The sequence below is a fragment of the Manis javanica genome, chromosome 2, assembly GCF_040802235.1.
Source record: "Manis javanica isolate MJ-LG chromosome 2, MJ_LKY, whole genome shotgun sequence".
Taxonomy (NCBI): domain Eukaryota; kingdom Metazoa; phylum Chordata; class Mammalia; order Pholidota; family Manidae; genus Manis; species Manis javanica.
Window position 1 is genome coordinate 202468647 of NC_133157.1, and position 233813 is coordinate 202702459.

General features: G+C 41.3%; 1 protein-coding gene and 1 long non-coding RNA gene across 2 annotated transcripts; one reads left to right on the forward strand and one right to left on the reverse strand.

Moving 5' to 3' along the window:
* Nucleotides 1-8784: 8784 nt before the first annotated feature.
* Nucleotides 8785-229623, reverse strand: SNTB1 (syntrophin beta 1). Its single transcript, XM_073230032.1, has 7 exons — nt 228608-229623; nt 135841-136057; nt 91889-92096; nt 40925-41064; nt 22205-22401; nt 14648-14838; nt 8785-11659 (listed from the first exon to the last, which is right to left on the reverse strand). Exons 1-7 carry the CDS (start codon nt 229179-229181, stop codon nt 11567-11569), a joined length of 1620 nt encoding a protein of 539 aa, XP_073086133.1. The 5' UTR covers nt 229182-229623; the 3' UTR covers nt 8785-11566.
* Nucleotides 229624-229784: 161 nt separating this feature from the next.
* LOC140847985 (uncharacterized) lies at nt 229785-233563 on the forward strand. Its single transcript, XR_012128393.1, has 2 exons — nt 229785-230169; nt 230690-233563. It is a non-coding gene; the product is annotated as an uncharacterized lncRNA (long non-coding RNA).
* The last annotated feature ends 250 nt before the right edge of the window (nt 233564-233813 follow it).

Below are 233813 nucleotides of genomic sequence, written 5' to 3' on the forward strand. Positions count from 1 at the left end.
TATTCACAAGGTGTTTCTAGGGTTCCATAGAGCTACTGGTTTGAAATGCCCCTTTTTTTGCCTGCATTTTTCACTATCATAAGATACTTGAAGGAGTGAGCCAATATTTAAAGATTCCATTAGGGTAGCAAACATTGTCTCTTAAAATGATATGCCATCAGTCTTTCTTAGTGTGGAGTCATTTGCAAATTAAAGCCATAATGAGATGCCACTAAACACCCACCAGGATGGATAAAATTTTTAAACTGGCAATATCATGTCTTGGTGACTATGTAGAGCATTGGAAATCTCATGCACTGATGGTGGGAATGGAAAATACTGTAATCACTTTGGAAAATATTTGGCTATTTCTTATAAAATTAAATTTACCCTTACCATGTGACTCAACCATTTCACTATTTATCCAAAGTAAACTAAAGCATATGTCTATACAAAAAAATTGAATGTACGTACAGTGGAGGTTCACTATATACTCACCAGTATAAAGGAACAAACAAATATGCAGCAAACTAGATGACTCTTAAAACATTATGCTGAGAAGGGAATACCAGAAATACAAAATTCTAGAAAAGACAAATGCAGTCACAAGAAACAAAGGCCAGATGTTGGAGAGATTGGAAATTGGCACAGGAAACATTTTGTAATGATGTTCTATATGTTCTATATCCTGTTCATGATGGTGGTTACATTGTATATACATTTATCAAAACTCATCAAACTGTATACTTAAAATTGTTGCATGCTGTATAACCTGGGCACTAGAGTGTTGTTCTCTGAGACATGTAACTCAATACAATCACTCTTCCTTGATTTCCTTTTTAAATTCCATTGTGCTATCAAAGTCCCAACTTTGTTCATATGCCCATATAATTGGTCGGGGAACCCTGGAGCCAATCTACTTGATTTAATTGTTATATTGTCTGTTGTATTAGGTTGAAAGCTATATGAAGCTGATAATCCCCAGCCACTTCTGCGCTCAGAAAAGTCCATTTCAAAGATATCTACCTAAGTTTTCATGTTAGCTCTTAGTCCCTAGTTCCCACCCACCATCATCACCAAATAGTTTCCAAGGGCTTCGAACATTTGCTCCAGCTTTGTTGCCGTGCGAGGCCTGTAAGCCTTAGGTGTGTGAGCTGGTGGTAGAAGTGAAGAGGAGCTGTGTGGAGAGAGGCAAGGGATACCAGATACATGTCCTTGCCAAGGAAACAATCATTGTGACCTGGGAAGCTTGTTCAGTCAATTGAGTTGGTCAAATAAATTGTTTCCTAAATTGTTAGATGCCTTACTGTGACTCCAAAGCTCGTTTCCACTTGTCACCTCAGGGCGTGGATTCCCGTCAGGGTCAGAGGTTTGGACTGGAGCCTCCCTCATTTGGGCTGCAAACTTTCCCTGTCCCTCTACCCCATCCATACTCAATTCTCCTTACCCTTGACTTCCATGCTGTGCTCATACTTAATATCTTTTGTGAACTTTCCACAAAAGTGTATCAAAGTGAAAGTGATTAAATGTATTTAAAAAAATCTGAAAAGAGAGACCCAAAAGGCCCAAGAACTTCAGGTCAGTTTTTGACCTGTGAGAGCATTGAACAAGGAACTTCTGGCGAATAACACTTCGTATGAGCCAGAACTCATGGAGGAGGCAGGCTGGGCTGAAGCACAGCTGCACAGACTCTGGGGCTGTGCTTCAGGAGAGGAGCCTGGCTGACCGGTTTTTGTAGGTTGAGCATGACAGGGACTTTGAAAGGCATACAGGAAAGGGAGTATAGGCTGAGCGTAGACACCAGCTATCTGGGGAGTTATTTATTCCTAATATAGGGGTTTTACACCTATAATAGCTGGGAATACAGCTGGAAGCTCACACTCTTCCAAATGACAAGTTTAGAATGAGGCCCATTTTATTGGGCAAGAGGGAGCCACAGGGCCCAACTCTCAGCTGTGTTATACAGCAATGGTGTATTTGGTGAAAGTGTTCCCTGCATAATTGGAAAAAGGAAGTTGAACCTAATAAACTCATGGATGTGGTTCAGATTATTTCCAGGCAGAATGTGAAAACTGTCAGTGGGCCATTTGTGTGTTTATATAGCTGAATATGATAAGATACAGGAAAAAACAGGAGCTAAAGAAGGAACTGTTCAGTGTTCTAGCAGCATTTCATGAGGAGATCGTGATGGCTTAGGACATTCTGGATTGGAAAATAAAATGGTTTCCCACTTCCAGTATCTCTGATGGCAAAGGATTCCCACAGGAAAAAGATCAGACCAAAAGTGTGGTTATATAATCCTTTATTAAGACCTTAGAAATATTTAAAGTTAATGATTTATAAGTAGACCCACTCAGAGACAGAAGGGCTTTTAAGAATCTTAAAGGTATTGTCCCACAGCACCCCTGACACCTGAAGTAAAGAGAGATCTTGCCTGAAAAGAATAGGGCATGTGGCTTTTCTCTAATGGACGAGACTATAACTTCATAAAATGCCCACAAAATACATCTTTAATTGAGATGTAATTTACATACCAAAAAGAAAATCACCCTTTAAAGTGTATAATTCAGTGGATTTTAGTGTATTCACGAAGTAGTGCAATAATCACCACAATCTACTTCCAGGTATTTCTCATCACTGCAGACAGAAATCCCATTTCTGCTGGAGTCATTTCCTAGTCTCCCTTTCCCCGACCCTTTCCCCCACCACTTACTTTCTGTCTTTATGGATTTGCATATTGTGGATATTTCATATGAATGAACTAATACAATTTACGGCCTTTTGTGTCTGGCTTCTTTTACTTAGCATGAAGTTTTCAAGGTTCATCCATGTATAGCATATATCAGTATCCATCCCTTTATATAGCTGAATAATATTTTACTGTATGAATTTGCCCCCTTTATCCATTCATCAATTGATGGAGATATTTGAACTGACTGCACTTTTTGGCTATTATGAATAATGCTGTGGACATCTGTATACAAGTTTTTGTGTGAACATGTGTTTTCAGTTGTCTTGGATATAAATCTAGGAGTGGAATTTCTGGACTCTATGGTAACTCCATTTTTAACATTTTTGAGAAGATGGCAGACCATTTTCCAAAGCAGCTGTACCATTTGACATTTTCCCCTAGCCATGAATGTATTAGGGTTCCAGTTACTCCACATCCTTGCCAACACTTGTTATTATTTGTCTTTTTGACAAATGATACAAAGTGTGAAGTGGTATCTCATTGTGGTTCTGATTTGAATTTCTCTGATAACTAACAATGTTGAGCATCTTTTCATGTGTCTTTTGGCCATTTTCATATCTTCTTTGGAGAAATGTCCACTCAAATCCCTTGACCATTTTTTAATTGGATTATTTGCCCTTTTAGTGTTAAGTAGTAAGAATTCTTTATGTATTCTGGATTCTAGTCCCTTACCAGATATATGATTGATAAATATTTCTTCCCATTCTGTGGGTTGTCTTTTCACTTTATAGGTTTATCTCTTACATTTAGTTCTGTGATCCACTTTGAGTTAATTTTGTATATCATGTGATGAAGGGATCCACCATTAGTCTTTTGTATATAGGATTCCAATTATCCCAGTACTGTTTGTTAAAAAGATTATTCTTTCTCCACTGAATTTTCTTGGCAACATAAAGTCCATAAAATTTCAAGGAATTTGCATCAAAATGGATTAGTGCCTCTGAGTCACCAAATTTCAGTTGGCAGAAAGCAAGATGAGAAAACCATGCATTCAGCTGCAGACATGGACTATTTCCTATGCTAAAGAAAGACTGCCAGAAAGTCAGAGCCAAGAGCCCACAGCATAAGCCAAGAGTGATGGAGTCGGGAACTACTCCCAGGTAGCAGAAATAAACCCTGCTTCTCATATTTTTCTGACGATGAGAACTGATGACGTGTGCCCGGCTGGATTTAGAATTACTTTGAACTAATGACTAGTCCTGTCATGAAGGGAAGTATCTGTGTAGTTACCATCTCTGCCTCACCATGGCTGTTGGATGTATGGATGGTGGTTAACCTTGGGTATTTTAGGCACTGTATTCTGGGTTTTAAAAAGCCATACCCTAAGAAGTCTCATCCCTATCTGGACCAGATGAAGATCACAGAATACAGGATTTGAACCCATATTGGGAAGAAATGAGCGTATTTTGCATGTTGGAGGAGTGGAAATAACTGGCTAGGAATGGAATGCGGTGGGTTAGATATGGCCCCAGAGGTTTGAGCTCCCCCCGTGAAGAGGTGGATCCTCTCTCCCTGGCCCTTGCGTCTGGGCTGGCAGTGTGCCTTGCTTTGGCCAGTAGGATACGGTGTAGATGACATGGCAGGAGCTAAAACCTAAACCCGGAGGACCTTGCAGCTTCTGGTTTGTTCTTGCAGAACCTTGCCCTGATTGCAAGGGAGACACATAAGGGCACTGGTTTAGCCAAGATGATGAGAGGCCATTTGGAAGAGAGCTGAGGTGTCCCATCTGACAGCCAACACCAGATGCAAGACAGGGAGTGAGGCATCTTGGACCTTCCAGTCCAAGTTGCTCCAACACATACAGCCACATGAGTGAGCCCAGGCAAGAACAGCAAGGAACTGCCCAGCCAACCCACAGAATAGTGAGAAATAACACCTGGCTGTGTTCTAAGCCTCTAGGGTGTGAGGTGGTTTGTTTTGCATAAACAAACATTAGGCTCCATTCACACTGAAGAATTCATTGAGAGGTCAAGTACACAGAGGAAAGTTGCAGAAGCTTCATTAAGGCCTTAGTTTAAAGACCCTACTTGAAGAAAAAAAAAATAGCTCCTTTTGGACTGGATTTGCCTTTCTTGTGAGATTCAGAAAACTTGAAGAACAGTGCCTCACCCCTTGTGCAGGTGAGAAAGTTGCAATTAATGAGGTGTTAGTGACGGTCTTTCCTGGATGTTGACTGAGTTCTTGGGAGAAAATAGGCTTTATGCATCCAAAGAATTGTAGTCAAAAGTTGCTGAAAAATAACCGGCTTTGTTTATTAAGAACAAAGTTTTCTTTCTACATTGCAGGCCCCGGTCCCAGCTGCTAAGGCAGAACCACAGCCATCAGGGTGAGCGTGAGAGCAGGATGGGCCTCGCCTGGGAGACTGGAGCGAGGGTGAGAGGCCTGCTCCGTGGGGTGCCCCTTCCCCCGGGCATGGGCTGATCGTGCATGGTTCCATTCCTGTCTTGTTCCCACTGGGCATCCTTTTTCACCAGGCCACTCCTCTGCCCTGCCCTTCTTGCTGTGGCACTGTCTGAGCAGTGTCTATTGAGTCTTACTCTTCCAAGAAAAGGCCTTATTCATATCCAAGGGGAAAATGAATAGAGAGAGGATACAAGGCTAAAAGAGGAGTTCCTGCTGTTTTTCTTTTATACAAATGTGATTCCATACCCTCCTAGGGCATGGTTTAGTTACGTTAATGAGGTATTAAGATTTGCTTCCTTTAGTGGAATCAAATTTGATTCAATTTGGAAGACCACAGGTGACATGCTAGTTAATTTCTGGTCATATATTCAAAGAGTTCTATTATTCAAGATTTTATGCACAAAAGTTAAAAATACTATTTATCACTATTAGACCATTATTTAGCCATAAAAAGAAAACCTTTTTAAAAAGAGAATTTTAAAATGCACATTTAAGAAGTTCAGGTAATACAGCGTTAAGGTCATACCTGTGATCCCCGATCCCATTTCCCAGCTGTACCTGAAGCAAGAAGCCTTTTTTTTAAGGCGGACATTTTTATGCAAATGAAAGCATATTATACATGTGTCCATTGTTTCTGAAATGAGCAGACTCAACACCCCTTTCATAAGAACTTTAATGTCCCCTTTGCTGTCATGAGGTGAAGTTGAAATTAATAAATATGGTCTTAGGGCAAGTTCTTAGAAAATGAAACCTGAGGCAAGGATTAGGTGTTAATGCTTTACTTGGGACGTCCGATTCCAGGGCACTGAATGAAGAAGAAAAGAGAAAAGGCAGGGGAGCAAAGCGGGGTGACACATGACTGTACTGGCCACTGCTTCGTGGGCCCAGGGGACACACAGCCAGTCAGCCAGCAGGTATCTCCTCAGCCACACGGGGTGTAGCAGGATAGGTGGTGTCTGGAGAAACCGTGTTTCAGAGAAAGATCAGGGAAGAGGAGGAAGAGGATTATTTATCTGCTGGGCCCCTCCCTACGATCTCCTCCTGTTTGGCCCCAAGAAGACTTGAATCCCCTGCAGTGCAGCTTTTCATTCAGGATCTGGAATTGATGACAAAACCCAGAAATTCAAGTGCACATCTCTTTAGCTGGGCTGCCTGGCAGCAACCAGGGAGAGGTGGGGGGCAGCTGCGTTTCCAGATAAGAAGTTGGTTGGCTCTAAGTGACAGAAACACCTGGGACAAGCCGAGCCCAGGCCGAGTGAGCAGCTGAGTCTAGGAGACAGACGGTGGCCTTGAGGGAATCTGAGGACATACACAGGATGCACCCAAGAACAGTAATGTATCCTAACATGCACTCAGGAATTTTTTAAAAAATTGATATCCCCCAACTGCAAGGTAAAGATGTTTTAGAAAAGGCATGTAGTGATAATAAAATAATATGCATTTCAATATGGAGATGTTGGGGTACAGTTACACTGAAGGACAAACTTAAGTCGCCAGATATTTGTCTTTTACCCAGATTTACCACAAATGAGGCACATATAAAAGGATTTAAATGTTCTGTATTGGTGACTCAGGTGCCATGTACATGCTTGCTACCTGTGAGTTTCTATAAAATGTTTTATAAAATGCCCTGAGCAAAACAAAAACACAAACTTTCTCCCTTATGGTTTTTATCCATATGGTAATTCCATACCTAGAGAATTCAGAATATATTGGATCAGTCAAAACAGTGTTTTCATATGAAAAATGTAGTCAGGATCAAGGCTCACATAATTATAAACATTTTTCACCTACAATAACTCAGAGGACATGGTTCCATTGGATGTGGGGACTGTCATCTCACTGCAGCAAGTCTACCAACTCTGGCTCTGGTTCAGTAAATACGAACTGTCCGTCCCACCCATCATTGTGAGAATAAAAGAACACTAACAGTAGCATAGATTTCTAAAATGCCCCACAGTGCCACTCAAGAATTTTGAGCACCATTTTTAAAAAACAAATGGAATCTATATATCTGCATCTTGTAAAACTTGTATTTAGGAATTTTGTCCATGTTAGCACATATACATGGACTGTTCTTTATAATGGTTGCAGAATATTCTAATGCAGTGACATTCCAAATAGATGTATTTAGCTATTGATGGTCACATTGACCTTTTGCTTCTTGTTACAAACCAAGCTGCAAAGGTGATCCTAATCCATTAGTCTTTGTGCACTTGTGCAATTACATCTCCAGGATAAATTCCCGCAGGTCAAAAGGTGTGTATGTTTTTAAATTTTTATAGATATTGCCAAATTGCCTTCTACATTATTGCCAAATATATCCCTACTATTGGGTGTATAAATGCCTGTTTTCCAATCACTTCACACCCTTAGGTATTATGGGAGGTTTTAATTTTTGGCCAACTGGTTCTTTAAAGGTAAAAACAAACTTTTAATGTTGTATTTAAAGATACTTTCAGATCATTTTATTTCATGTAGTAGTCCCCAGCTTTGATTTGTCTCTTTATACAGAACTTCACATGGATAAGAATGGATTTTCAGGGTTACATAGGGTAGAACAGGGACATGACTGAAAGTTAGGTGGATGTACATAGGTTTTGGCTCTAAGAACATAAGAATTTTCCAACAGATGTAGCCATCCAGCAATAGAATGGCTCAGGAGATGAAGAGCTCCCTCCAATAGCCGAAAATTTTCAATCTCAGGTGGATTGAACAACTGCAAGGGATGTTCAGGAAGAGATTCCTGAGTTTTGTGGGATATGACACAGGTCAGTGTTTCCCAAAAATGTAGTACTTTTGGACCATAGTGTATGTGGGATGACTTTAGGTGGTATAATATCTTTAAAAAAATTATAACTGGTGCATATTCATTTTTATATGTATATACTCTGTTGCTATATTACTAACAAATTATATAACCTAAGACATTAAGGTAGTATTGCTCAAATTATAAATAAAATTTGGGCAGTAATGTGCTTGATGACTTCTGAAGTTCTCCAAAGTGATATTCTATAGTTCTAAATGTAATCTCAATACTACTAAATTTTCAAACAGTAGAAAGACTTCTCATCCCCAGCCTATGATATAACAAGCAATTTAAACACAAACCAAGTTCTAGTACTATGAGAATTTGAGGACTTGAAGCCTGGTGCACAGGTCAAATCTCATGAAAACTTAGTCAAAATGAGAGCTGAGATCCCTAAACCCCAGATGAAGACCCATCCTGAAACTATACACAAGATACCCCCCCAAAACCTTCTAGTGGCAATCCCTTTATCCATCAGCATCTTCCAGGGCCTATACTGGAGGAAGAGAAAAGCAGGACATGTCTTCACATTTCCTGTGGTTATCATGAAACCACCAGCCAGTCTACCATATTTAGAGGTGAATATTTATTTAATTCATATATCAATTTTACATGATAGCCTTGGTGCTATAAACATAGGCACATGTTTTTTTAACTCAAGGTACATTTAAAAATTACTCCCTCTAGCCCACTCTAATCCCCTCAAGATAGAATAATATTTGTAAAACAAGGGCCAGGAAGGCCCTGCTCATTAATTTTAGGAGAATCCTTCCGACCATTAAGACCATTCCTCCTGACTTCAAGCAGGTTCAACAAGCTTCTGGACAAAGGGTCATGCATGTTTCTGCACTTTAATTCCATCAATTGATAGAATTAATTAAATGCCTCTGCCTGGCTATTTTTTTAGTAGTAGGTTTATGGTTTTGTTTCTCTTACTTCAAGTCAGAAAAAAAAAATTTACTCTCTAAATTCCTATTGGTCTTCTTTAAACCCTTCTGGGATGATTTAAAGATACTCCACAAAGGGCTCACCTAACCACATCTACTAGCAAATGGGTAGCTTCCCACCAACTACATTAGAACATTCATTTGTATTGGTTTGCCCTTATGGGACAAACACTATGAATTTAATAATTCACTAATTCAGATAAGAAACAGTTGAGCACAGAGCAAACTGGACAAAAATGAATTCCCCCAAAAGACCCAGTTGACATATGAGTTTGTGTCGTTTACAACATTCGTAACACACATCAAGACAAGATTAAAATCTACATACAGTGGAAAGTCGTGGTAACTTGAAATTCAGAATGAGAAAAAAAATGAGTATTTGAAATTGATTTCATCAGAGCCACTCTGATATATGCTTGATTCACTTTATCTTGGAAGGGAAAAAAAAGATTCATTTACACATTTCTTTCAGTAAAATTTTGTTTCTTGCTAATAGCACATTTTAATTCAGAAAATGCATTTTTATTCAAATACATTTTTTTCTAAAATATAAATATTTAAATTAAATTTTTATAAATGTAGAGAATATAGTTTCCGTTGACCCCCACCCAGATATTAATCAGCCCAAGACTTAAATGATGAAGAAATATTTGTAATTATCATTTAAATTCTGTCTATAAATATAGCATCTTTGCAACTGAACGATGAGTAATGAGTAACTCATACTTCATGTAGTACCGAGCACCTTAGATTACATATTGTTGAATTAAACTATTGGCATTAATAAATGTATATTATGTTTTTTACAATGCACAAGTATAATTCTTTTGTATAACAACATTCCAGTGATTTTTAAAATATATAATGAAAGAGTACTGTATCATTTACAAATGCTTCAGAGCTTTCCTACAATACTCAAGCTGCAACTTTAGCATTTTAAAATAGGAAGCCAAAAAAAAAATCAGTGTCCTAAAGCTGTATTTCCCAAAGTGTTTTTTTCTTTTTAATAACACTAGCTTCACGGGCTGCTCCATTAGAAAGGATCAGTAAGTAAGTGTAAGGAATGGCACATAGGATTCCCCTTTGAAGAAGCATTAGGTAGTTCATTAAGGTCTTGGAGGATGCCTGCACTTATGAAATCTGTTTAACACTTCTTAACTCAAGATTTAAGAAACATTTTTCATTAGCAAAGCTCTTGTTCCTCCCACCCCCACCTGTATGAGAACACCACTCAATCAATGCCCCTTGTGATACATACTTTGGGGCAATGCCGAGGTAAAATAAACCTTTGGCACTCAATAAACACATGTCTCAGTGAGCAAACATATTCCTTAAAAACAGTTCACTTCTTAAAGCTCTTTGCATAGGTATTTGCTAAAATACAATTCTGAAAAAGCATGTATTTGTTTATGTATGCTGCAGGGGAAAGAAGGGTACAAATGCTTACAGAAATTCTAGAGTTAATTCAAGGTTTGAGAAAAGTGATTCCAAAATCAAATAGTGTGAAATATTTTCAGTGACTTTGTTTCAAAGGAAAAAAGAAAAAGCATTAAATCAGTAATATGCCTATATGGTGTCTGAAAATATTCTTGTAGAAAAATATCAGGTCCTTATATTTCTCTGGGATTCCAAAAGAGCCATGGGTGCTGACAATAGATTTGATTATAATGCTGGGTCTATATGGAAAACCCAGCATCATCCAGAATTATATGAGGCTGCTCTATTACTGGTTCAAAAATGCATGCATACAAGCACAGGCAGAAACAAAGGTCATTAAATTGCTCAGTACTTTCATTGAAAACCACAAAATGGGGATAATTCGTTGACCCCACATGAGCTGTTATATATATACATCTATCAAATGACAATCTTTTAAAAAACTAGCCATAATTTACTTTCTATAAATAAAGCTATCTTTCTTGGCTCTAAGACAGCAGACCTTGGTGTGAATACAGTCCCAGAATTAATCATTTTTCACTCATACTGCTCCTCAGCAAAGCCTTGCAATTTAAGCAGCTACTTTGGCTCAGAGTCGACCACTTACAGTGTGGATCAGTATCTGATGGTTTATTTAATTCCTGCTCAGCATATGCTAATGAGAACACTTCAGAATCTTTCTACATCATTGAAAGATAATTCATTAAGAAAAAGTAACAGCTGCTTCATATTTAAAAAGAGTTGGGTTTCCATTTGAAGTACTTTTCTTTCCTTACCGGCCAAAGTCAACTCAGTTAGAAGTAGGAAATAAATCACAACAAAACAAGGGATCATTGTTACAGGGAAGAGAGAGGCGAAAATGTCCATTCTTCATCTATTCAGCCCCTGCTCACCTGGGTAAACCAGTTGCCTAGAAACGGGTAGGCTGAAGATCTACACATGCTGTTCTAATGCTCTCGCCCTTGTCTGTCATTACTTAAAAGCTATGCTATGTTATTTTCAAATGCCTTCACCTCTTGACAGTTTTTACTGTTAGTTTGATTCTGATGTTCCTTGTCTATTTTCTTAGGGTACCCCTTGTGGTTGGTGAAATTGACAGAGTACTTTGGGACAATTACACAGGATCTAAAGCTCACTGTGGCAAGCTACATCTGGCACGTTGCTCGCTGCAAATGGTGTCTGATGTTACACTTTCCAGTGGTAATAGCAGCCTCCTTTTCTCAAACGTTGCCCCTCTGTTCAGGCCACCAAGCCCAGTCTTGTAATCTTAGCTGACAGGAAGGAATGAATGATGAAAACAATTGGCTTTGGGCAGGAATGAAGGTCCAGTTGCTGAAATTTAAAAAAGAAGAGAGCACGAGAGATTTTCAATTAATGCTGATACAGAACAGCCATTCACACATCAAATGCATCTGTACACTTCTTGCTTTCAAGTGGTAACTGGAGCAATTATATTTTTAAATCCTTGCCCCCCAAAGAGATAGAAGAAATCACTGTTTGAACTTATTCCTTACATCTCATGTATCTTTTTTTCCTGAACTAGGTTCTGCGAAATTTATATATGCCAATAGCATAAATATTGATGTTGCCTTTCTTGACTGTCTAAACCATTTATTTTTGATATCACAACAGTGATATTATTTATGTTGGATGAGGTACAGCACAAAAGCAGTACTAAATTTTGCATCTTTAAGATTAGGTTTGAGCCTGGTTCTAACACTTTTTAGATATATAATCTTGGACAAGTCACTTAAAATTTTTCTCAGTCCTGACTAACTTATGAGGTAATTAGAATATTAAATGAGATGCATATGTAAAATTTCTCATAAACTACAAAACACAGAGCCCATGTTACCAAACAGTGTGTCCCATGCTCTAGGATTGCTGTCAGCTTGTACAGCGCGTGTCTGTGACGGCCCCTTCTGAAGTCTTACCCTTCTCAGTGTGTTCATACGGTGCCCACACATGGTTGGAGCATGAGAGTCTGACTGAATTTTTATCTCCTGACCTAATTCAGGAAAACTGGGTGATTGTTACCAATTCTCAATTCTGTTCTGATAATGACACTGTCGGGGAGTAACAACTGAGTGTATAATAATATCTAGCAAAGCTAGGGTTTTATTTCTTCACGTACCAGGTACTGTGCCAAATATTTTCTCTATACTACCTTATTTAATTCTCACAAAATCCCTGGGAGGTAGCTATTGTTATTATCTCTATGTTTGATATGGGAAACTAAGATTTAGAGAAGTTATAAAATGTTCTAAGATCATAGATGTTACAGTAAAGAGAAGGCATGGGCTCAAACTCAGGGCTATCTGATGCCCGAGTCAGGGCTTCACCACAGTGTCCCGACTCCCTCACACAGAACACAACTGTTGGAAGTAGTCTTAAGGATTACCTACTGCAGCGTCTGTGTTTTACAGATGGGGAGACTCAGGCTCAAAGAAATAAAGGACTTGCCCAAGACAATCAGTGAGTCAGTTACAACTCAGAAAGAAAGCACGAGTCTTTTGACCATCAATTTATTCCACTTTCTACAACTCATCTCTGCTCCCTTCCCCTCCCGGGAAAGGCCCGGTGCCTGCCTCCTGACACCTGCTTAACTAAACATCCAGGGAGCTGTACCTGAACTTGAGCCTATCAAACTAATGTAGTGGCAGCAAAAACTCAGTCCTTCCTAAATCTTCCATGTCAGGTCATAATTACAAACAGAAAGGCTGAAATTTAGACATAAGCGATTTACCTCACGGGCAAAAATAGCCTTGGATTTTTAAGCCAAGGATAAAGCAGGAGACTGGTTCTTGTTTTTTTTCCACTTTGCTAGGGAATATTCACTTTTAGGAAAAAGTACACAGTTGTGTGATTGATGGAGCAGCAACTGAGCGAGAAGGATCCTTAGTAAAATGGACCTTCAAGTCATTTATTTCCAAACTGGTGCCTCTGCTGAACTAACTGATTGAAACACAAATAACAAAATCCTATTAAATTCTGTGGATCTATTTTAAAGGTCAGAAAAATGACTGGCTGGAAGTTGTTGTCAGGAGTTCAGATCAGCTTCCGCCACAGGGCGCGGACTTCATCATGACTGCCTGGGGCACCCATGGTGAGGAATCTGGGACCCGTGTCAGGGCCAGCTGTGTCCTGTGATCGAGAACAGAGCTGCTGAAACTGAGATTAAGGACCCTTACACTTGCCAAAGTGTGGTCCTGGCCCTTTCCTTCTGTCAGCCCCTGCCAGGTAACCCTGAATGGTTATCAGTGCATTATCGATGAAGTCCCACAGGAGAAATGACTGATATAACCGTGGAGAGATGGAAGCAGAGGGTGGGGACTGCGGAAAGCCAGAGCTGAACTGAAAGCACTGGATCTTTAAAACTGAGATTTACCTCTATATTTTATCTATTTCCCTTCCCTGTTATCCAGTCGAAGTCAGTAAATATTTGTGGACTAAGCCAGTGACTAGGAAGGACTTGAGCAGAGACTAGTTATTACAAAATCAAGGTCCTCTTTGAATTTCTGCATTCGACAGTGTCAATGAGATGCCGTGTCCTCCTGAAAATACCAAGAAGTACACTGGCTGGGAAGTAGAAGAATGTGCAATTCTCACCCTTCTGTGTAACTGAAGAAACATACTTTTTCACTGTGGTAGGCAATAATGGTCACAGGAAATCATGAATTTAAACATATGGGCTATTTGCTTTGATATGAGAAGTATGTTACCTTAGCTGACAGATTTGATAATTTTGTTGCACATTATTTGACATTAGCCCCCAAATTCTGGGGGCCCTTTTCTGGCCCTCTCTCCATGTGGGTGGAGCTGCTGAGTTTCTCTACCTCCCTGCTGCCCCTTGTATTCTGCTCCTGGTCTAGCCCCTCCCACCTCTGTGCTCTCTGCTCTCCGCTGTTCTGAGACGAGGCAGATGACCAGGACTGCATATTTTGCATCCCTGCATCCCCGACAACCTGCACAATGCTGAGGTTAGATTAGATGCTTGATACTTTTCAAAAAATGAATGCTCCAGTTTGAACCGGTGGGACCCTATTTGATAAGAATTTAATGCTAACTTTGTCAAAGATTCTTTATTTTGATTCAAATATTTAGTATTTTAGTGGAAAACGAGACCAGAAGAAAGGAGCTTTGGAATAATTGGATTGAAGCATAGTATTTCAAAGATCAAATAACATGTGAGCCTGCAAATACTTTGTTAATGCTCAGTTGCTAAATAAATATAAGGCAGTGTTATATTTGTGAGCCATTATAGGTGTATTGCACCATGAAATATACAAAATCACACTGTCTAAAGAAAGGTACACTTACAATCTCTCCATCTTTGCCTCCAAAATCCAAATACAGCATCCTGACTCCATCATCTGAAGACATTTTCAGCTTTTCATAAGGAGACTGTATGATTGTCTTGGGAAAGGCACCTTCCTGTGGTTCAGTGGTAACAGCAAATCCATTCTCATAATGTATGGTCAAACGGCACTCCTGGTTTTTATAGGTGCAAGCTGATGGGAGGAGAGAGAGAGGGACAGGAAGTATGAACAATGGGAGTCAGTCCATTTTCCCATGCACTTAACAAGTCCCCTCAGTTGCAGGACCCAGCTACAAACAGCTTTCTAAAGTTAAAAATTAGCAATTGTTCATGAAAATACTCTCCTTGTTGATAAGGTAATTTAACTTGCTGCATCAAACAAAAGGAAATAAAGTGAAAGAAATTCCTTTTGCTGGGATTTACTGAGTTTTATCTGGGCTCTAACCCTTATCAAGCCATCTGATAACATGCAAGTAGACAGGTGTACTTGCCTTCCAATGGCCGTGCCTCGAGCCCGGAAAAAAAAGCAACTTACATTTGATTTAGAGTAAGCTACCACCATCATCATCATCATCATCATCACACACACACACACACACACACACACACACACTCCATGCCTACCACCTGGTGAAAGAAATAAGTATGCTCCCCCATTCCATTACCAAAGTTAGTAAATGTCACACAGTCAAGAAGTCAGGAGTGAGTAGTTTATTTTTTTAATCTAATTTTTAATTCTAAAGTCAAACAAAGTTCACTTTATAAATAGAAAGGAGTGCTTTTTAATTCCCCTAGTCATCTTGGGCCCTGGAAAAGCTTCTGTTGCAGCCAGACGTCAGCTGGGGCCCCTCCCATGAAGCATGCTATTTCCTCCCTCCGCCCAGTGTGGCATCCAGGAGCCTTGCTGGCGTCCACATGGTGCCCTGTGATCCAAGGGAACAAAACTGAAACCCTTGATCAGGTCAGGTGCCAGTTTTCATCTGCAGCCCTCACTGCGTTTAGCAAAAGAGACCAGTGCTTTAAGTTTATGAAATGGCCGGGGGCATGCCCCCAGAATCCTGGTTCTCATTTAGGGAACATTGTGAATGTTTAAAACCCTTGACCAAAGACTTTTGAAAAAGGTTAAGAAACAGATTGGATTTTTTGCCTCCCAAACCACCACATTTAATAGACCCTGACAAATAAATTGGCTCAGGCTTTCCTATACATCTGAAAGCTCTTTAGAGAAACCAGGGCATTTTCTTTGCTGGGGGTGGGTGGGAGCTGGGAGGAGTCTGAGTAAGGGCTTACTGATCACTCCATCCCATCCTATGCTCGGCTCAGCTTTATAAATCAAACTGGATTTTACTATACCACAAACTTCTGAAGCAGGGCCTTAGCTTAATATTACAGGTGAAAAAAAAGCGAAGCTCAGAGAGATGCAATGTGTCATAGCCCAGGTAATTTACATTTCAGTTCCACATTCCTTCTCCTCTGTGCCAGGTGTCTTTCTCATACTCTGTTACTCAGGAGATGGAAGGGTGTGGAGAGGCACCTTGGCCAGGAGTCTCTCAGAGCAGTAACAGTGGGGTGGGTGAGGCCTTCAGAGTTTGGGGGAGCTCCACCTGCTCACAGAATGAGGTGGCTTTTAAAACATACATGCCTTCCTCCGACTTCCCACAGGCATCTTTCAACTTGTGACTTAAGGGCTGATATTTTCCAAAGGTGCCCTCTCTAATAGGTTTATGAGCCTTCCGGGAAGACCCCCTTGGTAAATCTTAAGGTATCCAGTCAGAAAGGCCCTTAGACCTCTGCCACCCTCCAGGCCAAGGATGAGAGGGGCACACTCATAGGTAGGGCTTCCCATCTTGGATCCCCTTTTGAACACTTTTCACTTGTACCTCCTGCAGAATATGCGAGTGGATGGGCTTTACACGCGTTTTCCTTTTTCCTACCTCTGTGTTGGAACTTTAAAGCTATGCCGTCAGATACTCTGAATCACTCTGATTGTGATTACTTTTAATTCCAGTTGACCTTAAATGCTATTCGTGGCCTTTTATATAATAGACTCCGCTATCTGAAGGTGTTCTTAGTCCACACAGGATAAACTGAACACATTATCAAGTTAACTGGAGCTCTGATTAAAACAGAAGCCCGTCTCCAGCTCTGCAGGCATCTTTCAATTTGGAACTGGGTTGCACCTTTGGTTAGTTCCATAATTTCTTCTCTTCCACCACCCAGCTAGGTTAGTCTGCAAAATGCTTTGTTATTTTCCTTTGCTGGTCTATCAACAACCTCAGTTTCCTGTTAAAGAAGAGTTCAGCTTATTGGGAGAGATTTTACAAAATTTGTGGATTGTAAACTAAGCCAAATCCCTGGGGCCATCTTCATTGTTTCCTAGAATACTCCCAAACTCGTTGCAAGGAGTCTGAACTTCTCTGGTATCACACATAAAACTTCATAAACTGAATTTTCAGGTGGCCTGGGCCTTTTCCAACTCACAGATTCAAAACTCCAGTTTTCTTCCTCTTGCCATATAAAATCAAAAATAAAAGCTTCAGTGGCCCTCCCAAAAGGTTTTCAACAAGGATGGAAAATATATGGGGCACCCATTCATTTTCAGAATAATTGCTGATTATGTTGGAGATGCTGCAGCAGAAGTTCTACAGAACATCTGGTTCTTCATGTTTGCCCAAGTAGAGGAAGCAGGGAGAAGCCCTACCTCACCTTGATGTGTTTCCTACCTTTTCAAACGGCATTCCCAGGGCGCTGCAGGAAGTGGCACCCTGGGGCAGTACAGCTCACAGGTGGTCCACGGGCTGGGCCAGCAACATCTGTACCACCTGGTATCTTTTTAGCTACAAATTCTCAGGCCCCATCCCAGCATGGCTGAATCCACATCTCTGGGGGGTGGCAGGCAGCTATCTGAAGCTTTTGAGAGTAAAACTAAAAAACTTTGTTTTCTGTTATTGCTTTCAGAGTAGCTAAAGTCTGGAAACACCGTACCTAAGATGTGTTGTGGGAAATCCTGTTCCTCTAGAGCAGAGCTGTAGAAAAGGACTCTCTGCCCTCAGGGAAATATTCTAGAGTCACACATCCAACATGGTGGCCATCAGGGACCTGTGGTGACTGAGTGTTTGAAATGTGCCTGGTACAACAGAGAATGTATTTAATTGTAATTAATTTACATTTAAAGAGCCACATAATGAGGAGAGGCTAGCATATTGGACAGCATAGATCTGGACAAAGAGTATCAAGAATAACAACTGAAAATGAGACTTGGGGAGCACTTGCTATGTACCAAGCACTGTGCTGGGTGCTTCATGTGGATTATTTATCTTCATTCTTGACAACAACCCTATGATGTAGGTACTATTATCTCTTCCTTTTTACAGATGAAGAAACTAGCAAATATAAGATTAAGTAAGAGATTAAGAAAGAAATAGAACTGGAATTTGAATCCGGCCTTTCTGACTTCAGAGCCCCAATTGTGGCTATACCTCGAACTGCCTCTTCAGAGACCAAGGGAAATGAAAGAATACGCAAGAAAGCACGACAGAAGAAGGCAAACTGACAATACCATGAAAAGCAGCCCTATGAAACTCAGAGTTGGCTTTACTGGAAAACTATTGTGAGAATACTAGCTACTCTGCACATAATGCCTTCTTTGTGGGTGAGCACAGAAGACTTGGAAGAAGCTGGTCTCGGATCTCCAAACCGGAAACAGTGTCTTAGATCTTAGAATCAGAACAAAAGCATTATAGACACTGTTGACTGTACATTGTGCTGGCTGATGAAAGCCATTGGGTTAATAAGGAACCCACCTTAGTCAAGATTTTACAGCATATATTTTGCTAGTTAATGTTACCTTTGATTCATATTATTTTTCTGGTCTCTTATGTGACTTCTGCCCAATTAAAAACTAAATAATCTCTACTTATATATTTATGTGTATGTATTTATAGCTATCATCTATCCATCTACCTATCCATTCTATCCACCTATCCACCTATCCATCCATCTGTCCATCTATCTATCTGATTTGGGGAGTGGCTAGAAAATTAACAGCAGCCTGAACACAACTGTTTGACCACCATTATAACAGTTGAGAAGAGACATGTTTCTGTAGGCACCTCAGTGAGTGAGTGCCTCTAGAGAGACACAATCTAGAGCTAAAGTCAGTTCTGTCATTTATTAGTTGTGTGATCTTGGACAAGTTACTCAACCTTCCTTATGAATTTCCTGTTTTATAAAATAAGATTGAGAAGGTGAAAGGAAAGGAGCGACACACAGCAGCAATTTACCGGAGAATTCCGCTTTATTAGGGAAAGGTGCTGGGTTATATAGGAAGGGGCATGGGGTGATTGTGGTGTTACTTCTACGAGACTGGTTGCTATTGGCTAGGTGCTGGGATTGGGAGGGGGGCGAGAGGTGATTGGGCTTCAGGTGGTGCTGGCGGGAATCGAGGACCACCCCCTCCCCCCCGGAAGAGAAGCCGGAAGTTCGCCATCTTACTGGTGGGGGCCCTTCAGAAGGGACATGTGAGGATTAGATGAGATAAGGCCCAGGACATACCCCCATGGCCCCCTTGACCAAATAGAAAGTTTACAGAACAAAACAAAATTTACACCGATATTTCTATTTGATTTAATTTAGTTTTAGAATGTTGGTCTTGCCTCAATTAATTGATTTCAAGACCCATAACAGAGTGGCTTCTCACAGTGTAAAAAACACTCAGAGACACTATATAAAATGCCTCATTATAAGGAAAAATTCTGAAATTTCCCAAATTAAGTGATATAACACCCAAAGAATGAGGGAGAATCTGCACAGTGGTATAGAGGGCATGTCAAAGTGTGGGCAAAGGGTCTGTTTGTTTCTATGCAGAAGATCAAGGCCTAGCTTGGATACCCAGAAAATGAACTAAGATACGATATGAGGAGGAGCTTCCAGCATCAGCACTCTCTGGAGGACTCGTGCCGGGGGATGATCATCAAAAAGCCTCCACAGGGATCCGGACGATGCTGCGGTTGTGGCTGTGTCCACCACACCGTTTCCTGGACTTGTCATAGGAATGAGGAGGGAGATGTCTAGGCTGGTATGTGCATACAGTGAGACAACAAATTTGACCGGATCTGTACTGTTGGAACTCAACCAGGAGTTGGGAGGGGTGCAAGTTGTAGCACTCCAAAATCTTATGACTATAGACTATCTACGGTTAAAAGAACATATGGGATGTGAACAGATCCCAGAAATGGGCTGCTTTAATTTGTCTGATTTTTCTCAGACTGTTCAAGTACAGTTGGACAATATCCATCATATCATAGACAAATTTTCACAAATGCCTAGGGTGCCTAAATGGTTTTCTTGGCTTCACTGGAGATGGCTGGTAATTATAGATTTGCTATGTTTATGTCACCGTATTCCTATTATGTTAATATGTGTGTGCAAATTAGTTAGTAGTTTAAAACCTATACATGCTTAAGGTACTCTACAAGAAGATATGTCAAAGAAATAATCAATCCTCCCATGTTTTCTTCCATATGCTACCTCTATAGCTTTTCTTCTTCCTTCCTAATTACAACCCTTAAATAGAATTCGTGCCTCATATCGAAGTTACCGAGTATCATAATTCCTCCAGGTGGTAAAGATACCTCGAGACAAGTGCTGGGCATAGAAGCCACAGGGCATAAATCTGCAAAGAAGTAAAAAGCTAACCTTTTCAAACAATATGGCTTCTCTCTCACTTACCAACTTTACATTTCCCTGTATGGCCCCGGAAGATGACTGGTTAGCCAGAGACGGGTAAGATTCCTCAAGGGAGGAACAACCTAAGACAGGCACAGTTGCAGGGGGGCCATCAGGTGAGAAATTGGGGATCAACAGAGGTGAGGCTCAGAACCTCATCCCCCCTGCTTTGAGAGAAATCTTCTGCATCCGTGGATGTTTTGCTGCCCTTGTCTAGCTTGGATTAATACTTAGTCCATAGGCACACACCTGATCATCTACATTTGCCCTCTTACAGCACTAAACTATGTTTTCTACCTTTATCTTGCATCTACCTACCACTTCAGCATTTTATTAAAAATAAAAATAATAATAATAATAATAGAGGGAGAAATGTGGGATCAACATATAAATCAAGTATAAAAATCAAACGAATATTCATATTTGACCTGATTGTTTATAGTTCATAATGCGTGATCAAAACTGAAAGTTTCTGTGATGACTGCCCTTATACTGTTCACCACATAAGACTTTATTCACTATGTAAGAATTCGTTCACCATGTAAGAACTTGTTCGTTATGCTTCAGAAGATTGGAGACTGACGAGAATTAGGCTTGAAATGGATTAATGATTGTACATTGAGCATTGACCCCCCTATACTGAATTTTATTGTTGTTAACAACCATTTGATCAATAAATATGAGAGATGCCCTCTCAAAAAAAAAAAAAAAAAAAGAATGAGGGAGAAAAGAGCAGGTGATCCGTCCGTCAAGAGCTGCGGGACAGAGCTAACCGGAAACTCCTCATTCCCGGATGAAGTCATTTCAACAATTATCTAACAAGCCCCCAGGACCACCGCATCCCCTTACATGTGAACAGTGTCTGACCACCATCAACCAATTCACGAGCCTTCTCTCTGGACTAAACCCCATCCCAGGCCTTTCCCTGTCCCGTGTTAGCCCACCTTCCTTTTCTGTAGCCAAGGTCAATTTACAGAACTTTCTTTCCTTGAGACCCTCGTAAATGTACCGTTTCTTGAGTCTGACAGACATGTTGTTTCTGTGAACTGACCTTACTAGTGAAGCAGAAACTTCCTGTCCCAGGACTTGGTCCTTTATCTGCTGCATCTGCAAAGGGTCTATGAGCCTTTTATTTCAGACATCCTTTGGTCTCTAGAGCTTTTGATTTGTCATGGGCATATTGCAAGTACTCAATCAACAGTATTGTGTAGAAGGCTTCTTCTACATACCCATCCCGTTTCTACCACTAGCTAGTTCTTCTCAGACAGAATGCCACCTGAATGCTTGAACTGAATACTTCTGCCATCTGGCCTCTGCCTCCCCACTCACACCAGGGGCAGGGGTCACTGGGGACTCCTCCCAAAGTCTTTCCCTTTGCTCTGCTTAACCCCACCTAGATTCCTTTGTTTCCCACTCTTTTTCATAGCCTGTTTCCTCTCTGATCTGTGAGCTCCTAATACATTTCCAATAATTTATTCTGGGATAAATTAACCAATTCCTGTTGTTTATAACAAGAACCCTACTAGTTTGTGCCTCAAAGTCCATGCCTCCAGGAAGCCATGTGGGGGGTATAGGTAAGAAAATCACACCTGACTATCCAAGTTACCAACTTTTCTTCAACGAAGATGGGATAAGGCTTCTCACCATCAAAACCTTAGGCTCCATTTTAGTAGGGCATACAGTGCCTTGATTTAGAAGAATTCAACTTTGCTTCTGGAATTTTACATACCCCCAAAGGCCCACAAGGGAAATGACATGGAGGCCGGGTGGAGGAGAGGGTGCAATCTTCCTGTAAGAGCATGGCATCGGCAGCCCCGAGCCCGCGGGCTCACCTGTGCTGATTTCGGTGATGAGTTCAGCCAAGTTGTGGCACGCCTGTACTATGCTCCTCGTCCAATGGGAGAGGTCCCTGCTGATCTCCGCCCTGAAGAGATGCGTTTCAATCCCCTGCCTGGTACCAGTTCGTGTTGCAAAAGATAGATCCATACCAGCCTGGGGTGACCCTTTCCCTGGACCTGAATGGACCAGCCTGTTGAGAAAGAAAGAGAGAAAAAAAATCATCAAAATGGAAACCACTTCATTCACTTGATGTGTCACTTGGTAAAAGCCCCCAAATTGGTGATTTTCTCTTAATTTTTCTGACCTGGAACCAAAGGGTCCAGGTACCCTAGCGTTTGCCATAGCTTCCTGCCATCTCCTCTCCGGGGGGAGACTGAGATTTACAAAGTGCCCAAGAACTGTGTATTTGGTTAAATATGCAGAGCAGTTGAATAATAGGACTTTAACTATAGTTAGACAAATTCAACTATACTCACTCACTCAAAAAGAAAGAGAATTAAGTACAGAAGACAGAACAATTTCAATAGTGTGTAAAATTCCCCCCACCATTCCACTCCTGGGTATATATATGTCCCAGTGTGAGTGTGAGATGGGAAAGGAAATCTATTGTTTGCTGATTTAAACTTAGTTCCTCCTGTGTTTTGTGGTTTGGAGCTTCTGGCTGCAGTGAATGTACTGCCAGGTATGCATTTTTCATGCCCATAGCCTCCAAACGCAAGCGAACAACCATGGGACTCAAATGAAGAAGTAGCAAGCTGTGTGTCTGTGTTATAGCTTGAGGAAGACCTGGCGATACCGGATTTCTTGAGAAATGGATTTATGGAATTTTCAGGAGTGATTTTTACTGCACATGGTTTTCACACTGACTTTAGAACTTATGCTCAGCATAAAACATGACTCCCATAGTAAGTACTTTCTGAAAGGACAGACTTGAGCTGTGAGGAGTTAAGGTCTCCGAGTCCTGCCTTCTGAGCAGGCACCAGATCCCACTTTCCACTTGTCCCTGTTAGCACTCAATCTCTCTTGCTCGCTCCTACTTCTCCATATCTCAGCCTCCTTTTGGGAGACACTCGTATCAGTAACTGGCAGCATAGCGTGAATATAACTTTGCAAATATTACTTCTTTCCAAGGTGTTTGCACTTTCTGCCTTACCTTTTAATACAGAAAGAATTACTTAACCATTTGCCAGAGGAATTCCAGGTGTCTATTCACTTGGTGGACGGGAGAGTCATTTTCTTAGGCAAAGGGCTTGTGAATTCTAGATTAAAACGTGCATAAAGGAAATCCCAAAGCTAATTTTCTCTTTGTATGCTTAAGTATTGCAAACTGAAAATATCAGTGAAATAAACAGTGCAGCCTGTTGGATTTCTGAAGGCCTGAGGAGCTTTTTTTTATTCACAAAGTTGGAATTAGGTAGGAGGGGTGGTTTGCAATGCTGACTTGAAGAAAGGATTTGTTAAAACCTTTTTGGTAGCAAATTCTTTGAAGGTAAAGAAGTTTCCAAAGGTAATAAATGTTGGCAAGAATGTGGAGAAATGGGAACCCTCACACATTGTTGGTGGCATGTAAATTGGTACCACCACTATGGAAAGTAGTATGGAGGTTCCTAAAAAAATTAACATCAGGACTGCCACGTGATCCAGCATTCCCACTTACAGGAATATGTCTGAAGGAAGCAAAATCAGGATCTTGAAGAGATAACTGCACCCCCATGTTCACAGCAGTATTATTCACAATAGCCAAGATACAGAAACAATCTAAGTGTCCATCGATGGATGCATGGATAAAGAAAATGTGGTACATACAAACAATGGAATATTATTCAGCCATAAAAAATGAAGGAAATCCTGCCATTTGCAGCATCATGGATAAACCTGTAGGGCATTATGCTAAGTAAATGGTATCATTTATATGTGGAATATGATTAAAAAAAAAAGCCAAATTCATAGAAACAGAGTAGAATGGTGGTTGCCATGGGGCTGGGAAGTAGGGGAAATGGAAAGATACTGGTCAAAGGGTACAAACTTTTCATTATAAGATGAATAGGTTCAGAGGATCTTATGTACAGCATGGTCACTATAGTTAATAGTACTGTGTTGTATACTTGAAATTGGCTAAGGGAGTAAATCTTAAATGTCCCCACCAAAAACAGGAAAGGTAAGACTATGTGTGATGAAACTGTATTAATTAACTTGACTGCTGCAGTCAATTCACAAATTGTATACTTTATACAATCATCACATTGTATATTTTAAATATATCTAATTTTATTTGTCAATCACACCTCTATTTAAAAAAAGAGAAATTTCATGACTCTCACTGAGAGAAGAGTCTAGGACACTGTGCAGGGAAACATCTACTGATGTGGGTGCCCACAGCTGCAGGCTTAATCCCCAGGTAACCACTGAGGCCAATATGTCAGGAGGGAGGAGGCAGTTTGTAATGAGAAGTGAGCAAGAGGGACTGAGAAGCTGCTGAGGTTTGAAAATCTAGGTGAGGCTAAAGGAAAAAGAAAGTGTTTCTCAAAAGCCTAAGACAGGTTTTAAAGGGTTTGACAGGTAAAAATTCATTAAGAAAAAGTACATATAGAAAGCAAGAATTCATACTGTATTTTCTTAGTTGCCCAGCCGTGTTTTTATACTCAAAGGTGTCTTTAAGTTTTAGTTGCCTTAGGATAGGTACCTAGCTCTTGCTTCTTAAAATCCTTAAGTCTGCATTAGTTGGGCATAGCTGGCAGGCAGCATGGTAAACTGAAATGGTACATAGGTTTGGGAGGCATAAAAACCTGTTAGATCCCTATTCTGTCATTTGTTAAATGTTCTAAGAAGCACCACCTTATAATCTATGCACTGTACCTTGCACAGAACCTAGCATATGGTTTGTACACAACAAATATTATTTCCATCCCTTGCCCTGACCATTTCCTTAATTTAAAAATATAATTCTGCCATGTATGATTATGATTTAATATAACAAAACATATAAATGATGTAATCCAATATTTAGTCCATCATAATAAGCATTCAATAAAAAATTAGTTCCTTTATGCTTTCCCTGGCTTAACATGTTCTCACCTTCTATCCCCTAAATTTCCATCTAACAGACATCAACTCTGTCACAATCCAGGGCCAGCATAAATGTAACAGAGGCACCAGTGAAGCAAGAAAAAGACATCACCCTCATGAGAAATTCTGGTCAATTTCCTACCAATATTTATTTTTCTCCAGAGGGACTGTAAAATTGAAGCCAATAATAAGTCGAAAATGCGATCTGTTAGAAAATTTGCACTCAATTGGTCTGCGTGTAAGGAATGAAATGACTAACAGTATAACAAGCTATGAGAAAGCCTTGCACCTAGCTGACCAACACCGTGCAGGCACAGTCCGTGGTGAGGAAACTCGACGTGTTATAGATGATGAACAAAGAGCCTTAGGGGAGACAGGACTATGGGCATATGTTGTTATTTGTCTCATCACCAAATTCCCACTGACTGAAAAGGGAAGAGGAGAAATTGATTTTTCAACCAACCAAGTGTGAATTATCTAATATTTATACTAAAGAACAAGTTGATTTGCCATCTGAAGAACAGCAGACATGATGAATTACATGTTTTTTTGAATATACCAATATTGGTTCAAGAAATGTCCATCCAGTATTGTATGTAAACTTGAAGTAAAGCAAATCATATTCTCTACTATGTAGTGTGTGTAACTTGTAACAAAAGGATACTTTTTCCAGATTAAAAAGCAAGTGAACTACATCAGATAACCACCCACATGATACATATGGGTATGCATGCTCTGGATGGCGTTACATAGACATTTAAAATTATCTTATAAACACACAGGTAAATGCGGAGAAATGCTCATATAACTATTGAAAACCTCTAGATACCCAACTGAGCCATATAAAAGAAAAACTTGGAAACAAACCCATTAAAATGTCAAGCAATTTTATGGGTGAATTCATTTCTTATTATGTTTTTTTTTTCTTAAAATTTTCTCTAAGCAACATATCCTATAATTTAAAGATTAGCTTTAAAAGGCTATGAGACTGAAATGAACCCAAATCTTTCACTTTAATTTTTAGAGTTGAGACTTCCATTACACTGAAAAATATTCTGACTCAGTCTGGCATATGTGTTTTGTTTGTTGTTTAATGTTAGTGGCAATCCACCGCTGGAATACTAGATGAGTTCATGTGCGTTCTCTTGCATTTGTTTGTGTCTGGGTTATTCTAAACTGTCCATGTCTAGCTCCTGAGGCCAAACACTTGCAGGCCGTGGCTATGGAATAGCCTTTCTCAGAACGAAGCTAACTGAATGGGATGATACCTATACCTGTGGCTTCATTAATACCTTACACCTTTTGGCCTCCAGCAACTGAGACAGGAGAGAATGTTGAGACCTGCCAGTTGAAATTACAGGATCCTTTTGGATTTGGGGTGCTCTGAAGGGCCACAGCAGAGGGTCTTGCTCTGTTTAAGTCTCTTCTCCCCTCCTTCCAACTGACCATGAAGAATCACTAAGTCATGCATGTTAGGCTGGAGGAAGGAAAAACAAGGACATGCAAACAGAACAGAGAGATGCCATAGGAGGAGAACAGACCAGACCCCAAGGTCCGTGCCTTATATGGAAAGGGGACAGCTCTTCCGGAATTCCATCCTTCTCATGTGCCAACTAAGACCTGGATGTCAGCCTCCTCCCTCTTGGAAGGAAAAAAAGTTTCTAGTTGTCTATTATGTCACCTTTAGCCAATCATACCTCTCCACACCCCCTAGGATAGCTTGCCCACTCCTCCCCCTCCTAATCCCTTATAAGCCCCCACCTCCCTGACCGGGTGTGACTTCCCCGGCCTGTAATACCCAGACCGTGGAACATCACCCGGGAGCGGCATTCAAATAAACTACCTGGCCCTTTGTTGCCTCTCTTTGCTTGCTTATTTTGGCTAAAATTTATCTTACAATGCATTCATTCATTCAAAGACTTTGCCATTGATCAGCTGACAGATCTCACAAGCATTTATGAAGCATTGGTATGGACTGAATTGTGTCCCCCTAAAATTCTTTTGTTGAAGCCCTAGCCTCCAGAGGGACTGTATTTGGAAATGTGGCCTATCAGGAGATAATAATGGTTAAGTGAGGTATAAGGGCGGGGCCTTAACCTGTAGGTTTGGTGTCCTTATAAGAAAAGAAAGAGATACCAGAGATCTGTTTCCCTCCATATGCACACAGAAGAAAGGCCACGTGCGGACAGAGCAAGAAGGCAGCTGTCTTTAAGTCAGGAAGAAAGTCCTCACCAGAAACCTGACCTTAGGCTTCTGGCCTTCAGAACTATGAGAAATAAATTTCCGTTGTTTAAGCCACACTGTCTGCAGTGTTTTGTTATAGCAGCCCTAGTAGACTAATCAAAGCACCTACTCTCCCCAGACTCCAGGCCAGGCACAGGGTGAGCCAAACACATGTGGCTCAGGCCTTGAGAAGACGCAGTTCAAGAGGAGAAACACTTTTTCCTTCTGATTCCTACAGACTCCTCAGTCTAGGATCTGTCCCAGTTCTTGGGAGGCTCACACCTAGAATGTGGAAGCGAGTCAGAACCTGACCCTGGCAGAGGACAAGGAGGACGTGAGCCAGGGTTAGGTGGACGGCTGCCTCACTGGGGCAACCTGATTATTATGAAGAGAACTGGATTCTGACACAAGGACAAAAAGGAATCCACATTTATCAATATATTTATTGTTGAGAAAACATTGTTATTTTGTTCCTATCAAGAATGTTGGAAGTAATAGATCTCCTTTGTTCTTTATACCATCCTGACTAATGCCTTTGATTATCAACAGCCTAAGTTGGGGATGACACATAGAAATTCACTGACTGTGAATGACACACATTCACTGCTGTGTCATCTTGAGGAAACTGAACAGTTGGCTGTCTTTTAAATCATGGCATTGCAAAAATGAAACAAGGCCACTGATCCTTTCTCTTATCTCTTTTTGTTAGGTGGGCTGCCACAGTGGTAGGAACGGCAGCTACAAGGAAAAGACAGAGAAAAATAGTTGAATGATTCTATTTACAAATGCTCTGAGATCTTTGTCTTGAGATGAACTGGCATATTTCCAACTTCAAGCCAATAAAATAATATTGATACATGATACTGGATAGTGTACGGTCCAATAGCTTGCTAACTGAGCATCTGCACTCAGAGGGCTCAGAGGCACCTAAGACTAACAGAAGCTAAAGCAATATTACATAAAGTCCTTAAGATCTTTAAGAACCTAATGCCTGGGTTTTCAGTTCAGTAACAATGGGGTCCACAAAGGGCCATGTCTGCTGCAAAGGACAGGAAGTTTTCACTGAGAATCAAAACACTGTTCAAAAGATACATTCATGCCGATGGGAGCCTGGACCCAAATAAGGAAAGGTTTCCTAACAATGCTGAAGACAAGTTGAGTTGCTCTCTTCAGGTGTCAGAGGTACAAGACCATAAGGCAGAGTCAGGCTAATGGTGATACTGACAGAAGCCTGAAAGAAAACGTTACTTATAAATTCTTGCTTTGCTGCTTTATGAAAAGAATGGTTTTGGGATGTGAGTTGAGTCAAGTGCAGTGGCATCTGGAAAAGAAAACCCTGCTGCTTCAAATGAACTCAGAGTGCTTGGCAGGAAAGTTACTCACCAAGGTCCTGGGGAGGACTTAGAAATGCTCTGAGTGACACTCTGGGGGGACCTTTGGGAAACGCGGGTGAGGAAGTGAGAGGTTGGAAGACAGGAAATTTACATCCTGATTTTTTCAAAACATGGAATAGATTATGTGACCCTGTTCCCAGGCAAGATTCATAACCTATTTTTTACTTTGGAAAAGAGTAGAGTAGTTCATGAGGGCCTATGTGTCTTCCTTACATGCAACTGGTCCATTCAGAGACAAGATTACTAGAAAAGGAGTAAATGAAGTGAATATACAGAAAAATCATATTGGCAAAGTGTCCTTCAATATTCATTAGGACTTAAAAGGAGTAAGTGTTGGATACAAAGCTTATCAGTTAGATGAGTACTTTGTTAAGTGATCACAGCCATTATGAATCAATTTAATTAGGGGTGGAGGCGGCACTACAGTCTCAGACCTGTCCTATTTGAACATTTTTATCATGATTATATGAAGTTGTAGAGGACATGCACATCAAATCTGTGGATGACCAAAACTGGTAAGAATGAGGATGGAAGATGATTAAGCACTGCGGTTGGAGCCAAAAACAAACAAGAAAAAACAACAATACAATTAGAACGGGGTGGGGGGACATGGTGTAAAAGCACCAACGGAGACTGAGTTGATGATTGCCTCAACCCAGAGCTACTAACAACACGAATGTGAATTTAAACTACAGTAATGGAATGTAAGCAGACGATGGTCCCATGTTCCCCTGTACTGCTAAGACCACACCTCTTGGCCTAATTGCTACATCTAGGACTTCCAGTACTTGTTCAATAAAAGTGGTGACAGTGGGCATCCTTGTCTTGTTCCTGATCTTAGAGGAAAAGCTCTCAGTTTTTCACCAAAGAGTTAACACAGAATTCAGTCCCATGCACCAAGCTTTAAAAGAGGGTTTCTTAATCTTTTGATGCCATGAGTCCCTTCGGCAGTGTAAGGGAGCCTATGGTCTCTTACTCTGAATAATGTATGTAAATTGACGAAGTACACAGAATTACAAAGGAAACCAGTGATACTGAAATACGGTGCCATACAAATATTATGATGTTAGAAGACAATGATCAAAACAGCCAAGTATCCAAACCTGCTTCATAAAAAGCACAGTTTAGAGAGATTTTGTCTGGAAAAGAAGGCTTCATGTGAAGAATGGGAAGGAAGAAGGGGGCTAGCACAAATGTCTACAAATCTGTGTAAGTGTTTGATCCCAGGCTGGTCAGTGACTTCTCAGGGATGGCGGAGACAGTTCTCATTTGAGAATCCGTAGCTTGATTAAAGCCATCCCTGGACCTTGGCCCATCCAGGGAGAACCCCACTGAGAGCAGGTGACTTCTTCTTGGGATATAAGGTGAGGCAGGAGCATTTCCGGTGAGGCCAAGACTGCCAAAGCTGGCAGCCAGAGGGTATTCTTGGATGCCCACTTTGTAAAGTTTGTTGCTCATGGGTCAAAGTTGACAGCTCCTAGGGAAGAAGGTATTGGGGAACCATCACGTCAGTCTGCCGGAGTTCAAGACCAAGCACAGCATGATCTCTTCGAGGTAGGTGCCCCTCATCGGGACACCCACATATCATGATCAATCTTTTACACCACTGTTTTAAGATTACCACCTCATCTGCCTTACCAGATCTTGATGTTCTTCAGTGCAGGAGCCTTGCCCTACTCCGGTCTTACTGATTCCATGTGTCTAGTATCCTACGTGACACATGGTAGGTGCTCCATACATGTCGGCTGAGCCCCTGCATGAATGCCAAGTTTTTCAAAATATTCAGAAAACGTAAGTTCAATTTTGCAAAGGGAAGCACATGTGCATGCGCGCGCGCGCACACACACACACACACACACACACACACACACACACACACACAGGACCTATTTGAAAATGCTCTAAAATGTGGGGCTAGTGAAAAATGCCTCCTAATGGGCTCCTCATTTGCAGACCCCATGTGAGAACACATCGTCATAGCCAGATTCTGGACACTAAGCATCAAGTAAATGTCAGCTGGACATTATGATTTTAAAAAGCATCATTTAGACATATGAAAAGGAAGGGCTAAGGATAGACTGCCTGCCTGAATTCCCATTCTTCCAGAAACAGCCTTTTTACATTCTTCCCAAAGATCTTTCCTGATCTGCAGTCCCAGGGGAAGCTCTGAAGTAGCTATTATTTATCTTTCAATTATTTTACATTTTAAGCTATTTGTGTATCCTTACAAAATATGACCATCTGTCTCTTATCTGTGGCAGGGACTAAACTACACAACCAAGAAAATGCTCTCTCCCAAGAGACAATAACTTCCTTACCCAGCCAGAGAAAAATACCGGCACCCCAGCATAGGCGTTCAAACCATGCTTCACACCCAATTTCTAAGTTCTGCTTGAAACTTCTTGAGACCCATGGACATGCTTTGTTCCCTGGTCACAGAACTCAGACACATGTTCCCATGGTTAGAAGTAAAGCCACCAACTTCAGCAAGATCTTACATTTTCTATTAGCGAAGAGCATGAATAAGTGAACAAATGAATAAGACCATATAATACTAGAGAACGGAGCAAGAGAACAAAGTAAGTCTTAGATGTGAGGGAACAGAGAAGAGTCAGATACCCCAATGTGGCTATTAGCCAATTGTGTGACTAGTTTCTTAAACAGTCCATGCTCCCAATTCCTCAAATGCAAAGCAGGGGTAACACCACACCTAACTCATGGTGTTGTGAGGATGACATGAGCTGTATGAATACTGCATGGAACAGTGTCTGGTGCAGAATATATAGGAACAGCCAAGAAAGACTGTCAGAATGATCAAGACAGGACTTTTTGCTTGATTATTTCCTGCCGTATGCTTAGCACCTAGAACTATTTCAGGCATATGGCAGGCACTTGGTAAATATTTGTTAAATGGATGATTAAATTAATACTAGAACACAAGGAGGACCATTTCTCAAGATCTTTGTGATTAGTGACGGTAGTTAGATATTATGACTTCTCTCCGTCCTTCAGACCTTCAAACATACAAAGTAGTGGCTAATGCAAAATCTGGGTTTACATCCACTCAATGCTAATTTTCAGATTGAATCAGTCCTGGAAAAAAAGTGGTCTTGAAAGGTAAGTGGGCTGAAAATATTCTAAGAGATAAGCCTATATCCACCTCCTGTTTCTTCTTCTATATCTGTCTTAGCAACTGGTGTTTTTCATAGTGAGAGTTGTTTTTAAGTCAAAGTTAGAATGTGACCATTTGATCAAAAGAGTGAAAGTCATTAAGATTTCACACTCATGGCAGCCTGGATCCAGAGTACATGTAAGGAATTGTACATAATTGGGTCCCTGAACCCAGATAAGAAGAAAGGGTAAAATGTTTTAAAATTGTTTCAAACATACAAAGTTGTGAATTCCATGAGGCTCAGTGTGGCTGTGTGATAAGCTCACTTTCAGATCAAATTCTTTGCCCAAGACTTGGAGAAACCTGGCAGTGGAAATATTCATTCACACAGGAGACCAGTCCAAATGTTTTTCCACCAGTAACTGAGGTATGAGCCTGCATATTGCATCTGGATCCTCAGATAGGTCCTTTTGTCTGACTGGTTTCAAGAAAAACAAAAAAAGTTTGTCTCCCAGGGATGCTTACACGATAATTTAATTCTGGATAGGTGTTAGAGAATGTTGCATAAAATGTTCTGTACAAAAACATTATTATTAATATCCTTAATTAAAACAAAAACAGTTGCAGCACACAGCTTCAGCCAAATTAGTAAAATTACATATTAGGTAACTGGGTTGCTAAGCAATATCACATCCTCATTTTACTGAATTACTATAATTAACATCTCCCAGCATATGCCACAATGCAAACCACAAAAACAGAAGGCGAAAACAACCGGTCAGACTCCTTAGACAGTTCTGATGCTCTCAAATACTCAGATCCACTGGCCACCCCTAAGGGAGCCCAGCAGTCAACAGATGCTCTAGGAAAGAAGTGAAAGGAACGAATCACTAACGAGCACCAACCACCAGATAGGAGGGGCTGCCCAGGCCCCAGCACGCTGCCCCACAGCCAGGAACAGCTGAACAACTGCCTCATTTCTATCTTCCAAACTTCTTTCCCCTCAATGTGGTGATGAAAGAGTTAGGCAAGGTCCCATCTTTCAGAATATAGATAATATTGGGGAATATTGACTATAAGCAAAGATCAATTTAACATAGGTGAATGAGCAGGAAAAACACACTGGAGCCAGTCTTTGACTAGTAGTGTCATCTGGGGGGAGTTCCAGAGACAAATGATTGTTCTCCACGGCCTTGTGACCTTTAACAGCCAGCTGCCAGCAGTAATGTGGTGGGGGAGTAGATGCAGGCTATGTAAAAGGTTGCATTGATACACTAATTTCACTTAGTCTGCACAATGGCCCTTGGAGAGTGATATTATGAGTTCCAGTTTAGAAATAAGCAATCCATGGTTCTGTGTGGTAAAGTAGCTGCCCAGGGTCGCAGTGTGAGTGTCCAGAATTCAAACCTAGGTCTACATGACTACAAAGTCTATACTCTTTGCATCATACCAGGAAAACTAGCCACGCTCCAGCTTGTGCACTGTAGGTAGCAAGGAAATTCAGGGGAGAGAGAACAATGAAGACTTCAGGTCATCCACGGGTTTAATTCATGCATGCAAATTCTTTCTCCAGAGGTAAGCAAGACTTAGAATCTGACAGATAGTCTCTATGTCATGACAATAAAGTGTTTTCAAAAATTTTTCCTTTTCAGTTAATAGTCTTTTTATTATTTAGCAATCTTAGAACTCTAATTGTTTAATCTTTGAGTTTTCTAGTTATCTCTTACATCATATTCCCTTATCCCATCTATGCTTTAATTAATTGAACATATATCACAATGTATATAGAATATGTGTTATAAAAGATTTTCAAGAACTTCTCCATGTAAGATAATGGCAATTAATGTCAGTCCTATTTTATGGGGAAAATGAAACCAAGAGTGAATAACCTGAACAATTAGCTATTATGACACTTGGCCACTTGGCTTTTATCTCTCACATTTAGCTTTTTTTTTTTAATTCCCCTATCATCAGCCCCTAGTACAATGTTGACCCCTACCAGGAGCCTGTTAAAGGTTCTGAAATTGAACTGAACATTCCTGCCCCAAGGAGGAACCCATCAATGGGCAACCTACCTGTGGTGGTGTTACAAGTGACGTTCAGAACTAGCTTTGTGGTGTGGGTCTCCCTATTTCCATCTCACACTTCATTGTTCCTACAAACAAACCTGCAACTCTTTATTAGCCTTTATATCTCAGTAATTTTGATTTTAGACACTATGAGTCCCTGGTACATGCAGTATTACATATAGAATCAAATATGTCCAATTAGGTACCCGTCATTTATACATTCATTTCAACCATTTCCTCTAATCTTGACAATAGCTAACATTTATCAATTACTTATTATGTCTCAGTCATATGCTAAACATTCATATATACTGTATCAGTCAGTCCTACCAATAATTGTGTGAAGCAGAATATACTATTACTCCCTTCGTATTAATGAGAAGACTTGGATTCAGAGAGACTGATACTCTGCCCAAGATCACATTGCAAGTAGAGGTCTCAGGATTCAGCTCCTGCTTTGTCTGATTCCCAGGTCCATGGATCTCACTCTGCTAATCTCCCACCCACCAACTCTGAGGAGCTCCGGATGTTGGGAGGGAGGGCAGGAGGTTGGCAGTTAGTATGAGCAGTAGGTATATGGGAACAGAGGCAGGAATGTGTGTGTAGGCCAACTTCACATTTTTCAGTTTGCCACAGTGTAGATCCCTGACTGTGTAGATCCTTTTACGTTACCCTAGCAAATGCCCATGGAATACGCCTCCATTCCCTTAGAGAGATGAGGCCTCCCAGGCTTGGTTGAAAACCACAGGCGGATTGTAAATTAATGCTTGATACATGTAATTGGCCAAAGTTTCCCGGTGGATTGCATTCCCCAAATTTTTGAGGCTGGCCTGAGGCAACAACTACTTTCCACCCTTTGAAACAGGTTAGTTCTTTTGGCACCAAAGATTACTCAACATATTGTGTGGAAATACTCAGCGTCTTTGGCTCCAAGGGGCATCGAAGGAGAGAAGGGCATGGTTGCCAGCTCCTTTTCGCCACCCCAGTCCCTTCTCTCAGGCCCACAGCTCAGACAACTGGGCTCACAACAAGGTCACCCTTTTTACAAGCTCGGCACTTCCAAACCTTTTGCCAACCACTGGGACTACGTGTGCAGAACTTCTGGGTTAAACGGCCTCTAGAATTCCAGAAATACTGTGACCTTAATCCTTGCTCTCGGTAGGCCTATCTCATTTGCCAATTAATGAAGATAGAGACAAAAACTAACATATTCACTCCATATGGGCAAGAGTACCTGTTTTTTTTAATGTTCAGCAACATCAAATACGCTTTGGCTAAGCAAAAGAGGTTTTCCCAAGGACTCATAAAAAGCTGAGGGATGAGAACAGCTGAAATTACAACATATTTGCAAACTTCCCAAGTGCGCTGCTATAAATTTCATTATTGATGCACCAAGGCGCCGGATGAAGTTCGTCAGCCCATAAACTGTGCTGTGTGGCAGCTGACACCAAGAACATGTGGGCATTTCTGGTGCCATTGCTATGAAACACAATCAAATTTTCATCTGCCATAAAAATATAAATTAGATATGCCTGGGACTAAAAAAAGCCAAGAAACCTAAACAAATACCGATGAACTGTCTAAGGGAGTAACTCAGTTTCAGAAGAAACCAGTTTCCTACTGGTTATCCTCCCAGCCAGTTCTTCTCCCAGGGAAAAAGACTGTCACCGACATTCTGCACAGTGCTTCCCAGCACTATGAAGGTGGAGGGGAGGGGACTGACAGCTGCCGGGTCCTGCTCTGTGCCAGGCATTATGCTAAGTAAGGCTGTGCTTATGCCATTGCTCTGGACTAAATTCTGCCCCACCCTCACCCTGTCAATGCATATATTAAAGTCCTAACTATCCCGTGACTCTTAGTTTAGAGATAAGGCCAGTAAGGAGGTCATTAAGGTTACATGAGGTCATAAGGGCTGGGGTCCTTGATGGGATTAGTGAAGAGACACTAGCAACTGAGTTCCACCCCACCCGACCCCCATGTGCGGGCACAGAGAAGACTTGGCCTGTGAGCACAGAGTAAGATGGTCGCCATTTGCAAACAGAGCTCTCACCAGAGGGCAACCGTGCTGGCACCTTGGTCCTGGAGTGCCAGCCTCCAGTATTGTAAGATTAGTAATTATCTACGGCTTAAGCCTTCCAGTCTCTGGTATTTTGTTTTTGCGGTTGGAGCTGGCTAGTACAGTCATCATGTTTTAATTTTCATAATCACTCTGCAACAGGCTTTATGATCCTAGTTTTCAGATGAGAAAACAGAGAATCAGAAAAGAGAAGGGATTTGCTCAAGGGTCATACAGCCTCTAAACTGGGGCTTGACTGGGCAAAAGTGTAAACCCATCTGTCAAATTGTTATCTTTCCTCTCTCCCAGTAAATAAAGTTTTTTTTTTTTTTTTTTAGTTTTTAAGGAGATGCTTTTTTTTTTTGGCCAACACGATGGGTTTTTAAAGATTTCTTAGAAAATGTTATTACAAAACTTGCCCAAGGTCCCAAAGCTGGTAAGTAACCGTTTTGTAAGTTTCCAGACCCCGGCCCTGAAGCGCATGCAGTAGGAAACTCTATGCACATGGTCATTAAAATGAAGTTAAGATAGAGTGCAAAATACCAATGGAAATGCCTCTAAGATCACGTTAAGTGAAAAAGCAGGGCAGCCCTACAGCACACTTGAGGAGCCACTGATGATTCTGTGAGCACGTGGACCCAGGACAGCCTTTGACCTGATTCACTGGTGGTCATCACAGCTTGAGGCAAAACTGCTTCTCAAGAACCACAGGGAAGCAAGGTCCAAGTCCTTGCTGTGGAGTTCCGTTCCTACCCAAACTCTGGGAGTGTGGGACGCAGCAGAACAGTCCTCTAAACCAGTGGCTCTCAAAACCAGCCTGCATGAGAAACACCTGCAAGGCTTGTTAACTCACAGATGGGCTGGGCCCCACGTGCAGAGTTTTTGACTTAACTGGTCTGGAGCAAGGTGGAGATTCTGCATGTTTAGCAAGTTCCCAGGTGGTGCTCACGCCACTGGGCTGGGGACCACATTTTGAGACTCCTGGACTAAGTCCTGGGCAAAAACCCCTCAGTTTCTGATAGCATCCACAGTTCTGTCTTCACTATGCTGTGTAATCTGGGCAGCCAGCTCTGGCATGATTAAGTTGTCAGGAGAGCTAAGGCAAGATTTATACGACACATTCAGCAGATTCAAAGACCCACTAGAAGCCCAAAGATGCACTTGGGAAGCTGTAGAAAACAGTGGTTACAAAGGTGGGCTCAGAATTAGAATCTCGGGTCTCCCTCTTACTAGCTGTATGACTGCGGGTAAGTTGCTTAAACTCTTAGTTCCTAAGTTTACTTCTCTGTGAAATAGGAATAAAACCTAAACCTCATATAGTTGTGGGGTTAAATGTGGTAACCGTGAGGGCTACATTTGCCTGATTCTTGTTAAAAACACATACTCCTGACTCCTAACCCTGGTCTATCAAGCCAGAATCTCCTAGACATGGTCCTCAGGACTGCAATCTTTAATAAACAGCTAGGTGATTCTTAAATTGGGCAAGTTTTTCAAACTTATGTAGAATTCGCCTCAATCTTTGCTCCCTCCACAAAGGCCAGCCACTGGTTTTTTACCATCTGGGTCTCCTTGCAAATGGTAATACCTTGATGGCCTTTATAATGTCACCCGGGACAATTAATTAGTAGATACCCTATAATAAAATTTTGAAAGACATGGCTCTATATCCATAAATAAAAATTAATTTACCTGTGCATTTAAGATTTGTATACATTACCTTTTATATAGTATTCCTCAATAAAGGGTTTTAAAAACAAATTTAAAAAGAGATGACTCTCCTTATTTAGAAAAATGAACTCAGGGTTAAATACTACTACACAGGCTATGTGCCCAAATGCTCATATATAAGGGACACTGCCACATGTATAGAGGACATGGGAAGTAAATGAAAGTCACTTAATAAACTTAAATATGTGGCATGGGAAGCAGCCAAGGAAATGCTAGGGTAACTTCTGCAATGGAAGGATCCAGAATTTTCCTGTCACTTCTACCACCCTGGCAGAGATTTCTCTGCTAGAAACAAACAGCCTCCCCAACTCAGAGAGCCAGCTTTATCTGCAAGGATGGAATAATTTCCATCTTTGGCTGGGGTGAACTCTGCTCAACAGCCTGGAGCTGCAAAAGGGCTATACTTCAGCATGATGACATAGAGAAGGAAGGAGTCATTTCCCTGGAAGTCCTTCTCCAGGCACACCCCGAGGGGCGCAGAGCTAAGCTGGCCATAACCAGTGCATGCACACCACGGTGGTTGATGCAAAAACCAAAAGGTCAGTTAAGAACCTATATTGCCGCAAAGTACATGTCCCTTTGAACTTTGGAGGCAGCAGCATTCCTCCAGGTGCATTTAACAGAGGAGGCCACCAAAAGAGGGAGGGGAGTGATCAGCCTGGAGTTAAGCACATTCTGGCAGGAGGAAAGCTAAGGTGGCAACCCCGGCTCTCATATTTGCGGGCTGCTGCTGCAGAGCACATTACCTACTGCTGGAGGGGATGAAGTAAGGACGAATAGCCAGGGCCTTTATGTCTTGGACATACTCTACCTCTCAGGCAACCATCAAGGATAAATACTACTAGACAGGCGGGGTGCCCAAATGCCCTTGCCATTGTGAGCCTGCAACAGAACTTTTTGGTGCCCCCTCCCAAACCAGCTCAGATGCCATTTACTGTGTTTGCGAAGCCATCCCGGCTCCTGGGAGCTTTGCTTTTAAGGGTTCCCATCCATGACTTTCTTTTGTTGCTGCCCAGCGCCCTGCATGCGCAGAGAGCCTGAAGAGCCACAAGAAGACATAGTGCTGGGCAGCCGAGTTTCCAAGGGGGTGTGCAAGTCCAGTTAATTGCCTGAATTGGGACACATTCTGAGATAGTCATTTATGCTCTAGGGCAGTGCTGTCCAACTAAACTTTCTGTGATGATGGAAAAGTTCTAGATCTGGGCTGTCTGAAATGGTAGCCACTGGCCATAACAGCCAAGTAACTGAAAATGTCGCTAGGATAATGAAAGAAATGAATTCTTAAAATTCCTAAGGAAGGCCAGCAGCCTCCATTAACCAGAATATTCAGGAGTGGGGAGAGAAAGCTATGTGTAAGCTTTATTTTCAAGCTGCCTGAGAGTTACCTAGACACTTTACCTTATTCGAACTTTTGTTCCTGAAAATCCTTCCCAGAGGTGTGGGTTCCATTTCTCTCCTTCGTAACTGGAATACCGTGACTGTACCCTAATCGTTCTTTAGTTGTGGGTGTGGGACTCTCTCAGCATCTGCCCAACAGGGCCCATAGACGAGGACTGCAGGTATGCACTGCGGACAGTGTTGGGGTTTGCACTCACTCTGAATGGACTCTGAGACTGAATAGCCTGAATCTTTGAAGGAACATTTTAGGATGTCTGGATTCTGATTGCTGAGGTTTTATTGTAAACATCAATAGTACTTTAATAGCTATTCTGCCAAAGATTCGGAAGCTTGGAAGACTCAGGAATTAAATTACTAATTGTATTTATTTATGAGTGATGTAGGCCTGGTTTCCCAGCCCCTGAAGGCTTCCTCTATTCATCTCTGGGGCCAATAATGGCCGTCTTCGGGTCGCCCTGGCTGTTCTCCATGATCAACCATGACTTGGATCATGAGCAGGAAGTGGGGATTTCAAGGAGTTTCAGCTCCTATTCACTATTGCCATCTTAATTTTGTGTCACCTCTTGCTCTGCTACTGGGTCTCATTCTCTTCCTTGCACCTGAGCCTTGACTATAACCTGTTTGGCACCTCAGTCCCTTCAGAACAGTGAACCTGTCCTGTTTCTATTTCTTGCTCAGGACAGATGCCCAAAAACCTCAGTCCTCTATGCTCTGGCTGTTGGATCAAACTGCCAGACTTTGTCCCACTTTGCTCAATAATTTATTCAACAGACATTTAAGGGCTCAGTATTGCCAGGCACTATGCCAGGGAGGCCACAACACTATGTAGCATGCCTAGCATCTAGGAAAAGAGACAGAGGTAAAAGAGTAATGAAAACTGCTCCCATTCTCATAAAGTACATACAGAAAGAGCTGGCAACAGAAGCCAGGTCTGAGAGTTCTCAGCTACTTGAAGGTGAGACTCAGGTTTGATGTGCTTTTGTGCTCAGGATATTGGCCTTCAAAGAAGGAGGTAAGCAAATGATGCATTAAGATAATATATCGCATGAATAACAAGTGTACATTGAAGGTCCTAAGAAATAGACAGACCCTGGCAGCCCCACTTCCACAGGAAGCATCCCACTAGAGGAACACATTATGGGATCTCTTGTGCTTAGTGAACTTTAAAAAGCACAGTGGGACATTCCTATATGACATTCTTAGTGCCACCAAGTGAAGACCCTTCTTGATGATTCTACGGGAACTTCAAGATAGTAAACACATGTGTAGAGTTCCTCTCAAAGGGAACAGGATGGAGACTCTACTGAAGGTGCCTAGGCTGGGCCCATCTCACAGATGTTACTGTTCCCTCCTGATGGATCAGCAGTTTGTTCTTTGTCTCTGTTGCCCCATGTTTGGAGGTTTTATTATAAATGTCAATAATACTTTAATAGCTATCCTGCCAAAGATTCGGAAGCTTGGAAGACTCAGGAATTAAATTACAATATTATTTATTTCTGAGAGATGTAGGCCTGGTTCCCAGCTAAAAACATGTGGCTATCTTCTGGAGGAGCTCTCAGCTCCTGTTGCAACAGGAAGTAGTGACGTAATGTGTTGAAATAATTGCAATTGACTAAAATAGTTTCTACCTGCACAGACCTGGGGCCCAAACACAAGGCCATGGCTACCTGGTGGCAAGAAGGGGGCATGTGTGAACTGGGCTGAGCCAGGCTTCCTTCCTCCGCGGCATGCTGTCGTAGATTAAAAGGTCCTTCTCAGTCAGTACGACCAGGGCTGGCTTCCACTCCTTCTCGCTCTCCCCGGGCACCTGGAACAGAAAGCAGAGGACTGTCAACAGCCTGAGAAAAGAGTGACTGGAAAGGAAATGGCATCCCTCCAATCAGAATACCCAACAACAGGAGTGTCTTTGGTTCAAGTTGGAAAATCAAAATGCGAAGAAACCATTCATGATTGTACGATTCTTGATCACTGAAAATATGTTGTTTCAAGGGCTGTGGTATGTATATTCAGTGTGGCCAAGGAGTAGCCCAGTTGCTGAACATCTGTCGCTGTTTCTCACCTGCCAGTTAGCCCTGGAATTTTTATTTCATAGGAGGACACAGCTGCCTGGGGGAATAAGCCCTCTCAGATGGTTCTTGGTAGAGGGCATGGCTTTTATTATGAAATAGTAGAGGGCATTGCTTTTATTATGAAATGGTAAGGTTTGAAGCTGCTGAATAAATACCCAAAAGCTCTGAAAATGTACTATAGAGGCAAATTTCTGTCTGGATAGGTATAAGACATCACTGCCTCCTTCCTCCGTCTTTCAGTCTTAGACTGTTTCTGTGATGCAGGCACCATCCTGAAATTCTCTTGTTCTATTATTGCATATTTAGTTCCTTCATTGCAGATTAGTCTTTAACTGAAGGGCTGAGATGACTTTGCAGGGATATGAGCGGACTCAAACATCAGTTGCATGTTTGGACCACATGTCCTTTCAAGTCCCTGCCAATGAGGAGAGTTGTGCAGCTCAGATCTTATCAGCCATCCCCCTCTGCCCTGTGCTGATCCTCCCAAACTCCCTAAATGTTCTTCTAGCCATGAAAATGCCCTCCTTCCAGCCTGAATACTGGGATAAATCGTTATGCTAGTTTGGAAAAACTCAATGCCCTAGCCTGGCTACTCAGAGCATGGATTCGTGTTCCGGAGGTATCAGCATCACTGGGGAGCTTGCTAGAAATAGTCTCAGGCCCATCCCAAACCTACTGAATCAGAATGTGCATTTTAACAAGATCTTCAGGCCATTCATAGCTCATTAAAGATTAAAAAGCACAGCTGTAGATAAGGTTAAGATCGTCCTTGACACTGGCAATTAATTCAGTGAAGATTCATAACACAGCACCATCCAAAATCTGTTCAGTATTAAAGTAAACTAGACAGTAAGCTGAATAAATGATAAAGCAAATTTCTTCCCTTGCAATTCTTATTGTTACCTTAAATGCCACAGTGCAATCTGTATTGAGGTGGAAGCAAGTGTGTGTGGCTGTAGAAATGAGTGGTCAAAGGAGACGGTGCAGGATGGTGGAAGGGGTGACTTTTGTAGGTTATGTAGTTTTATAGGCTGTCTGAGTCTGAGCCCCCCTCCATTATTTACTGTCTGTGTGACTTTGGACAAGTTATTCTCTGTGCTTCCGTTTCCTCACTGATAAGGACAGTGTTATGTTCAACAGTGGTTGAGAATGCTGACTCTGGAGTTAGAATGCCTGAACATAAATCATGGCTTCACAATGTACTAGCTGTGCAATTTGGGGCAAGTCAGTCACCCTCTTTGTATCTCAGTTTCTGTATCTATAAAATGGGGAAATAAGAGTACCTTATTGTGGGTTATTGTGAAGGTTGAGTTAAAATATCTAGAATGCTTAGTATAGTGCAGAACAAGCATTGTTCAGAGCCTGTCAAGTAGCATGTACCTCATACAGTGGAGATTAAATGAGACAGGGCATGTAGTGTGCTTAGCATGGTACCTGGTAATTGATAAGGTCCCCAGTGAAACTTAGGGTGAGAAAATCGTGGGAGACTCACCAATTTATAAACTCATCAAAAAAGGTATTCTTTGGAAATGGCAGCAATATGACAAAGTACTGACTTTCTTTGGGAAAAATTATAAGGAAAATCAAGCCTATCTTTGGTGTTGACAATTTCAATGCATTCTCCTCCCATATTTTCCAAGTTCACTCAGGAAGAATTCATTGTACAATGATGACCTTTATTTTTAATGCCCCCTTCCAAAAATTTTAAATAAAAACTCTCTTTCTAGAAGGAAGATAATTTCCCACCAAAGTTATTTATACTAGAATGTGAATGACTGCCTGGCTTATTTCTCCCTGTATGCATTTTCTGCATATAAAAAAAATCCAGTTTTAGTGTATTGCTTTTTCCAACAGAAGAACAACATCTTCAACAGATCAAAATGAACTGTTAGAGAAGGCAATGTACCACACCCTACAGGTGAACAGGCTGTAGTCTCAAGGCATAAAGTGTTTGGGGGTTTGGAATAAATTTTTTTCAGCCTCTCTAATAAACCTAGTAAATTAGTTTTCCAGCTCATTAAACAGGACTGGAGACGCTGCAAATGATCCTCCCAACGTGCCTATTTTACTTACCTAGTCAGATCTGACCCATTAACTTTGACTGGAACCAGTCATTTAAATTTGAACACAACTAAGCATCATTCTTCAAACATGGTATTAAGTTTACAAAATAAACCTCAATAGTAAATACCAACAGCAAAATACAGACCTTTCTAATGGTGGAATCATTAGACTCTCCACACGTCAACTGGCATATTTAGGTATGAATAACTCCAAATCCCTAAAATGAAACATTTGGTGGTTTATTATGGAGCCCTGTATGGATATGTTAACTCTGCTGTGAGAATACTCAGAGTGGGCATTTTCCAGTGTTTCTGTGTGTAGAGATTTCATTTTAATTCTATGTGAATGCTTGAAGGTACAAGTCTGCCCATGAGGACAACTGACTTTTCAAGGAGAAATATTTCATGGTGAAGAATAAGTTTTTAAAACCACACTTCAGCCATATAAGCTGCACATCGCAAAGCCTTTCAAGAACACTTTTCTTCAAGTTCAAGTGTTCGTGCTGGGTTCAGTGACAGCTTCCATTACAAATCCAAATTTCCTGGTGCCCAAAGATTCACCAGGGTTAATGAAACAGTTCCTGGGCTGTGTCCACATTTTACTGAAGTGTGACTCCTGAAATAGATGTGACAGCTTCCACCTCAATACCAGCTTCCTGCCATCAGATGCTGTAAGCAGTCAGCTCTTCAAGAATTGATCATGTTTCTAATGAAGAAGGTGAAGGGAAAGAAGTAGGGAAATAAATATTTAATTTTGAAATTATTCTGAAGCACAACTAGAGTGAGCAGAATCCTGTCCCTATAATCACTTCTGCAGAGCATGAGAAAAAAGGTTTACAAAATTGCAAGATGAATTTAAGAGAGTGGGGAGAAGTCACTGGTTTGAGGGAAGTAGATATAAATGTGTGAAGTCAACATGTTGTACACCTTAAACTTACACAATGTTATGTGTCAATTATGTCTCAATTTTAAAAACAAAGAATTGAGGGAAGTAGAGTCATTGAGTCCTTGATTTGAGACAGGTCTTACAGGTCATCTAGCAGTGGCTTTCAAACTTTTAAAATTCACCAGACCCTCTGATGAGATTAAATCACAAGTCATAGAACAAACTGTAAACCATTTGAAAGAGGGTTTGTACAGGGTTTCAGCTGGACTTTATGTCTTCATCCTACCACCACTCACAGCTCTGAGTGGGCTTCCTAGCTACCACTGGAATATAGCTTAAAAATTGCTGACCTTGTTTCCTCTAAAATACCTAGATTCTGCAGATCACTTCCACTTAGTTTTATCAAAACCTTTCAATGACTTTATTACATGTATTTTAAAAGAAATGCATTGGTGCTGCTGCCTTTTTGGTAGAGTTGTAAGGATGCAATGAATTAATGCATGCAGAGACTTAGAAAACTGTCTCACACACAGAAAGCAAGCAAGCCTTAAAGTATGCTAGCTATTCTTACTAGTAGTGCATTTAGGTAAGAATAAGTAGATATCAAATGAAAGGCCTGAGTGAACTTGGGAAAGAATTACTTGCTTTGTGGGTCTAACATCCTCATCTGCCAAAGGATGGGGGAAGACTAGATAACTGCAATTGGCCTCTCCAACTTCAAATAATCTCTTCCAGATTAAAATTCCCTCCAACATGGCTGGGATTTATTGAGTTACTAGGAAGGTTGCTTTATACCTCTTCTTTGCTTAGTGGGCAAAAGACTATGTATAGGTCTCTTTTTCTCCCCTCATGCCAACTCACTCTTCCTAATATACATATTTTCTACCTTCTACTTGAGTATAGGAAGAGCTATGGCAGGAAGAGCTCATAGTCTTCAGAACCAAACAGTGATGTCTTCAGAGTCTGTTTTGGCCACATCTCAGCTTAAGGGGTCTGACCAGATAATTTATATGCTCTAAACTCTTATTCATGGACGTGTAACATGCTGATAAAGGCCTCCTATGCATATGTTACAAGGATTAAACGAGACAGTATAGTAAACACTTTCCATATGGCAGATGCTGGATATGTTAACTATCCCATCACACAGCTCAAGTCCACTCCCTGCTCCCAGATCTCCTGCTCAGGAAGGATGGTCTAGACGCAGGGGGAGTGAGTAACAGCGAACTGAAAATAGCCCGGAAGCAAGGTCAGTAACAACTTTGGTTTTGGAAATCCTGGCTATTGTTAATTTATGTCTTTTCTCCTCAGATTGCTAGGTTTTAGAACAAAGAACAAGATAGCAGGGTGATAATAATTATCAGTTATCAAAGTCCAAATGCTTAAGCATTAGATAATGAATCCCTGCACCACCTCTCAGAGGCAGATAAAGATCACCACCACTTTACACAAAGGAGAAAAAGAGTTCAAATGTGGCCACAGAGAGTGCGCTAAGCAAGCCCCACTCAACCTTCTAGCAGGCCCTGAACCACCCCAAGACCCGCAATCAGGAGGCAGATGGACATCTTTACCTGGACTCGAAGGGGAGCAGAAAGGAGAGAGTGAAAGAAGGCTAGAAAAAGAAGGTTCAGAAGAGGGTCTGTGGGAGCCTCATCTCTGCCGGAGTAACTTCTCCCCTCTCCACAATTCCCATGTTATCTGGGCACCTGGGTCACACCCTGAGTTCAAGGGTGGCTTTAAGGGGGCGCAGACTGAGTGATTCACCCTGTCTGATGGATGTCAAGACAATGAAGAAAAGTCTTAGGGAAAGCAGAGTGAAAAATAGGGACTGAAAAACATGGTCTGACTGTGGGACACTGAGGGTAACATTGTTATATGCCAGACCAACACACAACAGCGGCAGTCCCCAGTTCCGAGCGTGCTCCCTTCTGCCAAATCCTAAACTGGCCCTGGGCTTTGATAAACCATGCACAATAAAGCCCCAGATTCTGGGTTCGTAATTGGACTCTCACCAGAGTCCCCATCATTGGTGCTCGGGCTGTGGAGAAATCCCCCAGGTGTTGTCAGGACCAGGACGCCTCTGAAGGCTCGAGGCAGGAATCCTGCTTTGCCTCTTCCTGGCTTCTGGGAGCTACCAGTGTTCCATGGCTTGAAGCTGCCTGGGTCAGTCTCTGCCTCCACTGCTACACGCACTTCCTCCTGTGTGTCTTCGTATGGCCCTCTCACAAGGCCACCTGGCATTGGATTTAGAGCCCACCCTGTTCTAATATGAACTCAACTAATTATATCTACAAAGAGCCTATTTCCAAATCATGTCAATTCTGAGGTCCCGAGTAGACAGGAATTGTGTGGGAGACGGGGCAGGAAAGGCAAAACTAATCACACGAAGAGAACCACAACCCACTACATTTTCGGTCAGTCTTCCAGTTTTCTTCTTCCCCTTTTGAATATTTGCAGACACGGAGTTTTTTTTATTTTTTATTCAAAACAAAAAATGTAATTAGCCGTGATTTTGCCACCTGGAGATAAACACTACCAGATTTTTTTTCCCACAGTACATATAAATTCGTTGTTTTTTTCAAGTAGGCTCATGCTGTACAAATTATTTTGTGATTTGTTGTTTTTTTCACTCAACAGTATGTTGCTAACATCTTTTCCATATCAATAAAGATTTATCTACATCATCATTTTAACAGCTGCATGGTTTTCCACTGTATGTTTTGGCATTTTTAAAAATTAAGTTATCACTGATATACAATCTTATGAAGGTTTCACATGAGCAACATTGTGGTTTCAACATTCACCCATATTATCAAGTCCCCGCCAACCCACTGCAGTCATTATCAGCATGGTAAGTTGCTATAGAGTCACTACGTGTCTTCTCCGTGCTGTACTGCCTTCCCCGTGACCTACCTTTTTTATGAGTGCTGATTATAGTGCCTCTTAATCCCCATTGCCCTCCCTCCCCACTCCCTCCCCACCCCCTTTCCATTTGGTAACCTCTAGTCCCTTTTTGGAGTCTGTGAGTCTGCTGCTGTTTTGTTCCTTCAGTTTTGCTTTGTTGTTATACCACAGAGTATATTTTTTGAAAGTTATCTTGTTTACTGAGTATGCAGAAGGTCAGATGCTAATGTACTCTAATGGAGGCCTTTGATGGCTCTATTAGAAGTAATGCCTCTGTTTCCAGGATTTCATAATGAAGCCAACCTTAGGGCAGATCCCACACATCCAAGGAGAGAAGTGCACAGCCAGGGTTTTAAATCTCCTCTCATCCTACAGCATCACAGAAAGAGGAGGCGGAAGGCACGTGAAGGTCTGGTCCCCATCACGGTACAGATCATGTCAACCACATGAACCGAGCCTTCCAGTTGTTTGGCTCATTTGCTTATGGCTGATGACACAGTTCTTCAGATGACAACATTCTAAGATACATCCCAGGAAGCAATTCCAAGGTCTCTTACAGCTTTCAAAAGATTGTTGGATTTTACATGGATAACTCCATTTTACTGTGAGTTCAGGCTAAACACAAGCAAGTTGGGTTAATAAATGGGAAGAACCAATTCTGTCCACCCCACCAGTATCTTCTTAAGTTTGGGATGATTTCCCACCCTCTGCCCACCTCTGCCATTCTGCACCGAAGCAGAATGACAGCCTAGCTGGAGCACGCTACCACAGGGAGGCAAGGGCCACCCTCCTCTGTCTGCCTTTTTGTCCCCCTCAATCTAATTGGCACCCCCTCCAAGGAAAGAGGTGCCATTACTCTAATTGCTCAGATCCAGGAACTGCCATTGGGCCCCTTTCAATAGCAGGCATGGTCGTGTGTGTCAGAGGTGGGTGTCTGTGGTCCTACCCCAATCACTGCAAATCCCTGTACTGCACGGTGAGAGCACATATGCTGGGCTGGTCCTACAGGCGGACTGCCCGTTGTGGTCCACACCACTGACTCATTTCCATTCCCATGCACCCTAGCTCCACGAGAGGCCACAGGAGGCAAGGCACATCACCTTGGCCACGTTCCATGTAATCCAGCGTTTATCAGGGTTTAGCATAGGGCTTACTGGGCACTTGCTTAGCTATTAATAAATGTGCTTTTTTCCCCCTGCTTCCCATTAATACATCATTCCCTCTCACTCTCGGTTGGGGGCCCCAGAGAGAGGAAGGGGTACGAAGTTACATCACCCAAATCCTACTCTGAGCCATCCACTACTCAGCTTTCTGGGAGAAATCCTGGCCATGAACTTGAGCCCCACACCAGATTCTGCCATGTGTCCCCTTGTCACGGCCACCCTTGAATAATTTTGCTTTGTTTTTTTTCCCTGCTTACCTTCCTTTTTACTACTAGACAACCTACTCTCTCCTTCCTGTGGGAGAAGCCCTGTTTCCATTACCATGAACTTTCCACGTCCCTCACCCAGCTCCCTGGATGTAGACCTGCCCACCCCGTCATCCCTTCTCTCATTAGTGAGCCTTGACTCCAAGGAGGCTGTCTCACCGACCACGCCATTCAGAGTCAAGACTGATTTGTGGCCTCTCTCACTGCCTTGGTGCAACCGGGAACATCCTGGGTTTGCCCCCAGGATGTGGCCACTGCGTCTAGACCACTTCAAAACATTATCTGCTTGAAATAGAGACCTGCTTGTTTGTATAAAAATGAATTCCTTCATAATAGTTTGCTTTTTTTCCAACTTGTAAACATCCTGTTTTCCTCTTGTTTATTTGTTGGGTCAGCTCAACTTTTAAAGTCATTTAAATCTGATAGTTTAAAATCATGACAGGAAAAGAATTTTCTTTATCAAGGGAGGATAAGGATAAGGCTGGGACAGTAAACATGTATTGGGAACCTACTCTGTAATGTTATGGGTTATAGTGTGTGTCTCTCTCCCCCAAATGCATATGTTGAAATCCTAACCCCCAATCCCACAGGATATGACCATTTTTTGGAACTATGGTCATTGAAGATGTAATTAGTTAAGACTGGAGTACAGTGGACTGGATCCAGTATGACTGCTGTGCTTACAAAAGGGGAAATCTGGGCACAAACACCCTCACAAGGAGAACACCTGTGAGCATGAAGGCAGAGATCAGGTGATGCATGTGTAAACCACGGAATGCCCGAGATCGCCAGCAGCCCATCAGGAGCCGGGAGAGAGGCATGAACCAGATTCTCCCTCACCGTCTTCAGAGGGAAACAACCTGGCTGACACCTAACTCTTGAGCTTCTAGCATCCAGAACTGTGAGACAATAAGTTTCTGTTGTTTAGTCCACCCAGCCTGTGGTAGTTGACAATGGCAGCCTAGGATATAATGAAAGCACCTTTGTGGTCCTCATCTCCCTCAACCCTTTCAACGCTTTGATGAAGGCATTTATTATTATCCCCATTTCACAGAAGAAGGAACTGTGGTTCAGAGAGGTCAGGTACTTGCCAAGCTCATGTTATTATTTAGCATAACTAAAGTTATAAAGCCACTTACGTGCCTTTCTGACTTCAAAGCTGTGATGTTTGCAGATCACAAAGTTGCTTTCCACAAGAAAGGAAAAGAGAGATGACGTGGGGAAATGAGGGGAAAAGTAGGAGTAGAGAGGGCTGGGAACTCGGCTGCAACGTCTCCTGCTGGCCGGAGCGCCCGTGGTCCAGCTACGTGCAGCTGTGCAGCAGGCTGTGTCTTCCTTTGGGGCCCTTCCCTTTTGCCCTTCTTTCCCACCCCGGGGCACTTAGGGCTTCACTCAGGCCAGACATCAGTTTAATCCAAGTTCCTATATTCCCCTCACATCTGATTAAACTATTTCCCAAACTCACATCTGATTAAAGAAAATCAAGACTAAGGTGTAAATGACTCATAACCCTTAATATGTTGTTCCATTAAGGGATATTGCTATTTATAACCAGTAGCTGGGACAAAATTAGTCTCTGTTTACTCTTCGCTGCACAATTGAAGGGCTAGTAAGTGAAACGTAACAGTCCCTGGTACTACAAATTTAATTTGCATGTTTCTGTTATTCTAGCAAATATTCTTCACTTGGTTGTGCTCATCCCAGGAAAAATGTTTGCAAATTCTAAGATTGTGCAGTTCAATGTAATGTTCTCTGCAGTTTCAAATCAACCATATATCATATGCTTAGCAACAAAGAACAGATGAGTACAGTAGACAATGAAATAGCATTGGATATTTGTAACCACCAAACTTGTCTAGATATTTGAACCACTAGGAGCCTGACCCTTCCAGCCCATAGCTTAACAAACACTAGATTTAAAACACATGTTTTTGGCCATGTTCTAGTGGCTATATTAACCATACAATCTTCTAGACAAGGAGTCACAAGTTCAGAGACTACAGAAGACCAGATATTAAAAAAAAAACAAACCAAAAAGCCCACATTCCACTTGTGAGGCAGCTTCTTTTCAGCATTAGCCTATCATTATGAGGAAAGAATACAGACAAAACATTGCTAAATCTCCAATTTTTCAAAAGAAGGCACAAATCTGTGTTTTTCTATGTGAATTCTTCCTATTTTTAAAAGTTGGTGTATTAATTTCTATTGCTGCTCTAAGAAATTACCACAAACATACTGATACTTATTCTCTGACAGCTGTGGAGTCTGAAAGTCCTGAAATCAAGGTGTTGTCAGGGCAGCTTCTTCTGGCGGCTCCAGGGCAAAAGCCACTACCCTGCCCCTTCCAGCTTCCAAGGCTCCCTGCACGGCGCCATTCACGCTCTCTTTTCTCCTTCTGTGTCTGTCACTGCACCTCCTTCTCTGGACTCTGACCCTCCTGCTTCTTCCCATGTGATTAAATTCCCACCCCCTCTGGTAATCCAGGATCATCTTGCCATCTCAAGATCCTTAACTTAATTACACCCCTAAAGTCCCTTTCCCCAGGTAAGACCACATATCCACAGGTTCTGAGGATTAAGACGTCTTTGGGAGGCCATTATTCTGCCTACCTCAGCTGGCAACTAAGTTAGAAAAATAACTTGTAGAGTGAAGTGATACAAAGCTTGACATTTGTTTTAAAATCTCTAGCACATCGTCTATCCTCACGCCCTGAAATGGAGATTTTCAAAAAAGAAGACAGACAGAATATTGACAGTTAATCAACATGAGCTTACAGGCACCTGGAGGTTCACTTTTTTTTTCTTTTCTTCTATAAAAAATTTTTTAAATTCCTGTAATTAAAAAATTAAAAGGTAAGCAACATGGGGACTGAGGAAAAACACCTGTAAGCCGGACATGGTCCACAGGCTACCAGCTTGCTATTAAAAAAATATGTGCCTATTTGTCATGAAATACACAACACACATATATACAATCAATGCAAATGCATTTGCAGATCTAACATACGGGAAGTTGATGAGTCCCTGTGTTCTTCACAGGGTCCCACAGGCTGCTGACGTGCAAGTGTGACCTGAATTAACTGAAGGCTGAGTTATGACAACGACTATTAGCTGTAGAGAGAGACTGGCTAGGAGCAACCTCCATCCTGAGAACACCTGTGTGTGTGCGCCTGTGCCTCGGTGTGCACGTGTGCTCGGAGTGGCCTAGCCTGTGGCTCTCTTGGAGAAATACCATCTTTGTCTCTACATGGAAAGTGGATACCAAAATAAACAGGCTTTTTGTGCAGGTGATACAAGTGAAGGGACAGGGAAAGATGTAAGCTACTGATCTTTCTTGGAAAACTGAAGTTTATGGGAGAAAAATTTTATATAGTGGTTCCCCAATTTAGGGAGTCTCAAAATTCATGAAATGCAACTTTCACAAATGAAATAGGTCTCCATCATCATCTTCCCCCTGAAAATGCTTTCTATTTCCACCTCCTTACTTAATCCTCCTAACTTCTGAAAAATTAGCCCCTGGAAATCCCCATCTTGTGTGGGGTGCCTGTCCTTCATGCACTCAGGTTCCGTATGCTAGCTAGGTGTCCATGGTACCCACATAATGCCTGGGATACAGTGGCCATTCAGTAGGTTCTGGCTGAATTCTGAATGACTGAAGTCATGTCTAGGTGTGTTAAGCCCCTGATAAACACTGTAAACTGTGCTATCCAGCATCATTTAAAGAGCCAGGCCTGGGATCTGTGTATTCTCTCATGGACATTCTTCACCCACCAGGGCTCCAATTTCCTGTTCCCTTCACTACATGTGAGCAGTCCATACTCAGCTTCTAGAAATGGATGAAAGGCTGCTTCTAATCTGTGAGACTCACAGATAATTAAATTAGATTCTTCTCTGTTTGGTGGGGAGACATACTTTATACTTTCATTAACTCCAAAGGGCCATTTCAATTACAGTCCTGTTTGGTAAACAAGTTGTCTTTGACTTACAGCCTTTACTTCTCTAATGCCCAGGAAATGTGCCCTCTCAAGGGATGCTGATATGCAGGAGAAATTCATGATTTTATAAAAAGTTATCTTTTGAGAGGCAGTTGACATCACTAACTCCAAACAAAAAAGGAGCAAGTTTTAAAAAAAGTCTGCTTCAGTGGGTGTGTCTGTGTGTTTCCTTGTTTTCTTTACCCTTCAAAGGAGTTCCCTGAAGGAAGAGACTGTTGATGCTAATACCACATCAGCATTTTCTAAAGTCATGGACTGGTCTGACAGCTATTCCAGATACCACAACACGATTTACTACATGGAAGAAGCACCAACATATTTACTTTCAGTTGGATTTATCAAAATTTTACAACTAAACAAAGGCAGAAAAAAGGAATTCATTGTAGAGATTTCTCAAAAATTTGTGTGTCCAAGGACCAAGTGACAAATTTCAAAGCCCACTTAACCTACTTTCGTTCAAATGCCTTCATAAAACCTGCCCCCACTGGGAAGATTCATTTTTCTTCTCCGGATTCCTGGAAGCAAAGAGGCAATCTAGTATTAAGAACATAAATCTTGCAGTTAGACAGTTCTAGTCTGCAAGTCAGCTCAGCTATTTACAGTGTGATCTGATTTTCTCCTTGCTTCAGTCACCTCATCTGTAAAGCTGGGGGTAATAAAGGTCCCTCTCCCATGAGACTATTAGGAAGATGGAATCAGGTAATGTGTATGAGTGGCTTATAATACAGTGTCCAGCAAAGAGTAAGTTCTCAGAAAAACCAGTTTCTCAAAATCTGGCCTGCAGATCATCGGCTTCAGAATCAGCTGGACTGCTAATTACAAATTTACGTGCCTGCCCCTTCTAAGACCCAATCATTCAAAAGGGCCAGGGGTACACCAGGAACCTGCATGCATAGCAAGGGTCCTGAGCAAGGCTTGTGCACACACACTGCTGTTACAGAATCTGCAGTAAGTGCTCCTTACCATCACCACAATCACAACGTACCTAGCATTCACTTTCTGCCAGGCATTTCCAAGGCCAGTTCCCCTGGATTCCCTGCCTCAGTATCTCTGGAACACTTGTTAAAAATACAGATTCTTGAATCCTAAATCCACTGAATCCTGATTTCTAGGGATGGAGACTACACACCTTTATATTTGCAACTTCTTTTGGAGACTCTGATGTACAGCTTGCTTCAGGATTCCTTGGTCCACAGAACTCATTCTGACACTGGATCATAACCCTTTATTTTTTAACCATTTAGCCAGTGTTTACAATACCATAATAAATGTTGAAATGAGCTGAGCTGAGTAAAGGTTGTTTTCCCAAGTAAACCTCTAAGCTATAATAGACTGTGCTTGGAGATTTCCCCCTCCTCATTTCTTCATAATGTGATATCCATGAAATTTTATTCCTGCATAGATTTTCTAAATTCTAGGCATTAATGTACCATTTTCATAATTTTTGTTGCATCCACTTGTACTTGTCCTATTGTACTATTATGAGACTAACTGCCTACCCAATATCTATTCTTTCCTTCTTTTTACTAAATAAACTCTAACATTATTGGGAATGACAATATGTCCAGTTAAAAAATTACATTCCCAAGATCCTTTCATCCCCCATCTTCCCCTGACAATCCCAACACAGACATGCCCTCTGCCTTTACCCCATTAGGCTCATTCATATTCATTTGGCTGGATCATGTGTACAGGCACCTCCTAAACAAAAAAGAAGTCTCTTTCATGTTTTCTGGTGTACTTTACAATTGTCAAACAGGAAACAATATAAATGTTATTTCTAAATTGAAAAGTAACTGCAAAAACACAGGATGAGGTGTGTTTTTCTCTTCTCTCTAAGCTAACATTTTCTCCATGAGATGTTCCTTATGCAATAAACAATATATTTGCAGCCAGCATGCTCCTTTCTGGAGTAAAAGAATCATGAGGAAAATTCCAAGGACATTCGAATATTCTACAGAAGCTCACCAGAGTTTAATGAGACACAGGAACACATTGTTTCAAATGTAATGCCATGTCAGAGTTGAAATCTTCCAAATGTGGACATTTTCTGGATGACCTTCCATCTAGGCAAGGGTTTTGAATGGCAGGTCTCATAGTAAATTACCCTCATGCTACACAAATATGAAATCTAACTTCAGATTTTTAAAACTGATAATATAGTACACTAACATAGAACCTAGAAAGAACACTTTTTCTCAGGGGGGGGAGGAAGTCTTTCTTACCATTTTCTTTTCTGTCCTGCTTTCAGAACTCATCCATTCATTCAATAAATATTTATTTAGTTCTAGTCGTGTGCCAGGTACTGTGCCCAGTGTCTCAGGGCCACTTCATGGTGGCAGAAGACAGACACGTCAGGAAAGGGAGAGCAAATTAGTAACAAATACTAAAAAGTAAACTTGGCAAAGATTAAAGAGGGATGAAATAAGTTAATACAATATAAATATGCTACAAAATGTAACAGATGTTTTCATTTGGGAACAGTTCAACTGCTGTTCAGTGACAGTTCTATGTTCTAACTCTGTGGAGAATTTTTTATATCTACATTTTGGCCTCCACAATATTAAACATTCCATTAGTGTCATTTGCAAAAGTACTGTTTCCTTAATGTTTCTAAGATGGTGATAAAAGTTTATAAAAGAATTATGTTTCGTTTGAGTTACTAATTTAACTAAATATATATTACAGAGTTTGGGAGCTACAAAATATTTAAAAACTTGGAGCCCCCAAAACAAAAAAGGTAATTATTTTAATGGATGGATGGTAATCCATTCATTCAATGCCTAAGAAATCCATGTACCAAATCCTTGCCTACTATATAACTAAGCACTGCACCAGGCTTCAGGGATTAGAAAATAAATGACTTCACTCTTACATCTAAGGGTTTCATAATCTCAATAGCACCACCAGGAAGAGACAGCAAGTCCTAGGATAGGGAATGTCCTGTGTATTCCACGGAGGAAGACACTAATGCTGCCTGGTTAATATGAGGGTTATGAGAGGAGATGTCATTTATCCTGGGGTGACAGCTGGGACTCTCCTGGTCATAGAAGAGGAGGAGGACCATCAGGAAAAGTGGCAGCACAGGGCAAAGCTTGGTAAGAAAAATAATGCATCCAGGAAATGGTCTCCAGTTCTATAGAACAGCTGTGTTGGTTGAAGAGAGAAATAAGGGGAATAAGTGGGAACTACTGTGTGCGTGTGTGTATTTCCAATTTAATGAAAGACTAGACTGAAGCAGAAGCCAATGAGTTACTCAAGAGCCTGAAAATTCTTGGCAGGAAGTTCAAATTGGATTGAAGGTGAGAGAATCTAGAATGCTCTGGGAACCCTTGGCCATTATTAAGACTACTAGACAGCAGGGGATGGTTCCCAAAAGGGAGTGATCCAGGAGGGAGGTACCTCTAGACTTTACGGACAGGATTAGGACTCCACCTAACAGGAACCACAACTGGGAGCTGGTCAGTAGAAGAAGGGACTGTCAAGTAGTAGCTGGAACCAGATGAGGCACAGCTACTTCAGGAGGAGGTCCTCAAAGCCCAGAAGGGGGAGAAATACCTTGGCTTCTCCCTGCACCTGTCCTCCAATTTCTACCAGTGCCTCACACTGGCCTGACTACATAGAAACCAGTATGTGTTTCAGAGGATAACTGAGAATCAAATGAGGTAACGTGTGAAGTAGGAAGTATAGTAAGCATCATACAGGGTATTAATCAGAGCGTGTGTGTTGTCAAAGTGTGCCCTGTTATTAACAATGCTTCCTGGAATCTCTACTCTCCCTGCTGGCCTTGCAGGGCTCATAGGATAACAAATGACATCCACTGTCATCTCAGTACATCCTCGACCAAGTCTGACCTCCTCTGCCCCTGTGCTAAGCACTGGTTTCACCCAAGCACAAGGGCAGCTCTTTGGATTCTCTGGAGCGGGCAGTTTGCAGGGTGGGTAACATGCCGGACATTCCCTGGTACCCAGCCGGACACTCATCATCACAGGCTCTCAGATACTTCCGTCCCAAATCTTCCTTGGTCCTCACATCACCAGTAAGCTCTGAAAATTTGCCATTCCCAACTCAAGAACATGAGTCTTGTCTTTTCTTCTTTTGCTTCCAACAATTTACTTCTTCCTATAGCATCGGCTTCCATGCTTTTCATTTACTAAACTCTGTTGAATTTAGTCCAGTGCACCTTTGGCCCTTAGAGAATTGGTGATCTTTTTCATTAGAGTCACTTCTTCTCCTCTATCCATCTTAACATCCGAGGATCAAAGGCATACACGCTATTCTAGGCAGATTTGCCAGAGATGCAGAGCAACTTCGGCACCGCCTCGCTCTCTGCCAGGAAGGAATGTCTAAGAATAACTCTGACTTTATACTCACAATGTGGAGAATGTAAGGTTTTGGATAGAAAACACATTAACCATGACAACAGATAGTTTACAGATGCACTGCAGCTGCTATCAACAACTGCTCTGTTTCATGAGTCTGTAAACACACTCATCTGGCCTCTTCTTTTGCCTAATAAAAACTTCAACTCCAACAAATTTGTGGGTCATCTCCAGCCCTGTCGCCCTGAGCGTCCTATAGTCCTGACTGCACTCTCAGCTTTCACACCTGCAGAAAAACTCAGTTCTCCTTTTGTTTTCATTGTGTGCAAAGTGGTGTGACTTAGGTTAAAGGAAGTGATTTCCTTAATATGCAAGCATTTTGGTCTCAGTGGCTGCAAAGACCCATTCTCATTAAATTAAATTGAAAAAGGGATCATTCCATTGAAGAAGATGATGGTGATGAAACAAGTAAAAAAAAAAAGCATAGACTACTTGAGTTTAATTTTCTTATTTTCTCCTAAATAGAATATTAGGAACAATCTCTTTGTACTGCTTCTATTATAACTGTCACCCATTACTTACAGCTGACCCCATTGAAGAAAAAAGTTAAGCCATTTATGAACACAGATTTTTTTTAAATGTGAAAGAAAACCTGAAAGCTGTGTTAGAAACCTACTCAGACAACAAATATAATTGACAGTCCTATGTCAAACTAAGGAGCTGAGCAATTTTTAAGGGTCCATTCATACCATTAGAACAGGCCATCCTGACTAAATGAGGTAATATATATTGTTTAAGGGACAAATATTTTTTAGCACATGCTCCAGGCACTGTGCCAGGAGATGGACATGTTGTGACGAGCAGAACCAGACAGCACTCTCACATGGCACTTAGAGGCTGGAAGAGGGGACAGATGCTACATAAATCATCAAATTATAAATATCCAACTGTAAACAGTGATAGCTGCTGCCTCTCATCATAAGGCTAATGTAAAAGTTCTATTGAGTCAAATCACCTTCCCCTACTCTGGAAGTTTTGCTATTCTTAATTCCGAAATTCCCTTTACATTAACTACCTTGAAGGCCAGTGTTAACGTGGTCAGTGAATCTGATGTGCACACCTGGAATACAAGGTGCATGGATGTTGCCCCCTTTCTGGAAAGAAGATTCCTTTGCCCATGATCCTTTGCCTACACCCTGTTCCCATGGCTTTTGGGGGGCAAATGTTTATACAACTGTTAAACAGAAAAATGAGGGGGGGAACAACTTTTGGGACTCTTAAAAAAAACACACACACACAACAAAACCCAACCCAAACAAACACTTCTCTTTTCCTTTGATTTTTCCATCTTTTCAGATTTTAAACTTCTCAGTTCCAGAGAGTTTGAATTCACAGGGGAGATAATTAAGAGAAAACTGTGAGGTCAGTAGAGTTTAACCGTGGCAACCAGGAGAGAGACATTCAAAATATTTAACATCCCACACCGCCACCAGTGGCAGCTGGAGCCACGAGGAAGCAAGCCCTAGGAGTGCGTACGAGCTGAAGAGCAGGCCTGGAAGGCAATCCTGTCCCTCACGCTGGCTTTCTGTTGCCTTCCATTACGCTCCAGCACCCTTAGGTCTCATGTCTGATTCCAGCATCTCAAAGTCTGCATATTTATTGAGCACATCCTGTTGTCATTGTCCCCAAGAGTTGGACAGTGAAGAAGGCACAAGCAGTCCTTGTCCTCGTGGAACTTAGAGTCTCTGGTGATGACAGACAAAAAAGGAAACAAACCAATGACAAACAGGTGCTTAAGATAGGGGAGCAGGGAGAGGGAATGTCTTCATTTAAATAAACTCCTCCTTATAAGGATTGTTAGTGCCTAAAGGGTTAGTCTTGTAGGAGGTATTTGCATCTTAAGGGACAAACCACTAAGCCAAAGAAATGAATTGTTAATGATGGGATTTCAGCCATAAAATGGCATAGTGAGAAAATTATTTGGGGAGGTGACACATTGGATAGTGTTTTTTTCCTAATCTCACAAGTCACCTCATCTATGAAGTCATCTGGGGAGTCTATAAACTGACCCAAAATCACAAATACAAAAAAAATACCCATGTCTGGATGCAGGGAAATGCCAAACTGTTCAAGGGGTTCCGTCTTAGGATGGGATCAGAAGGATCTGCACTGTTTATTTTACCAAATTCTCTACTGTTTGAGTTTTTAGGGTCCTTTATTACTTTTGTCACTTTCGAAGTTGGGGGTGGGGGGTTGTCTCTTCTAAACAGTTCACATCTTAGTGCATAAACCTCAGACGATTTAGAAATTTATAAATTATGTCGAACTTTGAAGTTGTGGTAATTTGTTACAGCAGTTATAGGAAAGTATTACCTCTAGGGGTGGGGGGCTTTAATCTCCCTCCTACATATAGTGTGAAGGATTTTTATAAGCATGTGTGATTGGCATATATACCTCCTTCATAGCCAGGATTCTTGCTAAATTGATATTTTTACAGGATGGGAGTTTTCACAAGTACCAGTGAAAAAACGGGGTCTCCTTCACAGCAAGGATCCTAATTAATGAGTTTGCTAATTGATGACCATTGGGATTGGTAAACTCTTAATGAGGGTGTAAACCATCGGTTAATTATACAAAGCAAGAGTTCGGGGGCACCAGCACCCGAGGGGGCAGAGCCAGCTGATGTGCTGGTCTCTGAGGACTGGATACAGTCCACTGTTGTCGAGCTACACCAGCAAACGGCAGGACACAGTCCCCTGCTGGAAATCAGCCTGAGCTTCTAGCCCATCCTGTGGTTTCCAAGGTTTAAGATCTACAGGGGCCTGTTGTCCTGAAAAAGGCTGTGGTTCAACTTATTTACATGAAATTCAAATGAAAGTCAAGACTTAACTTTAAAACAGAATATACACTGCTGAAATTAGAAGAGTTTCTTGGTAGATTTTCCAACTACAAACTTCTGTATTAACTCCTCAAAGCGAAGTCTTCCTCTTTCTGGAAGGGCATTACTTTGCTGGGCCTCACAAGTGCCCACTGGGTAAACCAACCGCACACCAGGCCAAGGCTGGGTTCAAGGTGCCTCTTCTTATTTTGATCAGCTTCTCATGGGTTTCAAACCCTTCCTGAATCTGGCCTCATGTCATCCCTCCTGGAGAGGTTCTTCTCTGATTCTCAATGGGAACTTGGGGCTTATCTAGCCACTAAAAAAATTTTTTTAAATTAAAGCATAGTTGATACACAGTCTTATTTTGGTTTCAAGTATACAACACAGTGGTTTGACAGTTACCCATCTAATTAAATCCTCATCCCCACTAGTATGGTTACTACCTGTCAACACAGGAAGAGGTTACAGAATCATTGGCTGTATTCTCCGTGCTGGAGTACCATCCCCATGACCAGCTTATATTATGATTGAGAATTTTTGTGCCCCTTTATCCCCCTCATCCACCCTACCCACGCCCAACCCTTCCTCTAGGGTAACCACTAGCCACTTCTCAGTGTTTCTGAGTCAACTGCTGTTTTGTTCATTTTGTTCTGCTTTGTTTTTATATTTATCTGGCCATGTTTTCACTGGGTTCCCCAAGCCCCATGTTAATTCTTCATTCTCACCTTAGCATGGGTTGCCCGTAACAGCACTTCCCTCTGTAATGCTCTCCCCCACTTTATGCCATGCCAAGCTTTAATGCCCATGCGCCTCCTCCAGAAAGCCTTTTCCTACCTGTCATCAGACACAGAATCACTTAGCAGACATCTGTACATCAAGCACCCAAGAAGACACAATGGCTACAGCTGTGAGGACAATGTCACTGCTCCCAGGAGACAAGTGTTCAGTGAGGGAGATAAGAACTAAAAAGGGTAAGCCAACAAATAGTAGCACCTACTATACTAGTTTCCTAGGGCTGCTTGTAGCAACAAGTTGCTACAAACTTGGTGCTTAAAACCACAGAAATTCATTCTCTCACACATCTGGAGGCCAAGCATGAAATTAGTGACACTGGGTTAAAGTCAGGGTGTCCACAGATCTGCACTCACTCCAGAGGATCTAGAGAATTCTTTCTTTGCCTTTCTAGCATCTAGAGCTGCAGTTTTTGCATTCTTTTACTCAGAGCCTCCTTCCTCCACCTCAAAGCCAGAGATATAGTATGTCCCCTCCTCTCCTGCTTCCGTCTGCTCCCACTGCGTGACCTCATCTCTTCTGTGTGATGTCTCCCTCTGCCTCCCTCTTATGAGACACTTGTGACCTTATGGAGGGCCCACCAGGATAATCCAGGATTACCTCCTCATTGCATGATCCTTAACTTTATCACATGTTCACAGACCCTTTTTCCGTATAATATTCACAGTTTCTAGGGCTCAGGACCTGGATATATTTGCAGGCCATTACTGAGGCCATCACAGGGACTATGCAGACAGCATGGTGGGAAAAAATGGTGCTGCCTCTAAATAAGGTCCTAGGGCAGGTGAATTGCAGCCATGGACTTTCAGTCCAGACTCAAAGAATGCCCATTGTGAAATATAAATGCACATTAAAAGTTAATAAAGAATCTATGTAAATAATTTGTAATAATAATGAGTTGTATAATTGTGTGAGTTCTGTCTCATGAGAATCTATTAACTCAAAATAGTAAGGTGGACAAAATGATACTATGTGCACATGAGATTTATTTTCTGCGTGTTTCAGAAGCTAATTTCTGGTTGTTACTTTTGCTAAAAACCCTGAAATTTTATATTTATTTATGCCTCATTTCATAATAGCTTTGAAGAATTATGTACTATTTTTGACAATGATTAAAGCTTTGATAAGCATATGGGCCATTGGTCAATTCACTAACTTCAGGCTGACCATTCAACTGTCAGGAAAACACACTTCTATTTATTTGTTGCAAATTGCTGGGTATTAGCCAGTTGAGCCCTGAAATCTATAATTTAAAGAATCATTAAAGGTTTGTGGTTATTTTGCAAATATTAAAGGTGTATTTTACTTGTGAAGAACAGAAAATTGGCAGGAATTGTTTTTATAATAGAGCTTCCCTTTAAATATTAAATGCTTCTTTTGTCTTAGAAAAAATAACAGCTATTGAAGAAGATCTCTGGGGTGCTGATAATGTCTTTCTTGATCGAGATGTTCAGTTTGTTAAAATTCAACAAGCTGTACTAATAACATATGCACATTTATGCATGTATTACTTATTTAAAGTTAAACAACAGCGATTTATTTATTAGAAAAATCAGTAAGTGCAGTGAAGCAATAAGAAGGATATAAAACTCACCATTACCTCCTCAGAATATGAATTGGAATGTCTCAATTCACCTATTCTGTATCCATCTGTTTATCTGTCTCAGCCTGGTAAATATGGCCACACATTCATCAAGAGGTGGAGATTATTTCCCTTTTCTAGGCTAGCCTGTGACCAGTTTTGCCTAATAGGATGCCACAGAAGAGATACTGTGTTACTTCTATGATGGGGTTTCAAAAGAACTGCAATTTCTGCTTTTGTACCTCCTGGGATCCAGCTGCTGTGCTGCAAGAGGTCCAGGCCACGTGGAGAAGGCACACAGAGAACCACTGTGCTTGGGCTAACAATCCCAGCCCACCTCCCAGCTGACAACCAGTGCTGACCACCAGCCATCTGTGCGCATCTTGGTTGGGGAATCCCTGTCAGCTTCCAGAGGACTGCACCTCCAGCTGGTAGCACTTGGAGCAGAAGTATTTTCTAGCTAAATCCCGTCAGCCCACAGGATTTCGAGAAATAATAAAGTGGTGATTGTCTTTAAGCCACTACCCAATTAAGAAACATTTAATTGGTATAGATATTCTTAAGCAATAGATAGCTGAAATTCTCTACTTGACTAATTGTTCTATCAATTTGTCTATCAATTTAGTTTACCTACATACTGTCTTGGTCAGCATGGTGTAGTGTCTCTATAGCCAGATGGCACCGTCTTGTAGTCCAGTTTCAAGCTGGCCGTAAGAGGGGAGCAAACAGCATGGTGGTTAGGAAGTGCGATGGACGATAGATGTGACTGCAGAGTGAGGGAGGCAGAAGTGTAAGCCCCAGAGCAGGGCTATCCTGGGAATCTAACTGGAGAGAGGAGCACAGGATGAGATCCCAACACAGCTGTGCCCACTATGGCCCAGCCTGGGGAAAATGTTCTGGTTAGACTGAATCTGGAAGGAAAAGCAAACAGTTCAGATAGAGGGCAAAACATGCCACCACTTCCCCACACTCAAGTAGGTGAAAGACCCTGGGGCCCGAGAGACCCAGACAAAGGGTTGGGGCGTCACAGTTAGGCTGGTTCCCGTGGGGTCAGATCAAAAGGTACCATCTCTAGTACTGCTGGGCACTCTCACTCTGGGGAACAATCCCAAATCTCAGCAAAAAGTGGGGCCAGTTCCTGCGGTCATCATTAGCCAGGTCTCAAGGGAGGAGGCAGTGACCAGCCTGGTGGGGGGGTACTCAGTACACACTCTGGGATGGTGAATTTAGATGTTAAAATTTCCATTTCACTAGTCTTATGAGGATGAAAATATTGGATATTCTCAGATGATTTACTTGGATGAGACAATCTGAAATTACTTTAAAAAAAACCTTAACTTGTACTTGTGTTAGCAAAAATACCTCTTAGACATCCTGTCCTCATATGGAGCCCGCCCCATTTCTAATCCTGCTGAGAGCCTCACCATATCCCTCGTGCTGAACAACAGAGACCCTTCATTTTAAAGCCCTCTACAATACAGCAAACGCAAGGGAATGTGCATCGTGGACAGCTTTGTCCACTTCCTGAGTCTCACCCCATCTACAATTCACATCGTGAGCCCTGCCTGGGCTGCAGCGGGAATTCAGGACCCTAAGCTGTGCACATAACTGGTTAAGAAATCAGTGTTTACATGTTTTGGAGCTGCCACATCAAAACAGCCTCCTCAATACAAACTGCTTTGGTCACATGTTAATGACACAGGGAAGCTCTACTTGATCATCACGATCTGTCTACAGGGTGTGCCTGCCAGCCTCCCCATGTTTTCCACTTGGTTCAATCATCCCAGACTTGGCATTACAAGCCCTCAGACAGCGACAAGCATATGGCTGTCTGGATTAATAAAGGTGATAGCCAGAGAAGGCTCTCAGAGTCTGGAGACTTTCTTTCTTTCCACTGGATCTTTACATTGGAGGAAAAAAAAAAAATTTCCTTGAATTCCATTTAGCATGCTTTCCCCAAAGTATTGAAGGTTTCTGTTTATCTGTTCATTCTGTTTATTTTATGAAGAAGTTTTCTACAGCAGAGGTTTTTGTACTTTTAATCTACAACTCACACTAATAAAGACATTTTAAATCACAAGCCAGTTTACCCATATGCACACACATGTGTGTTAAATGCAAACAACAGTTTCACAAAATGATATTTTTATTGCACGTGCTAGTAGATTCTATGTCAATCTGGATAGGCTATGGTGCACAGCTGTTTGATCAAACAGTCTAGGTGTTGCCATGAAAGTATTTTTAGATGTGATTAACATTTAAATCAGTTTGAGGAAAACAGACTATCCTCCATGATGATGGTGCCCTCATCCAATCAGCTGAAGACCTTAAGAAAAAAGACTGAGGCCCCCCCAAAGAAGAAAGGATTCAGTCTCAGACTGCTTCTGGACTTGACACTGAAACTACAACTCTTGCCAGCATTGCCAGACTGTCCTGCAGATTTTGGTCTATGTGTATATATACATACACCCTGTTAATTCTGTTTCTCTGGCAAACCCTAACTAATACACTATGTAAAAATACATGCCGATATTTTCTATTTCATTCTAATTAATTAAAAGAAAAATACTGTTTGCAATCCACTCTAATAAGTTATGATTTTTAAAAACAGTTTTATTATCATATGATTTGCATACCACAATGTTCTCCCATTTAAAGTGTACAATTCAATGATTCTTCTACTTAGAGGATTGTGCGGCCATCACCATAATCTAATTTTAGAACACTTTCATCATTCCCCAAAGAAGCCCTGGAATCTTTGGAATGAGAAGTAGTACTCACCAGTTATCCAGTTGTTTTTTGAAAAGCATTCTGCTAAAGCGGTGTTCCTCAGAAAAACAAAGCTGGGGGTATCACACTCCCTGACTTCAAGCTATACTACAAAGCTACAGTAATCAAAACAATATGGTACTGGCATAAGAACAGGCCCATAGATCAGTGAAACAGAATAGAGAGCCCAGAAATAATATATGACAAAGGAGCCATGAATATACAGTGTGGAAAAAAACCAGTCTATTCAATAACTGATGTTGGGAAAATTGGGCAGCTACATGTATGAGAATGAAACTGGATTACTGTCTAACTTCATACACAAAAGTCAACTTGAAATGGATTAAAGACCTAAATATAAGACATAAAATCATTAAACTTTTAGAAGAGAATATAGACAAAAATCTATTGAACATAAGCATGAGTAATTTTTTTCTGGACACGTTTCCCTGGGAAAGGGGAAAAAAAAGCAAAAATGAACAAGTAGGACTACATCAACCTAAAAAGCTTCAGCACAGCAAAGGACACCTTCAACAAAATAAAAAGGCATCCTACAGCATGGGAGAATATATTGGTAAGCAATTTATCTGATAAGGGGTTAACATCCGAAATATTTACAGAACTCATACAACTGAACACTAAAAAATCAAATGATGCAATTAAGAAATGGGTAGAGGACCTGAATAGACATTTCCAAAGAAGACATACAGATGGCCAACAAGCACATGAAAAGATGCTCTACATTACTAATCAACAGAGAAGTGCTAATTAAAATCACAATGAGGTAACACCTCACACCAGTCAGAATGTCCACTATCCAAAAGACAAGAAATAACAAGTGTTGGAGAGGATGTGGAGAAAAGGGGCCCCTCATACACTGTTGGTGGGAATATAAATTGGTGCAGCCACTGTGGTATGAAGGTTCCTCAAAAAACCAAAAATAGAAGTACAATATGACCTAGTAATTCCATTTCTAGGAATTTACCTTTAGAAAACAAAATGTGTGATCTGAAAATATATATGCACCTCCATGTTTATTGCCACCTATTTACAATAGCCAAGATATGGAAGCAACCAAAGTGTCCATCAATAGATGAATAAAGAAGATGTGCATATACACAATGGAATATTATTCAGCCATAAAAAAGAAAGAAATCCTGCCATTTGTAACAACATGGATGGATGTAGAGGGTATTCTGATAAGTGAAATAAGTCAGTCAGAGAAAGACAAATACCATACGATTTCACTGGTTGGCAGAATCTAAAAACAAAACAAAACAAAATGAACAAAATAGCAGTGGACTCTAAGACACTGAGAAGTGACTGGAGATTGCCATGGGAGAGGGGTTATGGTGGGTGGGTGAAACAGATGAAGAGGATAAAGAGGCACAAACTATAAATCATAATATAAATTAGTCACAGGGATGAAAGTGCAGCATAGAGAATATAGTCAATAGTTCTGTAATATCTTTCTATGTTGATTGTAAATACACTAGTTGGGGAGAAGATTTAATAATGTAACTGTTGAATCACTATGTTGTATACTTGAAACCAATATAATATTGCATATCAACTATACTTCAATAAAAAATATATATCCTAAATAAGTAAATAAAGCAGTGTTTCTCAAAGTGTGATTTGGAATCAGTGTCATCAGCATTGTCCATGAACTTGTTAAAAATATAAATTCTTGGACCCAAACCCAGACCTACAGTACCTAAAACTCTTGGGATAGGGCCCAGCCATCTGGATTTCAACAAACATCACTGGTGATTCTGATCCACATAAACATTTGAGCACCACTGTCCTCTAGGTAATTACATGAAGGCAGGTGGACTCTGTGCCGATGTGCTGCTGACTGAACTTTGTGCTCCCAGGATAGAAGGAGCATCTGCCAGGTCCCACGTACCATGTCACCCAGAGAGATTGTGGAATTCAAGTTTCATTCAGAAATCACCTCAGAATGTTCAGACCTAAAATTCAGTTCGGTCATCAATTCACTGTAATCACTCGGAGGAACAGAGCTCTTTCTGACAGAATTAGAAAGTGGTGGGGTGGAGTTCCTAACTCCCTAGTGGTGGATTTTGACCTTGGATGATGATGAGGTGGCTGCAGCCCTTCTCAGTAGGCACTAAGAGAGCTGTCAGACTAAGGCTTTGGAAGAAAGGAATCCTGCTCCCTTGAAGGCTGTTCTGTGTCCAAGTGTCTGCTAGCAGCAGGTTGCTTTAGTCCAGACATATGGTTACCAAGAAGGAAACTTGACTCATATGGGCCCTCATCTAGGGGAGTACAAGGTAAGGCAGACAGAAATCAGGATTCAAAGCCATGCAATTGTTTTAGCAAGTGTCCCCCTTTAGTCAAGCCATTGTTGTTCCAGAGACTAGGAGTACATAGAGAATCGTACGTCATAAATTGTGACTGAAGGAATGAACATGCCGGAAATCTCACAAGGAGTAGCATTGTGAACCACAGTGTAGAGGCCCATACTACAGTGTAGTCTCTTCTTTCCCATTAAGAAGTGTGCCATCATGGATTGGTACAGAACAGTCTTGCACCTACATTCCCTTATATGTGAGAAGCACAGAATGGGTGATGAATAATATCCACCTCTGTATTCATTAGATTCATCAGTGCTGACTCCGCAGCTCACTCTCTGAAGCCTGGAGGAGCAGAAAGAGACAGGCCGAGCCCTCTGCGAGGACCAGTGCACACAGCCTGCATCTGCTTTCAGGAGCCTCTGTGCTCCTCCCACCCTTCATAACTCACTCTGGAAGATTTTACTTAGTCCATCTCCCATGAAGACTGCCACACTCCCAGAAAGTAGCCACAAGGCTAACAGATGGAAATGTGTAGTGTCCAGTGGCCCTGACCATGTCTGCTTGTGCTTCTTCAGAAATTCACTACAGATAAGAGCAACGTACACTTACAAAACAATCTGTGACACATCACCTTGGCTAGTGCTTAAGTGGTCAAGCTAAGTTACGTGTTCAGCTCTTTCTATCTTGTGCTCATAGTGATCCCTGCTGAGTAGATACCCAGTAGATGTTGGCAGGAATGAAAACGGCATGTTTCAAAACTGAGAGTTGTAAAAGGGAACCTTCAGCAAAGCTGATCTCACATTTGTTAAGACAAAGTCCAGATGGACAAAACCAGGAACCACACTAGTGCGAGGTTGCACTGTAACTCCCAAGAACTGTGTATGGAATTCTGCTTTAGGGGTGTGAGTTTGATCTATGGCTTGAGTTAATCAGCCTTCTGAACTCTTTAAGAGAATTAGAAAAACGCGCCCTCTTCTGGGAAGTCACAGCAATGCAGGAGCACCATCTAGCTACAGATTGCCCTTAGGTTGAAGGAAAGGGCCCCTTCCTCTGATGGGGTCAGGCTCCTTTCACCACCCACAACATGAGGCTTGGCAGCTGGAATGTCAGTTGGATTTTGCCTCTCCTAGTCCCCGATGCTGGGTACCTTTGCAGAGTGCACAAACTGTGTATAAGCTCACACAGCAGCCCTCCATGAACACCAACCATGGAAATAAAAATAGACAAGACCAGGGCTTTGCAGGGCTTTATGTAAGCATATTAAAGCAACAGCTATTACCCTGAAAGTTAATATGGAGACAAACATATTTCAGACTAAAACAGTGCACTGATTTTTAATTTTTCTTACTTTTAGTTAAAGAGAAAGACCAGATTTGTATTTTCAGTAAGAAATAGACAATAGGAAGTCTGTGAATAGACATATCTTATCACTACATCTGGTAACCAGAAGTAGATAAAAAGTCCACCTGCAGGTACAATTGAAGGTCACCAGCCACTCAAGTAAAATTTTCAACAAGTTGTCTTTAAAAGAAAACTGAGCAAATTGGGTATTTTCTGTGTCTCATAAAACCAGGTGGTGATGAAAATGCAACATGACAATGGATAAGTGCTTTTAAATTCTGAAGACTTATATAAATGTTAGTCACTTTAATCTGCAAGTTAATCAGTGTCAAACTTTACAAAAAGCCATCAATAGCACTGCTGTTTAAGTCAGGGAAAATATAAAAGCATTATCCTTGCTATTATATAACATCATTAAGAAGATACTACCAATCCAGCAAAATAAATAAAATGGGGGCATAAAATATTAGGAGACAGAAGGGATTGTATGTGCCTGGAAAACCCAAGAGAAGCCACTGGAAAATTGAGATAAATAACAGAAGAATTCAACAACTTGGCTTGGTACAAAATCAACATACAGAAATCATCTATGCAAAGTCAGTAAAAGTTAAAATTGGAAAGATCCTATGTATAATAACTAACAATAAATAAAAATTAAAAACAGGTACAAATCCACAAGAAGAAAATTTTAAAAATCTAATAGAGGGACACACAGAAAATCTAAACAAATACCCAGTTCTTGGAAGAGAATATTCATTCATCATCACAAAGATATCACTCTTTACTAAATCAACTTATAAATTTAAAGCAATCTCAATGAACTCACCATTTAGCTTTTCATTTCAGCAACTGAACAGTAGATATCTTGAAAACCCTGTGCTACCAACACCTAAGGATGCTGGATAAAACCTGACACCCTTTACCAAATACCTGAAAGTCTCAGGCCCAAGGGAAAAAGAAGGAACTGATGGCAAAGCAGTAAGTTGATGCCATGGCCTCACTGGCGTGGAAAGGCTGGGATAGAACAAAGAAGGCGTAATTGGTGTCCTTGACCAAAAACAGGTATTGGCATCACTTGGGAATAGCCGAGTGCTGCACAACTCCATGGGTGGCCATGCCTGCAAGGTGAGAAACTTTAACTGATGTCTGCTTAAATCTGAATCTTTTGAGGGCCTCACAGTTAGTGAAAGAGTAGACAGAAAAAAATTTCTTGATAACACCCTGTGATCTGAATAGGCTAAAAGGCTGTAAAAGATAATTTATAGCTACAGGCTTATGACTCATGAGAGGCTGGGTTCATATTTATACTACTTACATGATCCAGGAAACCCCAAGCTGGGTGACTGTCATAAACATGGTCTGAGCCATTGAAATTTTGGCAGCACCTGGTAGATCCTATAGGATAAAGCTGCTCTGTAGGGACATACCTTCAACGCAGACACACAGTATCTCACAATTAAACACCCAGTGGAGATCAACCGCAGTCCAAAATTTCAAAACACATGTAATAAAAATCTTCCATAAGAATGAGTTGACAGGCATATCACACAGGGTTACTAGAACACTAAGAACTTATGTTATGGGCGGAACTGTGTCTGCCCTCACCACCTAATTCCTATGTTAAAACCCTTATCCCCAGTATGTAAGATTTGGACAGTATCTGGAGACAAGTTCTTTAAAGAGGTAATTAAACCAAAATGAGGTCATAAAGATGGACCTGAATGCCAAAATGACTGTTGTTCATATAAGAAGAGATTAGGAGACAGACACAGGGAGAAGATGGCTGTCTACAAGCCAAGAAGAGAGGCCTCAGAAGAAACTTCTAGCCTCTGGAACTGTGAGAAAACACTTTTCTGTTGTTTAAGCTATTTAGTGTGTGGCACTTTGTTATGGCAGCAGTCACAAACCGATACAACTTACTACATATAATACAATAAAAGGAAAGACAGTGTAACAGAAGTCTGTTTAAAATACCGGAAACACAGAATAGGATACTGAGAGAAAAAGAAAAAGACGTTTGCTGAAAACAGAGAAAGACACACTGAAGAAGTACTTCATGTTTGAAGAAGGAAACAATTCTGAAGGAAGGGGTAGGATAGAGGGCAACGGTTAGCAAAGGAATCAGTCAGCTCGGGTGACAGTCTAGGCAAGTATCTGTTGTTGGAGAAAACAAGGGACACTAATGTGGGGAGTGTAAAATGAGGTGGCAAATTAGACTTTGTGCAAATTCCATGTAAGGCAGGAGGGGAGCAAAAGCTTCCCAAGAGCCTTATATTTGGGGGAATGGGTTAGAGATACTAATTTTGTGTAGATTTTGTTGTCATATATGCATTTTAAAAATTAAAGGGTAACTACTAAGGGAACAGATAAAGTCTATATAATTTCCAAAATAAGCAGAAAGAAAAATAAAATAAAAGAACAAAATAAAAATAATAAAAGCAGCAGCAGGCAAGAAAAATAAGAGAAACAGAAAAAGCAAAGGTCCTAAAGCAGGAAGAGCAAGCTCAGTGTTGAATTATGTTTCCCTCCCTCTCACATAGTTTATGCTCTGTGACTGGAAAACAACATTTATAATGAGCACACATTAATTTTAAAAAAGAAAACTAACTTTTAAAAAATCACTGAGATGAACAAAAAACAAACCATGTCTGTCTTTTCATTTATTCTTCCTTCTATTCTGTTTGGGCGGGAGGGGGGAGAGATGGGTCTCATCATATCTAATATCTCATATCTGTGCACACAGATAATCCAGCAAGGCTGGGCCACTGTTCTGTCTGGTGTTTCCCATCTTTGTAGGAACCCCTTGAAAAATTGGCTTGATAAATCTCTGGAACCAGAGCACAGACCTGCTGCCCCAGCTGAACTATGCAATCCCTAAGGGTGCTAGAGGTGAGAATGCCTAGATTCATCTTCTCCACCCAAATCTTTCCTTTGGGATCCTGCACGAGTCTGGACCAGTGTTCTCAGCCCATCTGGTCTCATACGTATCTAATTAATCCCAAAAGATTTACACAGTTATTTAAGCCCATAGGATTAAGTTTGGCCTTGCACATTTTCTCTGTGGATTTTGATTTTGAAACTTCTCACGTTGTTGCTTCCTTCATTAATCAGCTTGCAAACTACTTAAGGACAGGGACTATGTCTTGCCTTTGCAGCACACTAATGCCTTCAAGCAGGGTTGAACCTTCCGCAGGCAATTAACCTAAATTTGAGGCATTTTCTTGAGAATGCTAAACAGAGCATTTATGAAATTAATGCCAGTTGGTACTAGTCTTATCCACCACTAAGCTTGGAATTAATTAGATCTTTGTTCCTGGTCACTTTAGTTACCTGTTGGCCAGTTTGACCAAAGAGTGGGGAAAAGAGAAAAGCAGTAAAATCAAGTTATTATCAAGCAGCAACTGGGAGCTCCAGAACAAAAAAAGGCAACACAAAACCTGTAACTATCATTTTGAATCATTTTTTAATATTTGCAGAGTTGTTTATTTGTATGTTCTCTATGACAGTGTGAGAGGAAAATTACATTGCAGAAAGAATGACTACATCTGAGACAGGGGATAGGAAGCCAACCGCACGGGAAGGCAGTGCCAGACATGTGGCAAACTTCCTTTGGTTTTGCTGGAAGTACCTTTAGGATTTTTTTTTTCCTGCTTATTAGAAAAATATTTCTGGTTCTTTTCTAGAAGACATCTACTTACTTCAAGGTTAGCTCAAATGTCTTCTTCGTAGCACCTTCCCTGAGTTCCTCCAAACAGAGTGAATCACTGGGTTTCCGTTTGCTTGTACTCATTTCTTCCCCATAGTACTGATCATGGTGACTGTAATTAACTACTCAAATTTAACTCCAGCACTGGACAGTGAGCACTTGAGGAAAGTGATAATGTTTATTTTATGTCTCTCCCTGGTATGGTGTGTCTAATGCTAATGATAATAATAGCAGAACTATTACTATTAATGAGATCATATTATATCAGATGTTGCTACGATCTGAGTTTTGTCCCTCCAAAACGTATATGTTGAAATCCTAAACCCCAAGGTGATGGTATGAGGAGGTAGGGCCTTTGGTAAGCAATTACATCACAAGGGCAGAACTCTCGTGAAGGACATGAGCCTTCTTATAAAGGCGGCCTCACAGAGCTCCCTCTTCCCTCCCTCCACATGGAGATACAAGAAGAAAACTACAACCTAGACGAAGGCCCTCACTGGACTGAGCTGGCATCCTTATCTCTGCCTGCCTGCCTCCAGAACTGTGAAAAATACATTTCTGTTGTTAATAAATACTCATTCTGTGGTAATTTGGTATAGGAACCCAAATGGAGTAAGACAGATGTTGTAATAAGCACTTGGCACACATTATGTCATTTAATCATCAAAAAAACCCTTACAAAGTAGTTATTACACTCCTTTCACAAATAAGAAAAGTGGAGCTCAGAAACACTGAGGTAGCTTGCCTAGGTTGTGCAGCCAGTAACTCATAAAATCAGGTGACTGCCTCCATGGTCCATGTTCTTCTCTACATGAAGGATACAGTGGTGGTTATTTAACTTCTGTGTGTATCAGAATCTCCTAGGAGATTGCTGACAATACATATTTTCAAGCACCATCCCTTGGGGTGATTTCGATTCAGTATATTTGGAGTAGGATCCCTAAATCTGTTTTAACCAGCACCATCCCCTCTCCAGGCAATGGATGGAAGTTCATACAACATTTTTGAGAAACACGACAATGTTGCTTGTTTGAGAAACATGACGATGTTACTTGTTCACCATATGCTCAATCAGTGATAGTCAACGAGTGGATATAATGTTTATCAACACTTATACAAAATAACTGTAATGTTCTTCATGTCTCCTCTACAAGGGTAAAGATGGAAAATACCAATCATGAGAACCACTATTGTAAGCAAATTCAAATGGGTATCTTTGTATCAGGACTTCTCAGAGCCTATAATACAGGTAAAATGTTAAATGCAAAATATAGCATTTTGTTCAAAATTATTTGATCATGGATTTGATTACTTCTCCTTTCTCTTTCCCATAACCCCTTTTAAACTGCAGTAACAGAGGTTGGAAAACAGTATCTTGGAAAATAAATTAATAATAGTGGCTTTTCTTTAAATCAGGCTCTGCAGTTTACAAAGTGCTTTCATATGCATTATTATTACCATTTCCAGGGCTTGATGAAGGAGCTCAGAGAGACCATCAATGGCTCACCCAAGAAGAAAGAGCCCCTTAAGAGCAGAGTAAGTACCAGAACTGGGTCTTTTGGGCTCAGTGTCCAATGTTAATCTATGGCGTCATTTCTTTTCCACTTAACCTTAGTGCTTGCAGGTAGCAGTGCAATACAGTGCAAAAAAATTATTAATTCCTTGCCTCAGTTTCCTCAACTATAAAATGAGGTGTTTGGAACAAATTTAAGAGAGGTACCTTGTCCAAATAAATATATATTTTTATATTATGCCTGAGTTTATAATCAATTTTCCTAACTCCTTTAACCAGCTCAACCAGTCTGCCTTGAACTAGGAGCAAGCAGTGCTAGGCACAATTCCTTCTCTGGCATATTATGTCTCCCAGAATGTGCTGGTAGAAATTTTTCTGTGCAACTGCCTCTTGAAAACTTGCTTCCCAGGCCAAAGTAGCATGTTCTTTTGTACCTTCCTTCTGGCTTCTTACCTTCTGAGGAAAAAAAAAAGGAACAATACAGCACTGCCTTGAAATGTAGCCAATGTCCTTGTGGTCAATGCCACATGGCCATGCCTGAAGATCTTAAATCTACTCTTACTCAACAGCAGGGCTGGAAGTCAGCTTCGCTTTAGTAATAAAGGCTATTACTGACTCTAAACATTTCAACTTTCCTCCCTATTTCACAGTTCGTAAAGTACCTCTCTGATGTGGAGGGATTTTTTTATTTAAGAAGAGATATAAGACAGCACGTTTTTTCCACTTCTTGATTGCTTATTACTTCCCATCAGCTACTAAGCGGTAATTCTGCAAAATAGCTTTTCTAATTGCTCACGTCTGTTAGGATGCCAGTGTGTTGGGCGTCTAGCTGCCCTCCTCCCAGCTCGGTCTCATTGTGCATCTGGCATTAGCACTGCTGGATCCCAGGTCAATATGTATACCATGCAACTCATTAGCTGCACATTAGTATCAGAGCCAAGAATCAACATGACGGATCCAACGATATGCTGGGGCTGGGGTCAGAATCTCAGCCGAGGGCTCACCAAATGCAGAGGTCAGCAGCTTGGCGTCAGCTCCACGGCCATTCTGAGCATAACATGCCCAAAGTAGCCATTGGGGATGATGACAAATATGGGGCCTCATTAAAAACTGAGGGGAGGAAAAATCCATTTGCCAGACTCTCAGGCCTTCATGCTTATCGATTTACCTTTCTGCTCCCATGAAGAATTTATTGGACCAAAACAGGAGAAAGCTGAACATTCATATGGCATTATCATATTTCCAGGAATCAAATACCATTCACAGGGATGCAAGCAAGCAGCCCCAAGGTCTGGGCCGAATGTTTCAGAGAATGTCTCTTTAAATCCAAACGTTATTTTTCTCTTTTGAGTAACATAAGCTGTTCAAATCTAATAGAGGTAAAATGATTATAGCATGTGTTTCTTCTTCCTTATTTCTTTCTTCCCTCCCTCCCTTCCTTCTTCCTTCTTCTTTCTTTCCTACCAATTTCTTCCTTAACTGGACATAGTAATCAATAGCAATTTTAAAAACTAAGTGTTCCTTTCAGAGTGGGGCCACTCAAATCAACCCCATAACGCATTATTTGGCATACAAATACTGCTCACACACCTCTTATTTATTACCTTTTCTTGGAGGACAACAAATGCTAGTGGGAGTGAAAAAACTGTGTTAGGAAAGAAAGGCTTCCTCAGCTCTCTAGGTCTGTCATGTTTCAGAGTAATTATTTAATAGGACATTGTCTTTAAGGAGGGAACAAAGAGGTAGAGACGACCAGCAGCTGGTGATTTTAGAGATGATTACCTGACCCAACAAGGGTGTTCAAAATTAGCTTGATTTTTGTAGGCCTGGCTTGAAAAAGAAAAAAAAAATCCATGTTTAAAATACAGAGCATGCAGTACTCACATTTTCATAAAAACACTTAAAAATGGAAGGTCAAACTAATCATTCCAACACTGAGAATCAGCTTTCTTGTCAGCACAATTCAAAGGGTCGCTTTTATTCTCAATGATCACACCTTTTTTGGAAGAATCTCAATAAGCCCCTTTGCATCAGGACAAGCCTGAGGAATGCACATAGTCTCCAGCGGTGCCTGTGTTCTTCCTGAAACGGAATGTGGCTCCTGCAGAGCGAGGCAGCCCACACCTCCAGATTGGGCACACAGCCTTGCGAGGCATGCGCTCACTTATCAAGAAAGCAGGACTCAACCGTGCCCTGGTAGTTCAGTGGTACAGAAGCAGTGAGTTCTCGAGAATGTGAAGGGAAATGAATGTGAAATCACCCTATAAAACACTAAACAAATATTATTTGTCACTATTGTTAGGTAGAAAGATAGACATGAGTAGCTGGAGAACGGGAGGGGGCTGGAGGAAAAAATCCTGCCCAAACCGTGCCCAGTGAGGGGCCCCAAGGGAGAACAACAAAGGCCTTGCGGGGAGATGGCTTCCTTGCCTATGGGGGACCAGGCCAAACGGGTCTCTGTCGGATCACAACGCAGGGGCAATCCAACAAAGCTAAGAACCGCCCAAACCACACTTCATCCGGGAAAGTACATGACCACTGAGCGGATGGCTATATAAATGGACTTGTCAATCAAATGACCTCACCTTGTCAATCGAGGAGGCTCCTCCTGCCAGAATGTAATAAAAGGGCCTCCTGCCTAATGGCTGGAGGCCTTTGTCTACCTTGACTCTGGCCGGCTCCTCCCTTGGAGGGTATTCAAATAACACTTTCGCTCTGCCTTACTACATGTCTTTGCCTTTCAATCCTTTCTCTCGGTGGGGGGGGGGGGGACAAGGACCAAGGAGAACTAATTCGACCCGCAGCACTGTGGTCTGAATGCTTGTGTTCCCCCCCCCCCACCAAATTCATCTGGGAAGTCTAATGCCCAAGATAATACTTTTAGGAGATGGAGCCTTTGGGAGATGATTAGATCATGAGGGTGGCTACCAAAGGAATGGAATTAGTGTCTTTATAAAGGAGACTCCAGAGAACTTGCCTTTTCCCCTGTGTGAGGACACAGCTGGAAGTCTGCAGTCTTGAAGACAGCTCTCCCCTGACCATTCTTACCAGATTTTGGACTTCCAGCCTCCTGAATTGTGTGAAATACATTTCCGTCATTCACAAGCTACCCACTCTATAGTATTATTATAGCAGCCCAGAAAGATCAAGATGATCATTTATTGGACCTTGTATAGTCCTTGTAGTAGCGATATCAAGGAAAAACATTTTTGGGGGAGAAACACTGGAGTGTTCACTTCTAAAATCTGTTTTGGTACAATACATAAACCCTAGACTGTATTTCATGAAAAGCAATATGCTACAGTTATTTTTTTAAAGAATGATAGTTCTGAGCTTACAGATTTATATATACTGGGTAAAGATGGAATTAATAGGTAAAGTAGAATAGAGCTCTTGGCTCAGTGGTAGGCACTTAAAAACGCTACTGAATTATTTTCCATAAGAATTTATAGCATTCAGCTTCCTCATGCGTTTTAGATGTGGCGCCCCTGGTGATCAGGCTTAGTTGACACACTGGTGTGCCCCACCACATTTCAAGGTGCAAAACTCACTTCCAGGTACCTCCCTCTGAGAGCCTGGGGCTATTGTCTAAAAGGGAGGAGGGTGCTGAGCAGAGTCAAGCAGGGTGAAAGTAACAGAGAGAACATATTTGGACCAGGGTGGATGCCCATGTAATTCTAATGCAGATTTTCATACATTGCTAAGGAATTGTCTTTGAGGGCAAATCCAAAGAATAATTCTAAAAATGCAATGCCAGCAGTCTGGGAGGAAAGGTACAACTAACTGCCTAAGGGTTTTGTTGAGCAAGGCAGTATCATTTAAAGGTATACAGTCAGTGCTCCAGCCGCACAAGTTTAATGGGTATTCTTAAATGAGGGCAGGCGTTTTGTGCTTTAAGCCTTTGCACATGCTATTCCTGCTACCCAGAAAGCCTAGCTCTACCTAATCTCTATGCTTCAGTTTCATACCTTTCTTACCCTGCTAGGCCAAGTTAGCTAATTTCTTCCTATGAGACCATACAGAATTTGATACAGAAATTATAGCATGTACGGTTCCATATTTGAAGTTCTTTCCATGTCTGTTTTCCCCATTTGTTAGTGAGTTCCTGGAGAACATCTTGCTATCCCCAGCCTGTTTTCTTGCCCATTAGAAGCAGTGATCTGAAATCACTTCCCTAGTCACTTACATTCAAGCTCATTCTCCTTATAGCACTTACCACTATGTGAATTGTTTGTTTTCTTGTATATCACCCACTTACCCTGCTGAAATATAAGTTCTGATGCAGCAAAAAAATAGTCTTATTCACTATCATATTCCCAGTACTTAAAGCTGCCTGGCATATTGCATGTACTCAGTCTACATGAGTGAATGAATTACAGGTTATTTCCTGAATTAATGTATTATAGATGCTGAATAATGTTTGTAAAATGGATGAGCAAATAATTGACCATCTATTTGTTTCTAAAATTCACTTGATTATTAAATCAAAAAGATGTTAAACCCCTAAAAGATGAAGAAGTAAAAAGACAGATTCCTGTGACAGTTACAGCTGTTGGATTCTGTATAAAATTACCTTTCAACCCAGGGGTTATTCAAGTCCAAAGCCCAGAAGCCTCAAATGGAGGCACAACCATGTATCAAAGGGTAAAACAGGGGAAACCAAGAGCCAGGGAAATTCCTTGCTATACCGCTAAGGTCCACTTCTCAGAATATAAAGGTGCAGGGTGAGGCGTCCAGAAACCTGAAAAAGTGGCAATTATGTTTAAGATCCTTGTCTGCTGCAAGAAGAGCTTAAATATAAAACAGCACAACAAAATGCCAATCTATGGGCTAGTTTCTCTACAAGTCATCAAGAACTTCCTTCAACTTCTGATCTCCTACAGTAAATAAGAATCATAAACATGTTACTTTATGCCTTTGCTTGAAATTCATTTTTATGCATTTAGTTACAATTGCTTTATTTAAACAAGCATCTGTACTGTACAATACAACAGAACTTGTACGGGGCTGAAACCCAGTCAAGTGAATACAAACTTTAGAAAGGTGTTTTTATAATTTACAGTTGATTAAATATGGAATTACTTCTACAAACTTCATTATAAGGTCTTAATTAGAATGATATATATGCATTTCATATTCTATTTGCAGGAAAATGGAGATGGACTTAAAATCAATCAATTGTACTTTGACTTATGACTTTTTCCAGGTATCACATAATATGCTCCTCTATTGAAGGACTTTGTGAAATTAAGCAATGGGACAAATACGACACATTCCAATCTTTCAAATCTTTCCACTTACAGAAGACCAACTCAAGTCTGACTTTTCTCTTTAAGCTTTCCCTAGAAACTTCAGTTCACACTGTTCTTTCTCCCTCTCTAATTTTAGCAGCACTGTTGTTGGGTATAGATTTTGACTGAGTATGGAGAAAGTGAAAGTTCCATAGCAGGATTCTCACCCGACTCTAGTCGGCTTGCTCACTACACACGTGTGGGCAGTATGTCATTACTGACTCTATGTAAAGAGCAGCCCACCCAGGGCTCTGGGCCGCTGCATTGGCTGCAGGAGAGCAGAAACTGGAGTGGTGGCAGCACTGAGGACAGAGACTCAGATGGCTACTGGGGTAGAGAGGCCCAGAGGCAGAGACCGGCTTGCTCCATGCTCTGAGATGGATGGGATTCTGTGCTTGACCTGCCACCATGGAAATAAAGTTGGCTATAAAACTTTTCACCCCAAGAACATTCCACTGTCATTTCCTCTGTCCCACTGAATCCATAGTGAACTTGTACCGGGCTGAAATCCATTGGCAAGACACTGAGTTCTTACTCTACCACATACAGTAGAGTTTTGGCCTTGTGGATTTGGCACAGTTGTTACTTTGCATGACCCTGAATGCCAATGACTTGCAGTCCCTTGCGACTTTGCTAAGAGCCAGTTCTGAAAGTGTGGGTTGATGAGGTCCTAGCAGATGCTACCTGACTACCCCACAGACACATCAGTATGGCTCTGCTGTACTCTTGCATGAAGTCATTAAACCCACATACCACATATGTCCACTCTGTTCAGTTCTTCTTGGAAAATGAACTAAAAAAGCCAAATGACAGTATTGATTACAAAAGTGAGAATTCTTTGACAGAAAACAGAAGATAAAGAGAATATTGTTTTGGTAGCTCTGAGCCACACAGTAAGTCAGTATTTTGGTAAAAGGACGAAATCATTTTTCCTGCATTTAGCAGAAGAAAGTATACACATACATTCTAGTAGCATTCACAAATCTGGGGATTTCTAAAGGCCTCTATACAAATTCCATTTCAAAAGTATTCCTTAGAAGAGATTGCTACCTTTCCAATAAGATATACAAGCTGGAGAGCTGATTGCCTCATATGCTGTGTTCAATTTATCAGATGCTATGTGCCAGGCCCTGTGCTAGACACTGTACATGAAGTATTTCACTTCAACCACATAAATTGTCTTCTGAGGTAGATATTAATGTCTCTTTTTTACAGACACAAAAACTGAGAATCAAATACTTTTAAAAACTTGCCTCAAGTTACCCAACAGTAAGAAACAAGGTGGGGATTAAAATTCAGGTTAAGTCCCATCCAAAAACCCATGCTCCTCCTTCTATATTCTGTTGTTTCACTGTCTGTCCATCCATTCCTGTCTGTCTGTCCACCCATCCCTTTCTGTCTGCTCATCTCTCTCTGTATCTATCCATCCATCTGTCTATCCACCTATCATCTATCTATTCATCTGTCCATCATCTATCTCCATCACCCTCCCCTGCCACTTGGTTAGTTCTTCTTGGATTTAACTACAACCTTATTTCTAGGTTCCCCAGACTCACCTTAGCCAAAATGATTGGTTCTTGAGTTCAGTCACTAAGATACATATAATTAAATTGTGCAGTGTGTTCACACATACACACACACCAGGGACATTTTTGTTTTGAGCACTGACACCACTGCCTTCAGGCTGTGTTCTTGTGTGCTGAGTGTCTGTGAGGGCAGGTCTTGGTACAGAAAAGTGAATGTTGATCTGAAGTTTTTGTGAAATGCAGACATGCCTAGAGTGTCCATCTTCACTGATGGTATCCCCTGACACATTTTTTTCCCCAATTCCTCTGTAAGAATCTGATTGGGTCGATTTACATTTCTCCCTTTCACACCTATTAATGGAGGTGCTAATGGTCAGAAAGCAGCCCTCCAGGTAGACAGCTAACTAGGGAAAAGAAGGTATAGTGAGAGTCTAGAAAACCTGCAACTAAGAAAACTCAAGACAAATTATAGTTCACACAAGATTTAGTCCGTTTGCATGCATAGCTGAGAATAAGACAACAAGGAGTGAGAAGTAGGGAGGTGGGGAGTAGGAGAGAGAGGCTGGAGAAGCAGATGAACTATGCAGCCAACATGCCTTGGGAGCCAAAATCAAGTCGTTTAACAAGTTCACTGACAACCCTCGCTAGTGCTATTTAAGAAGTCTTTCAGGACAAGAGGAAAGGGTTAATTCCATTTAGGGCAAAAGAGGCCTTGGCCAAGGGATCACTGTGACCAGAAACCAACTCTCATCTCATCTTCCTCCTCCTTATGCTCCCTCAGGTTTCACTCTTTCATTTTCCCAGAGATCTCTGCCACTGACCCTTCCTTTCCAGAAGGCACTGCCCATCTCTATCCCCACCTCTGACCTCACCAAAGTTCCAGACCAGTTGTCCCCCACACTCCAGAACAGCAGTGAAAGGATCGTCTATTTGCCTAATTCTAAATTGTTCTTACAATGCTCTGCATGGATGATGAGGTGCACCAGATCGACTCACTGTAGTGTGGATAGGAAATCAGAGGCGTGTACTGTGCTCTCCTACTTAATGCAAACTCACTGCACGGTTATGGTCAAGTAATATAAAATTGCCAAGTCACACTCTATTGATTTTCTGTCCCTCTGAGCTCTAAAGCTCTATAAAAATCTATGGTTCTGGAGAGGATGCAGAGAAAAGGGAACCCTCTTACACTGCTGGTGGAAATGTAAGTTAGTTCAACCATTGTGGAAAGCAGTATGGAGGTTCCTGGAAAAACTCAAAATAGAAATACCATTTGACCCAGGAATTCCACTCCTAGGAATTTACCCTAGGAAAACAGAATCACAGATTCAAAAAGACATATGCACCCCTATGTTTATTGCAGCACTATTTACAATAGCCAAGAATTGGAAGCAACCTAAGTGTCCATCAGTAGATGAATGGATAAAGAAGATGTGGCACATATACACAATGGAATATTATTCAGCCATAAGAAGAAAACAAATCCTACCATTTGCAACAGCATGGATGGAGCTAGAGGGTATTATGCTCAGTGAAATAAGCCAGGTGGAGAAAGACAAGTATCTAATGATTTCACTCATCTGTGGAGTATAAGAACCAATAAAAAACTGAAGGAACAAAACAGCAGCAGACTCACAGAACCCAAGAATGGACTAACAGTTACCAAAGGGAAAGGGACTGGGGAGGAAGGGTGGGAAGGGAGGGATAAGGGGGAAAAGGGGCATTATGATTAGCGGACATGGTATGGGAGTGGGGCACAGGGAGGGCTCTACAATACAAAGAAGACAAGTAATGATTCTATAGCATTTTACTATGCTGATGGGTAGTGACTGTAATGGGGTATGTGATGCGGACTTGATAATGGGGGGAATCTAGTAACCATAATGTTGCTCATGTAATTGTACATTAATGATACCAAAATAAAAAATAAAAAAAAAAGTATCTATCATTCTTAGAGCCTGTGGAATAAGTAAGGCAGTATCTGAGTTGTGTTATTTACGGGGCAACTGAATAACTAGTAACCTGAATCTAGCCTTTATTTTCTGACTTCTAATCTAGTGTTCTCTTTATTAAAGATAAATTCATAGAAATAAAGAACAGCCACTCAAAGGCTATCACACTTGCATCTCACTCAAAACTGAGAGCTTGGCATTTCTATGTAAAGAAATGCCTAAGTTACACCAAATTCATGGTCTGGGAATTCTCTCCTGAAAGGATGACAGTGTAGTGCACAGAAATGACGCTCAGGGCCTGGGTTTTCCCTCACCTCCAACAAAGCTATTCTGAGTATATATGTGACACTACCTTTTTTTTTTTAATAAGATATCACTGATGTACAATCTTAAGCTCAGGTTTCACATAAGCAACATTGTGGTTACTACATTCCCCTGATTATCAAGTCCCCACCACATACCCCATTACAGTCACTGTCCATCAGCATAGTAAGATGCTATAGAATCATTACTTGTCTTCTCTGTGCTAAACTTCCTTGCCCATGTCCTCCCTATATTATATCTGCTAATAATAATACTCCTTAATCCCCTTTTCACTCCCTTCCCACCCATCCTCCCCAGTCCCTTTCCCTTTGGTAACTGTTAGTCCATTCTTGGGTTCTGTGAGTCTGCTGCTGTTTTGTTCCTTCAGTTTTTTCTTGGTTCTTATACTCCACAAGTGAGGGAAATCATTTGATACTTGTCTTTCTCTGCCTGGCTTATTTCACTGAGCATAATACCCTCTAGCTCCATTCATGTTGTTACAAATGGTAGGATTTGTTTTCTTCTTATTGCTGAATAATATTCCATTGTGTATATGTACCACATCTTCTTTATCCATTCATCTACTGATGGACATTTAGGTTGCTTCCATTTCCTGGTTATTGTAAATAGTGCTGCAATAAACATAGTGGTGCATATGTCTTTTTGAATCTGTGATTCTGTTTTCTTAGGGTAAATTCCTAGGAGTGGAATTCCTGGGTCAAATGGTATTTCTGTTTTGAGTTTCTTGAGGAACCGCCATATTGCTTTCCACAATGGTTGAACTAATTTACATTCCCACCAGCAGTGTAGAAGGGTTCCCCTTTCTCCACATCCTCGCCAGCATTTGTTGTTGTTTGTGTGAGACTATTTTTATTTCCAGAGAAAATGTGTAGCAATGTCTACTGGCAACAGGAAATACATGTTCTGCCTACCACCACCAGTCTACTGACTCATTCATTTGACATAGACTGACCACCTATTATTTCCAAGATACTGTCTAGGCCCAGCAGCAACAGACATAAATGAGAAATTCCATCTTTTCTTGGCAAGGTTATAACCTGCAAGGCAAAAACAGATCAAGGATATTTTAGGGCTTTTCCTTGAATCACTATGAAAAAGAAGGGAGTGGAAGTAATTCTGAGAGTCTTTCTTGGCCTCTGAGGCTCCATAAAGACCCTCACTTTTATCTTGATGCAGACCATATGTTGATATGGATGTTCTTAAGTCAGATTCTAGAATTCTAGATATATCTATCTCTCTATCCCTAATTCTAAATGAAATCAGTATTACAAACTTTAAATTTGCTCACCTTTGATTCAGCTTTCAAAATCTGAAAATACCAGCTGGAAGGAGTTGCAGGATGGAAAATGAAATGTGTTATTTTGCATTGCACTTGCAATATTGCAGCCTAGTCCTATTAGAAGTAATATAAAGCCCAAGCCAAAAATCTAAGAATGCAAAGGGACTCTGAAAATGACATCTGAGAATTTCAAAGCATTAAAAAATAATTATTCCATGGTATGAGGGAGGAAGGAGTGAATAAATGCAAAGAGAGGTTATTAGAATTTGAACATAGTTGTAAGTCAAAGTAACTTGTAAGTGGTGGCTATAAACTTGTGCATGTCACAGAACTGGCTACTCTTCATCTCTCTGCCAGGTCCCATATACATCTCCTGGAATGTTTTTCCCCCATGTGAACACATCAACAGTTATGGTAGATATGGCTGCTTTTCTGCCCAAATTTCCTTTACTAGGTAGTGCATCCAGCCCTTGCCTGGTGTGCATATTGACTGCTCACAGCTTAACCCTTCTCCTTCTCTAGAGAATTGCCCTTGGCTGAAGGAGTGGCCTCTCTATACCTCTAAAGTACCCCCAGAGCCATTTGGGGACTTAGTGTAGGGAAAATGGAAATTCCATGTCCAGGATTCTCACCTGATACTCATCTCACCCACTGTATACGTGTAAGGAGGTAATCCTTAGCCTACTGCACAGGCACATACTTGTATACCCGCTGGCAATAAGTCATTGCTGCCACTATTGATAGAAGAGTTCCACCCGGTGCTAAGAGCGGAGCCACAGAATAAAGCAGGAGAGCAGGAAGCAGAGGCTGAGCTGGGACCAGAGATGGAGACAGATGGGATTCTTGCACTTGACCTACTGCCATGAGAATAGAGCTTTGTATGAGCCCCTCTTAACCCCTAATGGTCCGCTGTTGATACTCTATCTCATCGAATCCACAGTGAACTTGCCTGGAGCTGGGAACCCCCTCCTGCCCAGAACTACACTTGCCCTCTTACTCAGGGGGATAGAAAATCCCAATTCCCTTAGCATAAAGTGGGGAAGCTCTGTGCTGCACTCAGGCTACAAAGCTCCCTGTGGGATCAGGAGGAGGCTAGATTTTAGCGGATACCATACATTTGCTTAGCTTCCTCCCACTTACCTTACTTCACCCATTTCCTTACAGGTCTCTCCTAAGAGTCCTCCCTCAGTAAATCACTATTGAGAATCTCCATCTCAGATCCCATCCTCTAAAGAATTCTAAGACAATGACCAATGTATTATTATCAGGTGTAAAACTTCATGTGCTGCCTTGACATCTTTGAGCCTTACAAGACTCCTGCTTTCATCCGATGTGCCCACCACCCAGTGGGAAAGGTTTGCCACTCAGCTAGTCCCCATGCTGCACCTCATCCTCAGTCTAATGGGTGTTACGTCACTGATGGCCTGCAGAACTGTTCAAAAAAGCCAATCACATCCTCGTATGGGAACCAAGGGGCATCTCATTCTCTTGTTATTGCAAAGCCTGCTTCCTAGTCCCTGCTACTTCAGTCTGCTCCCTGGGACAACCCCCAAGTGGCCCTGTGTGTCTTGAGGTGTCCCCCCCACCCCCGCTCTGAGTATGTGTGACCAATGACTGCTGCCACCCATGAATTTGTGGGAATCAGCCTACAAGAAAAAGACATGATGCCCCCATCTCTCTTACATGGGAAGCACTGACATTTCCACCTTGGAGAGAATGCCTCATGTTACTACATCGTACTGTCAAGTCATGCAGAAAACTGGACATATTTTCATGTTTTCATTATGGCTGCCTCTGCCACCCACCTGTCCATCCCAATTTTAGATCTCTGATTTTTATTTGAGAGAATGAAAGATGGGGGCGATGTGAATTACACTCACCCTGGCACATTTACTTTAAACACTTGTAGTCAGAGACTAACAGGAACATAACCAAGCTGTTGCCAGGTTTTCCTCAGTCTTGCTCCATCTCAGAGGCGATTCACTCAGCAACTTGATGACTGCCTTTTAAAGCAACACAACAGGCCTATTAGCACTTAATTGCATTAACAGTCTGTGTTTCCCAACATAACAAACAGTCTTGATTTAGGGATGATGCAAGGCAGAGGTAGCCTGGAGAGCAGTTCTATTTCTGTTTATCAGATGGGAGTTCCCTCGGTCAGAGACTGTTCTCCTTGGAAGAGGTGGTTGGGAATTCTTGCTTAGGTGATTTTTAAGCAGATGGTGGAGCTGATATATTTAGAAGCTCCAGAAATATCATTCCACTAATTACACTGTCAAGATCTTGATTACCAGCAGCCTGTTTTACTCAGGCCAGGGCTATTTTACATTTACACGTGAGATTCCTCTTATACAGCTGGGCAAGGTAGCTAGAGGATAACATTATTTGGTTGGTGATATTCACCTGGAATTTTGGGAGATGAATAAATTGGTGTTGTTGTAGATGAAAATTAATAATGGTCTAGTGAATTATGTGAGGATATACAAAAAACATGTTGCTAGAGATGGATAGACAGATAGATGGCTGGATGGACAGAGTCAGAGAGACAGACAGGAAGGAAGAAGGAGGGAGCAGAGGAGGGGGCCGATGACCATTCATCTACAGCACCTCATTATAGCACCCCAAACTGATGAAGACACCCCTTATTTTCAAAAAGGCAAATAAAGGATTTGAGTTATTTTGATATCTCTCAGTTCTGAAACTGCTTTTGGTATGTGCTGCTGCTCTGACATTGGGCGCTGGGGAGGGTCTCACTCATATGGACACGTGTTCCCTGCATCTGTTTATTAGCTCAGCTTAGTGGAACATTCTGGACTTTGGGGTTAGAAAGAGGGACCCAAACTCTGGTTCTGCCACTTACTGGAGGAGCAATCCTAGAAAGGTCACTGAGTCTCCAAGCCTGCCTCATAGAATCGGGATAATTTAAAGAACATTGCCTAAGACAGGTTAGGCACAGAATACATAGTAACTACCAACTTCCTGTCCTCCAATAACACCCTGGGGAGGTATAGCTATATAAATGTTCCCATTTTGAAAGAATCTGAAGTGGAAATGGGGACAGCTGAGAACTGAACTTGCATCTCAGAGCTCCCAACTGGGTTTTCGCTTGTTTGTTGTGTTATGTTGTGTTTTTGTGTTTTTAATCTGAAGAAAAGTAGTTTGCAGACTGAGATAACAAGGTAAAGCACAGGTAACACTCAATGTACTGAACACAAAACAGAATTCAACAATTCTGCTGTGTCCCTGCTCATTATTGTTTTTCTGAGTAGCAAGAGAGTCAGAACTTAGTTTATTTTTCTCTTATACAAAATCACACCTTTGAAAACACCTCAATAATAACTGTAAAAAGATTAACTAAAGAACGATTGAAAAAATGTGTTACAGGCATGATGCTTTTTACACTTCAGGGTAGAGATTAGCATTTCTGGGCCTTTTTGAAACAGATTAGAGCTTTCAAGGAGTTAAAGGTTTGGGACTAATATGATCATAGAAAAGACTCTCACCTTGGTGCACCTGGCCTGTCTGCATGTGAGGGCACTCACAGAGAGTTGTACAGGACCTGTCACTGTGGTGCAGTTCACAGGACCAGGAAGTCAAAGAAAACAGCCCAGTTTGAAGGCTACGTCCAGTGCTGACCTTGATACTGTAGAGAAGTCTAGAAAGTGGCTACCACAGTTAAAGGAAAGGATGAAACCAATTGCAGAGGATGAGCTGTAGGAGATTCTTTTAGAACTTAAATAAAGCAATAGTGATATCACAGCATTGTCCTATTCTCTAATTATTCCTTGATTTAGAGTGTCACTTCAGAGAAAACAATTTTTATTCTTGTTCCAGATTTCTCAACCTATAAAAAGAAGAGGTTGGTTTAGATCACTGTCTTAAACTTGTGCTGCCACATACTGGATGCCTTAAACAACAAACATACATATCTCACAATTTTGGAGGCTGGAAGCCCAAGATCTGGATGCCAACACGGGGTTCTCGTGGGGGCCCTCTGCCTGGCTTTGTGAAAGCTAACTTCTTGCTGTACCTTCACACAGTGAAGAGAGTGGGCTCTGGTCTCTCCATCCCCTATCAGAGGACGAACCCCATCATGGGTGTTCCACCCTCATGATTCCATCTAAACCTAATTGCCTCCCAAAGGTCCCACCTCAGATACCACCATGAGGGATTAGGACTCTAACACAGGGATTTGGGGAACACAAACATTCAGTCCATTACAATTACCTCTAAATTCCCTTTTCTCTGATTTTTGTATGTGAAGGTTCCCTACTGCCTGCCAGATCAAACTCAAGTCATAGGTCCAGCTTTCAAGATCTTTCATAACTGGCTGCCATCCAAGGTACCAGATTTGCTTGTCAGCTTCTTCCAGGATGAACTCTCATCTCACTTTAGACCAGTCTCTGGTGTACTCAAGTCTCTACAAGCTGTATTAATCCACTACCTCCACTTTTTTCTCATGTTCATTCTCCTCTCTTGGAGGGCAATGAATTCTCTCCATTGATTCAATGGAGAGTCATTTCATGGGAGCCATTCTTCCAGTCCCCAGATGATCTCATGGGGAAAAATAATATTAATATAAAGTTTTCCTCCTGTGTAGTGTAGAGGAAGTTTGCACTGAAGAGCATTTTAAAAGGGAAGTTGTTGTTTCATATTGTTTTAGTTCATATAAATGCCAGTTCTAAAAATGTGAAACTAAATTTAATATATGCAAATCTAGTTCCAGAGCTACTATTATTAATCCATAAAATCAAAGATTAACAGTATAGGAAAAGACAAAGGACATCAATTTAAGGTAAATTGCAGCTGACTATATATAGGATCACACTTTATAGCTTTACAAATACCAAGTGAATTCTCTAATGTTTGTGATAAGAAAGCCACAGTATTAAGGATTTGCCATTCATTGTAATAGTTTGCTGAAAACCATTCATATATCTCCACACTAAGACTCAGTATTAAATATTTAATCAGAAAGGATTTCAGCTTGGATTTGTTCCTTTGGACTTGATCTATGGTAATCTTTTGAGCAGCTTTGAAGATAAAGGCAATAAAAGACATTCTTGCTTTGATAATTGCCCATGTTCAGTCATTATTGTTCTTATGGATACACTACATAACACAACCTAAAGAAACATCTGTAATGCTTATCTGAAATTACATTATAAGAACAATAATATTCTAAAAACAAAAAACTTTTTATGACCCTGTATTACTGCTCCACTGGAATGCCTAACAACGTGTCTACTGATAATACAGAATAAGTAAAAGGCATAAGCAGACAATTTAAAAGAAAATATTTTGAAAAAGTTCCAATATCATTAATAGTGATACAGTACTAATTTGCAACATTGAAATGGTAATGAAGTTTGTGTTAAAAGAAATGAGAGAAAAGAAGCTTTGGAAGTTGAGACCACCTCAGTTATTGGAAGGTGGAGGAGTATGTGTGCTGGACAGCTCCCTTTGCCCCCTGAGAGCCAGTTTTCACCCTTCTCTATCCTGGTCTGTGCCCTGGGAGGCTGACCTTAATTAGCAGATGGCGTCCATGGGCTTCCTTGCCTCTGGCTTCCACGTCAGCCTCAGCCAGCAGGAGACACCAGCAGGAGATCAGGGGTGATGGGCTGGTAGGGGTTGTGTTTCTCTCCCAAAGAGCACAGCTCTTCACAAGTGGCTCTTTTCTACAACTGCAAGTCTTGGTGATTTCAGGTAACTGCTCCTTTTTCTTGCCATTTCAGGTTAAGGGGCTGTGTGGCCTCTTGCTGTTGTTAGATGCTTCTCCATCTCTTACTGGTTTCCCTTACCTTGGTCACAACCGTATAAATTATTCCTGCATTAAATCCTATCCCATCATAGCTTCTGAGGTTGCCATCTGTCTCCTGTCTGGACCTGGAAATATGTAGTACATCTCCAAGTCCACTCAGGATCCTAATCAAGTGAGGATGTTTTTTATCCCAAGTAACCTCTTCCATTTTCCTTCTGTAGTACAAGTCTGTTGATTTTGCTTCCCTCCCCCTAGAACTCATTTAGTCTTTTTCTTGCCCAGTAGTCTAATTTTCCAGTAGACAGCCCCCTCTCCTCATCTCTCCTTACATACGGTTTGGGTAAAGCTGATCTCAGCCCAATCCATGGCTGACATAGGAACAAAGTGAATCCAATTAGGCTTAATCTCAGGAATGCTGTGGGAACTATGGGGGCAAAGAGGCTATAAGGGAACACACAAGCCTGGAACTTTTGGCCAAGGAAGATGGCTTGCCTGAGTATAAACCAATGAAGTGTGCAGGGCACAAAGAGATGGAAAGGCAGGCCTAATATCATTTTAATCCATGGATCCTACCATACCTGGAGCTAGTCCTTGGATAGTAAGTAGTACATCCCTTTTTGCTTAAAGCCGAGTCAAGTTTTCTGTCATTGCAGCTGAAAGGTGCCTGACTAATAGACCTTTTCCTAATTAAAACACATATAGGTAGAGAGAGTAAAAAGTCAAGTGTTAGAGACTATATAATTCTAAAACGGTGTTGTCCAGATGTGCAGTGTTGTTTTCATCAAGAACCCTAACACACAGAGTGATGGGAGGCTACCTGTATATTTTGTTTATTATGATCTTGGTGCTACCACCACTTGTGTTTGTCCTTTTAGTCCTTTGAAATCTGTGAGAGATGGGATAATACCAAAACAAACAACCCACTTTGGGTTGCACCGTGTGGCTGAGATTATGCATGAACTGGTGCAAACAAAGAACAATGGTGGAGAACAGTTGAATGCTGTGTTCAAGTATTATTTTCAAGCACCATTTGACTGGGCCTTCTCAGATAACACAGTTCACTGGCAGGAGAGCTGTTATTGTGACAGTCATTATTTCCACTTACCACCTATTAGAATGTGAGTCACTGGGAGGTCACACTGTCCCAAAGCTCAGTGTTCATGGGCACTCATGGTCAAGCTTAAGGGACAGCAATCAGGTGTAGGGACAATGGAAAAAGTTCAATCCTTTGAAATGAAGAGAAGTGGTAACTCCCAGGAGATTGCCACAAAGAGAGTTTTACTATCTTCAACAGATCGTGTGATGTGGGAAAAGAAATGACCCAGGTCCTTTGCACAGATGCTGCCCTCCCTGAGAACAGAAATGAGGTCTTTATTCATCTGTATATACACTATATACTCTTTCCACTCCTGCCTAGCACCATCCCTTGCACATAATAGGTGCCCACATATGATGACATTTGGGGCCTGCTGCCTTAAGAATATAAGAGTCAGCACATAGTAGTTGCTAAAGAAATCCTTTCTGTCATTATTGCTATTATTTGTAAATGTATCCACGTAATTAAAAAGCAGGTCCATGAAAACGCACACAAACACTTTTTTAAGCAACACTTTTAACTTCTTTACCTCTCAAGGCAAAGGCTTTGCTGAGAGTTTTAGTTATTTTCCCTGCCCTCCACATGGAGGTGTGAGAATCAGACTTCTCATCCACTCCCTCACTCATTCATCCATCACAGACAATTTATGATCACCTGCAATTGGCCATATATTGGACCAGATGTGGGAGAATCAAAGTCAAGACACAGCCCAGTTTTAACACAAAGGCAAACCTGTGGAGATGGATGAGAATCAGCCTACAGATCAAGTGGTTCAACAAGTGCTGGGGAAACTCTGGGAAAACTGACTATGGCGGGTGGCAGGGGAGTGTCCTTACCTTTTCTGCAAGCCATCCAAGATGCCTGACCTCTCGGCTCCCAGCAATGCCTGTTTTCCCCAGTTGCTCTCTGACCTCGGCAATCACTTGGGTCAGCAGGTCACTAACACTGGAATGGATGGCGCTGAACCAGGCCTGGGCAGTGACTGAGTCCTTGCTCCTTAGGATCACTGTGTGCTTAGCATCTGGAGAGTGGATTTCAAGCTGTCTAGAGAAGCAAAGAGAGAGGAGTTAGAATGCTTCCAGGAAGATCATTCTTTGTTAAGTACTGGGCCAAAGTTGAACTAATTGTCATTCCTCCTTTTAGATTTTGTCAGCTTTGCATGGTTTACCTTGATGGTCCCATTATTCACTCATTCTCTCATTCATTCATCCACAAATATTTACTAAATGCCCAGGCACTGTCTAGATGATGGGGACATAAGTTATCTAACCACCAAATCACCTGAATTAAGGATGTCTGGGTTCCCTGTTATTCAGTTGACTGGCTTATTCGTAGTATGAGGTCAAAACTTCCCAACTGGGAGCTGATATTAATTTGCATTGCCTATCAATCTATAGAAGATTTTAATGAAATACTCACAGTCTTGCTGCTGCTAGAAGGATGCAGATTAAAATATCTAGACACATGCTTAATCCTACTGCTCAGTGTTAATTATGAATATTTTAGAATCAAAGATGACCAACTTTGCATATCTCAGGCATCCTGTTGGTGATAGATTAGTTACCACTTCATCCTTGGGCATGCGCAGTGAGAGGTGAACTGGCCTAGGCAGGGGTAACAGTGGGGAGAGAGATGTACAAGAGTATCGTATTTTAAGTCAGACACCAGTGCTTATGCCAGATCTCCAACTGGATCCTCTGAGATACAGCATGAGAGATCTGTCTACTGTACTTGCGGTAAAAGGAGGAAGCTTTCTACAGATAAGAACTTATAGATTAAAATGGCATTGTAAAAATAGTGTAAGAGGTCTGGTGTTCCCTTTACCCAGTTTTCTCTGACAGTTTTATTTTATGTAACTGTATACAATTTTTTTTATTAAGGTAGCATTGATATACACTCTCTCACGCTGCCATCTTTAATCTCTCCCTACTGTATACAATTTTTAAAACCAAGAAGTGGACATTGGGACAATGTAAGTGTATGGTACTATGCCATTTTGTCATGTGTAGATTCCTGCAACCACCACCACAGTCAAGGTACAGAACTGTTCCATCGCCACAAAGCTCTCCCTCCACTACCCCTGGTCATCACACGTGTTCCCCTCTCCATCACCATCCCAAATCTCTGGCAACCATTAATCTGTCCCCCACACTTACAATGCTTAGACAGATGTGTTTATTGCAGGGAGGAAAAAAACTACATTTATTAATTAATCTATACATGCAAATAAATATTATTTACTTATTCATGTTTGCATTGAAAGATAAAGGGATTGGGAAATTCAAAGCTGACTAAAACAATCCATTTATTTTCATTCATTCCTTAATAATTACACTACCATTCACTGAATATTTACCATTTACATATGTATTTTTCCTTATCCCTATGACTGCTATTATTAATCCCATTTAACAAGAAAAAAACCTTAAGTTTGGAGGGAGAAAGAAATGATTTACTCACGCCACACAATTAGCAATATTAGGATTCAAACCCATGTTGGCTAGGCTCAAAAGCCCAAGAATTTGGATACTTTTACAATGTCCTTTAGACTGGACAACACCCAATAGGGGGGCACTTTGTTCTCCAGCTGTCTGAAGTCCCATCTTCATCAACAAATATGCCCACTGGCATCCTTAGCGCCTGAATTTCAAAATAACAATTTTGCAGATCACCTGAAAGTCAGAAATCCCAACGCAACCTGTCCTCATTTACATTTGAAACAAGCCTTTTAAAGTGAGTAAACTTTTTTACCCATAAACTTAAAAATTGTAGAAAAGGAATGAGTTACAAGGTAGAATGTCTCTAGAGGGGGGTGGTTAGCAACATTAGCATTTTTTTTGGTAAGAAATTTGCAAAGCAAGGATTTTCACTAAGACTCTGAAGGTTTTCTGTGATGAAAGAGGGAATTTGTTAGGACACATTTGTCCTCACCCAGAAGAAAAAAAAACCTCATGCCTCTTAGGCACTTTCCAAAGAAATGGGAGGGAAGTCTCGCTCAAAGTTCTCACTGTTCAGTAAAGTTGAACAGTGAAACACGAACTAGGATTCTCAAGAATCATTCATAAAAGCTCAAGTTGCTTTTCAAAATATCCTAACACTATCTGTTGTTCTAAGAATTTAAAACATGCAAATATTTCATTTACAGTATTTTCTTTTGAAGGCCTGGATTTGTTTTTAAAGAAGTGGTAGCTTGGAAGCAGTCACTTCTCAGGTATCTCTCTCTCTCTCTCTCTCTCTCACACACACACACACACACACACACACACACACACACACACACACATGATGCCAGCAAAAAAGACAGAAAAAAAAGACTTTTTCCTTTGTTGGGTTGCCAGCATACCCCCAGAGGAAAATCTACTTGTACGCAGAGGTACCTGCTAATGAGGCAGAGAGGCCTGTTTCTCGCAGGTTTTGACAGCATTTATTGTTATTGTTAACTTTTAAGGAAACTCTTAGGTATAATGCAGACAGAAATGTGCACAAATTGTGCAGAGCTTGAAAGTATTTTCGCAAAGGGAATACATTTGTGTAACCACCACCAAGATCAAGAAAAAGAACGTTACAAATATCCCTGAAGTGCTCAGCACACTCCCTTTCCAGCTATTTTCCCCCCAAATAGACACTATTAGGATTTCTAGCACCACGGATTGCTTTTATCTCAGGCAAAATGGATGTTTTGTTTTTTCTTTGCATTTTTTGTTGTTGCCTGAAGTACAGGAAGGACTTTGGACTCTTTCTGAGGCAAAATTTAAATACAAGCAGCTGAGTTTTTTGGTGGTGGTTCTCAAAGGGGGCCACAGACCAGCAGCTACACCCCAAATTTTTATGAGAAATGCAAATTCTCGATTCCCACCCTGGACCCAGAGAATCAGGAATTCTGGAGGTGGGGCCCAGCAATCACCAGATAAGCCTGATGCACCTGGCACTGGAGAAGACCTGCTTTGTGGGTGCATAAGAAAAAGCACTGGGTGTGGCTGCAGCCAGGGTCCCCAGGGAGCTGGAACGGACATGCTGAAAGGTGACTGATCTTGGCCTCAAAGAAAGAACACAGAGGACACAGAAGACAGGGAGGGTTGTGGCTTTTTATAGTTAAAAAATAAAAGCAGCAAAAGTTCTCAACCCTTTAGTAACACTTGAATAGGTTGGTTGGTTTATTTGTTTTAAATCATTTAATTAAATACAGATGCTTGGACCCCATCCCAGATCTCCTGAGTAATAATTTCCAAAGGCGGAAGGTATATGGTTTAAATGTTCCACAAATTATACAGACTAAGGACCATGGCAGGCCTCTCTGAGCCCAACCTCAAGTCCTCAAAACAGCTGGACTTACAGGCGGTTGTTACCAGAAGGTAACACCACAGAGGGCTCTTGGAGAGTGTATTAGTTACCCACTGCCAAGTAACAAATTTCCCCCAAAATAAGTAGCTAAAAAGTGCAAACATTTGTTATTTCAGTTCCTGTAGGTCATCAATTTGGGAGTGGCTTAGTTTGGTGATTCTGGCTCACAGGCTCTTGTGAGTTTTTAGTCAGGATGTCAACCGTGGCTACAGGCATCTGAAGGCATGACTGGGGCTGAGGATTCTTGGACGGTCCACTCACATGGCTGTTGGCAGGAGGCCTCAGCAACCCATGACATGGACTTTTCCAGAGTGTGTGAATAACTTCATGATATGGTAGCTGTTTTGCCCCAGAGAGTAAGAAGGAACTACTATTCTTTTTATGAACTGGTCTCCCAAGTCATATAGCATCACTTCTGATTCATTCTTTTTGTTAGAAACTAGTAAGTCAGTCCAATGTACACCTAAGGTAAGGAGAATTAGGTTCTTTCTCTTGAAAGGCAGAGAATCAGAATTTGGGTACATATCTTAACACTATCAACCAAAGAGAGAATTTGGATTAAGTAAGGTTCTGGAAAGAGTCTGTTCCAGTGTAAAAGGAGACTGTTTGCAGCTGTGAACTGGCATTCTATAAAGAGCTTATAGATCTGGGTGAAAATGAAGAAGACCATTCTTTCTGACTAAGCCGCACCACCAGATTATAAAAGGATGCAGACTGTGGACTCAAAATAGGGGTCAATGTCAACAGGAGAAATGAGAAAGAGGCTTTCTTGACAGCATATAGGGATAGCATAAAACTGCCAAAAATGCTGGTGGGTTAGGGATTATTGGCTGGTCTGGCACAGAAAAGATGTCAATTATTTGTGCAGCAAACAAATGAACAAATGAAAGAATTCAGTGATCTACATTCACTTGTTTACCCCAACAAGGGGAAAAACAGAAAAGAGTACAAACTTTCTCTTTTAATACTAATGAGCTCAACTATGTAAAACAAACAAGTACCTGGAAGAACTGCAGTCCCCAGAACCTATCAGTGACAACTCAAGATTCTGGGCAAAGTCAAGGAGTGATTTTACATATATATATATATGTATATATACACTTTAGCACATTACTTGGCACAAATCTCAAATATACACACTTTGTCCTAATTTATGATTTAAGCTATTTTACCAAAATGTGATCCAGTGCAATGCATGTTTTAGAGTATGAAGAAATAGAGAAAGAAATTCCATTCCTCGGCTGGCTGTGAAGTGGTTCTTTCAGGGGCCCATTTTCTCACCAATTAGAAGCACATGTGCCAGGAAGTAGTTGTTAAGCAAATGGATTTTGGGATCAAGTTGACTCCAAAACTTGTTGGCTGTGAGGAACTGGTTACTTAACCTCACCTGAGCCTCAGTTTCCTTACCTTTAAAATGGTTCCACACACTTGCCTCTCAAGATTATTGCAAAGACTAAATGAGCTAACATGTGCATGACATGTCACAATGCCAGGCTGATCCTCATCAATTCTAGTTTACACTCTAGTTGACAATTCATGCATACAACAAAACTGTAGTGGTCCCGTGAGGCAGGGAGAATACTCCAGAGTGGGCTTAGTTCTACTCTATTTCAGAATTCTTGGATTTGGAGAGAAATGCAAGTCCCAGGAAAAATTAAAAAACAAACTTTGGGGAGAGCCGCATGAGTCTTTTGGAAGATTTGGGAAGATTTGAGGCAAACCTGATACTACGTCACCCATTATCCCATCTAACTCTGTGTTCTTCCTAAAATAGCTCATGTTCAGGAGCACAAGTTGAAATGAGTTGTGGCCGCAACTAAAGCTACAAACATTTATTGAAATCCCCTGGTTTTCTCAACTGCCTGAACTAACCAGCAACTATGGGAATGAAAAAGGTGGGAAGCAGTTTTATCTTTCTGAAGTATTTTGCAGAAAACATACCCCAAACAATCATTTTGTAGGATCAAATATTTCACATAACCCACTTTTTAAAAGGCAGTTTCAAGTTCAATAATTACTTCTATGTGTAAACATATGGAAGGAGATGAAGACGAGGAAATGAAGTAGGAACAGGGGATGGAGGAGGAGGGCGAGGAAGAAGAGCCAAAGATGGAAAACCAAGTAAGTGGTGTGTGAAAATGCCACTGTGGTTGGGGGGTTGAAGTCACTCAGGTCAGGGAAGCAAACGCTTGCGACACAATGTTGAAAAAAAGCACATGGCAGAGCAGTGAGTGTAGTGCCCGGTCCCTGATGTAGAAATGATCTACATAAATGCTTGTACATGTGGAGACTATGCTGGGAGGTATAGTGGGTGGGCTCAGTTAGAAGGGAAACTGAATGACAGAAAGACAAGATTGGAAGGGAGACTTTTCACTGTATAACTTTGTATCTTCTGAATCTTGTATTCACTGTATTTGAATGAAGAGAAAGAAGAGAAGGAGGAAGACCAGGAAGACTGGCCTGCCGTTGACCGCTTCGTCTCAGGTCTAGGCCCTGTCATTTATAAGCTATATTCTCTTTGGGCACCTGTGGTTCTGCCTGCCCCGTTTTCATTCCCACCTTTCTGGTAACAGGCTTTACCCCTATTTTTCAGTCTACATGGTTGGAGGGTTGGAGGAGTGCCCCAATTTGGGCCATAGAGATCCAGACCCAGGATTTCTGCAGCAGTGATTGTTAAGGGGATGCTTTTCCTCATATATATACTGAGGAATCAGATATAATGATGGAGCTACCGAGGGCCATCTTGCCATCAACAATGGGAGGGTCCGCCTGCAAATGAAGCCAACACAGAAGAAAGCAGAGCAGAAAGCTGAGAGGTCTGGATCCAGCTGTATCTGACACTCACTTGAAATTCCCTGTGTTCCCCTCTTTGCTTAGGTCAGTTCGAGCTGGCTTAGTGTCAAATACAACTAAAAGTCTTGACTCATACACTCACTGCAAATAGGTCACTTAATTTCTATGAGTTTATTTCTATGTTTCTTCATCCCATAAAAAAATAGGGATGATGATGATGAAAGTGACAATGATCATTATAATGAAGGTGATAATAAAACCTTCATGGGGTTATAGGAGCATCGAATGAGATAACAATTGTGAAAGAGCCTTGTGACTTGTAAATCCTGATGTTAGTAGCTACCATTTTGGCACTTAAGACTCTTCTGTTGGTTCAGTGACTGGGAAAAGGACCTGTAGTAGTGAGTGGGAGGCTTTTGTATGATTTGTACGTATGGACACATGTAAGCAAGCTGGTTCTCTCTCAGCTACACCATTAGTGAAGAGACAAGGTGTGCCTTTTGAAACAGCAGATCCCAGGAAATCTCTTGGGTTACAAAACAAGTTGGAAACATGCACTGATTTCTACACACATGCACACAAAGATAACGCTGCATTTGTCAGAATTCCAGAACACAGACAGGGTTTGGTGTTGGGTGCCGTAGAGTTGAGCAGAATGCATGGTCCCTGTCCCCAAGCAGCTCACCATGTATAGGAGGCCAAACAGTATCCTTACCAAATTTGTGTTTACCCAGAACCTCAGAATATGACTGACTTGGAAATGGGGTCTTTGCAGAAGTAATTGTAGTAAGGATGGCAATGAGGTTCTTCTCTCATTAACCTACCCACTGGATTAGGGTGGGTCTTAGGGCCAATGAGAATGTCATTACAAGAGAGAGAAAAGACACACAGAGACACAGAGAAGAAGGCATTGTGAGGACGGACATAGAGATTGAAGTAATGTCTCCACAGACCAAGTAATGCCAAGGATTTGGCAGCCTCCTGTCTTCTGAGGAGAGGTAGGAGACGGTCTCTCCCTCAAAGCGTCCCGAAGGAAGCCACCCTGTCTACTCCTTGATTTCATACTTTTGACCTGAGAGGATAAATTTCTGTTGTTTCACACTTTCGAGTCTGTGTGCACTTTGTGACAGCAGTCCTAGAAAGCATGTAACTCTCTTCATGTGCGTAGCTGAATAGGGGCTGCACCCATGCTTGAAACACATGGATGCTTAAAGTAACTTTTAAGATACAGATTGCTTAGAACTGTGGCCATCACACTTGCATCTCAAAACACCCTGGAGTTAAAAAGTCTTCTTGGTAAAAAAATTTTACTCCCACCAACACTCAATCCTATAACCCCAAGAGGAAAAGGGAACCCTTCTGAAATGAGGGACATATATAAAGCACCTGGAAGCATGCAGGCCTGTGCTCAGGAAACCAGGGTGCCTCTTCGTGCAAAAAAAAAAACTAGACAACTTCCTTGCTAGCTGATGAGCCCTACACATTTCTAGAACTGGGAAAGAGGGAGGGAGGGAGTAAAAGAGCAATAAACTCAGGAGGGCTGATTGGAGCTATTTTCAGCTGGCCAGTCTTTTATAACTCCTATTTTGTTCCCCAGTTGAACTGACCACTGCTTGATGAATTGTGTTTATCTGTAGTTCAGCGATAAAGTTCTCTTTTAATTCCCCGCTGAATAGAAATATTTAGGGCAATGCCACAGCTGTGTTTATTCTCACACTCCACCATGGTTATGTAAATAGTGCCTATGGAACTATTTCTGATAAAGGCCCACACCAACCCTGAGGAATGAGACGCACATTCGAGATGCCTGCCAAGATGAGCAGTTTCGATCCAGCCTGGCACAACATATGAATGATATCACAGCTTCTCAGAGATCATTTGGCAAACCTTACAATAAAAGAGTAATTTTCTTCCCCTCTCACTCTTTGAAAGGCTCCCACTGAGCCAAATAATAGTTCCCAGAATTCTCAACTTCCCCTGCTTGGCAACATGAGGCTGACCCCTAACACTTGAAGTCTCCTAACACAGAATTAATAAATACAACAAAAACTGCAACCTGGCAACAAAGGTTTCAAGTGACCTTTCCCCTCCAATGTGAGGCCGAAGAAAGACAGTCATGAAGATACTCAGAAGGATGGGACCTGTGGGTTTGCAACAGCCCCCTCTGCACCCCCCAAAAAACATCAAGGGGAACACTAACCACATGCTCACAAGGGTTGCTTCCAGTTCCACAAACCTGTGATTGGTATGGTTGATTAAGAAATACTTCCCAACGGACACACACGGTGTTCCCACAACAGCAGCTATCTCTAGATAGTGGAATTTTGAGGTATTTTTATTTCCACCTTTCTGCTTTTGTATAATTTCTAAATACTTCTTTGCTATCTAATACAAAAATATTAGAAAAAAGTTTAAGAAAATAAATGCACACCTTTTGCAATAATGTCATCAGTGAAACAATTCACTAGCGAAAAAAATACTCTTATGTGAACAACAACAAAGAAAAAAATAGATTCTTTTTAAAATCTCCAAATTGGTTGTACCTAAGAGACTTTAAAAGAAAGAGACACAAAGATCTGCACTAACAATATTCATAATGAGGAGGAATATTTGTCCTGAGGGGATGTAAACCTCATCCCCAAATGTGTTCATGTTTCTCATTTTATCCTCACCAGCATCCTGAGGTGAATGGCATGAACGTGTCTGCTTCACAGATGAGAAGATGGCACCACAGAGGGGTGAGGCTGTCCATTGGACGACCAGGCTTTTTATCTTTATCATTAGGTCCCATTTAGTGGGATGTTTGCCAAGGGTGGTTTCTTGCTTAAAAGAGTAGGGAATGTTTTTTATGTTGGTTCCTGATCTTTCAAATACCCTTACTCTGTATTTGGAAAGGGTTCCAAATTACGAGTTGAGCTTTTGCAAAGTGGAAGCCAGAATTCAAGTTCCCAGCCTTCCTTGCTGCTGTGACCCAGAGCCACTCATTCAAAATGCATTCTGAAGGAGGTGATGTGAGGCAGGCACTGTGTACGGATCCACCATTGGCAAGTATGGCAGCTGAGGCATCCGGCTCTTAATGGCAGTAGTGGCAGAGCATGGCCAGTCACAATGTGTCCTTGGCACAGGCTGAGGCAATGGTGTGGGCTGCAAGATGGTTCCTAACTGGTGTTTTTTCTAGAACAGCCCTCATAATATGGTTGGGTGTGGAGCTTCTTCTTAGCCTGGCTCTTTAAACTCTTTGGAAAATATGTGAGCACTCTGACTTTGTTAGCCAGAGTTAATGCCATTGCCTGAAACTATAATCCCCAGCTAAGTATATAGATTTTGGAATCTGGTTGGATGGCAACTAATGAGATCATCTAAGGAATGTGTCAGGTGTGAGCAGTTAATGGAAAAGAAGCCAGAAAAGGTGTTCTGCTGTTTTCACAAAATTCCATTTCAAAAACAGGTCATGCATGATATAGTATTCTGCTAAGCTCTGAGGGAACCTGACAATATTGCTCATGTTGGCTAGGTTTCAGTAACACATAATTTATAAAATACGTGAGGAATTTCAGCACTTTGACTTTCCTAGGGGAATGTACCGTTATCAAAGTTTTAGAAGAGGAGTCAGCTAATGTCAAACTAGAGAAAACATTTTGTTTTTCCACTACACACTTTATCTGTGCCTCACAAAATATTCTGTGGTTTGACCTTCCTCAAGTTATTTTTTTAAAGCTATCTAAATATACAAGCTATGCAGGTCAAATAAATGTACATTTGTCTCTAGAATCTTAGTACCATACACTGACAAAAATAACCATCCACCCCATAGTCCCACCCAGAGCAGAGCATTTGGAGTAAGAAGACCTATTTCTGCTTGTTTTGAATTAGATTATTTTCGGCTAAGGATGCCAAGTTTAGCAAATAAAAATATAGGATGCCAGTTAAATTTGAATTTCAGATAAACAACAGTTACATTTTTAGTGTAAGTATGCCCCATGAAATATCTAGTGGTGGAAATGGCATAAAGTACATGCATTAGAAAGATGTAGAGAAAATAAAACTGTTAGGGTTTCACGATGGATTACCTATGAAGGCTGGGTAAGGGGAGTGTCAAAGATGTTGCCTAAGTTTCTAAATTAGACAAGTAAATAAATGACAGTGCCAATTACTAAGACAAAAAAATTGAAAATGGTTCATTTTGGGGAGACACATTACAAGCTTGGGTAAATATCTCCATCTTCAGTTAGGTGTGTTGTAATAACATCAAACTTGTTATGTAATAACATCAAATATGTATATGTTATATACATATACCAGCTACTTCTCAAGTCTGCTTACTTTACGGTTATTTTATTGTAATGGAATCAGCATGTTTCCAATAATCCAGGTTGGATGACCCAAGCGTCCTTGAGGCCTCCTGTCCTCTTCTCCCAGTATCCATTCATTCTCCAAGTTTTATCATTCTCATCTTGGTGGTAGTTCTCTTTCAGAAGAGCTAGCCAGACTATAAGTTACCACATTTTCTCAGTGGGGCTGGGGAAATCACTTATCTAGGATGCGGTACAAGTTTTAGTTTGTTTTAGTTGGTAGTGATTGCCTGAAATGATGTCTTTAAAAGGAGTATGAGACCTAATTCTAGGCTCAACTAGGAAAAGTAGCATATCATATACTGACGTCTGCCGTGGGTATGGGAATGGGAACTGGCGGCACTCACACTATTGGATATTTCTAGGAAGCATTTGACATGTAGCTCTGGTTCACGGCCCTCAGTCACCTTGCCTTTGGAGAGGGTCCTGGTTTTGGTCGTCTGACAATTTTCTCTCAATGCTTGACCTTTTATAGTTTATCTTCCCATCTAGATTGTAAATTCCTTGAGGGTATGATATGTGCCAGAATTATCTTAATATTTTCCCCATTGCCGACACATGGAGGGGGGTACTACCTAAGTATTTGCTAGGCCAAGTAAGTGAATGGCTATGTCTACTTAAAAGCTTTTCCTTTAAGGGTGGCTCCTTTTCTAACTTCAGTCAAAATTCTGTAACTGCCTCCCTTTACATTTCTGTTTTTCCCTTACTAGAAGTAAACCCTTTCAGCCTTGAAAAAAGGAATTAAATTTTATGGTACAAATGTGTCAGTTCTAACTCACAAGCTTGGTGTAGTCAACAAAGTTAAAGAAGTTTTAATGTCCCACAAGAAGGCTAGTTTCCAGGAATGATGTGCAACAGGGGTCATCTCAGAAATATTTATTTTATTTAATATTACGTTAATCAGACAATATAAGATTATCTAATATTTGCCATATAAAATTGTCTTGGACTAAAGTAATCAATTTGTGACCCTGTGAGCTTTCCCAGATTGGATGTAAAAGCAGGCAACCTTGCAAATGTGTGAAGCAAAGTACAAAAGATGACACAAAATTAAAGCAACTAGGAGTATTAATTCAAAGTGCTTATAAATTAGAGGTAAGAATAGAAGTAGATGACAACTTATTTAATCAGAGTCTCATGTAAAAGAATAAGATTTACTTTTCTGGTTCATTACAAAATTGTGACATGCCTTTTCATTTAGTAACTTATCAATTGTTTTCCAAGTGTCTTGTACCTACTAGACATGGCATTAAGCACATGAGGAGAAGGGGAACTCAACACAGATACACTTCTTGTAATCACTAAGATTACAGTCTAGGGACAAGCACACACTTTCTTATGTTTTCAAATAAAATCAGAAATTCCCAACATGAGAGAATAAGTTGTATCAGTTTTAGGAGCCAAAACTCTTTTCTTAAATTCTCAACAAATTATTTATAAATTATTTAAGCAATGACTTACCCCAGAAAGTTGAAAGCTGCTTACACATTGTACCAATATTTCACTAGCACCAAAATATCGTCCTCCCGTTTGGTTTTAATTTCTACTAGGTCTTTCTTTTCAAGGAGGGAGGAAAAGAAAAGGACAAAAGATAAGGGCAAAAGTATTGTGTCTCTAGAGCCCCTATATAAATAAAGACATGTTACCTGTGGGAAGCCATTAAGCCATTAATACTCTTTGACAAGGATTATTAGCAGCTGCCATTGAGCAGAGAAGAGGGCCCCAAGACAATGGTGAAGAGGAGACATAAATTGGATGGGACAAGAGGGATTTTCTATCACATGCAAGGACTAAAGTAGCCAGGGAATCTGGGTTCAGAAAGTGAAAAAACCACAGGCAATTTTGGCTTGCACAGGAAAACTAGACACAGAGGAAAAGCAGAAGCCAAAATTATCCTAATTAATTATATGATCAAATGAATGACCACAGACAGAATTAGCAAACTAGAAGGAATTCAGAGGTTGTTTAATCCAACCACTCATTTCAAAGGTGACATCTAACTTCTCAAGAGGAGAAATGATTTCACCAAGGTCACACCTGCAGGGAATAGTATTATTGAACCTAGCATCCATACCTCTTAACACCCATGTTTAATCAAGTTCAGAACGTGGGGACAGCGTAGAGAACTCATGGTATGCTAGAGGCCAACTTAACTTTCTTTACAATTTTCCAGAAGGCTAGCCCTGAATCTGGAGCTAGTATCTCTTTCTGTATTTGAAAAAGTCACTGTAATACTTTGCAGATATTTCACTGTCAAGGTATTTATGGAAATGACAGCTTCATAATTATTTTCTGTGTGAAGCCCTGCTCAAAGATACTTTCACCTCTTTTGTAGATAGCAATAATCATTTTCATTACTTGAAGGATTTAAACAAGCACAAACAAATCAGCTTCCCACAAAATTGCTATTTTAAAAAAATCTATATCTGAACTATCTAGACAAGTTATAAATTGTCATGTAATTCTGTACTGGTTGCAAAAGGGTGAAAATCAGAATAATGCAAATGATCGTTCCAAGTTTCAAAAGGTCACACTACATGAAATTCAATCTTCCTCATTCTTATGGTAAATGCCAAAGTGTCAAACAAGTTGGGAAGACAGTCAGTCTCTCTGTGAAGAAGCAAAGCTGTGGGCTGGATTAGTTGCATTTGGTTTTGACTTCATTAGTTTTTTTTTTTTTTTTAAGAAAACATGTGTTAAAATAATAGAACTGGAAAATTGTTACATATGAAGCAAATTTACTCAAAGTTTTCTACTTCCTGTTGCAGAGGTGCAGAGAAAGGAGAGGGGAAGGGGGAGGGCAGAGGGAGAATGACTTCTGTGGCTGCTGCCAGGGAGACCTGAGCTCCTGGGCTGCTCAGATGACTGCCTCTGCCTCACAGCATTCCAAACATTTGTTCCCTCCAGAAGCGTGAGTCAATTGATTAAACTTTATATTCAGCTTCTTGCTCTTGGGCAATCTGCATGAGGGCTGCTTATCAAGCAGCCTGGACTGCTTTTACCAACATTTCAATATACTTCCTCCAAAAAAAGAAACTGAAAGGAGCCAGACTTTGAGGTAGGGTAAGTAAAGACAACCTTCACCACAACTGAACCATGCATTCAAAAGTATTTATTGAATGACTGCTCTCTACCAGCCTGCTCGGTGCTAACAACATGGCTATGGCCTTTGAGGAGCTTACTGTCCACAGGGCTGCAAGAGTGTGATGGCAAAGAACCCAACGACCACCCTCCAGGAGAGGCCACTAGCACAACAGTTACAATGTCATTAATGGAGTCAACCTGCTTTGGTCCATGTACTTGGCTATGAGCTGAGGATCATTTTGAGTAATGAACTCAACCCCACTGCATCTCAGTTTCCTCACCTGCAAATAGGTGAGGAATAACAAATAACAAATAGCTGAGTTATAACAAATGCACTGCATGGAGCAGTGATGACCCTGAAGCTTACTTTTGGAGGAAGAGGATGAGTTGGCTAAACCAAAAAGAAGCATTAGAAGTCAAGGGGAGAGTATGCCAAGGACAGGGCAGCCTGAGAAAGGGCAGAAGTGGAACATGGCATTGCACTTAATGGAAAGAAAGTGAGAGCATAAACTAGAGAGCACTGGCAGGATTTCATTTAAGCAAGTGACATGATCAAGCTGCATTTTAGTGAGACCAGGCTGGAAAGAAGGGACTCGGGGGGGACAGTGATGGCAGGCAAGACCTGCTATGACATCTCTGCAATTGTGGGGGTGGCAGCAGTTGAAATGCAAAGGAAAGAACGCTTTAGAATTGAAGGTTAAACTACAGCACAATAAGAAGAGCATTCTAGGTGACCATTTGACTTATGATATTTGTATCTTTGGGAAAAAATGTCCTCAAAATATAAAATTCAAAAATACCCATGCATAGATACAGGAGTCTGCTAGACATGGGGGTGGGGGAGTAGGATACAAAGATAAGGGTATAGTCTAACCCATTTACAGCATATTGAGGGGGGTACTGAAAGAATGAGAATACATGGCAGAACAGACATGTCATAAAAGAATCTGAGAGTAACCAAGGGAGGCAGGCTGAAGAGTAAGGATCAGGAGACAGTTCCACAAGATAAAAAGCACTGAGATGAGGCTTACAGCAGAACGGGATTTTGACGGGTGAGAGTGGGGGCAGGGCATTCCAGTCTGCAGGTATGTCCATGAACAGGGACAGAAAGGCATGAATGCTGAGGGTATTCAGGAATAGCAAATAGTCTGGTTTATCTAAAACACGATTTCTATAACTGCATTTATTTTTTAATAGTGTTACTGAGACAACTGACATACAATCAACTGTGTATATTTTAAGTTACAATAAGCTTACACATATATACACCCACTGTGACTCTTCTTCCCTCCACTTCTCTTACTACACCTTACTCTGCATTATCTAGGATGTTAATAAATGGGATCAGATAGTATATATTCCCATTTCTTGGCTTTTTCTATACAGCATAATTATTTTGAGATTCATATAGGCTGTAGCATGTGTCAGTATTTCATTCCCTTTTATGACCAAGTAGTAATCCATTATTTGGATCCACCAGTATTTATCCTGTAGATGGACATGGGGTTTGTTTCTAGTTTTGGGATATTGCAAAAATGCTGCTATGAACATTTGTGTTTTTTTATGGACACATGCTATCATATCTCTTGGGCAAATAGCTAGGAGTGGAATTTGCTGGTTCACATGGTAGGTGTGCTGTGTGTTTAACATTCTTAACAATCAGCAAACTGTGTAGTATCATTTTTCATTCCCAATCAGCAGTGTACAGAAGGAATGTGGAATTCTTCTACATCCTTGTCAACACTTGAAATGATCAGTCTTTTTAATTTTACCCTCCTGTTTTGATCTGTGTGACTTTAAAAAAGTCTTGAATGAGGTGGTATTAGTCCTCCAACTTTATTTTCTTCATAGCTGTTTGGTTATTGTGGATCCTTTGTATTTTCATATAAATTTTTAAATCAGTTTATCAATTTCCATAGAAAACCTGCTGAGATTTTGATGAGTATGCCACTGCATCTACAGATTAGTGAGGGGAGAGTTGCCATCACAGCAATATAGAGCCATTCTCTTTTATATATCCATCTTTCCAGTTGGCATTATTTTCTGTCTGCCTGAAGGGCTTTTCCCAGCATTCTTTGTAGTATAGGCCTGCAGGTGATGAGTTCTTTCAGTTTTTGTATCTTTATTTCACCTTAATTTTTGAAAGGTATTTTCACTGGATATAGAATTCTAACTTGACAGTTTTTTTTCTTTCAGTACTCAGATGATACTGTTTGACTAGCCTTTCATTTGCATTGTTTTCTAATGAGAAATAAACTCTGTCTATTCTGTTCAGGCTGCTAAAACAGAATAACATAGACTGGATGGTTTATAAACATCAGAAATATACTGCTCATGGTTCTGGAGCCTAGGCAGTCCAAAATGAAGGTTCCAGCGAATTCAGTGTCTGGGGAAGAGGGGCTTCCTGGTTTAGAAACAGCCAGGCTTCTCTCTGTGTCCTCCTATGGCAAGAAAAGCAAGGACCTTTCTAGGGACTCTTTTATAAGGGCACTAATCCCATTCATGAGGGATTAGTGACCTAATCACCTCCTAAAGGCCTCACCTCCTAATATCATCACATTGGGGATTAGGTTTCAACATCTGAATATGCAGCAACACAAACATTTAGTCTACAGCAGCTGTCTTCTCTTTGCTTTTCTCTATCTATCTTTTTTTCCTTAGCAGCTTTTAAAATTTTCTTTCTATCCTTGGTGTTGAATAATTTGATGATAATGTGCCTTGGTGTCACTTGCTTCACGTTGCTTATATACAGGGTTTACTGAACTTCTGTGTATCTGTGGGTTTATACTTTTTATCAAATTTGGACAATTTTCAGCCATTATTTCTTTAAATGTTTTTGTTCCTCCTCAAAGTAGACCCAACTACAGGTATATTAGGCTGTTTGAATGTATACCACAGCTCACTGATTCTGTGTTCATTTCTTTAAGGATTATCCTTTCCTTGTTTCATTGTCGATAGTTTTGATTACTAGGTCTTATCTGTTAATAATCCCATCTAGTGTGTTTTTCATTTCACATATTGCAGTTTTCATCTTGAGGAGCTCGATTTGGATCTTTTTTATATCTTCCATGCCTTTACCTAACTTTTGGAACATATGGAATACAGTATGTTATATTAACTGTTTTTAGTGTCCTTTGCTGGTAATTCTAGCATCTGTGCCAGTTCTGGGTGTTTAAATTGACTGGTTTTTTTCTTCATCATGGATTATATTTTCCTACTTCTTTGCATGCCTGGTAACTTTTTAGTAGATGCCAGACATTGTAAATTTTACCTTATTGAGTACTGAATATTTTCATATTCCTAAAAACATTCTTCCATGTTTTTTTCTGGGACACAGTTAAATTACTTGAAAACCATTGGATGTTTTTAGGTGTTGCTTTTAAGGTTTGTTAGACAAGCCTGAGGTGGCATTCCATCTAGGAAAAATCTGTCCCTCTGCTGAGAGTTGGCCCTCTGTGTACACTACACCCAGTGTCCTGTGAATCATGACATTTTCCACCGGCAGAATAGGCATTACTCCTGGCCTTATGTGTGTGCTGAATAAAATTCCCCCAATCCTTTGGGCTAGTTTTTTCCTGGGCCTTTCATATTTCTTCACACATGTGTGCTAATCAATACTCAGATGAACTTGAGGGAATCCTCTTCAGATCTTCAGAATTCTCTCTGCAGCTCTCTTCTTTTTGCCATTTACCTTGTGGAAACCAGCCATTTTGGTCTTTTCAGACTCTTAACTCTGTCTTCCAAACTCAGGGAGTCTTTTGGGCTCCACTGGGGTTCCCTGCTCCCTGTGTCATGGCCTGAAAAGTCCTTTGAGAAAGCTAGGGCAATCTTATGGATTGCCTTGTTTGTTCATTTCTCATCTCTCAGGAATCACTGCCTAATATCCAAGGTCTTGAGCACACATTTCATCTGATTTTTTATTGTTTCAGGTGGAAGGATAAATCTTCCTGTTACTCTGTCTTGGTCAGAATGGAAGGCATGTATCTTGCCTTTTAAGATAAACCTTTAAGATACAGTCTTTTTAGCATGATCTTCTTAATTATGAAGGCAGTATAGCATTTACTATCATTGATGTATTAAGTGACATATTAGATTATATTTGCTTCTGATTAGTTCAAAGGCATTTATTGGGCAGCTACTATGTGCCAGGCACTGTGTTTATCAAGATGAACCAACCCCAAAGGGGCTCTGCCTTCCTGGCATCAGTTTACCGGTACAGCAAACTACTTTGGAAGGAACCAATTATAGGGCTTGGTATTATCCATGCTTTTAATATTCCCTCCTTTTTTCCTGGTGCCTGCCAACACTCTCACTAATTATGCATGGAGGACAGCTGGAGGAAATCAGAAACTCCAGTCATGATTTTACTAATTTTAAGCAGCCCTTACACTTAGACTTGAGGGCAGAAGTTGAAACTCTAAAGAGAAATACTTTATGCTGATGAGCTGGTGACTTCTCCGTTTCTTGCTATTACTCTACTTCCATCAACATAATAGAAGGTTGGCTCTACTTCAGATAGGAGAAAATTAAGCTTCAAGTGGTTGTCTTTAGAACCTGAGGGGAAAGCCAGCTGGGGTAAGGGTACAAGGTTGATGACATCGAGGGGTTGGAGGACATCTAACTATCTCCACCATGCTTCCAATTTTGAGATGAGCATCTCATAAAAGTTGTTTGAAGCAATCCATTGACCTTTCATGAGCTGGAGCAGCTGACATTTTGCCTGGATCTGAGCCAGGGTGGGTGCTATTCTAAATGAGAAATCAGTTATCCCATCTGCACTGAAGGAACTTGCTCTGATTATTTGTTAAAAGCTTTATTTCTAAGGTACTGAGTGAATTTAATTAATTTCACCACCACCATCCCCACCTTAATAAATTCCTCACACATGAGGATCCACTAGGAAATTGAATTTCATGTCTAGAAAACAAAAAAAGGACATTTGACTAAAGGATGAGAGATTAGTTTGGTGAAAGCCTCGTCAAAATGAAAATGCCTCTCAAACTGTAATGAGATAAATCATATTGAAATGCAGATTCTGGTTCCACAGGCCTGCAGTGGGGCCTGAGATTGGCCCTTCTCAGAAGCCCCAAGGTGATGCACTGCTGCTGAAATCCTGCAGCACACTTTGAGTAGCAAGGAGCTAGAAGACATCAATACACTCACTATTCAGGTCTCATTTTGCAATTAAGTCACTGTCTCAACTGGGCTTCAGTTTAGTATAAATTTTAAGACTCCTTCCTTTAAGATAAATACTCTTAAAAATATATCATGTCTTTGAAGGCACAAGTCTAGCTTCCTTGTACTCAACCTTTCACTCTTTCTATTGGCAGACATGCATTGAGCACCTATGACGTGGCAGGCACTGAATAATGAACTGACTCATGAAGTATATACTAGATAAAACCCCTGCACTGAGAAATCAACTCAGAGAGGGAATCAGACAATGGTAACATACCATGCATTCTACAAAGTTGCTGAAGCAACAATGGTTGTTAAGAGTACACAGAGGTCTGAGAATCTGTGTTTTGGGGTAGCAAGTAGGTGGGGGTGTCGTCCTACATTAGTTCTCAGACTTGTGTGCGCATCAAAATCATTTGTAGAGCTTTTAAAAGTACAGATCAGTGGATCCCACCCTCAGGCTTCCAAAAGTTTGCATTTCTAACAAACTTCCAGATGAGGCTTGCAGTACTGGTCTGGGACACCACTTTGAGAACCACTGTTCTATTATAAATCAAGCATTGTGCCAGCATTCAGGACACAAAACTGAACAGAACATGTCATTTTGCCTTCAACTGGATGACTAGAGGGAGTCATAATTCAGTGGAGGAAATAGTCTTTTCCACATAGAATGTTAGGGGAACTTTGGAAGGAAGGGGTATGAAGAGAAAGAATGTATTAATTGATGGTTCCATACCACGTGAGCTTCAGAGTCAGAAAGGGCCAGGCTCAAAACCCAGTTCTGCCACTTACTGCCTTGGTCTTAGTATAGCCAGCAGGAGAAAAGTGAAAGCTGGCCTTTCTCAGAATAATAATAGCAATGATCTTATCTGAAGAGAGGAAGACAGGAAAGACTCCTCAGAGTAGGTGACACCCGTGTGACGACTGAAGGGTAACTCAGAGCTTGTGAAGAAGGCCCATTAAGAGTTAGTAGCTAGAGAGGAGAATGGACGGTTCTAGGTGCACAATGTCACCAAGGTGTCAAATAACACACTGCTTTATTCACAAAGTACTTTCTGGTAAGTGTGCAATATTATAACTTTGGGAATAGAATCAAATTTAACATTTTTTTTTTTTAGGGAACTTAGCCCTTTAAAGGACTCCTCTGCACAATTCCTCTGTGAAGTCAGAAGGACGACAGGTTTCAGTGGTAAGTGTGTAATGGAAATGGACTCGGAAGCTCTGGGTTCAAGTCCCAGATCTGCCTCCTGGCAGTTCTGCAGCTTTTGGAGCTCATGTACACATGTTTTTTCCATTCTAGCGACCTTATGATGTGGCCACCATTATTATTACTACCATTCTACAGACAGAAGACTGAGGCCCAGCGGAATTAGATAAAATGCCCAAGGTTATTAACTAGTAAATATAGGCATAGCCAGTACTTAATCAGAAATCTCTCAAATTTTGTACTTTGGGATTTTTGCATTTGTTTGATTTTTCAAAAGAGGATTTCCTAATCTTACCCAATGATTAGAACATGCTGAGAAAATCTGTAAAAACTACAGACTTCTAGGTGCCTTCTAGGGAGGTTCAAATTCTGTAGATCTGGGATGGGGCCAGGAATCTGCATTTTTAATCATTGACTTCCTCCTTCCCCATATAAGTATTATTGTTGGTCAAATTTGAGAAGCACCATTACCTGCCATAGCGGATTGAATAGTGTCCCCTGAAAATTCATGTCTGCCTAGGACCCCAGGGTAACCTTGGAAATATGATCTTTGCAGACGTAATTAGTTGAAATGAAGTCATTCTAGATTAGGGTGGCCCTAAACCCAATCACTAGTGTTCTTATAAGAAAAGGAGAGGAAACAGAGGTAAGAAGGTCTTTGAAGACAGAGACAGGGATTAGAGTGGTGTAACTAGCTACAAACTAAGGAACACCAAGGACTGCTGGGAGGCACCAGAAACTGAAGAGGCAAGGAAGGATTCTTTCCTAGATCAGTCAGAGGGGACAGAATAAAATCTCTCCAAAACTATGAAAGAATACATTTCTCTTGTTTTAAGTCACTCAGTTTGTGGTAATTTGTTATTACAGCCCTCAGAAACGAACACAATTGCCCTTCTGGAAATTGCCCTTCTGGAAATTGCCCTTCTGGAAACTGACATTTTAACATGGAAAGCTGGTAACAGTGGTTGCTTTGAGGAAGAGAACTAAGTGGCTTGGACATAAGAGTTAAAGGGAGGCATTTTTCTCTACATGTCTTTTTGTGCATGTTAAACCATTATGTTGAAAAAATAATGAACAAATGATTGAATAACTCATTTAACATTTTAAAGTGATGTCCTAGAACAACATGTAGGTAATGTGGGACCAGAACCATCAATCAGAAATATATTAGTTTCTTGCTAAGAAATAAACAAATCATATTGAAGCCATTAAACATGAAGGGCTCATTCATAAGAGTGACTTCCAGGTTCAGTCTTGGGGATCAGTGTGATTGAATCTACTGATCTGAGAGCCTTCTACAATGAGAATAGAAGCTCTGCAGGATGACAAAGAGCTCCTACAACACACTCAAGATCAGAGTCTTCTACTCATTAGGTCAAGAATGGGAACACGTATTATCTCTATATTGTGTCCATGAATATACTCAGAGATTAAATGACTTGCATCATGTAACACACAGAATTAAGTATCAGAGCCAAGTGCCCATCAATCGTTCCATTTAATATACTATCTCCTGGACACTTAGGGAGTGTGAAGTACTAGAGATAAAGAGATGAATCAGGTGCCTTCCTGGGCCTGTCCTGCAACCACCCTCTAATCCATTCCTTGCAATTCCCTGACTTCTCCTCGGTTATCACAGGGAGGAGGATTATTTGAGGTTTCTGCACTTATGAGGTGCTGGAGGAAACTGGAGGACAGGAGGAAGGGATACCCCTATTGTCTCCTCAGCTCTTCTCTCACTATTATAACCAATTCCCTGCAATGAAGTCCCCTTGTTTGAAATGACCAGAGTAGTCTGTTTTCCCGCTTGGACCCTGACTGAAAGGCTTCTGCAGGCTGGGTTTTGATTTCCTGTGGTTGTCGCCATCCTCTCAGGGCTATGTAGGTCAGGGCAGGGACAGCTGGACAACATGGAGTAACAGAAACTCTCTTGGATTCCCACAAGTGCCTGTGGCTGGGGCTCTAGGACTGACCAGCTCCGGGGCCTCCAGGAGGGGTGGGGGATGCAGACAATTCCTTGGCCAACCCCAAGGCTGCCCCTCCCTTCACCAGCCCCTCTGGGCTTGAGTTCACAATTCTTTAGGATGCATGATTCCAAGCTGAAGGGCTGCAGCTGCAATCAGAGCACTGACCACATGCAAGGAGAGAAGCTCCTTGGAGTTCATCCCAGTATAAAAGCCATCCAACTCTTACACATAGGCCCACAGAGGTCACAGTTCTGGTTCCCTTGAAAAAGACAAATACACTACTACAATAAGAGGGTACTTCTTCTCTCATAACTGGTGCTTCTCAGTTTCTGCAACCTAATATGTGGGTAGAGGTAATCATTGTAAAGAAGCATTTTTCCATCTGGGAACCAGGAGTGTCTTGGGGCACTTCCAGGGCACCACAAAGATCATCGCTGAAAAAATTCTAAACATCTGTTTGGCCCTGCCAGTAGTAACAAGCAGACATTAGGAATGCTTAATGGGAAAGCTGAGCAGCTCTTCTCTATCTCCTAGCTCTTTTTTATGTGCTTTCCCTCATCTACTACCAGCCCATTCATCCATACACATGTTCATCCAGTGAGTCACCGACTAGGCTGGGTGCTGGGGTTAAAATAATGAGCAAAAGCATACAAGGCCTTAACCCACCGAGCTGGTGAGAGAGCCACATGTTAGTTCAATGAAGAACAAACAAATATAAAATTACCACATGGGATAGAGATGGGATTAAAGATGGCAGGGTAAGAGGTGAGACAGAGACCTCTAAAACCACATATAATATGAAAATATAATTAATACAACTAATCTTGAAAGAGCAGCAGGATAGATGAAGTGTTCCTAAGGTTAAACAGCTGTCACCAGAGGTAATAAAAAGGGACAGACAAAGAGTACAGAATACGATACCTAATATATATAAGGAATGGAGGAGGAAGAAAAGGAGGGGGAAAAAAAAGAACCTTGAGATTGTGTTTGTAACAACATACTAAGTGAGTTAAGTTAGACTCTTAGAAGGTAAGGAAGTTACCCTTGAATTTTGGTAACCACGAATCTAAAGCCTGCAGTGGCAATAAGTACATACCTATCGATAATCACCCTAAATGTAAATGGTTTGAATGCATCAATCAAAAGACATAAGGTCACTGAATGGATAAAAAAACAAGACCCAACTGTATGCTGCCTACAAGAGACTCACTTCAAACCCAAAGACATACACAGACTGAAAGTGAAGGAATGGAAAAAGATATTTCCTGCAACTAATTATATTTGAGAAAATAAACAAAATAGATAAACCCCTAGCCAGACTTATCAAGAAAAAAAGAGTCTACACACATAAACAGAATAAAAAATGAGATAGGAAAAATCACTACAAACACCACAGAAATATGAAGAATTATGAGAGAATACTATGAAAAATTATATGGCAACAAACTGGATAACCTAAAAGAAATGGACAACTTTCTAGAAAAATACAACCCTCCAAGGCTGACCCAGAAAGAAACAGAAAATCTGAACAGACCAATGACTAGCAACAAAATTGAACAGGTAATCAAAAAACTACCTAAGAAGATTGCATCACCACTGAATTTTATCAAACATTTAGTGAAGACCTAATACCCATTCTCCTTAAAGTTTTCCAAAAAGTAGAAGAGAGGGGAATACTTCCAAACTTTTTCTATGAGGCCAGCATCACCCTAATACCAAAACCATAACCACAAAAAAAGAAAGTTACAGACCAATATCCCTGATGAACATAGATGCCAAAATACTCAACAAAATATTAGCAAACTGAATTCAAAAATACATCAAAAAGATCATGCATCATGATCAAGTAGGAATTATTCCAGGGATACAAGGATGGAACAATATTAGAAAAGCCATCAACATCATTCACCACATCAACAAAAAGGACAAAAACCATATGATCATCTCCATAGATGCTGAAAAAGTATTTGACAAAGTTCAACATCCATTCATGATAAAAACTCTCAACAAAATGGGTATAGAGGGCAAGTACTTCAACATAATAAAGGCCATATATGACAAACCCATACCGAACATCATACTTAACAGTGAGAAACTGAAAGCCTTCATTTTAAAATCAGATACAAGACAAGGATGCCCACTCTCCCCACTTTTATTCAACATATTTCTGGAGGTCCTCGTCACGACAATCAGACAACACAAAGAAATAAAAGGCATCCAGATTGGTAAAGAAGAAATTAAACTGTCACTGTTTGCAGATGACATGATACTGTACATAAAAAACCCTAAAGAATCCACTCCAGGAAAGCAGTATGGAGGTTCATCAAAATGCTCAAAACAGACCTACCATTTGACCCAGGAATCCCACTCCTAGGAATTTACCCTAAGAACGCAGCAATCAAGTTTGAGAAAGACAGATGCACCCCTATGTTTATCACAGCACTATTTACAATAGCCAAGAATTGGAAGCAACCTAAATGTCCATCGGTAGATGAATGGATAAAGAAGATGTGGTACATATACACAATGGAATACTACTCAGCCATAAGAAGTGGAAAAATCCAAACATTTGCAGCAACATGGATGGAGCTGGAGAGTATTATGCTCAGTGAAATAAGCCAAGCGGAGAAAGAGAAATACCAAATGATTTCACTCATCTGAGGAGTATAGGAACAAAGGAAAAACTGAAGGAACAAAACAGCAGCGGAATTACAGAACCCAAAAATGGACTAACAGGTACCAAAGGGAAAGGAACTGGGGAGGATGGGTGGGCAAGGAGGGATAAGGGGGGGGAAGAAGAAGGTGGGTATTAAGATTAGCATGCATGGGGGGGAGGGAGAAAGGGGAGGGTGGGCTGCACAACACAGAGAGGACAAGTAGTGACTCTACAACATTTTGCTAAGCTGATGGACAGTAACCGTAATGTGGTTGTTAGGGGGGACCTGATATAGGGGAGAGCATAGTAAACATAGTATTCTTCATGTAAGTGTAGATTAAAAATTAAAAAAAAAAAAAAAAAGAAAGAAAGAAAGAAAGAAAAGGGGGATTACTCCTTGATAGGATAAAACTATTGCTAAATCAAAGATCAACGCATGCTTTAAATATCCTTAATGTTGATCACGTAAAGGGTGTCAGATGATCAGCTATGGAGGTACTCTTTTCTGATAATATTCCTTTCTCTTAATAAAAAAAAAAAAAAAAAAAGCAGTTCCTGTGTGCTGACCTCCAATGAGTTCTGCACAGTGGTATAGAGGGCATGTCAAAGTGTGGGCAAAGGGTCTGTTTGTTTCTATGCAGAAGATCAAGGTCTAGCTTGGATACCCAGAAAATGAACTAAGATACGATATGAGGAGGAGCTTCCGGCATCAGCACTCTCTGGAGGACTTGTGCCGGGGGATGATCATCAAAAAGCCTCCACAGGGATCCGGACGATGCTGCGGTTGTGGCTGCGTCCACCCCACCGTTTCCTGGACTTGCCATAGGAATGAGGAGGGAGATGTCTAGGCTGGCATGTGCATACAGTGAGACAACGAATTTGACCGGATCTGTACTGTTGGAACTCAACCAGGAGTTGGGAGGGGTGCAAGTTGTAGCACTCCAAAATCTCATGACTATAGACTATCTACGCTTAAAAGAACATATGGGATGTGAACAGATCCCAGAAATGGGCTGCTTTAATTTGTCTGATTGTTCAAGTACAGTTGGACAATATCCATCATATCATAGATAAATCTTCGCAAATGCCTAGGGTGCCTAAATGGTTTTCTTGGCTTCACTGGAGATGGATGGTAATTATAGATTTGCTTTGTTTATGTCACCGTATTCCTATTATGTTAATATGTGTGTGCAAATTAGTTAGTAGTTTAAAACCTATACATACTTAAGGTACTCTACAAGAAGATATGTCAAAGAAATAATCAATCCTCCCATGTTTCCTTCCATATGCTACCTCTATAGCTTTTCTTCTTCCTTCCTAATTACAACACTTAAATAGAATTCGTGCCTCATATCGAATTTACCGAGTATCATAATTCCTCCAGGTGGTAAAGATACCTCGAGACAAGTGCTGGGCATAGAAGCCACAGGGCATAAATCTGCAAAGAAGTAAAAAGCTAACCTTTTCAAACAATATGGCTTCTCTCTCACTTACCAACTTTACATTTCCCTGTATGGCCCCGGAAGATGGCTGGTTAGCCAGAGACGGGTAAGATTCCTCAAGGGAGGAACAACCTAAGACAGGCACAGTCACAGGGGGGCCATCAGGTGAGAAATTGGGGATCAACAGAGGTGAGGCTCAGAACCTCACACCCCCTGCTTTGAGAGAAATCTTCTGCATCCGTGGATGTCTTGCTGCCCTTGTCTAGCCTGGATTAATACTTAGTCCATAGGCACACACCTGATCATCTGATCGTCTACATTTGCCCTCTTACAGCACTAAACTATGTTTTCTACCTTTATCTTGCATCTACCTACCACTTCAGCATTTTATTAAAAATAAAAATAATAATAATAATAGGAGAAATGTGGGATCAACATATAAATCAAGTACAAAAATCAAACGAATATTCATATTTGACCTGATTGTTTATAGGTCATAATGCATGATCAAAACCGAAAGTTTCTGTGATGAATGCCCTTGTACTGTTCACCATGTAAGAATTTATTCACTATGTAAGAATTCGTTCACCATGTAAGAACTTGTTCGTTATGCTTCAGAAGATTGGAGACTGACGAGAATTAGGCTTGAGATGGATTAATGATTGTACATTGAGCGTTGACCCCCCTATACTGAATTTTATTGTTGTTAACAACCATTTGATCAATAAATATGAGAGACGCCCTCTCAAAAAAAAAAAAAATCAAATGAATATTCATATTTGACCTGATTGTTTATGGGTCATAATGCGTGATTAAAACCGAAAGTTTCTGTGATGAATGCCCTTGTACTGTTCACCATGTAAGAATTTATTCACTATGTAAGAATTCGTTCACCATGTAAGAACTTGTTCGTTATGCTTCAGAAGATTGGAGACTGACGAGAATTAGGCTTGAGATGGATTAATGATTGTACATTGAGCATTGACCCCCCTATACTGAATTTTATTGTTGTTAACAACCATTTGATCAATAAATGTGAGAGATGCCCTCTCAAAAAAAAAAAAAAGAATCCACTCCAAAACTACTAGATCTAATATGTGAATTCAGCAAAGTTGCAGAATACAAAATTAATACACAGAAATCTGTTGCATTCGTATACACTAACAATGAACTAGCAGAGAGATCAAGAAAACAATTCCATTCACAATTGCATCAAAAAGAATAAAATACCTAGGAATACCTAACCAAGGAAGTGAAAGACCTATACTCTAAAAACTACAAGACACTCATGAGAGAAATTATAGAACATACCAATAAATGGAAACACATTCTGTGCTTATGGATAGGAAGAATTAATACTGTCAAAATGGCCATCCTACCTAAAGCAATCTACAGATTCAATGCAATCCCTATCAAATACCAACAGCATTCTTCAACGAACTGAGCAAATAGTTCTAAAATTCATATGGAACCACAAAAACCCCGAATAGCCAAAGCAATCCTGAGAAGGAAGAATAAAGCTGGGGGGATTACCATCCCTGACTTCAAACTCTACTACAAAGCCACAGCAATCAAGTCAATTTGGTATTGGCACAAGAACAGACCCATAGACCAATGGAACAGATTAGAGAGCCAGATATAAACCCAAGCATATATAGTCAATTAATATATGATAAAGGAGCCATGGAGATACAATGGGGAAATGACAACCTCTTCAACAACTGGTGTTGGCAAAACTGGACAGCTACATGCAAGAGAAGGAAACTGGATTATTGTCTATCCCCATACACAAAAGTAAACTCGAAATGGATCAAAGACCTGAATGTAAGTCATGAAACCATAAAACTCTTAGAAGAAAACATAGGCAAAAATCTCCTGAATAGAAACATGTGCAACTTTTTTCTGAACGCATCTCCTTGAGCAAGGGAAACAAAAGCAAAAATGAACACATGGGACTACATTAAACTAAAAAGCTATTGCACAGCAAAACAACAGAACAAAAAGGCATCCTACATATGGGATAATATATTTGTAAACATATCTAACAAGGGGTTAACATCCAAAATATATAAAGAACTCACACACCTCAACACCCAAAAAGCAAATAACCTGATTAAAAAATGGGCGGAGGATATGAACAGACTCTTCTCCAAAGAAGAAATTCAGATGGCCAACAGGCACATTAAAAGATGCTCCACATCATTAATTATCATGGAAATGCAAATCAAAACTACAATGAGATATCACCTCACACCAGTTAGGATGGCCAGAATTGAAAAGACTAAGAACAACAAATGCTGGGGAGGATGCAGAGAAAGAGGAACCCTCCTACACTGCTGGTGGGAATGTAAGCTAGTTCAACCATTGTGGAAAGCAATAGGGAGGTTCCTCAAAAAACTAAAAATAGAAATACCATTTGACCCAGGAATTCCACTTCTAGGAATTTACGAGAATATAATTTCTCAGATTCAAAAAGAACGTATGCACCGCTCTGTTTATTACAGCACTATTTACAATCGCCAAGATATAGAAGCAACCTAAGTGTCCATCAGTAGATGCCTGGATAAAGAAGATGTGGTATATATACACAATGGAATACTATTCAGCCATAAGAAAGAAACAAATCCTATCATTTGCCACAATATGGATGGAGCTGGAGGATATTATGCTCAGTGAAATAAGCCAGGCAGAGAAAGAGAAGTACCAAATGATTTCCCTCATTTGTGGAGTATAATAACAAAGCAAAACTGAAGGAACAAAACAGCAACAGACTCCAGACTCCAAGAAGGAACTAGCGTTTACCAAAGATGAAGGGTTGGGGAGGGTGGGTGGGGAGGGAGGGAGAAGGGGATTGAGAGGTATTATGATTGGCACACATGGTGTGGGGAGGGGTCATGGGGAAGACAGCACAGTGAAAGCAAATAGTGTCTTTGTGGCATCCTACTATACTGATGGGCAGTGACTGCAGTGGGGTATGGGGGCTACACAACAACATGGGTGAATGTAGTAACCACATTGTTTTTCATGTGAAACCTTCATAAGTGTGCATATCAATAATATCTTTATAAAAAAAGAAATAAAAAAATTACCATATGGTAATAGCTGCAAAGAGGTGATACGTGGAGACTTAAGTTGGGGGAGTTTGGGCCTGAACAAAGGGGAATGAGGTGTAGACTCCTTCAATAAGGTATGTTTTCTCTTACATTCTTACAGCTTCATAGCTTATGAAATACTTTAATATACATCATCTCTTTCTCCAGATATCAAAAGTTATAAGCATCTGCCTCAAAACAGTGTACAGTACATCCCATCTTCTGCAGAATTTGGAATGAAAAGATAGATGGAACATAGTAGAAAAATCTGCAGAACTAGAAAAAAAATGACTAAAATAAACATTGTATATTGCTGGTCCTTCATGAACAGCACTGCTGTAACTTTGTACACAGACGTAAGAACAATAGAATCATGAAGCCTGGAAACCAGATGCAAGTCAAAGTTAATAGGATCCTGGGATTACTATGCTATCGGCAGAAATATTTTTGCTCGAATTCTTACTCGGGCTCATGCACACTGTTTTATCTATTTTACCCATCATTCTCCCTCTCTATGTATCCGACAGCAGGCTAGAGCATTCTGCCATGAAGATTTATTGGAATATTTCTATAAAACTGTATGTGACCTTGGTAGGATTCGATTCCTCCTTTGGTGATTCAAGTCCCACCCTTGTCTTTTCTGGTGAAATTATCTGAAGATACTATTTGCAAGTTGACCCAGCTCTTCAAACTGCTACTGCAGATGCAGTATCATACAAAAACAGGCAAAATCATGATGTAGTTTTCATCTCCCCAAACAGCTATCTTATGCATTTCAACTCAGTATTTACCCAGGGCTTTCTTAGCATTAATAAAACTATCTAAAAAATTCTTAACACATCTTTATGACACTGGAAGAATCCTTTGGTAATCTTATTAGGGAAGATATTTCTGGAAAAGGAAAAAAAGTAAATGGGAAGCGATTACATTGGTAAGTGTTCTGGGTTCCAGACATTAGGCCCAAATCAACTTACTTAATTCTTAAAAGAGTACATACCTAGGGATACTATTACCCTCATTTTATTTATTGAGAAAAAATTCAAAAAAGTAAATTGACCAAAGTAAGTAATAAGTAGGAAAGCTAGTAATGAAATTGGTCTGGCCTGAAAGTCAATCATCTTCCCAAGACTGCACAGTGCATCCAGTAAAAAATACTGCCAGAGAGCTTGAGAAAATAGCCCCAAGAATTCTACCTTCTGGATCTAGTGTTTCATTTCCAGGTAACACAAGGAAACATTTTCCAATTGCTTGAATATTTAATAGTACAGGAAATGAAAACAAATTGCAGTACGTGGCCTTTACTGTTTGTTTCATAACAGAGACGGAAAAGAGAGTTTTATTTTAGTGGAAAAAAAAGTACCACATTACAAGTAAAAGTGTGTCTACAAAGGGTAAGTCATTTGGCATTTTGGATGAGAGCGAATTCATGTTAAAAGGATTCTGAAGTTTTCCTTCCCACTCACTGCTCAGCGACTACTGCTTAGATGCACCCCTTCCTCTCCTGCCATCTCCATCTACCTATTACCTTCTTAGGAATATTTCACTGTCAAAAGCAGCTCGGTTTGGTGAGAGCAGCAGTCTTATTTGCCCCTTCCCTGGCTTTGTCCTAATGGAAGAGGACCCTCCTGAAGCCCTCTGCTGCTTTCAGAGGAGAGGCCAGCAATTCACTGAGAAGGCCATTTCTTAGCTAAGCTGCCCTGTCCTTCCCCGCTGCACTGCTCTCTGCAGCTTCCAGCTCGGATGAAACAAACTTTTTCTTTGAGCCTCTCAATTGTCACCTCTCTATCCAGCTTGCATCCCCGGGGCTAAAAGAAATCTTGATCAGAACTCTAAGTGGGTCATAATACCTTTTATTAAGCAGGAATCTGTAAATACCGACTTGAGGCTGTCCAAGGTGTTTGTATCCAACAAGGTCAGGAAATGGCCGTGTTTGGATTAACCACATTTTCTTATAACTAGTTCTCACTTGTCATATACATACCAGACTTATTTTCAAAGAGACAATGTCAATACATTTTTGTGATTGCTTTCTCTCTTTCTGTCTCCAGATTCATTCTCTTCCCTTCTCTGCCGTGCTCTGTGCTCCAACATGTCAAAATCTATGTACTAAATGGCATGACTCAGGCGCTCTGGTCGATGGCTCCCGGGTGCATGCAGCCAATCGGAAGCACTGACAGGAGGCCCGAGGGCGGGAGGCTCGGGTACTGACCTGCCTCTGACTGTCTCTGGGCCACTTTTCCTCTTCCAGGGCTCTTGTCCTCACTGGGCTGCAGGAACTTTCTCCCTCTGCCCTTCCGTCCCAGGGGCAGCACTGCCACTAAGCCCTGGCTGCCTCTCCATCCACTGCCAGTTCCTTTAACACACCCTGCTCTGCTGTAAATAGGCCCTTCATTAAACACTCTTCAGGAGCCCTTCCAGGGTGACATCTGAGCCCCACCAGGACCCTGACTGACATCACTGCAGTTGCCCTTCTGTGTTTTGTAAGTGATCTTGATGCGTTGTTCTGAGAAGTGTGGCAAACACGAAAGATAAATGAGACACACTGCTGTCCTTACCCTGCTTGAGAATCTAGTCAGGGACATAAAATCATCAAAAGCACATCATACTCTGTCAATCAAGGCAATATCCAAGACCTAAACTTGTCCTGTGACCCTGCCCTCCACCCAGACATACCGGTCTTCAGTCCCATTCACACAGTGCCAGTGTAATGATCTAGGAAACAGTGGCCAGGCGTGTGGCAGACCATGGCTCTCTGTCCACGGATGACAGCAAAATTGGTCCTGGACTCCTTTGCCTCACGCCTCCAATGCCATCTCACCACAAACTCCTGCAGGTTGTATCTCTTAAAATCCCTCAACTTCACCCAACTTTTCTTTCGTGCTCCTGTCCCACTCTAGCAGAAGGCAGGATGGTTTCTCATCTCAATTTCTGCAACGACTGTCCGCTGCCTCCCTAGCCTCCAGTCTTGCCTCCTTCCGGTCCATGCTTTAAGCCAAACCCAAAGGCTCTTTGTTACGTCATCCCACTGCTTTAGGCCCTTCCTAGGATAGAGTCCAAGCCATGAAATGGCGTAGCTCTGATGGTGACAACCTCTCCAGACTCGCTCCCCCTTCTTTATAGCCTGCCTCCCAGTCTGAGCTTCCTCCAGTTCCTTAACAGAACTCTGTCTTTCCCCAGCGTGGTGCCTAGACTCATACTCTCTCCTCTGCTGTGGACACCTTCACTGTCTTCCTACCCTTCTCTCCTGGCTAACTTCTATTTTATCATTCAAGTGTTGGCAGACACATCACTTCCTCTGACAATCATTCCTGTTGCCACCACCCACCTGCCTCCAAAAACAAAGTTTGCATTCAGTGGTTTTCCTGTGATGAAGCTTCTGCAGCATCCTTTATTTCCCTCAGCACCTTCCTACAGTATTCTTGTAATCACCAGCTTATACAGTCCCTCCCTGACAGTAAGCTATGTCAGGGCAAGAACCTGGTCACTGCTCAGCCTCAGCACTTAGGAAAGAACCTCCATGGTCGAAACTATTTAACCACTGAAATTTGAAAGAAGGAAAGAAATTTCAACCAGGTTTTCTGGGCAACAATGTCAAAATTCTTATTCCGGTATTATCTAGGAGCAAAGGGAGTATCTGTCAACAGACACGGGCCTCTGAATGTCCAAGGAGATGTTCTAAATGTACCTGCAGCTCTCTGTGTCCTAAACCCATCCTTCACTAAGGAAAATAAAATCCGAGGCCTGTGTCAAAGGAAGTGAGGCAGAGACTGCTCTGTGAGCCCCCTGCCCCCTTCTCTCCTTCCCAGGATAGGTGATGCCTGCTTGAATAGAGGAAGCCGATATGATAGCCTTGGAGTTATTTTCAGAGGTTTCATTATCTCAGCTGGAAAATCCTGGACAGGTTTTGCAAACCAAATGGAGTTCAATTAATATATCAAAAGCAAAGGATCAAGACCTAAATACTGAGAATCAATGTTAGCAAAAATCTCTCAGCGTTAGCAAAAATCTCTCAGCAGCCAGATGATCAAGTTCAGCCTCTTGAAATGATCTTAAGAGGGTAAACTGAGATTTTCCTGAAATGGTGCTGAGAGACATGGGAATGGACTAAAATGAAGCCATTTTATTGTACATTGATGAAATCACAGAACCAGGCTTGATGAGCCCTCTCCTCAACTCTTTTTCTCAAGGCAAACCAAAGACAGTTAAATTCCTTTTTTAATTAGATTACCATTGCCAGGGAAACCTTACTAATTCATCTCCCAGTGATTAAAAATGTATGATAATGAGGATGAATACTGAAGTTTATCTATGGGGAAACAAATTTTCTTAAAAATAACAAGGCTATGAAAACATTTTTTAAGCTCATTAAAACAAACCTTCTGTGCACTCTGTTGTATGCAAAGATGCAAACTATATAAGGACTTTTACTGAGAAAAACATAGGCTTAGCCATTCATGTTCATCTCCTCTCCCCTAAAAGATCCCAGTGAACAAGACAAAACAAAACAGTAAAATAGGTATAAACCTACAAGAGAGTAAGGTAAGAAAGAGTTCAATATGTATTTGAAGGACAGATGATGATGGAGCCCAGTAACTGTCTGCAGAATGGAGGGAGAGCATAAAACGTTATAAAGTAAAGGGCTGCAGAAAGGATTCCAGTGAAGGGTGAGCCCCCTGGCTTTGCACAACTTGCAAGGGCTTGTAACACCGAGACAGAGAGAGTTAGAGCTGGTGCAGGGCTGAAAGCAAGGGCACTATGTGAGGTCTCTCAGCTGAGTGGTGGGACTCTCAAAAAGTTGGTGGCCAAAGGGAGGGGCTCAAGATGGTGGCGTGAGTAGGGCGGCAGAAATCTCCTCCCAAAAACATACATATTTTTGAAAATACAACAAATACAACTATGCATAAAAGAGAGAACAGAAGATACAGTACAACAGCCAGGCTACATCTACATCTGCAAGAACTCAGCATCTCACCAAAAGGGTAAGTTACAAAGCCATGACCCGGTGGGACCTGAGCACTCCCCCCATACCCCAGCTCACCAGCAGGAGGAAAGGAGTCAGAGTGAGGAGGGAGAAGAAGTGCAGGACTGCTAAATAACCAGCCCTAGTAATCTGCACTGGGAGCACAGACACACATTGCGTAGTGTACTGGATATTAGAGAAACGGAAAAGTAAAATCTGAGATGGAGACTGCGAGCGGGTCCCCACAGCCGGCTCCCCTGGGACAAAAGGAAAGTGTGTGCCATTTAAAAGTCTTAAAGGGACAAGGGCTCAACAGCTGGACAAAATTATCTTGGCACACTCAGCCCAGAAAGCTGGGAATCCTACAGAACTTCAGGTGCACCAACCCACTGGGGGAGTAACCCAGTTCCAAAGCCCCTCATGGCGATAAGCAGCCTGCCATTCATTGCCCCCCGCCGGCGCTGTAAGCAAACAAGCTGACCCGCCACAGCAGTAGAGCAGCGGGAGAGAGGCCCCGCCCACAGCAACCACACAGTCTTCTTCCAGCACGCAGCTAAGTGCGACAGACCCAGAGGCTGCTGCTGGCGCATAGCTGCCCAGCACACAGAGAGGGAGCCGGAGCAAGGCACGAAGGGGTGCCATTCTCGCAGGAGAACACACCCTATGCATCTGCCACTCCCTGCAGGGCTCTGGGCTATCCTGAGGGCTGCACTCTCTTAATAAGAGAGTGATCTGAGAAGTTGGTTGGTAGAATTTCAATCTTTTTGAATTTACTGAGGCTCTTTTTTGTGGCCTTGTATGTGGTCTATTCTGGAAAATGTTCCATGTGCACTTGAGAAAAATGTTTATCCTGCTGCTTTTGGCTGTAGAGTTCTGTAGATGTCTGTTAGATCCATCTGTTCTAGTGTGTTGTTCAGTGCCTCTGTGTCCTTACTTGTTTTCTGTCTGGTGGATCTGTCCTTTGGAGTGAGTGGTGTGTTGAAGTCTCCTAGAATGAATGCATTGCATTCTATTTCCTTGTTTAATTCTGTTAGTATTTGTTTCACATGTCAGTGCTCCTGTGTTGGGTGCATATATATTTATAATGGTTATATCCTCTTGTTGGACTGAGCCCTTTATCATTATGTAATGTCCTTCTTTGTCTCTTGTTACTTTCTTTGTTTTGAAGTCTATTTTGTCTGATACAAGTACTGCAACACCTGCTTTTTTCTCCCTGTGGTTTGCATGAACAAAGAAAAAAACTGAAGGAATAAAACAGCAGCAGACTCACAGAACCCAAGAATGGACTAACAGTTACCAAAGGGAAAGGGATTGGAGGGGATGTGCAGGAAGGTAGGGATAAGGGGAAAAAAGGGGGCATTACTATTAGCAGATATAATGTAGGGGGGTCACGGGTAGGGCTGTACAACACCGAGAAGACAAGTAATGATTTTATAGCATCTTACTACACTGATGGACAGTGACTGTAACAGGTTATGTGGGGGGTACTTGATGATGGGGGGAATCTAGTAAACATAATGTTGCTCATGTAATTGTAGATTAATGATACCAAAAAAAAAAAGTTGGCAGCCAAGTGTTCTCCCAGTCTCCCCCAACTTCCTACACCCAAGGCAAGGGACTGAATGGTTCATCCCTAATTAACTCAATGGACCCAGAAAAACTTCAATATTTGCAGAAGTTGAAGCAGTTTCTTAGAAGGCTGATTCACCAAGCAATAACTACATGAATTCTCAACAACTGATAAGTCTTTCTTCCCAAACACATAGGTTCCAACAGGTTTCTTAGTTTCTCAGCTTAAAAAAATGAACAGATAGTGAAGGAGTACCAGACATTTGACAAAACCTCCAGCAAAGAAGATGGAAATCCAAACAAACAAGCAGGAAAAAAAGGTAACTGGAGAAACGAAGAGCACAAAGAAAAATTAACGAAACTAACAGACTAATAGTCTCCAAGAACTAAGAGAAAATATAGCATTTATAAAACAAGAACAGAGTTCTATTAAAAAGGAACATTCAGAGAACAAAAAGAACTAAAATAAATGGCTGAAATTTAAACAGAATATATTCATGAGAAGGGTCAAGAAATAAAGTAAAAACATGTGATGGAAGTAACTGAGAGAGAAACAGATTTAGAAGACAAATCTAGGGGGTCTGGTATCCTTCTTAGAGGGAATGCAGAAAGAGAGAACAAAGGAAAAAAAGAGGACATTATAAATAAGAAATGTGGGAAAATGTCCCAGATCTAGGTCATGAGTATCAGAATAGATTTACAAATGGGCTGTGAAATAAATGATCAACACCCATTACTTAAAACAAATAATAAACCTTTAAGATTCATTTGATTTTTAAACTGCTTTTGTTGTTTTGGTAATATTTACAGTTTCATTTAAAATAACTTTAAAAAGGGAGTGTCTTCCATATATTCTTGGGTCTGTTATGAATACTGCACAGCATGCTTCCTTATTTTGTCTTCCTGAGTATACTTAATAATAATACAACTATTTAGGATTTTATTTCATATTTCAGACTTCTGACTAATTCAGCCCAACCTTTCCAAACTTCCCTTTCCAAACCACCTTTAAACAAAATGTTGAAATGTTACTATATGTCTCAATTCCTGTATTTCTCAAATGTACAAAGTGAGAACTGTTCAATCAACCACCAAGGTCATGTCTCTACTTAAGCATTTCCTTTCTATAGTAACAAAATATTTCACAAGGGGTTGTCTAGGTGAGAAGAAAGGAAAGATAGGTAGCTAGGTACAGATAATAGATAGATAAAGATGGATGGATGGATGGATAGATAGATAGATAGATAGATAGATAGATAGATAGATAGATAGATAGATAGAAGGATAGATAGATAGATAGATAGAGGCAGGTGAAAAATATGACCAAAATGGTACTCCTGGTGGTAGAGGAAAGTCCACATTTTCAAATGAAAGTGGTAGATCATCTAAAAGATAATCCTCGTGATTTTTTGTTTTTAGTTTTAAGCATTATGGTAAATGTTTAATTTATTTTTTAATATTAGTTGAAAAAACCAGAACATTTCTTTTGTTTACAATATAGATAGATAGATAGATAGATAGATAGATAGATAGATAGATAGATATAGATAGAGAGAGAGAAAGGCAGATGAAAAACGTGACCAAAATGGTACTCCTGGTGGTAGAGGAAAGTCCATATTTTCAAATGAAAGTGGTAGATCATCTAAAAGATAATCCTCATGATTTTTTGTTTTTAGTTTTAAGCATTATGGTAAATGTTTAACTTATTTTTTAATATTAGTTGAAAAAACCAGAACATTTCTTTTGTTTACAATATAGATAGATAGATAGATAGATAGATAGATAGATAGATAGATAGATATAGATAGAGAGAGAGAAAGGCAGATGAAAAACGTGACCAAAATGGTACTCCTGGTGGTAGAGGAAAGTCCATATTTTCAAATGAAAGTGGTAGATCATCTAAAAGATAATCCTCATGATTTTTTGTTTTTAGTTTTAAGCATTATGGTAAATGTTTAACTTATTTTTTAATATTACAGTTGAAAAAACCAGAACATATATTTTGTTCACAATATACATAGCCAACTACAAGCAGTTCCATGGCCATGTGAAGAGGCATCCAGTTCCAGCAACACTGTAGTCTACAAAAATTCAGAAACTCTTCTGTTATGAACACCTGGATATATTAGGTAAGATATAATAAGAAAAGTTTGCTTGATTATGTTTTAATGTAATTCTGAGATTTAAAGAAAGAAAAGGAAACTCCCAGTTGTCAAAAAAAAAAGGGTGAGAAGGCGTTGGAAAGCAGGGTAGCATTTAAGCTGATCATGAGGCATGCCTGGGAAAGTGGAGTGGGGCTGTGGTCTTGGCAGGTGGTGGGTTGGGTACTGGTGGGTGGGCTGAGGACTTGGAGCTTGTTACATAGATGATAATTAAGGCTTAGAGAGCCCATGAGTTGGGAAACTGAAACCAGGTTCCTGCAGAAAGCCAGCAATTTCAAAAGGCTAAAAATCTTTGTGAAACAAAGTTGTACAACATAATCTCTGATCAACAGCTTGGGGAGATGACCTGGAAACTTCTCCGGGAATCCCACCCCTGCACCACCTGGCACCCAGGAATGAAGCTATTTTGACAGAAAGCAGCATTTCTGTCATGGTTATGCTGCCAGGAACTAAAAGATGCGTACGTTGTCATCTCATCATCACAGCAGTTATACATGGTCAGTATTATTAAGTGTGTTTTATAGATAAGGAAGCTGGCAATCAGAGAGATTAGATGATTTGTCTAAAGTTAAAGGGAGTAAGTGACAGAATTGGGATTCAAACCTCAACTCTGGAGTTATAGTCACTGATATTTACAGGTAGTTAATTTGGACCTCCGTTTTAGATATTTACACTGTGCCCACTTATCATAGCACCATTATAAATTAATTTCACATTTTTCCTTTGTTTCCAAAATGTAATGTCAATCATGATCTGCTGGCAATAATTTCAGTTATAAAGACCACCATGATGTGTCCAACTAAGACCAAACAAAACAGAACCAAGAAAATACATCAGTTGTGAGCTTCTTAACAGGAGAAGCACTTTTCACAAGCAAGGCCTTACCATGGAGAGAAGACAGATAAAAGTACCGCTTGAATTCATTCTGGATGTACTAAAGGAGGGGATTGTTCAATAGTATTCCAGGTTTAAAGACGACAGATGAGACCTCTCCATGAAGTGTTGGAGGGGGGGGGCAATAATGTGCCCCCAAACACTGGGAAAAGGAGGAAATGAGGCTAGTGAAATGATTAGCCTTTTGTTAGTGGTCACCAAAAGACCATCCATTTATAAATGTGTAAATCAAGTATTTGGGACCATTTAAAACTCCAAATAAATGGGAGCAACTCCAAGGAGCCAGGACTGGAAAATGATTAATTTGATAAGCAAAAACAAAAATATACTGTTCTGATATCCACCAGGAACAAGACCGTGTGAACAGAAGGGGACAGGGGAGAACTGCTTTGGGGAGCCCTGGCCCATTTACCTACAGCCCAAAGAAGAAAGGAGTCTCAGTAAAGCAGAAATAACATAGTAGCCCCCAAGGCAAGGCTCTCCTGACTAGGAAAGGGAGAGCTTCCAGCTTCCTTGTCTAAAATATACTTTTAAGGTCTATTAGCATCTCCTGTATTAATAACCTTGGTGACAATTTAATATCTCACACAGCCGACCTACATGGAGAGAATGCACTGCTTAGTCTGCCTAGAAAGTCCACATTGCTTTTGCTACTTGGCGTTCTGGTATTCTGCTTAAAAGCACAGTTGTCTTCCAGTACAGCCTGCCCACAACGGGAGGACATACAAATCCTCCGAAGTGACAACTGCATAGCCCATTACAAGTTGGTTAGTATGAGTTTTCAGAGATGGATCCAGCATCACTAGGCCACCAGTCAGGTTTCTGATTTTCTGTGTCTGAAGCTTGGGCACTGGATTGTGGTGACAACAGAGGGGGCACCTTGCGGGAACATATCCACAGGAATTATAGGACTTAGCAGATCACACCCCTCTGAATCACACTGTGCTGAATGGAGCTTTTCCGTTTGAAACGACAACAGCGTCTTCTGTGAATTTTTCACTTGTGCACATAAACAAATGTGCACTGTTTTTCAAGAAAGGCTGTGGGAATGCTCCAAAATTTAACCATGAAGATCTACAGTGCAATCTGTCACTAGTACACAGAGTCATTATGAAAGCTGCATACACCTTCCCTATCAGTCCATCTGCTTTCAACCCAGTAACAGGCTTGATTAATGGATGTCCTGGTTTCTTTAAGTATGTTGAGCCTGGCAGGATAGAAATGTGCTTTTAGTTATTCTCATATTTCCAAGGCTATATAGTAGAAGATTTTTTTAAGTGTTCAAAGAAATGGATAGTTAAATATGCCATTTATTATTTATTAATATATCATAAATATTTGAATGCCTGCATTGTATCAAGCAACATTCTAGAAAGCAGGCATATTAAAATGAAAACGAAAAAAATGGTCCTTGACCTCACACCTCAAAGACCTTATGGCCTTAAGGACTGGGTAGGCATGTAAGAGAAAACCTCAAGTCCTATAAAGGGTGCTTCATGAACAAACCTACACACGAACGATAACCAGACCAGTATCACACCTGTGCTGAGACTCCAAGGGTGACTAGGGCTGTCAGGAAGGTAACTGCAGGACGTGCACAGGCTGTTTAATGGGGAAGCGTGAAGGATGAGCTGGGGGTAGCTGGACAACTAGGGAAGATCCCAAACATGATGGGTTTTTACCCAACACTGGGGAGTTTCGCTATGAGCGAAAGTGACAAGGAGCTATTTTGACCAAATGGGTAAATTTTGAATGTTTTCCATTCCCTTGGCTCCCTGGGCGTAGGGTGGACATAGGAGATGGGGAAGGAGCAACCTAGGAACAGAGCACCCAGTAGGGAACAGGTTCAAAAGTCTGGAGGATTGAGGATGTGGACCTGGGTGAGGGGAGTGGCTGTGAAGGCGCAGAGCTGAACATGCCAACAAGAGATATTTAAGAGGAAGAATAAAAAGAATGTTGTAATCACTGACAGTCCCTGGCAGTGACATGTTCTTGTGGACTCAATGCCTGCTGGGTGACCTTTTCCACAGAAAGAGCAGCAATCCCTGCCTGCTGTTCTCCAGCTGTTTCCATTTGAGAAATTGAGCACTAGAGTTTTTAATGCAACTGTAAGTAGCTGTGTGTCACCAACCAAAGGGATTAGCCCTGAGATGCTGTGGCATTTGTCATTTCTCAGGGTTTAGCATCCAGGAGACCATTAACCCCAGGCCACAGTGCTTACGGTTCAGGTGAGCTGTTCTGCCAGGCATTGAAGTCGGAGGAATGGGGTCTCATGATTAAGAAACTGGGCTGGGCTTCAGCCATGCCTGGGTTGGAATCCCAGACCCACCATGTGTTTCAACTCTTATTTCTGAACTAAAGTCTCATTGTCTGTCAAATATAGAGATCAGACTACTTATTACCTAGGGTTGTTCTTTGGAGCAAATGAGATACTTACTAAATTCATGCAGAAGTGGAGGAACTAAGAGTCTATCACAGATCAGATCAGCTGACTCCAGAGTTAACATTCTCTCTTTCTCCTTTATATTTAATAGTTGTATTATTTTCATTATACTTTTTACAAATGCTACAATTTCAATTTCTATTTCCCCTTTGACCTGAGAGATAGTTCATAAAGAGCTTTGAAAAATCCATGAAGAAAGGCTTTCTGTGCCTTTCTGTTATTGCTTTTGTAGTTTTTGGTTTTGTTTGTAGTGTTGTTAAGGATCTTTTAGTTTTATTTCACTATCATCAGGGGCTGTTACTTATATTATTTCTACCTATGGAACTTAACCACATTTTTTGGGGGGTGACCTAATCTGTGGTTAATTTTGCAAATGTTCTATGTGGATTTGAAAAGAAAACATTTTCTTCATTTTCAGGGTACAATATTTGTGACGTATCCAGATCCCCTTTTTTATTAATTATGTTTTGTGGGTCTCTGGCATCTCTATTTATCTTTAGTTCACTTTCCCTGAGAGTACTAGTTAAATCACCTAAAATTAGTATGTTCCTATTTCATCTACAGAAATTCTCTCTCTAGTGCATTGATAGCTTCTATAATATCCCAGGTTTTCTAGTCTCTGTGTTTTTCTAGTAACAGTAAACTGATACTGTTGCCTGCTCTATAGGTATGAGTTTGAAGCCCAGCTATACCATCTGTTGGCTGTATGATGTCCACAACTTATATAAGCATGAGCCTCAGCTTTTTATCTGTAGAATGGGGACAATAATTAGAAAATCAGAGGGCTGTTAATGAGAAAAAGCAGAGTTACAAATTCAAGGACTAGGCAGGAAATGTTAAGGGCCAGGCAGGCAATTAATTGAATCCCCAAACTGTGAAGCAAATCAGAAGGTCGAGGTGAGCTCATTCTCTTGTCAAAGGAGATGCCTTCACTGGACTCCTGTACATTGGAGCCCTGTTTACTGCAACATGGGCCTAAAAATATCATCAGCTCTTCCAGCTTTTCTAGAAAAACAGAAATCTGCTTTCTTAATGTGAAATTTCCCAACCTGTCAATGTGGCAACTAATTCAAATTTCTTTAAAACAGTAGATAGACCATTAAAACACACACACACCCAGACACCTGCGGGCTGGGCACACAGGCTGTCACTTTGTATTCTCTGGTCTGAAGTAATCGGCATCATGCCCAGCACCAGACAGGCACTCGATATACTAAGAATTCATCAGATTTGAAAACTTAAGACATCAGTCTCCTGAGAGAAAATACTTGTTTGACTGGGTGTGTAAGAGGGAAGAGGAAGCTCAGAGTAACCAGGACAGCCACTGTAGGCCCAGGAAATTGGCAGAACTCAAGGGGGACAAATCAGAGATGCTGGAGTGGCTCATGGAAGAATCCTGACTCTTGCCAGCCTGCCTATGCTGACTCATCTTTTGCTGATACTCGCTGGCTTTCTTCTACAACTGCCAAGCTCTGACCCCTATACAGATTTAACTGACACAGAAAGTGTAGGGGGAGTGGGGCAGTTCCTGCAGCTGGCGGGAGTCAGAAGTGCTAGCAATTTCCTTAGAGCGTGCTTACTGGGAGAGAACAGAAAACGCTTGGAGCTGTGAGCCAATGAGGCAACTTCCTCCCTGCCCCTATTCCCTTCGGCATTTCCCAGTGGCAACTCTGAAGCCAGCAAAATACTTCCTACTCGGGTAGGTTGCAGCTGCCCCACACATGTTATAAATAAGAGCCAGTGGAGTGGTTCCTATTTTTAGCATTTGAATGTGGATGCTAAGGTCACCAAGATTCACTGGTTCAATTCCTCTCCTCCCTATATCTCTATATCTCTTGTTTTCCTCCAAGATGCATGCTTTCTGGTCAGATGAGTTACAGTAAGGTTTTGAGGGAAGGGGGACCCCCAAATATTTGCTTGTCTTGGCTGGATCCCTTATGATCACTCTGGATTAGGTGATATGACTACCCCGTGGCATGAGAAGTCATGCACAGACTTTGGGAAATAGCATTCCAGGTTGGTTTCAAAGCCACTCCTTTTTCTCTCTGGGGCATAAGGAGAGGTTTAGAGCAGAAAATAGCATTAAGGATCCTCTCATCAAACCGTTTAAGTACACTGCTGAGAGCACCGAATGCCAGAGAGGCTGATTTGCTTATCACTAACTAACACTAAAAATAAATATTTTTGCAGCTTATATTCATGGAAGGTTTTCCTGTGCTAAGCACTGCACATGGATTTCCTCACTTACTCCTCACAACTCAATGAGGCATCCATTTCAATTATTCCCATTTTACAGATAACAAAAGTGAGGATTAACAGTGTTAGAAATCTGCCCAAAGTCACAAAAAGTAGCAATGGTAGACCTAAGAAGGACATTCAAGGTCCCACATCCAGTTCTTCAACTCTTTCCGGAACCAGAGCCCAGTATACGGATTCTCCTTGAGCATAAAAGAAAGGAACAGAGGACGAAGAAGAGAGGAGGGAGGCCTGGCTTGGACACATACGTTCTCTCAGTGGGGCCTTTTCAGCCTGTTCTTTGGAAACCGTTGAGTGTTTTCAGAACACAGGCACAGCCCCAGCAAAGTCCTCTTTTAACCTCAGAGGCTGAAGAGCTGCTGAGACATGTAGGAGATCACTGGCCTCTTTACCTGTTCTCAGGGTCAGCCAAGGTCATATTCCGGGTGATGTAGCACATCTTGAGAGGGATGCTTCTCCGATCTCTATGGAAGGAGATGGACTGTGATGACAGAGGGTCTGAGGAGCTGCCCCCTAACCGAGGGGACTCGGGTGGGGGCGTTTCCCATCCAATCTCGGATACTGGGGAGCCTTTCTTCACATAGGGTGTGGCTTCTCGCATGTACTTCACTGCAAGCAGAAAGACAAAAAGTGCTTTTAAGTACATGAGGGTGGAATTTCTGGAAAGTCGATTGAATTTTTGAAACCTGCATGAGACAAGCTCTTAATACTGAGCCTCTTAAATTCTGAACCAGATTCAGAATTTCCGTTCCTCTCAAAATAGTTATTCTGTTATTTAAATTCTATACCGAAGCATTAAATTCTATACCAATGTGGTCTTTAGAACTTGCTATTATGATATTATGGTGATCTGAACATGAGAATTATTTTCAGTTTTTTCAACTATAGTAACTTTTATCTTTTCTGATTATAAGTTACATGTTGGGAAAGATGTTAAAGAACAAATGGGCAGAGAATAAGAAATCCTATCTCAGGCTAAAAAACATACAATTATTCAGTATATAAGTACAGAATCTGGTAGCCATATTCACTATCCATGTCACCATTTTTCTGTTGAGAAGCAAAGAAAAGCTTTTCAATTTAATAGTGCTAAGAATATATATACAAAGAAAGACAAATACTTACTTCATAATGACAAAAATTTGTAAGAGCAAACATACTATATGTAAGAGCTGAAAACTAAGAACAACCTAGATATCCACTAGAAAAAAAAGACAAAACAAGTAAGTGTATATAGATAAATGTATGTATTTAAGACATGTATATAGTCAATTTTTAAAAATGAGATAGAGATGTGTTGATGTAGGAAGACCTGTAAGATCTATTGTTAGCTTAAAAAAAACAGTAGAGAGAAGTACATACACTTTAATCTTTTTGTGGATAAAATCATAAATGTTTGTAAACCTACAACAATCTCTGGATAGTAACACAAGAAAATGCTAATAGTAGTTAGCTCTGAGGAATGGAAATAAAAGTCAAGTTGATGGAGAAACAAACCTTTACTATTCATTTGTACCATTTTTATGTCTAGCCATATGCACATATTACTTTTACAAATTAAAAAAAATAAAAATGTTTTAAGAGCTGAGTGGAGCAGACTGAAATTCTGCTCTTTGCTGTATTTGCTTGGTCTTAAAAAGTTATTTGCCTACCCTGAATTTAAGCATTTGATCCTTAGAAGGCTTTTGAGTTAACAGGGCAACTATTGGACCAAGCAATATAAACTTCCATATCTTTCTCTCCATCACTCACACAGTCTGGTTCCCTGCTGCTTGGGGAGGATTTGGCTAAGGCCCATCTGTTGTTACAAATGGCAGTGGACTGGAATAGGTGCAAACCAGGGGACGTTTATTTACTCTAGATCTTTGATGATTCAGTTCCACAAATTAGCATCTTCACTGTGCAAGACATAGAGCTGCGTTTATGGAGACTGTACTAATAAACAATACATAGTTTCCATATGCAAAAGAGTTACAAAGTCATGGGTAACTGTCGTCCATGCTACTGGTGCCCCGTCAGATCCTAGCTGCTACAGTTGTGAATAACTCTCAGTTGCCCCCTACCCTAATCTGGAAATCCACTCTTGGCCAAGAGGGCACTAAGCCTGGGAGGCTATAGAGTTTGCTGCCCAGTTCCCCAGGCAGAGGGTCTTCTTCTTGGGATCCCATCTAAGACAGCGACACAAAGTGTATAAACTATGGCACAAAGCAGAATGAGTTAAGTTTTATAACAGTGATGGAGCACCTTGGAAGAACCCATGAGGAAAATGGATCTGGGAACATGGAGTGATGGATTAGGTCCATAACAAATTAATAAGCATACCCAATTGCATGTGATATGGATATATTAGGGAACTCAATCATAGATATAGATATCAAAAACAGCCATATTAACTCAAGACAGAGATGTCATTTAGCACCAACACCTATTTGAAAAGAAGATTTCAGGGCTTTAACAGAATATAAGTGCAGTTAGGAGAAAATGGCTCCAGAGTGGCAGCAAACATGTTAGCACAAGCTACAGTTACAGAAGAAGAAGCGGTATTTGCAGGCAATGTATCTTAAGGAATACTGTTTATTTTATTTGTTGGCAAGATACTTAAAAAATAACACGGACATACCTAAGAACAATTCAGGGGGACAGGTTGAAACTGTCCAAAGCTGGACTAAACAGGCCTTTCTGAAGACACTGAATTTTTTAATTCTAAAAATGTTTTAATAAAAGTGAGAACATTGCTCAGCTTTGTACACTGTAGGATTACAATTACTGATACACAGGAAATTCAAATATAGGCTGAGATGGTTTGAAGATTCTCCTTTAATTGCATTATTATCTTTCTGGCTGGAGTAGGAAATGTGTGTTGTAGAAGTGAGAATCTATGGATGCTTCATGGAGTAGGTGTCATTTGAACTTGGCCTTAAAAGGGTAGATAGGACTTTAAAAAGTAGAGATAAGGGTAACAATATTCCTTTCATATGATGTACTCTGATTTACAATTTTTATTGCAAGTCCATAGGAAACAAAAGTTGGACCTCAACTTAAAGGCAGATAAAGAAGGAACATTATTATACACCTAATAATGTACCATTTATGGAACCAGCTGCTTTACATAGCTTCCCAAAGTTAAGCATCAGAATGACCATTTAAGGTACCACCCTATATAAAGGCAACTGAGGTTCAGAGAAAAGATGGGTAAGGGATCTTTCATTTATTGAGAATCCATGCATCCACAATAAAAGAATAAATCGTTGTCCCTTTCAGACCCTGCAATGTCTTGCAGGATTCCTTTAATTCTGATGGACACTAGGAGCTTTACATACATTATTTGTTGCAAGACTACTATTATTTTACACATCAGCACACCCATACTCAGAAGTTTAGTGTATGTGGCATCAGATGGCTAGTAAAGGGTGGAGCTGGAATTTGATTTCCCAAAGATCATATTCTTTCATGAAATCTGCCTCCCCTGCCTAGACGAAGGATGCAAAATGATAAGCTTATAGGTTTGGACTTCATTCTATTGGCAGAGGTGACAGCCACGGTGATCTATGAGCAGGGACAGCTAAAACACACCTAGATTTTGTAACACATAAATACAAGTGAATGTGCTGAAGCAGTCAGTAAAAGACACAAAAACTAGATTCCGTGAACTTTGCTAAGTGTTTTTTATGTACTAACTCATTAGATCCTCACAACAATCTTACAATACAAGGACTTCAATCATACCATTTTACCCAACTGCAAAAGAGAAGGGTTATATCATATGCCAGGTTACAGCGCTAGAAAAAGCAGAAACATGAGTCAAATCCAGGCAGCCTGGTCCAGAGTCCTTACTTTTACCGTGAAGCAATACTGTTTCTCACAGTTAAAAAATAAAATTACTTGGATGTGTGTGTGTGTGTGTGTGTATTTAAGTCGATGTTTTTATGTGCTAGGAGAAAACACCCAATTAAATGGCTATTGCCTGTAACATAAAGAGAGCTTGATTTTGTAAGCCTGAGCTATTAAACTATGGCATTTCAATAAATGCCTTTTAAGACACTGTAATATGTATTCATAATAGCGGGTTTAACCTGGCAGAACTGAACAGCTAGTGTCTGCATAATTACACCTCCATGTGCTTACAGACAGTAATTTCAGGCAAAGAGCTGTTGAAACTGATCGAGCAGCCCAGCCCAAACTCAGGCTGCCTCCTAATCAGGACTAATTAATAAACCATGCCCTTTCTGAGCATCATGAATTAAGAACTGTGTTTGAGCAATTAAAATTCCAATCTTCATTTGCAGAAAAAGGGGAGGAGAGCAGCAAGAAGTGGTCTTCATACCAATAACCCACCAAGTCACTTTCAATATGTTTCTAGTTTTGCATCTGAAGGCTAGGCTGTTATGAAGATTTCAAAAGAACATTCAGGAAAGCCCAAGTTCGTGGAGCCCCTGAGTTGCCACAATTAAATCTTTGTCGAGGCGGCCAGATGACAGTTGAAAGGAAAAGCGCACTTGGGCTACTAATGAGGAAATGCTTTAGACAAATCCAATCAACTCTCCTACCGGTTTGGTTGCTGAGGAGCCAGCAAGTCAATCTGACATGTACAAGTTTTCTTCTTAAAAATAACAGAAACAACAAAAAAGGGATTGCCAAATTACAGGAAGGAAAATAAATATTTGATTACTCTAGGGGATGTGTACGCAGCACGTGCATTTTCTACTGTGATTAAGGGGGAAGGCAAGAAACCTAGATATTTGGACCTTTGGTGAAACTTTCAAGTTTGGGACAGATTGCTGACAGTGGGATTTGCTGACCAAATGCAAGGTAAGGCTTCCCTTAATGGCATTTTCCTAGGTCACCTCAGAGAGTGAAGATGCAAAGGGAGATCATCAATATTTCAAAAAAGACCAAGAAATGATGAAAGAGGTAATATAAGCTTCTTGGAAACTATAGCTAATTTCTCAGGAGGCTGAGTGGTGAGGTGGAAAGAGAATTGGCCCTGGGAGTCAGGGACCCGGATTACAGCTCCAGGTCTGTTGCTAACTAGCTCTCCGGCCCTCGGAAAGTCACTTCACCTCCCAGACCTCATTTTCCTCACCTGTCAAGGGAGGGAAGTAAGGCCCCTATCTTTCAAACATTCTATGATTCCCTGGGAAGCTGTCTCTTTTAACAACTTAAAAAGAGTATTTTTTACCTCATCTTGCTGTTTGTGTTATTGCCAACAAATAGCTCGGTTAAAATGTGTTCCAATTTCTGAGGCCTTAGGCAGGATGTGTCCTCTGACTTTTAACCAAGCCTCATAGGCACCTGACAAAAATGAAAATAAGCCTACGCTGAGATTATGTACTCAAATTCCTCGTTCTTTGGTTTGTCGGCATTGTCTAGAAGAATTATGTTTTCAATCACTTACCAATATTTATTTCTCTTCTTCCATTCTGCCAAGTGACCTTGAAGGTAGGATTTAAGAGACATTTGAAGGATAACCAAAAAGCTCTCATGAGATCATAAGGACATTCTGGGTAAGGGGCTGAGCTTTACGTGGAGTCTGGCGCAAATTACACTGGGTATGAATTTGTTGAGTAATCTTTGGCCTCCAACTTAAAAACTACCTCATAATTATCCTACTTCAGATAGTACAGTCATTTGATGTGATGTGCCTTGACTCTTCTATGTAGCAAGCTCACTGCCCCCAGAGATGCCTCCAGCGACCCAACCCAGCAGCAAACTGATTGGTTTAGTTATCCATTCATTCAACAATCATGTATGAGATCCTGCTCCAGGCCGGACCCTGAGTGTTGGTTACCCTGGTAAACAAGACAGCATGGGTGCCTGCCCTTGAGGTGCTCTCACATTCCAGGTGCCTTGTATATTGGGGGCCAGGCAGGAGACAGGCAAAAATAAATATAAATCGACAAAAAACAAACAAACAAAAATAAATCGATACACAAATATAGGGCACTGATCTCAAAGAGACACACTCTAGAGGACTTGGGTCTGGGCCCACCTCCTGTCTTCACCTCAGCTAACTACCTCTTAGTCCCCACTCGCCAGTGCAAATGCCAGCCAGAGGAATACTGTTTAATTCTCTGAACATGCCGTGTGCTCTCCTGCTTCTGTTCTGAGCATGTGATCTCTTCTGCATGGAACCCTTTCTGTGAAACTCCTCTCTACATCCTGGATGGAAGTCTCAATTCAGGTAAGACCTCCTTCTTACAGTCCTCCAGGCATGTCCCCCTTAAGCTCCAAACCATGGCTGTGGCAATGGCCACGGATGTCAACAGTGTCAGGACATAAACATGGTGATGATAGCTTATGCCATGCAAGGTGCTGGTCATCTTACAAACATTTAAACACTTACATGTCATATGTGGTTATTTATTTGCACATAGGTCTCTCTGGTGGAATCATAAGGTCCTCAAAGTTGAGTGATTACTTCCAGTAGAGTTTGAAACTCTAGACTCTGAAATCACACTACATAGTTTCAAATCTTGCCTCGGCCACCTGCCAATGGGAGCAGTGAACTGCTAGGTTAAATTTCCTTAACCTTTAATGCCTCCATTTCTCTACCTATAAAATGGGGATGCATAGAAATGTCTACCTCATAAAGTTGCTATGAGGACTGAATGAGCTAACACACACAGAGGGCTTAGAACTGTGCCTAGTACATGCTGAGTGCTCATTAGTATTAGAAAAACAAAAAAAAATTAATACATCTACATCCAAGCAATTAACACAAATGTCTGGCTATAAAATAAGGAATTGTTGAGCAAATGAATGACAGTATAATGGGATCTCCAAGATAAAATTTGTCACCGATTTTTCTCTTGAGCAGGAGAAGTATTACAAATGAAGCAGCAGAGGCCAGAGAGTATCTGTCACTTGTCCAAGGTTTCAAGACAAAGAAGTAACAGATGAAGGTCAGAAATCCATTTCCTCTCTGAGGGTTGGCAAGCTTTTTCGGTATAGGGCCAGACAGAAAAGTTTAGGGGGCTTTGTGGACCTTAGAGTCTCTGCCACAGCTACTATACTCTGCCACTAAACATGAAAGAGCCACAGACGATATGTCAACAAATCAGTATGGCTGCATCCTTTACTTACAAAAGCAAACTCCAACTGGATTTGACCTGTGGGTGTTAGAACAATAACAATAACTAGCAATTATTGACGACTTACAATGCATTGGGCCCTGCTCTAGATGTCTGAAGTATAGTAGTTCATTTAAAAGCAACTCTATCAAGTAAGAATATTATTATGCTTATCTTAAAAGCCAGGGGGCTGTGACATGGAGCACAGAAGTGACTTGCCCAAGGTCACAGAGCAGAAATTGGCAGAGCTGGGGTTTGAACTAAGGCAGTCCAGCTCCAAAGCCTCCAGTTCTAATCCCTTTTCCATGCTCTTTCCTGTGCCCTGGATGTTGTCTCCACCTGCCTCAATCCTGTTTGTTCAACCAGGAAAATATTAAAAATTGTGATTTTAAAAAGACCTTCCTTATCTGAAATGTTTTTCACACGTTTCTTTTCTTACATCAAACCAAATCTTTCCCCTGTAGTTTGTATTCACTGCTTGGGACTCTACAGAGATACACAAAGCATCCTGAGCACTTTATAAACTGATAAAACATAAACGTTGGGCTTTACATAAAGAAACAGACAAGCCAGGTTAAAAGGAGATGAGAACTATGGGTACCTTGCTCACTTGGCAACCAGATGTTATGGGGCTCCTGCTGCACATTCTCTCAGAGTCTGATGGCGATAATGGATGAACCTAATGTGTGGCAGGTATGATAGAATGTTGCTTTTACTACTTCAGGCCCCTAGACAGCTGCTGGGAGAGCCACCAATGGCCTTAGATGGCAAAACTAAGATTTTAAGAGTTTCACACAGGCCCAAACTAAAAAGATGAAATAAAATAAAAATGAGAAGTTCTGCCACTGTGTATTCAAAATAAAAATCACTGTAACATGTAGGATAGGGGGAACTATATGATAAGCAGTTTGTGTGAAGAAAGGCTCTAGGGAGTTCCATGGCTGTGACTGTCATCATAAAGCAGTAGGACATTAGGCTCCATCAGGAGAAGTATAATGTTCAGAAAAGGAGAGGACTCCTTGATCAGCCCATACCTGAAGCCCAAATAAGTGTAACAGTGCTCAAATCAGGGTGAGAGGGTGACCAGGTTGTTGAAAGTTTCAAGGAATAAACAAATTAAATGAGACATTTGAGCATGGTAGCAAAGAGCATAAACTCTGACTGCTGGGGTCCAATTCCTTGCTTTCATATCACGTAGCTCTGTGGCCTTAAGCAAAGCACTTAGTTTCTGCATGTATTAGTTCTTTCATTTGTTTCATAGGATTGTTGTGAGGATGAAATGAGTTAATATAAGTACAGAAATTGATAAGGAACTTGTAGTTAATAACATAAGGGTCAGTTACCATTACTAGGAGTTAACCTAGAAAAGGGAAGATTTATGGGAACTAAATAATGCAGAATTGGGCTAAACTTATCTTGTGTATCTCTGCAGAGCAGAGCCATATCAGTAGATACAAATCACACTGATAATATTTGGATTCAGTATAAAAAACCACTATGAGATAATGAGTTTCCTATTGCTCGTGACATTCAAGCAGAAGCTGGATGAGGTATCACGCAGCCACGCTGCAGAAAGGGTACTTCTACTCTGTGGATGAAAAGATTGAAACCCATTGAAACCCATTCAAACTGTCATGATCCATGTTCCTTCTGGAATATGGTTAAGATACCTAATCCAAAGACTCCAATATAGTGAAAGGAGGTCACGGTTGCATACCATGTCAAATTGTGCCATACATTTCTTTATTATTATATGTTTATACCTACAGATTAGTTATGTGACAATGGGGCAGCTTGATAAGCTGAGTCCTTGACTCCTCATCCACACAGTGAGGAAAACAATGCATTACTTAGAAGCAATACAATGGAGTAGTTTAATAAATGAGCTCTAGAATCAGAGGATCAGGCTCAAATCCTAAATCTCCCACATAGAAGCTGGGCTTCTCTGAGCAAGGTAGGTAACCTCTCTGTATCCCAGTTTCCTCACCTGATAATAACAGGACCTATCTCATAGAATTATTGTAAGGATTAAATAATTTTTTTAACGAAGCTCCTAGAACAATGCCTGGCACTTACTTAGTGCTCAGACTTAACTATTACTATTATGTTACTGCTGTTATTGTTATTATGAGATTTAAAAGGGAAAATGATATGCAAGAATACCAATCTTAGTTTTCTAACTCAAGGAATCATCAAAATCATAAATGCTTGAAAGTATTATCTCATTCATTGCACATAAGTTAAGCCCCTACTTTGTGCATGGTGGAGGACTAGGCACTGCAAGATGCATAATCAGTGGGACGGACAAGTTCCTGCTTGGAGAAAACTAAAAACATGGGAACTGCTATAGAATATAACTCAACGCACACACAAACAACCCAAAGTGTATTCATCAGATAGTAGTAAGCGCTGAGAGGACACAGATGAATGATGTCTACACATTTGCTCCCTCAACACTTTGCCAGCAGGCTCCTCACCATTGCCAATAATCATAATTTCTCTTCCTTGGGAAAATCCAGTAACTATTTTAACAGCTATACCCTAACATCTGAAGACAGGAAGTGAGAAACAAGCAGAAAGGATGTCTGAACAGTCAAGTCCTAATATTGTTTTTACTCTTTCCTAGACAGAATATCGTATGTGAATAGGACTTTACGTCAAAGGGCAGGAAGTTATGTTCTCACTTCCTCTTTACAGGTATCTCTGGAAAATAAACCTTTATTATTCCAGGTGTAGCTTAGCAATAACATCCTGCAAATCAAACCTGGGGCTCAGTGAACTTGGAGTTACTTTTCAATGGCAGAAGCCTAGAGTCATAAAGCTTTTCCAAAGGAAACTACATTAAATAAATCAAATATCATTACCAAGGGCAGACTCAGGTCAGGTTTGAAAATTTTTTTCACCCTGGATGTGCTGCCAACCTAAAGCAATCACAGAAATATATGAATGTAAGAGAGATGTTGGGTGGGGGGCAATGGCGGGGAGGTTTGAAACATCAGGGCCCATCAAAATAGACAATGTTATGATTACCTGCTGTTCTGAAAACTGCTTTACAGTTTAAAACATGTCCATGTACACGATCCCATTTCATGCTTATTGTTACCTCCTCTGAACTCTGCATGAACCAAAAGTCCTGTAAGACTATGACTGAATTGGCTTGAAACTTCCATGCTTAGGAAGGAAGAGCCTCATTTCCCCACCAGATTCTACTCCCTCCCAAACACACACACACACACACACACACACACACACACACACACACAAACACACACATACACACACACACACACAAACAAAATCTTGCTCAACAGAACTAATGCCTATAGGACTCACCTGAGGCATTGGATTTTCTTCTAAAGGCCAAACCCAGCACAGCCTTGCTAACGACAACTCTTGGAAGACTGATTGCCAACAACTACAAGCATTAGATCAGGATGATGGAAAAGAGGTCTGAGCAAGCTTCTTGGGCCTGTCAGAGTCAGAAGATAAAATCTCCTAAGTTTTTCCTCTAAACCTTCAGGAGTTCACTTGACTCTGAACAGCCAAGATAGGGTGCTTATTTTTGTTGTTTGCCTTTTAAGGAGGTAAAGAGGGAATGATGGTGGGCATTACTGAAGACATACAACTTTTTATAATAAACAGACCCACAGGAAAATTTAACAATACAAAAGGTGGACAAATTGAGGCCAAAAGAGTTTGAATATCTTACACAAGTAAGCAGTGGACCTGGAATTTGATCCCTCATGGTCTGAATCTAATCACTAATCTAATAAATCTAATACCAATGTTGCTCATGTGAAACCTTCATTAAGATGGTATATCAATGATACCTTAATTAAACAAATAAATAATTAAAAAAAATAAATTTAATGACCACAGCAGTAACAATACAACTGGTTCATGTGACATGAAACATAGGTTAGATTATTGAGGCTAATGAGTAATCAGTTGCTATTGATGCTGGGAAAGTCTATGGACATTGGCTGAGGGGTTAAATTAATAAACAAACTCTGTAATGGTTACATCAGAATTTGAATTATCAAAAAATTCCACATTTCTCATAAGGGAAAAATTTAAAGGTGGTATAGGAAAGACTGAAAAAACAAGACACCTGAAGAATTTGATGAAATAGAGTAACAGAATCAGAATTTGGAAATAATGGATATAAAAGAGGTAAGAAGGCAATAAAATAACCCTTTTAACATATTACTGATAAGAAATTTGAAGACTTGGATGAAATGCACAAATTTCTAGACAAAAATAAACTTAATAAAACTGACCTAAGTAGAAATAGGATGCATGGCTAGTCGTATAACTCTTAAAAGAATAGAAACACTAGTTAATATTCTCCCCACCCCTGCCACATACACACATACACAAAAACAAAAATACAGAAACACCATTGGAATCAGAGTTTCTTAGTGAACTCTACCATAATTCTAAAGAATAGGTCATTAAAATCTTATCAAAATAGACAAAGAGCCGCCCCAATTATTCTATGTGGCTGATAAAACATTAGTAACAAAACTGGACAAAAAAAAGTTTCAGAAAGGAAAACTGCCAACCCATTTTATTCATAAATATAAGTGCACAAATTCTCAACAGAATATTAGCTAACGTAGTCCAACATTATATACAAAAGACAGTACAGCTTTGGTCTGGGCAGCTGTGGGACCTTGCGTCAGAGGGGGTTAGGGTGGATTTTGCCTTAGGGCATCAAAATTTAAAGTATATGAAGATGTTCTTGAATTCTTTTTTAAATTATGCAATATTTAAAGGTGTTATTTACATTAATACAGTTCAAGTACTCTTTCAGTCTATAGAAAACTGTTCGGTTTCATGCCTTGAGTCAGTAAACCGTATCACCATAGCAGCATTTGTTTGTAAGCTACATCATGAATCCAAAATCACAAAACACTTGAGATATTTTTCAGGCTGCTTGCCACAGGCTTGTTAAAACTCTGGTTTTAGTCTCTGCCAATGAATACCTGGGTTCCAATATTCCACCACAATGGTTTTTCCCTTGCTCAAACCCAAAAGATTTTTGTTTTAGATTCTTCTCTAAGTGCAGGCAGATATATCTTAACATTTTCTAGTGACTGTTTTAAGATTCATGTTAGTATCTAGGCAAAGTTGCCTTTTAGAACATTTCTGAATATGTGCTAAATATTATCCAGTTGAATATTTATAGCAAATGTGAGTTATTTGTTCTTAGCTCCACTTAGGAGTTGCAGATCCTCAGGCTTAAGGAGGGCAGAAGCATTCCAGGGGGCATCTGTGAAGGAACCAGGAGCACAGGCCAGGTTGGTCTGACTGAAGTCTCATCCTTTAGCTAAACTATCCTGGTGCTTGAATAACCCATCAAGCTTCCTGTCTAGTTTGAGCTTTTCCTACACAACACCCACACCCTCCTCCCTCCTCATTCCTGTTCCCAGATGAGATCACAGAACAGGCACAGTATTTGAAAACAGGAGGAAGGGTTTAAGTCATCTGTTCAGTTCAACAGCTACTTCCCTTTGACCTTTACCTCTTGCCCTTTGCTTGGCTCATAGGTGGAGGGAGATATGGATAACTTAGAACATAAGAAAATATCTTGAAGGTTGGAACCCCTAAAATGATTCTAGGGGATTACACACCTGCAACCTCCCTCTTTCCTTGTTCCCTTTGTTTTGGAGAGGTTTGCCTGGGCTGGAAAGGACAAAGGGGGTTACCATTTATGGTACACTTCTTTTCTTTTTTTAAACACCAGACACTATATTTACGTTGTCTGGTTTAATATAACCAACACCTCCAGTATTGCAAAATCAGAAATGCTGGCTGTGAATTACAAACTGAGCACTCTCACTGTCCATCATGCATCATCCTGGGCATCCAGGCTTCCCTCCATGCAAACTTCCCATGGAAACAGTAGCTGCACATGGGGTCAGGTACCCTGAACCAGTGTTCAAAGTATTTCTACATGGAAAAATATAAGTACTTTATATTAAGCTCCGAAGTTTTTGCTCCTCTTTCTTTTTTTGCTTAACAGATAGTAAAATATATTACCATTAGAACAAGCCTACATGTCATGCAGGATCTGTGACCTAAGCAGGCTTAAGAGGGCTCTGAGACATAATAATAAAAAATTTACAGTCTAATATGCTATCTATAATAACAGAAGCAGAACCCAAAAAACAAATTTTTCCATTGAGGCAGTTTATTCTGCTTGTCAAGGAAGGAAGGAAGGGAGGGAGGAAGAGAGGAGGGGATTCTTTCTTCTCTTTAAATCCTTGGATAATGCCCAAACATTTTAAATGGATATTCTGCTTAAGAAAGTCCACCCACATTAAACTATACTATACTAATCACTTCCAAGAATAGTTCCTTCTAGTTCTATGATCATTTACAAACATTAAGATATAGCTCAGTGAATCATACCCAAAATTCATGGAATTGTAGGTTTCTAAGTGAATTACACTTGGAATGAATTTTCTAAAGGAATTTAGAAATATATGACATTTTCACATAGGGAATGAAGTGCATACAGTTCTAAATTGTTCAACAATGCCTGCTGCCAAAATGAGAAGGTCAGTGAAAGAAGTCCTGGAACTACTGATTTTAGCTTCACGTTCTTTTCTCTAATATGATGGTAAATTGTGTAGCCACTTGGAAAGGTGCAGTACAGGCACAGTACATTCCACACTGTAAGACATAATGACACAGTAAAACTGTGTCATTGATGCCTTCTTTAACCAGAACTGTGAATAGTAATAGGAAAGAAGCATTCATTGATAAATCATTGACACTTACAGACTCTCTTTGAACGATCACATTTATGCCTCACAACAACCCATTTTACTTATGAAAAAGCTGAAGCTCAGACAGGTTTACCTGCCCAACATCACATGCACTGTGAGTTGCAGAGTGGAAATGTGAACCTGCTTTAAGATTCCAGCACTAGCCATTAACAATTATCCATGCTGCAGACCTGGGTCTTAGCCCCCTTCTCTTTGCTCTTTCCAGTACCCACTCATGTGCTTTTAGAAACCCATCTATCTCTGTTCCCAGAAAGAAAAGCCTCTGCAAATGTATTGACCCCATAGTGGAGTAATGAAAATGCTATCATTCTTGGAAATTGTCTTAGAATGAAAAAAACCCAGACTTAAAGAGTTAGGGCTCACCTGGGTTGAGGCTCCACTAGCTCCTTCAGCTGCATGATGATGGACAACTCACTTAATCTTCCTAAAGCTTAGCCTCCTCATCTATGCATACCAAAAGAAATCATGATTTTAAAAATTTAGGCATAATTTACATGGTGTAGAGTACTCAGATCTTAAGTGTATTTCTCAGTCTGTTTTAAGAAATGCACATTAAAGCAGAACATTTCCATTGGCCTAGAATTTCCCTCATGCTTCTGTCCAGTCAACCCTCCCACACCCCCATTCCAAAGAAAAGTGGCCTGATTTGCTCACTCAAGAATTTTCTATAATGGAACCATACAGTAGTTTTGTTGTGTGTCTCTGGCTTCTTTCACTCAGCAAAATATTTTTGAGTTTCTCCTCTCCCCATGTTATAACATGTAATAATAGCTCATACCTTATAATAATAATTTCATTTAAACATATTAAAAGACAATGTACACTATTACCTATTAAAGGCTCTACCAAAAAAATAGTTGTTATTGTTACTATTCAAATAAAGGAAGTCCAAGAATGGAAGAGTAGTAGAGCCAAGAGGAGAAATATCTAAATCTATCACAGACAGGAGTATATTTGGAGAAAGGGGTTCATTGTTTGTGTCTCTCAAATCACATTCTTTATATGTGTAAGGACATCAATTCCAGGAATACATAATTTGGCATTTGGGTGGAATTCTGGATTGAGTTTAGCCTACCAGACCAGAAGTTAATATTTTGCTGTGCAGAGACAATTTTGATAGAATCCCTTCCCAGTGTATTTCTGAACATTCCCTTTTACCTACCAGGGAAATGGGAGGCCCATCTACGTCAGATTACACTGGAGAGATCAGCCTGTGCAAAGCCATCCATAACACTAGCCTTCACCAGCAGCCAAAGCTTATGCTCTCAGTTCTGGTCAGCTGTTTAATTCAGTTTTCCTGAAGGAACAGGAGTCTGGGCCTCACCAGTATGACACTAACACTGCATTTCACAGAAGGTCATTGAGCCACAATAAATAAATCCATACTTAAGAAGGAGACAGACTCAGTGAAATGCATATCTTAAATCCCCTTTTTCCAGCAGAGGCATTCTTCCCTACAAGCATGGTCCTGAAATCTAGTAAAAAGTTCAGAAGCCTGGTAATAGAAAAAACAGAGCTTTGGAAATAACCCATTTTTCAGATGGCAACTTGGGCAAGAAGGATGTCCTACAGGGAAACCTTAAGGTATACAAAGTATATGAAAATTATCAAGCACATTTAGAGCAAGATACGGAAGAAAACTCCTTAAAGTTACCACAACTCTGTGGGTGTTAGTTTCTACCCTGCTTCCTGCAGAAACAAAATCTGTTTTTCATTCAGCACAAGCCACCTCTGAAATTTATTACATTTGCTGAAAGCTGAAAGGATCTGAAATGTTAAACCTCTTGATCTGTCAGAAGTCTTGGATTTTACTGAGAAGATGAGCTACATAATAGCACAAATTGGAGAAATATCACGTACCCAGAAGACATAAATCCCCATCATGGTCAAATTCTCTTTCAATACACAAGCATGAAGCTGTAAAAATATATATAACCTTCATCTTACCATCTTCTGTCCATTTTCCTCTACATGCATAGGTCCATTTCCTTTATAATGTACATTCAAGGTCATTCAGTCTCATCTTAACCCATTCACTTCTCCAAAACACGTTTAGATTCAATATATGAGAGTCAAAGCATGTATTTGATCTCAGGAAGCTTGCAATGTCTTTGTAAGAGAAACAGGAATTTGGCTCATTATCCTGTTAATGAAGGATAAATGGCTTATATTTAAGTGGGGCTTACATTTAATTTTTTTTATTAAGGTACTATTGATATACACTCTTATGAAGGTTTCTCATGAAAAAAATGTAGTTACTACATTCATGCATATTATTGAGTCCCCCCACATACCCCATTTCAGTCACTGTCCATCAGTGTAGTAAGATGCCACATAGTCACTACTTGTCTTCTCTGTGCTACACTGTCTTCCCCATGATTGCCCCCACACCATGTGTACTAATCATAATACCCCTCAATCCCCTTCTTCCTCCCTCACCACCCCTTCCTTTGGTAACTGCTAGTCCCTTCTTGGAGTCTGTGAGTCTGCTGCTGTTTTGTTCCTTCAGTTTTGCTTCACTGTTACACTCCACAAATGAGAGAAATCATTTGGTACTTGTCTTTCTCTGCCTGGCTTATTTCACTGAGCATAATACCCTCTAGCTCCATTCATGTTGTTGCAAATAGTAGAATTTGTTTCTTAAGGCTGAATAGTATTCCATTGTGTGTATGTACCACTCTACTTTACCCATTCATCTACTAATGGACACTTAGGTTGCTTCCATATCTTGGCTACTGTAAATAGTGCTGCAATAAACATAGGGGTGCATATGTCTTTTTGAACCTGAGAATTTGCATTCTTTGGGTAAATTCCTAAAAGTGGAATTCCCAGGTCAAATGGTATTTCTATTCTTAGTTTTTTGAGGAACCTTCATATTGCTTTCCACAATGGTTGAACTAGTTTACATTCCCACCAGCAGTGTAGGAGGGTTCCCCTTTCTCCGCATTCTCACCAGCATTTGTCGTTTTTAGCCTTTTCGATGCTGGCCATCCTTACTGGTATGAGCTGATATCTCATTGTGGCTTTGATTTGCATTTCCCTGATGATTAGTGACGTGGAGCATCTTTTCATGTGCCTGATGGCCATCTGAATTTCTTATTTAGAGAATTGTCTGTTCATATCCTCTGCCCATTTTTTAATCAGGTTATTTGCTTTTTGGTTGTTGAGGTGTGTAAGTTCTTTATATATTTTGGATATTAGCCCTTTGTCAGATATGTCATTTACAAATATATTCTCCCATACTGTAGGTTGCCTTTTTATTCTGCTGATGGTGTCCTTTGCTGTACAGAAGCTTTTTAGCTTGATGTAGTCCCATGTGTTCATTTTTTATTTTGTTTCCCTTGCTTGAGGAGATGCATTCAGGAAAAAGTTGCTCATGTTTCTATTCAGGAGATTTTTGCCTATGTTGTCTCCTAAGAGTTCTATGGTTTCATTCAGGTCTTTGATCCATTTTGAGTTTACTTTTGTGTAGGGGGATAGACAATAATCCAGTTTCATTCTCTCGCATGTAGCTGTCCAGTTTTGCCAACACCATCTGTTGAAGAGGCTGTGATTTCCCCATTGTATGTCCATGTCTCCTTTATTGTATATTAATTGACCATATATGCTTGGGTTTATATCTGGGCTGTCTAGTCTGTTCCATTGGTCTATGGTTCTGTTCTTGTGCCAGTACCAAATTGTCTTGATTCCTATGGCTCTGTAGTAGAGCTTGAAGTCAGGAAGCATAATCCCCCCAGCTTTATTCTTTCTGCTCAGGAATGCTTTGGCTCTTTGGGGTCTTTTGCGGTTCCATACATTTAATTTTTATCCAATGCTGAAGTTTCCTGATTCTCATCAAAATGTGAGGTTGGCAGTTACTCAACTGAGCCTAGGAAACACCAGCAAATTAGTGTGGATCACATGAGTTGTGCATCTGGGGAAGAAGATGAGTCAAAAAGAGAAAAAGACAAAGTTGGGTTATGTGATTTAAAGATGTCCCCTTTAAAGGAGTGACAAACAAAACAAGATGCCTAGAAAGTATGATAAACAAAGAGGGTGGATGAACTTTGATGAAATACCTGTGCCCAATTCATATGATGTCTAGATCTGAGATGGAGGGACTTGACACAGACCAGAGGGTCCCATTACTGGAGGCTGAAATGACAGAGAGGTGGTGGCATTCTCCTTTCTTTCTCTTCCTCCTCCTGGTTTCATATTTATTAAGCCCTCCCTGTATTCATGCTGCTGTCCTGGCTGCATTGAGCAGTGAGGCAAATATTTTAAGAAACTAATCAGAGACTGGACTAATCAAAAAGCAAAATCTCTACTCATTAAGAAACCAGGGTTTCTGACAGCAATGAAAGAGCCAGCAACATCAATCTGTGATGGTCCCATTTACTGTGGGAAATTCCTTCTGATTTAATCCAGGTGCGGGTCCTCAGTTCTGGAAGAATCCTGGGAGTCCTCTCCTCAGTGAGCCATAATGAGTGGTTTTAATCGTCATCTCTCCCACTGAACATGGGATCCTTCATAGGGGAAAAAACTTAGGTTTTTCATCTGGTGTTTTAGGGCTGAGCTTATAGTCGGGGTCTAATAAATGTTTGATGAATGCATGAATGAATGAATGAATGAATGAATAAAGGAATAAACTTTCTTATCTCAAGCCTGTCTGCCACAGATTGACTGCCTGAGAACAAAGAATATACTCTGTGCAGAATTCTCATTTGAATTTTCATTTGAAATAGACTTCAAAGTGTATTTCACATATTAGTAACCTTAATATTTTCCTATATCTGTAACCTTTTATTTTTCACATTAGTGAAAAATCAACATATTTTCACATATTGGTAGTAACTTTAAATTTTCACATATTAGTAGCCTTACATTACAGCCCTACTTAAGATATTCACACAAATATTGCTATTCTTTTCACACATTCATACAAAACAAAACTGATTCCACCAAGATTCTAGGCAAACTATTTTATTTTGTGAAGGTCCACGCTTGTAGTTAATCATCTATTCTAGCAGCTGACTTTACAAATACATGTCTGTCCCTTGGGGAGGATGCTAGAGGTTAAGATAGAGATCTCTGGTTGCGGACAGCTGATGTTCAGGATTTTGATAGGTAATAGGAAAATCTTTCAGCAATCGGAAATGCCCACAGCTACAAGCTGAGTCCCCCTCACTGGAGGCTGGAAGTCTGCTGGGCAGCACCATGGAGAGAAACTGACATTCAATTTCAGTTTAGATGCCTTTGACCTCTTCAATCTGAAATTTGAAAATGTGAAGATTTAACATGGAAATAGCAGTTTTGGGGATACTATGAAGTAGTTTTGGGGACTGCTAAATAATCCACTCAAGGGCAAAGGCCAAGAGGACCAGAGCCTGGTCTGAACAGTAATTTCTTTACTGCCCCCTCATAGTGGTTTTCACAGACTTTCATATTCTAGCCAAGGAAGTCAATCCTCAGGGCAGAAACCCTTAGGTTTCCCCAGAAGGGACGCTTTTGCTCATAGTACAAGGCCATTCAACCTGTCACTGAATATTCTCCTGGCTCAACACTTTGGATTTTCCTGTACTCACTTTTTCGCCTATGAAAGGTGGTTCAGCCTTCCTGGCAAACTCATCACAGGCCTGCAGCTGCCCAGGAAAACATTAAGCAGACTGATTAGAATGCTCTGGTTCTGATCCTCAGGCCACTAAGGACCTCACTGATAATGGAAATGCAGTTTAATGTTCCTTTCATTTCTGCCTGGACCACATGAAATACTACCTGCTATCTCAGAGCCCGGGATGCATCCCACTGAGCCCTGCTCAAACAGGCCCGCTCAGCATTTGCACTGTTCTCTATCGGCACAACTTGAGAGGGAAGACACCGATTCCTTACAGAAAGGTGATACAAAATAATGCTTGGGTGACCCCAATGGCCCAGGGAATGGGACTAAAACTTTGGCTCATCAGCTGCATTTTTGTCTCAACTTTGCCAGAACACAACCTCTGATTTCATTTTTGCTGATGGAAATTCTCAGCTAGCAAATGCTCTAAGCTGCCAGAGCACCAAGGTTTGCCTCCTCCGCCATGGGGAGGTTTCCAGCCTTGCTGCACAGGCTGCGCAGGAGTCTGCAATGGTTGGTGTGTGCTGCTGGACGGGTCCTTCCCCAGGTGCAGACAGTAAGTGGCTGACATGTGCAGGGTGCAGGGGAGCCAGAGAGAGCCCAGGTAAACTGTCTTTTATGTTGTTCCAAACACAGAAACAGGGCCAGGCTCCACAGCTGCTTATTCAGTTCCCATACTTTTAGAGAGAGGATCTTCAGGACATTTTAGAGAAAACAAAACTAAAATGGGAAACAGAACCCTCTTTCCTCAAAGGGCTCAGAGAGCACTTCCATGGTGCCTGGAGACTGGATGAAGGTAGGGGAAAAGAGGTGCGAGATGTGTCCATCCCTCAGTCCAGAGCTGTCCTGCTCTTTGAACCAGGCAAGAGAGGCCTTTGCCCCGCTCCACTCTTAGAGGGCTCTGCTCTGGTCCTTCTCTGCCCACACCCCTTCCCTTGGGTGAGGCATTCTCCAGGCCATGGGGACGTACCCAGTTGGTGTCTGTGTTCCCACTCAGGACCCTGGAATTTCCTGTCTAAATGGCTCCAAGCTGGCTCCAGGGCATGTGGGCATCTGTCCTCCCAGTCCATCCTCATGAGGGTCATTGAGCCACAATACGCCAAACTTTAGGCTCAAGAGGGACAAAAGGGCACATATTTGCAGGGACAGGGTGTGAATAGAGCTTGTGTGGGCTGGGGTGTCCACACATGTGCTGCCTGTGGAGCAGCCCGGGGTAGGAAGAGGAGAGATGTGCTTCAGGCTAGAGCCCCTGCTCCCGGGCCTTCCCCCAGATTTCCCTCTCCTACTTCTGGAGTAGAACTCCAAGGCGTCAGGAATTCTAAATATAACCCAGTGCAGGAGGTGGCTGAATGAATATATTTTATTTAATGTTTACAAGTTTGGTTGATTATGTTAAGATATTTAGACTTATAGAATATAGACCTCCATTTGTGCTTCTGTCCAGGGCAGCAAAAATACTTGGAGTGGGCCTGGTTCTGACACACCCCTGCCCACTGACTACTTCTGGGAGAGAAAGGGAAAGAAAGACTAAGAATTATTTGGGAGGTGGGAAGTGAGGGTGTTGGGGGGCTGGGTAGGATGCACTATGGAGCTACTAGAAGGAATTAAGAAGTTAAGGGAAATTAAAATCCCCAGAAAGATCAACATAGAGCACCTTTTCCCCTGTGGTTCTCTGTAAACTCTAAATGTTACTCAGGCAAGAGTGCTAATTTTGTACAGCAAAGGAAAAGAATGTTCTCTTCTGTCTTGACTTCTGTATTCCAGAGCTCCTTTGAAAATATGACAACTGGGTCCCAAGTGACCATTCCTCACCCTCCCTCCCTGCACCCCGACAAGTGCCCTGCTCCCAGCACACTCCTCCTTTGCAGGAGGTATGCACACCCGGCTGGGTCTAGTCTCTCTCTGGTTTGCTCAGGCCGAGATGGCAGATCTGGCTGACGCTCCTGCCCTCTGTCACTGCTCCATGCCCTGGCTGCCCGAAGCTGTGGTACAGCCGGTGGAAGGAGATAGTCTCGTTGTTGAACTCACTGTCTTAGTTTGGCTTCTCCCCAGAAGCAGAGCCTGAGACAAGGACTTGGGTGCAGGCGGCTTATTTTAGACGTGATTCCAAGAAGCACAAATGAGGATGTGGGGAGAGAGAAGCAGGGGAGGGAGAAAAGCCGACACAGTGTGCTTGAGAAAGCCAAACTTACTTTCTCACCCAGCTTTCACCTGCGTTCACATCATTCCTCCTACAGTGGGAAGTGCTGACCTTTCTTCTTTCTCTTGCAGGAATCCAATTACACGAGTAGTGGCCAAGGCTCAGACAGCCAGAAGCTCATCTTCCTGTTTGTAAACCCATTTCAAACTATCCACATGTTTCAATAAAAATTTTATACTCATTACAGGATTGGAACACAGCAGCAAATTCCCTTAGAAGTCTGGGCCACCCCCACTCTTTCTGGCAGTAGTTGTTGCAGTAAATATATGTGTGAAGGCAAAGGAGCAGGCAGCAAGATAAGAAAGGGCTCGCTGGGGAATTTAAGTCACCTCCTGGTGTGCCACGCCACCTATACCAGAAGACTGTGGAGGTGAATCCCCCTTTGCCCTCTGGGGTAAGCATGTTAGATGCTAAGCATTTTAGACCTTGCCTGGCACCCAAACTTGGAAGCTCTCCTCTCCCCCGGCTCCCCACTTGAACCAGGGTCCAGCAGCCTGGTTCTCACACAAGCCCGACATGAGTCAGAAAGGATAGATGTAAGCACTTCAGCACAACACATAGCCAGTCAGTATCAAGTCCCCATGGTTCTCTGACCTTGTGATCCCATCTGACAACTGGATCTTTCCTTTATTCCTCAGATCTGCTACCAGATCCTGTTCCCATCTGTTCCACGTGAATCCAACTTCCCAAACAATCAGCTCAAGTGCACAAAGCAAATTACTGGCTCTTCCTCTCTGCCTGACCCACTTCAATCACCTCTGTCCCAGACTAAGTTATGTCAAGATGTTTTAGAGACACACATAAGGACTACAAAGGGCATTGACCAGCATCCTTTACAAACCCAAATTCTGAAAAAATAGAGTCAAATGTCTTCTATGCAGAGATGACTTTAAAAAGTCATTACTGCTTTATCAGGACATAAGCTAATCAGAAAATGATGCTGCCTATGCACGGGTAATCACAATGCCAGTCAGGGGTGGGTAAGAGAATAAATATATTCATTTGGTGAGAAGGTCCAAAGACTTTATCCCTCCACAGAAGCCTCAATCTATCAGTCATCAAGTATTTTCCAAGAGCCTTCCCTACACTGTGCTAAGCTTAGGCTGCAGCTTCAGAGACTTGAGTCAGGCAAAAGGAAGAATTTTAGGGATTTAACTACTTGGGTTTATTTCTGAGGCAGTCTTGGGTAGCCTGCCTGTTTCCCAGCTCTTATAATTTTTATAAGACTTTCTTTGGATGCTAAATCAGTGGTTTGCTAGCTAAATTCCGGAGAACTGTCATGGGATCCCACATTTCTACAAAGCATGTTTTAAGGGGTTCCACATGTATCTGGTTAAGATTTCACTTTTTGAAAGGAGAGTTTCTTTCCACTATTTAAAAAATGGGGATAAAAAGTGGTGCTTAGATATTCAACTGTGTCTTATGCGAAAGTCTGACATGTTGGAGTACGTCAAGGTTTGGCCTGCCACGGCAAAGCCAGTTCATTTGCGTGCAGACCCTGAAATCAAGCTTCTCTGGCAGCACGCCCTCTGCTAATTGCAGCAGCATCTGCTAAATAATGATGACCACTTACAAACACTTACCTGTGCAGGCCATGATCCTCCCATCACCACACAATCAAAACAAGATGCTGAGGCAAATAAGGAACGGCAGCCACCGGCTCTAACGTCCAATTCCAAAGTGTGTCTAACTGAAACAAGCCTTATTATTCTAATGGCTGGCTTCCTACAAGTGACTCTGTCAAGCTATGCTTACAAAATAAATTCATACAAATATAAGGCTAATGCCATGTTAGTTCTGTGTTTAGGAAAATTTGTTATTTATGCTATTTATTTGGGGAAAAAATACATCATGGTTAAAAATAAGTTTGAGATGTTGATTTAGATAAAGGCGGGTGGTAACTTCAAAAAAATCCCTTCCAATCTGATTATTTTATCACACCACTTGTTCCAACTATATCAGAGAAATGAAATGTTAATGCTGAAGATGTTTATGGTGTTATGTTGTCAAACGAACAAAAGAAGTTCAAAGGAGAATATACAGCAAGATATCTATCTATATACATACACACACACATATATGCATATACACTACACATTACATATGCTTACCAAAGACTTGAAGTGTATAGGTCAATGTTATAAACTATACAAAGAACCATTTTTAATTATTTTTAGAAAGCAAAGCAAAGAAACACGACATTTTCTTGGTGTAGAGAGATGGGTCCAATTGGCATTACTCACAAATGCAGAAAGCAAATAAATGTGTAAAATGAGCCTAGCATTTGCTAAGTCCACTCTGTGTATTTCTTTATTCACCGCTAGTAGGTTGCTTGGCCAAAAAGACACATGTATATAAGCAGTGAGTTCAGACATCTCACTGGTCATGTGCACTGGTAGACGTAAAGGTAATTGGGTCTAGGTTCTAATTCTATCCTTCAAATGCCGTATATCCCTGCATTCTGGACCTACCTTAGCCTCACATTTTCTCATCATGAAATGAAGATAATCATGTCTACCCAGCAGGACTATCTATTGCAAAGAAAATTAAATGTGCTATGGCCTTAGTGCTATGCCTAGCTAATTAATACTGCATGTCCAATAAATGATGGTTTCCGGCTACAGGTGCTTCCAGTCTAGTGAGGATGGCACAGACACATGAACAGATAAATTACGTGACAGCCCCATCATCACTGCCACAGAAGGTGGACAGTCTGTTTGGGGGATGCAAAGGTGGCATGCTTGATGGGGTTAGAGGCAGGAAATCTGAAACGCTTGCCTATGCACCGTGAAGGAAAGTGATTATGTCAGCTCTGCCAAGATCTTTTGGGCCCTTGAAGCTGGAAAGGTAACCCATGGAAAAACAGCATGTAGCAGAAGGCTTTGGAGACAGTCAGCCTTTCTGCTAAAGGCGCATTTCAGGGGACGTTAGACATGTGTGAGTACCATGGCCAGTCAGAGCTCTGCACATCCTGACAAGGTCTGGGCGTAGAGTGACAGCTCCGGGCCCAGGCCTGCCCACGTCAGTTAATTGTAGTCGGCATACATTTCCCTGCTGGTGCCACAGAACGTGGAGTGCCATCATCTGTGTCACCTGTGAAGCAGGGATACGTGTCTCCTGCAGATCTCAGAACAAAGTTCTCTACCCAGCAAGCTGAACTCCTCAACCCACACCACATTCCAGCTTTCAAACTCACAAAGCTATTTTCAGCAGCTGTTCCCTTCTAGGGAACGTGGAACAGGGAAGAGGTTTGAGTAATTTGATGGAAAGGAAGCACTTGATTTTAAAGATATATCTGCAAATTAGCTCACAATATCTTGTATAATCTCTAGCCCAGTATAAAGTGTGAGCTTTGAAAGACACTTTTTTTGTGTGTGTGTGTTTTGTTGCTTTGACTAAAGAGTGAGCAGATAAGAAAGCCAAGGCCCACACACAGGGATGTTATCAGCTAGACAGAGAGAAAAGCAGGGGTGACAGAATTACACAGTCAAATGAAGAATACAGGTGAGAGTAGAGATGGGGGTGCGGAGTGAAGCGAGGAGACTTGGGGGCCACTGAAGCCAATGGGACGAGGGGTCTGAAGCAGAGAGTGAACAGTGCTGAAGCTGGCCGGGAGGTGGAGATGAAAGCAGGTGAGGAAAAGGAGGGAGAATACTGTGCCAGCTGCTAATGGGGTTCCAGGGCACGTCCCTCCAGCCACTTCTGACTTCCACTCCGGCTGTGGTGGACGGTTGCTTCAGAACCAGAGACCTTCTCCCCTTCAGGCTCCTCAGCAGCTCTGACTCAGAACTTCCTCCAAAGCTGCCAGAGCCATTCAGCCCAGTGTTGGGGGAACTGATGTGAGGCAGGGAAGCGAGAGGTGGGGTGAGGGAGCAGGAGGCGGGCGGAGGCGCTGTGAATAATGCTCCAGCCCTCAAATCTTTGCAGGAGGGAGGGAGACAGTTATTCTAGGTGCATTCTGAACTATTCCTCAAAAGGTTGCCAATGAGATTTAGCCCCAGTTGCCCAACATGGCAACCTGCTCAGTATTTCAACATTATGCTCTTTAAGGGCTTTCCATTCTTCACGGTATCAATCTCTCTGCTTTCACTCCAGCTTCTTGAGATTGCCTCCCAAATAAACTACCTGCACCTTGTCTCAAACTCTGCTTTCAGGGGACCCCCAACTAAACGAGGACTGAAGGAAGGAGTTGATGGTGACAGCAGCGGCCGCAACAGAGAATAGATGTTATGCCCGTGTGCTTCCTATGACACACAACACTAATCATAGTAACGTAAGACAGAATCTTAACACACTATCTAGTCCGTCTTCTTGCCTTAAGGCGGCTACTTCATTATCTCAGACAGGAGAGACATTCTTAAAAGCTACTATGTGAAAACCCCTCCAGATCATCACCAAAGTCTATGAAGGTAAGAATTATCATTATCACTAATAATGGATGAGGTCACTGGTACCAAAAGCCTGAGAAAAGTGGTCAATTACTGTTAACCTGTTATAAACCAATCTGATGAATTTGATCGATGATCCTGTGGGATGTCTGCATGTGAGGTCAGTGGTCACTATGCTGAATCTACAGCTCTCTCCTTTACATAGGGCTTCTGTTTATGCATTCAGCAGCAACTCAAGTTCTCCTTGCTCACTGGGGAGGCATAAGCAAAACTATTTCGCACACCCTTTTTTAAGGACTCTGTGTTTATTCACTTTAGAAAATATGTTTCTTAACTACAATCCTTAAAAAATCATTAGCTGTCACTTAAAAACTTGAATACTGTTTACCCTCAGATTATCCGTTCTCTAGTTTTTTAGATTTTCTTAAGAGTCATTGTTGACCAATGAGTGTAAATTTTATTGGATAAGGATTTGATCTGTTGCTCTGTAACAGAAAGGAACCTTGTATTTCCACAGCAAAACTATGTGGTCGATAAAATCACCCTCTATGAATTAAACTCCTCTTTCAACATCTATGTCAAATGTGCAATTCCCAGAATTACTCAAATATCTAAATAAATTTATGAATGAATTTCAGATTACATGTAAGATGAGGGTGGACATTTGAAGCAATTCCTGTGTAATAATGGCAATAAGGAAAATCACTCTTCAACAAAAAGAAAACAGTTCCATCCGTTTCCCCCCCCCCCCCCCCCCCCCCACCATGGTACATAAGGAAAAAAATAGGAGTTCTAAGAGGGAGAATTTGAGCCATTATCTGGACTATTTGTGACGGAGCCACAGAATGAGGAAAGCCATTAAAGATCCGCAGCATAGACAGCGCACGAAGCTGGCTGCGATCGGCACTGAACCTCCTTCCGTTAGTGTTTTGAAGAGGCACGTCCTGGCAATGTGAAATCGTGGTGTAATTAAACAGTCATGAAGATCTGAAACTGGAATGCCGACAAGAAAGCGTCTGGGCATTGAGGGCACTGATAGTCTCATAGTCAATCCGCAGTGCTCCTCCTCAGCTTAAATAACGTTTCCAGAATTCGCAGTCAACGCTCTTCCGCCTTTCTTTTTAAAGCATTACGCTGCAGGAATGGTACGGAGCCTGCTGTGATCAAGAGATGAGAAGGCAGGAAGGGTCTCCTGGATAGGGGGCTGGAAAATGGGAGTGGGAGACATCAGAAAATGCATCTCAGTAGAATTCCTTACGTGCTGATCAACACAGGAAAGATTAATATGGGGTCTCTGACATATGGGGGCAGAGTGTGCCTCGTTATTTGTATTTGCCAGAGATTAAAAAGCTCTATAAAGCTGCAAACATCCTCAGGGATGTGTGCCGAGAACTAGGCTCAGGTAGCAACATGCTCTTTTTTTCTCTTTGTTGCTCAAAGGATGTGTCTACACAGTGTAAAAAAAACCAGTCCAGACAAGGGGCATGAGGGGCATGTATGCTGGGGTCAAGGTCTATAGCTGCCATTTACCTGCAGTGTGACTCTGGGAAAATTATGTTACTTTTCGGCTGAACTTGAGGTTTGAAAAAATAATGGCAATAACCGTAACTACTTCGTAGGGATGCTGTGAGCCTTAAATGTGACCATGTGCACCAAGGTGCTCATACAGCAGCCAGCACAGAGCATTACTCAATAAATACTGGCCACAGCTTTCAGAGATGAGGAAAACTACTGCCAGATTTTTTCTCACAGTATGTAGAATATTGCAACAAGACCCAGGTTGAAGTAGAGCCAAAATACCATACAGGAGATTCATATGACTGAGCAGAAGTTTTTACTATTTCACCATGTGCCCAGCACTGGGATGGGTGGTTTCCTAGAAGAATTCTCAATTTACTGATCACTGGGCAAATAAATGGCTAACAAATTCTGTGTGAGTTTGCTTCCAAGCCTTGTGGTCTTTTAGCTACATCTCATAGCTTCCTACTGGAGCACAGAGAACAAATAGAGATGTGAAGTCAGCTTCCTGGGCAAATCTTTTTAAGCTTTACTGTGGGATGGTACTACCATAGAAATATTCTTTCTCGCACCCCCTCCTTCTTATCTGTTCCCTTGGTGAATTAATTTGTTTAACAAAATATTTATTAACTCACCCATACATTGGAACACTTTAAAATTTGTTTTTTAGAAAACTCTATATCCCAAGCAAGTTACAGAATTGTACAAAATGTGCTGTGCATTGTGAAAAAAAATACATAAATACATAAGTACTTGTATTTGTGTAAAATATTTCTGGAACATTCTAGAAGACATTCATATTTATGGTCATTCCTGGGAGGGGAGCTGGATGAATGAGAGTGAGGGTTGGAGGTGAAATGTTTTGGTACTTGTTGAATTGTTTACTCCAAGCACGCATTAATTATTCAAAATTATTTTTAAAGTACTATTTTCCTATGTATCTATGATCATTGATTATAGTCAATAGATCCATGTTCTGCCTACAGGCTCCATCCTTATTATAATGAAAGCCCTGTCACTTTTGGAGCAGGTTGACAGAGCAAGACAGGGCCATGCCTAACTCATTGTCAACCTCATAAAATAACGGTGCTCCTGAAAAACATACCTCAAGTGAAATCCAGTGTTGTTGGATTAAGTCTTTCCATCTTTGTATTTTTAAGCAGAGGGTATAGGTTAATGTTCTGGGACTCTGCAAACTATGTCTCCTGCCCCCACAGCCACTGAGCCAAGGACTTGTGGCATCAGGTCAGAGTGCAAACATGGAGTCTGTAAAATCAAAGACCTCAACTCAACACTGAATAAATGCACTGCCAATTCCATCACAAATCCCATAGGGATGTCCCATACATAAATTCCAGTTTTATAAATCTAAGTAAATGTTCAACCAAATCGAGAACCTACTATATACCAGGGATTGTTCTAATAAATTCTCTAAATCTGGGCAGTGAGCTTGTCAGAAAGGACTTCAAAATGAGCTTCATTTTGCAACAAACTGTTTGACAAACAATAATATTCTCCCCTTGTTATGTCTCTTCAATATGTTTTATACAGGCATACATACCCAGTACATATAGTATATTATGGTTAGAGCACTGGGCTGGATCAGAATCTCAGGCCATCATAAATTGAATGACTCTAAGTAAGTTACTTAATACCTTTGCACCTCAATTTCTTCTTCTGTAAAGTGGGAATAATGACATTGATCTTTCACACTGATTTAAGGATTTTAAATAGTATATATGTAGAGAAAGTGAGCTTAGCTTACCATGGGACAGCTTAATAAATAATAGCTAATAAGAAAAGTACAAGTGTTTTCAGTTAAATGAGTAAACTGCAATTATAAATCCACGTCAAATTACACCCTATTTTAGTTTGCTCGAGGGAAAAAAAAGAATGCTCAACTCATTTTTTTTTTCTGTTCACCAGTTAGAGTAAATAAACCACACAACTGCAATATTAAGGAACCATACAACAGTCCATAAAACGAGAGCAGCAACTCCTTTTCAGCTCCAGAAAGAAAGATGGTCAGTGGCAGAACATTAGAAATGGATCAATAGGATCAATACCATCTCTCAGGGCCAGTTTATGAAATGCTGGGTGGACTGGGTTTGGAAAAGACAACTTCTCAGACTTCTCAGACTGCTTACAATTTCATTAGAGAAGGTTAGCTCCCTCACCTGGAGCCCCAGAATGTCAGCACAGGAAAGGACCTCGGTGGGCATGCAGACGTCAGATTCATGTCACGGGGGACGAAACTGAAACCCACGAGATTTTCCTCACTCGTTTAGCAAGCAAGAACCAAACCCAGAACCAGAAGCTAACCCTGCATTTGCCAGCAGCAGAGCTTTGCTCTCTATCCGTCAGCACCCCAGCTGTTACTAGACACCATGGGTTCAATTCTGGGTAATGATTATGACTTGTTAAATTTTTAACTTCCCCTAAAATGAACTTCTGCTGAAAACATTCAGCACTCCCCAACGCTATATGATTTCTGCAGAGGCGAATGGTGTAATGATTTTATTTCATGGAAATGAGGGGACTACATAAGCAGTGTTTCAAAACTGGAGTTTCCTTTGACAGCCATAGGAAGCAATTAGGCTCTTTTCAAGATATTTATCTCTCCTTTAGGGTATGAAAATTAAAAAGTTGAAAAGCTCAAAACCTTTGTAAAGAGTTTTACTGCTGACACATTTAGTAGCATACTAAAAGTGTGTCTGTGCTTCAAAGCACTCATATGAGTTGTTGGTATCAAGCTATGTTTTTCACCTCTCCTTTATTCATCAAATAGCTTCCTACTTCTTGTATGTTAACTCTGCTCATTTCTGCAACCTTGAACCACTGAGGGGAAGACAGCTGTACAGTTTATGACTTTTTTTTAAAAAAGTAAGGACAAACCAAAAGCATGCTTGCTGTCTCTAGCAGAACTCATACCTTAAAGTAGATTTTCCAGTTGCTCCTCATGTTTAACCAAAAAAGTAGAAACCTCACCCTGAGGATGTGGGTTCTATCTGGGCTCTTGAGCATGACAAGTTTTTCTTTTGCTTTCAGATCATTATGCCATTTACTTCAGTTCACAGTTGATCCTTTTCATTTGGAACAAAGGAATATCCTATGAATAGGGAGCACATAAAACATTTCTTTGAGATACTTGCAGGCTGCCAACTGAAAGGGCATGGCAGCTTACCAACAGGCATAAATCAACTCTGTCTGCTCATGCTTCCAGGAGGTTCTACTTTGGGGTAAAACACATCCGTTTCAAGGGGCAATTAGAATTGGAGCTATTAGGCAATATCCAGAATGCTAGTCCACATGACAAATATCACAGAGGTGACAAAGAAAACCAAGTTTACCCTATAGGCCCTCACTGGGAGTAAAATTATATATACATGCATTGTAGTAGGTAGACAAATATCATCTCTGAGAAGTACTCACAGAGTGGTAAAAAAAATACAGTAACTGATTTCAGAATCCCTGGGTGGTCCACACCTTTCCTCTTCTTGGAGTGAGTCCTTGAACCTGAGGGATGACTTTGTATAGATAAGAAGGTCTATCCGTGTAAAAAGTCTGGCTGTGGTTTTAAATCAGAGGCTAGGAAAGGTATCTGGAGCTGGCATTTGGTGGTACATACTAGGCAACTCTATCATTTTTCACCCTAAAACACAGGTTCTGTGTGCAGCACACTGCTTGCAGAGTTGCAGGGCCCGGGCTCAGTGACTCTGGATCTCCAAGTCAACAGGTCTGTTGTAAACTTCCACTGAGCCAACCAAGTAACCCTTCTCCTTCTTCAACCCCCTTCGTGAGGATGCTGGCTGGGAATTCTAAGCTATTTGGTCTCTTCTGAAAGAAGGAATGGAGCATGGGTCTGTGTCTCTTGTAATGACAAATAATTAGCTCTAACTTACCAAATACAAACAATCATATGCTTTCCATTCTGTTCCAACTCTAAGCTTTCAGAGCTTTCATTGACAAGACCCCTATGGGACGCAAGAGTTTGGTGATACAATTTCACGATGCACAGCACTTAGTAAGGCAAACTGTACTTAAAAGTATTTGGAGCCTGTGACCAGTAATCTCTATGGAGAAGTAGGTGCTGCCCTGAGGACTAGAACACTGGTAAGATCCCGTTATTGTAATTACTAGTCTAACATCTGGCTTTCCCACTATATTGTAAGCTCTGGCAGGAAGGGCACATCTGTCTTGTTCAAGGCTATATCCCCAGGATTGCAAAGTTCTGTTAGTACTAATACCAACCCCAAGGTTTACTGTGAGGAAATAAGATCAATGCACATAAAGACCTTAGCACAGTGCTTAGAACACAGCACATACTTGATAAATATTTTGTTGAATAAAAATAACAGACACATAAAGAAGAGGAAAGAATATTATAACTTAAGAAATTCAAGACTGTCGCTGTTTTATTTGCATAATAGTCATGAAAGCTAATATTTATTGCATGCTTACCATGTACAAGGCTTTATGCTACTTTATTTAATGCCTGACAACAACATTAGGAATTAAGTGCTCTCATTTTCACCACTTTTTGGATGAAGAAACTGAGACTTTTGGGAAATAAGACTCCTTAGGTTATCGAACAAGCAGATGGCAATTCTAGGGTTCCAGCTAAAGCCAGAGAGATGAAACCCTTGCTACATGCTCTAATACAGGTTGTTGGAATATCCAAAAAAAAAGAGTGACTGGAATATTTGGAGCCTGTGACCAGCCCTAGATTGAACAATGGTGCCCTTTCAACTGCCCACAAAGTGTTGGGGGAGAAAAAAGCCCCACCCTCCACCCCAGCATAAGAGATCCGGAGTTTCCCAATGATTCTAGGATGACTGGCTGTAAACTGACAGGGAAGCTTTGAAGCTAAACACATCCCAATAGAGATCTTGTGATCTCACCCATAGAGAACACGTGAAGTTCTAAGAGACAGAGTATATAAAATAGAAGGAGTGAGTCAGGAAAAGCAGTCATAATACTTAGGAACATTTAAGAAAGAAAATCCAAGTTGCCCATTCTTATGTCTTCTGGCGGAAGGGACCAGAGCCCAACTCAGCAGTGAACATGAGGTCAGCACAACAGGGTTTCCACAAACCCCTGAGTTGCTTGGAACGCAGCAAACTTTGCAGGAGCCAGAGCTTGGAGGGAGTTTGGAGGAAGCTTCAACACCTCCATGAGGTGACCCCTAAGACGAGGTGTGGCTGGAGGAATGGAAACCACAAGATATGAAAGCAGCAGAAAACTGAGGCAGCGATGCATAAAGTTTAAAGACTGACGAGGTATGATGGGCTGGATTGTGTCCCCCTCAAAACTGTACGTTGAAGCCCTGACCCCAAGTACCTCAGAATGTGACTATTTGGATTCAGGGCCATTAAAGAGGTGATGAAGTAAAAACGAGGCTGTTGGGGTGGGCCCAAGCCAACGTGACTGGTGTCCTTACAAGAAAAGAGATTAGGACACACGCAAAAGACCTGGGGCAGGGAGCAGGGCTCTGTGCTTACTGGGGCGGAGGTAGCAAGCAGGTGGCCATCCGAATACCAGCAAGGCACAGAGAGAGGCCTCAGGGAAACCAGACAGGCGCACCGACCTTAGAATTGTAGGATTTAAGCCATCTAGTCTGTGGGGTTTTGTTAATGTAGCCCTAGCACACTTACACACAAGGGAACAAATGAGTCACTCTGAGATTCTCCTCGGAAGGTGGAAGAACATCAAGAAGTTGGATGAGGTTGGTTCAAGCAGTTCCAAAGGCGGCTCACATTCCTCCAAGGATTTTTCTTGCCAACTATGCTCTTTTGAAGTAGCCCTTAGCCTGGTGGATCATGAGAATTAGAGAAAGAATGGCCAAGGCCCCAGATAACCTGAAGAGACTGAGATAAGTATAAGGCTTTGCAGCAGGCAGGTGTCACTCAAAAGTATGGTAGGGGGGCCCTAAGGAAAAGCAGGGGGCCAATGCACATGAATCTGCTCACCTCAGAATTCTATCAAGGGATGGTTTCATTTAAGCTGGAAACTTTTGTGGCTGGAAATAATATTTCCATGATGCACAATGTGAGGTCAAGATGCAAAGAAGATATAAAAAGGCTTCACAAACTTCTTCAACTGAAGCAGCTTGGATTTTATTAGAGGACCGCTCCCTTGCCCTGGCCCCCCAGGGGTTGCCATGTCAACCATCTGTTAACATGCAAGGACTGATGTGGCAGGGCTAAAACATGGGAGCCTTGGAAGCCAGAAGCTGGAGGAAAATTCAATGCACTTCATTCCCATAAGCCCTTTTGATTACATTACCATACCTGAGGCCCAGGCACATGTAATTTTTACAAGATATCCTACATCACACCTGGGTGAAATATTCATACTCTCTCATCTGTCCTAACAAGTCAACCTTTTAAAATCTCCACATCTTAGTCTGTTCAGGCTGCTGTAATGAAGTTCATGGACTGGATAGCTTATGAACAACAGAAATTTGTTTCTCACAGTTCTGGAGGCTGGAAGCCCAAGATCAGGGCACCAGCAAGGTCACATGTGGGCCCTCTGCTGGATCGTAGACTTCTCATTGTGTTCTCACATGGTGGAAGGAACCAGGAAGCTCTGTGTGGTCTTTTATAAAGTGCTAATTCCATTCATGAGCAATCCATCCCCATGACCCAAGCAGTTGCCCAAAAGGCCCACCTCCTGATACCATCACACTGGGCATAAGGATTTCAGCATATAAGTTTGGTGGGGACAGATTTGGTGGGGACATATGAATTCAGATAGTGAATCTGTTCACTATCATTATTTGTTCACAAATATTCAGAACGAGAATAGTGCTCACTCTCTCCTATTTTTCTATATCCCTCTCTTTCTCTCTTTTCTTCTGTCTGTCTCTCTCTCTTTCTCCATAGTTTATAATATGGAATCCTAGCTTAAATGTCAAGTGGTTTACTTGTTCATTGACATGTGAGCCTGGTGGAGTGGCAGCCTGAGTGATGGATCACCTTCAACTCGTCTGGTGACCTTGAACATATCACATGACTTTTCTGAATTTGTTTCTTCATCCATAAAATAGAAGCATTAGAAATAAATGATTTTAGTATTCCAGGGGACTATGCAAAGTCCTTTACAAACATCCCATTTAATCCTCTCAATCTTGTGAGACAGGTATATATTACTACCTTCCTTTTTTTAAAAAATACCTAGGATACCTAAATCACAGAATTAATGCTCTAGACAAATCATGTAACACGTAAAAACTATTTTGTTAACTATGAAGCACCAAAGAAGTGTTTGTTCTCATTTTAAGCTGTTCTCAGTTTAAGCTAATCTCATGACTTGTATAGGATATGCTCCTATTGGAACTAAGAAGGGAAGGGAAGGTAATTTGTGTCCATACCTGACATTATCTCCTATAAACTAAGCAGTATTTCATAGAAGAAATAGAAACCAAAATAAACTCAGAAAGATCTAACACAATATCCAGAGATTTGGGGGACACTAGAGTTCTGAAGTCACTTAGGAGAACAGCCTTTTACTGCTGAGAGTGGATTCAGGGCTAGCTGTTCGAGGACTGTCTTCATCAAGTATGGCTTCAGCATGCTCTCTACCCAGCAACACAATGCATTTCCTCCTTGTTATTCTCTGATTCAGAACTTTTCTCAACCCCTTCTCGTTTACCATAATGTATAATCCCACGTTGCACCCCTACTCAGTCCCCTCAGAAGACAAACACATAAGTGGCTAAACCAATCCAGCGGATGTGTTGATGAGGGCTATGGAGTTACTGTGTTACCCGAAGAGCAGAACTTCCCAGGGCAGTCAGCCAGGAAGCAAAACAACTATGGGTGGAACAGTTTTTGGGTAGAATCACCATCATGTAAGCAGCAATACCAACCAGAACTCCTAAATCACTTTGGGGATGAAGGAGGACTTCCAGGGTGATTCTACCATGGGTGAGCTAAGACCTTATAAGATAAATATTATAAAGACTATAATAATGTTCACTTTTCAAAAAAGGAAAGCAAGTCTTAGAGAGGCTTAAGTGACTGATTTCTTTTCTCCTTCTCTCTCTCCACACATCTTCTCCTTCCTTCTGAAATGTAACAGAAATCTTCCTCCCTACAACTCCCAATCACTCATCCAGCTCGCTGCTCTACAGCAGTCTCTCTGACCATCAACCAAAAGTCTCAAAAATTATGCTTTAAAGCTGAGAGGATCATGAATATAAAAGTCCTGCGTAAATCACAAAACTCACTACAAATATAAGCCAGTCTCAGGTAACTGCACATGTCACCTTTAGTTTAGTTTAGGTATTTTTTTTTGAAACAAAAAGGATTTTAGTGTTCATTTTTTTCATCAAACACATGGCAGCCTTCAGAATTCCTGAATCTGTGCTCCATCAACTTCACTCATCAACCACTTCTGCAATTTAGGAATAAACTAAACTAAGATTGCAAATCATTGTTCATCAGAACTGTCTTGCTGTTTGGCAGCTAACGTGGGTGTGACACAGGCACAGCAATGAACAACGGAGTCACAGCCATTCTCGGAGTGTGGCAAATCTCCCCTGTGAAACTGTGTCTAAAAATATGTTTACTGAAAAGCTCTTACAACTTCAAGAGAAAGAATAGAGTTAACCTGGAGAGAGCTCCGTGCATTACTAGAAGTATTTTTAAAATAATCCCTCTCCCTCCCCAGTTTACCCACATCCTTTGTATCTTCAACCAGCAAGCCTTACCAATAGCAGCAGACATAGGGCCTCATTAGTTACCAGAACTCAGCAGGGCTGTGAAGTTGAAGCGAAATTACTTTAGCCTATCTGTGGAATAGCCTAATGAGAAGAAAGGATTTCCACAGTGGATACTGTTCTGGGACAAAGGCATTTGGTTCAGTTCAAACACACAGGGGCACTTCTGTCTTAAACAGGAAGTTCCCGGGAAGCCTAAGCTCTTCTATGCAGGCACTCAGGAACCCAAGATGGAGAGCAGCACACTGAGGCTCCTAAGGAGCTAAAATTACCTTCTGCAGAGCAATAGAATGAATTGTAATTGGATGTTGGGCAGGAAGTATTTGGGCACAGTGAAGGGAAAAGTAAGAAAAGGTGAAAGGTCAGAGAAGTCCAGGGTCTCCAGTGTTTGGACTGGGGGCATTAAACACATCTAAAGAGCTGTCATGACGAAAAGGTTAATGTTGGGTGTCACACGCTCCTGACATTTACCTTGACTACTGAGTATTAAATATTTACAAAGCACTTGGACTTGTAGAGTGCTTTCTAATTCTTCTTCAAATTTTTTCTCCTGCCCCAATGGGGAAGCGCTGCTATTACTACTGTTTCATTGGAGAGGCAGTGGAGGATCACAGATGCCAAGTGACTTATAGCTAAGTTAATGGTAGAGTTGGAGCTGGCATGAGTGAAAATGATAAAGTCGTGCATAAACCCATATTCCTAGGGTAACCAGTCCAGACTCAGAGGAAATCATTCCATGGTCCTAAAAAAGAATCCAACAGGATAGCAGTTGCCTGCTTCCTTTCATTTAAAAAAATTGTTCTTATTGAAATATAGCTGATATACAATATCATAATGGTTTCAGATATACAACAAAGATTCGACAGTTATATACATTACTAAATGCTCACAACAGTAAATGTAGTTACCATATGTCACCATATAAAGACATACAGAAAATTTCTCTGACCTGTGTTTTTTATAAGCAAGACATTGGATTCTTTTTTTTTTTTCCTTTTTAGATTCTTTAATTTTTGTGACATGAGGAGAGGTAGAAGGGAAGGGAAGTGATGTACCACTTATAAATACAGCTGAAGACAAGAGTAAGTCCATAGTGGCTGCTGCCCTGATGACCCTCTCTACGTTCACAACCATTAAACGGTGACAGTCAGCAACTAGGTCTGTGCTGTATTTTTATTTTACATAGAGTACGTGTTCAAGTTCAGGTTCTCCCGTCACTTCTATATCTTTCTTCCTTAGAATGATCTCTCAAGAAAACATCATCCACGTCCTTTAGTATTGGGTTTTGCAGCCAAACAATGATAATGACAGCAGGAATAACAGCTAATAGTTACAGAGCATTTACCATGTGCCAAACACATTTCAAGCACTTTAAATCTATTTATTCACTCAATCTTCACAGCACCATGGTTAGTACCAGATGTGGAAACTGAAGCCCAGAGAGTTTAAGACTGGTTACACCACAGCTAGTCAGTTATGGAGCAAGGATTTGAAACCACAGATCAAGCTCTTAATCCCTAGGCACAATAACATCCTAACAGCCTTCTGTCCAAACCCTAATGCTGGGTGGTGGGTCTGCACACAGGGAGGCATCTTGGTGTTCAGTGCATCCACCTGCACTTCTTACAGCTCTTAGCCTTTTGGATGAGGCATCATCCTTGCATGACCACATTCCAGAAGGAAGTCCAAGTCTACCAGGCCTTGGTGGCAACTACTCATTGGTCTTATCTTTGTATTAAAAATGTTTAGTTAACATTGATTCATGTTCTACATACTGGTGCTCAGATATATGTGGTTAAAATTTTAACTATGCAATATGGTATTTTAGACCCTCCTAATTTTTAAATATATGAATCTGAGCATCTTCCCTACTTTTACTCTTCTATATCAAGGGTGTACAAGCCACAGCCCATGGGCCAATCTGAATCTTGGATGGTATGGCCTGCATGCTAAGAACAGGTTTCTTTTTCTGTTTATTAAAGTTGTAAAAATAAAATAGAAAAAGGAAGAGGAGGAGGAAGAGGAGAAGAAGAAGGAAAAGAAGAAAAAAGAAAGTAGGTAGAAGAAGAGGAGGAAGGAAGCATGTGATAAGAGTGTATGTGACCTACAAAGCCTACCTTATTTACTATTTGGCCTTTTATAGAAAAAAAATGCTGCTCTCATATTTTATTTAATTTCTAAAGTTTATGAGAAAAATGCATTTCATATTTTTTCTGGGCATTTTGCTGTGTCCATTTCATAATCAGATATCCTTTTCATTTTATTAGTTCATACCTGAGGAAATAAATCAGAAGGAGATGATAGGGTCTGACGGCACCACAATCAGTGGAGTGCGGAGCTGGCTTGCATGGCTGATTAAGTGCACATCCTCCCAAATCAGCACTGATGATCGTACCTTGGTGGCCTGGAGTCAGCCATGGCGGGAGGATTTACACCACGGACACTGGCAAACACTACCACATTCTACCTAACCAGATGGGAGAAAAATACATCATATTAACTTAATCTCCACAAACATCGTAGTGTCAGAAATGAAGAAGGGTGTGTGTATGTGTAGGAGATAGAGGTGACCATATAAATATTATCTTCAACAAAAAAAGTTGAGAAAGTAAGAGTTTAAATCCAGAATCACAAACCCAAATATCCATAGGGGCTGGGCAAGTAGAATATGCATGTGAATGGGCTGAATAAAAAAAATAAACATGAGAAATGACAGAGCCTGTGGAAACAAGAGAACAAAATCAAAGGCATTCAAATTTTAAAAATAATCCTAAAAAAAGGAAGTCCTCTGCCTCGCAATAAAATGCTACCTGCCAATTTATGGCCCCTGACTTAAGGGAAGACATTCTGAGGTAGAAAACTGTGACTTTAAAAAACATTTTTCGGCTTCTCCTGGGCATTGTATTACATTGGTTTAAAAGCAATAGAAAGGATTTTCATGAGATGTAAGGAAAATGTACCAACCAACAATTATTGAGTAAGGGATAAATTATTGAGAGAGGCAACAGGCTCCCATTTTCCTGAGAATGGCTTCAACTGAAACCATCACACTTACCTGAGGCCATTTATTTTACTAAGAGGCAGAGGGATTGATTGACAGGACAGCCCTTTAGCATCCTGCTCCGGCTACAGGACTCCTCGGCATACTTTACTCCTAGAGTAATTCTGCACCTTTTAGACATTTCTTAACTATTTCAAGCCACATGGGTGGCATTTCATTAGGCTGTTTCATTCAGGAGCTTTAAATGATCTCCTCAAAGACCAGAAATTATTATTTACCTCTCAGAGTAAGAAATTTCCTTCCTCTTTCTAGAAATTATCAGATTGATAGGTATTTTTTAGAAGCGGAACCCCACACAAATGTCAGAGGAGGCCCCAAACACAGCATGAATTTCTCAAGACCAAGTGAGGGCTTTCTAGTTGCTCTTGCAAAAGGGAGGGAGGACAGATCAACTCACATCTCATGGGTGGGCAACAGTGAAAACAAATAGTGAGCCCCAGCGATCAGCCCTATGCCAAGCCTCAGATTTATAATAACATATGGGAAGAGGGGATGTGGTGAGATTTTCAAGTGTACAAAAAATAAGACATGGGACAGAATGTAAAGTGAGATGGGGGTGAACTACAGGAAGCTCTCTTGAGGCCCTGCAGGGGGTCGCCAGAGGGGCTGCCTCTTCCCCAAAGCAAAGCAGTTCATTTAGGGAAAAAGGACAACTGCAGAGAAGGGCTAAGGAGCCATCCTCATGGAGAGCCATCCCCAGGGTCCCAGAAAAGCGTGGAAGGAGCAAGGAAGTTGTATCCTAAAGGCACCACCTAAGAAGGGCACAAAGGTGAGCCTAGCAAACAATTTGTTTTGTTTTTGGTCTCCACATCATAGACGTCATACTTATTATAGGCTATAACCATTAAATACTATAACTAAAGTGGTTTAAAAAGAAACGACTAACATGGACGGAGCTAGAGGGTATTATGCTCAGTGAAATAAGCCAGGCGGAGAAAGATAAGTACCAAATGATTTCACTCATCTGTGGACTATAAGAATAAAGAAAAACTGAAGGAACAAAACAGCAGCAGACTCACAGAACCCAAGAATGGACCAACAGTTACCAAAGGGAAAGGGACTGGGAAGAATGGGCGGGAAGGGAGGGATAAGGGGGAAAAGGGGCATTACAATTAGCATACATAACATAGGGGTGGGGGCACAGGGAAGGCAGCATAGCACAGAGAAGACAAGTAGTGATTCTATAGCGTCTTACTACGCTGATGGTTGGTGACTATATTGGGGTATGTGATGGGGACTTGATAATGGGGAGAGTCTAGTAACCATATGTTGCTCATGTAATTGTACAGTAATGATACCAAAATAAAGGAAAAAAAAGGAAACCACTAAAAAGCCTTTTGTTTTTGTTTTTTACAATTGCTATGGACTGAATGTTTGTGTCCCTTTCAAATTCGTACGTTGAATTTCTAACCCCCAAGGCGATGATATTACGAGGTGGGACCTTCGGAAGGTGCTCTGCCCTCATGAATAAGATCAGCGCTCTTACAAAAGAAGACCAAGAAAGCTCCCTTGTCCCCTGTGCTCTGTGAGGACACAGTTAAAACACTGGTGTGAACCAGGATGTGGGCTCTCAGGAGACACAGAATGTACCAGCACTTTGATCTTGGGCTTCTCAGCTTCTAGAACTGGGAGAAATAAATGTTTGTTGTTTATAAGCCACCTAGTTTATGGTTTCTTGTTACGGCAGCCTGAACAGACTAAGAGAACAATCAATAGTTACTTATCAGGGTACTAGAGACCCAAATGTACGCACAGCCATGATACAGAATCACTCTGCTGAACAAGGGTGAAAGCTTACCTTCGGCAGACGGCAGGGGCTGGCATTCTAAAATATTAGGCAAAAATCCCGAAGGGCCGGCACAGTCGCAGGGGGGCCATCAGGTGAGAATTTGGGGATCAACAGAGGTGAGGCTCAGAACCTCACCCCCCCTGCTTTGAGAGAAATCTTCTGCATCCGTGGATGTCTTGCTGCCCTTGTCTAGCCTGGATTAATACTTAGTCCATAGGCACACACCTGATCATCTGATCATCTACATTTGCCTTCTTACAGCACTAAACTATGTTTTCTACCTTTATCTTGCATCTACCTACCACTTCAGCATTTTATTAAAAATAAAAATAATAATAATAATAGGAGAAATGTGGGATCAACATATAAATCAAGTACAAAAATCAAATGAATATTCATATTTGACCTGATGGTTTATAGGTCATATTGCATGATCAAAACCAAAAGTTTCTGTGATGAATGCCCTTGTACTGTTCACCATGTAAGAATTTATTCACTATGTAAGAATTCGTTCACCATGTAAGAACTTGTTCGTTATGCTTCAGAAGATTGGAGACTGACGAGAATTAGGCTTGAGATGGATTAATGATTGTACATTGAGCATTGACCCCCCTATACTGAATTTTATTGTTGTTAACAACCATTTGATCAATAAATATGAGAGATGCCCTCTCAAAAAAAAAAAAAAAAAAAAAAAAAAAATCCCGAAGGGCCAAAATTACGGCTGAAAAATTTCTCAAAGTATATACAAAATTCTTAAGTCATTCTTATGCACATGCAAGTGGTTGGAACAACAACTCCTAAAGAAAAGGCCAAAAACTACAAGCAGATGTCTCGACAATAGAACCATTCTTCCTTTGTGATAACTATCAAAACTCTAGCTATTCTTGGAAGAGAGGTAAGGTCTAAAATGTTCTTACCTGCCTGCTGGGTTTCTGGTCATTCCATTAATACAACCCTAATATAAATTAATAGATTTGCTTTTCTGTTGTATTAAAGAAGGTATGGAGTTGGCAACTTGCTCTGGCACCCTTGGATTCTGAGTTAGTGACTGTACTATGGAAGCAGAAATTCTTTTTGTTTGGGTCTTGCTGTTCAATTGTACTACAAGGAAACCTCTGATTAGTAGGGGCAAAGTATGCAAGGGCGATCTCAAAGATGCTTCATCTTGGAAGGACACGGATCTTACAGTGACCTGAGTGGCTGACTGTGTTTCATTATCACCTGGAGTCTGGAAATTGCACCTAACACAGAGGTAATTACAAAAACATGCTCAACATCCTTTCCTTGATCAACGTTCCTGAGGCCTGGCCAGCATCCCTGCAGCTGCGTATCTGGCAAGGCAAGCAGGAGTGATCAGACTGTATTAACGGGAAGCTGAGTGAAGGGTCAGGCAAAGGTCTGTGTTTTAAAAGGATGTATATTAGCAAAGGAAATGGAGTTTGATTTGCAGCAAAGGTGCAAGTACAATTCCCTATCTCCTGATAAAGGAAGGCCCTCTTGTAATCTATGAATAAAACATTCAATTAACAGCAGGTAGTCTAGGGGCTCAGGCACTTTGGGAGGGGCGGGGCTTGTGTGAGTGTCATCACTATTCTGTTGGCAGGTGGTGCTGAAATAGATTAAATGTTTCTGAAATTATGTGTCTCAGACTAAAGCACAGAGCACACTACTGTCATACCACAGGGCTCAAAAAAAATAGCTTACTTTTTTTTGGCTGGGGAATCCTTCCTACAAAAAGCTAATGTGTTGGGGAAATTCATGTCTTCATCTCCATTTATTTCTGGTTTCATTAGGAACAGAAGCTGATTAAACCAACCCGTGGAGCAAGGCACATCTACATCTCTTACTCTACGAGTACCTCCCACTTCCCTCTAAAAACTGATAGATCCATTTAAGCAAAGATAGATGTTAACGATGCACAATAGGAGGATGTACAGGTGCCCTGAGCTGCACGAGAAGGTGATTCTGAGCTGTCATTTGTCTCAGCTCCTCCACCAGCCCTGGAGGCTGATTCTTCTGAAAATAAAGGATCATTCTCACTCCTTCAGAACACAAAACTAAACTTTTCAGTTAGTCTTAATATGTTTTATGTGGCATAAATTTAAGGTTCCTTTTTAAATAGTAAATATAATATATTGTTGTAATTACACAGGACTCAATGGATATACCTTTTTCCTTTTAATTGAATAGTGTTGGTAGAATTTTTTCTGTACAAAATAAACTGAATACATGCCACACACAGATTAATCTGGGGCATATTTCAGCTTTCTGAAACCAAACTAGAGTAAACAGCAATCGCAAACAGCATGCGTACTTGCTGTGCCAATCTCTATGTCCAAATCACCTGGTATTGTTGCCATGTTAAAAGAAAAAGAATTAAAATTACACAATATTATTTTTCATTAAATAATTTGGCAGATTTTCTTAAACCCAGATATCCCAAGTCTTCCACTTCTCTGATGATGTCCTTTCTCTTATAATCCAAATAAAATGGCTGGTCATTCACCACTACTACTCATTGGCCCAAGTCTATTCTGCCCTCCTTGGTGTCCTGGGAGACTGACCTCTGTGGATTTCACTGCCCAGTCTCTTTGCCCCTAATACCATTTAGTCCAGCCACTGGGCATCCAAGCAGGAGAATAAAGATGGGAAGAAAGAGATCTGAGTGATTATTTTAACAACCCTGACCACCTAGGTGTCCGTTCTGATTCTGGCTGCACACAGCCACAGGTACCAGCAAGGGGAGGTTCCTCTTCCCTGGCTCTGGCTCTCATCAGCCTCTGGTGACGTGGCTCTCTCTCCTACCTCCCCGTGCCTAGGGGCGCTGATGGCTCTGCTGTTGCTGGTCCCGGGGCCCATCCTCATCTTGGATGTCCTGTAACCCTGCCCACGTGCCTGCTCCAGCACTCCGTTGCCTGCAGGACCCTGCATGATACGGCCCCATCCCACATCCTGGGACAAGTAGAGCGTTCCCCAGACTTCAGAAGGCACCAGGAGACAAGCAGAATAACGTTCTCTTGCTACACTTGGTCTTATTCCTTCTCCCAGATTAATTCTCAAGCATTCCATTCACCACGGTGCCCCTGCCCAGGTTCATTCTACCACCTACTCGACCCAGGGAACTGTTCCCACTTCCCTCACTCTTCCACAGCACATAATATGGCAAAATCTCATGGAAGGCTTGAGAAAAATGCAAGGGGACTCCTGTCTCCTGCGGCCAACAGGAAATGTTAAAATTAATCTTAGACATGACTAAATTCCTCAGCCAAGCCTATTCAGACACCCACACCATTGGGCGCTGCTCTCTGGCAGGCTTCTCCAGCCTTCCTAGCTTCCTTCTCCTGCCCCAGAGCCTCTCCTGCCTCCACCAAGCCTTCGCCCCCTCTAACCACGGCCCCTCCTACCAAGAGCTCCCCAAGCATCAGTTACTCCATCTCGCAAGGTACTATTGCTCTGTCATTATCTCAATCTTGTCTTTAAAGACCATACCCAAAGGTCTAGCTCAAGGGTTGGCAAATCACGCCGTGTGGGTCAAATCCACCTGTGTTTATAAAGTTTTGTTGCCACACAGCCACATAGGCTGCTGCGGAGTTGGGTAGTTGGGACAGAGACCTTATGGCCCACAAAGCCTAAAATATTTACTATCTGAACCTTTGCAGAAAAAGTTTGCCAACCTCAAGTCTGGCCTTTCACAGCTAAAAAAAGTCAAGCAGCTATTTTCCTAAATAAAATTTGTAGTCTTCAGATAAATTTTGACATTTTTCAAGATACCAACCAAAATGAATAAGTGGCCATCTTTTAAAGATTATTTTTTTATTACTCATAGATACTCAGTATTAGTGAAGAATATTTTCTATATTCAGACTGTAGCCCTTTCTAAGGGCAGTTTAATCTTGAATATGTACAGAGCTTTTAGCCCATTAATGCCCTTTTTATTAATTTTTCCTAAGGAAATTAGGTAAGTATTGGATTAGGATTTTTACCTACAAGGATGTCAACATGGTTAGTCTGTCATAAGTAAATAGAAAGCAGCATATATAGCCAATAACTGTTGCATATCCATTCAAGGAATACTTTGAAGCAATGAGAAATAATGTAAAAAAAAAAAACGTTTTTTTACCAGATAGACTATCCATAGTGCGTTTTCAAGTAAAAAAATACATGTGAAAATAAAGATATGTAGTATGGCCCTAGTTTTGTTAAAAAATATGTATATAGGTATACCCATGCACATACATGTATATCTATAAACAAATATAATCTAGAACAACCTATCAATTTTTAAACATGTCTGTCTCTGGGTGGAGAAATAAGAAGTAATTATTTTTCCTTTTTGCTCCCTCTATTTCTTCCCCACCAAAAAATACATTTTACACATTGATAGGCATTTTCTGTTTGATGAGATCTTGAATGGACTTGTTTGCCAGAGTTTTAACTGATGCCTTCTGAAGGACAACTGCTGGCTTCTCTAACTAACCCAAATTCTTGCTCTCCTTTCTCCTCTGCAATCAGGCATTCTCTCGAACAAATTACACTCTGACTCGGTTCAAAAAAAGCTCTGCTGTAGCAACAGTTGACATCCTGTCCCTTCTGCTGAGCGTGAAGATGCTGCATTCTCTGTATTAGATTAGGGAGTAGTCTGGGAGTGGGTTTTTGCTCCTCCTTTGTAACTGGCTCTAAAAATACATCTACCCACAGAAATAGAGATGATGGAAGAAAAAAAATTTGGTCCTCATCCTTCCGTGGTCTGGGAATTGTGGTCTGGAAATTCAATACAAACAATCTGTTTTCTGAAGCAGGACTGGTAAAGATGAGAGAGGAAGGGGGTGGTGAGGTGACTTGCTATCTGGGAAAACCAAATTCCTGCATCAGGAGGCCGCAGGACCCCACTCTGGAGAAGCCCAGAGAAGGGGAAACATGTTAGTTCTTGAATTTGCTATGTAATTGCAAGGCGGAAAATGCCAAAGTAAAAATAAATATGACAACTTCTTCCAGGGGCAATGTTGTTAATCGTTCAGTGCCCAGCAAAAGACTAGAATGGCACTAATGATATGTCTTTGTTTCAATGTGTAGGGCAGTGTTCTGGTTCCATGAAGACTGATACAGTGGAAATAGCCCAGGCTTTGGAGGCAGACAAACTCAAGCATTTAAGTCCCCAGCCATGGTAACTTCACAGCTGTGGGACTTTGTGAGTCAAGTCATTTGCTTCTCACTAGGCCTCAATTTCCTTTTGTAAAAATAATAGAAATATTACTACCAACCTTGAAGTGATTTTGTTCTTGCTAGTTATTATATATGCAATGGGTAGTAAAGTAGCTGGCACCCAAAAAGGAAATAATAAAGGCTAACTATTTTACTAGTTACATAAGCATAAGGAAAAAAATATTATCCTTTCTAATATTGGTTGATTATAATATAATCTTCTAGTTTGCTTGATTTTTCAAATTCTGCATCTGAAGAATTTGAAGAAATGCAGAGAACAGCCTTCCAGGAATTAGTTAGGAAGTCTGCATCAGATCTGATTTCTAGCTAGTTTTCTCCAACTTTCTAAATTAACTGGGTCAAACCTTCAATAGTCCACTGGTTGCAGGAAGAATTAAAAGAGAAAGGAAATGCATTCTCTTTCTTCGTTATGTGTTTGCAGAATCTAGTTGCAACTGAGGCCAAGTTTTAAATGATTCCTTTCATTGTATGTTAGCACCTGTCCAGACTGCTGACTGAGAAGCCCACTCTTTTTTTTTAAGACTACTTAAATTTATTGATTGTTTTCCATATCTAAGAGTTGGATCAATATACTCTACATAAACCACTACAGCCCCTGTGTGTATCCACTTAGTGCACTTTGTTCTGTTTCTCTGGTAGGATCTTGTGGTTGTCCTCTTGTGGTTGACTGTTGAGTGTTTTGGTTATTATGAAAGTCTTGTGAAAATGTGTTGATAAAGGTTTAAAAAGAAGAAAACTGAAATAGACTTAGGGGAAGTTAGGAGCCAAATATCTTTTCTGTCTTTATATTTGTGCTGAAAGCCTAGGGTGTGGCTCAGCAGTGGCAATATTTGGGTTGGCTTGAACATTAGTATGGAAAGCTCTGTGCTGGTCTTGGGATTTCTCTGCTAAGTGCCCATTTGTGAACTTACCTTACTCCTCATGAGTCTAGATTCTGTTTCTTCTTTGGGTAAACAGACTGTCTAGGTCTTTGTATCAAACCTCTTGTGTGGTTCTTTCCAAGTTTCAAAGTTTTCACCTAATTAATTACTAGCAATCAAGGGATGTGAATAGAAATTTCCACCTTCAGTTTTTCAATTGAATCGACCATATACTGATTATTTTCATAATGAAGAAGTATAAAGAAAGTTCCTTTGGTCTTGCAAGGTCAGCCCTCTCTACTGGACGCAAATGATTTCATTACTTAGGCTAATAATTCTTCTTTCTTTTCAACTTTCATTCTTTCCTCCTTTCTTTTCCTTCCTTCTTTCCTTCCTTTTATCCTTCCCTCCTTCCTTCCCTTCTGTTCATCCTTTCCTTCCTCTTTCCTTCATGAATCCTCCACGTGTACTCCACAAAGTCAGGGAGAGCCCTACCCCTGGATCCTCAATGACAGCAGGTACCTGATGAGCCTCCAAAATACACTGTTGGAATGAATAAACAAGGTCCCTTTGTTAATACAGCCAGCCCTGTGTCATTACTCCTCAGTATTATTACTAGGCAAAGCACTGGTTTTCTATAGTTATTTTTATAAGTATTACTCCACAGTGATAAAGTGACCAATAGAGTGTGTCAGTCGCAGGGCTAACTGCTTGGTTTGGGGCAGGTGAGATGGGCAAGACAAACACGACCTGCCCTTGTTCTCTTGGAGCTCTATTATAATTGAACAGATAATTATACAGGCAATAAAATTGCTAGAAGTTCTAAGGTAGAGAAGTGTCAGGATGTTTCAAGAACATATGTAAGGAGGCCTTATCTCGTGCAAGAAGAAACAGGGAGTAGGACAAGGTCAGGGCAAGGTACCCTGAGTTAGTGACAACTAGGCTGGGACCTGGAGTGGGCGGGAGCTTGTCACAAGGAAACTGAGATGTAGGTGGGGAGACGCATATAGGAAGCCCTGAGTGGAGAAGAGAAACATCTGGGACCGAGGGAAGGGCATGGAAAAGAGGCCGTGAACAAGAGAGAGAGTGTTATGGGATGAAGGTAGGAAAGAGTGGAAATCGAGGAATATTTAGAAGGCGGAATTGGCAGGACTTTATAATAAATTCATGAAAGAGTAGAGACAGTAGAATCAAGGATGAGCTTAGGATTTTGGCCTTAGTAACTAAATGGCTTTATATCTTTAACTTGTTTTTAGAACTGTAATTGACTGTATTAGTCATTTGGGGTAGAGGGTGTTGCAGAAAGAAAGAGGCTGTAAAGGAGTACAAAGCCCTTAGCTTGCCAAGCAAGGTCCTGCATGAGCTGGCTGTGCCTTCTCTCTCCCATCCCTTCCCCAGCACTAGGCTTCAGGCAAAACCTTACAGTTCCTCTAAGACTTCATGCACTTGCTTGCCTTTCGTTTTCTAATCCCCTCTGCATGGAAGGCCCATCTACCATTTTCTACCTAATTAACATTTCAGCTTTTAACAACACTCAAGAGTCACTTTCTCTCTGACACCTCTCAAAATAGGACTGACACCCTCCTTCTTCATTGCCCGCTGCACCCTAACAGCAGCATTGTCAAGATTAAATGCTTAGAGTGGCAAGGAGGCATACGTGCAAAAGAAGGTCACTTGTGTATAAGTGAACATATCTTTGCTGCGAACGGGTGCAGGTGGGAAGCCACGGCTTATGAGAGGCAGACTGCCCTAGGAAGCTACTCGGCTTCAACTAGTTGCTACAGGGGGAATCCGAGCCTAATGTTAACAGATATGAACTACTCCAAAGAAGCTCAAAATCTGAGGGATGTGTGCATGTGAGCATCTGTGAGGGTATGTGTGTGTATTTGTGATCTACAGTTTTTCAATACTGACACAAAAGAATATTTACTTTTAAAACTCTGAGCACACCATTATAAATATTCCAGTTTGTAACCTCTGCTTGGTAAGTTTCATCCTCATGGTGTATTTGTTCTCTTGTCTCTCCTAATCATCTTTATTATGTTTATTTATCTCATATGCTTCCATGTAAGCATCTTCAAGGCAAAGTACAGCGGTATATTCATTCACTACTGCATCCTTTTGCAACATCCCCAAATTTCTGTGTCCCCACGGCTGAGTCCAGTCTCTGACACACAGCAGGAGCTCCACAATATTTTGAATGAATACATTTACATAATTAATCATTCAGTAGAGATTTACTAAGTGTCCGCACTGTGAAATGAGTTGCTGGACTGCTAACTGCCCCCAACACCAACAGGCTGAAATTCCTCCATTAGTGATTTATTTGTTAATCTCGTCACCACCTCTGCAACTAGCACACGAAGTATTTATCATTCATTGATCAAAATCAAAATTGTCTTTTCATATCCACTCTCTCCTAAATCACTGTCCTCAGATGCTGGTCACTGTGCTCTGACTTGTGACTGCTGCCAATACAGTTTGTAAAGTGCTCCCTGACCCTTGGAAGAAAGATGCGGCAGGAAAGGGAATTGATTATAAAATAATTGAATACACTGGGGTGTATCTGGCCTTCTGTTTAAATGGAATTGACTCAGTAAGGGTCACGAATGCTCATTTGTTCAGAGAGGAAGGATGCTGAGACATAAGAATGAGAAGCGGATGGGACATTTCCATCTGTCATGAGGTGTCAGGCAGAAAATGAAGGGCCAGCTTCCATTTTATAAGCAGAACCAGCTTTATACATACAGAAGGAACCATGACTTAAGAATGTGGGAACGCTCCTAGCAAATTAAACAAATCTCTGCCCCCTTCCTTGAACTGCCCTTTAACCCCATACACTACAATTCAAACGCTGAAAACTCACAGAATCAGCCTGTTGCTTAAATATCGTGGCACTGTTTTCTAAGAGAGAATTCACATTATCTAAGGGATTCCACCTAACAACTGATGGATTATCACCCACTGTCAGCTTTAGACAACAAAGGGGTGAGGGACAGAGTCACAGAATGGAGGTCCGACGGAGGGGCAATGAAGTGAGACTCAATATAGAAGCAACAGGCCGGTGAGGACACTAAGTTATCTCAGGGTAGGAAACGGGGGTGAGACAATGTGAAACGACAAACTCAGAATTTCGATGAAATCTGATAGGCTCTGGCTGTACTGCCCATGTTAAGGTGACACCTAGAAAACTATGCAAGGATATTAGTCACCAGTGGAGCAATTTCAGACATGACAACTGGGAAGAGGAGTTAATCTGGGACAGGAGGGTTTTATGTAGCCCCTTCTATGTGTTTATTCCCACTTCTTTTTTATACAGCCCCTTCAAATATCCATGCAGATTAAATCATAAAAGCTAGATTTCATGTCCGAGAAGTCTCTCCCCATAATTGTGTCTCTACCTGCAGTGGTGGTAATATTGTTATTGGCACTGGAAGAAAATGTCTGGTCATACAGTCAGCCCCAGTTTTTCTTTTCCCCTTATGCATTTGGCTCATGATTAAAGTTTTCTTCCTTTGGGAGCCAATGAACTACTTTATAAAAAAGACGAAAATTCTCAACCCAAGCAGCTCCAACAGTTATGAGTTACATCATCTTGAGCTACCTACTTAAACTCTATAAGTTTCCATTTCTTTTTCTGTAACATGGGGATAAGAACAGTATGAGGATTAAAAGCTAAATACCTTGTAAGGGTTAAGTTCAGTGTCCACACACAATGGGTGCTCAGTAAATGAGCCATTATGATCAGGTAGCTTCTCCTACCACGCCCATTTGTTCTAGCTTAAAGCAGTTAAACACAATTGGTGCAATTGAGTATACAGCTCACCAAGCCATGCCAACTGTTTCAGGGAATCTTGGCATGATAACCTGCTACTCATTGTTGTTGATGGTCTTGTTTTATTCTTGCCTGTAAACCTCTCCAAAACACTGTCTCATGTATTTGTCTCATTAAAAATGGCATACATACAGAGAAAAGAAAAACATCAGATTTAAAGAGATAATCAACAAAAGCCAAGCTTAATAAGAAGGGCAGGTTTATTTGGTTCATTAGACAAAAAGGTAGTGAAAAATCCAATCTGATCTCAGGTCAGACAGCTTGGCAAAGTTGAAGTTCCCATAAACACTGGCATTAGGAAAAAAATAAATACACACACACACACACACACATATATGTATATGTATATATTACACATAATTTTAAATAAATATTGAATACATGTCATTTAAAAATCTCATCTCTGAGATGGTAGAAAGTGGTAACAAGTGGTTGAGCTAGAATTCAAATTCCAGTTAACCCAATTCCAAGGCCCATGTTCTTGAGAGCAATGGTTTATTTTCTCTGTGAGTAGTCATCTTTCAGAGATACTGTCAAAGGCATCCCTGAATTAAGTGGTATTCTGGACTAGATGACCTTCCACCTCCCTGTCCTCCAAATCATTGATTCTAGGATCCTGAATGAGCTTTTCTAACATAGTCAATTCTCTACCCTACACACACCCAACATCATTTCCTATTTAATTACTTTGCTCTAGTTTCCAGCATAATACTTAACATATCTAGCGTTAAAGCATCAAGGTATCTATTTATGTGCTTGTTTTCTGTTTCACTAGGATGTAAATTCCATGAGGCCAAGAACTTGTTGTTCACATCTGGATCCCTAAAGCCTGGAAAAGAAAAATAATAATATGATAGAACAAATATTAATTTATTCAATGGATGGACAGATGGATGTGGATGGATGGATGGATGCACAGAGTGGTAAAGATGGATTTAGTTTGGTGCAAGACACCCACTTAGGTAAAGATGTAGGAAAATTTCAGGGTGCATCTTCACAGGGCAGGCTTTGGGGACTGTCAATTGACCTTTTCTGAAAAGGTAGAAGGTGAGTAGGAAAATAAAGAGAGTTGAAACTGGATAAGTAAGCTAGAGCCAAAATTTGGAGAGCCACAGATGCCAAAACATTTAGCCAGAGTAGTAACTCGTCAACTGAGTTGAACAAGCTGAGCTGGCACACCCAGGAAAGCCCAGAGAAGAGCCATCTCTACCTGCAGGGTCTCTACTAGCTGACCCAGATGGAATTCAAGTTCTGTCCAATTCCCTAGCTTGGGATAATGGGCCTTTCATGTCTCTCAAGACAACTGGCTTAAGACCTGAAGTAGGAAACAAGAGAAAATCAGCTGCTATCCTCCCACACCTAAGCTCTGAGACTGGATTAGAAGCCCTGCGGGGGAGAGAAACTGAGTCTCAGAGTCCAATCCTTGCCTGCCTGTGCAGTCAGGCCACATCTTCAGATCGTCTTATCTAGGATCAGAGGAATCTCATCTTTTTCTCCATGGGCATAGGACTCTAACGACATGTCCCTTTCCTGTGGCATGTCAGGAACTGAGATAATACTAATGAAGACAATACCACAGCTATGGTGTGAGTGCCAATTCATATGCCAGGCTGAGCTGGAGACAAGGTGCTGGGTATTGGTCTGTAATCCTTACAACAACATTGCAAAAGGTCAATTTCTTAAGGTCCCCCGTTTACTCAGCGGGAGAGGTGGAATCAAAACAGATCTATCAGGTTCCCAAACCTGTTTTCCACCGAGAGGACTGCATTCCTACAAGATAGATCCTGGGTAACAGATCCGGAGCCACCAAGGCCAGTGAGCAATGAATGATTAAGGGGAATGCTGGGGACTCAGCAGAGTGAGGTGGAAGGACAGGGATTAAGGAGGCTAACGAAAAAGAGGAAGCAGGGAGAGTCTAAGAGGGCCCTCTGAGAGTTGCAAGGGAGGGTGCAGGTAACCCAGCAGCAGGAGACCTCGGCCAGGAGATGGTCATAATAGGCCACGGGGCCCGTCACAGCAGCTGTACTTAAGTATCTGAAAGGTCAGCAAAGAAGAAAGAGCTGATTCATTTTATGTTTCAAAAGAAGGCAAAATTAGTAAGTACAAGCATTCAGTATTCACTCATGAAAGCATTCCCACTCACCAAAGATGTCCCTTATGACCATCCCTAGTTTCCCAGGCCTAACACTCTTCCCTTCTTCTGTGCAAAACTTTCCTCAACTGTAACCATAACATGGGGGTGGCCTTCCTGCCCAGACCACATAGGTATAGACACCAGATGAAAGGGGAGCTAACCAGATCTCTCCCTCACCCAGGGAACGTGGGAAACACAAAGAACACATACCAAACCCTTTCTCACTGTGAGGCAGGGATATGTGAGCTTGGGAAGTTACTGGTGGCCATGTTTTCCGTTAACTGGAGAAAGCCAACCTGAAAGAATGAAGGAGAAAAACAGAGAAAATCAGAGATGAGAGGAAAGTAAGGAAGACAGGGAGAGAGGAGAAAAGGAAATCGATTGATTTCCAGTGTTCAAACCTACTTTCTACTCATCCCTGAAACCTGTTTTGTCAAGAGCTAAAAACCGTTGATTTTTTTTTCTTAAACTGGTTTGGCTTGGATTCTGCCATTGTGAACACACGATCCCTAACACAGTCATTAGCAAGGTCTAACATACGTGGATTCAGGCGAGGGCCTAAGTGCCCCACCTCCAGACATATTTAAGGAGGGCCTGGATGATGATAATGAGACACAGGTTTTTAGTAAGGTAATCTTCATGTGACCTGGAGGTCCCTGTCATGTCACGTCATATGATTGCTGCAAGACTGTCAAGAACATGCTCTTTATTTGTGCCTCAGTCACTTCTGCATGGGTCATTTGCTTCGTTATTTCTCCAGTTCCATTAACATGCAATGTATTTACAGATAACCCACTTGTAAGACCTCCTGCGGAGATTTCACAATCACTCCGATAAAGAATATAAGAAGGTTAAGAATTACCTTTGTTTCCATGCCAAACCACAGCACAGAATGCAATCAGGGTTGCAGTTTGAGGACATGGTCAGAAAGACTCAAAGCTGCTTCTCAATCATAACCACCACCTCTTGTATATGATGGTCTGTCTCCAAAGAGGACTCCATGGGCTGGTGTAGCCACTCCACTCTCCTAAAGACACTGGACCTCAGGGAAGTTGTCCCTAAGGAGTAGGGAAAACCAGATTGTATACCTGCTTGCTGCCTGCATCCACCTTATTATGTAAGTCTCAGCATCAACCCCCTTAAGGAAGTGGTCCTGATGTCTTATAGCTGAGAGAGCTTACAACAGGTTGTGGCCAAGAGTTCTAAAGTACCTATTCTCTATGGAGATCATAACAGAACACTGTGTATTACAGGATACACACGAGCTCCACACACAGTTTGTTGTTTAGCTTCCTTTCCACATGACATCCAAAGCAGGCTTCAGAGGTCAGACTGAGTGGCAAACACTAGCAACAAAGCTAAAACCAATCCAGCAATATTCAAGCATTTCTACCTGTTATTTTATAAATGTGTAGGAAACTCCTCCTGGTCACTGGTCATTACTTTCTGAGATAGGTTGGTGGTCTTCTCGGAATATTTTTTTGATAAGTGAGCCCACTCCCTCCCCAGAGCGGCATACTCCTTGGTAACTTCTGAACTGAAAATCACACTGAACACAGTTGTGCATATTTGAAAGTGGCACTGCAGTACTGAGGTGGCCATGGCCGTCACCGGGTGAATGTAACTGACAATGATCATTACTGAGTCAGAAAGCACAGCGCACCAATGTCCTCCTGACCTTGGCACCAAGATCCAGCCCTTGGCCCATCAGCCAGTACTTCCTGTTCTACCAAACAGGCTGCTTTCCAAGTACTCTCTTTTGTCCGAGACTAACTCCAATGTCTTCCATTCTGAACCAGCCCAGTAAATGCTTATTTGGCTGACCCGCCAAAATCCCGCAGAGGCCCGCACAGGAGCTTTCCTGGGAGGCAGGCCTCTGTCTTCACTCATCTCTGAATGCAATGATCCTCTCAAACTTCGTAGTTCAATAACCATGGATTTTCCACTCAAGCACAGTGTCAAAGGATTTTGACTTAACCAAGACCTGGGTCCAGAGTGTGCTAACCCAGGGGTCAGCAAACTTCTTCTGTAAAAGGTCACATGGTAAACATGTCAGGTGTTTCTGCCCATACTGTCTCAGTCACAACTACGCGATTCTGCCACAGGCAATAGGTAAACAAAGAGTGATTATGTTCCAACAGAATTTTATTTCTGAATAATGAAATTTGAATTTGATATGATTTTCACGTCACAAAATACTATTCTTTTTTTTATTCTTTTCAACCATTTAATAATACAATAACCGTTGAACTTCAGTTTCTCATTTGACACGTTGTCACTCCCATCCTCACAACAGAAAGCTGAAAAACTGAGAATCAACAACTCGTCTTAGGTCCACTAGAGAATTGAGGTCACAGAGCAAATCAACACCCCCAAAACTGATGAGACAGGCAGACAGAGAACCACATCTTTCCTGGAGCAGAAACCCTGTTGGAGTCAGCACTGGGAGGAATACTGGAAGGGTGACTGGCTAATTATCTTTTAATTACTAGTTACTGGATTCTGGGCTTGGCCTGGCTTGAGAGACTACGGATTCCTGGGGGACTGGCCTTGAGCGGGCCTCCTCACTTTCCTGAGTTTTATCTCCAGTAGCCCCATCAGGTTTCACTATGAAGACTGGAGGAAAATCCTCTCATGCTCCAGCAGGGGAAGGAAACATAACCATTTTTAAATATACCCAGACTGTTCAAGACCTGCCCTCAAGAGAAGCTGTATCACCAGAGCCTAAGCTGCCGAGGTTTCATCAGAGCCTAACTGATCTGGGGGAAGGGAAATACCCAACTTCAGCCCCTTCTAGACTTCCTGTCTCACCTAAGGGGTGAAAAAAAACTCTGAGAAGCACTTGTGAAGAACTCTACATAGTCAAATTTATTAATCTTACATTCATTTTCCAATAGAAAAAAATCATAAAGTCAAAGGACAAACAGAAAACACATTTGCAACTAATGGGAAGCTAATTTCCTTATAAACTATAAAGAATACCTACAAAGTTAATTAACTCAACAGAAACATGGGCAAAGAATATAAACAGGAAAGAGAGTTAAAAGCTCTTAAATCTACAATGATAGAGACCCACTAAGGACAGAGACCTAATCTCTGGGTGACAGAGTACTTCCACTCCCCTCATATCATAACACCACCTCATTAGGGCTCTTCTATCATAATAGGGGATTACAGCTGAAAAGAATCATGAGTCTCAGATTCTATTTACAAAGGAGTCTTTAGGGAAACCTAAGACAACAGGGAAGGCAAAAACAAGGACATCAGCAGAAACTTCACCTCTTAAAATTCACAGGTACAGCAAGCAATAAACACAGCCTAACTCCTCGGCAGTTAAACAAGAAAAGAGTTGGTATACCAGAATCGGCCAACAGGCCATGGTGAACCAACCCGGGTGCCAAATTCTAAATTGGTTTCAACACCCTTACAGCCACCACACTGCCTCCCGGCTGCTCCAGACATCCCACACATCTCTATATTAGCAAATAGGAATCTCAGGCCCACATGGGAAAGTTGGCCTAGACTCTACCCACAAGGGAGAATGATAGTTGGCCTGTAGGCTTACCCAACCCTAGTTTACTTATTTCTAATCATATTTTATTATTTGTTAAGAGCACACAAAATTTAAAAAGAGAGAACACTTTGAACACATTCCACAACCCAAACCTGTCAAGTATTGTTAACTGAAGAGATCTCTTCTAGATTTCATCTGTATAGCCATGAACATGAGGTAAACATAGCCAGAGTTGGCATTTTTTAGTAATCAGTACCCACACATTCTTCTATGCAGCTCTACAATCTTTAAAATCATAGTTTTGAGTGGGCATAGGACATTCGGTGGAACAAAGACTTTCAGTAGATGTGTTTCTTTTTATCCAGATCATAACTCAAACTATGATGTAGGATTCACATCAAGGCTGGATTCCAGCTATCCATCTTGCAATGGCCTGACTGCGTCTCCCCACAAAATTCATTTGTTGAACTTCTAATGCCCAAGGTCATAATTATAGGAGGTTGGGCCTTTGGGAGGTGCTTAGGTCATGAGGGTGGAGCCCTCGGGAATGGGATTAGTGCCTTGTAAAAGAAACCTCAAAGAGCTCTCTTGTCCTCTCACTATGTGAGGATAAAATGAGAAGTCTGCAAACCCAGAAGAGGGCCGCGTCTGATCACACCGGCACCCACCTTCCAGCCTCTAGAGCTGTGAGAAATAAATTTCTGGTGTTTATAGGGTACCCAGTCTGTGGTATTTTGTTATAGTGGCTGGAACAGACTAAGACGCATGTCCTTCAGCTTATGGATTGCTGGTTCCTAAAAACAATAAAACATCTGGATAAGAACCCAAGTGATTCTTCACACAAATATCTCTGATATATTTTCAAGAACAACCTGTTTTTCTCAACTTCTCAGAAGTTTTCATCTTTCAGTGGGACCATATCCACGTTTAGAAGCTACCACAAGTGTGGATTCCCAAGAGCTGAATTTGATTACACATTATGCCCTGAGTTGACTTTAAGGACTGATTATAGTGAATTTCAAGAGTCACATAAAAAAGCACTACCAGCACTAGCTGGCACGGGGCATGAGACACACTAGCATTTTTATAAATGTCCTCCCTGTCACTGCAGTTCTATTCACTGACCCAAGGCCCTGCTGTTTTCAACCATCTGCAGGTCTAGCAAACAGCGCTAACAAGTGTGGTGGTTCTGCAAAGCAGGCAAAATGTTTACCAGGATGAGACCAGCCAGGAAACCCATTTCTTTTATCCCCTAATCAGGATGAAAAGAGGGACGGGGCTCATGAAAGGCCGTGCATTAGGACATGATCCCCGGGCTGTCATCTCTTGTTACCTGCATGAAAGGAGGGGATTGTCTGGGTTTGGAGGGGGGAAGGACAGCTTCGACTTGATCCAATCCAGCTGCTATTCATACACTGGCTTGTTGCCAACCTAAGTTACTCTGCCATATGTGCCATTCATTCTCTGGTTTACATTATAATGTACAGTGCTTTGGGCCTTATTGATCAAATAGTGGACTTTATTAGTATTTTGTACCCATACATCTGTACAAACTAAGCCTGTGAACAAGGTCCTTGTTTAATGTTCTTTTTTTGTGCCCCAGTATCCAATACAGTGTTTAAGTATACAGTGGGCATCCAGTAAGTGCCTGCTGAATTGGGAAAATCCTAAGCAATGGAATTTAACCTAAGCAGAATAATAGTAAAAACAAATGATATTTATTATGCATTTTATCTTTCAAGAGTGCCTGACGACAATCCCTTGTAGTAGGCAGTATTAATATCCCCATTTTATAGGTGTGGAGACTGAGGTGCAGAGGTACACACCCAGGCACACAGCGGGGACTAAAATAGCCCCTCTGACACTGAAGCCAGTCTCTTACCTACACTGAACTATCTCAGAAACTTCTATATCTAGTACAATGACTGTGAGCTCACAAAAATCAAAAAGTTTCTTTTGATATTCAGACATTATGAGTCCTACATATCTCATTACTCTATGTACTTATATTCCAAGAACTGCTTGGTAATGATGTCCATTGTAAAATGCAGAGCTGGTTTTGAAAAGCAGACAGAGGGCTACAGAAAAAAAGAATGCAGATTTCCTGGAATACTCAGAAAAATGATTAGCTTACTAGGCCACAAAGAAAACTTCAACAAGAAGTCAATTCCATTGTTGGACTAATCTTTGAAATGTTCTTTCTTCCTGGGGAGCTGACACCCCGATTTCAGCTCCTGGTAACTCGTAGTTACACTGGTCTTTGTTCTAACACAAATGACCTACTCCTTTACAACAATCTTCTGGCTGATCTCCCTTTACTTGTTTTAGACACCAAACAGCAAGGTATTAATGGTAAAACTTGTTCTTAGTATATAAGATCTATAGGGCATTTTTAAACAATGCAACTTCAACAAAATGAAATAAATTACAGATGAATCAAGATAGAAACTTAAATAATGGAATCATAAAATATTAGAAGAAAAATGACCTTTAGAATAATCTTAAAATGAAGTAGCCCTTTCCACATGACATAAAATACCATTTCAAAAATATTAATGAACTTAACTATACAAAAACTCTAAAAAATTTCTAAATGAAATTCACAGTCAAACGAAGTCAAAAGACAAATGGGAAACATACTTGGAACTAATATGAGACTAATTCTCTTAAACTATAAAGAACATTTACAAGACTTAATCAACCCAACAAAAAATGGATGAAGAATATGAACAGGCAAATATATCAAAAGGCTCTTTAATCTAAAATCTGATATTCAACCTCACTCAAAATAAGTGAAATACAAATCATAGCTACAAGGTTGTTTTTTTCACCAATTAGATAAGCAAAGACCAAAAAGCTTGATAACACAATGTAACGGGCAAGGGTACAAGGAGAAGCACCCTCTCAATACACTGCTGTGGAATGCAGACTCACAATACCTACAGAGACTAATTTGGGAATGTTCTCAAAGTCTTTGATTACAAAAACCTTTGACTCAGGATAAATTCTAATTCTTGGAATACTTTTACAATATGTCACAGGACATACCTCAAAGAATATGTATTACAGTCATGTTTATGATAGCAGAATAATGGAAACTACGCAACATCCTATTGAAGGTGGGGTTAAGTAAATTATGGTACACAGAATCTCATCGAGAGAATAAATAATGATACATCTATGCAGTAATATACAAGGCAGCTGTTAAAGAGAGTAAGGCAGCTTCTTGAGTATGACTTGGAAAGATATTCAAGAAACACAGATTAGTGAAATAATGTGTAGGGCAGGTATGGTCTCATTTGTTTAAGAAAAGTAACCCGGAATACGTACCATATGTGTAAGGAAACGCAGAAACTACATCCAGAAATCTTTGTAAAATCCTAACAGTCACTAGCAGTAGTGTTTGCTTCTTGGGAAGGAGCTCAGTGACTGGAAGCCAAAGGTGGGAGAGAAATTATTTTTCAGTTGTACCTGTTGAATTTTTACATGTTTTATATAGTTGAGTTAATATTTATCCTTCAATAATCCCTAGCGACCCTTCACTGCCCTAAAACCTCTAAACTCAGAGAATGTGCATCAAGTTGAACCCACACAAAAAGCACCATGGTCGCTTCTGACCCTCACCCCAGGCCCTGCCCACTTGGAATAAACCTACCAGGAGGCAAACCAATGCATTTGTAAGTATAGAGTTTCATATGTGATGCATGAAGTTCCCATCCAAGAAAACCAATAACCCTTTTGAGGATAGTTTGTTGCCTCCCAGTATCAATTCTCCCTTTCTTCACTAACACTAAAACCTGTATTTGATTTAGGGGGGCCAGGTACCCAACTAAAAAACACACATTCCTTGCCTTCCTTGTAGGAAATGGTGGCTAGGATGAGATATAAGCAGAATTTGTGAGTGGGGATTCCAGGAGCGCTTTCAAAGAGAGGTAACTTTGGGGTGGAGAAGTGTCTTTTACTGTTTCCTTCCCCATCCTCTGACTAGGATTCTGGATATAATGGCTAGAATTTCAGCAGCCATTCTGTGCGGAAGGAAAGTGCTAAGGTTGGTGGACTAGAGGACAGGAGTCTTTCATGGAGTTACCCCTGAACCGCCTACGTCTGGGCTTTACGTAAGAAAATAAACCCCTGGTTTTTTAAAGCTACGATAGTCAGATCTCTGTTACCAAACAAATAGAGTTTAAGTGATGCATTTCTTTTAAAATTATTCAGTATGCAGCAGACATCTGACTTCTGCTTTAGTACGGCTTTATACTGGCACTGGGGGACTGTGAAAATGACAAGAACATGGTGCTTGGCCCAGGATATTTACTGACCAAGAGCTCTGCAACTACTGGGAACAGGCTCCTCCTCCCCCCTCCCTCTTTCCTTCCATCCTTTCTGCCCTTCATTGAAAGTTAAAGTACCTGCTAAGAGGGAAGGACCAGTATTTTACCTGCACTCATATAATCCTCTTAACCATGAGGTTATCGTCATTTTTTGCAGACGATGAAAATGGGGATAAACAATTGACCCAATATAATACATAGCAGATCCACAATGCAAATCCAGGTGTGACTGATTACAAAATCCAAGCTCTTACCACCAATTTATCTATGTATTTCTAACTGTTTCTGCTCAATACATTTATAGCAAAGCTTTTTGGCACAGAAGTTTCTAATCTATTTTCACCACTGATGACATCATTTAGCAATGTGAAATCACCACCCTCTCTTGTGTATAATACTTTTTGATTAATACTATTTTTCTCTTACTTTCATCCACTTATTATCTTTTTTACTATTAAATCATTTAACACATATTGAGCATCAACCATATACTAACTATACACTGGCAATACCAAAGTAAGGCATAAAGTTTGTCTCTAAGGTAATTAGAGCAGTTATTAATTAATAAAATACTGCATAATGCAACAATGGGCTAGATTATGTTTATTCACTGGGTAATGAATGCAAATGATGTCACACTGCTTTTTCATCCACTTTGAAATATCTCATGTTTCAATAGAAGAATTTAACCCTACGCATTTGCCATAAGGCCTACACTTTGGGGTGCATTGCTGTTTTTTTGTTTCCTTGCTTTTTCTTTCCAACTACTTTTTTTTCTGTATAGGCTGTTTTTTATCTTGTGTCCATTTAGAAGTCAGACAACCTATTGCTAAGTGTATGAACAGTCATCACAGTGTTTCTTCACAAATACAAAAATGTCTCATTTATCTAATCAAAACTAATAAATAAACAAGAAAGTATTTGAGGATGTTTTATAGATTACCAGAAATATACTTCTGGTATACGTCTTTCAGCCCCACTCTCCTCTATTACCCAGCATTTATTAATTTATCTGGGTTTCCAAACCTAGTCATTACTGTGTGTGTGTGTGTGTGTGTGTGTGTGTGTGTGTGTGTGTGTTATTCCTTTTTAAGAACGTTTTTTGTTCTTTGTATTCTAGTTTGTTTCCATAGTTACAGCAATTATTAGCATCGGTTCTTATGCTGGCCGTTAGCATTTTTATTCACCTGACCTTAAAGTTCAGGCAAAGCTGAATGATGACTCTCTGGAGATTCCTGTGGTGGGTGGGAAGCTGGAACAAGCTGCTTCTAAAATCCCTTCCCACTCTAGGGTACTTTATAGCTGCACACAATGCATATAAATTGTTCATAGGCACACCATGCCTTTCTAGTCCGTAACACAAAGAGTTTGCATATTTAGATGTATTACTTGGTTTGCTTATACACTCTTTAGACCTTGAAAATGTTCACAATAACAACAAAAGGTCGTAGAAGGATCTAGTGGTAAAGATGCTTGGAACACAGGCTCTACAATGGGACTATGTTGCTTCAAATCTGGGCTCTGTCACTTATTCCTGTGTGACCTTGGGCTAAATACTGATCATCTCTGTGCCTCAACCTTCTCATCTGCGAAATAGGGAAGAGCTCCACAGAGCGTTGTTCTGAGCCTTCAATTTGATAAAACATATACAGCCCTTCCAGGATGTCTCAATAAAATGTTTCTTCCATTTGTAGGGTTTTAGCCGGATCTGTTGTTTCTTGAGCGCGGTGGCGTTACCAATACAGCGGTAACTGCAGTTTGTGCCTTTCTGCACTTTCCGACACTAACCACTCCGGCTCCCTATAAGCGTTAAGTGAGGACTGTGAGGGATGCGAGGAGAAATCACTTCTCTACTTCTCCCCAGAGTCCTGCTGGGATCACTCAGGGAAGATGGTCCTACCCCAGCCAAGCAGTGGTACCTTCCCAGGGTGTCCATCATTTAAGTGCAATTGCATTCAATTGGTTTGTTGATCTTCCCAAGAGCCAAAAAGGCACTTTGATGTTCTAAGTGCTAAGATAGAAATAAGAGCAGTTGTTCCTGCCTGGGAAATCTGCCACAGAAAAGAGCAGCAAAGCCCAGCACAATTCACCTGGGACCAAGACTACCTAACCTGTACATGTTTGCACCACAGTCCCCCATGGACACACTGTCCTCATGCTGCTCAAGTTCCAGAGAAACAGCCCTTGGCCATGTGTGGGTACCCTAAAGCCAGGAGGGGCTGACACATGGCAGCTGCTGCTTTCCGCGTCACTCTTGCATTGAGAGGAGGGGTCAATTTCTCTCCCTCATTAATCTGGGTGGGCTCGGGAGCTGCTTTGATCTATAGACTGTATGGCAGAAGTGAGGTGGTGTGCCAGTTTCTGGGCCCAGACCTAAGAGACTGGCAGCTTCCACTTATGGTCCTTTGGGAAACTCGCTCTGGGGGACACCAGCAGCCAGCTAAGAAGTCCGACTCTGAGCCCACCAAGCCATGAGGAAGCATAAGCTAGCCGCACAGGGAGTCTGCCAAGGGAGAGCTGCTAGAGGAATCCTCAGATGACCCAGCCATCTCTGCCTCAGTTGCAGACATGGTTAAAGCCTTCAGATGCCTTATAATTTGACTGCAATTGTAAGGAAGCACCCAAAAGAGAACGTCTCAGCTGAGTACCTCAACCACCTGAATTGTTAGAGATAATATTTTTGTTTTAAATTACGAAGTGTTGGATGGTAACCAGCACATTTAAAATGCCCGACCGAATGCTCAGTCTATTCCTAACATGGGATGCCTTTATCATTAGTGATGCATGCAAACTTGCCTGGCAAACCCGCTGCAGGGAAGGTCTAGAGCCCAGGCAGGCCTGCACTCCTCGTCCAGTGCTCTCTTCCTACATGTAGTTGTTGGCCCTCCAGTCAGTGTTCTGCTGCTTATAATCAGCTGCTGTATTTTGCGACAAACATTCCTATGCACCCTAGCTGTGTTTTTGATCACGAAAGGCATCTCTTCCTACCAGTTTATATCTATAACCATTTCAACATCTGACCCTATAGGAACCATCTTGGGATGCCTTCTATTAAACCTACATTGCCAGGTGGCTTTTCCTCCCAACAAACACTGATCCTGGTTTCACACAAAGGAACAAGAAAAAAAACCACTACCATTCATTCTGCAGGAAGTGAGCTCAGCACAGATCCTTTCCTTAGCCTCCCTCACCTCACCCCCTAACTTTCATCGCTGCCATCGTGATATGTGCTGTGCCTAATCATAAGGCATTTCTTTGCCTGATTTCAAGTGCTTCTTGAAAAAACTGGACCTTCAAACAACTTAACCTTCGATATTAAAAGGGAGAATATAAATCCTGTGTGCAAAATGTACCTCTTAAAATACAGACTCTTAACCATAGAATCATCTAATGGACTGTGCTTATTTTCTTAAGAAGTTTATTGCTGGTTCCAATCTTTACCTACGTTTCAGTTTATCTGGGAGAGAGAAAAGACAAGCAGAGGTAGGGAAGAGCAATGACCTTGGAATTCAAACAGCAAGAGTCACTTTGGGTTGTCTGTTTCCAGACTGTTCCCTCAATGGAAAGGTGAGTAAAGTCATTATGTGGGGAGGGTGGGCAGACCAGACTGGCTTCAGTGCCCCTGCATTTGTGGCTGGAATAGAATGGAACCAGCAGCCCCATAGCCCCAGGAGAGGAAACTGCTCTGTCCCAGAGGGAGGTTAACAAGGTTTTGGGAAAAGAGCAAGGTCCAGGAATCCATTCAAAAATTAGAATCTGGAGAATGAGATAAAAGAAGATCAGATTTATGGAAAGGAAGGAAACATGGGTGGTATTCTCCTTCAGTCTCCATTATTTGTGTTATCGGAAGAGTGGAAAAACAATTATTCTATACAAAAAAGCACCTGAAAAAAACTGTTTCTGTATAAAAATAAAGAAAAGGACAGATTTAGGGGAAAATATGTAAGTATGTTCTATTCTATTAGATCACATGAGTTTAAATTTCTTTGCTAAGAAGTGAATATGACTAAGATTATTTAAATGCAAGTGGCATATGCTTACATTTCTTTCTAGCAGTCAAGCAGTTTGGACTTGAGAAGCCTTTAATTGGTTTCTGTCTTCTTCCCAGTCACGAATCTTTTTCAACTCGGGGGCCTAACTTGAAAACAATGGAAAAACATGCTTCAAACAAAATAAAACCATGCCTGCTTTTCTTTGAAATTTAGCCCCAAACACCAGTGCTTTAATAAAGCTCCCAGAGTACCTTTAAAACAGAATTTGGCACTATTAACAGAGATCTTCCAAAATATGTTGTTCTCTGGAGTTCTATTGGGAACAGTGTTACAATACATGTTATATTTCTGTTCTGTCAAGAATCTTCTGGATTGCCTCCCAGATACGAGGTTAAGGAAATGGTTTTTTAAAAAAATATACAGTATAACAAAGGAGGCTGATAAATGTCTCCTAGCGTCCAATACCACTGGAGTCAAGTAAGTTGAGACGAGAAGGGTGGGGATACCCAAATGTGTGTGTGGCTGACACAAGCACGACAGAGGAGAGAAGGGGACTTAAGCTGAGAGACTCAGGGTCCAGAGCAGGAATGGAAGTTCTCCAGGTTACAGCAGCCATCAACAACATTCACTCAAAGCTGGAGGGGTCCTTGGACGGAGTGGGAAGAGAAGAAGAGAAGGGGATGGGGACAAAAGAAGGTGCTGGAAGAAGCAGCCTGACAGGTAACACCTTTCATTAACAGCACCCCAACAAGGTGCCACAGTGGTGCCACACGAACACCGCTCACAAACCAGGGAAGAAGGCAGTCCCTGAGATTTTCAAGTCTATGGTCCCACAGAGGATCCACAATAATAATAGATTCTTTAAAAACCAATAAAGCAACAAGAACCAAGATCTAAAGGAAAGATCTGAATGGACTTGGGGTAATGTGGGGGAAAGCTGCTTGGAGGAGCCTATTTTGAATGGACCTTAAAGGGCAATTGACTTGGCTGAGAATGGGCTCACGTCCTGGAAGAAGCCCAGATTTAACTGTAGCACAGAAGCAGGACTTGAGGTGAAATGCTTCTGGCTTTATCTATTCTGAATGCTTATTCTGAGTTTCATGGTAGTAGCTGAGGGTACACAGTCTGGTCCCTTTAGGAATCCTCAAGTTAACAGGGAAAGAGCCATGTAAACAAATAATGACCATCCAGTACAGCAAGTGCAGGAAAAAAACCTATGTCTATCACATGATTACTTCATGTTAAGTACAGTCATTTTAGGTTCATATCATTTAATATTCCCAAGCACCCTGTGAAGTAAGGACTATACAGCTGAAGACACTAAAAGGAGAGGAATTTGTTTAAGCAAATGTTCAAGGTCACTGATATAAGTAAGTGGGTGGGGCTGGGTCTTAAAGCCACATGTTCTGGATTCTTTTAACCACTGTACTACAGTTCTCTACAATTTGCTGTGGGAAGGAAACTAATGTTTATTGGAAGCAGTGCTATTTCGTTTAATCCTATCAGTGCCCCTATGAAGTTGGCACTGTGTCTACGGGATGGATGAGATGACTAAAGTTCGGTTTGCAGCCGGTTCTCAACATCTGTTTGGTCTGATTCTGAAGTCCACGCTCGACCTAGTAAGCCATACTCCAGGCAAAAGGATGGAGTCACCAACTCACTGGGAGGCCTTGGGAGACCTGATACAAGGGGAGAGAGCTGAGTTGAATCTGAAATAAAGAGCAGGATATGAGCAGCTATAAAAGAATATTCCCGGTGGTGATACCAAGAGGAGCAAAGATATGGAGGAATTTAGAGCACGTCCCCTGAAGGCGCGGTCAGACATCCAATGTGGCTCCTGAAAGGGTTACACAGTGTGGCTCCGGAAAGGCTGCCTTGGGAAGAAGGTGCAGCCCGGAGGTGCAGGCCCCAGAGGCTATCCCTTGTTTAAAGGAATGGATGTGATGCTCTATGTCTGGGGAAATCCTTGGAGCTTTTCAAGGAGGATGGTAGAGTCTGATTTGCATTTTAGAAAGATCTCCCTGGAAGAGGAGCAGTAATTGGATTCACAGACATTTATTAAGAGGAATTGACAGAACCTGTGACTGAGAGACAGGAGAAGAGGACAAATTCAAGGTATCTAGCCTGGGAGCTTGATGGCAGATTATAAAAACTGTAGAGAAAGAGGTTTCTAGGGAAGATGGAACATTCAGTCTTGGCATGTAGAGTTTGAAAAGCTTTTGGCATGTTGAGTGGTGTGGTCCACGAGGCAGCTCAGAGATACTTCTGGAACTCCAGGGAAAACACGGAGTTAAACTTTTGTCATATTGCACTTGCCTAACACCCGAAAGGGAAAAAAAATAGTAAGAACAAGGTCAGCAGGGAAATAGCTACTCTGGCCTAGTTTGGCTTCTGTGTGTTTGCTTGCTTGTTTTTGCGGGTTTTTCCCCCTCTTCCTCACATAGTCAGGATTTACTGAAAAACACTGGTTGCAGGCTTTTAATCCAAGTGATACTCATTCTGCAACAGGATAACTGCACCCGCGTGATCCCAGCTCCAGAGAGAACACAGGGCCTGAGTTCGCTGTTGCGGTGACGTCCTGCTCTGGCCTCGGGCAGGAGAGTCAAGATCAAAGCACACAGTGCCAATATTGTTCTGATGAAAACCAAACTTTCTGCTTTTGATGTGGGCCAACCTCCACTGTTGGTAGGAACAGCGGAGCAGCGGAGCTAGATGACACTGCCAGTAAGTATAAACTAGGATGTACTTGATTAAAAAAGAAAGAGATTGAGAGAATGAAAGAGAGACAGGGGGAGGAAGGGAGGAAGGGGGGAAGGGGGTAAGGGAGGGAGGAAAAGAAATTAAGAAACTAATGTGATGTCTGCCTATGATCCAAGCAGTGATGCAGGGGACCGGTAGGAAGGTAAAGATCTTCTGTTGAGGGTCCCCTTCTCCAGAGGAAAGAGCAGAGCAAATGGGATTCAGAATCCTTCATTCTAGTCTCACTGTGCTATAAACTGCTGTGGGGCTTTAGAATGCCCTGCACCTTCTCTGGTCTATTCCCCAGAACCTGTCTCCAGCCCTTTCCGGCTTTCTAACATTCATATGCCATGGCTGCTTCCGGGAACTGCTGTTTTATCCCACATCCCACCTTCTTTCCTTCCTAGCAGGAAGGATGCCTGATCTCCTATGGGGGTAATGAGAGCCAGGGAGGGTATCTGAGCCATTCTACAAACTCTCAGAGGTGGTAAGGGGGCTCAGGTCACTTTGTGAAACTCCCAATATGCTATGAAGTTAAGGAATGCCAAAGCAGGATTATCAAAAGGCTCATATATTCTAAAATGCTTGCATTTCACCAATTACCCTTATTTACAACCAAGATAAAACTCCATTTGGGAACAATGTCAAGAGTCTCAATTGAGGCCTTTTATAAAACATGAGGCCCAAGGCTAAATGGCCAACCTGTTCTTCCCTCATAAATCTGGTCATTTGAGTACCACCAGAAGCTTAGCACATCACCATCACATGGTGGATAATAAAGAAGTACTTGCTAAATGAATAAATGCACACGTGGATGAATAAACAGTCTGCATATCCTTGGGCTCTGCATACTTCATTAGGAAAATAATAAGATGACAATATGGTTATCCGATAAGCATGTTGATTAAAGTCAGGCCCTAGGACTGGGCAGATCCTCAGAAATCACCCTTAGTCTATAGATCTAAGGGACAGAAATAAAACTCTTATCTAGAAGTGGGAATAATAACCAGTTTTCAGCTAAATGCACCCAATACCAATCTTCAACTAGGACACATGTCTACTGTTCACAGAATTAGAATGAGGAAGGACAGAACTCTCCAGAAGCTAGAGACTGGGTCCCTTGAAAAGAACATGTGCCATGGTTTTATTCATAAATGTTTTTGAGGGGATTAGGAGAAACAGTTGCCTAAGCAGCCTAGTCAAACCCTTACCCCATGGTTAAGTGGAAGATTGAAAAGACTGACAAACATGTTGAATTTGGAAAAAACTCTAGATCATGCATCACTGTGGCCTTGATGGTACAAGTATCTGTTCCCCACCCAACCAAGCAGTTCCTATTGCTCCCAAAGTTTTGTTTTTCAACCAATGTCTCCTGCTGGATTTACCCAAAAAGAACTTTTGGTTGGTAACTATAAAGTAGAGAACCATCTTGGAATTACAGGGTGGGGGGGAAATCAGCTGCTAGATGTTGGTTTCGGACATCTCATTACGGTAGGTAACTTCCCAGGATTTGCCATGGATGCATCCAAAGAGCCTGTGCAAATTTTGCTACAAATTCACAGCCCTTGGAAGAAAGAAAACATCACTTGACATCCACCTTCCTTACAGGGTTCACGGAGAGGATTAATGAGTTAATAAGCATTAAGTACTTTGCAAGCCACAGGTGACTGGCAAACATTATTAGGACCACATTTTTTTCTACTACAGTGGTTCAGGCTTTGAACAGAAGGTCAAATCCCAGGAGCAATGTCTACTTCTAATACAGGAAACTAAGATGCCTATGCCCAGATAATAGGCTGTCTGTTAAAACACCCGAGGTTGTCCAGCCATGGGACAAATTTAGACAAAATGAAGAGAATAGTATCCCCCAAAGCACTAGTGGAGGTAACTGAAGTGATAAGCAATTCCAATTACCAGTGGCACCTGCAGCTGCAGCAGAAATGCTTTGGTTAGACTGATATTTCTCTGAAATATCTGCCTTTCGCAAATCTAAAACTTATGTACTGTTTTGTAAACCACAGCTCTATTAACAGGGTCTGGTCATTTACCTTGACCGCATCCAGACTTTATGTGCACATGAACATAATCTAGTCAAACTGCAATAATTGCATTTATTTGGTACAACTCAGGTGGTTTCTAAGACTCTTGTTAGCAGGGAAAATACAGTTATTAAATTCACTTTAGGCTTAAATATGTCTCCTTTCTGTTGCCAGGAACATTTCTTCCTAATTCTATATTTACTCTCAAAGCACAAATACTGTGAAACGGTTAGGCTGCTAAAATATACTGAAAGATTTCCCATACCCCACAAAATGTATTCTATTTATTCTGCAACTGACAGTGCCTAAAACCCTCAAATGATCAGAGTCACCAAAAAGGGGAAAACTCCAGATATTTTTTAAGAAGTCCATGACCTCCAACTCAGGAGTCTTGACCCCTAACTTAATCATTGTTCTAGCATTTTCATTTTCAGGACAAAGAATTAACCTACCAAGGCTATGAAGAGTAGATTTTAGGATGAAAGAATGGAGGTGGGGAAACATTTATGAAGACATCGGAAAAGTTCAGGAGAAATTGGTGGTGGTGGCAATTCACAGGGGCATCACTTTGCTATGTCTGTCTGGCTTTGTGTTAGCAGCTGAGTCTTCACTGCCATAAAGGGTCCCAAGCTGTGTGAGCACCCAACACATGCATACATAACCATGACTTGTATTACTTGCTATGGCTGCAGCATGCATACAATGTCCCCAAGCCACAAACTGAGAGGAAATTGATTGAGACTGGACAGTCATGAAAAACTTCACAAAAATGACATCTTGAATAGGAGGATTTCACCCATGTTCAAAGGAAATAGCTTTCCTGGTAGCGTGAGACGTGCACATGTTTAGCAGACACAATACCTGTTGAGCCACTTGTTCATTTATGCATCAGGCCTCTACTGTGTGCCGCACTCCACATGGGGCCCTAGGTATGTTATACCGAGTAAAGCCCAGTGTGGAGAGATGAAAAAGTGGTGGCTGTCAGGCTGCAAAGTTTCGGTCATATTCTGATAGTTGCTAGGGATCCAGCCAAGGATTTCAGAGCAGGCAAATGACATGATCACAACTTCTATTAAGTAAAATAGCTCCTGCCAAAAATAAAATGAAAAGATGGAGGAGGAGAGAAGCTGATAACTGACAGCCTAACTATGAAGACATTGCCACACCCTAGAAACAGGAGGGCAGGACCTGACTAGGACAAGAGCAGTGGGCACAGAGAGAAGCAGAAGGATTTGCAGACTGTAGCACAAGAATGAACTGACCTCTAAGAGACTGGCAGGTACGCAGCCCGAGTCTCAGTTTCCTGCCTCAGGTAAGTGGAAAGAGTGGGTGAGTCTGCCACTCAACTGAGGGGCACTGAGAGGAAGGAAGTTAGAGCAGGGGAGTGAAAGACGATGATTTGGGCTTGGGGCATGTCAAGTTTGGGAAATTTCTGGTTCACTCACGCAGGACTGTCCAATGGGCATGCCTGAAGTTCAGGACAGAGGCAACAACTAGAGAAAGGGATTTGATAGTTACATGCGAACAGGAGACAGCTGAAACTGTGGAAGTAGAAAAGAAGTAAGTTACAGAAGGAATCTTACCAAGCTTATTAGAAACATGGGGGATGATGTTCTAATGAAAACAGATATGTGGCAGAACTAGGAAAGTGTGCTATTATGAAGTCAGCAAAGCAAGAGAGTTTCCAGAAAGAGGGCTGGTAAGTAGCAAAAAGCACTTAAGACATAATTCCTTCTACATTTCTTTTCACTCCATCACCAAATTTGTTTGTCTCATTTGCAGACACATCCTTTAATACCTCCATCTCCATTTAGGTTATGCCTTCATATGTATCTGTGACTGTGGCACATATGAGTTAAGCCTGAAATTCCATTAACACCGATGTTTCCTGTGTCCCCTTTGCTGAGATATCCAACGTGATCAAGAGTTAGAAAGGAGGAGCAGACATGTGTCAGATTATTTGAATGGACTCAAAGAAACACCATATGGTCAATGTGAAAACCTCTGTAAAATGTATTTTATTGCCATCATGGATGACAAAGAGGTTTTCTAAATTATAAGTCAGTCATTTACTTAACAGCATTTCCAGAAAATTCTGAATGCAGAAATGCTATGTTTCCAAGAAACAGTAATGGTGTCTTCGATTCTGTGTCTTACTCTTTGAATAACCAAATTCAAGTTTCTTGGAAGAGGAAAGCTGCAAGACCAAATCAAGCTAAAGCCACCAATTAACAAACTGACACTCTCCTAGCAGTTTGGTTAGTATTTAAGGTCAAAGAATAAGGCATCTTACCTGCTAAGTATCTGTGCATTTTTTTAAGTGATGAGCTATCAGGATAGACATTCTTCCTCTTTATAAAAGCAACATGCACTGATATTTTCAGTTCAGTTGGTGTTTTACTTTATTTCATTTAAAATAAATATATGCAGACCAAAAAGTATAAAAGAATGAAAACATAACAACTCGAGGCTAACATGAAGTTGAGTAATCAAACCAAACTCCTTCCTGTCTTGTGTTATGCCCCATGGAAATCTTCTCGTCCCTGGTTTCCCTTTGACTGAAGCTAAAGCTCTTTTCTCAAATTAGATCCACAGAGAGTTAAGAGCCCTAAAGGGGCCTATTGACCTACAGGCTACCATGAATGTCTGCTGAATCAGTGATTCTTCACTTTAAAACTAGTAAGTGGCGGGGAGTGAAGAGATAATGTCTAGAGTTGATCATCAAGGAAATGTCGCATAAGCATATTATTAAAATTAGGGTGGTAAGCACTAAAAGAGCTAAATATGGAAACTGTGCAAAGTGGTTTCCTCTGGGAAGTGGGCTGGGAGTTGAAGAGGGTGGAGTTGGCTGAGGCAAGAGACTGTGCTTTTCATGATAAGACGTGTACTTTGCAATTTGTTTAACCAACAGCATTTTTATTTGGATAATATCAAAGTGGGAAAAAGCAATTAAATGTTGTTACTACATGTATGCTTAATTTGTCTTTTGTAATATAGATTTTTGGATTTACGTCCACAAAGTTACAAAAAAAAGACAGATTATTTTCTATTTTACTATTAAAAAGCTGAGACCCAAATAAGTTAAGTGAGCTACCTAAGGCCACAGAGTGTACAGCCAAAGCAAGAAGCCCACCTCTTCACCAAGTCTCTATTTCACCCACGCATTCATGGGCTGTCATTTCTTTAAACAAATTTCACAAAATAGTAATGGATTCATTCCTATTCGGGAATTTTCAGACTATACTAAAGGTCCCCCTAGGATATTATTCTATCACAGCTTGGCCTCAATCAGACATTATAAATGTCTAATGTTAAGAAGAAGAAAAGTACCAGAAACTGGGCTATGGAATTGGAATTTCTAAACTGAACGTCAGCTTCTAGGGAGAGGGGAACTATGGCACCCAGTGTGGCCACCACTGCTGTGACTAGCTAGCCAGGCGTATCAGGGTGCTGGAGCTGCCATAACAAAACGTCACAAAGTGGCTGGCTTAAGCAACAGAAATTTACTGTCTCCCAGTTTTGGAGACCAGATGCCCAGAGTCCAGGTGCCTCTGCAGTCTTGGTTCCCCGGGAGGGCTGTGAGGGAAAGATCTGTTCTGGGCCTCTCTTCATGGCTGGCAGAAAACCCTCTTCTGTCTGTGTCTCTTCACATGGCCTGTCCCCTTTTTATAAGAATACCAGTGATACTAGATTGTGGGCTCACCCTACTCCAGTATTTACATCTGCAACAACTCAGTTTCCAATAAGGACGTCTTTTAAGGCAGTGGACCTACAAACATTTAGAGTTTGCTGAAAGTTTTCATTTCCTGGGAATATACCGCATTGATTAAAAATTAAAATCAATCAGAAAACAAGAGATGTTAAAAATTCATTTTGCATTTACATATTTTTAAGTCCTCTGCTAAATAAAATAGAGAATGCTAACCATAACATTGTCTCCTGAAAATGAATATATACTCTAGAGTGCTTTAGGATCAAAAGAAGTAATAATAATTTAAATCATAAAAAGACACACGCACATTTATACACACGTGTGTGTACACACACACACACACACACACACACACATATATATATATATAATGTTAGGTTATAAATGTATATGCATTACACGACAAAGTCCTCAGCCAATAATGTAAAAGCATTCATTCACCCAATAGCTACATTAAAAAGGTTTGCTCTCAAGTGACTATATCACACTATAACGGGGTCTTGTCAATTATAACTGTTTAGTGAATGAAGTCTGAGCACCTCAGCTTGGAGAAACACACATAAACATTTTAAATGAAATTTACTTTTCCATTCAACCATGATATTTACCTTTTGCTTTTCACTCAGAAAGAAAAAGAAGGATGATAGGTTTCCTTTGATTTCCAGGCAACTCTTCCTGTACAGGTCTTTATAGCAAGGACACTCCACAGGAAGTTTAAAAGGGGAAAAGTTTCTTCTTATTAGGTCTATCTAATCAACAATCCTGCTGTAAAATGCAATTGTCTATTGGCTTGAAAAGCTTTTGCAAATGTGTTTATCTAACTTGGGACAGCTACTCTGGCTTAATTTTAGAAATGAGTCCTGGCAGCAAATTAACAGGGAGTTGCAAATATTTCTTGTGAGAGTAAAGGACATAAAGCTGATAGTTTTCCAAGTACAGCTACTTCTTACTCTTAGTTTATGTGTTTTCCCACTCACCTACCACTGAGTAGTCATTCAATGATCACTGGTAAATCCAAGTCTGAAAGTGGGTTACTTTTCTTAAGTTTATAATATTACTGTTTGGAACTGGAATGCAATGCTTAAAATAAAAGCAATGTTATACACGTAGACTTGGTCTTACACATTCGATAAATGCTAGATGCTTACCTAATCATAATGAGATCATGGGAAAAAAACATGTCAATACCTGCAATTAAGGCATAGAGTAAAATGAATTATAGTTTCCTATGAAAAACAGTATTTCTCCTTATCTTTAATCTTTTTTCAGACACTCCCTCCATCTCTTTGTACTTGCCCTAACGGAAGCCTGGCTTTCCCCTGAGAATACCACTTCCTGCGTAACTCTTTCCAGGTCTGACCACTCGTTCAACCTCTGCCCAAATTCAAAAGCAAAAAGAAAAATCAGCAAATGCCTTGTTCTATTGTTCCTGCCAGATAACCTGATCCCCCAAATCTCTCAATGAACATTGCTCCTCAAGCTGTTCCAATAAGGAGGTGGGGCAGGTCATGCTCAGAGAGTGTGGAAATCCCTGCTGAGGGAGCACCTGGCCACATGGTCTGATTGCCTGGACACACCACCTGGACCAAGCAGCCACACGTGACCCATGTTACCCCAATCAGAGTCCCTCTCTCAGGACTGGAACTGAAATATCCTTGATGCAGAATGCCTTGAAAAATGGTATTAAAAATAGCACGGAAAAGGAAATCCATATGTTTGTACTCATTCCTTCATTCATTCTCCAAATATTTACTGACTGCCTGCCGCTAGTCATATTCTGTGGCTGGTCTTATATTGTACAGTGTTTACAGGAGGTAAGAGGTTAGAAAAGTAGGTTGAGGCTAAAACTGTAGCAGGTTCTCATGGCGGATGAAAGATTTGGGTTTTGTCCCACAGTCAAAATGAAAAGGAAGCTGGTACTACAAAATGTTTAATTGATTCACAACAAGAAGTTCTCTGCTTTTCCATCACTTGCTTTTCTAGACTCATAGTTTGAATGTAACCAAACTGACAGAAGTACCCACCCTTTTCATTACTAGGATTGAATTATCTGTTATACCTCAGTTCTCCCTGACTCAGTGCAAGGCAAAATCTACCGGAAGAAAAGAAAAGAAACCTGGCCTCTCTCTAGGTCCTTGCCCCCAGTGGACTATAAGCACCTTGAGAACTGGTGCTCTGTTAAAATGCTTCTTCCTCTGGCATCTGCTACAATGCACGGCACAAGGGACGTGCTTGGCCAGTGTGTGCAGACCAGATCTCCATAAGAAACATGCATCCTGGGCTGGGAGGTGGAACTAGAGTGGAATGAATTTTTTAAAAAATCACTCAGAATATCTGGAAGGATACCATGCTAGGTGTGGAGAGTAAGTCTGGGAAATGTGCCTTCTTAGATATAATGAGGACGCGAGAGGAAAAGCGGTGGAGGGAGAGAGAGCCAGACACTTTCAAAGAACCACATTATGTCTTAAAGATGGAGTAATTTAATGGTGTGCAATACACCCGTGCTTGCCCAACAGCTCAGTGATTAAGAAATACTGTTATCACCTTCAAAAGGAAGTTTTTTGAAAAATTAAATATAATAACCTCCTGGTAGATTTTTCCACAGCAATTGCAGCAAGCACTTTAATCATGCTGCTACAAAGATAAGGCAAGTTGAGGGCTAAGAGGACACAGTCTGCCCACGAAAAAAAGAACTTCCCAAATGTAATGTATCAGCATACAGTTTACCAGGTGTGCCACTCACGGGACCAATTCCAATTCAAAACTTTTTTTTTTCTTCCAGAGTCCTGGGGCTTCTGATGACTGGAATTCTGAACATTTGGGCAGTTAGGGGCCAAAGAGCTCTGCACTGCAGATCAGCCTACTTAACTTCAAACCTTACATTGTTTCAACTAGTCAAATATGTATTTTTCTAAGGTGATAAAAAAATATCCTATTTACAGGATTCTAGAACACATCACAATCAAATATTTACTCTGAATTTCAATGCTACTGCCAAAGAACAAAAGAAGTTAATTTGTTCATCTTCCTAAATGGGCTATTTGAAGCACACGAAAGAACTTTTGTTAAGTGTGACTAGCTCATAGTGTCTTTCTCAATGATAAATACATGGTTCAACTTATTTTTAATAGTGGTCAAGCATGATAAAAAAACTTTTATGCCATGTGAAGGAAAAAATCCTGCAACTGGTTTAGTTAGGACAATAATGGGGTAAGATTCAGGAAATGAAAGTTTCTTCCATGTGTCTCTGACCCCCTTCATGAATCAAACCGGAGGGACAAGCGAACAGCTAGTGAATTCAGTATGAGGAAGGTTAACTTCACTACGAGTTAGCAAGAACCTCGAGAGATTTCGAGAAATCCTGTAGACTGCCATACCATGTTCTGAAGTCTAACATGACTCAGTAATTGAGAACAGAATGCCAGAAATTTTTTTTAAAGATCTTCCCTCTCTATACTTCCTGCATGACCGCTCTCAGCCCCCACCAGTCCAAGTTAATTTGCAAGAGCAGAAATATCTCAGAATTTCACGCTGAAACCTCAGAGGGTAAGCCCTTTCTTTGTCTAAATATAGGGTCTTCTGTAAAGACTTAGGTTACTTAAAGAAAGCTATTCATTCATTCATTCGACTAGTATTTATTCAGTGCTTACTGAGTTCCAAGTAATCCTCTAAGGCATTGGGAATACAGCTTTGTACAGGGGGAGAGAGACAATAAACAATATGTGAAACATACACTACACACTGAATATACACACACAAACTGGAATATGCAAAAATATGTACTATGATATGCTAGAAAGAGAGCAGAGTAATTATATAAAGGGAGGCCTTTATTAATACCTATCTTGTCACTTTGTTTTACAACTACAGCATCAAAAGGCCAACCAGTCCTTAGGTTTTTCAGGTGAAAATACTTCCACTCATGTTGGTAACACTAGTTTTTACTAGTAATTCAGTCAGTGTTGATTCTAGATTCACAGTCACCTTATTCTTTGCCACTGTCGCCATTTCTCAATTGCTGCTCCCTACTCCGGACCCTCTAAAATTGGGGATAAGGAACAAAAACTTCAGAGAAGGAATTACATGTTCCACCTGCTGCTCTTGTCTTCTCCAAAGAACCGCAGCCACACCTTCTGAGCAGCTTCTTGATTTACTTTTTATCTTGACAAATCCATCCTCCACTGACCCACCCAACTAGTCTATCTCTAGTGCTCACCAGTTTGCACTGGCTGGCTGCAAGGCCGCAATTTCAAAAGCCATGCAAATAGGGTTGCCAGCTTTAGTAAATAAAAATGTAGAATGCCCAGCTAAATATGACTTTCAGATAAACAACACATACTTTTTAGCGTTACGTATGTCCCAGGTCACACCTGGGACATATTTAGGAAAATTATTTCTATCAAATAACTGTATTTTATCCTACAACCTTACATGGGAATATTTTAGGAACTACAGTAATGACTTCAGAAGCATGGATATCAGGTTTTGACTCATACAGAAAGTAGAGAAATTGCACCCAAGTTGGCAAGACTAACTCATAGCAAGAACTAACATGTGGGAGAGCAAAATCTAGCAGTGCTGTAAGCATCATCACAGAGAGCTGGTCCCCACTATTTTGTGAACACAGATCAGCCTATCAACATCCACCAAGCCCTGCCCTCTCTGTGCTGCCTCAGACACTAAGAGCTGATAGGGAATTTATATGAAATTTATAAAGACAGATGGTCTCATTAGACACTTGACAAAGAGAAAACAAATGTGCCAGAAGTCAATTATTTACTCACTCATTCCTTAAACTCCTTGCCAAATTTTTATGAAATTTATTCCAAAACCTCCCATAGGAGGTATAATTTTTTTGCTAGGGCTACCTACCATAACAAAATACCACAAACTGGGTGGTTTTAAACAACAGACATCTATTCTCTCACAATTCTGGAGGCCAGAAGTCTGAAAACAAGGTGCCTGAAGACTGGGTGGGGGTCTTCTGTCAGGAAGCTGTGAGGGAGCATCAGTTCCGGCCTCCTCCAACTTCTGCGGGTTTCCCAGCAACCTCTGGAGATGCTGAGCTTACAGATGCATCACTGCCAACTGCAGCTTCCAGTTCATATGGTATTCTGTGTGTGTGTGTGTGTCCAAAATTCTCTTTTACGGAGATGAAAGTCATAGAGACGAGGGCTTACCCTACTACATTATGACTTCACATTAACCAATTACATCTGCAATGGCCTTTTCCCAAATGTCACATTCTGAGGTACTGGGGGTTAGAATTTGAACATACAGATTCGGAGGGGACACATTCTTCAACTGATTGGGGATAAATCTGTAAAAGTGTTAGAAAGACTGGGGAAAACAGGTCTGAATATGAAAACTGACAGAAAGAATGTGTGAAGGGGGAGACTCCTGGGGCCTGGGAGCCAATTACTCCACCCTGGTGGGAAAAAGCTGGTAACAGACTTAGTAGCTGCTCCTCAAGGCAGGCATGCTGTTCTCCACTGTGTGGAAGGAGGCACTGGCAGACGAGAATGATTATCTGGGACATATTTACACTGAGGAAAATTATTTGCATCACATAACTATATTTTATCCTACAGTTCAGGCCCTGGCTCTGCAAAAGCACCCCTTTATCATCCCCAACTTTCAGGAACCCTCCTTCATTATATGTGTAATGTGTAGCATTTACTCTCTGTAACATTCATTCAGCAAAGCTGTCATATAAAGTCATGTACATTTTCACTGTCTCTGCAACTCTATCAGGGAAACTTCTGATTTTCCCAATGTATATTTGCTATGCATGTTTTTACACTGCATGCTCACAATATATAAATACAAACAGTGAAAAAAATAAGTAGGTGAAAATGGAATTTTACAAATCAGTGTCAGATTTCTTCTTTAAAAAGTTTCTTCCTTCAGATAATTCTTCTAGGCTTTATGGGCATTTTCAAAGAATACACAACTTCACTGAGTACTGGGAAGAGTTATAAAGTTACATTCATACTTTTTCCCTGCTACAAATTGATAAACATACCATACTAGGAACATGGTTTCCTATCATTTCTTAATTACTGAGGCAAAGATGAATTTTCCGGCAAAGTGGGAGTAAGTTTTGGCAAAATGAGAAATAATGATTCTGCGGTAGGAGTTATGATTCAAAATAAAATGTACCTGAATAAAAATTTTAAAGTGTTTAAAATATTTGAAAACCAAGAAATCTATTTCAAAATTCTGTTGTCTAAGTTTTCAAAATGAGGATCAGAATAACATAGCTGGCTTAGTTAATTCAGGCCCTCTTTCAACCAGGCATTGCCATGATAAAGGCCTATGCCCGGGAGACACTCTTGAGCTGTTGACCCACTGCCATGTATGTTATTTTACAGTCAATAAATCATACCAACTAAAGCTACTACTTTCTTACTTTTACCCAATCCTGCTGTGTTAGGGCCATGGCTAATGACCAAAAGACAACCACCAGGGGGTCAATTCTATTCCCTTCACTGAAGTTTTAAGACAGAAAAGACCTGAGCCCTGCTCTTAGAATCAAAAACTCTGGAGGAAAAAGACAAATATATCAGAGTAATAAACAATACACTTTGAACTCTTCATACTAGACGTGGTATTCAGTCCTGTATTAACTCTTTTAACTCCCATATCAGTCCTATAAAGAAAGTACTATTGTTATCCCCATGTTATCAATAAGAAAACTGAATTCTAGGCAGATAAGGCTGCTGCCCAAGGTCGCAAAGCTAGTTTGTCCATCTCGCTCATGCCTAGAGCTTACCTAGTCCAAATGTCAATAGCACTGAGGTAGAGAAACACAATATTCCCCTTCAGTTCAATTCATCTAATTTGTGCATAACCTACTCACAGGAACTTTGCACTCAATTAACTGGATTGGCAAGACTCTCGGCTAGCCACACATTAAAGAAATTAAAAATCAGGTATAGGTGGCCAAACAGTTGTCTTGTGAGACTTTTCAAGGATAACATACTCCATCTTGATCATGTCTGAACCACCCTTACAACAGATGTGGGATAGAAGTATGTCCAGACCTAGGCACAGTGCATCTTTCACCACAATCTCCTCTGAGCATTTTTAAATTAGGAAATGTGAAGTCTAAGTTAGCACCGTATGTCTCTCTGCAGTCAACTCTACATGCAAAAGGCTGCTTACAGCGAATACCTGCAATTCTCTGCCTGAGGGCAGCTTTTTGGCAGGGGAGGACTCCTGATCCTCATAGAGATGCCAGCAAGAAAGTACCAGAGAGGTAATGCCCCCAGCAGTAGCCTTGAACAAAGTGATGGGTGGTGAATTGGTGAATATGTTTTTCCCACCTCCTCACCCCTCAATTGGCATTTGTTAAGCTGCAGAGCAACTCAAAGTGGGGCCTTTATGGGTTCATTTCCATCACTATCTCACATTCCTACCCAACTATAAGTATTTCCAGGGATTATATCCCAAATAAACTTCTTACACTGTGATCCTCATCCCAGGGTCTGCCTCTAGGGAAACACAAAAATGGAACAAATCTCAAGATATAAGAAGCTATCAGATATGCACAGCACACTGAGAAATTAAGCAGAGAGAAAGAATGTGGAGACATCTGAGTCGATACTGCTGCGAAAAAGGTCTTTAAAAGCTATTATTTATCTGTTCAGAGATCAGCAAAGTTATTGCATCCATAAAACAAGAGTATGCTATTTTAAAAATGAACAATGAAAACAAGAAAATGTTCTTGGAACTTGGCGATATGACAAATGAAATGAAAAAAAAAACAATCAATATAAGAGTTGTAGATAAAAATCTAGTCACTCTCCATGAAAAAGAACAAAAATAAAAAACAAAGGACAATGGAGAAAAAAACAACACACCAACAAAAATCAGTTTATTATGTACCAATACACAGGTCTAATAACCATTTAATCAGACTTCCACACACAGAAAACAAAGAAAATGGAAAAGTGGAATTATCAAAGAACTAACACAAGAAAATGCCCCAGAACTGAAGTGGCACAGTTGTCAAATACAGGTACCAATTTATTCAGTAAATGGCACCCTTAAGGTCTCAGTTATTTTTTTTATGACACTTCTAGGCCCAAAGAAATACCTACGAATTCATTTTTTTAATTTGTAAGTCCAAGAATGTAGTGTATCTTGATGTCCTAGAAATTGAGCACCTATTAGGCATTATACAACTTTTCAAACCTTAGATTCATACGGGACACTGCCTCCCTCACTTCCTGTCCCAAAGTATGTGTGTTATTTATTTATTTAGGTGACACCTGTGTTATTTATTTATTTTTAGTCCCAGCCGCTGAAGAAAACGCAGCTTTGTAAAGATACTGACATCATTAAAGGAATGTAGCGATCTAATGTTGAAACTCCTGAGTTAATGGTTTGTCTGATATCCAACAGATGGTGCTATGTTTTCCCTGAAATTTTAAAATGTTTCACGGCACCCTTGTGAGTTCATGAGCACCCTAGTGCACCTTGGCACACAGTTTGAGAACCATGGACTTAGCCTATTAGTGCTCACCAAGTGCTTAGAAAACTAACAAAATCCCACACTAAGGCAAATCACCATACACAACTGAGAGTATCAATGATAAAAAGTACTAAAAGTTTCCAGAAGGAAGAAACAGGTTGCACATAAAAGAGAATGAGAATGGTAAACGACTTACCAGGAACTGCTGGATTAAATGACTGCTAATTTATTTAGACTCTCATACCAAAAATATCATCCTAGTGAGAGAAGAGACTAAAGATCTTTTCACACATTTACCTCCCAAACATTCTTTCTCAGGAAGCCGCTGAAGAATGTGCTCCAGCAAAATGAGGAAGTAAAACCACAGGGGAAGGTGACAGAGGACCCAGGACCACTCACGCAGGAGAAAGCCAAGGACGGCAGGAGCAAGACGGCCGGCCGTGCACCAGGCAAGGGAACCAGTCCGGAGGGGCGGGGCTCCCGGAGAAAAGCAAACAGCATGGGTGGATTATTTGATACGGATGACCATAGGAAAAAAATTATTGCTAGAAATTTGACAGATCTAGTATACCATTTGGGAAAAAAAACTGAGATAGGTATAAGAAAACTAATCAAATGAAAAAAAAAGGCTCTTAGTAACTGTTAGAAATACGATCACAGAAAATCACTTGGATGGAAAAATGGAACAATATTGACATAATCACAATTGTATAAACACAGACCAATTTAGTCAATAACAGCTAAAATTGATGCATCAAGAAATGGCAGTAGAGCACATTATTTAGAATATTAGAAGACATAATATATAAACAACATATGTAACTATATTCTAATATTCTAAATAATATGTCTATACTATTAAAATGCTTTTAATATAAATTAGTAAATTAAATTAATTAAAATATACTCTAATATTCTGGAAAACAGGAGAGAAGGTATGGGCAAAGGTAAGCAAAGGAATACTGTAAGCATATACTATTTTAATTTAGACAAATTCTAAAAATGAAGCAGAGAACTGAGGACAATATATGGATATTGTAAACAAAAAAGAAAAGCCATTAACCTTCATTTTCATTGCAGACAAAAGGATGTTTCAGAAGAAAATAACTGAAATGCAGGACCCCAAAAAAACCAAGTAATTACCTGTATTTTAAATTTTACTTTGCCTATTTAACCCTACTGGATAAGTCACTTCTTGTGTGAAGCACTCCTTTCTCCTTCAGCTATCCTTAGTCCCTTCAGCTATTCCATAAGTTCCGTGACAGCATTGACTCCTTTATACTTTATTATTATTATCGAAATTATATATATGTAATTTATCACTCTATATCGGTCCCCTCTGGACTGTTTTATTTTAGAAAAGGAATTTCATCTTAGCCCTCTTTAGATTCTTTGCTTCAATCTATCATCAAGGTCTCACCTTACGAACATTAAGAGAAAAATTATTTCAGTCACTAGTTATTTAATTATTATACAGCATATCTCCTCAATTCAAACTGCCTATTTTTTTCACATTTCATCATCTCAGATTTGGGGGATGTGCCTTAAAATCACTGGAGGCCTGGATGGAAGCTGAGTTCCTGCAAAGAGTACTTACAACTGCCCCTACCAGGGGCCCTCCCGGTTTGAGATCACTTCTCTGCCTATGTATTTTTTTCACTCACACTGACATTGTAAATTCAGACCTAAATATTTATTAGAATGGATGTACAATGCAAAATCTTAAGGGATGTTGTTTCTTCTACTAGTACCTAGTTTGAAACTCGTGGGTTCCTTTGTTGTCTCTGCCTGTATGATGTGTTTGTATTTCATTTATCTCTGCATTGAAGGGAGAGAGAGCCCTTTAGTGCTCCACCTTCAAGCAGGTATCATATTAGACTCCCCATCTTAGACATTTGTTTCTTACTTAAGAAAAATAATACATCATCTACTGGATAGTCTCTTGGATCCCAGGAAATACAGTACAAGCAATAGAATAAAACCAAAAATACAAGGCCAGCTCAGTAAGAATTAGGTAAATGATGCAGATTTTTAATAAAAGAAACATTTGGGCTTCTTTCGGCTAAAAAGATCTCCACATTCCTAGAATTACGAGAAACTTTTTCAAAGAATTTTGAATTTTGCTGACTAGGTGAAATCCTCATTTGACCACTTTTCCCTTATGAAACACTTTTCCGCATGTTCCTGCATACCAGCCTTTGAAGACATAGCGCACATTGGTCTACCAAAACCACAGCAGCCTACAGTGGTTTGGTGGACGGAAAACATGGCATGCTACTAAAAATCATCAATGAGGTATATACCCTTGCAGGATTATAGTTCACCTCTAACAAGTCTCTTAGGCCATTGCTTACATCCTTCAGTCCCCTAACATGGACAGTCCCAAACTGTCCCCTGTGCCCCCAAAAGGCTTTATACAACATATGATTGAACCCTTCATTTAACGTACATGACTGAACCCTCTAACTGAAAATATTATTTAGCTAAGCATGAGATGTGACATATTACGTAGTTAGGAATTATTTAGTGTTATGTTCCAGGCAATGAGCTAACCCTTTAGAGACATAATCCTTCTACTCTTCACAATGAACCTACTGATGAAGAAACCGAGACTTGTAGTTAAGTACCTGCCAAGGATCACACAGCTAAAAAAAGAGGCAGCACAAGAATGTAAGCCCGGACAGAGTACATCCAAGACCCTCCTTGTAAACCACTGCACTACCCTGCTTCAAAAGAGAAATTCTGACAGGAAGAAAGGATGGCAGCTTGAACAGAAACCAAATAAGCTGGTATGTCAACTGCAGTGATTCTCGGCAGCCAGTCAAATTTTAGATAGAGCCGCCACATTTAACTACATGCTAAGAATGTTCCCACATCAAAGCACAGGGAAGAGTAGTTTTAAAAAGTACTGAGCTAAAACATGGGTCAGCATTTTAATTTCCACTATAACACTACTAATCATGAACTTTTCCATCTTGCCTAACACACCTTGGGAGGAGGGCTCATTTGCACACACGTCTGTTAGGACGCTGACTTCGTGGTGCGTATTACATATTTTCTCTTAAGTCTCACTCTGCAGGCCAGAGCTCAAGGCTGCATTATTACAGATCAAAGCCAGTGAAGTGGGTAATGAGGTTTGGTATATAAAATATTTGGTATAAATGCAGGGGAAATTCTGGCTTTTCTTTAACACTAACTGCTTTGAAATGCATCATTTGAAATAGAATTCTTAGTAGGCCACTAGCTGCCAGAGAATAATTTCCCTTCACCAAACAGACCAGTGGTAGCTGCGGCCAGATGCCTTTCACAGATGTGGAGCTGGGAGTTATTTTTAATGCCTTCTCCATGGGGTGACTGCTCCAATGCCCTGCTGAGCATGAAGAGCATTCCCCTCCCCAGCAGAAAGAAGGAATTGAAGGATCCACAGGCTTCATTTACGGAGGGTGGTCTGAATCCTCAGGCTGATACATAAGCTTAAAAAAGAAACAATTAAAATATCTAAGCAAAGAGTTTTCATCTCCTCAGGTAGAAAGTGTTCTTACATATTCAGACTTGTAGGCCCCTGAGCCACAGGGGGCAAAAGAAAGGTGGTTATAAATACAACATTAAAAGGATAATTACATTTTCCCATAACTTTTAAAATCGTGTCTGGCTCCTCTTTCGTCGACTGTCTTTTCAAGACTGGGCTATAAGTAAGTGCTTCCTAGAGCTATAAAGCCTCCTCTTCGTCTCTCTTCTCTACAGAACCAAGTCTAGTTCTCATTAACAGATGCCAGATTTCCTCTCCATGGAGTGCTGGAGGACAGGAGTCATCAAAATGGGTCACTAAATACCTGAATTTCTTTCTTTCCCTCCCTTCCTTTTCTTCAGTTCTTCCCTCCCTTCTTCCCTTTCTCCCTCCCTCATTCCTTCCCTCCCACCTCCCTTCAGTCTGTCCTTCTGGTTTTTTTTTTTCTAACACATGTGAAAAGCCCAATGTGGGCCAAGTACTTAGCTATACATGCCAGGGTACAAATGACACTATTTGTATTCCTCATCTCAAGTCCTTCACCATCAGCCACAAATGCCGTCCCTCCTTAATTCCTGTGAACTCCCTGCAAGCAGAGGCCTTGCCTCATCCCTCTTAGACCTCTTTCTGTCCACTGCACAATATCTTGATTTCTGCAGCATGTAGCAGGAAGGGTTTGATGGAGCTTTAGCTAATCTGATGTCCAGCGGTCTCACTTACAAGGCAACCTCAGACCAGTCACCCATCTGTCCCTTCCATTTCCTCCTGGCCCAAAGGGGGATCATCACACCAGTCCAACCATCCACAGAGGCTCGAGTTGGTGACAAACTCATAATGTGAGGGAAGCCATTTTACATAGCTAAGCCTTGCTTGGAAAGGTGTTCCTAAGCATACTTCAGGGTCAAGTGTCAGAACACCAGTGCTGCGGGGAAGGTTCAGGCAGCTGGGTCATTTCTCTAGAGCCCTGCCAACCCCGTGCTAGAAGCATGCCTCTAGAGAGGTGTCTTCTTGAAATATGAAACTGAGCATGACATTTCCCTGCTTAAAAACATTTTACCCTGAGGATGAAATCCACCTCTGCCCCAAGACCTCTAAGTCTTGGTCCCTGCTCAATTCTCTGTTTTTTTTCATTCCTGACCCTCAGCAAGGTCTGAAGGTCACATGCTGTCTGCTTAGCCACACTGAGCTACAGCTGATGCCCAAGCTCTTTTGTGGCTGTCCAAGAATGGGCCAGATCCCCTTCAGGTTATCACAGCATCCCATAATGCCTCTGATGCAGCACTTTTTACCCTATCCTGCAGTTGCCTGTATGGACAGGCATTATGTGTCTGTGTCTGTCACTAGAATATTGTGTCTTGAGGGCAGTGCCTGTGCTATGTGGCACACAGAAGACACTCAATAAATTACCTCTTAGATGGCTAAATAAATGAATGAATGAGGAATTCCTTTGCAATGATTCAGGAAGTGATTGTTTACTGTGGCTCAGTATATTCTTGAAATACTACTTGGGAACTCTACCATGACAATTTCAGCAAACTAGATGTGGTGGGCAGAAAAACATCCCACCCCCAAAAGCCCACATCCTGGTCTCTATATCCTGAGAATATGTTATCTTACATGGCAAAGAGAAATGAGGGTCGCAAAGTGAATTAAGGTTGCTACTCAACTGACTTTAAAATAGGGAGATTAGCCTGGTTTATCTGGTTGTGGCCAGTGTAATCACAAGGTCCTTAAAAATATAAGAGGAGGCAGAACAGAGATTGGAATGTTTCCAAGTGAGGAAGATTCAAGCGTGAACATGGAAAGGAGCCATGAGCCAAGGCATATGAATGTTCTCTAGAAGCTTCCAGAAAGGCAAGGGAATAGATTCTCTTCTAGGGCCTCCAGAAAGGAATGCAATCAGACACCTTGATTTTAGCTTGATGACCTCTGTTATCAGACATCTGGCTTTAAGAAACTGTAAGATAATAACTTTGTGTTTTCATTTACTACGGTTTCTGGTAATTTGTTATAGCAGCAGTAGGACACTAATATGCTAGACGAGAAAGGAGAGGGCCTACTTAAGACAAGTCATTCCTCCTCTTGAAGCTTCGCTTTCCTAATAGGCAAACTGAGGACAAGCGTCCCCCATCTGCGTATCTCACAAAGCTGTTAATGAGGAACAGAAGCTGAAAGGCCTCAGTGCCTCCTCACTGTGTGTCTTTGGCAATTGACTCAAATAATCTGTACCTCAGTGTTCTTGTCTGTAAAATAGACATACTGATAGCGTTGGGTTATTGTGAGAATCAAGTGACTGAAAGTGCACAGAACAGCATCTGGCACAAGCTAAGTTTTATATACATGTATAAGTGATATATATAAGTGCTGTATATAATATAATGTTCTTATATATAGTATATCACAAAGATATTCTACGGTTCATTACATATATAAAAAGAGTTTGCAAAAGGTCAGGCATTACAGCAGTGCTCCCTTATCCACAGGAGATAGATTCCAATACCCCCAGTGGTTGCGTGTAACCTCAGATAATGCTAAACCTTATGAATTATGTATTTTCCTATAGTACATACCCATGATAAAAGTTTAATTTTTAAACTAAGTAAGAGATTAACTACAAAAACTAATACTAAAATAGAACAATTGTAATAATATACTGCAATAAAAGTGATATGAATGTGGTTTATCTCTCTCTCTCTCAAAAATATCTTATTGTCCTGCACTCATTCTTCTTGTGATGATGTGCGATGAGAAGGAGTAAGGTGATGACAGAGGCGTTGTGGTGTGGCGTTAGGTTACTAGTGACTTTTGACAATCCGTAAGTATGTTTCCAGATGGCAGCCGTTGACCCTGGGTAGCTAAAACTCCAGGAAGTGAACCCAAAACCTTGGATCATTGGGGATGATTAGATAAAATGGTAAAATAGAATTTGCATTCTTATAGAACACTGGTTCTTATAGATCCCCTCCTCCATACCAGTTGGGGCACTTATGGAGGCATTGTAGAGGTCAAGGGGAGTGGTGGGCACAAGCGTTTAGTGATAGCAGCCAGGGCTCCTGGACCTCTTGCAGCCTCGGAGGTAGTCTGCCACTGGGCAAGACTTTTCCAGATCCCAAATGATACCACCCCCTCCCCACCATCTTCATTTGTAGCTACATGTTGATGGTAATTTTACATACAGGTCCTAGCATCTGCCTCCTGCATCATGACCTCTGGTGTGGCTGTACCAAGCATTTATCCATTGAAATCTTTTTTTTTTAAATGACTTCACATCTCCATTTTATTAATGTAATAAAGTTTTATATAGATTTCTAAGTATAGAGTTAGGTTATATTATTGATGAAATTTGTTTCATAATAAAGGGGTACTAGATTTGTTATTAAAAGTGTGTCGGGTCTGAATTTATAGGATTTGAAGTGTAAAAGGTTAGAGATAGCTTAACCCAGCTTCCTAGTTTCTCATTGAAGAAAATCAAGGCCCAACTAGATAGAGCATTCTGTTAAAAAAGTGTTAGTTGAAAGATAACAGCCCAAGTTTCAAGACTTTAATTCCAGAGTTCTTGGGTATTCTTTAGAATCTGAACATCTAAATTAAGTAAAATTCTTTAAAATTCAAATTCTCTTCTAATCCTGCGATTCTTTGCCAGCAAAATCACTTTCCCTTCCCTTGGACCCCAGCTCCAGCCACACCATCCCCACTTCCACCACTGGAGCAAGTGATTGTGAAAGTGTCATTTTACATGATCTCTATGGTCAAGCACTCCTGGGAGTGGAGGGAGGAAGAGCTTTGATGAGCAGGGCTAACATCAACAACCCTCTCTGACTTTCACCTTTGTGTTTTCACTCTTTCCCCTCCAGTTCCATAGGAGGCCTTTTGGACCCAGAGGTGATCAGTCTACCCCAACTTCCACATCCCAATATGAGACGACCAGAGCATGCTACATTCCTTGATCTCAACATAGTTATAGAGAAACTAATGTTAGTGTAACTTCAAGGACAAAAAGTTGATATATTTCAAATTACTGTTTTACTATTAATCTAAGGACAAAAATTTCCTCCCTCCTCCAGCCCAGAGCTACTAAGGATATTTATGCAGGTGTGCCCTGCACAACTCCAGAGGGCGCCATTCACACTGTAGTCTACCTGAATGGTGCCCTGGGAATTATGGGGTTCAATGTCTGCATGGCTGAAAGCAGGGTTCCTGTTCCCACTCCCTAAAATGGGAAATGGGTCAAAGTGTGAAGACTTCTGTTCTCATCTTTGGTTAAACACTAACTTGGCACCATTTATTCACTATTTAAGTTTGAATTACAATTTAGTCTCCTTGCTGGCCATGTGTCCTACCATGGAGGCCCTGTCTCATTGTAAAGTTGGCCATATCACAGCAGCTCCCTCTTGGTAGCCAGATACTTGTGCATTAGGGTCTTAAGACTCAGTCCCCTTTCCTGTCCCTTCCTTTTGAGTAGCCTACAAAACTGCTGTTTCCTATTCTAAGTTGTCCCAAGCACTTCAGCATATTTGAGGAGCAGGGCAGAACATCTTGAGCCCAATAACTGATGAAGCTTCCACTGATGTATGTAGTTGAAGGAACAGCTCAGAATATCAATTTCACCCAGAGGTTACAAGTATGAGCTTTTAAGTCATAAGCCATAGAGACCTGGAAGTCTCCGAGCTATGTTACTTTGAGCAAATAACCTACCATCTGTAAACTTTAGTTTTCTCATCAGTGAAATGAACAATAGTACTAGCCTCATGGAGTTACTGAAAGTGTCACATGAACAAATGCAAGTAACATGGCACTTGAGTTGTTCAAGAAATGTTAGCTATTGTGATGACTCTCTTTCCCCAGAGGAACGGCCTTCTAACATTATAATTTTATAGTAACAAAAAAAAGTAGAATAAAAATGAGAATATAAACTCTAGTAAAGGAAGAGGAAAGGATTATCCCTTAAGAGGCCAATTTCATCTTCACTGCATTTGAATTGTAAAAATAACTAATCAGAGCAGGCATTTGATACACGCCTTTTTTAATTTTAACTTCTCAGAGTGCTTTTCCATACAGCAGTCCTGTAAAGTAAGCATGGTCAGCCAGTTTCTCTATTCCTATTTTTAAGAAGACACTGGGGCTCAAGGATGTTAAGATAATTCTGGGGCAGAATTCACAGCTTGAACACAGGCATGAAACTTGGTGTTGAACACTGCAATTCAATGTTGAGGTAGTGACACTAGTAGAGGTAAGCGACTCTCCACTAGAGGGCGCATTCCCTGTAAGGGGTATGCATTGGCCATGGTTGAGGGACTAATCTCCATTTAAAAAGTGTATTTGCCATATAAACATGTCTTGAAGACATTTCTTAGCCCTCTTGTCCAACCAGATTACACCTACAAGACCATTCCTTTGTAGAAATTTTGGATAAAGACTGCATCTCAGAATATGAGCCAGGGTGTTTGTGATTTTATAAAGCCCTTCCGATGGTGGTAATGCGACCCTTCAGTGGAGAATCCAGGTACTAGGCCTCGCTGCAAAAGACGAGATGTGTGATACTTGATTTGATGGTATATGATCACTGCTACCACACTTAGGACCAACACTTCACTTCAGAATTAAGAGACACTGTTTTGCAGGGCGCGTGAGGGGTTGGCAGGGGGGTACTCCACTTGCTTCTCTATTAGGATAATTCTCTATAGTAGTCAATTTCTGAAAACTCAGATTGGGAATAAGACTGCTACCCCAAGCCTAAGTGGTTCGTGTCTAGGAGTCCCGCAGGCCTTCCTCCCCCAGAGGTCCTGCCTGCAATACAGGACAACCCAGTTGTAAAAATGTCATGTTAGAGGTTTCTACAAAACTCACTTTTCAGTTGCTGCATCAATGAAGACATAACTGCTTGATGTGTGTGTGTGTGTGTGTGTGTGTGTGTGTGTGTGTGTGTGTGTGTGTGTGTGTGTGTGGTTTTCACTACAGGGAGTCACCATTTCTTCTCTTTGTGGGTGAAAGATATATTTTAGTTCCTTGCCAAGTCATTACATTTTAAGAGGCTTTTTAAAAAACTTTTCAAGTTTCACATTAAAGTGAAACCAAGAAGAGTCGTAAAGAGTAGTGCCTTGAGATAAAATGATCTGCCTTTTGTCCTCCCTGATATTTATGGTAAATATTGCAAGCTGAGCAGGTGTCCAGCTGTTTATAGTCCAAACTACACTTGCCCCAGATCTCACCTGCCCCTTGTCACAGGAACCAACACATACTTGAGTCAAGAAAACTTTTTTCTATTTACTTATGTTAATCATCAAGCCAAAGCAAATAGCCTCCCATTTTCTGGATCCAGGGTAGCAATTAAATATGAAGACATCACAAATCCTCTAGACAAATGAAGGGGGAAAAACCCACTGCATTCTAGGCCAGGAGGTGGGCCATCATGTACCAGAGAATGGCATCAGCTGTCACATGTAACAAACTTGGTTTCCCAACTTTGAACTTTCTCAGTTTCACACACCAGCACCACAGCTGGTGAGCAGGAAATTGACAAGTCCTTAATTTAGGACTTAAATCAACCACCAGTTTACAAGGTCTCAGTTGAAACATTCTGGTTTATTAATTCACTCAGCACTCAATATACAGTTATGGGGAAGCCAGGTAAATAGACAAAATAATTGCACGACATTAGTGCTGACAGAGGTATACACAAAGCAAGCTAAGGGGCAGAGAGGTTGATAGCAAGTGAAAAACACAGCCGTAATGGGAAATGAGAAGACATTATCCACTTAATACCCTACTGTCCTTCTCCCCTCCACACACCACCTAACCACAAAAGGGGACAAAAACCTTGCTACCTATTCTATTCCTACCAGATCATTAGGGGACCGGGACAGTAGCTCTCAAGAGAGTACTTTCTAAGGTGCCTCACACAGTGGGAACTGTTTACAAAGCAAAGTTGTTTCCACACCACTCCGGAAAAATCCCCGGAAAAGGCAGGCAGGAAAGCCCTTCACCAGCCCTCCACCCACAGCAACCTGGAATCCAGACTGACCGGCCAAACACCTGGCACCAGAAGCGAACTTATGCCGAGAGCTGCAACATACTTCCTGGCCCTTGGCACGACGCCCCAGCTACAAACCCAGTTTCCAAATTGCACGGAGAGAAGTCGGGAAGGCTGGTCGGCAGTCCGGGGCGTTCAAACATTGCCACCCCTCTCTGGCCCCTTTAGTATTCAACCCTTTTGGCTGGGTTGCCCAGGCTTGTAAAGGGAAACTTGTGCCAAAGCAGAAAACTGATTATCAGAGTTGCGATTAGTCAAGGAGTTCGCCGGGTAACGTGGGCGGCTGCCCTTCATTTCCAGGGGGACGTCCCAGCCTCTGTGCTACACTTGGATATCCGCAGGTAAAAATGAGGCAACGTACAGGAAGCATTCGACCCGTGCTTGGCGCACAGCAGGAGCTCAAGAAACCCCGCTCGCCTAGCCTTTCACACACCCCTGCTGGGTCCGAGCCTGTAACGACGCTAGCGTGGGGACAAGTTGCCCCCAGGTGTGTAAGAGTTGTCATAACTCCATGCCACCCACACACCCCGGCCTCCTGGGGTGTGAAGGCGGGTGGGTGTGAGGCCGCGGGAGCCGGAGGGTGGGTGTGTGTGCGCCGCGCGCGGCGTTAACCCCTTACCTTCCAGCAGCACCTCCTTGCCAGCGCGCTTCAGCGCCTGCACCGCCTCGTCGTGGGTGGCGTCCCGCAGGTCGGCTCCGTTCACAGACAGGATGGCGTCGCCCACGTACAGGGCTTGGGTCTGGTCTGCCGCCAGCCCCTTGAAGATCTTGCTGATAAGGATGGGCATCTTGTTCTCCTTGCCCCCCTTGATGCTGATGCCCAACCCGCCCAGCTCCTGCTTCAGCACCTTCACGCCACGCTTCTGGTTCGAGATGGACTCGGGCACCTGCTCGGGCAGGTCGGTGAAGGCGGTGCGGACCCCGGCGGGCGAGTCCGGAGGCTGCGCGCCCCCGGCCCCCGGGTGCCCGGCTCCAGCGCCCCTGCAGAACGAGCCATTGGTAGCGGTCCCGATGCCGTTGTACGCCGCAGCGCCCTCCTCGCAGCTCAGAACCAGGGCGTCCTCGCTCAAGTTCACCAGAACTTTGTGCCAGCGATCCCGCACCAAAACTTCCAGCAGCCCGCTCCGCTGCGCCCGGCCGCCTCCCCCGCCGGCCGGCCCCGCCGCTGCCGCCGCCGTCGCCGCTACCGCCATCTTACCGGCATTCTTAAAATGCCATGTGATTGCAAAAGGGGGAAAAGTGGGGAAGGTTGCGGGGGGAGGACGCGGGGCCTGGGGGAGCGAGGAGAGCGCGCCTCTCTGGGAGCAGGCTGGGCGCGGGGCTCGGCTCCCGGAGTTCGCGGGCGCGCCGGGCGCGAGTTGCCCGCCGCAGCCCGGCTGGTTCCCCTCGCCTGATCCTGGGCGGGGTGGAGCAACGTAAAAGAAGAAGGAGAGACAGAAACAGGGGAGGAAAAAAGGCCAGCTGCCGGTTGCAAAACCCCGAACCAAGGGGGGCCGCGGCGCGGCCAAGCGCCGGGGAGCGTCGGAAGGAGGAGACACTCGCGCGGGGAAGGGCGGGGACCGAGCGCCCGGCCGCCGCTCACCTGTTCCGGCCGCCGCAGCCTCGGCGGCCGCCGCGCACCAGCCCAGACCCTGGCCGCCCCCCTCCGCGGAGCGCGCGTCGCCGCGGGGGCAGCTCCCCTAGCGCCTTCTCCCCACCCCGCCCCAGCCCGCTCTGCTCCACTCCCTTCTCAGCCGGCGCCCACACCGCCCCCCTGCCGGGTCGGGGCGGCCTGCCTTGGGCCCCTCACTCATACTCCGGAGCCCCCTTGCCTTTCACACCCCCCGCTGACTGTCCCTCAGGCCTAACCCCACGGGGTGTCTAGATCCAGGTCTCCTCACTCTGGCTTCCTCACACCAAGGCTTGGCTTCCCCTGCTGAGTTCCTACGGGTCTCTCCTTGGCGTAAGAACTCTCTGGTGGACTCAGACCGAGGCCCAGGGCTCTCTGAGAGTCAGGAGGGGAGGCTGTCCCAGGAAACCGGAGGCACACGTCAGCATAACCCTAGTGCCCCAAACCTCCTTTCTTTAAATGCAGGGCATCTTTCTGCCGCGGCTCTGGAGAGGTGTCTGTCCTGCCAGGGTCTTCGGGAGGTCACGGCCTGCCCCACACCTCGGGGACACATGTTCTAGCTCCAACGCATGGTATGTCTGTGCTTCTGACTTAATCATTTTTTTCCCCAGCGCTTCCTGGGACTCTTTCTTTTTTCCCAAGATCCAATATAGGAAGTCCACCATTTAAGAACTCAGCTTCAATGGATCATGTCTTAAAAGTTCCTTTAGAAGTTACTAACTTGGAGCTCGAGTTGCATTTTTCCAGGGGAGCAATATAATCTTGAGTTACCTTCCCAGGCCAGTCTAGAAAATGCTAGCAGAACCCATGACAAAGCTGAGCCGCCCTGAGTCGTCCTGGTCCTTGAACCCCTCAGGTTATCCACCCACCATTTTTCATAGACCTCTTTAAGTGTATTATGCTTCCCATGCACCTCGCCTTTCAGCTCTTTCCCCTCTCAATAACAAAAGAAAACTCACAAAAGAAAACTCACAAATCGGTTAATTCCTAAAGGTTAACCCAACACAGCAAGGTGTCAGGAGGAAAGAAATCTTACTGAACAGATTCCAACCGATGTGGGAATCATCACTGAACGTTCTCTAACCCTTCCAGAATGACTCATACTTTTCACTGAGAATAACTGAAAGCCCAGATGAATGCCTGAAAACCACGGTCCCAGAATGAAATGAAAACATTTGGTTTTTTGAGGAGGGGAAGTCACTGCAGGCAGGTCAGTGGGCACCCTTGGATCAGTGTTTCTGCTTGCAGCTCCTGTCTTTCCTGTACTTTTAACCCACCATTTTCCAAAAGCTCATTATTCTGTCATATAAAGGTACCCACGGCAGGGAGAGCAGCTGCAGGATCAGACAGGGAGCTGATGTGGGTGTACCACGGTGGGTGGGAAAGCCAGCTGGGCCTGACCTCTTCTTTGGAGGCTGCAGGTTCGTGCATATCACTTTGCAGGGAAATCAGAGCCTGAGTGTCCGTGTGCAAACCCAAACGCACATGGGGGAGACAGGCACCAGAATGCCAGTGTGGCGATTAAGATTTCAACAAGCACCTGTCCCTGCACCAAAATTCTCCATTTGCATCACACCTGTATCTTGTCTCCGTGGTCAGACAATCTGTGAGTCCCAGGTATACTAAGAGTAATTTATCAATTTGCCATAAGATGTTACAAGCTTTAGGATGGAAATTCCTCAGAATCCCTGTGATAAACACATTTTTTTTTTTCTCTGTAAGCAAACCTACATGGGAAGGAATAGGTTGCTTTTTGAAAGTGTCAACAGAAGGGAGACAAATTTCTACTATCATTAGGTCTGAGACATGCATACTAGCAGGAAATGGTTTTGCCAATGGAATTATAACAACCCCATTCTTAGTGCTTTACACTCTGTCCTCCTGGCAATTCTTGGGAATATTTACTATAATTATCACTCCCATTTCACAGGTGAAAAAGTAGAGATACAAGTTGAATACTTTGCCCAGGTCACATGGCCAGTAAATGACAGTCAGGATTTAAAATCAGCTATGGAGACTGGATTCTTAACCATTGTCCTGCAGTCTCCTGAAAATACTCAGAGCCCACTAGCTGCATGTTACCTCGCTCCGACGCCAGCCTTTCCACTGGGAGGGGAGCACAGAGGGTGAAGGCCCTTCTCCTAGATTCATATGACAAGGCAGGGCCAGTCTTTGCCTCTGGCCTCTCTGTCTTTCCAAGGTTAGAGAACACCCTGCCCTCCCCTAATTGACACTTTTTTTTTCTTTAGACATGTTAACATAGTGAAACTGGTGACTGTCATGGTCTTACTGGCCTAGAAACCTTATCTTATACCTCAGACAGCTCTGCGTATCTGGGCTCTGATTAGTAATGCTGACACTCCAAGGTAAGCCTTACTTATCTCATTTCTTAGGTCTCGGTCGGACTTGGGATTCCTGCACTCTAATCCCTAACACTTAGCATTAGGACAGATCACACTCTCCTGGGACTCCTCTTTTAAAGAAGGGCCACTGGAAAGGGCTGAAAAGACATCCAGCTTCCTCATTTTTTAAGTTTGACATTGGAAGCTCAGAGTTTAGCAATGACGGACCCAAGGCCACAGAGTGTGTTTGTGGAAAGCTGCAACTGAATAATTATGCCTACCAGTCCAACTTAAATATTCCAGAAATTACACCTGGAGCTCCCCTCCCTATTTTGTTTTAAACCAGGTTTTTTTTTTTGCTTAGCTCTGTCCCATGTTCTATTTCCTCCTTTTGTCCTAAACTATTGACTTCCATTTCCCATTCTGCCAAAACTGGGATCCTCATGTGTGCCCCTTTCCTGTGGGATGTACCTTTTCCTACACAAGTTTGGTGGACTCAGGTTTGCAGGAGCAGGTCACACAACCCTCAACTCCACCGAGCCGAGGATCTGGCAGCAGGCAGCTGCAAGTGGCGGACGGAGCTGTGCTCATCCAGTCATTGCACAAAGGTTTTTGTGCACCTGCTAAGTCCCAGGCACTGCTGTAGGTGCTGGGATACGGGAGCAGATAAACTAGCACAGATGTGCCCTGTGAAGCTGACATTGTAGTGGGTGGTAGGATGGTGGTGGAGAAAGACTACAAACACATAAGACAGTTTGCTGGAGAAGTAAATGCTAAGAAGAGAAGAATGGAGAGCAACGGGGTCAAGAGTGACTAGGGGCCAGGGACAATGGGAGAGGTGGCTGTTAAGGAAAGCTTTTGTGAGGATACAAGGTGAATAGATTTATGTGCATACAAGGTGGAGAGGGAGGAAGAGGAAACAGCTCCTTGATACCTGTGGGAAAATTAGAGAACAGGAGGAGAGAGGTGCAGGAGGGGTGCTTGAAATGCAACATTCCTAAGGTGAGTCCTAGCCACAGAAATACACATGGGACTGAACGCTCCTTGAGGACCTGCTTTTGTAAAGAACTGAGAAAATGCTGGAAGCAGGCCCCCCTCCCCACCAAGGCTGCAAAGATGATTAAGAGAGGAAGACAGACATAGGCATGTTCACAAAGAGTACACAGGGAGAACGGGGCAAGGAGCCAGCCTCTGGGCTCCAAATCACAATGCTGGGTTAAAGATTCTCATTTTAAAGATGAAGCACTGAGACCAGGGATGGCACATGAACAGAAGGCTGAGTAGGGTCTTTCTCCTCTGGTGTTCCCCATTTGGCTAACAGGGGCATCATCAATTCTAAAAAGGTTAGCAAACACCCTCTATTGCATGTACCTGGGCGGGTCCTTGGTAAACTAGATAGACCACCAGCCAGACTTGGAGCCAGCCAGCCGGTCAGGTGAGAATTATCTGGTTGCTCACTGCGTTCAGATTGCTGTGGTAAGGACTTTTTAGGAGCAAGGCTAGCCCAAGGCAGAATTTAAAGTACTTAGGTGTTTATCTTCCACCTTCTCTTATGAGTTGTACTCCCTCTGCCTCCCTTCCCTAACAACCTGCTGTTCAAATAAATCTTATACCAGTCTTTTAATATCTGTCATGTCAATTTAAGTCATTTTTCCTGAGGTAATACACATTTGACTCTTCTTCAGAACTGTAGAATGACAGGTTAGATTCCGTAGTAAACACATGTTGAAAGCCTAATAGGCAAGGTATCCTCCCACATACGGGGGACTTGAGCAAGTTGGCCTAAATAGGCATATGGGATGCCCTGGTGCAAGGGGGAGGAGGAATAAGAAACCAGTTTCTTCCATAGGCATCTTTAGAATAATTTTAAATGA

Coding starts and splice junctions, on each gene's coding strand:
- SNTB1 (XM_073230032.1), bottom strand. CDS start 229,181: ATGGCGGTAGCGGCGACGGCGGCGGCAGCGGCGGGGCCGGCCGGCGGG. Junction 41,065..91,888: donor TTGGATGGCTTGCAGAAAAG/GTAAGGACACTC, acceptor TTTCTGTTCCAG/GTGCCCGGGGAGAGCGAGAA. Junction 22,402..40,924: donor TGCCCCCTTCTTGCCACCAG/GTAGCCATGGCC, acceptor CTTTCTCAACAG/GCTGGTCCATTCAGGTCCAG.